The sequence below is a fragment of the Clinocottus analis genome, unplaced genomic scaffold, assembly GCF_023055335.1.
Source record: "Clinocottus analis isolate CAN_PGR_092001 unplaced genomic scaffold, fCliAna1.0.p SCAF_1, whole genome shotgun sequence".
NCBI classification, from domain to species: Eukaryota; Metazoa; Chordata; class Actinopteri; order Perciformes; family Cottidae; genus Clinocottus; species Clinocottus analis.
In genome coordinates, this window is record NW_027175820.1 from 8,748,559 (window position 1) to 9,036,916 (window position 288,358).

Genomic DNA, 288,358 nt, shown 5'->3' on the forward strand with positions numbered 1-288,358 from the left:
GCTACTTGTGCCGCGCGCCTTTCAACCCGCCATGGTGTCACCCCGCTTGGTTCTCCGTCAGAGAAGCTAGCACCGGCACAGCTACCTAGTGGAGGTGGTGGGAGAGGCAGGTACCCTCACCGTCAGTTTTCCATCGGACCTCCTTGGGTGAGCATGGTGGCGAATTTTCCGTAGTTAATATTGTTCCTTCTGATCGTGGCTCATTCTCGTAAACTTTTGAACCGTCCGAGCACCACCTGTTGTTCACGTAGACACAGACGCCGTCGCCTCTATCCTCAATCACTACATCCAGGCCAAATGTTTATTCCAGTCCTGACAGCCACATATACCGTATTCCTCTTTTTTTTGGATTGATGTGAGGAAATAATGTCAACATTATTTTAAAATAAGATTACCAAACCTGCCTTTTAAGTAACCCCTCCTTGCATCAACAGGTACTTTCAACAAGGCTTGTGAGGCGCTTTCGCCATGTTTTTTACTGTTGACCTTTATCGCAGTTGTGTCTGCAGAGCGCTCATCCAGCACCCCAACATGTCTATAAAACTTCAAATGGTGCAGCGTTACAGACAGATCGACTGGTTATAGTGGAACAAAGAGGCTGAGTGGACTGGTTACAGTGGGACTGAGAGTGGACTGGATATATATTACGTTTTGAAATGGACTAGCAGAGAAGTTGAAGCCTGCAGAAGATTGTGGAGGATTTTACTGTGTTCAAGACTCACAAAGCCAAGCTCAGAAAGGTCAAGGCAAACAAAAAGTCCCTGTTTGTGTCAAAAAACTTTTAGTACGTTTCTACTAATCTACTTAAAAAATGTGTATCTAATTGCTTAATTAAAATAAAAGCATTCTATTTTCGGGTAGTACTGTATTTGGTTTAATATTAGCATGACAGATCTCAATCACATTTTTTCAAGTAGATGATTCAAGGACACTTTTTTTTTTATCAACTTTGGTAAATAGACTAGATTTGTCGATTAGAAGTTATGTACAAAGTCGATAGCCATAGACATGCAACTTTTAATCACAGCACTAGTATGTACTTTAGTTGCCATTTGTACATATTTCTAAATATGTATGTAACTTGTCACACATTTCTGAGAATGAGAAGAATGCAGAGCATATGAGACAGGTTTAATTTAGATTGAGGAATGTTCTAAGACGGTTTATTGGAGACCAAGATCCACAGATCCACGTCTGAGGGACAAGCTGATCTTAAACTTGATGTTGTTTCTCTCTCTGGTTTAGAAAAAGACTCAGATTGTGCCGCGCATGCGTTACCATTTTGTGACTCAAATGTAAGGAATATAGAAAGAGGTTTGGTACAAGATTACTGTTGAAAATTTAATGTCTGTATGGACCTCAAACACACACCTATGAGTTCATCAATGTATTGTTTCCATAGGGTTACTTTAATGTCTCACTAGAGAAAGATATGGACCATTATGTTATAGTGAGAGCATTATTGTGTCATCTTGGAATTAAAATTTACAGCTGTGCTCACTTCTATTTCTGGCCTATTAATGATGGCCATTGTTATAAAGGCTCATATTTTATGTGGGTTTTAAAATGTTCCGCACCATTGTTACTTCACAATTACCTTAATTACGCCTCCAGTCAATTGGTCTGAAAGGGCCGAGGAGATGTGAGTGTTGGTGGCAGTTGTGTCGTGGCTATTTTTGAGAAGTGGGAGTTTCTAAGATTGTCTGGCAACACCAGCATTTTCAGAAGTATCCACTCTGGGGAGCATTTTTGAAAAAGTAACAGCAATGTGTGAGTAAAACGCTGGCCTTGTGTAGACATAGCCCGAGGCTCGAGTGTTTATTGCTAACTACAGCTAGATCAAGAAAAGCAATATCTACTGTTGTTATTGGTTCTTGTCCTCATTACTCGTGCTCATGTTTTCTACTGAAGAGAAGCCAAATGTCATCCCCGAAAATGATGCAATACTAGACCAACGCTGTGATGATCGCAGTCTTTGGCCTGTGTACTGTATATGTTGTGGGGCTCACAGTTCAATGGGAAGCCCTATGAGGACCCTTTCTCAGAGATAGCAGTGTAGACTATTTACAATGGCTTCAAGTATGCAGTCGCATTTCAGTAATGTTTCCCACAATGTTGTATGATATGCTGCATTTCGGCTTGTTTTTGCCATCCATCTACACACAACCCAAACCCCCCAAAAAAACCTTGAACAATGTTTCATTTTTATTTTTTCAATTTGCCCTGGCAAATCCTCTCCAGGAGGATTGGACGGAGTGGGCTCTATAATCTATAATTATCTGCAGATAAACCCACCTCAATTTGAACAAAAAACCTCGAGGCTATTTAATGTGCCGCAGCTCGCAAACATGACCTGGTCGCGCCGCCCTTACCACGGAGGAATCAAGCACGTCTCCCCCGAAGCCCCTGGAGTTGTGAGGAGCCACTCATCAGCAAATCAGTGGCGCGGATTTGTTGGCGGCGGCGCATATTTGTCGTCCCTCCCCTTCAACGACTCCTGGGGATATATGTCACGCCTGCCTGTCTTCAAAACTTAAGAGCCCTGCTAAAAGTAAGTAAACTGTTTCCCCTGCTGTCTTTGGCCACAGAATAGTGGCTGGGGGTTAGGTGATGCACTCAGCTTTGACATCCCTCGTGGTCCCTTCTGGCCGAGGGCCAGTTAAGAGTTGGCAGTGAGGGTAAGTAAGCAATGGCAGTAACAGAACATGCAACAAAAGGTGTTTTGAGAAAATGTAAGTCATAGTAGTCACAATAAGTCCTTAAGCATGCAACCATAACTTGGAACCCAAAATATTGTGCAATTTCCTGTATCAGAAAAATACTGGGTGTGGAAAGAGTAAGCATGGATACATTTTTCCTATGCAGCAAGTGAGGCAAGAAGAGTCTTTAAGAAGGCAATTCAAAGTTTGCATAAAACAGAAAAGGTTAAGGATTAAGAAATGTTATAAAGAAATACTAGTCAATATAGAAAAAGATGAATACATGTGATTGTACAGAGCAAAGTATAGTAGAAGATTAAAAAAAAAGTAACATTGAATAAACATTACAGTGCAGCTACGGTGCAGGATAATATTCTCTAGATTAACTTCATAAAAATGTTTTATGCCGAGTTTTAAAGGGTACATTTTATATGACGATTTTCAGGTTAATATGTCTATCTTAGGTTTCTCATGTTTACATGCTTTACTCTTTAAATACATATTTTCCTTTTCTGCCATTTAACCGCCATCTGAAACATTCAGTTTTATCGCCTGCCTCTTTTAGCCAGGCCACCCCTCTGTGTTAAGTTTTAGACAATCTGAGGGGTCTCAGAAATATGTTTAGGTCCTGAATGATTCAAAACAGCCTCCCCTATTTTATCCATGTGAACCCCAACACCGCCAATGCCTTGGGTCCCACTTCATATCACTGTCTTATTTCCAGCCTCACTGCCATTGAAAAAACAATCCCCCCCAATCATCCCCTTCTTGTACATCCAGTCTCCCAAAGCAACACTTTTTCTCTATTGCATCCATGATAAGGTCTTTTCAGTCGTCAACAATTTCCAAAAATAAACACCTATAATAAGCAATTTTACCCATGGCTTTCTTTTGTCGGTTGATTGTTCAGGGGAAAAACAAAAGGACATGGCATTTCCTGCACTGTGTGTGGTCTTCTGCAGCTCTTCCTTTTGGTGCTCGGGGTGTTACATGACACTTGCCTATTATTATTATTCTTTATTAGCGTAATATTTCTTTCTTATCAGGTACCTTTGCTGCAGTGGGGGCAATGACATCAATAGTGTTATTGATGTGTAAACTGAAAGGATCCAAAGACTCATTCACTGAGAGCTAGCCAAGCAAGATCGCGTGTGGTGGGGGGAGCCTGGATAAATAATTTACTAGTGTTTTCTGTGAAACACTGTTATCTGCTTACCTTAAATTTGTGGGAACAGTGTTAGTCATCTAAAAAAACATAAACATTGAGGAATATTAAGAAAGAGCAACATCAGTTACCACAACCTAAGAAATGTTAAGATCCTTGAGAGTCCACAGTGTGCACCTGATTGTCTGTGGGCTCCGTCACATGACCATAGTAACCCATATTATTAATACAAAATAATTTGGCTGCCAATTACCTGATGTCTGATAAGACAAAGTTAAGTTTGTTAAAAAAAAGTCTTCGCCAATATACAGAGGTTTTACTTTGTGAGCTGTAGAAGGATTGTGACTGACAAGGATTACATTTGCAGAATGATATGAGCACATCTTGTTGAAGTTACCACTTATTTAAACAGGAATGGAAATGTGAAGTCCAGAAGAAGAGTCTTCAGAAAGCATTTGATTCAATTTGAGGTGTTTACTTAACTCTTCATTTTCACCTTAAGATCTGGGAAGCAATATATTTTAATCGGGTAGCCAAACCCTGGTCTGAACAAATGCAGCCAGATTGATATGTCGGCTGACTAAGACGCTGAATTCAACATTAAATGCGTTAATGTAGCATAAAACAACTCTTTTCTATGTAAAGATATTGGAACAATGTCTATTTGAGCAGAGAATGATGCCGCTCTCGGTTTATTTGGCTAGCTCACGGCTGCCGCTCTGCACTGCTCTCCTGTAGCAGGTCCACACTGTCAGCACCGCATAGCTCAGCTGTCGCCATGTTGAGAGCCACTGAGAGGCGACAGGAATGCATCTTTTAAAGTCACAGTCTGGGTCAGGCTTTATTCACTGCCATGTGTAATTTCCTCTTATCTAAGTTAATCTATATTATCCAATTGAACTTTATGCAGAACTGATTTAGAATGTAGTGGTCAAAGGTCAAGGGTCAAGGTAAACGTGAACTTACAAACATATTTTTGGCCATAACTAATGAACTGATAAGATCATCATGACAATTTTGCAAACATCGTCAGGGAATTAAACTGCAACTCGGTATGCAACCACAAGGCAGTAATTCTATAGTTACAAGTGTGGGTTGTTACAGGCCCTCTGCTGTCTTTGTCATCATTCGCTCATATTTTTTTTCTTCTGTTTATTTGTTATCTATACTAAAATGTTTAACATAGCGACCTTTATTAGGACTTGTTAACTCTCAAGTACAATAATTAAAAAACATTTGAGTCTGACTGCTTATCAGATTGTGACTAGTCCCACTAGCCCTAATATGATTTTACTGAAATTACAGATAGACATGCACCTCTGCATAATAAGTATAGAGGGAAGGGCTGAGTGAATCAGTTTTTAATTTCATTTTTAAATCTAGCCTTCTACATAAGAGTAGAAAGGCTTGTGTTGTGTAATTTCATTAAATAATAATAGGTCATCTCTAAGTTGTCATTTCAGACTATGATCAAGCGAAGAGTTGAATCAGTTTCTATCTGAAATACCATTCTATCTAAACATCAGTCTGGCTTTAGAAAGCAACATAGCACTATTACCGTGACCATGAATCGGGTGAACGATGCCATTGGCATATTGTAAAAAAAAACAGAGCTGTGTAATTCTATTTATTAAACTGTCAAAAGCTTTTACTGAGGCCAATTGATATCTGCTACATTTCATCCTGGTTTCTGTTGTACATGAATGCCTCTGCACATAAAAAATAGATTTGTAACACTTGAAAATCCCTCAACTCATCATTGTTTTCTTTACCCCAGGGCTGGTTGGCCATCTCTGACCTTTTGTAGACTCTGTCATTGGTTCATTTGTAAAGCCCTTCTGGATAAACTCCCATCATACATTTGCACTTTGATTGCACAGAAACCGGACAGAGGTTATAGTCTGAGATCACAAGATATGGTCTTGTTGTTTCTCGTGTGTACAGACTAAACTGGAACATACATCTTGTATGTGCTCTGCTCCCCTTACTTGGAGTAGCCACAAAAGAGTTAAGGAAAGAGGAATTGACCCTTTACTAAGGTCCGCCCCTCATACATGGACTGGCCAATCATAACCTCCAATCAGCCAGCTGCGACCAGAGTCATCTGTGCTCCATAGACACATTCCATTGTTTCTGATTTTCAGGCTGGGTTTTTTGTAGAACTTGAGCACTTCTGTGAAAGTAAGTTTATTAATTGAAACAGTGCATAAGTAGGGATGCACCCATCCGCCCCGAAAGAGGCCTTCGTTCCCAAAAGAGATTTAAGTTTTCTATGGAGTTGATCCCTTTTCCAAGTTTTGTTGAGCCAAGTGTTGAGTCCGAAGAGGTCCGCTGGATATGTTGATCCCTCTGTTGACCGCTGCCACTGATCCACTGTAAACAAAGCTGGGCTTACACTTTGTCCAGACAATTAAACAGTTCAATGAAATCCTGCTTTAGCACTTGTTCTGATTGCTGTCTGCAAACATCATTGGTGCCCCCAAGAATTTGTGAATTTAGTTTTACCCGCCACTTTATTTTCTCTCATATCACAGACCATAGCATCTGGTAAGCAATGTATTTGAATTGTCTTACTGCTTATGTTTCTTATAGCGGTGTCTCCTACAACAGTAACAAGTTAAATTTTCTGTCGTAGATGTTTTCATCCCCTTTGCGTCACTACTTCTCTCTGTCAGTTGGCATATTTAGCTTAATTCAAACCATGTTTTCAAGTTGAGTCTTCTCTATGTTTATGCCGATCTTTGGCTATCGGCCAGATGGCTGGGGTCGAGACAGACTGAGTTGAAGCAATACATTTATCCCTCTGGGCGAGTACAGTCAGGTTTAGCACCCAGGTAATCCTAGCAGAAATCCCATTCATCTCATGATCTCACTGGTTTCGTCTCAGTGGGTCTTGGGGAAAGTTATGGTGTCATATATAGATAGCTGTCCACTTAAATCTTGTCGAGTAGAATTCTGATGAACTAGCTCACTGGGAGAAGACACTGACAGAGTGTCTTGGAGTTCAGAAGACTTCTCCTGCGCGGATATCAAATCTTCTATAACAATTTGTGACACTCCGTGCACTTCATCGATTCTGATGATCAGAGAAGCGTGCTGCAGGGCACCGTTCTGTCACTAGTCCACTAAGTTGCGGTTCGGGGCAACGTCGTGGGGACCAAAAGGGAGTTAAAAGTAGATAATCGCAACAAAGACAAGTCAGAAATGATCCCTCCCATGATTCAGTTGTTATAGTTAATCTCCTTTGAATGTGTTGCAGTAGCGAGAAGCGAGAAGAGCGAGTTGCAGCCACAATATGCACAGCTGATACTTAGTTATGAATGTGCTGTTAACTGAATATATGCTGATTGTCTCGTAATTGCCATTTCCAAAACGTAAACAATAAACGTATACGCACAAGTCAATAGCATGGCACAAAGACTCACCCCTCTCTGAACCTCTCGGCCTGCCACAGAGCCAATAGTTCCACTATTTTACCAGCATTCGGAGAAGATAAGACTCTCTCATTCCATTATCATAAATGATCCGAGGTCATTTTGACTAAGAGCTCATACCATAATTATCTTTTACTCACTTCGATTGATTAGAGCGGCTTGCAATTTCACTCTTTTTACGAAATGGAATTGTAAAATGTTTATACAGTCTGAAGGTACACAAGCACGGTTGTGTTTTCTAACATAATGAATGTGTACACTCACCACACAATAGCGGTGGGTAAATGTAAAGTCGGAGGTTTGCTGCACACACTTTCTGCTATGCCTTCAGCAGTGTCTGCTGCAATATTAGTTCAACTGTTCCCCACGTACAATTAGTTAATATGAGTATTAAACGCACCCATGGGTGCACTCAGTCAATATGGTAATTTGCTCAACTTGCTTTTCTTCTATGGATTTAGGAGGAAGGAGGAAGAAAGGATGTCTGTTTATCTGAAGCCAACCTGAAAATGTACACCCTAGAGTTAAATTATATGAAGTGTTGGTAACACGCTATATGAATACAACTATATGAGTGCTCTGATGCTTTTGAACAGAATGACACAACTTCATTCCACTGTTAAATAACATACAAAACAAACAAAATACTACATCTATTTCAAATGGCATTTTTTTTTACAATGCACCTAAACACAGGCGTATAAAATGTCAATCCCACGAGGAGAATGTGTTTGTTATTTGTCCTGTCCACTAAAGAATAATTAAATCTTACCAAGACCCATTTGGAATTACCAACAGGTTAAGCAGCAAACATTATTGTAGAGTTTGACAACTCTGTCGGTGCTTGCACGGCGAGGAACCATTTACTTTGGCTCAAGCTTGTGGCCAAAATCTTTTAACCCAGACCCCTTTGAGATGTTAATCTTTCTCATATCTTTTTTAAGCCATTGGTAAGCCTTGAGATGAGAAGAAGAAGATTCTTGCCTTCTTTAGCTGCAGTTCCTCAGACTCTAGATCTCTGAGCTACATTTCCTTCAGAACAGATTTAAATTACATTTAGTTGGTAGGTAAGAAAACCAGCACAGGGTCTAAGGGTTTTATTTTCTGTTTCCTTGTAATGTCTGTTTTAGTTAAGCTTTCAGCCATTTCTTTGCATTACACTCTACCATTAAGTTGCATTTGGCACCTCTAAATCAATGTCTTAAGTATAAAGGGTTGCAACCCGGTCTCCGATGTAGAGGACTTCTTAGTGATTAGACAACAGAATAAAAGATGTGTGACCAGATTCTAATTAAGTTAATGTTAAAGCTAATGCAAGTCAAATACACAATGGAGCTGCCTTTGACTGGGGCAATATACTGTATGGCTACACATAAAAATACAGTCTTGTACAGAACAGCAGTGCATTTGATGAAAATCTAATTACAATTCTAGAAGACTTACTCCAATATCGCTCTGTATAATGACGTACGATTAGATCAGGCACTAAACAAACATATTCACAGCTTCTCAAGGGCACTACATGATCTGCTCTAGATCTGTACAGTAATGATGAGAGAGGGGGAGGGGGGAACGCACAGAATAACATACGATTTAAAATACTGATGAATTACAGGTCAATAACCTCTCAGTGCTCGTACGGGTGGACACGGGGAGGGTGGAACAGGAGAATGGGCAGAGGCAGTTGTGCCGCAGACCGTAATCTGTGCTTACCAGTGCAGCTCTCTGTGGCGGGGAGCAAATAAATCTGCCAAGCAGCAGCAGATTCATAAAATCCCTCAGGTGGCTCTGTTCATTTATCTACATTTGCCAGGGCTTCCAGCTGCCAAAAGCAGGTGGCACACTTTGGCTTGGAAATTGGCTGTTTTTAAGATGTAGAGCTCTTTAAAGGGGTGCGACAGCAGACAGGGAGCGGCTGGTGGTGCTTTAAAGGGTAGCTGTGGGGTATAGGTGACAAGGTTGTAAGGTGAAGGGTATCAACAGAGTGGGAGTCCCATAGCCTTAAAAGGCCTTACATTAAAACTGACTCATTGGAAAGATGAATTGAAATGAAAATGCCCTCATTTCTAATTTCCTCCCCTCAAATTCAATTTCTAGATTGGGTTGAGGGGGAGGCAGAAGGAACCAGATAAGAAATTATAGATGGAAATAATCTGCGGATCTATTTCCTCTCCACCCCTCCCTGGCCTGCTTCAGATATGATATGGTGAAGAGGGAAATTAAAAGTCACCATGATACACCTCATTGCAGCGAGCATTTGTTGGGGACCGAGGTGCTTCTTGGGATTGCACTTGGGGCCCCAAACAGCTGCTAGGCAGCGCACACTGACTGCTTGATTCATATTAACAAACTACTAACCTGAGACAGCTTCCACCGTTTACACTGTTCATTTCTGCAACCAACCATATAATTAGATTTAGTTCGAAGACAGTGTAAAGTAAGAAATGCATTAAGGACTCTTTAATATAATAATAGTATATTTGAATGCAAATATTATATTATTTTGGGCACGTAGTGGTCAACTTGTAGGGCAAAGCTTCTATGTTTGCTCTTAAGACTAATGGCCTTCAGCTGGTGGCCTAACTACGGCCCTCGTGTCCATGCAGCTTGTAGCCTGTTGCTAAAGGGCCCCTGCTGAATTAAAACAAAAAACTAGACTGTAGCTTGAGTGAGCACAATGTGTTACATTAGACTTATAGATTTTAATCTTTTATTTGCATCGTGATCTTTATAAGTAGGCCTTTTTTTAATGTTTTAATTTAACTTTTTTTGTTTTACAAATTTACATCCTTACAACCTAATTTTTAAGTGGGCACTTTATCCATGCACGAAATTAGAGTTACAAAATACTGAACGCATTTACATTTAATTTAGTAGCAGCAGGCACAGACATCCTCTTATTCGAATGTATGGGAACGACTGTAATGTCAAACTGTTTAGTAGTGCTAAACACTTTTAATAGAAAATTCATTTTCTGGCACAAGGTGGTTGCTGGTCTAGAAACACAGATTTTCTTGCAGTTGTAACTAGTTGAAAACCATGCCTTCGTGGACAGGGCCAGGATTCCTTAATAATTTTCTGTAGAAACTTCCAGATCCCATTTCACACAATGTCACTTAGAAAGTAGTCAAAAGTCTTTGCAATGACACGGAGACGTCTGTAATGCATAAACATCTCCATGGTCATATTCTCCCTTAGTCTTCTCTGTATTTAATTGCATCACCATCTGAAGTCAACGTTGGCATTACTTTGCTTTCAGTTGCTTTGAAATAGAATGGGGTATGCGGCTGAATGAAATCAGCATAAGCAAACATTGATATGAGTTCTTAAACAGCCTTTCCCGATAGAGCTTAAAGATTGACATGAATAACTTTGGTTTTCTCTCACTATTCTCAGGAAAATTATGGAATACATGAGGAGAAACATCAATCAAAGCCATTCATAATTTTTAACATACAGTATGAAATCATCAAAAGATTTGACAAATTTATGACTTTCTTTTCCAAATCTGAATGTACTCAATGGTCTGTTTATTGAGGCGTGAAAATAAGTCTTCTCGGGCTTTCTTTGTGAAGTGAAGTAGAGCATCACCATCTGCCTAAAGTGTCCCTGAATATCAGTGGTGCTTGATGGTCTCTCCCAACATTGCAGGCATTATGCAGGAAACCACTGTGATTACACATCATTAGAGGCGGTGCAATGCTGCTGACTGTATTTTTTTTAAAGCAGGTCAGGGGTAAGTAAAAAGGAGAAAAGTGCAGGAGTGGCAGATTTCTTCCCATGCATGTGGTCAAGTCTTGCAGCATCACATCATGCCCACTTTGACACTGCTGCATTTTTTTTTTTTTTTTTTTACAGGAAAATGCTTTCAAAGCAGTATCATCACTTCAAAAGAGAGGTTTAGGCTGGAGAAAGTTCCATAAAACATCACAGTTACTAATATATGTAGCATTTACTGTAACACATTCAAGATAGCTGATAACTGCATATTGTGTATGTACTTCAATTCTTAATAATAAATTAACATTCAGTACTTCAACTTAGAAACTGTATTTTTTTGGGCTCATTAGTAAAGCAGCGTGAGTCACTGCTCTGACTGGCTGACTGTACTTGGTGGTCACTGCCTGCTCTTAGCCCCAATTAGTTGTTTATCATATGCCAACAAGAGTGCCATTGCTAATGATACAGGATGAAAGGCATACTGGCATTTCTATGGGCCCAGAGCTGGAGGGGACTCATATTAAACATTAAACTGTCGATCCAATTCAGAAGGTATGACCCAGTGGAAAGTCATAACAGTGTGTGTGTCTTGTCTGGGTGTTGGTTAAATAGCCTTGAAGGAATGGTAAAAAAAAAAAAAAATTTAAAATGCTTTCTTGCAGAGGTTGAGATGGGAAGCGCCTCACAAAGTTGTGTTGCCTTTTTCATGACTTACATCTGACTTTTCCTGGTTGGTAAAATGCATTGGTGGCAGATTCATGTGGACATAAAGGTGGTATTGATCTTTTCATCTAATTTTTGGCAAGAAAGCAAATTCATACTATTCCTTTAACCCAATGGTTTACTGGACTAATCTTAAAGGGATAGTTTGGATTTGTGTGTGTGTGTGTGTGGTTGTGAAAGGTGATAATCCATAGTCAGTATAACAGGAGTTATTGTAACTTCTGCAACTCTAATGGCAACAAAACCTAATTCCGCCACCTAAAAAATATACATAAAACACTTTTAAATGTTTGCTTGAGTATTTTCATTGCTGGACCTTCCTGTGACACTTAAGGAACTGAAGCAGTCATTTATGCTCTCTTCAAAACTACACGACTCCATTGACAAAAACAGTAATGCTATCTTGTATATATATGGAACTAGCTGATCTATGCTGCCTTGGTTGATTTTTTTTTTTTTATTCTGTTAATTTGCTGTTTTTAAAGGGTTGGTTAACAACAAGATAACAAGATAACACCAACACACTAACCGACCAAGGTGGTAGACCAGCCAATCCAATGTTCTGCAAAGTGAAATGTCTGTTTTGGTCAACAGTCGGGTGACTTTGAAAACCGCATAGATGGATGTAACTTTCCTTTTTTTTGTATTGAATTCAAAGACGTGTAATAATTCAGTTTTTGATATGCCCGATCTATTTAAGGCCTCTTGAACAACTATCTTATTTTGTGTCAAACATTTTTGATATAATCTGTTGGTGTCCTTGTTGTGTGGATGGCTTATTTCAACAGTTTCATGTATGCTTTGGGCATATATTTCTGTCTCTTGGATGGCTGACTGTTGGCAGGACTTATCAATTAACCCTGAAACCAGGAGTATAAAGCAAAGCGGCTATGTGAGACGTCGGTTGTTGAGCTGCTGTTGGATTGAGAGGGAGCCTGCACCTACTGGTCTTTTGTTAGGAACTGCTGAGCCGAAAACCTTGAGTTCAGATTATTTTCTACTAATAAATTATTACTAATAGATTATTTTTCTCACTAATAAAGAGTAATTCTCAAAACAGTTCTGTCATGTTTTGAAGTCACAGATTGAAACTGACAAATGTTCCGAGTAGCCAATGAGAGCTGAGACCTGTTACATACTTGATTAGATCTGCTGTGTTCTCTTAATTCATTGAGTTGTTAATTTGAATTGCTCAATGATTTACTTTTGCCCGCTGATTACGTTCAATATGAGGGGTTACTGCAAAACATTTGTCTTCGTATTTCATACCTTTCAGCCTTGTAAACTACATGCTGCTTCGAGTTATTGTTCTGCATAATGTACAAACCACACTCAGCTCCTTTTGTAACCATGGCTACATCCAGATCTTTCATTTTGACTATTTAAAAAAATATAATTCAGTGCATACTGCACACAGTAAATGAGACTGGTCAGTAGTCTTGTTAGATCATTCAAATTTGACTTAAATCTTAGGCTCAAAGTTTAGATGTTCACTGTAGCATAGCATATGATATCAGTGCTTTCGGCTTCAACAACGAGAAAAAAGCTATACGAAGTCACACAATTGCAATTGCAATATTTTCTCTAAACTATTCAGGCTGACCTTCACGTCTCTGTGTTTTAAAGCCCTATTCGTTATGTGTATTCTGTCTCCTTTTGCTGTCAATGACTCATGATTATGACGTTCATGAGAGGACATGCTCTGGGCATTAAGGTCCCACCAAGACACTAAACCATGTGTTGCAATTTGGGAATAACAAATTATCTTGAAATCAAGCCATGTCTAAGTTAATGACCCTGCAGCTGCACGGCTCCAAAAAGATATTATTCACTGAAGTCTATTTTTAGACTCCTGTCTTCAAGTCTATTTTGTCCATAAGACGTTTTTTTTTCATCATTAGTTGAAATGATCAGAGTTTGATCCCTGCATTTGAGCAATGCTATTCTGAGAAAGATCGGTCTGATTAGTAATGTTTCTTTTTATTCATTTATTTTATAAAATATAATGAATGCATGTCGGGAAATTCCTAAAGTTTTGCAAAAATGTCCATTGGAATATTTGGTGCTCAAGCTCAAGGTTTCTTTGACCTCATGTTGGCCCATTCCCATTCCATCTCGAACGCCTTCAGCATATTTCCTGAAATAATGCACAAATGTCTACTTTTACTCAAGTTTAAACTGATTAGAATTTGGTGGTCAAAGATCCCTTTGACCTCACAAAACACACTTTTGGATACCTCAATAATTAAAATGCTAATTATGACAATTCCTTACAAATGTTGAAAAGACATGGATGTAAACTGCAAGACGGTGTTTCTAGGTTTGGATTAATTTAAATAGTTTTACAATCTGTACAGTATGAATAATCATAACCATGGTTATTATTTAGAAAAGCACACTTTTAAGAGTGGGATTCAAAAACAAATTTCTCCATTTATTTCCCCCTCTGCTCGCTGGAGAGCCAGCAGAGTAGAGGCGCGGCTACATGCAGAATGTCAGCATTTGCACGGGAAACCGATTAAGCTCAATGACTGAATGTCCAATTCTTTTTTTTTTAACTCTACAATCTCAGGGAGAAATTTATATTATAATTATTATGCATAGCTGGTACAATATCTTGAAGTGAGTTATTTATGAAAATGTACCGTGACCTGCAGATTTTTGCATGGCGTCCTGTGAGAAAATAAAATTGCTGCCATGTAAGTCATCTGTTGAATACCCAATCTGCATGCGATGCCTCCCAGGATATGAGAGGATGTGATTACAGTGTTCTAGTGCCCGCTACCTGTTTGACTGGGCTGCTTTTCCATAGGACAGTGTAATCGTTGTTATCGAAAAACAATTGTGGGAAAATCATCTGGATCAACAAAAGGATCAGTTTTCTCTCAAAATAGTAACATTCTTCTGAAATAGATACATTCATGATGTTTGTTGGTGACAAAATATTTTACCACGGTTACTAATTTTCCAATTAATTCTCCTCCATGCACAAATGTTCCAATCCGTCATCATCAATCATAATGAGTTTTATAGTGTCTCCCATTGACCCCGTCATCTGGTCTACCTGCTGCCGCCCTTTCATATTCTTTTCATCTCATTAATTTAACAAATTTCAATTGTGTATATTTTTGACAGGTTTCATTTTCTGTCTGCCATTTTCAATGTTTTTTATCACTGTGGAATTAAGGAATGCCAACTCATGCATATATGTAATGCTCAGTAAATAATGCAAGGTTAATAACAGTCACTCAGACGTCTCCCTCATTCGCTCGCTCACAGATGTGCCTGCACACGTTCCCACACACCAGGACAGCCCAGGGTATTTAAAGAGGAATTAAGAAAAGAATAATGGAATCAAAAGGAAAGTGACATATAATGGCGTTCACGAAGCAAACAAGTCAGAGCCACCGAGGTTTTGAACTATGCAAAGATGGATTAATCATCTGAGTATGAGCAATACAATATGCCAGCAATCAATCAAGCCATGGAATTACTGTGACAGCAATCTATTCTCCTGTTTAGCCCCCTTTGTATATATTAGGTCTTGCGGTCAACCACCTCCACTTCAATCTGGTCCACCACAGGAATCTATTTGAACATTAAAATGGCCTTTGGCAGATATCCTTTTACTGAAATGCCTTTTGAATACCCTCTGTGTATGACTAAACTTTACATAGAACAGACACAGGCTGTCATCGCTGAAAGATCTGCAGAATACAATGTACATTTACCAACCCATTCCCCAAACAAAGTGACAATACAATATTGTTTATTACCTTCCAAAACAACTCAGTTGAAAAAGCTTTGGTTGAATAAAAGCTGCAACTGTTGGGTGGATGGAAGGGTCAACAAAATGGAAAAGAATTTCTTTCAGCAATGTGTTGAGTAAAGCACGGGCTCCTGAGAGTGATTTAAGATTGCCCCTTTTGGAAATATTTCTGTTCAAAGAAAAACTGAAACTATACGAACACTGGTGACATTTGTTATAGTTTCCGTTTAAAAGGAAAACCCATGTCAGTCATGGCTTTTAAATGACTTTTTGGTGAAATAGTCTATAGCTTGAACAAAAGTATACATGTTCTACACATACAAGTCTAAATAGACTACACAAACCTATTCAACTGAAGGATGCGTTTCTTATTTTCTGTAAAATTTCGTCATATATATATGCCATGACGATTGCTGGGTAAAATATATGTTGTTATTGTCCAATGTCAAATCTCAAATTAGTCATGGGATGGGGCTATATGATTGGATGTGTATGCTTTATAACTAACCAGAATGCACTTGGGGCCATCATGTAGGATGCATTGTAACGGTACGCCGCTGCATGGAGACTGTAAGATGGGCTACTTGGGACTTGCAAAACAACCACTCTGTTGAAAGGAAAACTATTTTTTTATGCAATATACACAACGTGTCTACTATTACTTGAAATATTACTCAGTCTCTAGTGAATTTACTCCATGTTGTTTCCATTATCAACAGCTTTAACCAGCATTGCAAAACATGTTGGCTAGTTACTTTTCTAAGTAGGTGCACTGTATGTCAGCTTGAGCCTGAGCAGCCCTGACACACCATTGAGAGTCTGGTTTTAGTGCAGGTCAGTGTCATCGGGTTATTTTTCCCGACAGATCTCACAAAAATGAAAAAGCATCTTGTTCTTTCACAATTTATTTGACACAATCTGAGGATTGATATGAAGAATATACAGTTTTGCAACATGGTAGGAAATGTTGTAGTAATAATTTATGACTCTTATCTCCTGTATATCTCAGATGGAAAACAAATCAAATACAGAATTTCTGATCGACGCAAATAGCACATTTCTCTTATTCATCAGTAAACAAGTTGAATCCATTGATTTTCAAAGCAAGTTACTTGATTATGTCTTCACTTTTTAAGCATGGTTGATTTTTAAATGAGATGAGGGAATTTGAAATACAACAGGGAGTCTTAGGCTTGTCAAGGTTGCTTGCATGTACACATATATTTGCAGGCTGCGCTTAATGTGGCAAATGGCTTTTGATGCACATTTTGATTTACATAACTTTGGAGGAGGGATGCGGTAAAGGATTCCCTCAGCACCAAAGGACATGGAAGATACTGCGCTGTATTAATGACTGCATCTTCTCCCCAGTGAAGAATCAAACAGAAATTTCAAGCAGGACACACAGAGAGTGAGGCCGGGCAGGGAGATCTGACAGATTCCTGCATCACACACAGTCTGCCATATTCTATTACTGTGTAATTCCATGACCTTATTTTTCTCGGCTATGCTCTCCTGTTCTCTTTACACACATTTCAAAATGTCCACCTATGTGGACGCACACACACACGCACACACACAACTTGTTTTTATCAATAGAACATGGCTGTACTGTTGAGAAACGGCTCCTGGGAAAGCCTGAACATACACCGCGTCTATCAGGGTTTGACTGGGACCGTTTCTGTCATCGTACGGTCACGTATGCTGACGCTCGCCTCAGAACCACTCTGTGGATCAATAAGTGATGTTTGCGTATTCACTCTCCCAGGCTCTAGCCGCACACAGCCCAATCATTTACCCAGACTGCATTTGCAGCCTGATAAAGGGGCTATGTGTTGTTTTGCTTAGCCTTTTAAACACAGGGGGAATGTATTTATATTGCCTCCATTAATATCAAACATAACTAATGAGGTGTGATTATCCTGTGTGCTTATTGTGATAATGATGCGAATCACACAATAATGAAGAGCCAGCTCTCTATGCGAGGTGGGCTTGGATTGCTGCTCGGCTATAGTGGCATTCGAGCTTGATTCTATTTCAATACCTGTGAGCATTTGTTACTACCATGAAGCAGTAAATCAACTGTAGCGCAGAAGAAAATCTAACAACAAAATATCTCCCGCTGGAGAAAGTGAAGCACAGGCTTTGCAATGCTTTATGATAATGATGAGGCTTATCTATCCACCTAACATAAACATGACACGATGCACTATTATCGGTCATAAGGATCATGCAGTACAAATGGTTGCATATGAGGGTAATTAATGTCTGATCATTTAGACGACAACACTCCACATGCAAGTATATATCAAACATATGTTTCCCTTGTCTGCCTATTTCTCTGTCTCTATCTGTCCCCGTGTCACTACCGGTATATTTTAGGACTCTTTTCTTCCTGTCATGGCCAGGGCCCACATTTAGTGTGAATGGGTCACCAGCCAGATCATTTTCGGATCACCATAGGGGAACCAGAGAAGAAATAGGCCAGAGTGGTGGAAGACATGCTCAAATGTAATAATTGTACCAACACATCAATGTAGAAATACACCTTTGTAAGTCAAGGTTGTGCGTTCTAATTTAAAAATCAAACATTTATCAGGAACATGGAGGTACCAGAAGTAAATGACTTTTATTTTACTGTAACTTTAACCTCTTAATACATATCATTTAGTTTAGTCGAGTGGTGCACAATTTAGGATTTGGGACCCCTCCAAATAGATAAATCTGAGGGTCATTGGATGATTAATGGGAAAACAAGAAAAAGAAAAGTTCTGCCACACACATTTGTATGATTGGTTTATTCTACATTTCTGATTTTATAACAGATACAATTATAGTGGGTAATTTCAATCAAATGAAATCATCTGAGAAGTTTGGAGAGGAAACCTAACTCATAGATGTCTCAAACTTGGCAAGGGGCCTCATAAACAGCTTTTTAGGAAAGCCAACAAGGATGGGTGCCTCTGGCTTGATAACTAACATTTCCTAAACTAATCACAAAATGTATTTTTTTTAGGTCTGAAAAGAAGTTAAAAATGTAGTGGAGGAAAAAATAAATATAAGTACCTCATATATGTTTTAAAACATACTTGAAGCTGGCTCCAAAAGCGAGTCAATCCCTTTACATCCCTATGTGTTAAAATTGTCCAACTTAAGAGCACAAATATGTCTACAGCCCAAAACATGGTTGTGGTCTCTATAGCTAATTTCTCCATTCATGACTTGTTTGAATTATACTATGCCTAATTGAGGGCCAGGCCACCTTGAGTGACAGGTGGGTACCTTCGCAGGTCGTTAGCTGTTTCCTCTGCTGGGTCAGATTCCCCAACGAGCCATCTGTTTGCCCATTTTTGTATTAGCCAAGAGTTAAACTGCGTGGTCACCGCCAAGATGGCGACAGGCAGAGCCGCCCACTTTGAGCCTCACAATGACTCCTCAGAAACCCATGGATGACATCACAGAGACTACGTCCATGTTCCATCCAAAAAGTGTTACCTTTAACAAACAGTCTGTTATGACTAGTGAAATATGGGTTGAACATTAACGTTCGTTGACAACGCTACAAAATGTACGAACAAAATTACACATCGGTAATTTGTTCAAATGCTTAAGACATATGCTGGCTTTTTTGCGGTTGTTCACAATGGCAAAACTATACTTTATTGTACCACAAAGTTTCTCAGGCAGGAGGTCCGAATGGATTGTGGGCACACAAAATATCTGACTTTGATGTGAGCGATCCAATCTCCTACCAACAGTGAGAAGCTTTCTTTTGGGTCATTGCATAATTTGCCTTTTAACCCAGTGTTCTCTGGCGGTGAAACAGCTTTTGTTAAACCTGTCTTTGTTTTACTGTCCTAGCCATTTTCTGTTCCTCTCTGCCACAGTCAAGTGGTTTGATGCTTTATTCAGCTTTTTGGCCTGCCATTCCTTTTGCGACTGATGAGGCCTTGACACCGGTCACAGCTCTGTAGCCAGCCTCTCTGCACTCTGCTGTCAAATTCAAGTATTTCGATCTTTTGTTTGCCTCACTTTCCCGGTTTCTATGGCAGGGCTAATTTGACTGTGCTCCTTTCTTTTTCTTTCTTTCAAATAGTTCCTAATGGTGAGATGTCTTTGTGAGCATTTTATTTGATTAAGCATTAACAATGTTTTTCATTGTTTTTGCAGCAATAGCGTGAGACAGACTAAGTGTTGTGCAGTCACACTGGGTTGCTTCACATTTGTCATCATTGTTATTGTGACCTTAATAATATCTCTTTGATTGTGTGGTGTGTAATGTGCCTGGTGATTAATAGTGTGTGATTATCTGTTCAGTCAGTTTTCGTCACGGCGCTGAAGAGATTTCTTGAGATAGGGGTTGACTCATTCCAGACATTTCAACACAGTCTATTCAGGATTCAAAGAAAAACTGCTGAAGGTAAAGTTGGGAAAGCATTTTTGTGACATCGGTGTATTTGACAGATCTTTTGTCGCGCTCACAACTATCCGCTTCTTTTTCAACTGCAGGTACTGAAGAGCCATCAGTGGCCATGAATAGATACTAGATGGACACAGTTATAATGGGACTCTACCATTTCGATGGAAGCAGAGACTCTTACAAGAAATGGTTTTCACCTGGTTATTTTCTGGGAACGAGAAGTTGATGTTTGAAGGGCTGCTGTGGTGGGCTGTTGTTTATTCCACCCCCACCAACCATATTGGCTTCACATTATTTATATAACTCAAGCATTTCTTCGTTCTATTATGGCCATTAGTCCACAGTTTGAAATTGTCTTTGCATGTTAAATAAACAATGAGGGATGTTTGAAAGGATGCAAATTACTTCAATTGATGATGTATCTAACACAATCAACCACTTTCTCTCCTTATCTTGTCAATCAATAGAAGTCTGTGGTGCTTTTCAGGGCCTTCCTTCCTCAGTACGCCGTTTCATTGACTCGTTTTTTTCTATACTTCTATCGGCTAAATGGTATTGTGGCATGAGCAATTGCTCACAAAGAGGCTTACCAAACATCAGGCACCAAACGCATGCTGGAAAAAAAAGTCGTTCTATTAATTAATGGTGTAATTAAGGTTTTGTCATTGACATGCCACCAGCTGACAGGGATGGATGGGGTACTTGGTCCTGCACCAGGCAGACGCACATTCGATAATGAATGGCAGCTATTACCAGCACGTTTCGGTAGTGATGGGGCCACCTGCAAAGGCTTGGCTTCCCCACCCCCCTTTACTCCCTTTCCTCCCCAAACCCTTTATCTGTTCCCAACACTTTGGTTTCCCATTTCTGACCTTATCCTTCATTTAACGTCCTCCTAATTCAACAGAGTCTCGTTTCCTGTTGTCCTCACACAGATTTACTAGACCTCGCTGCTCGAACTGTCTGAAATTAATGTCAGGTAATTTAACCAGAGAAAATTCCTTTTCCCTCAAATGTCTTTGTTGGCAATTATTTTTCACCTTTGCACATTTCTTACTGAATTCAAGCTGGGAAAAAGGTCCATGTTGTGTTAATGTGCAGTCCAACCGGGTAATCGCTGTTTGTCATTGAAGCGTCCCTCTACGAAATGCACTTCTGTTTTATTTTTAGTTTAATATTTGACTCTTAGTCTAGCTGCACCTGCTGAGGTTTATTACTATTATCCATATGATTATATGACACATTGTTGTAATTCCAGCTCCGAGAAGAACACGGGCTTTACAAAGTTACCATGGCTACCACAAGGAACATTACAGCAAGGCAAGTTTTGAGCTGCTGGTCTGCGGCCCAGAAGACCAGGACAACTTCTTTCCACCCTCCTTGAAAGTGTACATGAATAGTTTGCTTCAGTACACTCTGGTAACTCAAAAGGATGCTTGGTGCTGAAGTGCATTAAGGATATGTCTTAGATTCAATCCCATTTAAAGTCGTGAAAAAGTGGTGCTTTTTACATGCAGCTGTTTTCTCTTATAAGCAAAGTGAAAGCTTCTAATCAACATCAATGGTTCAGTCTTTAATTATTAAAACCAAAAGGATGGCATATAATATTAAAACATATTCAGGCACTCCAGAGTTGTAGGAAGGAGGTTGGTGGTGATGGTGGAGTCAATCTAATTCTGAGATAAGGTGTTATTTTCATTTCCTATCTGGGGTAAGATTGGATGGGTTTGGAGCTATACGTTTAGGGTCAGTGTCAAAAAAGGCTGTTCTCGTGATTTATGAGAAGCCTAATTTGCTTTTTTTAAATTTCAATCGTGAAGTTCTAAAGAGCACTCAGCCTGAATGCTCATCATCCCAAAAGGGTTGTATTAGTCAACACAGATGTTCACATTCACTCTCCAAGTCACAGTTGTGGGATCTTTTTTTACTTAACTAGAGCAGCATGTGTGTGTAGCGGGAACACCAGAGCACTTGAAGCAACCCCACACAAACATGAGGCGGATATGCTAACGCTGCACTGTAAGAACAAGGGTTGGAATCTAAACCTGTGTTGTGAAGTGTCTTGGTGCGCGATGGAAAATACTAAGCCGCCAAGCTGCCAAATATGGCATCAAGTGCAAAAAATAAATAGTAGAAGAAAATGAAAATGAAGGCAACTTTGTATTGAAAAAAAGTGTGTGTGGTACAGTCAGTGCATCCCGATGAAGGCTGCCATGCTTCAACACCCTGCTGCAATAACCTTGCAAGATTCAATAACCAATTCAAAAATAGTTTTGAAGGCCTTTATGAAGTCATCTTGGGTACTTTTTAATTACTTATTTTCGGAATACAATATAATTGTAGATGAAGTAAGTGTTCCATTAGAGAAACAGTTTTTTTCTTTTTATTTCAGGCAAAAACTCCTGATCTGAAAAATGGGAAGTAAATGCTTGGACATGACATTAATTACCTAGACTGTGGCGGCCCGCCAAAGTCTATTTTGTTCCAAAAAGAACTGAAAATATTTTTACACTTCTCAACTGGTGGGCTGGCTGGCTCTCTCGATGTGCATTTCCTCTACAGCGGTATTCAGCAATTGGTGTTTGTGTGGAAAGTGAAAGGCTCCGGTTTTGTCAGCTTTACGGCACCCCTTCGCTCAGAATGTGCTGGCGCTTCCCCGGGCGACAAACTTATTGCTCGCTGTGTCCTCTTCCCTTGCGGGGATTGACTGAGCCCCCTGTAAGCGACTTTAGTCTGCGGCGGACTGTCCTCAGTGTGCGGTCTGCAGGGACGTCTGCAACCAACCTGTCCCGTCTTGAAACACGGAACCTGACTTGTTTAACAACATTTCTTTTACTTTGTGAGTGTGACGTTTCATATTCATATTCAATTCATATTCACACACCAACAGCTTTTTGATAGAATTATTTACAAGAGCACAGTGCAAATAATACTGTGTTACGAGTACAAATCATGCATTCAAAACTGAAGTAAGAGTCGCAGAAATAAAAGTACACTCATTTAATTTAGCTGCCGTCATCATGGTGTTATCATGTCCACATTATGAAATAACATGAAAACATGTTCTTCATCTTGAAATGCTGCAGCAATAATGAAAATAATGTGCAGGGACGGACCGTAAACGGCTTTTCCTTCGAGAGAGATAAGTCAGAGAGAGACACTTGTACTGTAATAATTTAAACTTGTGTTGCCTGGCCTTGGTGAAGGTTTATCAGTCATAAAAATGAATCATGTCTTCCCTGTCCCATCAACAGTGTAACGGTTATTCAGCTGATTAGATCCATCACATGCATGGCACGGGGACATTTTTTCCCTCGCTGGTCAGGCAAGCTTTTCTATTAGAGACCCCCTGCTTGTCAACATACATCCCTATTTTTTATGATCATTCAGTCAAGGTTACCCTCTGCTTTGGATTCCTGACGAGTTGACCTCCCATGCGACCTTTCCCTGCATCTTTTTCTCCTCAAGTATCCAATTCTCTTCGATGTAATATCAACTCACTGATACCAGCTGCACAAAGGAAATTAGTCGTTTGAGGAAATCAATCTTCCTCATATAAATTCCTTTATCAAGTTGACCTGTTTCCAGATTAAATATTATAGTGAAGTGATGGGACTTTTGATTCCCTGCTCAAGGGCTTAGCTCTTTCCCTTTTTTTTGAAGGTTGAACAATTTTGCTTATTTGGTTGGTTAGTTTGTTCAGCATTCACATGATGTGCTGAATTGGATTTAGCTGGTATGGCGGATCTTCTGAAGAACTTAAACATGCATTAAAATAGAGCGGATGTAAACCTCCGAAAAGTAATACCACAGTTTTATTAAATGTATTTGTGTGCTGTGAGTGCCTTTACCAAGTGAGGTAGACATGCACAAAATACGGAGGTACATTCTTGTAAAAAATGAGTCAAACGTAGGGCTAAAGCTGTTCAAATTTCAATTACCCTGTAGGAGGTAAGAGGAGGAGAGGAAAGAAGGATGAAGAGGAATGAGAAAATAGAGGGGGGTGGGGGGTTGTCACTGAAATGCGAGAGAAGCTATATCAGTCTGATCAGTCAACCGTCCTCCTCCAATCTCCTGATAAAGCAGGTACTGCAGGAGGTGAAACGATGTGTATCAAAACCTCATGAAGATCGATGGCATCCTTCTGTCAGCTTTGAGAGAGACAAAAGAGAATGAGCGCTAGAAATCAAAAAGAGAGGAAGGCTATCTAAATTGGTCAACACAAAAGTGACAACAGCCAGGAGATTGTGGGCTATTAAAAAAAGTGGGAGGGAGAACATTTTATTTCACGGCGGCCTGTTAACACAATGTCATGAGATGTGGTAAATAAGTCCCGGAGAAATGATAGAGGGCTGCATTCGTAATTCAGTGGGATCTTGAGCCCGGTGCGTTTATGTACACGGTGCAAACAGGCAAACAGTGCAGCGACAGGTGATATCAGCTGCAAGAGCTTAACAGGCCGACAGACGTAGAGGTCATGTCTTAGTTTCACAAACACACGTGGGCATTTAGAGAGCCACGATTTCCATTTCTATCCCTCCCTGTGGCATCCTTCCATTAGATTCTTACAAACATTGGAGGAAGGTTTGTCAAGCTACTCTGAATGCAAGCTTATTTCAAGCAAACATGTTGAACATCTCGAATAAATAAGATATAGTTCTTTTAAAGCCAGCAAAGGATTAATTACATTACAAAATGCGATAATAAAAAAACATGAAAGAATAGCATGCAAATGATGTCCCTGGAAGTCTTTTTCAATAAATGCAAATTACTTTATTTTTAGTGAACAGCGACTGAAATAATAAGAAGAAAGAAAAAACATTATTATTCCAGCATGCTATACGGTATACTACGTTTCACGTGGGTTATGCTATTCTTCACAACTGACTTTCATCATGTCCGTCATTGCCATCATATTGACATTGTATATGAAGACACAGCGATTGACTATTTATCTGTAAGGGCTAAAGAATCCTTAATTATTCCACAGGGAACAACGTATCACATGCGGTGTCAAAAGAAATGCAGAGACTGATGTGCCGCAAACTGACACAATGCAAGTGAAGTGAGAAACCGCAGCACAAGAAAAACCTTCCAGTCTGTAAGATACAAAATACTTGCAAATGTGATTTCAGCTTTCTTTTTCTGGGACATTTGAATGTAACATAGGCGTCGTTAATGTGATTAGGGACACCGAGTCAAAATGTCTGCTGGGAAAAAGGTCAAGTGTTAATATTTATTCTCTCATTTGCACAGGAAAACTATCAGGAGCTAAGTGGATCATCACTTTGACACACAATGTGTCTACACACACTACATCTCAGTGTCTGTGCTGAGCTTTACCCACGCTCTGCCCAAAACATTTTGAAACTGGTCAGACTGTGCAAGTTTGCTGTGTGAACGCTCACAAATTGCACAGAGGTTGTACAAATCTTCACCGAATACCATAGACAAACAACACTTCCTTTCACTATCTAATACTAACTTGGCTAGTCCGGAATATTTGCCAGGAAATGAGTGAAAACGGGCAATTTAAATACACAATAATGTATGTTACATTGTACTTCTGTTTATTTGTCCTTTTCATCAGAAGAACTGAAAGCAATAAGCGTACAATGAGGGTATGGTACAAAAAAAACCCTCTCAATTCAAAGGCAAAGACTGATGCTTTGTCCCAATTAAGTTTCACCTTGATTTGCAGTAAACTTCAGAGGTGTTTCTTTAAATATATTTTCCCTTTACATGCAGTGACAATGAATTCCACCGGGACTGAGACAATCATACCTTCTTTTGTTGAAAGAAGAAGTATTCATTGTTCCTTTTTTGTGGGCCTTTGGATTCACACTTATTTAAAAACGCCTTGAGAATTGTCCTGTAAGATGTTTCACATAAGATGCATGCAGTGACCACATAAGAATAGTCAAATATTAAGACTCAGACAACATTATACTCAACATTATACTCACTTTAGTGACACGTGTCATGCCCCTGCTCCTCCTTGATGAGTCCAGGGGGTGGGAGGGGCTACAGCTGGAGGAAAGGGGTCTATTACCAGCCCATGAATTATACACTGAGCTGAGTACAAAGGGACAAAAAACCGAAACAAGGACACAGTCAGCTAAGAGATGCGCGCACACAGTTGGTACCACAGTCTGCAAACTTTTGAACATTGTTATGCTGTTGAGAAGAAATACTTTCTAAATGTGTGAAACCTATTTTACCAACCTGTGAAAATATTTGCGAACAAACACGTTTAAAGGGAGGGGGAACAGTTGTTAATTCTTTTGCTAAATTATTGAAAACACTGCTGTCATTTTGGCAGCATCCTCCCACAGAATAAGGTTGCAGATCTGAATGTGTGTGTGTTTTAAGTAAAAGGGACCTTTGTTGTCTGAGTGACGACTGGAGGGTCGCCAAAACGGGGGCCTACCCAGTGCCCACTCTTCACGTAGCCAGCCACAAATGATGTGCACATGTGGTTTTTTTTGTCATCTCTCTCAAGCTTCAATACAATCGTTGCTGGCTTTTTTTCACAGCGAATCCTGTGATCCAATAAACAGAATGGTAATTGTCTTTGCTCCAACTCTGCAGGCATGACTGATTGCAGACAATGAAAGTGGACACGGAGATGATGGTCGTCCACAGCACGAGCTGCACATTAGAGGCTTATAATGGTGAATTATCAGTTGCCCTGTCCAATTGTCATTATGCAAGTGTGTGTGTGTGTGTCTTCAAGTCCTTCCCCGGTGATTTGGAGTGAACAAATGTAAGACTGAGAGAACAAAAATCTGTTGAAACCATCACAGACAATTATAAGTGATTGTATGGCTTAGCATCCTCAAACACAATCACACAATCTAATTAAAGAGAAATAAATAATGTTTGTTTATGCAGATGCTCGTTTGAGAAATTCCCTTTTAAATTTAAACGTTTAACAAATCTCATGGTGTCATTGGAAGATTCTGCACACTAACGTTGATTATTGTTTAGACTCCAAACAAACTTTAGAAGATGCCACCTACGCGTGCATTGATTTTACATACAGTCTGCTATTACATAGACTAACTGTAAGCAAATAATCTCTCGATTGTTTGTTATGACCTTTAGCATATTTCGAAAAATGTTTATCCGATCTACGTCACACTTGGTGGGTGTGTGTCTATGCACCCAAGAAAGTACAGTGTCAAAGTTGGTGCAATTTGAACACCTGGCACAGTCATTAGTAATGCACTTCAAATCAACGAGCAATAGCACCCTGAGCTTCTTCCTTCTGATGGACCGAGGGGAGCGGGTTGTCCGTATGGCCTAATTGACTGCAGTTCACTTAACTACTAGATGCTGCTACACTCCTGGGGAGCAATCAGCTTCCGAACGGCCGTGCACTCCAAATGGGCATGCCGACCCGGCAACGTCCCAGGCAGCAATACCCGGAGTGAGGCAATCGGCCCGTTCCCAAAGGGCAGGTGCTTCAAGCGGCCATGCCCTCAGCGTGCACTGCACTAGTCCAAGTAATGATGGCATGTTTCCCAGTTATGACCTAAAAGGAGCTGGGAGTTAAACAACTCTAAAAGAAGGTATAGATAAAGGCCACAAATATGTAGTAATGCTTTAATAGATGAGACTTTAATACATCATGCCCTCTCATGAATTATGAAGTAATTACTTGCCCTTGGCTAAGTGATTTGAGTCCAGTGGTGAACTGAGACAATGTGCACTCTATGGGTGCTTTTCATTACACTTAAGGCTGTCCTCGCTTTCTTCGCGTCTACTCTCGGAGAGGATGTGAGAAAGACAAACGGAGGAACCCAAGCTGCCGAAGGAGAAATCCTTCGCCCCATGGTGTCAGTCTGAAGCATCGGTTACCCATGAGGTGCTGTACAGCTGCATCAACGGTCAAACCGTCTTGTACAAACGTCCACAGAAACCTTTATATGAGGCCAATTTCAAAAGCTTACAGACACGTGAATAGCTGAGTAACAACTATACAGTGTAGAAATTCACAAGTAAACGTCAGGCATTAAAAATGTTGAATTAAGTAAAAATATAAGCGACAAAATGAACGCTTAACACTAAGGTCAACATGCTTTTAAATTCAGAATAGTGTGTATTAAAGTGTTGGATTAATCAATTAAAAAGTACAATATTTGCCTCTGAATCTTTCTTGAAGTGGAAATATAAAGTAGTAGAACATAGAAATACTGCAATCCCTTACACTTGTGCTCACAGTGCTTGAGAAAGCATACTAAGTTACTTTCCACCACTGGTATTATGTGAAGTAAATTTTAATTAAAAAGACTCTTCTAGGGTAGGGACAAGTTTGCTTGGGCTGGTTGCCCAGGTAAGGCCTATGTATTGGAAACACTGATCTGGCATACACAAGCTGTTTGGGCAGCTTCCAAGGCACCTCGCAAACTCACTCTTCACACCTTCCCTCTGCTGCTGTGGAAGCCTCATCCAAAATGTTCTCCAAACACAACAAGCAAAAGCTAGAGCCGTGATGTTGGTCGTGTAGAACGACTGATTAGGCCTTTGTTGGCCTTTTGTTGTTGTTTCAACCTGAAGAGCCACGTTTGGAGCATCTCAACTTCCCCTTTATTAATGTCACAATAACAGCAAAAAGGCGGCATTTAAATTCCCAGTGAGATTTATTCTACATATAATCAACCAGGTCTAAAAAACAAGTGAGTTTATAGACTACAACCTGCAATAGCAAACACTTTTCTTCATCATAAGTTGATGCTGTTGTTTACATTGTAAGAAAATGGTTGGGATGAATGTATTAAAAATGTATATTTATGGTCAGAGTTATCTTGTACATTTCTGTATACCGGAGTAAAAGTGTACATTGTTTTTGAAAAAGCATGACGATATTCTTTTGTACGCTTGGTGTCTATAGGTCACATGGCCGATCAACAGAAGCAGAAATCGTTGCAGACACCACCCTGATGAACACCAATATATGCATATCTCGCAAAGCATCCACTCATAGTGTATTTCATTTTGTTCTGCTCTCAACAGTTAAAGCATGATTCATGTTTCCTTGTCTATGTTTAAACAACTCAAACCACTTGGTTATGGAGAGAAAGTGATCAATATCTGGATCATCTACTACGGCTGCCTACAACTTCCATGAGAATACAAGAACATAGCTTGTTATTTACTGTAAAGAAATAAAAAAACATGGGTAAATTATGTTTCCTGTGAAACGTATTTGACTGAACCATTGATAATAAATTGAATGACATTTTTTAGGATTGGATTGAATAATTTGTTTCCCTCATTTGAAATGGAAATCTCACTCTTAAATTAGGTTTTAATTCAAACCAACATATTAGTATGCTTGTAAGAGCATTTAATCAAACACGTCACATGACAATATTCCTTTATCATCACAAATAAACCCACATCTACCACTGTAAGGCTGGATATCACTGCAGTATTAAACCTGCTGTGTACCAGGGAGATGAGAGGGGGTGGGGGGGGTTGTCTGCTCAATTTTGCAGCAGTCCAGTCAGCCACAACACGGATCTGTGTGTGCAAACACTTCAGTAATAAGAAATCTGTATCTAAGTATACCTCTGCCTTTTCCAACAACAGTCTAATTTCATGGTGTGTCGTGTTTATTCTCTCAAGATGTTTGACCCCTTATGGAACAATTCAAATTTAATTTGTGGCAGAAAGATACAAAACACCGCAGACACACAGAGTCACAGAGTTAAGCTTCCTATACTTGGGAAATTGCTGTGGGGGCACAGGGGTGTGATTTGTTGGAAAAGTAGTTTATTTATAAGGGGATTTGTGCTGATCTGCTGTAAACACAAACAATGGAGAAGCTATTATCCTATCACAAACCATACTACAATAATATGTTTTTAATTACAGTATTTGGTCCCCCAGTTGTATCTACTATTTAACGAGAATTCATAAGAACAATTTGGCTTTTACAGCAGCGGAACATGTGTTGTATTTGATCATTATCCACGCTTGCATATTCCACAATGAGGCCTTAACTTCATTAACTTCATGTTACAGCATTACCAGTTCAAACGAGGCGGTGGGAAGCATTGACCAGTTCTTTCCCTGAGGTTTTAGGAATGGAGTGAGTGATGTCCAAGATTTAAAGCCGTACATGGACCATGAACCAAGAAATAATGGAATGACCTATGGGCTTCTTGCTGTATTTCTGCTAATACCAGGGCTTGGTGATATGATCCACCCCACTGTGTTGCAGTGGGGAGACCCTGTATTTCACTATTTTAGTGCACAATAAAAAATCCCAAGAGTGTACAAAACATTCTATTCTTGCAATCACACCTTGTATCTTCGTCTGTCAGCCACAAATAAACCCGAGTCGAGTTCATGTGTCTCTGCAGTCTGTTGGAATATCACAGGACCTTGGGGATGCTTGGCTCCTCAATGTTGTTGGCGACCAGGGTTATCTCTCTGACCTCTTTATGTTGTAGCTACTGTCATTAACATGTCCTAGGTGATTACATTGTGATTGGAAAGTGCAAGCGCATAAAAGCCTGAAGGAAACGCTTCCAGGAGGTGTTAAGACCTGATTACCTCAGCACATTCTGGTGGTTCATTATGATACAATCTCATACAGGAAACAGCATGAAAAATGAGGAGAGAACTAAATCAACACTTGACCCACGTGCACAAAAATGAACATCGTCAGCTTTACAAAGGTTGAGGGAGTTGAGGGAAACAATAAAAGTGACTCAGGTGTCCGGAAATGCACATATTTCATCACATGTTCGCCAGATTGTCGGGAAAATAAGTCTGTGTGTATTTTGATATTTGATTAAATGTGTGTGTGTGTGGGGGGGGAGGGAACGGGAAGGGGGATTTTAGTTTTATATACAAAAACAAAGAAAAAAATAACCTTCGCATTAATTAAAAATAAAAATAATTGGCGGTTGCAGCAGAAATAAAAATGACACCTACTGTAATTTGACTGAGTCTCCTCCCGGTATTGCACGTCCTGCATGTATTACGGGCACCTTATGTATTGAATATTCAACAGCTGTTGTTTCAGTCCCGGCCTGAGTCAACGACAACTGAACTCTGAGGAGAGCTCGCTGAGGTGGAAGGCAGTGTCGCGTGTCACGTTTACGCACACCCGCTGAGCCCCAGCATTTCAGCTTAATTAAAGGGATCTACTGAACTCTCATTGCTTTATTCAGAGGAAGAGGCTCTGTGCTGTCTTGACACTGTCACACACTAAGATCGGTTTTAAAGCTCATGCCCCGAAAATAAAGGGTCCCTGGAACAACATGCATCATGAGACACTTCAGCTGTCTTATCTGCCTTCTGATCTCAAGTAGAGATGAATATACTTTGGGTGAATGGGACTGACAAAAAAATGGAAATTATTTCCACCAATTACCTATTATTTCAACCAAAGAAATTGCGGCATTCATATTCCACATGCAGTATCCTCAAGCTTTGAATGTGATACATAAGACACAGGGCTTTCCAGTGTGTTTACAGTAGATAATCAGAAACGTTCCTTCAAACTAGAAAAGGTACCGACCCAGAGCTAATTGAGGATGCATTATCAACAATAATTGACGGGGGACAAAGCAAGATGGATGAACAGGCCCCAGTTCTGTCTGTGGTCTGTTTGCTCAGTAGACAAGCAGACAGGTCCTCATTGTACCTGTTTGCAATGCACTCTGCTTGATTGGCCTCTGCCCGGCCCCTGCTATTGCTACTTGCACAAAGTCAAGGGTTTTAAGGCTGTAATGTAAGGCCTGATGTAATGGCTTATATATATATATATATATATATATATATATATATATATATATATATATATATATATATATATATATATATATATATATATCCACACATATAAGGGACACGGTGTACAGCTTGGCTGAAACAACTTGTTCTAACTTAGTGTGGTTAAGTCCTTATGCTCTGCAGAAATCAGTGCAAACTGGGAAAGCTACTGATTAAACCCACAGAACACAGTCAGAACATAGCAATTACCAATACAATTATACAAAGTCTCTTTAGAGGAGTGGGATGGAAACGAATGCCTTCTGAGACACATTTATCCACACTGGGTGATACACAGCAGGAAAAGGTACAAAGCGCTCATCCAACAGCTCCTTCCTCCATCCCTGCTTCACTTTTTTCTGATCTGCTATTTTATCATGTTTTTACTATTATAGCATTATTACATTTAAAATAATATTTTTTGCTTTATTTTATAATAATAAAATACAATAATACCTTGTAAGGAATATTCCCTTTATCTCTCCACGTCAACTGAAATGGGAAAGTATTGTTCTCCTTTGTCACAAAGTGGCCTGTGTATCAGGCACATACTGTACTTCTTTCATGGCCTCGAAAATTGTATAGCTGTGTTTTTTATTGTGACATGACAGAGCTTTCTAAAGTCATCTGATGGGTGAACAACACTTCTGTCAACTATCTGCATAGAACATGACAAGTGATCATTTATAGGCTGGACCCTTGAACTCTGGGAACCATGCAATGAAGCATGTCATGCACTAAATAGAATGGTGGAGCTATGATATCCTCACTGGCAACCTGGTGCCTACATTTTTCTTGAAACAATTGCTCCATTTATTGTACAGTGAAGTGCATACTTTGCAAAAAAATAATATGTCAAAGTCTACAGTTGACAAGAACAGTCATTACTCAGCTTTGCAAATTGAAACACAAACACAAAAAAAAGGAAGAGGAGAAAGGGGATCAGAAACTAATGTGGGTTAGAGGGACGGGAGACATAAATGTGTGGTTTGGAGCTTTGCCATTGTGATACAATACAATACAAAAGTACTTATCTCATGTTCAGTCCAGAATACTCAAGACTTTTTTTGAAGATTCTGAATCTATTCCCAACTTTCAAAACTAGATTTTTGAAAACTTTCTTTTCAAAATATTTTTAGAGAATGCTACTGATGGAACGTAATCACACACACCTGGTCGAGCATTCATTTTGTGATTTGTTAAAATCCACACAAGAAGCCAGTTTTACCATGTTGTATTTTTGTAATTATTAATGTTTTATGTTGTATATCTTCCACTTGTTGTTAAACACTGAGAGTGGAGAAACACTCAAACTTTCTCGGAAAAAGTGTTTTTTGTGCCAGTTAAGCATGAATAAATGTAACCATTTGCTTATATGTGTTTACAGCATAACAAACAGTTATGGCTTATTCCCATATACAAACTCATATAAAACCTCTGTGCATGTTTGAACTCTGTTCGGGCGCAGTTTTTAATTCCTTTCCGCTTCAAAGAATCAGTGTTCAAAACCCAACAACAGGCTCTTCTTCATTTAAAGAGAGAGTGGAGCCTCAGAATGATATTATTATTATATTTTGAAGCATTGTTGGCATAGTTTGCAACACCGTCTTGATCCCGCCTTGCTCTGTTGTCATGCACCTGTAGGCAACGATAACATGTCGAGATCGAGGCGGTTCATTGTTTCCACCGACCGCAAGACCCGGGGCATGATGGGAAACGCCCGGCTGTCGCCTGATCAAAGAGCTGATTTGTTCTTAGTTTTGACAACAAATACCACGTTTTGTTGAAAATCTAAATTTTCTTTTGAATTGTAATATCTAGTACTAGAATTAGCACTATGATGCAGGAATGAGTCCTATAACCCAGAAATAACTTGCACTTGAGGTTCCATCGTCTAAAAATATGTAAGTAAGTTTTTGGTAAGATGCTTAAAATATTTTGCACTTTACTACTCGCGATAGATTGCGTTAATGTAAAACAATTCATAACAATGGTGTTAATTTGTGAAGATTATCCTGTTGAACAAACCTGCTGGTATCGCCAACTTGTCTTTGACACTGATCTTATTTTCTGCAATAATCAAAACGCATGCTATTACTCCAAATGGTTAAAGTACAGCTTGCAATTTGCTTTGGGTGTGCCTTGGATAGGCTTGTAAAGTCAAAATAAATTGATCCGCAAATTGACCAAAGAGTTTTGTCACCGTCCCCTGCTGCTGTCGCCTGAACTTGTTCAGTTTTCAAATAAGTCGAGATCTATTGTTAACTATGAGGTTTATGGAAATATTGAACAGCCTGTTCTTGTTTTTGTTATTTTTGCATTGAGTGAGCTACGTTATTTTTATTGTGGTTTACGCTTAGTTGCCCAGAAATAGAAATACCTCATACGTCATTTGCTGCAGACTGGCAGAAAACAGCAGACTGACATCCAATTGAAGGAACAGGTCATGTAATTCTCTGCTTCTGAGTTTATCATGGATGTTTTATGGGAAGAACACAATTCATTAGTCAACAGTTGTGGTTAAATTTGTCTGAGACTGGTATGTGTGTATCATAGATCGTAATAAGCAATGTGATCCTCAATTAGCTGGGAGAAGAAACTCATTAGGAAACAATTACAGTCACACGTTGCTGTGAATCCCCACAGAGTCCACAGAGCAGTCTCACTGGCTGTCCCAGACTGTAGAATAAAAACCTGTAAGCGAAGAAAGTGAAATGCATCCTTTCTGCACCTGCGATTCCTCTTACAGACGTCTCCACCAGCTGCAGCCCCTTAAAGGCCGGAGGTAGCAGTTAAATTTAAGTATTATGGATAAAATAGCAAATGGTTTTCAGTGAAAGGTACCCAGTTTAGCCTGTTGCCACCGCAACCCCGACATGGATGAGAGGCGGAAAATGGACGGATGGTTGGGCTATTCTGTGTTCTTTTCTGGAAACAGAGAAGAGCCATGCTCCTAATGGGGTCACCGGGACTGAAAATAGTATGTTGCTATAACCTGCAAACGTGGTTTTCTATTTCAGCTGTTTATACACAGAGGACGGTGGGAAGTCCATGTAAAAGGTAGATTATTAAATAAAATAGACATAACGATCAACCTAAAAGACTGCCTGCTAAGTTTTGGCCACACCCTACTCTCATTATAAATCAAACAAGTTAATTTTAGCGCTGCTTATAAAAACATACCTGTCTCTCACGACCTTTCCATGCAGATTGTGGGTCCTTACAGTTGTGTGTGCGCGTAAAAAGATCTTGAATTAGCCTTTCGGTGCCCTTGAAGTGGTCAATCATGTGGTGTTGTTTGCTGTGTTCACCATGCAAACATGGTAATTGGCAATCCCTGCATCAGACATCACACCCCACGAAATGAATGACAACAACACATGACACTATTTTCTCAGCTGAATCTGTGCTTTTGGAAACGTGGCCATGGGGAGAGTGACATTTTCTATTCTGCGGCTCATTTGCCAAACATAAATTGTATGTTGTCATCTGATAATACCTTATCACTCTGGACAGTGATTTGAATGCTAAAAGCTTGTGTTGCCTGTAAAATGATTTGTGGAGTCACCGTGGCATTTCAGAAAGAAAAAAAAGTAAATTACTGGTAAGCATTAGCATACAGCAAGTCACAAAGAAAACAACAATTTCCTGCACTATAAAATAAGGTAAATTAATTCAATATAGTTTTTTTTTATTTATTTTTTTACATATTTGTCATATAGGATTTATTAGATGTGTATAATTAATATCCTTAAGTATTAAATCTCTTTACTACTAAAAAGTAGTAAAGTGTAGCAAAGTTTTGTAAAATCTTGTGTAGCTTGTTGAAATAATGAGTTTAGTAGCATCGTAGGCTACTGTGGTTTGGTGGTGAGCAGGGTTATCGTTCAATCAGAGGTTCATCACTTCAATCCCCAGCTTAGTCCATGTCGATGTGCCCTTGGGCAAGACACTTAACCCCAAGTTGCTCCTGCAGCTTTGCCATGGTGTGTGAATGTTAGCTACTCCTGATGAGCAGGTGGCAGCTTCGCCCCTCCCATCAGTGTATGAAGGTGTGAATGATGGCAAGTAGTGTCAAAGCAATTTGAGTAGTTGGAAGATTAGAAAAGCACTGTATAAGAAAAGTCCATTTACCAACCTATTTAGCAGCGAGCACCTCCAGCCCCGCGGCGTTCATTATCAGACAAGGAAATAAAAAAAACCAAGTCAAGTGACTTTTCATACAGGATCTCCGGAACCATAACGTCGATTAGCTTCATTTAAATTGCTCAAATACAGTTCTATCCAAACAGCAAAAAAAATTAACTCACCGTTAAACTTATATAACGGTGAGTTTAATTACCGTTATATAAACGTAATTAAACTTACGTAACCTCACCGTCACTTTCGCATGCGGCCGTAATGTTTCACTAGACCGTTAATAAATACACTTTATTAAGTTTTTCAATAAAAGACACCTTTCTGTAACCCCTCAAAGCTTCTATGAATCTAATAAAGTATGATAGATTCCTGTCGGTTGTATATTAGTACCTGAAAAATCCAAGTGCGGCCGAGCTCTTTTCTTTTCTTACTCTTTCAACTTATAAGACTGAGACGGCTTCAGTGGTCGGGGGATGTTTCTTTGAATGCGTCACACGCCTTAAGCAGGAATTTATGCAAACTTGAACACCCAGCATCAATTCAAGCATGTTTAGGCATAAAGTACTTTTCCATTTTTCAACCAACCAACAGATTTTGGACTGAAACTCCTTGGTAACAGGCCAAGGCTTTGTTTTATTGTGCTTTTTCTTGCTGATTCCGATTCTTTAGGTCACTATCTTTTTCTAAAGAGGGGTCTTACGCAAATAAATTCTGAAAGAAATGATCCAGACAGCACAAGTATTACAACTCATTTGGGGTTCGTATGACTACTTGAACAGACCTCAAAGGGCTCTGCCCCCCTAGTGGGAGGACTCGGGGCTCAATAGGTTAAGTCGCTGCCGCACATGTTATTTAGCATCAACTCAAATATTTCAAAATAGCCTGCTTTAATTATGTGTCAGAAACTGTTAAGTAGCATCCACAGGCTGTGAATGCTGAATATTTAGGAAATGAGGAGACTCATGTGCTTTAGTTAACAAGACATTCTCTCATGTTGCCACCCCCAGCCCCAACCACCACCAGCACACGTACCCAACATCAGAATTACTTTTTGTAATTACAGGACAACATCTATGGCACCTCATTCCCAGGGAGTGAGTCACTGCTGTAGACCAAATGATTAAAACTGATAAGTGGGTGTATTTTATATAAAAGAGTAGCTGCAAAAAAGATTGCAGACCTACAAGGTGATCTTAGTATTTTGAAAGTGTAGATCAATGTAATTCAGCAGAGCGGGTCTTTGTTTTCTTTCTCTTTGTGTCTGTGTTGGATGCAATGAAAGACATTTGGTAGGAGATTCGGTTCATTCCACTATTTTAATGTTACCTCGAGTGCACAAAAGGCTTGAGCTTGTTACTGCGGCCCATCTTTCCCGATAGCAGCTTTATTACCACAGGTTCTCCAACAATGTGCTGATTAAAGTATAAAGTATTGATACAATTTGGCTCAATACTTTATCGCCAAATATTAAGCCACAAATGAGATGAAGGATGGGCAGGACAATATTGAAAACATTTTAATTCCTCAAGCAATTTAATCAAAGTAATATAGAAAAAAAAATGTTATGATTAAATATGGTAAAGTTATTTTTTCATTGCTGCTCACAATATGAAAACTGCTAGCTTTTTGATTGCCTCTCAGAAGAATTAGTATTTTAACACTTTCCTAATTGTGTAGTGTGACCCCTTTAATCAACTCTTGTGCAAAAAACATCAGATCTGTGAAAACTAGGAAGACATCGAGTCATATCTGCATTATATCTAAATGACAAATTAGCCACATCCTCTAAGTTAATGTGACTTGGCTTGGCTAATGCGTGACAAAAACTGCCATGTAGTAGTTTGACCTTTCGGATGGCACATTAGAGTGTATATGCAGCTGTTTGCTTGCCATCTCCCCTCTTGTCATGAGCTGTCTTCATTGCAAGAGTCATAATTACGCTGTGATTGGTCTGCTCAGAATGTAATTTCCAGCAGTTGTTTTTTTTTTTTTTAGTGGTCGTACAGACCACCTCCGCAAACGTCTTCTCTGTCGCCTGCGCTTCAACATTTGCAATAAAAGCATTTGCTCTTCAATATTGATGAGCTCCGACTCTAAAACCCCTGAAACCACACAGCCACACGCCCCTGGAGGCATGGCGGTGAATTGCAGAGCAACGCGGTCCCTCAACGCAGAACTTTGAATGCTCAACGACGGCGTCACGTCGACGGCGTAGGTACGGCGTCGACGTGACGCAGAAGCATAAACTAGGCTTCAGTCTGTAGTAGCACATCCAGCACTGTACGGATTCGTTACACATTTTTGAGCCTGATACAGTATGTGTTGTGACACACCTCTGAAGAAATGGTGTCTAATTGCTTGTCAGTTAAAATGGTAATCTTATAGGCAGTACAAAACAAACTCTTGCATTCGATGTCAACCTCAGCACAAACACAGAACAGAGGAGGCAAATAGGAGAGAGAAGCCCAGAAAAGGACTGAAGATTAAACCAATTAGAAGTACCAGAGACATGTATGTATTTCAAAAGTTGGTGTGCAGCTGTTATGAAGACGACTTTTTAAATACGTATTCCCTGTCAAAAAAAGACAGCTCCGTTTGACAGGATCCGAGTATTGGTGTTGAAGTGCATGTCAGGTATCTCATAACTTGCTATCTCTTCATTCATACTGCACAAGGTCAAATCAGCCTGTGCACTGAGCAGAAAAGGATCTTGCTCAACGTTCTTTCCCTGCATGGTTTGCGGCGCGGTCTTTGACCAGGAACCATTTCAGATACAGGCAGGCTTCTGGCTTTCACATCAGTAAGAAAAGAAAATGGGAGGGAATGTTTGACCTTTTTCGGTGCACTGTCTGGAAAGGGATATGTGACTCAAATGTGTGAGGGAGCAGAAAAAAATGAGGGGAGACGGAATGCAAAACGAGAGAGCAAATTATAGTCAGACTTAGTGAGAAGGTATGAAGACAGAAGAAGCATATCTTATGAGGGATATCTAAACTCTAATCCTCCCAGGATATCTTCTTTGATCAAACAGTGCGTCAATCAATGTTCAAGGGATTATTATGAATGGCATTATACCTCTCAAATGCCAACCATCCGGCAAAAAAGGATGTGCTGGGTGCACAAAGAATATCTTTAAAAAAGGTTCTACAATCATTAACAAGGCTCAACAGCAACCAGGGCATGTCTATGCGGTTGCCATATGGTGTATCAAAACCACCTCGAGCAAACCTTTCCATTTGAAGCCCACCAATGTAAAGTATCACAGTCTCTTGTTACTACCCTTGTTAATTAACACTCCTCCCTCAAAGGAATTCAAAGTTTTGATTTCACCCAAATCCCAGAGAAAATGGGAAAACATTTTCTTTCGGAATTTTCATTCTCATGTAGCTCAACTTTTTCAGTTGGAGCCGTCTGATTAGAAGCTCCGATTAGTATTCAGGGTCCACAGCATGTGTGATGCCAATTATCCACTGGGTCATTACCACTCTTGAGAGGAGTCGCGCTGGCAAAATGGTTTTAAGGGAAAGGGCCTACATTTTCATCGTTGCTCTGCGGTGGTGTTGACGAGGAACAAATGAAACCAATGCACTCGTGGAATTAAATAAAGAGTGAGCTTAGAACCTGGTAACTTTCTATTTACACATTGGCTACACATTAAAGGTAGATGATGGAATTTGACATATCTCATTGGAAATCTAAAGATATTTAAGCAGCAGTTTCAATAGGAGAGCCTTGCTCACGAGTAAACAACTCTAGATAGTTTATTAATGTCCAATGTTAAGTGCTGACACTTGCTTAGCTGGTGGGTGGTGGTGGTACAGTATCGAAAGCAGCAGGATTCAGCTCATGTGATAATAGCCCCACTGACGTTTTTTTCTCTGTGAGTCAGCTGATTACAGAAACCGAGGTGGGAAGCAGGGAGTAAAAATAACTGTTCATTCCATTACGAGGACGTACAGTGTGTTCAATAACTTTTTTTTATTTTTTTACATTGCAATGGAATTGGATCATTTGCGATCTTCTGGGTGAATTACATAGCGATAGTTTGAACCACCCAGGGGACAAAAGAGACGGCACTAAAATTCAAAACACCTCTCGCACTCTACAATGGCCTTTGCTTCATGACGGTTTCTCACAGTGAAGAGTTGTACTTTCGAGGGCCATCACGGAGAATAAACCCAATTATGTTGAAGCGTAACTTGTGACATGTTTTTTTTTGTCTTTTTTAAATGGCGTTAGTGGTACTGCCTCTCATCCTGATAAATGTTGTCTTATTGAAGAACTCCATTACAGCTGAAGACAATATTCCTCGGTGAGAACATTCTCACAGTGAGGACAATTATTCTCTCACGAGGGAAAGTTGTTATTAAAACATCACGTTGCAGTGACAACAATATTCTCTCTGTGGTGTTCCAATAAGGTGAGATAATGTTGCATAAGCACACAAATAATGGATTGAAAAAACCTTCAAATCAACATCGGCTGTTAGCCTTTTTTATCAAGGAAACAACGTCTCTCAGACAAACCTCACTGGTTTCAGCTTGCAGGCGCGTTCGCTGCTTCTTGGCTGCGTTTCAACGCTGAAGTCGCGACACCAACGGTTTCACTTTTCTAAGCACCGGCTCCTCATACCTTATTTAAGTTAGAAAATGCATGAATTACCTGGATGACCTTGTACTTTATCAGACACGGAAAATAAACATATTTGTTCCTTGTTTTATTCATGAGGCCAATTCAACAGGACGGACGAGTCAATAAGTCAGTGTGAGAATCAAGGTGAATAGTGTGATTGACTGCACCTGTATATAGGGAATCATAAGGCCTGAGGTTTGGACCCTTCCCTTAGGCTCTCTCCTCAATATGAGAATATAGGAGCAACACCGGAAAAGACCTAGAGCATATTTTAGCGTTCTACATTATTCATCACTTGTCAGGAACTTGACTGGCAGAAACATTAGCTGCAGCCAGTTCAAAACAGACTAAATAAGGAGATAACAAACCTGAGAGACCGGGTAAATTTAGAATTGGGAGCAGTGCAGTCGCTGCGTTTGCAGATTTTTAGCCCCTTCTGGTGTCTCAAGTCAAGGTCACGTGACACATAATCACCGTGGAATCCAATAATAATACAAGTTTGTGAAGATCAGTCTATCTTTAAGGTCTTAAAAATTTGATTTTGACACAAAATGACCATAATACGTCTGTCGGACGTGATTGGTAGATTTAGTGACCAATACCACTGTCTTAACAATTACTTTACAAGATGTTGGTGGAGCTGGTGGCTTTTTCAAAATGTACCATATGTCCAGTAATAATCCCAGTCACCGTGTAATGGGACCTAGTGCTAACACACACACACACACACACACACACACACACACACACACACACACACATACACAAACGACTCCAAGAAGTGGCTATGTTGGAAAGTCCTATTAAACCAAAACGTAATTCTTGTTTTGCAGCAGCACGCGCACGGCCAGAAAGTTTCAAGCTAGCGATGAGTTCCTAATGACTCCCACGGCCAGCCGAGATCCACGCCTGTAGACAGTTAGGTTGTCACTTTTCCCTCCGCGTCAGGGTGTCAGACTTTAAACTGAAGTGACAGATCACTCCTTTAGCAGCTCTCTCCCAGCAAAGAAAACTGACGGCTGCATCAAGAGGCAGAAAGGTCAGGCCATCAGGTTGGTTGTGCTAATGGGCTGCTGACCAAGCAGTAAGCCAGCCTCTCAGGAGACATTGGCAGCCTAGTTCTCACCTTAAGAGTGTGAGGGCCCGTGTCCTTTGCATCACTCCCGTCCCCGTTTGCCAACACCGGGAGGAATTCCCTTCTTCCGCTGTCTCTTCATTCACACTTTGATTCTTTACCGAGTCACTCACTGTGCCTTTTATTCAGGTGTCACAGATTTTCGAAGAGCATGTGCGCTAAGCGTTGGTGCATCCATTTTTAGTCGGTGGATTTCTGGAGCCTCAGAGCTCAGTGGACAGTTCAGGCATTTGTGTCAGAGCACCTCAAGATGGCAGTGTTCACCATGGCAGCCCACTCAGCCTTTTGAGCTAAAGCAGCAGAAGCACGGGCAGAGAGCCGTGGATGAAATTGAGGGTTATCTACTGCATTGGAATTAAGTAATGCTTGGATGGCAGTATGCATTAAAGGATGGCTGAATGTGGACGGCTGACTTTGATTTCTTAAGTCTTATGTTATTAAATCTGCTGTTTTTCCAGTTGCACTGGGGCACTTCTGACATGTCTTTATTGTTGTGTTTGGGGTGGAGGGGTGTTTGTCGGCTTTGTTACACAGTTCAGCCACCTCTTGTTGCTCTAGAAGTTGCCGAGTAAGATCGTCTGTGGTGACGGCCATATCAAAGTCACATCGCAGCCTCAACCTCAGATCCTCTTGGCACGAGGCAGCCAACTTAAAAAAGGAAAAAAAAAAGAGAGACGCGATTCACTTCATGCACGCACCACACGCCGCTGCGCGGCTTTGATGACTTAGATAATTGTCAAGGTTACTATTATTATTTTTTTTTTTTTGTTACGGACAAATGCTCAAGACTGGCCACAGGGCTCCTCGTGCACACACGCGTGCATAAATGCCTCTGTCTGGAGTGCAATTATTAGAGAGTCTCACACAAGGCTTGAATTGTAGCCCATGCGCCTGTGTTTGTTCTCAGCAAGTAATACCCGCGCGAAACCGTTGCAGTTCATCTGTTTTATGTGCTTCAGTCTTGTGGCTTGTGTGTGTGTGTGTGTGTGTGTGTGTGTGTGTGTGTGTGTGTGTGTGTGTGTGTGTGTGTGTGTCCACCCCAATTAGTGCAGCCTACCTGACAACAGCCTAACAGGTTGGCTTAGTCTTCAGATGCGTCCCTTAAGAGCCAATGACTGCTATCTGCCTTTTATATAATCATCAACTGCTAGAGGACGATCACTCTTTTTTTTTTTTTTACTACGTTATCATCAGCAGCAGTAGCAGCTTCATCATCCTCATCGGCGTCATCATCATCGTCCCCCTCCAGCAGCTTTTTTTTGTTGTTGTTGGTATTATTTATTTATTATTTTGGTTAAGCGTCTCTGCAGCCTGCAGCATCTCCACGGAGCATCTCAACCCTCCGGTCCACAAATTGAGTGACGTGACTCCGGGCCAATCTCGTCGCCGCTCGGCTTGTCTACGCCACTGAAAGAGCGGGGCGGTGTCCAATGACGAGGGTCGGCGGGGTGGAGGCGTCGGTGCGGTGTACTTCACCACCCCTCCTTTGGGTTTACACAGAGTTAGTGCAAGATATTCTGCTCCGGGAGTGAGAGTGCAAGGATAAACGGCACATACACGCTGCGCATCGGTGTCACTCTGAACAGCCTTTATATTTAGGCTGGCACTTCCAAGTGGGATCGACTCTGAGATTTATCCCTCTATTTTTTTCTTCTTCTTTTTTTTTTCTTCTCCTGCTTACACGCCTTCGCGATCTCTTTTTAACCTTGTGTCTGTGCCGGCTGATGAACTTGAGACATGACGGGACACCGGTGTCTCCTCTCGCGTTCACCTCGTCGCTGCCTTCACCTTAACAGGTAGCCAGACGGGAAGGAAAGAAAAAAAAAAAAAAACAATAAGAGAAGACACCAACCGGTTTCCTCGGGATGTGTTCGGGAGATGAGAACTGATTTTTTTTTTTTTTTTTTTTTTTGGTGGGACCGCTTCTACTGGAAGGCACCACGAGCCGCTGATCACCTGGCTGTGACTGCTGGAGAGCGACGCATTCACTGCAGGTCGCACAATTAGATCCTGTCCGTCCCTGAAGTTAAATGGGGGAAATCGAACTGCGACATTTGCAGCTTCTTATTTATCCCAGGTCGTGCGACCAGCTGCTTTTACCCCAAACCTGCTCTCGAGTCTGATTACTCCTGCGGGGCGAATATATACATTTTTTTCTTTCTTTCCTCTTTCCTGGACCCCCAGCTTGAGCTGACAGACGGATATCTTTACCTGAATATAAGCTCGCTGGAGAAGACTATGAGCTGACAGACTCCAGTTTTTATCCCGCGCTGTAACGGATTTGGGTATGTACGATGAGAATAAGGTCTCAGTCGCCAACTAAGAATTCAAATTCTGTCTGAGCTCATTTTGTAGGCTTCATTCATGCGCATTCATACGCTTAGGAGCCCCCACACACAGCTAAGCGCTTTAATATCGGCAATCGAAGTGTAACATTAATACCAGTGTGTAATGTGTTGTGAAGTTTAAAACATAAAAAATAGTACATTTAAAAAGATGTTTTATTTGGGCCATGGGGGTTTGAAACGCTGAAAATTATTAGTGACTGTACAATGTGAAGGATTTCTTAATGGAGCAACAGACATGAATGGCTGCCTAAATGGGTGCTGCAGTGTTATTATTGTTTTTCCTCTCTCTTATGAATTAAGATAAAGGCTTACGGGCAAATATAATAGTGAGTCATGTAACAAAAAAAGATAAAGTAGAAAAAAAACAGCAGATTGTGAGATGAGTGGGCTGTTAGATAATTAAATTTAATGACTGCTCAGCAAAGTTATTTCACTGAAGAGACACTCTGTCATGTGTTCGTAGGTTTGTCCGTGGAAGATTCCTGCCATCACCAGCGAGGAGTTGCTGCCTGTAACGACGACTAATAGAAAGACACCTTTTGAGTTGTGAAGGCTGGAAACACATTTACGCTGTCATGGATTTAAAAGACTATTACCTGTTGGGCGCCCTACTTGCCTGCATATGGCTCGATCCTTCAATAGCCCAAGAGCTGATCTACCCCATCAGAGAGGAGTTGCAAGAAAATGTCCTGATTGGAAACATACCAAAGGACCTAAACATTTCCCACATGAATGCTGCCACTGGAGCGAGTGCTAATCTTGTGTACCGGCTCGTCTCCAAAGCGGGCGATAACCCTCTGGTGCGCGTTCTGAGCAGCACGGGCGAAATATTCACAACATCAAACCGGATTGACAGGGAGAAGTTGTGCCCCGGCCCCTCATTTGAGGACAGCGAGTGCTCCTTTGAAATTGAAGTGGTCATCCTCCCTAATGACTATTTCAGGCTGATTAAGATCAAAATAATTGTCAAAGACACAAACGATAATGCCCCCATGTTCCCGTCCCCCGTGATCAACATCTCCATCCCAGAGAACACGCTCATTACCAGCCGGTTTGCTATTCCTTCTGCCACTGACCCTGACACTGGCCCCAACAGTGTCCACAAATACGAGCTGATCAACGGGCAAAGTGCCTTCGGCTTAGACATAGTGGAAACGCCTGAGGGGGAGAAGTGGCCCCAGCTCATTGTGCAGCAGAATCTGGACAGAGAGCAGAAGGATACATATGTGATGAAGATCAAAGTGGAGGACGGGGGCAGTCCACAGAAATCCAGCACGGCCATTCTGCAAGTTACGGTGACGGATGTCAATGATAACAGGCCGGTGTTTAAAGAGGGTCAGATAGATGTGCATATACCAGAAAACTCCCCGATGGGCACGTCTGTTGTGCAGCTTCTGGCCACAGATGCAGACATAGGGGCGAATGCAGAGATACGTTATGTGTTTGGGACTCAGGTGTCTCCTGCTACAAAAAGACTCTTTGCATTAAACACAACATCTGGCCTAATTACAGTGCAGAGGCTCCTGGACAGAGAGGAGACTGCTATTCATAAGCTGTCTGTTTTAGCCAGTGATGGCAGCTCCAGTCCTGCCAGAGCTACTGTTACCATAAATGTGACTGATGTTAATGACAATCCGCCTAATATAGACCTGCGATACATAATCAGCCCCATTAATGGCACTGTTTTCCTCTCGGAGAAGGATCCCATCAATACCAAGATAGCTCTCATCACAGTGTCAGACAAAGACACAGACATCAACGGCAAGGTCATATGCTTCATAGAGAAGGACGTGCCCTTCCATCTCAAGGCTGTGTACGACAACCAGTATCTCCTAGAGACCTCGGCTCTGCTCGACTACGAGGGGACAAAGGAATACAACTTTAAAATCGTGGCTTCTGACTCTGGCAAACCAAGCTTGAATCAGACTGCCTTGGTGAGAGTGAGGCTGGAGGATGAGAATGACAACCCGCCGATTTTCACTCAGCCAGTCATTGAGCTGGCCGTCATGGAAAACAACAAACGTGACCTGTTCCTCACTACCCTGAGCGCCACAGATGAGGACAGCGGGAAAAACGCAGAGATAGTTTATCAGCTGGGCCCAAATGCGTCCTTCTTCGATCTTGACCGCAAAACGGGGGTCCTGACTGCGTCCAGGGTTTTTGACCGGGAGGATCAGGACCGGTTTCTCTTCACTATCACGGCGAGAGACAACGGGACGCCCCCTTTGCAAACGCAGGCGGCCGTGATTGTAACTGTCTTGGATGAAAATGATAACAACCCGAAGTTCACACACAACCACTTTCAGTTCTTTGTGTCTGAGAATCTTCCTAAATACAGCACAGTGGGGGTGATAACTGTGACAGATTCAGATGCCGGAGAAAATGCTGCTGTGTCTCTATCCATACTGAATGACAACGAGAACTTTATACTGGATCCCTACTCCGGGGTGATAAAATCCAACGTGTCATTTGACAGGGAGCAGCAGAGCTCCTACACTTTCGATGTCAGGGCCGTGGACAGTGGCAGGCCCCCTTGTTCCTCGGCCGCCAAGGTGACCATCAATGTCATTGACGTGAACGACAACACCCCTATAGTCATCTACCCCCCCTCTAACACGTCGTTCAAGCTCGTCCCTCTCTCCTCTATCCCGGGATCCGTCGTAGCGGAGGTGTTTGCTGTAGACGGTGACACAGGCATGAATGCAGAACTCAAATACACCATCGTGAGCGGGAACAACAAAGGTTTGTTCAGAATTGACCCGGTGACAGGGAATATTACTCTGGAGGAGAAACCAGCTGTGACTGACATAGGCTTACACAGATTAGTGGTCAATATCAGTGACCTGGGATATCCCAGATCCCTCCATACGCTGGTGCTGGTATTCCTGTATGTCAATGACACCGTGGGCAACTCAACGCTCATCTACGACCTCATCCGGCGCACCATGGAGACCCCGATCGACCGTAACATTGGCGAAAGCAGCGAAACCTATCAAAGCGGCGACTATCTAACCATAATGATAGCCTTTGTTACCGGCGCCTTGGTGGTGATTATTGTCATATTTGTCACTGTGCTGCTGCGCTGCCGCCACGCCTCCAGGTTCAAGGCTGCACAGAGGAAAAAGCAGGGGGCTGAGTGGATGTCACCCAACACGGAGAACAAGCAGAATAAGAAGAAGAAGCGCAAGAAAAGGAAGTCCCCAAAAAGCTCCCTGCTCAACTTTGTCACCATCGAGGGGAACAAACCCGACGACCCTGCGCACGAGCCGATCAACGGAACCATTAGCCTGCCCACCGAGCTGGAGGAGCAAGGGATCGGACGCTTCGATTGGAATGCCACGCCCACCACGACCTTCAAACCCAGCAGCCCTGACCTGGCCCGGCACTACAAGTCTGCCTCGCCGCAGTCAGCCTTCCACCTCAAGGCCGACACGCCGGTCTCCGTGAAGAAGCATCACGTGATTCAGGAGCTCCCATTGGATAACACATTTGTCGGAGGCTGTGACACCCTTTCCAAGAGGTCCTCCACGAGCTCCGACCACTTCAGTGCCTCAGAATGCAGCTCCCAAGGAGGGTTCAAGACGAAGGGGCCCATGCACACCAGACAGCAGGTAAAAGAGCACTTTTACTGGTCTATAAGTACTGCCTATAACTGCCCTGTTCCACAGTGCTAAAGTGCCAGTCTAGATTAGAGACTCACTCTAAGTTACTGTGAAGCAACAGAAAAGAGTGCAGGAGACATACAGTTTCAGCAAGTTCTACTATTTCTCAAACCAAAAAAAAGAGAAAAAGTAAGTCAAACTGCTAATTAATGGAGTTGATTATGGACTCAACAATCACATGCAGAATTTTGGGGGAATAATTATAGACTGATGTTTTGTCATTAATAAATATTTAATTCATATTTAACAAAAATGCAAGTGGGTGAGCAATTGCCTTGCCTTATTTCGTCTATTCAGCACCCAGGTTAGATCACTGGTAAAATGTACCAACATAACATTAATTGTGACTCAATGTTCTTTGTGAAAGAAACATTTTTTTCTTGCCTATATCTACTCCGATTTCTGTTTTCATCAGAGATAAGCGCTGCACACACTCTTCCAAAAACTTAGCTGACTTTTCACCTCCTCATACAACTCTGAGTGTATTCATGTTTGTTTTTTAATTTATTATTATTTTGTTATTTGTTTTGATGTGTATTATTATGTCACAAGAGACTTTGTAACCTTTTCCACACCGGCAGCAATAACAACAGTCAATAATTAGCCTGCTGCGGTGCTATTGTGAATGTCACTGTAGGCTTTGCCACATCATCTAAACTCAAATTAAATGCCTCCTCTCAAAGCACACTAGCGGACTGACTGAAGCTTGTCTGGAACTTGATAAGCATCCAATTCAAAAAGGATTAGCCAATAATGAGCCTCAAATTTCAACGTAATCCATGCTGCTATTTTATGAAAGCCTTATTAATTTTTCTGCTAATAAAGCACTACTTCACACAACACACAGTTGGAACACACGTGGACAAATACAGAGTAGAGAGTGGGAGTGAGAGATGGAGAGAAAAGGGAGGCAGAGTGAGAGTGTTGTCAGTGGGTCATGCTTGACGGGTGGTGGTACTGAACCTTTAGGTGGCAGTGTTGAGCTGCATGGAACAGCCTGGCAAACTGCCAACCTGCAGTGGACTTATAAATGCAAGGGAGGAGAAGAAAGGAGTGAAACCTATGTTGGTGTTCTTAGTGAAATACTCTCGCCTAATGATGTAGAAGGTTGCACAGGGAAGATTGATAATGGCAGTTAGAGATGTGAGTGATAAGATCTATCCGGAGAGAAAGGCAGAGAGAGAAGGAGAGAGAGAGAGAGAGAGAGAGGAATTACAGGGGCGACACTGTGCGGCTGCCATCGCTGCATACCTCCGGGTCACTGCATCTGGGGTTGCGTCTAATGTGTTTCTGTGCGAGAGGTAGCAGTCAAAAGAGGCATTCAGTTTGGCGTCATTTGCCAGGCGACACTTCTGTGTGTGTGCGTGTGTGTGTCTGTGTGTGTGTGTGTGTGTTTGATGTGTGAGAGAGACGGAGACAAGACAAGGCGATGAAACGGGTGACCACGGCGGTGTTTCAGCCTAGAGGGCGACACATGAGATATGACACTATACTGTAAGCACAACTTCATTGATTTGCTCAGTCATCCCACAATACCACACAAGATTTATTGGAATCAATAATTCTGACAAATGCTTCAAAGAAGCACACAAACCGAGCCGGCGCGCTCTATATAGCGCCAACTGATGATATGAATGATTGACCATTTCAGATACTTTGGCTAACGCACACGTTCCTCTGAAATGCACACTTTGATTCACACTTCTCTGTGTGCTTTTGTAGAGGACAGATGTAATCGTTGTCGAAGCCGAGGGTTGAAATCGGCCCCAATTGTGCCTCGGTCTTAATCTCCTTTCTTTTCACTCTTTAATGATGCAAACAGGTTCAGATGAGTCCCGCCAATCCCCAATGTCACCTATTTTTAGAACATGAAGCGTGAGCATCACATCTTATGACCATATAATTCACAAATTAAATCAGTATTTATTGATTGATTCAACTATTTTTTATTCAGATCCAGACAAAATCCACTTGCAATACAAGGGAGGAAGTGAGCTGGCCCTCCCTTTAGCAGGACCCATGGATTACTCAAATGAATATGCACTAATATATTTTACTGCACACAAGGGTGCACTTTCTTATCTTCATTTCCTTAATGCTAGAAGGAAAAAGTCATGTTCTACCTTTCCACTATTTAATAATATCGTTCTTTGGAGATTTGTAATGAAGACTATCTGCTTGGTTCTCAGTCACAATTATTCCAAAGCATCTCACTTATAAAGAGGCCACTTCAAATTGGAGGTTAAATGGTTATTGATTGTGGTAAAATGATTGCACTGACACGTATGACTGGATAAAGCAGGGTATGTTATCAATGTCATTGCTACATCCATATGTTGATTGTTTTGCACAATGCAACCGTTTGACATCCGCATGTCATCTCTATTTCACATGTATTGATAAGTAGACGTTCATCCCATATGTTCAATTCCTTTTTTATTTCTGCCTGAGTATTGAATAAGAACAGAGAGGAGATGAGCTGTAATTTAAAAAGGAAAGTAAAAGCCCCAAAAATACCAATTACTTTTGAGTAAATCTTTAAACAGACAGTATATCCAAAAGGTAATATCATAGGATTATCATATCATATTCCCGGCAGAGTAGGAGCGCTTTGGCAAAAGATAAGAACTGCATTATTAAAAGATTTCTTATTCAGACATAGATGATAACAAAAATGTCAGTATCATCTAAATTTATAACCATTTATTTTTTAGACTTAAAATATGGTTTGATGCTCCGCATTTCAAAATGAGTCCAGTAAAGTGCATTTAAATATAGCATTACAAAGGTTCATATATATATATATATATATATATATATATATATATATATATATATATATATATATATATATATATATATATATATATATGCATATTTCTTTAGATAGAATGATGGAATTTAGCATTCGTTGCTGCCTCACGAGTGACAAACCACCATCAATCACCCTGAAGTTGACACAAAATAAGCAATTAAGTGAACGCGGATGTTCAAGAAAAAGAGATATGGGAAGCTGAGGGGAATTGCTTTTAAAACTGACCTTCTCTCTAAGATTGTTAAAAGACATTTTGCTCCAGTTCTCGAGAATCACGTATATGCAATATCGGCTCCAATCAATACGTAAGGAATACAGAAGGTGAAGGTTGTTGGGGGGTAAAGAAGGAGAGAATAACTGCACAATGCAGGTTACAGTGGTGTCTTCCTCTCAGAAAATACAGAAAACAGTGTATGGAAATAGCAGACATCTACAACAGTGCCATCACAGACGAATGCCGAGTGCAATCAGCTTCATACAGACCCCAAACTTTGCTCATAGCGATAGAAGCAATCCTTGTCTCTCTTTTTTTTTTTTTGCCCCCACTTATTATTTACCCTCCAGGGACCTACATTAGTGTAAACAACACTGAGGGAAAAAAGAATCATGAAAACACTGTCCTAGTTTCACGAGCATCTAAGAAAGCAAGTATAATCATAGATGTTTCACCATCAGTCTTACTCTCTCCCTTTCTGTAGCCCTATGGGCTCGACAGAGATGCGGCTCGCTAACGGAACATGAGCCCAGTGGCTACGCATTAACCGTGTGCTGTGCATCAGATCCCAAAAGGCCCATGTTATGGACGCATTAACATGGTTGCACTGAGGGTGCATGATTTGAAAGCAGCCACGGAGATGACGGTGGTGTGTGACAAGTGCTGAATCGATTAAAATCCATAATTTAAGTTGGACACTCGTCACCACTCACTTAAATAAATCCCACGCTGAATGTGAATTTAAGGCTCTCTCGTGTCAGTCGAGTGGGCAAGCAGATAGGCGCTCCACTCGTGTACACCCTTGCAGATACACAAGATGCGTCCTCCTTCCATTCTCTTTTTTATGGTAATATACAACAAAAGCTAACCTGTCCAATTATGGCCATTACATAGGGCTTTCTGTTGTGTGTCTGTGTGGCCTGAGCACCTCTGTGCAAAAAGGCGTAATTGCTGTGGGTTATTAGTGTGTTTCTTGCATGGCAGAGAAAACGCAAGCTCTAAAAGGAAGTCTGTGCTTCCAGTTCAGTTAGCCCGCACTGCTCTGATGTGTCTTCTGCAACAGAAGCCATGCCTTAGCTCTGAGGACGCAGTATAGCCGCTCCCTTTTGAGTATCTTTTGCTATAGTTACAGCGCATATCGTACATCAGCCAGCATTTTAGATTGGCTTTATCAAAATAGTTCTCACTTTTGGTTTTAATTTAGTACATTTCTTTCTGTCTGTGTCTGAGTTACCAGTACAATCAAAATAGACTTGTGTTAAAGTGTCAAAATAACAACATATCAGGAGGGAGTTTGATATTATAGTAGATGTCGTATTCAGTCTCAAGAGCATGGCAAGAGAGAGACCAATGCGGGGAATCTTTCGCAGGTTATTCCTGAAGCAGTCTTGTCAGTACATTTAATGAATGGACATTCTTTGCAAACAGGAGTTTGTACAGACCATTGTAATTATGGAGCCTTGGGGGAGTCGTCCTTCTTGTGCAGGTTCATTTGCCACATTAATAAGGGGATTAGTAGTACGTACGGGGGCTGATGGCAGCAGGAGAAGTTTGAGAAGATTAATGAACTATGACAATGTTGCACCTGAGGGGAAAAGTCTGTTGCAATATCTTCTGGGTTGTGCTGACACAGAGTTTGGCGGTATAAAAGAGGAAGATGGAGAGAGGCTAGTATTTGTTGCCGACTGTGATCATACATCCTTCTCTTCAGCTATCCTGTCACTTCCCCGGGATGCTGCGTTTGTGATATTACACACTGTACACGTCTATGACACTTTTGACGGAAAATGTTCCGTCGGATTTGAAATTGTCTTGAAAGAAAGGACGCCAACTTACAAAGGCTCACACACTTCCTGTGCATATGACTAAATGCTTAAAACTAGATAAATAACAAGAAGGACATTAATTAACCAAATACATTTGAGCAAATTGGGTGTTGTCTACAATTGGGTGTGTCGCCAACACGCGTCTAATTATTAAGCAAGCTACCGGTAGATGCATGACGAGTACCTCTTACTGAGTAAAATGTTGTGGATCCTCAAAAGAAATGTAGCTATCAGGAAATCGTAAGCCAATAAGTCCGTGAGTGAAGTTCCTATCAAAGCGTCAAATCATCAGTGGAGGATTTGCAGGGCTCTTTACTGCAGAGAACATTGTGTTTCTTTAAAAAACTTGTCATGTCTTCTATGTCTAGGTTGGTAAAAGGAAATGAAATGGATTGCGGGCTATACTAAGGTAGTGGGTGTGAGTGCTACCAGAGTAGATTATTGCCCCAAGGGGATCTAGTTTTGTCTGCACAAAACAACAAAATAAATCAAAGCTCCCTGTTGGTGCTCTGGCTGAACTATGGAGTTCATTTATGTGTTTTTATTTCCCTCTGTTGAGAAAAATGAAGTGCCACTGATTTTAATATATTTATTTATTTATAGCCTTTTGTTATTCTGTGTTGTCTATAACTGCCGGGGACCGTATTGCCAAAACACAGATGATGGCAAGTTACCAGGAATTACATTTTGTTATAATTTTTTGTGAGCATTTTTATTAAATTTTATTTCTGTCATAACCATTTTCATACATGTGTTGGGATAGCTCTCTTCATCATTGCACTGTTGAAACCTAAACAATGCCATTTTGATGGTGACAAATACCGTCACGCATCAAAAGCCTTTGGTGTGCGTGCAGGCTACTTACTGTATGTGATTATTTTCTTTCTTGTTTGGTTGTTTGTCCATCACTTTCGGCTGGCAACCCATTTATTTCAAATTCATCATCCATATCCGCAATTTCTCAAAGCAAATTGATTAATGATCAATCTTCAGGGGGTTTGCTTTCTGAAATGAAAGTTTTGCATGCACGAAAGTCATGGCGGCTTTCATTACTTAATTCATCTCCATGTTTTTGTTAATCCACAAAACACATTTCCCATTTTTCTCAGGCAATCAATCAAGTTGACATACCAGCTTCGTATTTTTTTCCCAACACTGCATGATGAGAAAGAAGACAAACTGCAGCTCTGAACACTTACAGTATCAACAGCTCATCTGAATGATCTCCTGTTTACCTTAAATACTGAACAAGAGTAGAGGGTGGAAGAAAATGTTTCTTGACTACTTGTTGTCTCCAAAAAAAGAAGAAAAAAAGATGATGATATAAAAAGATGAAGTTATGATGCTACTTCATTGTTTGAATGCCCTCCCTCCCCGACTCTCCCACCCCAACAACCCATCTCTCCTCTCCACCCCTCACTTAGTCCCACCCACTTCCTTATCTTACCCCGTCTCCAGCCCACACCTCTCACCCATGCTTTATCGGGGTCAATGCAGTTACACGCGACGCTAAATCACCAAGGGGTGTGTTCACCTTTTGTGTCCAGATCATTTGTGACAGATGAGGGTGCTTTGTGTTCGGCACGTAGCCCCACTTTCCCCCTGTTACCGCCCCCTCTCCCCTTATTGTTAGAGAGACGGGTGTGTGTGTTTGTGGAAAAGACGGGCAAAGTGGCGCTGTACGTCCTGACTTGACAAAACCCAGAGGGAGACGCGTCCTTGTCGTCGGGTTTTGTTGTGTCAAGTGACACACAGGCCGCCGTTCAGTCACAAGCGTGTGCCAGTGTCTGGACTAATAATTGTGATAATGGCATTGCCAGCCAAACCCCCGTCCCGCCCTCTCCTCCCCCCTCTTTCCCCTCAAGAAAAGAGCCACACTTGACTTGAAATGTGACTGCCATTGACTGCTTTGCCACTGGGCCCCATAGTTCACAAAGACTCTGTAACCCTCATTGATGTAAATCTTTCTTGTATATATGAGATGTTTCATGTAAATTGAACTCCTGGTAATCTTGCCTAATGTGCTGTGTTAAACAATAATGGACTTGTTTTCTTTTTCTTTTCTTTTCTTTATTAATTTGCCGTGCTTTCTCCTCTTTTTTTCATTGCTGGGTATACTTTAATTACATCTGAAATAAACTCTGCCAGTTATTCAGTACACTGCAATTCTGTTTGAAAAAAGAAAAGCTTTATTTGAACAGTGCTATTCTACCTTTATAATTTCATAATAAATGTTTCAAAGAGATCATTTCTTTCTTGTTTTTAATTCGTCCGTTTGTTCTCCCTGTTGTGATGTGGTGATGAGACGGTATGTATAAAACTGGGACATGTTTCAGTCAAGCCAGTACGTGTGAACCAGCTCCAATCAGCATTTGCCCGTAAACAAGTGCTCCGGCTGATAATAACGCCAAGTTGTGTATTTTAAGAAGCAAACAGATTTTTTCCGTTTGACTGAATCCAATATTTGAAATGAGGCACACAACGTCACTGACACACCGCCAATGCAATAATTCACTTACAGTGGAATTTAAATTCGAAGTTAATCAAAAGAGGGGGCTTGGTTTGGGGGGATTTTAGACTTCTAACGAGCCACAAGAGCACATCGATGTCTTTATGCCTCTGAATGTTGAGTATAGCCTTGCTGACCTAAATACTTCATGTCAATGGGATCAAGTTAACAGCTGCTCTCAAACATCTGATGCTCAGGCTTTAATGCTTTGCACCGGCTAGTCTATGCTCACATTAAATGAATGCTTTTTATTTGGTCTGTCTTGAAACAAAACTCACATGCTGGTATGTTCTTTTCCAGACTTATTTCTCATTAATTATTCCAGCTGTTGATTGTGAAGAGATTTCTCCATCTAACAACTTGGGACAAAGTCCACAAGTCCTGCCTTCATTCAGAGATGCATGCTTTCATATTGGCATCTTCCAAAGTTCCAGTCCTTTCAGTGCTGAAGTCACTCTTTGTCCTCCATCTCTTGTGACGTCCTTTACCCTCGAGATCTTTCTACTGCATTAGTCCAACTACTTCTAGCATGTCATGTGCTTTTGTTGACGCTCATCTGATGCGGCTGGGAGCTAAATGAGGATAATTGCAGAATGAGTATGTCTGGGTAAGAAGGATGAACAGAAAAATGACCTCCCAAAATTCTCTTCATGGGAGAATCTTAGTCCTCACGTAGTCCTTTCATGCACATTTTGTTGTGTCTTCCCTCTTGCACACCTAATTCTATTAAGATTACATTCTAATTGGTAGAGCAGCAGAGGCGAGTGTAACTGAACAGCTCTTAATTACATCTGGTGTCCAAAGAATTTAATAATAAATGTCAATTTTGTGTCTCCAGTAGCAACTGGAATATCGTAACCCACACCATCGTCAAAATCATCATCATCATCATCACCACCAGCACCGCCACAGCAACACACAGTTACACACTCCAGATGTGAGAGATTAAGGAAAAGAAACTCAACAATGTTGCTTCTTTTTTTTTCCTTTACGCAAAAGCTGACTTTTCTTGTTTGTTAATCTCCGGCTACCTTCCAGTTTCAGGAATAAAGATGTGTCACTTCTTAACTGGTTTTTGCAGAAAGAAATGGGGAGGGGGGGAAAGAGGGAGGGTGTTGTAAATGGAAGTGCCGCGCCAACACATCGTTGGAAAGAAGGCCCAACTCAGCTTAATCTGTCCACTCCATTTGAAAGCCAGAAGCAGAGCTAAGTCTTCATTTGAGTGAGGACGAGGAACAAAAAGAGGATAGATAGATAAATAAATAAATATAAGCTTTAAAGTTTGACCTCATCCATACGGTCACTTTCCGAATGCAGTGTGCTTCTACTGACTGGAATTTAAAACCTGATGTCTGACCTAAAGTGTATTCATATTGCCTGTCCTTTCCACAGAAAAAGGGAGAGGGGAGGGGCAGGAGAGGAGGGGGGAGGAGGCGGGGGGGATTGAGGCATTGCTAGTATTGCATCTCTGATGAATTTATCAGAATGTGTTGTCAGTGTCTTCCAATCTCATGTGGCCAGATCTCCAAATTTCGTGGACTCAATGTGGGACGGTATAAGACTGTAGATAACACGGATATTTGAAAATGCTGCGCTATCATTGGATTTGCTGAATTTCCTGTGGCAGTTGATTTCTTTCTGCTCTGGCACAGACTATATTTACAAAGTTAGAGATGGAGTCAGATGTGACCTCTATATGCATTGTGTGCTAAGTGAAAGAATATGAATAGTCAGTCCTTTCCCTTTCAGTGCAGAGCATTTGTTCAATCGACACGCCCGCGGTATAATGTAGCATGAGTTATAACAATGAGGAGGCAAATAGAAGATATAGCACACAAGAAAAAAAGTCTTAAAGAAGACTTAAAGCGAACCGCTCCAGCAACCAGATGCTTTCTCTTCTGTTTATTACGCAGAGAGCTTGTGTATGCACCCCAATATGTGCACACTGTCTTTTCAGCAGATTTATAAACCCCCTGTGTTCACATTGTTCTGCTGCACAACTCTGTCTGAAATTGAGTGCACATGACGGAGCATAACATCCACTCCGACAATTATCCACACAGGGATGATGTCACATGCCTTTTTAACCTTGTTTGGACAGAAACCAGATTAATTCTGTCCTTGGTCTTCCACCAGCAACGTCCTCAGAGCGAGCCCTTGTTTCATTATCCACAGCCATCACACGTCGGTATGTATACTAAGCCAATATAGGCCACTGATTGATGACCCACAGGTGGACAACCATAAGACTCGGCTGCAGCGGTTGAGCAAGTATTTAGTTCCTTTATTCGAGTAAATGCAGAAATACAACAAGGTCAAAATACTCCTTTGTAAGTAAAAGTCCTTCATTCATAATTTTCTTAAAATAAAGGCACTGCATGTATAGTAAAGTATTAAAAGTAATATTAATTCTGCAGAAAGTGATTCCTGGTATTAATATATGATGACATTTCATATATGTGACGACTTCAGATGCATTTATGTGTGAGGAACATTTTACTTTGGTGGAGGTGAAGCTAATTTGAACTGTTTCTAAACTTTAACGTGTAATCTTCATCAATGCATCATATTGTATCAAATAAATGACATCTTTTCTTGTAAAATGAAAATGTGTAGCAATAACTAGTTGTCAAAGAGATTTAAAAAAAAATGTTAGCCTTTAGAATGCAATAAAGTAAAATTGAAGTACAAGTACCTCAAAATTGTACTCAGGCACAGTAGTTGAGTACCTGCACTTGGTTGCATTCACTTCTGTTGACTTGAAAGTCAACAGAAGTGGAAGATAGCCAACATATTGCAAACTGTACAGTTTGCAATATGTTGGCTATCTATTTATTTGCACCAGAATAAAGTCTGTAACTGCACACATATATAGATATTATTGAACTCTGCTGAGACACCGCCGAGACCTCTAATGTGCTGAAAAGATTAAGGCTCCAAATAAAAAAGTCCCTCTGAGAGGTTTCTCTTCTCTTTTCCACATTGTAGCGTCACACCCTTTCCAGTCATAAAGATCTGTGTACACACAGTATAGCAACGTTAGAAATAAACATGTGTTCTGTCTGTACGAATGACTGAATTATTATTATTATTATAAATCTTCTGATGCCCTTCCAATATGTGTAAAGCAATATGTACGACTGTAAAGGTACATTTTAAAATACATGTTTGACATATTTTGACAAACGTGGAATTTACAGTCGGCACCGTGTCAGGATATTGCTAAGAGAGAAAATCCTAAGAAAGCACATATCAAGCCTTTACTTTGAACATATGAAAATAGAGCAATAGTTGTAGTGATTCGATAACTTTGAGGCCAGGTTGACAAACAGCTGAGAGATGAATGCAGGAATAAGCAGATCAACCGGAGAAAAGCAGCCTCTAATGTGACACTTCTGTTAAAGCAGGCTGAATAGCCGACTTCAGTTTTTTATTTTTTAGCAAACATGTTTTGACTTCACTGAATATGCTTACATATGCTGCGTTCTCATATCTCCCAATGAGTTGACAGATGCTTTTTGAACATAGAGTGTGAGTTGGGAACTTCACTAAATTAGTCATTCGCCTGACGCCATTGCACTGGATTAAAATCATGATCAGTAAGAAGTGGGCCTGAGAGCTTCAGCCACGTCATTATTTATTTATTTATTTTCATTTCTGCTGCTGATGCACACACTGTCATATTTCCCTCCAGTGACAGCGTGATCTAGTCCCACTGACATTAACCACTATCTAGTCATTCCCTTTCTCCCCTTTCGGGGGAAAATATTAGAAAAAAAGGTGAATGTATTCCTCAGATTTAATTCCCATACGTGTTTGACTTGAGAGTAATTTTCACCCTTAACTGTCCAGAATCCTCCAGGACTGCGTTAAGTTATGCACTGGTATTTAATCCACTCCAATGTAAGATCTTTAGGTTGGTGCAGTAGTCACAGCGCTGGGTGCCTGCGGCAAATGTTATTTTTGTGTTTTCCCTTCGTTTCAAGAGACAGCCTGACATATTCATACAAGCACGCATAGAAAAAGAAAAGAGAAGTGCCTTAAGGTTGCAGAATAGAACTTTTGACCAGAGGGTTGCGGGGTTGATCCTTGGACAGGTGTGAGAAATTAGACTGGAGAAGAATACCCCCACTGGGCTGCCCTTCAGCAAGGCACTTAACCCCCTCTCGCTCCGGTGTGGTCGCTCAGAGGATAAGACTAAGTTGTACTGGGCAACTTCCAGGTGTTGATGTGTGAACCATTGTTAATGTGGGGCAGGATATTCCTGGAAACCAGCAGAAAGATATATGCACACTTCTCTTCTATATGTTCGCTTTTGACGGATGATTGAAATGTACCTTATCAGCCTTTCAAGCAGGACACGTGATATTTAGATACAGTCCTCTTAGGACTTGGCAGTTGGTTCCACATGGGCTCTTACAGGAATCACACAGACGAAGAATAAAAGCATGAATGTGATTTCATGGGGATCCAGTTAAGCACAGAGTAATGAATAACACAGAGATAAAAAGGGACCTTTCAACAACATCCTCGTCTTTATGAGCCACTTGCTTCCAAAAATATATTCTTGAATCCTAAACTGAGGTTTGTGTCGCTATATTATATCATACATTGACTTTTTCAGATTGAATCCATTGGCAGTAAATTGCAGACTCATAAACCTCAACGTGAAACCAATTCTGCACAGAAACTCTTTAACGTTTACTGTGAACAAAGCAACTCCAGGATGGAGGTATCGTGCTCTAGATGGGAGCTTTAGCTGTCTGGGTATTAACATAGGGAGAGGTTTTGATCTTTCTGATTGAACTGTAGCAGATCATAGAATTAAGTATAAATGATTCCCCGCGGTGAACTGGATGAAGAACCTTGATTAATTGGTGTTAAGACTAATTATATACTTCCTTAAATCTGTACTACATCATTATTAGATTCCCTTTATCACGACAACAAAGAGCCACAACAAAGAGGCACGACACTTAACGTGGATGGCATATGATTTTCTCTGGCGGAGAGTGCAATGAGAAATATAGTAATGCTCTTAAGGGAGCTAATTAGAAAAGAAGTTGTGATGTATGGCTACTGGAAGGATGTGTGTCAACCCACTCCTGTTCAATGTATGGACTGCTGATTTGTATTGATTGTATGCTTTGTCTTGCACCTCAGGCATCAGTACGCTCCTGTGTAAGCTGTGAGCCTTGCCTTTGTCTGGTGAGTTGAGCAGATAAGGGTTGTGATAAATCTGCCCGAGAATAAGCTGTCATAGAGGTGCCGCACATGGGAATATTTAACGCAAACATAAAATATGGCTTGTCTGTTGTTTTATCGTCCAGGGTATAAGATATGGCAGGGTTTTAAAATACTCTCACCTCCTTATTTTTGCACTTTTCTATCTCTGCAGCCCCGGCATCCACAGAAGCTTACACAGTCCTGCTCATCTTTGTTAAGGCCATGGAGCGGACAAAAAAAAAAAAAGGAAAAGAAGAGATGCTTTGCAGGGAATGGTGAACCAGCACCTTATCGCTACTCAGTAATATGCAGAGGTGTAAAACATTTGGCGAGCTTATTTAGATGAAATGATTTAGTCCTGGTTGTGCAGAGTTAGCGAGGGCTGAGTCAAGTCGTGCGTTGGGGATGAGGAGTGGGGAGGTGAAAATTGGTTTCCACTATCTTATAGCACACACAGAGACCCAGCATGGTTCCCTCTCTCTCCACAGACTCCCCTCTGACGATAACGTGCCCTGATAATGGATATATGCACCCAGATTTATTTTCTATTTCCTGCCACAACTGCTTTTCCAGGAAACTTCTTTTTTTTTCCTCCCTTCTTGTTGTAAAAGCTTTATGGCTGCTTTCCTCTGTGATATTCAGAATGCACAGCTCCAGTGCCAGAGCAAGGAGGGGAACATTCGCCATGCAAAAAAAAACATAGAGGCGGATGCTCTTTAGAGGGCTGCAACTTTCACTGTAACATATACAAGAAGCCTAATGCAAACTCATAACAAAAGGACTAGAAACTTTTTCCACTCTGTTGATTTGTCTGCCCACTTTTGAGTGTTTATTCCCTTCAGGAAACATTGCAAAAGGCTTCCTTAAATTCCCCTCTTCTGCACTGATCTTCAGAAATCTGTGGCTCCCTCTGTCATGTGACATGTGACCCGGCTACATGCTTGGGAGGGTGTCTCAGTGTCCCAGAAACCAGCCCAGCCCAACCTCTGTCCCGAGAACAATGAGGTCCCTTCACCGCCACAGACTCAGGACTGTAGTTGCCGCAGGCCATACATCACATGGAATCCCTCATGAATGGTGCACGTGTGTCTGAGTGTGTGCGTGGGTGTGTTTGTGTGTATGTGTATGTATATGTGTACGTGTGTGTGTGTGTGTGTGTGTGTGTGTGTGTGTGTGTGTGTTCGTGTGGTGAGGATGGGACTTTATTCCCTTAACACTTATTCAACACTGCTTTAAGCTGTTAACCCATGGAGATCAGTGGCTGCCTTGTTCTTGTCCGTATCTTCACAGTGGGAAGTGTGTGTGTGTGTGTGTGTGTGTGCGTGTGTGCGTGTTCACTTATTAATAGCCCAGCCTCTGGGATAATATTCATAACCAGAGCAGGGCAGAGGGGATTTCAAAGCAACACACTGGGCAGATTGGACTGATTAATATCGTAGAGGAGCATGTTCTTTGATCTTTTCTTTACTTTGTGATTAGGAACACAGTTTAAAGCCATGTCTGTCCTGTAGACAGAGAAAGACATCATTGATTTAGTATTGGTCGTGTGGTTTGTAACGCATCTATTATTTTGTCATGGCGTTACCTATATTTTATGACGACCATACCCTATGCTCTGTATTTACTTAAAAGCCAAATCAATACTTTTACAGTTTGCATATATAAATGTTCTTTATTTTGCAAGAATAAAAATGAAAAAAACTTCTTTCCTTGAAACAAAAGGGAGGGTTACCTGTAATTAACTTACCTTATTGACAAACACATTGTTAATTCAAGACAGGTGCCATTTGCAGTGCAAGCCAGGGTCAGTTTGTCATGCACGTGCACTCACACACACACACACACACAAACATACACACACACACACACACACACACACACTCACACACACAAACACACACACAATGTAGTTATTAATGTGTCTGCTCTACAGTCATAACTTGGCCTCCTTCTTTTATCAACCAGTACTCTGGTTAACCTATTGTATACAAAATGTGACAGTTGCTGTATTTTTAAAAGCCTATGTGACCCTAAACTGACCTGATTTCTAATCTTAAGACCAGAATATCTATAGGAAATTGCCATATATACCATTGTGTCTGAAATTCAGAGTGGCATTGTGCTGACACATTATGATCAGTTCAATGTACGCACACTTTAAGCACCAGACTGTCCCGACAAAGTCCAAATATTGGTACTTCCAACATGGTACATTTGACTTTATAACACGTTACCTGTAAGAAATTGCCATTCATGTATAAAACATTGGGAATAATATTAAATATATATATATATATATATATATATATATATATATATATATATATATATATATATATATATATATATATATATATATATATAGCGGTGAGTCTACCTGCAGGCTCCGTGTCTCGATTGAAAGTTAATCGCGCATGAGCAAAGCTCCTGACTCCGCGGTCCGACCCACTATGGCAGAACACTTTAAGTCAGCATCACTTCTGGATCTTTACTCTTCTCTCAAAGAGGAGAACTTTCCTCACATCAGAAGATGTTCAGTGCACTTGTTCAAGCCAACACAGACTGGACTTTTCTCACTGAAGAAGAAAAACTCAACTGAACTGGAAAACATGAAAAGCACTTATTGCTTTTGTTTAAAGTTAATAAATTGCTGGTCTTTAACAGACATCTTTAAGGTAAGCAACACACTGAACATGGACACAAGAAGGAGTGGTTTGTCCCTCACAAGGACCCTTAGGAGTGAACAGTACCTGTTCAGAAAAAAAAGAAAACCGATTTAAAATCTACATATGTGTGTATGTTAACTTGTTGTTGCTCAAGAGTGCCTGTTTTACTGTCCTGTTAACATTACTTTAAAATTAAAGCGTGCAATACACTAGTTTTTACTTCATTCTTGAATTTAGCGCATAATGCGATTAATCGCAGAAAAATAATGCGATTAATCAGTTAATTTTTTTCAACTTTGCCCAGCCCTAATATATATATATATATATATATATATATATATATATATATATATATATATATATATATATATATATATATATATATATATAAGAGCATCATTTCACAGCTTCCTATTCTGCACCTGGCTGCCTACATCAGGCCTTCACAAGAAGGCATCCTTTCTTCTTCTTGCGTGTGAGTGTGTGTGTGTCTGTTTCTGTGTGTCTGTGTGTGTGTGTCTGTGTGTGTGTGTGTTTGTGTGTGTGTGTGTGTGTGTGTGTGTGTGCAGGGGGTGTGGAGAGGTCACTGCCTTAATTGAATAATTGACTGGAAGAACGCTATCTTGCCAGAAAATATAAGCATAAAAAAAAAAAGTGAAGTCACTGACTTGGAAAAAGAGTCAAATTGTCAATGAACCCTAAAGCTAAAAATAAATGACAAGTATTTGCTAATTAGATGAAGGCTTCCTCCATCATTCCTCATTGTGCGGATGATAACACACAGGTTTGTGGTTGGTTTTTCTATTCCTTAGGCTTTACCAAATGCCATCTCTAATTTTTGACGAGGACCTGGCCTTGAAGGCCCCGGTAATATCAAGCACAAACAATCAATCTCGGCCAATCTCTTGAGGCCTTAATGGACTTGGAAAGAATATTAAGAGGTTTTGTCTGCAGAGAAGCTTTCTGCCACAGCAGTCGTCCCTCAGCTAATTTGTGTTTGTGTGCCAAGGGAGGCCACACACTGGGACTGCTGTAACAGGCTCTCAGTCCTACTTTCAGAGGAGCTGCTGCCAGGCCAACAAGCACACACGCAAATGCAAATATGTGCTTCCACATAGACGGAGAAAGACCAAACAGGCAAATCATTCTGCAGTTTTCAGTCAATCCCAACAATACAATTTTGACTGTTGACATTGAGGATTTAGTTCTTTTGTCTTTCGGTATTAATGTCGGGCATCTGTGACAAATGCCGGCTTGTCCATAATGCCTATTATATTCTGTTTGAGCTTGCATGTTTTTGTGCAAGTGAGACAGAGAGAAGAAGAAGAAAAAAAAGGAGAGGGTGGCATTTTAGGATGCCAGACTGAATGTGGGGTAACCATGAGAATGTGGGACCAGTGCCCAATCCCTGTGTGTGCGGTCCAGTTGTAAATCCGCCTGTTGTCGCCACACATTGCTAATGAAACTAAACACCGGCCCAGAAGTGTCACCGCGTGTTAGCCTTACCTCGCTGGTTAGCATAAGAAAAATCAGCACTAAGAAATCTAATTAAAACAGGCGATTGTGGACCCCCTATCCTAGTTATTAGGTTTTCTGGAGAGCGCCCGTCTGTGTGGTGTGAGATGAGAGCGATGGCTTAAGATCCTGGCATAATACGAGCCTGACATTTGTTTTGGTTTTTATTCTTATCTCCCTGTTCTTCTCTCTCCTTCAGTATTAATTTTCCTCCCCAGCTTGAGTTCAGAGACCAGACCACAGGCTAACTCGCAGACAAGCTCTTCTCTCCACATATGCATTTATTTATTTGCCATTTGCTGCAGAAGAATGAAGCCACCCGCTTCCAACGTTACCTGCCGATTGAATGGCCTCCTCTTCGGTTAACAGCCCATAGATATGGTTCAGAATGGGCTTACTGCACCGACTGGAAGGTTCAGAAGGCCCTTATGGATGTGGTTGATCACCATTACAAATACAGGAGGAATCATGACGGGAGCAAAGAAGGAAGGCGAGTGAAGAAGTCTGTAGATAGGAGGCAAACGTGTGGGTCAAATACACACAAGAGCAGACTGCTGTTCACGGCCTGTGATACCAAAAGTCAACGTTGACTTATACTTTTATACTTTTGTTACATAACTAACACGGAGCCTAGAAACACACCAAACGTAAGCTTCTTATTTGAACCCAAACCACAATGTTTGTCGAAACCTAACCAATAAGTTGTGTTGCCTACACCTAAAACAAAGTTGTACTTTTTAAGTTCACAACTTTAACTTTCACAACATGCAGGTGCAGTTGGACCCTTTTGAAGCGTCAGAATGCTGATAACCTATGATACCGGCCAGTCAGGCAGGTGATTGCATTCAAAGTGGCTGCACCAGACAACAAGTTCCTCCATTATTTGATTTTAAACTTTTCTCCTTGCCCCTGTATCCTGTCCCACTCTTCGTCTTTCTTGATTTCCAATTTTTATTGCTGCATTTTCTTCTCCATTTCTTTCCTGCTGCTCCACTTGTTCCATCCTCCGTCTCCGCTCCTCAATCTTCTGTCTTTTACGCCTGCATTTTATTCCTTCCTATGTATTTCTCTTTTATTTCTCTAATTTATTTCTCAATTTTCATCATTTGCCAACTGCCTGTCAATTTGATTTCACCTCACACCTCACTCTATCCCTTTATTGGAAGGCAACACCTCAGCATTCCACATTTTCTTCTCTTCTTGTTTTCAATATGCACTCACCCACAGTGCATAACACAGCATATAACTATTTGATTTTACCCACCTGAACCTCCCTCTCTAAGTGGCTGCTTAGCTGACTGCCAATTTAGAGTTTAACCTCAGGAGAGGAGGGCTTGTGCCAGAGAGGCAGATGGTCAGAGGCGAAGGCAAAAAGATGCTGGGAAATTCATCCCTTAACCTCTCTTGCCCACTCTGTCATTCTGTCCGTCCTCTCTCTGTATTTCTGTGAATGAGCAAATGGGAGCAAGAGGCAAAGAAAAATACAGAGAGACAGAAATAGAGGAGGGAGTGTAGGATATTTGGGTGTGTTTGCAGGGTGGCAGCAGCAGTCCGTGTGCACAGAACCTACTTCACAACATATAGAGCGTATTCACCCACCTGACCACAACAAGCTTTGGCGGCCATGTTGGGGTCCATGCACAACATTGTTTTGCTGTGTTTTATGCCGCTCTTCTTAAGAAATGACCATTATATCCTGAAGGAGACACAATTTCAGTTCAAAACGGCGTGTCTTGTGATTATTGTACTGTGCCTTATTGTTGGATGTGGGACTAATGATTCAGAATATGGGTTTATCAGCTCAACAAGACAGGCTTGTACTTCAACTTGTCCAGCTTCTCACATAATGCATCTAACTTACTTCGGTTTCACTCGGCGTATGAGCATTAGGACTGATCTCATGTGTTTCTGTTGTTACATGGGGTGGTGGGCACGTTTCCATTGACACACTGTGGTCAATAATCTCCTTTAGCTTTTTTGCCGAGCGAAAATCAATGTCTTTTTCTTGCGCAAAGGGAACTGGATGGAAACTTGGGAGAAAGCCATGAACATGGCAACTCCGTCGGGCGATGTCTGCCTTTACTCTGTGATTCATTTCAAGGTAAAATAAAACACTGGCTACATGGGAACAGCGCTCAGCACGGCCAGACAAACAGTCACTGCTGGTCCTGAAGGAGCGCTGCAAGCGGCGTCATCCAGACACTCGTCCTGGAGCCGGAGCTGTGTGCGACTACGGAGAATAGTATGAACCCAGACACGGGTCGCTTAATGTTCCAACATTGTTTTATTTGTGGGATTTACACAACAAGCATAACGCAGAAATAGTTGTTAATGTCCCATGGTCGATAGCGGAAACGAAAACTGTTTTACAGGACCGTGACCGGACTATATGATGATGGTAACTCGGGGTAACGGGACTCAAGCCGCGCCGGCTTTCTGCAGCGACTGGTTGCGAAAAAGCGAAAAACGAGTTAACCACATAACGTGTCGAGCGAGTAAAATCAGGGAAACAAGCGTTACGCTTTTGGTGTGAATTCGGTATAAGCCTGCAGACTTTTGTACGGATTGAAACTTTCCTGTGTGTAAAAACTTGTCTCCAGTGTGCAAAATCCAGAGCAAAACCCATTGCCTCCCACTAGCAGCAGGCTAACTAGGTGGACCCCAATTGAGATGATGACGTCACGTGAATACGCTCTATACCTGCATATTTCAAAACCCTCATGCAATATTGCCTCTCGGTCTTCTGTCTGCTGTCGCTCTCACCAATTTACTGCCTCATTGTCATTCATGTGCAATCTGTTTGTTTGGCCAACCTCCTCCTATTCCGACCATCTCAGCCGAGCAACTTCACGTCCATGTATCACTGGATGTATTTCGTGCCATCTTTTGTATAATCCGCATTGCCTTGGTGATTCACTCCTCAATCAGAAATGCTGCAGGACCTCTTTACAAGCTCAAGGCTTTCACAGCGCTTTGATGTGTAAGACTGGAACAATAAAACCCTCCATGAGGTCTTACAATTGTACAATTGCTTTCTTTGCTTTGCCTTGCTAGGTGGGTGCCTTTATAAAAGTGTTATAAAAGCAGATAACCTGTACTCTTGCATTATAGAACGATTTAGTGAGGTGACCCCCATCGGTACCTTTTGTACTGATTAAAAAAGATTTATATCTGCTATTTCGATTGCATGTGAACCAGCCGGAAACTTCTTTATTGTCCAGGCGGCCATACGCTCCATCTGCTCCGTCTTATCAACACTCATTAGCATATGCAATGTGAATTTATCTCGATCAGCTTACTGCACTATTTTGGTGCCTAAACATCTGCAGCTATGTTAAAGTAAAATATATGAACTTGACAAGTTTTCAGTGTTCAAAAAAGTTGCTTGATACATCACAGTTTGAGCTGGCACTGAGCAAATATTAAGCTAATGTACAGTACATCACAAAGAACAAATTGGTTTTCATACAGCCCCTGATATCCGTAATGCAGCTGGTGTGCAGCAGTCAACTTTCATCATGAAAACCATGCACAGCATGAAGTCAGGACAACACTTTTGTATTATTTATAGTCTGGGTGCAGGATGACTAATTTGTAAATAACGTTTAGCTTTTTCATGCACAGAAAAAAAAAACACCATGTTTAAAGGTCCAGAAGTGATTTCTCATGCTGATCTTCAAGTAAAGATGAGACTCATTATTGCCCGTCCGGTGAGGATACAGAAAAATAGCTGAATCTTCAAACTATACTTACTTACTGCCTTATTATGAATGCTACAGTAGTTCTGCTGTGTTTTGCTGCTCATGTCAAAGCTTGTATGGTTTCCAATGGTAACCCGACAGGATAAGAGGATGAAAGGCTCATTATAACCCTGCTGAATGAAAATTAGCCCCCCCCTCTCCCTTCTCTCTCTCTCTCTCTCTCTCTCTCTCTCTCTCTCTCTCTCTCTCTCTCTCTCTCTCTCTCTCTCTCTCTCTCTCTCTCTCTCTCTCAATAGTGCACTCGCCTCTTCTTCACTGGACAGTCCTACATATCTGTTGTCATGATAATTGACATCTTCTCTGAGTGGGGAGGCCATTTTCAGCTCTGTGTGGCTTTTATTTATTTTTTTATCCAGGCTGAGAATGCTCGTCGTTCAAGAGTATTCACAGCATGCATGTGAGTGTGTGTTGTGTTTGTTTCATTGCACGCCTCTATGTAAGTGACTGCTTCTTTAATGATAAAGCATGAATCACATCGCAACATAGACTCGTATAATTAAAACGCAAAGCTAACTCTGACTGGGGAATTATGGGATGATCCTTTCGCCTTTGGTGTGCAAGACATCAGGCGGTGTGCTGTTTGCATCCTGATATTCTCAAACACAGCATCTATTGTGGGACTTTGGTTGTGTAAGATGATGGCTGGTTGTGTACATCTATATAGAGTGTGTGTTCTGCTCTGGAAAACAGAAGTGTACTTTATATGTCCTGTATCTCATAGGTCAGAAGAAGTGCTTCCATCTGGGTTTGGGTTGGAACATCTGAATCAAAACACATGTTGATACATATTTCTTATTTGGAACAAATTTGCAAATAAACTTAAAACACACACACACACACACACACACACACACACACACACACACACATATCTATATCTATATCTATATATATATATATATATATATATATATATATATATATATATATATATATATATACAGCATTTTTTTATCGTTATGGAAAGGGGCAAAAATATAAACTCATAATGTTCAATAGCCACACAGTTACACTTACCCTTAATCACTCTCATTACTGTGACTAATTACTGTGTGAACACTGAATACATTTTTGTCCAAAAAATCCTACTTATGAACAGCCTATTTCTCAGTGTTTAATTATTTTCATTATCAGAATGTTAAAATCCTGTCAAATAATGCCATGCAAATCCCAGAAAATAAGCTCCTGAAAAAATAATACCTAGCAATAATAATTTCTTTTTCTTTTTCATATATAAATGTTTTTACACATTGTGAAAATGACTCAGGTCTGCTCATGACAGAGTCATTCACTATGGCCTGGAAAAAGTTCAGGCTTTGTCCAACTCCCTTTAGAGATCCTGCAGTTTAGTTTAGCCTCGCTAACGACAAACATGCTATACTTTGAACCATACTGTCCACTCCACATTCTGGATTGTGGCTGTCTTTTGATTAAAAAGGCATTATGATTGAAATATCAAATGTCGGAAACGTTTTATTATAGTTCATAGCTTGTTTCTTGCTCACCGTGTACTACAGTTAATTCATTCTGGTCCTTTTAGAACATTTTTCAGAAAATTATAGTGAAGATCACATAGCAACAGCACCTATATTGTTTGCTCCATACATGACCAACCTCCGACAAGTGTGGTGCATGAGCCCCTCATAGCACACAGCAAGAGTGCATTGTGAATTTAACTTTTAATTCTACCTTTTTATTGAATGTGGTTAAAAAAAAAAGTAGCTTACATGGTAAAATGAGCTGACCTTGCAGTCATTTTTGGATTATTAGAGTGTAGAAAATGCCCAAATGTTACAAAAATAGCACAAACACAGATATTCTAGTCGATGATCTATGAAGACAGAGTTTAGGGAATACACACTTGAATATACATCCATCATTTTAAGAAATAGGTGTTTCAAAACACTGCACCCAGGCACTGCAGCCATTAAGATGATCACAAACCCATTCGTAGTATCACTAATTTGGAGTTTCAATAAAATATTCCAGTGTTGATCTTGGGCTTTTGAGCTTTTCAAATGAATTGTATTAATTATATTACTTGGAGAAAGAACCACAATTGATCAATAAAGGAATACAAATCAAATTGCTGTGGCCATTTCATTTAGTAAAAGAAAAATGCTACGGTTCCTTGGGTTACTTGGTAGTACACGCATGCTCGCATATCCAATCTCGACGCAATCCGACATCTCCTCGGGTCCAACACTGTGTCTCTCTTTTAATGGTGCAGCCACTAAAACCAGTCCAACGTGCAAGGTCATGTGCGCAAGGTCAATGAGGCCGTCTATTTTCGCTCGAAGAGGCCCCGGTGCACAACACGGTGGGGTTGTGGAGCGTATGTCGGGAGGGTGTGGTGATTAATCACTTTGCCCTCACCCATTTACATGACTGGGAGTGGCACTGTTTTATTTGTAGAGATGGGAGAATGCACGGAAGCACATTTTTCTTTTTTGTGCTACATCTAAAAGACACTTTCTACCAAAATGCCAACATATGCAATGGGCACCGAAATAGCAAATAGTCAGACAGTGTGTGTTTCAAGGTCAGGAACACGCCAACACTTACTTGGCTGACTCTGTTTCTGTGCCTGTGCTTGGTTTTGTGGCGTTTCTATATCCATAAATATCCTGCACCGACTGTATATCTGTCTTGCTACGTAGCTTATGCAGCAGCCATGTGCATGCTGAACAAACTGTGCTTATTAGACGGTTGTTGACAGATAGTTACAATTTGGATTCTTCTTGCCCCGCAACACAAATCCAGAGAAGCGGCATCGGTTCGGTCGGGGAGCGTGTTCACGGAAGCAGCCGAACAGAGGAAATTAGAGGATGTCTGTTTGTGTCGTTATGCTGCAGCTGATCTATAGGATCAGGTGAATGCTTTTGGTTTGCTTATTTGTTGCGCTACATAGACTTAGACACATGCTACTTTTGGGAGAGGACACTTGGATTTGGCTTTAATATTGTGGCATAAACAGACATATAAGTAACAAAATACACCATGAGATAAAACATTCAACCATCCAATCTTCTCAAAAATAAACCAATATAATTTTCTACCATCACCATCCTACTTTCCAAATTGCAGTAATTCACAAAATAGTTTGACGACTTTTCTCTAAATTATTGTTTACCTTATTTTCTTCTTTTTTGTGTGCGTTTGACCGGCTGCAACAGAAACACTGCTCCATCTAAGCTCTTATTTTTAAGCCATTTAAAACTTGCAGCTTGCTAGGAATATATATTCATATTACAGTCAGTCCAAATGAGTTGACTTCAGAAAATCCCACTGCAATTATATTTAATTCATAATTAATGCGGAGCAGACTGGGGACCTAATTTACACTTGCACATTGTCAGTTTCCCTGCATGTGCTTGTCATTCCGCATAAGAGTAAACATGGCTTGCTTTGGAAAGAGGGTAGCATCTCCCCACCATTACCTAGGCCCTGGGGAGCGATGCACTGTGGCACACGGTTGTGCCATTAGATGGTAAAAACAAAGGAAATGATCTGACTTTCCAGTTGCTCCGAAACAGGAGCAGGTGTGCGCAGCTGTGTTAACAACAGGGAGCAACCTCTTATTGTGTTGTCGGCAGCATTGTTTATTATTGAACACCTTCAGACTTTGACTTGATGCAGGAGAAAACAAAGTCTTTGTTCGTCTGCAAATCACATCCTCACAGAGCTCGTGATTATAACAAGACCTGAATGCATGTGTATAAATGTGTACTGTATGTGAGTGGGTGTTCACGCACGAGTTTGATCTGATTTTGCATCTGTGCGTGGTTAAGAGAGAGAGAGAGACAGAGTGAAAGAGTGAGAGAGAGAGAGAGGGAGAGAGAGAAAGGGTAAGAGAATAGGCGTCTTCGGCAGTCTTTAGGAGTGTCATTTTGAGATGGTGTGGCTCTTGATCTTTGTTGTTTGTGCTGCATTGTGCTGAGCCGTATAGAGTGGTATTTCTGACGCGCTGCAGCCGATGTGCACAGACAGAGGCCGCTTTGGATAACCACAGAGTATTAGTCCAATCACAGCACTGGCAGTCAAGCTGACATCCTGAATTTGTTATTCTCCTTTATTCAAGCTCCAACATTCACTCATATCCTGTCTGTTGGATCAGACTGATCTGCGTGCACCCCGTCTCCGGCTCAGTGTTGGTTGTGTCTGTCTGTGCCGTAAGGTGCAGTCAGGTTTGGGAACCAGTTTTGTATTGGAATAAGTGGGGATTCAGAAAATAAATTCTTTTCAATTCCAGTTCCTATTTTCCCAAAGAAAAGTTGACCTGCTCTAACTAATCTATCTAAATATGTGCAGCATGGCATACAGGAACTGGAAGTGGGACTAAGCTCCACTGATACAGTACAATGGACTCACTGTGGGAGATTCTTTCATGGTTACAGAATCGAAGATTAAGAACCATCTTAAATTGTATTTACTGGAGCATGGTACACACATGTTGTTATGTCCCTCGAAACAACAAGTATAGGAAACAACACAATACATGTATCTTCTTTATTTGGCATTGTAAGCAAAAACAATTACATGATACATTGTTATGAGGAAGTGTACTTCTTACAGAAGCTTTGATCTGCTACAAGTAAAGCTGGCTTGTGATTTTTTTACTCAAAGGATACTAATATAATGTACTGATTTGTAATAGTCAATAGGCATACAGACTATACAAGGGAAACGTTTACTGGTAACATTTCTCATCTGTTTTTTTTGTTTATAGTGTCAGATGATGCAATATCCACCTGTAGCTGATGTAAACTTTAGTGGTGATGTTAAAGGACACCTCAGGTTCATTTCAACCTAAATGGGACTGTTGGAGGTCGATGTGTAATGCTTACTTTGCACTCTCAAGACAAGATGTTTAAAAAAGGTCCAGTTTGTCACAAATAGCCTTTAGCAGAGGTGGCGAGTGAAATTAAACTGAATTTTCCTTTCAGGCACTCACAGGCTTTGATCACGGTTCAGGAATTCATGGTCGACGTTGTATATTGAAAAAAGTCATGAGGTGACAGTGGGAGTTTACATTGTAAACATGTTACCGAAAACATGATCTATCCCGATGTTCACACGCGGCAGCTGGGATTTGAACCAGCGTTTCTAGCGCGAAAGTTCTGCAAAGTTCCGAAATAAAAGGAAAAAAAATTGCAGTATAAAACAAACTTATACAGGCATTCACACCTCCAACTACCAAACACTACCTGAACTGCAATATCTTTTTGACGTGGAAAGTTTTAAATTGCTATTTGTAACCGTCTGTTTGGTTCTAATCAGAGGGTAGAGGCACAGTCGTCTTAATTTTATTACTACTTTTGTGGTTATTTTTAACTCAGAGCGCTTGTGATCCTTCTTTTGCATTGTAAGAGTTTGACAGGTCCTATTATTCACGCAGCCGCTCATCCTCTGAGCCTGTACCTTTCAAAGCAACCTTTTCTGCTACTTCTCACACACGTTTTAAAGGCTGCGCATAAAGGTTTCTCGTTGTTGTTGATTTTACAAGCGAGTCTGTCTGCTGCGTTTTTTTGGAGGATGATCTCGCCCACAAGCAAATTAAAAAAGAAGATATGTAATTAAGAGCGCAACATTGTGAAATATTCGTTTATTTCTATTTCTACTAGGAGAGATTGGACAAAATAGAGCAAATTAAGAAAACGTGGGATATTCAAACTGCAGATAGATGAAGAAAAAGTCAAGATTATGCAATTAGAAACTTATTTCTTTGTTTTAATTTTTCAGCCAATTTTTCTTTTTCAAAGTTCTGTTTTACTTCACGTCACAGTTTAATTAGCAGGTGAACAATGTGTGCCTGTCAAATTGTTCATTTGAATGTACGTAATTAAAATCTCATGTATTTCCATTTCATGATTCTTTTTCTATTCTATCTAGTTTTGCCAAATTATACATAGACTTTTATTGGATGAAATAATTCTCCATACTGTAAACAACATGCATTTTAACATGAATGCTTCAACAGAACTTCGTTCTTGGGACTTAATTCATCAAAATAAATTTAAATAATTTCATCAATACATATTTTGTTTTATACCAGTTATTGTAGATGGATATTGAGCACCAACCGATTCTCTCTGTATTCCTCCACATCTCAGAAGTCTTGCCAAAGCGTCTCTGTGGAAATGTTGGCATAGAACTTGTTAGAATAGGATAATTGAACATCCACACAAATGCGAGTGCTCTGTAAACATTCAAATGTGTCCTGAGTGATTTCAGTTGATATGGCAAGCATCAATGTAAATAGGAAAACCCAGGAGGCTTTCAAATTTATTAGATTCCCCAGCAAGCGCTTAATTGACTTTCTTTGTTATGTGCGTGTGGCGTCCATCTGTGCAACTCCATGTTTGCACTTTTGTTAATTCACTTTGTCTCTGAACATGAACCGCCAAGCACAGACACGAGTGAGTCACAAGTTGGAACACATGCAAAGGGAGCACATGCTAGCGGAAGAGATCACTGAGGAGGAGAGGGAGCTGGGACAAGAGGTTACCAGGGTGTCATCGATTGCTAGAGGGCTGAGGAGACGTGTCCCTTGCTGTGAGGCGAGTCAAGACGAGGCAAAGCTGCGTGCTGCAAGCCCTTTCTGTGCCTGATGACTCGCAGCTGATGTCTTATCTTGGCCAGTCAACACTGGGGATTGAGTGTGTGTACGGGGGGGAAAAAAAAGAGAGGTGGGAGAAGGAGGGGTGACAGAATATAAAAAAAGAAAATCATTTATCTTGCTTGTGATACAACAGATGCTACAGATTTGTACCATGGCTTCAGGACTCAGCCAGTGGTATGTGTAAATGTTAAAGTTTAAGTTAAGGAAGGAAAGAATGGAAGGATCAAATGTAAGGCGCTCAACATATGTTCATCACACCAGCTAGACACAGTTGATGTTTGTGTAGCAGCTGATAGAGTCACATTTTTAATTAAATATTTACTCTTTTTACTTGTTCACTTTTTCAAACACATAAACCAATTTCCTATTCTATTCTTCTGACTTTGAATTCTGAGATTTTTGAAAATCTCCAACTATTTGAAATCAGCATTCTTTTTTTGGGGGATTCTGTTAAATTTGATATTGCATTAAACAAGGTGGAATAGTTGTATGTGACGTAAGTCTTAAAGATAACTCGGACAAGTGGATTATCATTTCTTGGCTCCGTATTTTTGTAAAAAAAAGAATTTACACAATCCATCCACAGGATGTAAATTGTTTTATTTTTATTCTGGGCAATCTTGGCTCCTGCATGCGTGGGACTTTCCTGTGGCTAATTTGCGCCAGAGCAAGGGCACCAGCTGTGGCATCTCAGGGCCTTGAGAACCATACTATTTTGTCCCTTAGCCCCGCATTCCAGATAGTAAAACCCTGTGGGAACATGAGCTTGTCTTGCTTTATCAGTCAGATGCATCAAGTTAATTTGTGAATGTCTCCGTAATATCATGATCTAAGGCCACTGAAGAAATTGTACGTGGGATTTTATTGGATGTAAACTGCTGTCAAAGTGCAGTTTTACAGAAAACTTGTCTGAACTTTTTTAAATGACTATTACAACTGGAAAGTCACCACTTTCCATCGCATGGCATATACAGGGCCTATAATACACTCCGCCATTAATATCAGTATTACCAAAATAGTGTGCGTTTATTGAGACATACTTGCATACGAGTAAAAACGTATTCCAACATCTCAAACATGTAGATGAACATAAAAGGTCCTTTGTTTCTGAAGTTCATTACAGTTTAACCATCGATGTACCGTCCAAAACCAGTCAAAAGTAACAGCCATTAGTAGTAACTGCCTGGCCAGTTATTAACAAGTGACGGTGCGAACTTGCCTCGGGATCTCAATAATGAGTGAACATTAATTTGTATTCTGACCTTTCCCTGCTAAACTGTCGTAGTTATTTTCATGACATAGTAGTGTTTTTGCATTATCTTTAATGTCATTGGTTTTAATGTCAAACCCTCATGAGTGTGCCAAAAAAATGGGTTCATGGCATTGCTATATTTTTTTGATGACTTCTAATTTCAACAGTTTTGTAATGATCCTAAAACTGGAACTATATTTGGTCTTGTCATACAATAGCTGAAATCTGAAGTTTTATACCAACTATATGACAAAAAAAATTGGATTTATGTCTGTTCTATAAAATGTGGTTCTACAGTTAATGTGTTCTCATTGAGAGAATTTTAGAGTCTTGAAAATGTAGCATACTGGGAAACCGGCCATCCCTATGACTTAAGAAGCATCTTTTATCTCGGTAAACTGTCAACCTTTAAGATCGATATGAGCCACTCACTGTCTCCACTTACAGTGCATTGTGGTAGAAGAAGATAAGGCCGAAGGAAGCACAGCAGTCCTCAATGTTTAGATCTTCTTGAAAGAGCTGCTCTGCGGATGCTGGATGCTGACCGCCTGACCGCTTAACCCCAACAATACTGAGAAATACTTCTGGTGCAGTCGTCTAATGTTTTTGTTATATTTCTAACGGTACATCTCTGTGGTATCAGTCTCTGGGTTTAATGATTATTGACTCTGCCTCGCAACCCATTATGCGTATGAATAAGGAAATCAGGGCCAACATGAGGGTTGGGGACCTTCTGCGATGCTTCAGGTCACATTATCAAGACGATGCCCACCCACCCCCCCGCCTCCCCGCCCCCTCCATCTAAAAGAACATCCACCCTGCATTATTAGCTGACCTTGATGACTCTGCACCGGCCAATGCATGTGACAATACAAAATGCAGAATTGGCACCTCTTCAACTCTTCTGCGCTTTCCTCATTTTTTAAAAAGGGCTCATAAAAAAACGGGATCCAATTACTAAGCCGACAGAAGCGGACATCAAGTGCTATGTGTAAAAGCAAGGCCATGATCAGTTTGTTCATTGTCCAGATAGCATATTCAGATGCATATTAGACTTTTATAGCGTGCATAAATAATAGTCATAGTCCACTCAGCGTCTGAGTCAGTCAAGGCTTACTTGCATGCTGAAATCAAGCATGAGTGCCGGGGCAAATAATGCCAGGGACACATGGGTCATTTTTGTTTTGTCATCATGTGACAGTAGATTGACCCACGAGCTAATCTCCACAAAACTCAGTGTAGTCCATTAAGCAAAGCCTCTTTATCCGTGACTGGCAAGGCCCACCAAATAAATAAAAAAAACACAAACATGCATACACAGATAGTATACAGACCTGTTTGTTGTTATTTAGCTGGTTTCATAAGAGACATGTATACAATGAAGGAAAATAAGCAGAGACTAAATGGGGTGGAGTGCATAATGAATAATAATCATAGCAATGGTTATCACTCGCTACAGCATGTGGCTGGTATTGTTTTCAGTTTGTGAGTCTGTATACAAGTGTGTGTGTGTGCGTGTGTGTGTGAGACCTACTGTAGTCATGAAACTTGACCGTCTTCTAAAAATGTCCTCAGAACCCCTTGTATGAGACCAATTTCAAAACCTTAGAGATGGATGGATCTAAAAAAAACTTTTGAATGTTTTGAAGATAGTGTTACATTCAAACTGTAACAATTCCTCAGGATTGCATGCGTGAAAGGATCCAATATCACACAGCATGCAGTTCTTGATTCAATGTGTTTATGTATTCCTTTTTTGTTACTTACTATAGAATAAAGACAACCACTTATTTAAGCCTCTCCTCTGATTGAAGGACGACCCCTGTTCACCACTAACCTACTGTTCAGGATTACGTTTAAAATGGTTGAATTATTCTTATTTGACCATATTTCAAACAATTCTGCACTCAACTCTATAGGTACTAGGTTTATTTCTAAATACTTCTAAATGAACACTGGGGTATTACTTCTATTATTAAGTGAGAGGTCGACTTCATAATGCTATATGTACCTGATGACAGCGTATGAAAAAGAATGACCCAAGCCAATTGCAATGATCTTTCATATGCAACATTTATTCCTGTGTAACAAGGAGAATGCCATTCCAGGGAATAAAATAAATATCAATTTATAAATATTTCAAACTTGAAAACGGGTATGCTCAGTAAGATGTAGGTTACGATGCTGACAAATAAATTACATCTGTGGCTCTTTTTGGCAGGAGCACCAGCACAGCAGCTCTTTGGCTCCCATATTGTGGTGTTTCCATTTGATTGACAGGTGTGTCATAGCCAGAGACGCACTGGGCAGACCCCCAACTGCCGTTGCCGCTCCTGTCAGTGTTGTTGGTTTGAAGCTGTCTACATGGATTGTCTGGCCAACATGGAGAACATGGTGAATTAGAGAAGTTGACATGGTAAATCAGTGGAGTTGGCAGTACAGTGCACTTCCATGAGCCATGCATTTTATCACCACAGAGGCCAGCTCTCAGGCGGTGAGTCGTACTTATCGATCAGCAGACGCCAGTGGAGGTATTTCTATGTCTGCATTTTACAGGTTTTTTTGTATCATACATTGACTGTTCTCAGTGTTCTCAGGGATCAAAAATCCATTCATGGGTCAAAGGATCAACCGCCAAAGCAAAGTATTTACAGTAGTGTGTACAATGTGTTTTTTTTGGTATAATGCATGAGAGTCACTTTACATTTAGTTGTGTTATCTCTTAGTACTCTTAACATTTTTTTTAAATCTCATATCTGATGCAAATTAACAACATATTTCATATCATAATCCTTGCTGCATCCTAAAATAGTGTGAAGAAAAAAAATGATCGATGACTGACTAAGAAACTAGCAATTTGTATGTTTAAATACTACTACTCTACTGCACTAATCGACAGAAATATCAATATATCAGTGTGATATTATATTATTATCACGGACGGTGGTGGTTGATAGTTTATTTTATAACAGCACATCATAATTATGGCCAAGTGGCTGCAAAATACAATATTTCCTTCTGAAATGAGAAACATAGGGGTTTAAATTAGCATAATATGGAAATAGTCAAATCTGTTGAAGTACCTCAAAATTGTACTTACACAAAGTACTTGAGTAAATGTATACTTCTGGCTGTAAAAGGATGTTAAGACATTCTTCTGGCTACAATTATGTTAAAAATTGAGGTCCCATTTAGCTGGCGAAGATCTATTTCCCCGAGGGCATGACTGGCATAGACCACATTATGATATGCACATCATGGAAAAGATGAAAGGAAATTGGTGAAAATTCCACCTCAGTAAAATTTGCTGCAAGGTATGGAGTTCTCAAAATGTGTGTTTACTGCAGAATGTCAAACGGTTAAAATAACGTATGTATGGTTGAGTTAAAAGAAGATATTTGGGTCTTTTTTTTGACATTTCTATCAACTGTTGCAAAAGATAAGCTGTGAAAGAAGGCAGATATGAGTGAGCGTAATTTGAAATTGCTTCAGTCACCTGTAGTTCAGTCCCCTCAGGTTAGGTTTTGGGTACCATGGATACTGTGTGTGGAGGCTAATAGCATTATGGCAAGAAGGAAATACAGATATATTGTACCAGAGGGTCTGTGTTTATGTGTTTGCACGGGCAGACAAGGAGACAGATAGTGACGCACATTCTTATAAAGAGATAGTGTGCGGTGCAGTGACACAGCAGACAGAGAGTTTATTTCAGGGAGAGAGAAAACTGCAGCATTTTGATTAAGCCCGTCACACTGGGATCAGACCACGCGGACTACAGACATTCATGCTTGGAGGTCTGTCGGTGGTCAGAGTCGCTCGCTCCCTCCCTGACCTCCCTTTAGCCAGTATCTCTAATCACTGTAAAACCGATTCATTAAAATCTGCTGTTAGTGAGAGGACACACACGCGGGTGAGCAAATGGACCACAGCCAATTATGTGATTCCCTGCCAGTTAGAAAGAGATTTAGGCATTAAGTATCTCTGAGGAGAAAGACAGTGATCACTACAGCAGATCCGCACACTATTATGGGGTTTGGAAGAATGTGTGTGTGTGTGTGTGTGTGTGTGTGTGTGTGTGTGTGTGTGTGATGTGTAGAGTAGGATGAAGGTCCACGTTCTAGGCACAGCCGGTGCGATGAAAACCTAAAAACAAACACTGCCCGAGAAATCCCTGAAAAACTGTTAAGTAAGTATAACCGATCGAATTATCGACAGCATAAATGGCTCAATGGTGAAACAAATGTGAGCAGGAAGTTTACACATTAATACATGAGTGGAGATATATTTTAAATGTTGACTTTGCAGGATGTAGTTGTGATACAAACAGTAATCGCATCTGACAAGTTATCTTCCATTTTTAAATGGAGTTTGAGGCAACAGCAAGTGGTTTCTGTTTGTATCGCTGCTAAAGTAACATCCCCGTGGAAAATACTTTCTGTTTGTTTTGTTTGATTCCTCAATATGATAAGACTGTGGGCAGCCCAAAACCGAACGAAGGAGCAAATACAATTGGGACTTTCAGATTGGTAATGTGACAGACAGTTTATTGGGAAGTACACTGTTTTTACAGATCTCGCTATCTGTCAAAAGAGATGTGTGATTTACTCTGTGGCTCTGACAGAAGCTTGCAAAAGTCGAAGAGAATAACCCTGATGATGTCATCGTCACAGATAACAAAAACACTGTGTCGAAATACCTCAGATGTGGAGTTTGAAGGGTGTGTTTGTCTACCAGTTAGGGAGAGTCGAAGGAAACACACATATCCAGTTGCATTTTGGGATATTAAGTATCCCTTGTTTTTGTAACTTGACCCATTTCAGGGACTAAGCGTTAGCACATCGCAGACTCTGTAGTGTAGATTATGACCGTTCTTTTTAAAATATTTCTCTTGTTGGTCCACACATTTACAGGATGCTGTGGAGTGCTTTCTTTCTACATTCCAACTCCATCGAGGCCATTCTTGAGCTCTAGAAATCATGTCCAGTGCATTTCCCTCTTTATAAAACATTTGCAAAGCTGATTAAAAATATTAAAAAAGCCCCAGGGAATTTCACTACAGGGTCTTTTATGAATCATTGGGCTTTCTTTCCTGCACACTTTCATGCACTATAACAAACTGTAATAAGATGAACAACATTATTTCCTGGGGTGAAAACTACAATGGATGTTTGGAAGTGTACCTGTTAATTAATTTATTGTAGAAAAGGCTCCAGTTGTAGTGGTGCCAATCAGGTTTATTTTTTTTATCTTAGGTTCGGTTTTTAGGACTGTATGGGTCTTATAAATTGCTCTATCTTTCCAGGCATTATTATTAAAATAGTTGAAAGGTGCTTCATGTTCCACTTCACTCTTCTGACATGTTACAAATAATTATGAGATAGTAGTACAATTAGAAGATTGGCAGCCTCTTCAGCTTTCTCCACTTCCTTTTCACATCCCCGTGCTCCAGGGTTGGATTTCATGGATAATGTGCTAGATCACATTCATTGTAATGAAAACTGCTTCACGGCACAGAACAGATGGAGAGCCAGAAACCTGCAGCTTTTAGAATTTATTTCAAAAGCAGATTGTGGAACAAGTGAAAGGTTGATGGCAAAATCACATCCAGCCTTCCAACTAACAACCCTTTTTTTTAAAGTCAAACTAAACTTAATTTCCTCCCAAAGGCCTTGAGAACTTGGATCTGTGGTTTCTTTTACGTTAAATTTTCTCTTGTTACCTTTAGGCCATCAGAAATTTGTCTAAAGTATGAAGCCGAATCAATACTGCAATATCAAGAGAACATCTGTTAAACATCCAACTATATTTTCCCTGACCAGCAATTCTAAATACGTTCGCTGTGTAGAGCTGGAAAGACATCACGTTTTTGAAAGAGGAAGTGAACCTCATTGAAAATGTGATCGTTGTCCAAAACACAACTACATGAAAAAAAAAGTTATGACCCACAAAGTAGGTTTTTCAAAATGTACTGTTTTTAGCTCTTGTTGCAACTAGTAGCACCATCACTCCTTCCAAAACGTCACTAATAACAAACCGCTTTTCCTGTTTTAACTTAATCTAATACATGTTTGCGTCTCTCTTTTCAACGCAAATCCGCCGTGACACCATCACAGTGATGATACTGTGCTCAAGGAAGTCGTCTGCAACATTTCTGACTAAATGGTTTTCCTCTCACTTTCATATCTCCCTGTGAACCTCTAGGTCAGAGGTCACTAATAGGCAGAACGCGGTCTGAGTCCGGACCCGGGCACTGTTGTCTCTGGACCCTGGTCTTCTTACCGATACATAATTGAGAATTATTACATTTCGAAGGAACACTTCTATTCAAAACAGCAGCTTGTCTCGGCTTTGTGGCACTCGATCAGCAGGCCGGGAAACACCCGAACCTATTACACGCAACGTAAACCCTCCCATGTGACGCTTCTCGACCAATCACATGTGTGTATTCCGATAAGCGTCACCGTGTGATAATCACACACACGGGGTAAGACGGGGAAAGAGACCCAACTGTTGTAAAAGGATGTGAGTCAGAATAGTTATTTCATGTCCGTGCTCAAAAAAGGAAAATGTGGACAGCTTATCCAGAGTCGTTGACCAAGAATGGATGGACTCTTTTATGTTTATTGTTGACAAGGACAGTTCAAGACCAGTGTGTCTCATGATCAGAAGCCCTGGCGATTATTGAAAGCTGCAATGTGAAGCAGCACTACGAGACAAAGCACTAATCTTTTGAGCAAAATATGATCAGAATCCTAACACATTAATTTACTCTCCAACAATGCTGTCAACAGAGAGGAGAGTGTTTCCATAACCACGCATAAAGTCCCTGCACACAAATGCATCTTTTTAGATGATGAAAAGAATATGGATATCTTTTTTTTTTTTTTTTAAATGACTCCACTTCACACCTGAATTTAATGAATTCAAAACTGCAGGTTAAGGACAATGCAATCAAGTTCATTGTTTCTAAAATTAGGTACTTTATTCTAAGATGCACATTTTACAAAGGACATTTGTTATGTATGTAATTTCTTTAACACATTTTACTTGAAATGAGAGAAGAATATTTAATTATTAGAATACAATAAAACTTAGTAGAGTATGTATTTACGTTTCATCCAGTTCAATTTGAAATCTGACAGCAAAAAATGTTTAGATATTATTCAATTGAACGTTCCTTATTTGATTTGACAGTTATTGAGTTAGTTTATTTTAATACATATAGGACTAAATCATGGAGCAAAGAAAACAAATGACACATTATTGTGATGTTATTGAGTCTCTGCCCTGTAGAGCCTCAAAACCCTGCAAGTTTCCGCGAGTTGTAAGCCTTGGTGACACTGACAGGAAGCAATGAGTTAGCCAACGCTACCCTGGAGATAATCTATCTGGAACATTAACTTGGCTGTCACACTTGACTTCATAATTCAGCGACATTAGAGATTGACCAGAGCAGATAATATCTGACGTCTTTGCGTTATTAATTGTGGATGACCTCATGTGGCGCTACTGTTGACTCATTTGAATAAAATATTATTTCTTATCGCTTTTGTGATTTATTACCGGCTGGTTTTGGCCCTCGGCTTTAGGTAGATTATTGTTATTATTTTTTCAGGTTCACTTTTGATTTACATATTCATGAAAAGAAGGTTCACTGCAACACACAGATGAAGCTGGCAGATGCTGCTTTGATAGAAGAAAATGTTTAATTACAGTATGTGTGGTATATTTGACATTCAAACTCTCGAGGATGGCAACAAGATACTTATCTGTGATATATAAAGTTCTTCAATATCTTAAAGTAGCTTCAAGGGTTAGAACAGGACTTTACATCGTCCCCCATTATCTCATCTTCTGCTTATTCATTGTTTGATTCCAGCTGCAGCATTTCTGTTATGGTAACATTTGTTAAAGCGACTGTACTCTTTATAGAGTACTCTGTACTCTATTTTGCAGAAAAAAAGGAGGAATAGCAGAGACAGAATAAAGTGCATCTACTCAGAGCTTTCAAAGAGCATAGTGTGAGGATTATGAACCTGCGATAATATGATGAAAAAAAGCTAACATATAACCATTTATTTCAAGTGTAAATCAACAAATACAATGTTTGACAGTGCAGTGCTACATCTTGAGTTCACATTCAGTACATTAACAACCACACAATGATCTGACTGAAACCACAACACACTAGGCAGTGACTGTAATTAGTATGTTTCACCTCACTATGATATTTTAGATAAGATAAGCTTCAGGATTCACGGAACAATGGAATTAATGTACCTAAACATCGCTGATTGTCAGACAATCACAGCTTTTTTTAATCCATTTTTTAGGATGATGCAGGTTTGATCTAATTGAATCTTAGCCCACTGAATAAAAAAACATGGCTATCAAATGATGCATGCAAACGGGGTTACTGGGTGAAATAACGTCACTTCAGCGTGACTAATAAGGATTGTTTGCATGCAAATGTGTCCGCCGTCTAGCTCGCTGTCCCCAGTTTCCCCTGCAAGCACTGGATTCACTGGGCTTGACTTCACATTCAGAGACAGAAACACTCTGTGGAAGGGAATACGACTAATAATAAAGATGCATGACAACAACCACAAACCATCTTTAGAAATTGATCTCAAGGGGCTTTCACAATGTGGATTCCACATTAATGGTGCAACTTATGTAACAAACTCATAAAGTTCATCCCCACCAACTTGAGATGTCGCGGATGTTGACACAGCTAAATAAAAGGGAAGGCTTTCCTCCCAAATGATTTACGGTAACTACAATACCTTATGTTCAAATACAGGTGCAGTCTTGAGAGAGATGTTTACATCACCAAGGATAATGAACCCCTCGGTGTCTCATTTAAAAGCACAGCAGCAAGCACACGGACCATCTCAAATCTTTTTTTTTGTTTTTTTATGTTTGTGTTTGCTGTTTAAAAGCTCGCTGTATCCAAAACTTCTTGTGGAGACCATTGAGACCAACGTAAATCAGTTCAGTCGGCAATTCAAAACCGCAGCTTGGAAAAGTACCAGTACCTCCATGTCACCTAACGTTACTTTGATCTCGTCACAGAAAACATTGTGCATACAGCATACGACATGCAGTCATGTTTCCAATCTGGATTACTTTTGTTCAATTTTGTGAAGACATAGAGTTTTGCTTCTTATCCAGTAACTATTGTTAGAAATAAGACTTACAAATTAAGTGTACATTAATCAGAAAACTACTGACAATGTCGTCCATGCGGACCAACAAACAAAGAAATAAAGCTCTAAACTATTCATTAATTTTCCCCAAAGCCGTGGGGCTCTGTTTCAATCCAAGATATGAAGAAGGAATTATTACAATCCACTGCACAGATGAACATCATTTTACCTGACCCAAGGCAAGAAAAAGAAATGCATGGGAAGTTTGTTATAATTGTGGTACTTTTTGAAAAGGGTTTGGACAGCTTGATGACAGAACATTTGGCTGACAGACATTGTACGCCAAGTACACATCTCTAGGCCAACGACAACTCTTGACAGCTTCTGTTTATTCAATATACTTAATAATTTTTGCTTGTGCACTCAGCTTCTGAAGAAGATGTTTGTTCTGTTAGAATAAGTCTACAGAAATGTCACGTTTTGATCAGTGAGCGTGAAATATAACAGCTTCACTCAGACCCACTGCAACTCACGCACCCAACTTAACGAATAGAAAAATGTATATTCTGGAACGATACTTTGTAAAATGTTCAGTGTTCACATTACTAGTGTAGGGTTTCAAATTTCCGGGACAATAAATAACCTCACACATTCTAGGTTGCTCTTGTGTTAAATCCAGTGAAAAACTGAAACTGAAAATAAAGAAAAAGGTCTTCTACACCCATTCCCACAATATCTAAAGTGCTGACAAATATGAGTATTTTCTCACTCCGTCAGCTGTAACACTCTCTAACATAAACATTCTCAGGCAGCATTGCTGACAAGCTGACAGGCACACATCTATGAATCGTTTCAACCATTTGATGAATATTTAATTGACGATCAGTGTCTTATCGTGAGGCTTTTGTTGGAGACATGTGGGTACCCGCCTTACATTCAGCACCCAACTGTGACTGCTGGTGTTTGATAAGAAAGAAGAAAAAAAAATAGAACAAAACAACTGCTTCCACTTGTAAATTTTACAGCGATATTATTACCATTTCAGGATTTGAGACAGTTGTTCTTTGAGAGGGAGAGGTGGCCGTTAACGGGGCTTTGCTTTTTTTTAAGTACAACACAATAAGTGGACATTCAACAGAGTTCAGCGGCTGCAATAATGTTTGTTATCTCTGTTCATTGAGGATAGAGGACTATTAAGGATATGTATAATGTTTTATACATCCAGTAACACACATAATGCATTATGTCAGCAGGAGGTGGCTACTGATCAGTACAGAGACTTCAGCTCTCAACTCCACTGAACAACCTGCACAACGTTGTGGAACGTTTCGGCCTCTTGGCAGTTCACAGTTTGCTGATCAGTTACATGTATTATGTTCTCCCGAGCCACTCATTATAACATGGATATGAGTGAGTAGCAGTGGCGATACTACGTTAAGATGCTGTATGCAATTAACAATTAAGTCTTTTTATGCTTTATCAGTTTAGTTAGCTTATCTGTTAGCTCTAAATTAAGGTTTTAAAAGCCTGTCGGCTTACTTCCAACTGGATTAAGCGTCATGAACCGACAATGCCATCCTTTGAGCCATGTTCCTAAAAAAAAAAAAAAAAAAGTTGGCACAGAAAAATAAAAGTTGCCATTCAGTTTGTACATGGTTTCCCACCCGAAGGCAGTACAGAACATGATCTTGTTTGTCAGTCTTTTTAAGGAAGGAAGAAATTGAATGCGCTTAGTGCAGGAAGATACAGAATAATGTCTCACGTTCTATGTAGCACACATATTATGGCAGATAACAGCCGTTTGCATTGTAACCTATACTCACAAGTATATTCACAAGTGAATACTATGGACTTAGGCTACTTTTAATTCTTCCAACTATCCGCATAGAGTGGGTCTGCAGGCCTTGTAAATTGGACCTATATGGTTAAAAGTACTTCTCAGCCTCAAGGGTGAACACTCAGTTGACTTAAACGCAGCCCTCTTACTGCAACAGCTTCTTAAATTCGTTGAGCTCTTTTGTAGCAGAGCAGCGGTTCCAGAATGAACAAAGAGCTTTTGACTAGATGGAGAAACAAAGACGGAAGCAGACGGATAGAGACGTACAGAAGACAGACAGAAAATGTCTGTGTAGTGTAGGTATGGTTGTGGAGCTGTGTAAAACAGCTGTCACTGGCTTCTCTGACTATAAAACAGAGTGTTATGTTTCTATCAATCCGTCTCTCACTGGATTGTATCAGATCCCCTGTCTTCCCGTCTTGTTTATGTTGAACTTTAGCTACTTAATTTTGGAGGATGTCGTAGTTTTAGTTTTACAGTAGATTAATTAACATATTCTTTTCTTGTTTTTCAACACACCCAATGACTCAGTGCCCCAAAAGAGAGCAGCTAGTTTTTAAAATGTTTCTTTAAATTAGAAATCAATATTTTCCACGGCCAGAGACACAGATAATTTAAGATAATATAATAGACATGGTGTATTATTTTGCACTAAAAAGTTGTCTCACTACGTGGAATAAAATACCAGTCGTACGAAGGATCACTTGGAAAGGCATAAGCCATAAAAGGCCATGAATCAGTTTACATTACGCCTGTGTGTAACTATAAAAAAAATACTGTTTTCTCAAGAGGAGGGAGCTAGAACTACTGTCTGCAGAATAAAATGAAGGTCAGAAAAGGGACTGACCACTAGAAACCCAACTGATCTCAGGGTAAAGTGCTGTTCTGCAACAACTTTCTTCTCTTTTTGTACTTGGCTCCTTCGGGGAGAACTCCCTGGGTAACTATTCTGAGGCCAGAAGCTCAGACAAGACCCCCAGTGAGATGAAGTTCTTAACTTGGAGGTTGAAAAGTGCTCTTACAGAATATTTGAAGGGCAAAAGGGAGAAAAAAAAGGAAAGAAAGAGAAAAAAGTTATCTCTTAACTTGAATGATACATATTAGTTGTTGTTTTTTGATAGCAAAACAATTTTTAACGAGATGAAATGTTTGTTATTTCAGGTTAGAATTATTACTATTGCAACCCATTTCATCAGAAAAAAACTGGCACCTCTTTTACCTCAATCTCCTTTCAGCCTCTTAGTTCCAACTGTGCAGTAATGGCAGAGAGTTGGTGCCAGCCACAACAGCGTTTGGGAGCATTGTTTCTAACTTGTTTGTCTGCATGGCAGAATTTGCTCCTGGAGACACTTTGTCACAGCAATAGCGTCACAACTGTGCAAGATGCAGTCATGAAACTTTACAGGTGTTCGAAATGAAGGCCGAGTTAGAATGTCGGTGTGGTCCGAACGGGCACTTGCAAGTAGCCGGGTAGGAAGTGGGAACTTTATGCCTCCTGGCCCTGATTGCCCTCCAGCTTGGGTGATCTCATCGCAGTATTATCTTGACTTTTCTTAATGCATTCGCCGTGTTCTCCGAAACAATCTGCGGCGGTCTGCCTCCCCCGGCCCTGCACACCAAATTCATACAATGTGCTTATTAGAATTCTGCTACAAGCCCGGCTCAATTCCTTTAAGCCATTAGCGGTTGTTGAGAATGGTCTGGGCTGGCCTCAGCATCGACAGTAATGACAAGGACAGGGTGCCAGGGAGAATCGATGCTTCTCTGTGGCTCAAGAATGAAACTGTAACAGCAAGACTGCCCCCATTGAGTCCCGGACAGCCATCTTTTTCAACCACTTAATTGATCAAGGCTTTATTTATCTTGTCACAAGACTTTAACCTAATTTGTTTTCCATTCGCTCACAAAGCACCTTCATTGAATAACCATGTTAACAATCCACAGTATCACATTTACCCCCCCCCCACCCCCCCGCCCCTCCTCGTCGAACACACTTAAGACGTTGTGTCTGAGTTAATTTCCTTGTGGCAGGGACACTTTCAAACTTGTGTAATTAATTATCATATCAAACATAAGCTCTATATACATTTTTGAGGACTGAACACACAAACACAGAGGAGGCTTTTCATTAGAGAATATTCTCATTGTATGTGTTTTATTGCAGCAGAGGGAGTTTAGGGGCGGAGGGCTGAGATGAATTCCTCTCCCTTTGTTCTTTGTATACAAAGCAGAGGTGCATCATGCACACCCTCTTAACTCTGCAACTGTGCAAAGATGTCCTTGTAATTGGGTGATATTTTTTAACAGCAATACCCGCTGCATGCGTTTCCATTACATTTCCATCATAAAATACCCTCCTCGCTGTCATCAACCTAAATGGAATGTCAATACTTAGTGTGTGGAATGGGAAGCGTGGAAATGGGCTTAACACTGGGACCCATAAACATAAAGTTTAATGCCGCCACCAAAGCAAGGGCCAATCGCAGCGGAGCTTTCCAAATAAAAGAATAATAATCACAGATTTTCTCGCCCAGCCATCTCAACAGCTTAAAATGAATATTCTCTTGTGCGCTCTCATTTTTTAATCATCCCCAATTTCCTTCCCTTCATTTCGTTTTTTCCTTTGCATTGAAAACTTTGCCTTTCTTTGCATGTAAACGACACAATCCTCAACACCTACCTCAGTTGCCCATAGGGCAAAATGTAAAAAGGGAAATAAAAATAAAAACCCAACAGCAAAATGATTTGGTTTAGTGGTTTCTGCTCAGCTGATCTCCGTCTGGTGTCTAGAGTAAGATTCCACACAGGAACCCTTTATGGGCTCATTTTAGCTTTAGGAGACAACCGTGCCAGCTCAGGGCGATTAAGCCTTAATATATGAACCTATATTGGGCAATTTCCAGAGACAAGTCAGATGATGCTGTGATTGATTTTGCTGTGCTTTAAGTGTTAACTAGTCGCACTATTATGCGTGGAACGTGGTCTTGGTTGGTATATTGTCTGTTCAGACAACTACATTGTAACATACCTATTGTCTCAACAGACTGATGTGATTAGTTCATATAGGAACTAGGACCTGTATGAACTAATGAGTAATGATCAAAGAGCTGAGCGATGTCATCCACACAGCACACCATGTATCGTTTCTTTCCCCTCTGGAGCTTTCCCACTAGTCACAAGATAAACATCATGTGCTATTCTTAGCAGCACACACACTCGCACAGCACTTGTTGAGAAATGAATGTTGTCCTGTGATGTCTAGGAAGAGTGCATACAGTGGTATCTCTAAGGTAATTAAATAGAACTAAAGGACTGCTGTAACTGGGAGGGCTAGGCAGGGGTAGACTAATGGTAAAGCTGATTAAAGTGTATTTTATCCCCCTAATGAAAGTCGTCCTCTCAGCTCACAATGTACAAACACGTACAGCAGAGAAGCTTCCCGGGCCCACTGCGACTTTCAGCAGGATGTTGTTATTCTCACCTATACATTGGTTGGTCATAAAAGTCCTCATCTTCAGGGTCACCAATGGGATCCGAAGCAACACTAATTGCTTGTGATACAGATTATCTTTTACAGCCACCGATTTGTTAGACTTATTTCACATATACTTTTATTTTCTATATTCTTTTTGTTAAAAGCAACTTACAGTGAGCGCATTTGTCCTCCATACTTACACCAGCGAAATCTCATCAAAATTGTCATTGAGTCCCTCCCGAACAAACAGCTATCAACATGTCCAACATGTGCTGCAGTACAAATGCTTTGCGTTTTGAGAAGACACTCATCTATGGGAAACAATTGTGGGACATAAAGGTAATAGAACTAGACTCAATTTGGCATGAACTGCCAGAGCTCTACTTTCATGATGGCACATGGCTGAGCTTTGTGCTGACAAAGACACATGGTCGGAGAGTGTTTTCCTACTCGTGCTCATTTGGTAATTTGGTGACTCATATGAACTTGACTGTGTTTCGTCTGAAAGGGAGGTGCAGCACGTAGGATGGTGGCTCGCTGGTTTAAAATGTCATTTCACAGCGAAGGGTTTCTGAGCTTAAATACATTTGTGTTTCATGTGCTTCACTTTCCTACCATAGTTCAATGACTAGCAATTTAACAAAACTACAAACTCTAAATTGCCTGTAGACATTGATAACATTGTCTATCAATGTATGCTAGCCCTGAAACCGAATGGCAACATTCCCAGTGCGTACCTTGTCTCTTGGCCAGTGCCTGCTGGAATGTGCTCTAGTAACCCAGCACAGGTGTAGCAGGTAGAAATATGATGGTGGGAAGGTTTTCTTGTGGATTTTTGAGCTTCTATAATGCTCAGTTAATCACACCTATACATGCAACACATCTTTTCCCCCAAAAATATATTTTGACGGTATGTATTTGTGTATTAGTCTGTGTGTGTGGTGCGAATGACTGTCATCCACCAAATTGTGCACTGGAATGTGTGAAATGAGATCTGTGGAAGTGTCAGAACCCTCTGAAGATGTCAACGATGCCACCCTCCAATCCCTGCTGTTCACCACCGGTCCTGAGTGGCTCTTTTTCTAATATAATTTAACCTTGAATTAAGCAACGGTTTCTCAGGGACATGAACAACACAGTAAGCAAACGTGTTACTGTATCCTCCCACGCAAATATAAGGTGACATATTCACTTGTCATGAAACAAGTGTGCATCATTTCCCACAGAGGACAAAATCTGCTTATTTTTGGGAGGGGATTTTATGTCCAGACTGTTGAGTTGTAAGCTCGTCGTGACGAAAGTCAGTCCCACTCACCATCTGAAACTGAATTCCTTAACCCCTACTCCACTGTAGCAGAGATGCAACATGCCTTTAGCCACAAAATTACCAGAAGTCAGTAGCCACAGGCTGTTCAGGCAGCATTATGATGAGCTGCTGGTTCAATTTTGCTCTCATTTTGTTCTCCATTTGTAATGCACCTGTCCCCTCAACGGCCCCTGTATATTTCTGGAGTACTTTCAATGTGAGACTCTCCATCGGTCATGCCACCCTCAGCAGTCCCTTCAGCCTCTGTAGCGCTTCAATTAAATTGGAAACCAAATCAATTTCACCTCGAAGAGACCAAATTACCTACACCACTATTTACTATTCAGCAGTTTGCTTTGGGCCGAATTTCTATATGTTTAAATACATTTAGTTGCCCAACAGTTCATATTAAGTCCAACTATCAATTTAAATGGGAATTTTAGGGAAATAATGAGAGAAGATGGACACACGGCAGAATATGTCAGAAGTAGACCAAAACTTTATTCATCCGTTTTTCTTTCACTGCAACATTTTAATCCAAAATGTTTTACTTTTGCCATTTCACCTCATGGAAAGTTATTGGAACCTCATATAACTGCCAGCAGTCAATCCATCTCAATAATCTGTTTTATTCACGTATCTTATTTTTGGTGTCAGCTTTGACAGTATTACAAGGATCACTCTGACATTGTGCAGGGAAAAATTATTAATTATAATGTTGCCAACTCTCACTTCTTAAAGCTCTGATATATATATATATATATATATATATATATATATATATATATATATATATATATATATATATATATATATATATATATATTCCATTGGTGATGAACAGCTAGGCACTAATAACTAATCTCATATTCTGAGCTGTTTATGGAGATAGACAGATATTAATTAAAATGACAGACAAGTGGAATATAATAAGACTATGCATGATGATGAGATAACGGCTCTAAATATGGTAGTACCTCTCTTTCACCTATTTCCCTCAAGTTACTCCAATAATTAGAAGACTTTGTGAGGGGTACTGTGCTGAAAAATTATGTTTTAGCATATTTTAGGCAAAGAAAGTTTAATTTTGAACACTTACAGTAACACCACCAATGTATCAACACAGGCTTAAAAAAACATTCACCACATTTGGCATCGTGTTCATTTCCAATTGCATCTTCAAAATCCAAAATCCAAACGCCAATTAGCCGATGCACCGACCACGATAAGAAAACAACCATCTTTTTGCCGATGGCAAAGTCCCAACCAAGATCAGTTCAAGAGATTATACTGTTGTATCTGGCTGAACTGAAGGGTACGTTGCCATCAACCCAATTCGTTATATGGTCAAGTACTACTCCTATCTTGTCGTAGGGTTGGTGGTTGTTTATTTGTTTATGTTTGTGTTTGTGAGTCAGACGATGGAAACACTTTCATGCCAGTGACAGCAGACAGTCTGACAGATTGACTGGCATGGTGCCATTCAACATAGCTGAGCCAAATACAGCATCAGTAAAAAGTCTCCACCTGCGTTGCATAGTTAAATAAAGCTGCAAGCGGTTAATATCTTGGTAGACACGCTGTAAACAGATAAATGACTGGGAATAAATGCACTATTTTTAGGAGACCAAAAACTGTCTTAAGTAAGCAAGTTTGGCTTACAATATGGCCTTTGCTGATAAGAAGCACAAGTCGGATGCTACAGTACACAGCGCTGCCGCGCAGATAACCCGCTCCCTCCTTTCTCTCTGCTTCTGCTCCGTGTTGTTGTTGGTCATCTAGAAGTCAGTTAAAGACAGTGATTTATGCCTGGGGCTTCATGCAGCATAGCCTCATTACACACAGCCATTTTGAAAATCAGCAGATAATTACAGTATACATCATAGACCTCATGGGGCCCAGCAGATTCAGTCTATTCCACTGGCCTGTCATTTGGGCCACAGGGCACGGAAAACTGGATTCTAACCTCATTTGGAATATAAGTTGCTCTTCATTTTAGGTTGCTCTTCATTCTTTACGGAAATGTGCTGTGGAATGTTGAATTGGCATGTTTTAATCGCTCTCCAGCGAATAGTCATTATGGATAATGATTTTTTGCTAATGGTATATCTTTATTCAATGAAAAGACAGTAAAGACAGTACATGCTCATTTGAGGGCAGTTAAGCAGGTTTAATAACATACTAAACGTTTACTTTTTTTGGGCACCAGAGTGATAATACACATTGTGTTTGTGAGCTGTTGAAACTGACAAGTCTTCATCCACAAATGACAAACGAATAAAGGCTAAGCAAGCACTAACAGACTTTTTCTTCCAATCTTGAAGGGAACATTAACACGCGCCCGAACTGAACTGAACCCTGAATATCTGGACCTCCGTCCGCGAGCTGAGCTGAACCCTGAATATTGGACCCCTTGCACCCCTTTAGTGAGTACTGATGGTCCCATTTCTCACTAAATGATCACCACAGCTTCAATTAACTCAAGTCATTCTTTTTAATAAACTCAAATTATGTTGTACAGCAATGTTCTTCACCATCCCACGCACTGGCATGTTACGTTCAGCTTTGACTTGATTCAGGATCATTTTCTCATTCTTGACTCCATCGATATTCAGGCATGATTCGGCATTAGACACTGCACTGAAACGATACTCTTCTTTTTTCAAAGATTCTGCATCTTTCCTATGTAATGTTTAAGTATATTATGCCTCTTATTTACTGTGACACATTGTACTCACAACATCATTAAATTCAGTTCCTAATGCGACGCTAATATTCATGCCATTTTTACTTGAGTAATACGTATTTGTCTCATTACCTCCATGCTTAGAAAACACAGTGCTTGACAGTCATCTGGGAGTTGGAGGAGGTTTGCTTGCACACTGGTGAATCCTAATGATGTCAGTTTTTCTTCGTCTCTGTTATCAACTGCAGTATATCAACATGGAGAGGGTTTCTTGTAAACTATCAGTCTCACTATATTTATTATACAAATTTTCTGCTATATTATACATTGCTGCCGCCCAGATGTTATAGTGTGTGAATTAAAGCTAAGCGATTGTAATATACATAACGTATAAGGGCACATATTTTGACCTGCTCAAATCAATTCTCATTTACAAATGTGAAAACTATATAAACACATGTACACATATGCAAACATAGCTTGCAAAGTAGTGATCAGGGAATGTTACATTGTGTGAGGGCATCGTGGACTGGATATATACTGGATAGTTATATTCTCATTAGTTGTATTCTAAGGTTTATCTACATTAAACATTCATAACCTGTTGTACTCCCTTGGGTGTTAAATCAGCCAAAGAGAAAAGTTAACACAACTGAGGTAGAGACACAATGTACACACAGGGGAGTGAAGTCCCTCCTACCCAAACTCCCCTGGGCTGGGATCAACAGACTGAGAGAAATACTCCAATGTGCATGCATTGTGGGAGTAGAGGGCCACAATGTCTTTCTGTGTACCTGCTTGGTGAGCAACTTTCTTTAATAGCAATGGACTGCTATGTTTATAATCTCTATAAACAGATTCCACATTCATTCTTTTCTGCAGAAATTGAAGGCAATGGGACAAGACTTTGGTATCGGAAGCAATCATAGTTTACGTTTTGTAGTCTGAGTAGTATTGGCTAATCACGTTGGAGCAGGCTTTGGTTATTTGTGTGCAAAGAGGCGGAGCGCATTGGCCAAAATGAAATCTCTGAACGCATTGGCTATTGTCTATTGATGATTTAGTTTTTGGTTTTATTTCAAATTGAATGACACAATCGGATTGTACGCATTGTCTCTCGACTCCAGCCTTGCATCTCATGTTTCTAATCAGACTGTGAACACAGAGCAATGCATGGAAAATTAATTATTGGTCCGGATGTCTGCTAGTTATGGAACCACAAAAATAAAGCCTCTCAACCTTAGAGGCTGATCTGTTGTAACGTGTCAGACCAATTCAGTAGGAGTAGCCCATAAGACATTGATATCATTGAGCATCACAATGTTTCACTGTGGACATCGTCATATGACAATTCAGTAGACATGGCCCAGCCCGAGCAAAGTATGAGTACTTTATCCCGACATGATAGGCTGCACAAGATGCCTTTCAACCCTCTGTACCTAATGGCCATACTTTCTTAAATTCACATTTTAAAGGCACTTACATATAAGATACATACCCATGTTTTACCACAGCAATTGCAGAACAACTCAGATCTCTATATAATTAGGCACCGTGGTCATCAGGCCAACATGTAAAGAGAAAATATGACTCTAAAGCTGAAACATTTTAATTGGATTACCAAAGGTCTTAGGTTCACAAAAGCAGTGAAACATATGAATAAAATGGTAGATACATGTAAATACATGTCTAAAACCAACTGATTTCATAAGCTTCATGGGGTGTGTGAAAATGAAAAATGATCATTACAACATTTAAAAAAAAAATTGTATTATACATAAAAAAAAAACATATTTATACAATATACATGTTCAGAAATAGAAAACAGACCCGGGTTGATGGAGATGGCTGAGGTGAATCCTCTCAATGACTACTAGTCAGTACTAAGTTCATACAGTTTGAACAGTTCAACGGGTGTACATGTGTTGCTGAGTTGTGTACTTGCTGAGCAGTGTCCGTGTCTTCGTCAGTCTTCAACGACAGCGTAGGTGCAGGTGGCTGCAGCGAAGCTTCGTGTTGTCCACTGCTGCAGATGTGAATCCTCTTTGTAAAATAAATGACAACTGGTCAGTGGTCTCTACTAAGTTCATTGAAAGAATGATGACTGTGGATGTAACGATTGAGCAGCGTGCACGGTGCTCTCTGTAAACATTACTTGTCAGCACCATGCGTCCAGTAACGTAACGTAACCGTGAACTCATGGTGCTCACTCTGCGAGCGCAAATATGCTTCTGCAACATAAAATTTAGTCGCTAAATACACATACCCATCTTCAAATGGAGCCCTTCTGTCTGCATATTCCTCTTCGTAGCAGGAGTCAAAGTCGCTGCGTCGTCCTGATCGCTACTCGCCAAAATCGCCGCCACAGCTTCCTCCACAGTAAAATGCATCCACGCCATGTTCTCTCTCTTTGTTAGCACTGAAAACTCCAGCGTATTTTCAAAACTCAGGTGAGCAGTTCAACGTAGGTTGTTTGTGATTTTCTAAGTGTTTATTGGTCAGTTTTTTTCACAAAATGTCGACGGACACGTTTTAACAAATCACGGTGAAGGATTGTGTGACGAGTACCTTTTTGCACCACGTCATATGACATGCATATGCCCCTATTTCTGAATTACGTACGATGTCACAGGAAGAAGGCAGCGGAAGCAGGTAGTCTTACTGTTTCCTGTAGTACTCGAAACATATTTCCGGGATGTCTGGGATTGCGAAGATATGAATATTGACAAAACGTAAACACTGTCAAAGCATGGATCCACGTTGGCCGAGTTGTAAGTGTTAACCTCTGCCTGCCATATTTGGCAGGCCATGTTTGACTATATTAAACGGACAGTCACAAAGTATAAGAAAGCATTGAACAATCAGACTGTAATGTTCCACTGACAGCCTGATCTACAATGTGAGTGCTGATGCACTGACTTTTTCTTCTTTTTTTTCCTCTCTCTCTTCAACCATAGAATACATCAGAATGTGTATTGAAGAACACAGATACTGTAGTTCAACATGTAAATATCTCAGAGTGTCTCCCTCAAGACCCCCTTCCATGTCCATGTAGCGGCTTGAAGACACTGTTCCTGAATTTATGGGATTATAACCAAATGGAAACCCCATTGCTGATTTGAATAAAGAGACAAAATACAGGCCTTTATTACCAGTATGCGGGTAGCACAGCCCCTTGTCACTTGTGCCAATACACCATTGTGGCTTCTCTTATTAGATCACAATTCATGTTAAGTTTCATTAACAAATGTGACTTTCATCTTTACTGTGAGACATCGTTCTCTCATTCTCCCCGAACATATAAATAGTTGGGGGAGCTGTAATACGATATATGGGACAGTCTATGTCTTGTGTCTCCCTACAGTCAATATTTGGACTTTAGCCTGATTTAATGAACAGAATTTCTCAGAGATCTCTCCCAAGCCGTATTCAACTGGAGATCTCTATGGCTTCGTTAAAGCACTGCGCTGTTTGCTTAGCGGGCCTCACTGGAATAAAGAAGCTCAAAGACAAACACATGCACACGCGCGCACACACACACTCACACTGAAAAGCGCATCCACTTGCACACACCATCACCACAGAGGAGGCCCCTTTCTTCCAGCCCAAGAGGGAATGATGACTCTCATTATCGCCTCAAAGCAAGATGGCCACAGTGGCCCTACTCAGCAGCCCTATTAAGTTACCAGACAGCTTCATTGTATTGGTGTTCGATAATTTCCTTTTCTCTGTCATTCGGAGTGCATGAGGGAGTTGCACGGTGAGGGAGGGGTTGGGAAAATGGCAAGCGCTAACATGAAAAGGCACAGCTGGCTGAAATGATCTCCTCCCATGGTCGGTGAATCTCTGGGCTTCTGGGCTGGGCGTCCACACGAACACCTTCCTTCACTAACTGTGCAATCCCATGCAAAAATCATTGGGCTTGGATTGGATGCTGGAGTTTATCAAGTAATCTTGTCACAACACATTGCATTCTCCACATCAGTTCTTTTGCGGGCAGGATAAATAGCCTCTAGGAATCTGGGAAAAGTCACCTTGACTGCATATGACCCTCTGATTTATTGGGAGTTTTTCCGTCGTCCCCAGACTCAAAGAGATCAATATATGTACTGCCATGTATATTTATTATCAGTGTCTGGAACATTGGAGTTTCCAAATGTATTACAATATTGGCGTGCAGGGAATCCAAAGCAATCATAGCTTTGTGCCCATGAGGATTTTCTCTTATGCCACTAAAAAAATGACTTTGAAACATGGACTTCCCTTTCTTTAAATTCACAAAATAAAATAATATTACATAACAATTTAGAATTGTTTTGATTCAGCTTAAGTTGACGCATGTCGTGAGCAACATTTGACCAACTGGTGGTTTCACAAAGCACATGAGCAGTGTAAGCGTGTTCTAATCTGTCTTTGCAAACACACATTTGAGTTTGAAAAAACATCTGAGCTAACAGAGAGAAGGTAGAACTATTATCTGAGGTGTATGTTATTCACAGGGCTTGTAAATTACATCAGCTTGGATTACAAACCTTTAATTGCCAATTTGAATTGCATGTTATATAATGTCACTGATTATGGGTAAACTAAATATGGGTGCTAAAGATGAAGGGGAAGGAAAGTATGCTCACCACCACTTGACACATTTTTTTCACACAGTGAGAGCGTGACACATATTGTTGCTGTGTGCTGGATTTGGTTTTACTCTTCTATGTGAATATGGGTAGGTTTTGGAAAACTGTGGCCTTGACAGGTGACACATCCTTTCACAATCACTAGTAATCCAATAACGGTTCAGTTTGACGAGCTTATAGCAGTGAAGGGTGACATTCGGTAAATTGGGAAGAACAATCCTTGTTGATGTCACTGTGGAGTTTGCAGATTAGCCAATGATGAAGCAATTATGTTGTTTGATTCAGGGTATGTTATGTTCAGGGTAAATACATTACCTTTTAAATGTAATAATTGTCCAAGCGGGAAAATCATATCAGCTCAAATTTTGCAGGTCCTTGCAGCTATTAATGTTGACAATATTTGAACTTTTAGAAGACATTGTGATTAAGTGCTCCACGTAAATTATATTTGGGTCCGAGCTGAGACGACTAAGGGGATTGAAAATGCAATAACCAGTTATACTACTTCCAAAAATACAATGCATAAACTACAGAGCGGTGTAGGAGCTTTAACCCTCATTTTCAGATTTAGATTTTAGTCATAACTTTTCCATTGCTGTTCTAATTTTGAAATTGCAACATAGAAAACTCAAGTTTGGTCAACCATGGGCAATATCATGAGATAAAAGTGTAACTATATGTGATACCGTATCCGTTTGAAACAAGATAAAAACACAGTTTTCTGGTGTTTTAACATAGTTAAGGGTCAGCGTTTCAAACTCCAAGCATTATTTGCTCACACATCTGATGTTGGCAGCTGATTGGCCCGTGGGGTGCCTCGGGTACCCCCAATTTGGTTTGACGTGTGCCCTTGCTACTGGCACTTTTTTTTAAAAATGTATTTGATAATTTATTCTCAACCAACAAAAGATAAAGAATTTTGTTTTGGTTATACTTTCTTTTTAAACATCTTAGTCATCTTTCCTATATTCCACAGTAATTGCTTCTATTTAGAAAAATAATTTTCTACATCAAATATGTTGAAACTCTAATACAGAAAGTAAGTCTCTGAAAGAAAATATAAAAAATAGATTACACATTTGCAATTTCTGTACTTAGAAATATTTCCGAAGATGCTTCTTTTGAATTCTTTATTATTAACAAGGACTGTCTGTGTCCTTATATTAAATGCGTATACAGCAGAGTATGCAACAAGCTTATGTCACCATTTTGAATATCCTTTTGAGAACCAAGTAAAATAAATCGCCATTCTAGACCACAGTAGCCTTCGTACAGAATGTTATTTTCTGCAGCGAAGCTTTTCTGTTCAGATTTAGAACTGCTGCATTTTTACAGTCTCTGTTGACAAGGAAAGTTGAAGGTGAGATTCAACAGTGTTTTTTTTTTATGAAGACTATGTTGCAGAGTGGAAATATTTAATAACATCAGAGTAAAGAGGAAAGGCCAGGCGTGATATTACTGTATATTACTGTTTTGATGTATTCTAAAACCCCAAATAATGGCCTTTATACAGTACATTACTATGCTTTAGACTTTCTGCTTCTTGAACACCAATATTCAACTGATGATGAGAAACACTACACAATGTCTTACTATAGGAAGGCACAAGCCAGCTAAAAGTATTGAAATTATGCCAAGAAGTTTTGCCTTGGGAAAGGTTTTGTTTACATTCAGCGATCACTAAATAGTACAAGATGTCTCAGGCATAGATCATATGTTTGTTCTCTTCTTCTTTTTTTCCAGCACTGCAAAGCACACATACACGCGCACGCACGCACGAACGCACACACACACACACACACACAAACACACACACGCACTTTACAGCGGTTGTAATACTCCTCTTGTCCAATCCTTCATCATATAAGTTGCATCTTATGTGACATGGGTGATTCCAGTTGTCCAACACACACAACGAGAGCCGAGAGGGCGCGGACATGCACACTCTTACTTGTGACAGATTTATGTTTTGTGGTGGTTACTGGAGACAGATGCATAGTGTTCGAGACATGAATAATTGCACTGTGCATCATTATCCGCTGTCTCAGTTGGAAAACACATGTGACAACTTTTCATAAACTACTGCTTTATTGTGTCTTTCCATGTGTTTCGACTGTTTCGGGGCAGTGAAGAAATATTTCACTGGGGGCTAAAAAGACAGCAGATCCTGTGAGGAATGAAATGGGTCTTTACCGACTTCCTACCCCTTCCATCCATAACTGTCTTTGTAATCAAGCTTTATTCTAATCTAAACTACACATCTTTTGTGTTTTTTGACTTTGTCTTGTATGGTTGTGAAGCTAGCACGGTCACAGACTGTTGTGACAGGTGAACCTGGTCAGGCTAACTAGTCAAAGCATTAATATAACACTCATATGGTTTATTTTAAATGCATACGAATTAAAAAACTACAATTCCAAATACTCATCCTGAAGTATATATTTCATTCACAGAGTGGAAAATGGTTAACTGCCTCGAATGATAGTAGTGAAGTCAGGAGTAATGGCAACGACCTGGATTAAGCCGCAGTGGCTTTGTATGACACACTACTTACTCTTCTTACTGTCTGACTTTCTCTGAAGGTCAGTTTGGCCATTAGCCTAACACTGCGTGCCCCACCTCTCCACTCCAATTCTCCTCATCTCCCCTCTCCTCACTTCTCCTCCCCTCTTCATGGTCCGAAGAGGGATGTGAGGGGACTAAATTTATCTTCACACAAACCAAAGCGAAGATGTTAAAAGAGAACTCCCGCCAGCTCGGTAACCGACTGCTGACCGCGATCGGCTTCACCTTTGCGAGGCGTCTGTCAAAATAACACTCAGCCATTTCTCCTCCACCCTTCCTTCCTTCCCTCCTTCCTTCTTTCATTTTTATCCTCCTCCTCAACTCAAACCTCCCTTCCCCTGTTTTATTAACAGCAGAGCTGGTGGTTTGTGATAACTGGTCACTCCTCCAGGCGTTGAAAGGCAAGGACACTCTATTATCCTAGCGAGATGGATGGGTTGAAATATTGCCTGCAACTGGTAGAGCCTGCCAAATCCTCCAGTCTTAAAACCTCTTTGTCTCTGACAAGGAGGAACATTAGTGAGAGGGCCAGGATCTTGGATGGGGATCCGCTTCTCTAAATGCAACGTGGAGAGAGTAAGGCGGCCACAGAAGGGCATATGTGTGGAACGGAATCCAGAATTTGCGCGATGTCTTTGTTTGCTCTATATCTATGACAAATGTACAAAAAAACTTTCATTGCGGTGAGGAGCTACAGTATTCTGGCCTCTAACTCCCTCTGTCCTCCCAACTAAGCACCAGCATGGCAAAGAGAGAGAGAGAGGAAGAGAGAATACTTTGTATACATTAAAATGATTAACATGTTGCAGGCTGACAGCCGGTTAGCCAGACAGCAGGGTCACTATTAATTAGTGTCCTAATTATCAGCGACCTCTACCTCACAACAGTTGCAGACTTGTTTTACCCTCTGTTTATCTGCACATACATTTAGGAATATGTAGCCTATTTGCAACTGGCAAGTGTCAGTAGTTCTCACGTGTTAAAATAAACTTTGAGAAACAGCTGTTGTGTTTGAGGATATCTGTGCTTCTATACATCTTAACGCTTTGGCAGTACGGCTGTTAGTCTTTCTATAAATAGAGAGAGATAGCACAAATGTTACCTTGTTTGCCTTATAGATCTTTCCCTCCCTTTGGATCATTATGTGAGGTTTTGAAAAGACAGCGGTGAGGCCCAAGTGGCAACCTCCAGGTCTGTAAAGTGAAGCCAATGCCTAAGTGCCTTAAACCTGCATTCTTTCTAATGGCCGTCAGGGACGACTTGTCTGGTTGCAAAGAGGAGCCTGATTGTATAGAAGTCTATGGGACCCTACTTCTCACTTGATTTATTACCTCAGTAAACTTTGTAAACAAGAGTGTAAAGTCTTCCTCAATACAGCATGATGTTAATTTAGTAATTGATGGTCCCTTTAAGAATAAAATTCACCACAAAGCAGGTTGCTACCACCCCGTTGTCGGGTTCAGGAGTTGTTTGTGTGTTTCTTTGAACTATGCGTTTCAGTTGAATGCAACATTTTAGTCGCTAAAGAGTATTCAGTATTCAGTTGTATTTAACTCCACCCTCTCGTGTCACTTCTGGTTAAAAAACAAAACAAGATTGTGATTACAATAATGTTGAACTCAAGGCTTTAAAATTGCATTTCACATAGTAATGGGTGATGTGACAGTGACTATGTCCACTTCTTACTCCAACCAAAGTAGATACAGATGCAGGGAACAAACTATTCTATTTCACTAAACAACTTGCGCAGCACATGTGCTTTGTTGATGACAACTCTGCTGAATGTTAAATTACTATATTTAACTCATCATTTCCTGTAGTTACATCAGCAAATGAAAATGAGAAGTCGTGTTCCTTGTCAACCGCTCAACCACAGCTCTCTTTACCAGAAGGCTCTCTTCATTGCGATCCATCTTTTTCAATTTCTGAAAGGCATGTCACGTCATGTTTGGCGTCAGCATCAATCTTGGGGGCAAGTCTATGTTTGTGGGCCGTTTACTAGGAATTTCGCAGCATTGGTTAATTGTTCAAGAAGCTTCTTTGTTTTTCTTCAGTTGCAAAGTAGAGTAGCTTGATGATGTTACACAGAAGACAGGGAGTAGGTCAGGTTGGATGGAAGGATGAGTATACAAAGCATCTGACTGCAGTTTGAAGTCTAACCCCGCCTTCCCGCCCTGTAACATTCTTATATTAGTTAAATTATTGTATGGGGCAGCAGCTGTTTTTAGAAGGTTTGTACTCCATAGTCCGGTCTTTCAATAGATCTGTGTAGTGTCTTAATAATAAAGCCTGGGGATTTAATGAAATTAATACAGTCTTGTTCACTTCACTTCAGCTCAAACCTAGATGTATCAGTCCATGTAAGAACACTATTATGCAACCATGTTTCAAATATGTTTGATGTTCCGAGGACACTTAATAACGATCAAGAATGAAATGTGCGATTTATCTATTTAGAAGAGTTATCAAATACATCCATGAAACATAACAAACATTTGAAAGAGTAAAACTCCCTTGACGTGAACTAGGCATTGAATTACACATACCTGGGAGATAATTAAAGACTCTCAGCTAAACATTTTCTACACACTTTGTACAACAACCTGTATTATTCTTAATTATGAAATGTACAAAAATGCTTTCAAGACAAGTAATGTTATGGAAGAAAAGTACAAATTTACTGAAGTGAGACATCACAGGCTCTGAATCAGCCTCACTTTAAAGCGCAAGATTCACAGAGAATGTCCATTTGGTATCTCACAGAAATGTTCAGCTCGAAGTTTATCACTGCCTCAAGGACATCTTTTTACGCGGCATGCTCATCGTCCATGCTTTTTTAATTGAATTAAGGAGCACTCACTGTGGCATCTGTGTTATTGTTATCTTGTAGGTGTACAGGGTTATTAAAGAAGGAAGCATGTTAAGTCATTTGTTATACCTGGCATTTTAATAAACATGTTGGCTTTGGGCAAGGCCTGCAGGTTGTATCTGCAGTTCAGATTGATACTCCTGCCACATCCATAGCCATACACCTCATTATACTAAGAGGATGCTTAAGAGGAGATGAATATGGGAGAGAGCGTGGAAGACAAAGCAGGAGAGATGAAAACTGCTCCACATATTTGTTCTTTTATAGCAATGAGTCTGGAATGCATTTCAAGCCATGCATGATCATATGAGGTATCAGAAAGAAAGCATTGACCAACATGCGTTTTAAAATTATGTTGTTTTGCTATTCGGTATTTAGAGTGGGATGTGTAAAATGACAGTCAAAAGGGAATAAGAAACACATACAACAACAATCCAACCTCTTCGCCCCAATTATTCCCAACTGAAATCCACGCTTAGTTTGCTAACTTATTTTTTTCAACTCAAACACTGGTTCTTGACACATATAACCCCATGGGTTTTGTCTCAGGGAAGGCTTGATTTTACTAATTGGTGCCAAAGCTGTTAATTGGAGCTGTGGAAACACAAAATGGAGAATCGGTGGGTTTTCTTTTGGGAAATATGTGTGTGCAACCTCATTTTCCACCTTTACTCATTGTTTTTCTAACTATCTAAATGCAAGAGGACATCAAGTTGTTGTCACAACAAAATGCCCAGTATATAAAGACAAACAAATTACACTGAGCAATGTATATATATATATATATATATATATATATATATATATATATATATATATATATATATATTTATGTGTGTGGATTGTGAGTCTAAAGCCACTTACTATGACCAATATCAAGGAATCAGTGTGTCCAGTGCTGTGATGGCCTGCACCATTAATGGTTGTGGTATCCAGTGAGCTCTCCTGCTATTGGTACTCCATCTGATCTAACATGCTTATAAAGCAGAACGAAAGAAACATTGCGGGAATGTTTTCTCCAACTGTGATCAGTTAATCTCTTCCAGCCATGTTACATCCTCTTTGGGGTCATCCTCTCAAATGCTCTAGTGATGTTCCATTGACAGCCACATTAGTAGCTTTTAACTCCAAATCACCCTGCAACGGCCTCATGCTGTGCACCTTGGGAAATACAGTACAATTTATCATAGGAAAATCATCATCAAAAGCAAACTGAGTAAGCAGAGTAAGTAAAAAACCATCAACTGTGAAATAACAGAATTGGAGGAACATCTCTTTCTCACTGCTGCACAGTTCTTGTTTTGTTTGGTGTTTGAGTTGTTCGAGCAAACCAGATATGTGGCGACACTGACAACCAAACAGCATTTGTATTTACGTATCTATTCATTTTGTGATGCGGTTTCAGAGAGACACATTGTCAACTTGCACGTATCACTGCTTGGTGAAAAACACGAACCTCCGAAATGTCAGCTTTTCAGGAACTAAAACTTGTTTTTTATCTTGGTCACAATGTCCTTTTGAAATGTTCCACTTGATTTTAAAAGGGTTTCATGAGCCTTTGGGGTGAAATAATGTTCTAAAACCTTAAGGAAGCATGTAATCCCTCAATTTTTCTGAATAGTTTAAACAGTTCAACCACTCTGGTATTTAATCAAAGGCTGGAGCCATGTGTTCAAAAAAGTTTAAATATAGTAGCCTGGATAATCTAGAAAACAATATATAATTATAATATTGTAAACATGACACCTTGACGAGGATACGCATATTTTGTAATGAAGCGTACCACAATCATGTGTTGAATGTAACTAAACACTTTGATTGTAGTTTAATGATTGGAGGTCAGTTTTTCTCTTTTTCTATAGTGCCATTTATTTTGTCAGCAACAAGTCATTGTATATTTATAAATCGTGTCCATGTGACCAAGTGTCATCATCAAAAACTTGCCAGTGACAAAATTCTGCCTCTCAGGCAGCAGATGCTGCGGCAGCTTTTGATGTGTTGCCAAGTACTGAGATCCCATGCAGTTCAAGTGAGGGTGCTAACAAAGTGTCTTGATATGTATAACATACCACATGAAGCCAGAACTGTATTTTTAGACGTGCTTAAGTGGACCCGGACCATATGTGACATCTATCGGAAACCTGTATCTGACACTGCAACATCAACTGTTGTGCTTTAATAATCCATCTTGAAATATTTTAAGACGTTCTTTAGGGGAGATTGAGTTTACAATTCAACCATCAAAGCATTTAAGTTTCTTTACTAGTTAGTCATCCCCTTCATGGATTTACTTTTGTTTTTCTCAATGCTCCTGTTTCCTTTTGTCCAGGGAGCAGTGGCAGCACAGCCAGTGTCCAAGTCTTGTTCATTAAGCACAAATGAGAAAGAGCCATTGTATAGTATAAGGTACAATCACAAACTATTCTATTCTACCTTACATATCAGGACATCCCATAACTAAGGAATAGTTTTATGAGGGAGTTGAAGTTGTTACAAGTTGACAATGTATTGCATGCCTATAGGTTAGTACATCATATACTGCATGCCAACATGTAGGTTAGCTGTAAAGCTATGAGTTATAAAACACTTTCTGCAAGAGGTGTGTAAGTTAGTAAGTTATTGCTCAACCGTGTTAGTATCGTGCATTCCTCAAAAACATTTTAAGCAGAGGAACTTCTCCAAATGAGTAAAATAATTGGGAATGAAATTTGGTTATGTATTGTAGCCATCAGCTATCAGGCGGGACAATCAGACCGCACATGTGGTTTTTATTTCATTCGTTTGAATTGTGGACTATAGAAAAATTGGTTTGTTTCTTAGTTCTCAGTTAAGTGGTTGTTATCATGAGCCGATAGACACAGCATCCGTTTCACTACTTTCACATGAGGCCCTGGTTCAGTTCCAGTCACTCTTTGCTAAGTGCACCTTTGAGCCAATGCACTGCCACCTGAAACATACAAATGGAGTCAAACATTAAATAGGTCTGTGCAAGAAAATTGAAAAACATAATAGTAGTGAAACTCATTGTGGTGGTTTAAAATCTTTAAATATGTTGATTCCAAGTATATTTAAAGTTAATGAATGTATTTGATTCAGTGGGATTTCACACCATTTAGAATTTAAAGTTTCCCACTCAAAGCCAATTTAATCTCATCTAAATGTTGCACATGGAAGCACGCAAATTTAACAGAAGAATTGTTACAGAATTTTGGCAAACCTTATTCTTGGCGTGCTAATGAACGAGAGGATTTAGGTCATTCCTGTGCCGATCAGATATTTAGGGTGGAGCCCAAAGTGTGGCAGAACACATTTGGCTTGGAATTCTTTTTTTTTTATGTAACGTTGCCAAATACCATATCGTAATGCACCACTATTTGTACAACTGAGTGGGTGATGTCGACATTTGACGCATCAACAACAAATAGGTCACGGGGAAAAAAGAGACTTTGTACTCCAACTGTCAGTATTGTGAAATTAACCTTCCTTCCATTATTGTCACTTGAAATGTATTTGATAAAATCCATTCATTAAATATGTCCATTAACAACATCAGAGGATATTATGGTATGCATTGATAGACAATGTTAGGAATTCCCTGGACCTGCTTGTGCTATTCTAAGTGCAGCTCAGGAAAAGGCGGCATGTTTAGCATAGCCAGCACCTAACAAATGGAGTCACAGCGCAGTGGTGATTTTGATCAGTTGTTTACCTGAGGGGCCGGAATCTACTTAAGAATATAAATAGGAAGTTGGATTCATCTTGCGTTTTTATGTTGTTTTTTTGCACAGAATACCATTTCCACAGCCCTAATCATATTTAATAAACCAAGGCCCTTTCCCATATACACGTTCATAGTGATACAAGCCTCCACATGTATCAATAAGCTTGCAACTGTCAGTAATCCTTGGCTGATCAGAGGCCCTTGAGATCTGCCAAACATAATCAACTCACAATTTGAACAGTGTTCTCTGATGTATATGAAATGAAAAAGGTAACAAATATAGCAAAGGTGTTGGAGGTTAAATTAATAAATAAATGGGTTCATATATATTTATAAATACGAAGTAAAAAGTTGAATCTCCTGTGGTCAGCCTCCATAGACCAAGTGGTCTTTGAAGGCATCATTAGCTGTTTTTATCAGCACATTGACCCTAAAACTAGTACCTGAGGGGCCTGACTGTAGTGGTGCAGGCGTGAGCATATGAGTCTTGGATGGATGAAATGAGACTTTGAAGTGGATTTTCTATTTGAAGGATTATACATCAGGGGTTTTGATTCATGCCCATTTTTTGTCCTCGAGGCTATGTACTTGTGTGGGTGGAAAGAGTTATCATTTGCAAAACTATTAATGTATTTATGTCTTCAACTAAAACAATGCTATTTAGTTAATGAGCAATCCGCTTTGCAGTTGTTGCATTTAAATAGTTTTTCTCTCTTAATGACAACTGTTTCTGGGAGTAAAAAAATAACACAATGTAACTATTGTTCTTCTGAGGGAATTTCCGAGATTCAAACCTCTCAAGACATTCATTATATCGATTTCTTTAATCTTTTACACAAATATACCAAAGATGTTAGGTTAAAAGACAAGAATGCCTGGAGCACCGGGAAATTATGTTTTATAACAGTCCCCAAAGCCTATAAACCAAACCAATTGTCTCTTACTCCCATTTTGTTGTATCTTTCTTTTGATTGTACAGTAAATTGGAAGTATAAATACCTTACAAAAAAGATGATTATTTCCGTACAGATGAAAATCTCACAACATAATCATTTGATATGGATTTTACAAATCCTTGTGTATGTTGCAATGACCTAGTTTATATTGAATTTTACTGAATACCCTTTACTTGGTAATCCTAGTAGGCACCCTTTCAGCTTGAATGGCCTATTTCAAGAAATCAAATGTTTTGTTTTGAAAACAGTCCTCTAAGCCACGCCATCAGGACTGGAGCGTATGTTAAAGAGAATCCACTGCAATTTTCAGGTTTCATTTTAACATAGAAATTGCAGACCTCCCAATATCACGACAAAGACAATGTATACTGGACCAGATACATTGACAGACTATGCACATAGCCCGCTGTGCTTGAGGGAAGACAGACTTTCTCACACGGCTACACCTTAATTTCCCTGAATAATTTCCATGACAATGGGTCTTTGTATGGTTGCGCATTGTTTTGGTTTACTCGAACAGTGAAGGGGTTATTGTTTCCAATATGTTAATGCAGTTTTTTCCTGCAGGAATACTGTCTTTGAAGTAATCTCTTTGAGTGTGTTTGGTTCAACTACTATTCTCAGGGGAGGGGGTTGAACTCCTAAAATGTAATTTTATTTTACCACCCTTGAATTGTGTTAGTATGTGAGTTCCAACCTTGAGCCGTCAAAAGAGATAAATCCTTGCAGATTGTATTCTGATTAGATTATCTGATTAATCTGTGACACATGCATGGAACTGCAAGCAGTAGAAATGTCCCTTGCAAGGCAAACCGAATGTAGTAATTGCTGTGTGCTAATACTTGCTGGCATATAGGGAGGGTACCAGGACAAACAATATTAATGGAGCACTGATACAACAAATAACCCAATTTATTTCAGACAAAAGACGACTTTCCTGCATGAGTTCTCCAATGGCCCTTTTAATCGTAGCAACCTTTCCAGGGACTCAGGAACTGTTTTAGGAACTCAGGAACTTATGTACCTCCAGCATGGGGACATAGTCCTGAACGTCTATGTACGTCTCTGAATGGTGAAAGACTACACGTACAGCACTTATCGGCAACAACACAAGCGACCAATAAAAACGTTAGGACATGGGGTAGGAATTACGTTTGATGATGATGAGTTTTTAATTACAGTTATAAAGGCAACTTAACTACAAAAAAGCAAGATAAGGAAACATATGGAAGTGTAATGGAACTTGATTTGCACAATTATGTTATGATGTGGACATTTTATAGAATGCACATAACTATCAGTACTTTATTATGAACAGGATTTTTCTGTGTTGTTGTAGTCATTAAAGTACAAACATGTGCCAATAGCATTCATGCATAGACAGACATATAGACATGTCAACAAGACCAGCCTATGGTATGGTCCCATTAATTAATGCTTAGGTGAGTATGAGCATAGTGTGCATTGTTCATATTTCAGTCATTTGTAGGTTTGAGTCTGTGTTATCAATGAATGATAGATGTGCTTCTTTAACCGTTCTGCAGGCTCTGACAGACAATCTCTGCTTCTTTTTTTTTTTTTTATACCTTTGATTAAGGTTCTCTGCAGCATCATTTTGACACCTGCCTCTGTTCTGCACCACTCAACTCTGAAAAGTTCACTAAAATAAGTGTTTTCATCCTAGACATGCCAGCCATTAGGGCTTGAAATCATTGTCTCTGGCAGTAATCCATAGTTTTGCTTTTGATGGATTTGAATAGAAGTAAGGAAAAAAGTTTAAGTTGTCATATTTATCTATTTACTAACTGTCCTTTCGAATGCAAAATAATGTATCCTATGGGTTCGTTTCCTTTATTGAAATGCTAAATACCTGTTTACTATATTTTGCTAGTAGTAGTTTCCCTATAGTAAGAACATTGAATGGGGTCTGATACATATGCTTGATGGATTGATGGGGTGGATTTGAAAGATAGCAATCTGATTATAATCCGCTTTGAGTGGATTTAGGAACAACCAAATGCAAGAACAACACAGCTTTGAAATCTTGTAAAGATTGTCCCGGCGATGTTGTTCAAAACACTAAAATGCAATTACAATGCCATTTCATTTTATCGTCCACTCTCGGCAGCCCAAGCGTAAAAGTCACAAAAAACACATGTATTCATTCTGCTGCTTGAAAAACTATGAAAGGGATGCAAACAGTTTTGTTGTCACCGCTAACTTTGATGGTAGCAAGTGAAACATCTCAGGACTAAAGTCTATAAATTCAGATTTTCACTGTTTGAACAAAGCCCTTGAACTCACAATTTATTGGTGGTCTTATTGGGATCACAGGGCTTTCGCATGTCGTAAAGTGTCCAACTGATAGCTCTTTCAATCGTTCATCCAAGGCAAGGTTGTGCCGTACAACTTCAGAGATTTTCCTTTATTGATCAGATGAGTGCCTTTGTGTTGGATGCAGTTAGTAACAAAATGCATTCCCAGGATGCCACTTCTAATGACTTTGTCTAAAGCTGTTCTGCTAAGTGAAAGCAATCAAGCTTCATGGTGATAGTCCATCCTTCAAAACACTTTACACCATGACAAAAAGCAAACAAATGTTACTATTGTGCACTTCTTACCTGACTATAGGAAAGCCATTTGACAGCGTAGGTAGTATCTCTTACTGTGTGATGAGGCCTTGAGTCAACCTAAGTGACTATATTGTTATACTCTATTTACATCTGTTCACGTATCAGTCACAGATTTCTCATCATTATCATGAGGCATAGCGAGACCCAAGAGACATTTCTGAAGGCTCATCCCAGTCAGACATTTAAGAGAGTGATGTTGTTTTAATGTTTGTCTTTTCTCTGTTTGTTGTGGCACAGTGGTTGTGCTTGTTATTATTGAACAGCTTTGTTTCGCTTTGAGGGGTCACTGAATTCATCACAAGATATCTTTGCTAGTTTATCACAGAAAGTTACTCTTATTGTTTTGGAATGCTATTAACTATTTATGTTGCAAGATTAAAGGATTTACCAATGACCTGTGCGGAGGCTACTAAACATAACAAATAAAAACATACATCAATGAATTAAATAAACACATTCAATGTATTCATTTTCACAAACAGGGTGATGCAAAGCTTGCCATGTTGAAGTAATTTTGGGATAAATATTTTTTTAAATGTTTTTTTAAATACAGCGATAGAAGTAGTACCTTTCAATGCAGCAAGCAACCCACAAGCCATTGATGTTGAATGATTACCATAAAAAAAAGTCATGTTCTTTGTTCAAACAGAATACTGAGTTGTTAATTGAGTTAAAATCCCTTCACCTTTTAACCACACAAAATGGAAAGCGTATTCAAAGACAAAAATAATTACTGTTGTTAAGTACTTATACTGCATAAAGTGTTTATAAAGGATAAAAAGATGGATGATCAAACTACTGACACAGAAATGGAGCATTGTGGCAGAGTCTTGTGGGCGGTTGTGTGGAGGTCTGCTGCGTATTTTAATCAAAGAGTAGGCTTAACTCTCTGCTAAACACCGTCGCTACACAGAATGGAGTTCATGGGCACACTTGGTGTGAATCACCTTTTATTGGCCGACTATTTTTGCACATACAAAACATTGTATTTAAAAAAGAAGAAGAAAAAAAACATCTAATGGAAACAAATACAAAAAATAAATATGACATGAATGTATATGAAAAGATATCGGAGATAAAACATCTCTGTGCAATGTAATTATTAAGAAACACATTTTGAGTAAGAAACCATATCACGGCAGCGGTGAATATTTCAGCGTTAGAGGTTAGTGGCAATGTATGACTGATGTTAAGTGGGTGGAAAGAAATGTAGAATGTTGTCAGTATGGAATTAGAGTATTGTTGGCTTATTACATGAGGAGCGTAATGGCTTTTAATGTGACCTTCAGTGAGAAGTGCAGAGAGCTCCAAAGTAAGTGTGTGTTTGTGTGTGTGTGTGTGTGTGTGTGTGTGTGTTAACACGATGAGCGTAATATTAAGTTAATCAACTTGAACCACTCTGCCTCTTGTTTAGTTTCGCCTTATTTAATTAAGACATTCTGACAAGCGCACTATGGGCACACATCTTTATTCTCCCTCCAGACAAAGTATTCCTTTGTGCCCAATGAAGGAAACACTATGGACATACCGTTCTGCTCATAATATATTGCATATTATAAGCAAAATCTTGCGTCATTTGATCTATTCAGGAATGTCATGCATATTCTGAGCACCAGTCAGTGTACTCAGAGTCTTGCGACTTTTATTTTTAATACCAAGTCCGGAGGAAGGCTTAGAGCGGTTTCATCTGACGGAGACTCTCAGCAACAGGCTGGAGTTTAGTCAGCATGTTGTGATCATGTGCACACACACACACGTGAGGTAGCGCATCACAGCCAATCAATGCATCTCTCTATGTGACAGTGCACGTTGTGGCAGTGAGGTTGAGATGGGGAAGTCAACAAAAAGGAGTGATGATGACTTTAAGTCGTCCAATAACATTGGTAGCTTTGTAAAAAAAAAAAAAAAAAGGTTTCAGGGAACTCTATGGAGTTCCGACTTTTATCAAGTTTTTCATTCAGTGATTTCCAGGTACCCACAACACCTTTCCATAGGTGGGAAGCCCATGTGGAACAAAAACATAGTAAAAAAGAACAAGTACACAACAACAGTAGAGAGGGAGTTTTTCGATTCTTGGGGCTGTTTACATTTCTACCCAGCTGCACTATGAGTGAATGTTCATTTATTTAGTTCTTTTGTTCTTCTGCTTACAACATTGTGTTTGAGTTGCGTGCCAGGAACTTGGGTATGACCACCTTGACTATGAAAACGTTTTCCCATGTTACGTTTGGTTTGGAAGTAAAGTGTTTATAAGATTATCTGATAATTAAGTATAAGGGATAAAGCCAGATGAAGTGTCCATTATCAGGAATTAATGGACACGGAGGAAGATTGCCTCCACAAAGTCCATTAATTACTTATTATGGACATCCCGAAGGGCATTGTCCCGCTTGGACCATGGTCACTTGCTATAGAACAAAAAAAATAAAGACCGTTTATTTACTCTATGTTGCCTTTTATTGGGCAACCACTTCCAAACAATCAGATAACTGTCAATCATCTCAGACTAATGATATAACTCTCTTTAACATTTAATGTCTGTCTAGCTCTGGCGATGGCCTTCCAACATTTGTCTCATTTAAGGACCACTTGAGTTATATTTTATTCATTCAGGCATATTGTTTGTTGGATATGTGTCGTTAAGCGATCAATTTGATTGTTTCTGTGGCACTGCAGGCATCAATCGTTTTTAGTGTTTCAATCATTATAGTTAAATGGTGCCCAGTTTTGATTAAACATAAAGGCCATACACAAAAAGGCTTTCTGTTTTAACATGTTTTTCTTTTTAATTTAACATGTGAAGGACACAGACATACTCAACCTTCTCTCTGTTGTTGTATTGTTTGATTTGGAAAATCTCAAGCTGTACAAAGCTATCTTCAAACACACATAACTCAAATCGATACCACATATCAGTTAAAGTGCAAGTGATTGAAACAACATAATTACTGAGGACAGCACATATTGCTGGCCCAGCAAACTGGGATGTATCATCTGCTGTCTGAGGGAGTCCTGGCCAAGATGGTTACATAACAATTTCACACATAAAAGGACATTTTATGGACTTAGAACCAAACAGAAAGAAGTTATACCAAACATTTCACAAACAGCAAAGTGCATCAACCAATGAATAGCAGTATCAATCAGTAACAGGACATGGAGGTTCGGGGTTAAAATATTCCTTCATTCTGTTCTTAAAGTCTTGCACGCTTGATAATATATTATACAATTCTGTAGTTTAAAGATACTAAAACGCCAACGTTGACATTCTCTGTTGAATTTGTTTTTACTAGAAGCAGCCCCTTCCATATGACCCATACTAATTTGATCAATGCATTTGATAATATTGAGTAGCTTAGCTATAAAGGACCTGCACAGATTTCTTTGAACCACAGGTAGCGTGGTAGAGCTATGTTTTGCATTGCATGTCTTACCAGCGCATGAACAAGGATACACATCCAACCCTCAGGGGTGATGTGATACACATTTCCAATTGGCAGTAGCTCTATGCCAATTCTATTCTATCTATGCCAATATGCTTTAAAGGGCTCCAGCACACAAGCGAAACAGGAACAGTAGAAGGACACAAACTGTTGGTAACAATACAGGTGTCTAAACACTTTAAAAGACGTATTGTTTTACGAGGTAAACATGCAGTCAGGAGTTTGGGCTGAAAGACACTCTTCAAAAGTACAAACACTAGACTGGTTACTTATTATGTCAGTAACCAGTTTCCATGAGATTGAAGTATTGCTACAACTTCCACATGCGGAGTCAGATCACCTCCGTTTTGGACACCTGGTTGGCTTATAAAAGATTTTATGATCACATTTGAAACATAATTGGATGTGGCCTCAGGCTACAACATATTAAATACTTTTTTCCGCCCCTAGACACACAGAGTATGGCTAAAAGACCCTCAGGCAGGGTCCTTGCTACTCCAAAGATGAGTATGAAGACCTAGAGGCAATGAAACCCCAACCCCCTTCTCCCCCCAACACCCACCCACACACACACACACACACACACACACACACACACACACACACACACACACACACCCTCCCCACTGATGAGCCCCCAGGCTCCTACCTCTCCTCCTTCCACTGGCATCGTGTTGTATGCAGTCAGAATCAGAATGTTCAATGCAATAGTGATCTCATTTCCTATTATAGTGACTGAATGGGGTTTCGGCTCACATTCATCTGTTAATCTGTTTCAGCAGGTAAATAACTACAAATAGCACTTAAGTTGTTTTGTGTAATAAAGCTCTAACAGACCTTCAGGAGAGCTTGTCTGAAAGTACTAACTCGCTATTGTCCTCCACCAGCGTAACGCAGTAGTGCATCTCCGCTCTCTAGTTGTTTATCTGTATCACAAGTGGCCACAGGACGTGGTCTAAGTGTACTCTGCTGAACTGGCAGCTACACCCAACTGTGGTGTACTGAAACATCCTGGTGTTCACTTCTACGTAACTGTAGCAAGGTGAGTAGTCAAACCACCTGAGGTTAGTAAAAAATAAGGATTACAGGGCATGTTAAGTTATTATTCACAGGAAAGTAGATTGCATAACGCATTGATGAAAATGTCCCCAGGGCCCTATTCCACGTACATGGTTTACTGATATAGCTGGATGATTTCCAGGATAAGATGACGTAGATCAGGCTTTTCGATTCCACGAAGCCAGTTTAGATCAATCACCATAGCAACACATCGAAATCCCCTATCCTGGTCCGAAGCAGGTTTAGTGAAAGTTCACCGGATAAGGTAACCACTCCCACCGGACAAAAAGCAGCTCCCTTCCTCATTGATGAAGGAGCGATATTAGTTATATATTAGTTTTATAGGGAATGAGTTCTTCGAGATCGCCAAGATCCGTTCTCACATCGTGATGACTTCATACGAGCGCTATCGATTCTGCCGATAAGGACTCATTTATTTAGGAGACTTTCTGGAGCCGTACATTGAACACCGGCGCAGACAATGTGCACAATACATACTGTATATGCAGACTGGATCACAGAAGGATTGTGTAAAAAAAGCGCAAGGCATAGCTCGCTTTTTGATGGTGGTACATGATTGTTTCCACGATGTGGAGAACATGGTGAAAGCCGTTGCATGCCAAAGGGTTCATAATGTTTATTTAGCACTTTAGAAACTTATGGATGTGTTTAAAGCATTTATATTTATATGGCAGTGGTATTAGTACACCATACATGTCATTATTGTAGAACATTATGAAGTTGGACTCATGATAAGAATACTTATCCCTGCTTCAACTGATTGAATTTTTGTTTATGAAAAATGTATACATACTGATCCGCCATACAAATATTCAAACTCCTAGTTATATGGTAATCTACACACACATAGATTACATGAATATACACATAGTTCATGATACATACGTGCATACATATATCCTCATAACTGTATATTCATTTGTATACTACTGCCAGCAGGCACATTTAAATAAATATAATCTGACTGATTTGGGGATTTTTTTTTTTGGGACATATTTGCCTGTCTGATATTTTGCACTGCTTAAGTGACTCGTATTACGTGGCGTTACGCTGCATTCACAACGGGAAATGTTGTGAATATTCGCTATGCTTAAATGTGAAAGCACTCTTAGATTTTGCCATGATTATGGACTTAAATTCATCATATGTAGTCATGGTCATCTTCTGCTCGCCAGCAGAGAAAAGAGACCGTCTTTATCTGAGTTTATTTGTCATTTTAGAAAGACAACATCATGAATTTGGCATTTGACTTTTCTCCCTTCAGTCCTGAGGACTGACGTCTGGTTAGAATGAACGAGACCGTTTGAGGGAGGATCCACCCTCGTGGAACCGACATATCCTGTAGTCTATCATCTCGTTAGGTTAAGCTGGATAATAGAAGATTTGATCGGATTTGTTGAACCACGTACGTGGAATACTCCCGGCATATCTCAAAGTGATTCTTGTTGCATATGCGCAGGCATGACTTAGTGACAGCATAGTGGCAGAGACATGTATAATGTCCCTGAATCCTGATTTATTTATAATATGAAGTAATGTATACTTTTGTTTGGAATATGATACTGTACGCTGCGCCTTTTAAATTGAGATTTCTTTTCATATCATTACAATATTCTACTGCAAACGTGATTGTTTTCATAACGATGTTAGATCGATCAGCAATCGTCGTTGAGAATTTAGTTTAATTTGCCAACTATATTTGGCAACTTCTCAAATCATTAGAGGCTTGAAGTTCAGAGTATTTATTGCCTCAAGCTAAAATTTTTTTGTAAAGAATGACTTTAAAGCCCGTTGAGATGTTAGACATTGGGCAGTTTTCATGTATTCATGAAACAAAGGGATTGAGAGGAGAGATTACACTGCAAAACAATGGTGCTCTTTGACAAAGCTTGGCTTTTAGGTATTGTACACCAACCCAAAAGGTGGTCATTATAACATGCTCTAACAGTGTCATGAAGAACCTGCTTGTATTCAATGTGTTAGGATTAAAGCTCAAACTCTGCTTCATGAGTATCTCAAAAAAAAAAAACATTTAACAGGTCTGGGGGTTATCAAGAAAGTCAACGACGGCATTGCTAAAATGTTCCCAACTGACATTGACTCATCCATCTTTGGAACCTTGAGGAAAATGGAATCAAAGCGTGGGCAAAAGAAAAACAAGAAGATTACTTACCTCACGTAACTTTTTCTAAGTACTGAAAGATTGCTTTTCTTTCATGCCTGGTAACTCTTATTACATACCTCCCAGGGGATGAGAAATCAATTTGTGAAGCTTAAACACAAATGCAGGGTTTTGTACGGTCACTACTGAATAAATAAATCATATAAATAACTCTATGTGTCGTTTGGACAGTAAATCAATCTGTTCTTTGTTTTCAGTGATTACTTAATGATAATACATTTAAACCTTTCTTCTCACATTTATCTTACTATTCATTTTAACGGTGCTTTTTCTTGTCGTTTAGCTTCCCAGTCATACAACAAATATCCTGACGGAAATAGATGGGTGGGCAATATGACTTCTGATTTGGGCCTACAATCTAAATACATGGATCAAAATAGGTTTCTCAGTGTTGTCATATTGAAGGGCAGAGTTGATGTATGATATGTAGTCAGATATCAAAAGTATTGTTAATACATACTGAAGAATATGTCCAAAAATCCCAGGAGGTTGTGAGGAGAAAAGCTCAGAATCTAATGAAGCAAGCAGCGAACTGTCGTATCCGCTGTCAACGACAAAGAGACTCCGGGTCAAGCTCTGCGCCGTGTTAAATACTCCACAGTCACTTGGCTTGAGGCCACCATTGGTCTGTATTTCCTAATTTCACATCTGAAACATTTCTTCTCAAGCAGTTTGCTTGACTGCAGAAACCCCCGTCCCTGACGGCTGTGTTCAGGGGCCGTCGGCAAAAAAAAAAAAGTTCCAATCAACGAAAATGAGTCCGCGCACCGAAGGTCCACTTCCGATGTTTTCATGTGTACGTCTGCACCCTGACCATCAACCTGCAAGAACTAACTCTTAAAGCTACAGTAACACAATTCTAACACATGCAGACTACTCAAAATCCATTCACTCCTGAATCATTATACAGAAATACAACACATACAGTGACCTTGTTATGCATGTAGTTACATATCTTTCATAATAATATCCCGTGATAATTATCACATCCCTCATACATTTTAATGTACACATTAAACGGTTCTTTATTATACATGTGCAAGTCCAATTTGGACAAACTAAACTATTACAACTCTACCATACCAATTTGAAATGGTTCCAATATTCACCATCTGCGGTATAGATTATGTCCATAACAAATGTGTACCTGTGTTTCCTACACACACATGTAAATTCAGCAGTATGAGGGACACTGGTATCCAATACCAACACATCTTTATCATCATAGAGTATTTGAACTGTGGCAAATGACTGAACTCGGCTAAAAAGCTAATTAGTATGGGTTGATGCAAAAAGATATGCATCAGAGAAGAACCAATTAATAATCCAGTGCCGTGGCATTTTGGCCCAACAGCATTCTTTAAATGTTACAGGTTAGTCAATATTGCTTCTACACAATCGTAATAGCATTCTTTTCATGACATTTTTATTTAGTACAATTTAAAAAAAATAAGTCCTTTTGATAAACTTACTTTTTAAAGGAAATGTCCACTTCACCTCATACATTCAAACAAATCAAATCTCTCAACCAAATGTCAGCAAAGTTGTTAAAAAAGCAATATTTCACACTCATATTTTTGCACAGCACACCACAAAGTCATACAGATTTGGTATACATGCACTATGAAGTGGCATTTTGACTTTTGTTGTAAAACCAATTTGGTTTTATCTCTCAAGATGTCATATGTTTCTATTTTAGATTGTGATTCATATCCAACTGTCTCTTTTCAAATATATTGTATTATGTAGCTTCAGTCATCTCATATTTTTTGTAACGTCTCAAATACTTGAGCTGACAATGCGAACTCAAAATATGCCTGATTAAGTTATGAAACATTATATCAATGCAATGTATCACATTTGCAAGTAACAGTTTACATGATGTAGTTCAAGACATAATTTGAAATAATGTAGTTCTCATTTGTGACTTGAAAAGTACTGTTTCTTCACGCTGTGTATGAATTCCCTGGTAACTAGTTCATTCAGATTTTATCTTGGATGTAGGAGGAATAAAGGCTGATTGGGACAAACTCTTTTGGCTAAATGACACAAAATATAAACAAGCTATTTCCAAAAAATGTTTTGATTATGTGATTTCACAGTAAATGCTCAAACATTTTAGTTTTAATTTTCTCTGATTGTTAAGAAAAAAAACAGCGTAAAAAAATACTATCCCATGTTACTTTATCCCAGAATCACCTTTAATTCATCATATGTGTTGACCATAAATACCCCTTTTCTGTTGACAAACATGGTGATGCATATTTGTGTGTGGAGGCAGAATCATTCTATAAACATATTAGTTAACAAACAAGCAAGTTCTGTTGGCTTGTTTGTTATAACGATGTGGAAAATATTAATTTCTCTCAACATGTGTAGGCCTACATTTACCAATTTTCTGTAACCAGTATAATATTAGCGTGAAATTGCGTGAATTAGCAAGGTAGCTTGTTAAGTAGCCCATCGCTAAATGAGTACAATTTTACAACATATATGTTTCATCCATAGATTCTTGTCAAAGCATAAGAAAGCCCATTGCTGACGCAAGAAAAGTGACAACATTGTCCGTACAATCTTCTGCAACCAACGTTGTGTAAAAGCATGGCAGAATTAGCAAGCTGAGCCAGCTGCCAGCTTATTAGCTTGCTATGCTGGTTACAGAGAATCAGATCTACACTGTGCCATCTCTTCATCTCTAATAGTTTCGCCAATGAGCAACAATTCTCTCCATCTCTTCATTAGCTTCACTGCTGCGGTGCATCTCCTTTGACCGCTGTGTTGTATATGTATATATTGGATGTTGTAGCTCGCTAGAGTCACAGGTTATCATCTATGTGGTATTGATTCCGCTACCCTGCAACACAAGAAAGATGATATTTTGGATGTGTGACTTCACTATTTTGAGGTGGTTAGTGTCAGTCTCCAGTCTTTTCTTTGCCTCCAGGAAACACTTTGACGTAATCATGACATTGGCTGTAAAGGGGCCAATGATCCTGATGATTATATATTGTTACTTACAAGGTGTGTTTTTCTATTTCTGGTGATGTGCAGTTCCAGCATAGTACACAGATGTTTCCACTGAGCGTTAGGGATGGCTCTGTAGAAGATCATGCTCCTGCTGCTGAGACTGTGTGCCGTATCTTTTAATACGGCGCTTGATCCCTGAGCTCGGTTTGCTTTTGTTTAATTAATACCATGACTTGTGTTGTGCACTATCATATATCAAAACAATGAATACACAATGCTTGTGTTTGTTGTCTGTACTCTGGTTGTGTATGTTTGCATTCATGTTTTATTTTCCATATCAGTTAAAAACTGGATATTTATTTTTCAAAATGAAATTGCAGCTAACCCTGTGCAGTTTCTCTTAGATGCTTAACATGTACCTGCATTTCTCTTTGATTTTGATGACTCACTCACCTCCACAGACACACACATCCCAATCTAAACTCCAGCATGTTATTTGTCTGAACCCATCTCTTATTCTTTCTCTCTGTGTCCCATTCACAATCTAGTCCTCTTTTGTATTTTGTTTATTGTCTTCATCTCTCTCATGTACTCTCTCCTTCCCCAACCTACTACCCTGTCTCTTCCCTTTGTTCCTCTCCCTGCCTTGTGCTGTCTACTTGCCTCATTCACACTGACGGCTGCATCTCTAATAACTATTGAAGGATGGTCACAGTTTTCTCTTTTCTTCTTGACTCGTAGCTACCTCTGGGAGCTGGTTAGGCCCACCACATGAGAGATGAATGGAGGATCAAATGCAATAAAATATTCCCAGATTTATTATTTCTCAACATTCTCTCAGAAAAGGAGCAGGTAGGGAAAAAAGTCACTTAGGATCGCCCTTGTATTGCTTGAGGATGTCAGGAGACTTAAAGGTTGCAGAATTTGTATTTCTTAAATAAAAGGAAAAAACATTTAAATGGAGACTTGGCAATCAGATAGTTGAGAGGCATTGATGCACAGTACATTGTTTGAACACTGGCCATTTGAGAATATATACTGTAAATGTTCCCCTCTTTTGATATGTGTTTCATGTGATCACTTGCAAGTCTGTGTGATGTTCAGTCTTGAGAAAGGACTGTACGTTTTTTGTTCTCGTTTAACAGTATCAACAGTCACAACACTGCTGGTGGCTATACGAGCTTAACACCAATCGGCTGCAGTGTTTTCCTGTAACATTTATAGAAAATCTGTCTTTCTGTGTGTGCTGATCTGTAGGTCAACCATCAAAATAGGGCTGAGTGGGCGAATGCCAAGCGTATGACATACATACAGTTTCAATTGTCCACAGTGAGCTGTTAAACTCTGTGTTGAAGTTCTGTTAATGGCATGTCGTAGCTCAGAAAGTTGCTCACCTCAGAACTCTCTCAAAGAGATATATCTGTTTGCTTTGCTTTGCCGAAGCGATGGAAAAACAAAATGGTTCTTTCATGTTATTGAGAGAAATCTAAACATCTTTTTGGTTCACTATGGAATTGAGCGGGACAAATTAAACGTGTCACAGTCTAGGTAATTCATGGGAAACACTGATTCAACACATGTCGAACTACTCTGTTGTTTTATCTTGTCTCCTCTATAATAACCATTATTGATGACTAAATATACACATCTTCCGCAGGTAAGTTCAGTTTTCCATTCATTTTGGTGAAGGTCTCATCTTTTTCCTCTTCCTAAAGCTTTAAATTACCCTGTTTAAAAATCTGAGGATAACATCATCTTATTGGCTTTCCTTGTTCCTAAATGTAGTTGATTTTCTTCGAATGCAGCTGGAGTTATTGAATTTAACCTTTATTCTATTGAAGAAAAATAGATTATTAAGCATTTCATCTGTTTGCAGCCCTCGTCCTCTTCTACCAGCCTAGTCAGAAGGGTAGTTCTTGTTCTATAATTCTTGCATTTCTATGAATAATGGAGGAGACTTTCAGAGCGAAGGTGCATCCTGCACTCCTGAAGCCCAAGGTTCCCAATTAGAAGCATGGATTGGTGCCAGAGCACATGTTTCTCCACTGTATTTGTTGGCACTTTTGAGATATACCCTCCTGAAGAATTAATGAAACCAGCAAACAAAGCAGCGCTTGCCACAGATATTTCATGCTGCCTTCACAAATTTGCCACTGTGCAGCAAGAGATTGTCACATAGCACGCCTGTGTGCTGCTGTTTTTCTAAATGGCTGAGGGAGCATAAATACATTGCCTTTGTAACTGTTTTGTTATGTGATAGTGCTAAGTGAATTATTTCATACTGTATGTAATCAACAGACATGGTATTTGTACTGTGAGTCACAGGGAAAAGGCCACTCACTATAGTTGGAATCGGAGAAGCACAAGTCAGCAAATCAGAGCATCCTTTTTTCAGAGCAGCCAAAGTATTTTTATTTTATTTTACTTCAGCAATAATTTGAGACCATTTGTGTTTGGTGTTTTTTTTTCTTATTTTAAAGGAAGTTATATGGAATGCAGATTAGTTTCTATCATTTTATTTTCTGAACAGCTTTGGCCTAAAAAAGTTTAGTTCGGACCCCTCAGAAATGTACTATGTATTTAAACAGCATGAGAGTTCAGCTAGGTCGCGTTCATTTTATATTTATAAAGGAAACATGACCTGTTCTTTACAGAAATAAAGCATGGCTCCTTTTGAATCGCTAGTGAGCATGTCAGTTTTCTTGTTTTCCTAGAATATAGCCTCCCACGGAGCACAACAGCTTCCTCTAAGACACACTGTGACAAAACTTTAGAGAAAAAATTGGGTTTTGGGCAAGTGTTCGCAGTAACAGCTGCCAGAAAGTATCCTCTGTTTGCCGGGTTGACATCCTTATGGCATTATTTTAGGTTTTTATTGTGCATTACATTTTTTCTTTATTCTGTTTTTGCATATTACATGATGCCTCCTGTTGTTCGGCTCAGTAAAACATCACCATTAAAAGCATTTGTGTGTTTATATGCCTGAAGGAGATTAATTATTAAAATCTTCACATCATTCATTAACAATTGAAAAAGAAAACAAAATGAGTTACAAAACTACTTAGTTGATGAAAACAGTTAAGCAATAAATATGTTTTAATGCTTTTGAATATAAAGTGTGAGTGTGGGCTAATGTTGTAATATTTTAGTATTTTCAGTGAAGTTGCTTTGTATTTTGTATCACATTATGTTACATTATATTTCACCTGGTTAAAGCCGTGAGGATTGTGGTCATGGTCAGAAAATAGATACATTTTAGTGAGAAACCATGCCTTAGTCTTGAAGGCATCACTTCTCTATGTCCATCTGCTAACCCAGCACAGCTTCATGATTAAATACAAATTACACTACTTGGCACTAAAAAATGCCGGTTAAAATTTGTTGCAATTTTGCTTGTAATAAATTTATCTGACCTGCAATGCATTCTGTCCCGACGTAATTACTCCTCCAGAAATAGTTGCATGACTGTAATTGGTAAAAGGCTTGGAATGTCAGACATGTAGTCACACACAAACACACATATATGCACATACACTCTCATAGTTTCTCCAAAGTCGATAAGACAATTAATATGCCCTTTGAGACAAACAAATATGAGGGCGAGAAAATGCTGACACACAATGTCCTATACAATGCACTTCCAATTTAATTATAATTTGAGAAGTCATTGGACTCATTGTAAAACTTCTTTGTCGGTTGTTTACTATAATAAAAAGTGTTGTGTAATCAGTCCCAAGATGGCCATCAGCATCTGCTTCATAGTTGTCATTGTTTCAATGACGTTTCCGATTACATTACAAGTGAAGGGGAATAGACTGCTGACAATCAAATGCTAGACGTGTGTGGTGGTTTGATCACATTTCCGTTTGTTTTCCGTCAGGATTCTTATTTAATATGCTTGTTTGGATTGATACGTTACATTTTGCGCAGTAGCAATATACAAATTGTGGTTTCGGTATACAAAATATAGAGTGGTGAATACCTAGAAAGCCACATACGCACCGCCCAGCTTTGGCTGTGCGTTTGTGGCTGTGCTGTGTTCAATAATGTGCCTTCTATTCATGTGAAGGCTGTCCAGTATCCTTGTGCCTTCATCAGAGGTCAGCTATCTTGGATCTTCCTCTACCTCTGTTTGCATCCTTCACCTTCTTTCTCTCTGAGGTTGTCTCATGCACAGGCCGGCGCTCACCCTGCAACCATGGCGAATAACTGCCGTCGCCTTTGTAGGTTGGGGGAATTACACAACGTGTCATGTTGGTCGTGTAGCAGGTAGCAGGGCCCATGGGAGATTTAGTGGCTTTAATTACATTTCTCTTGCTGGCCGTTGAGGAGAAAGGAATTAAATGGGACTGTTTTCTTAATCAGCTCTCGCTCGGTGGGTAACCACCCTAGCTTTCCAAATGAAAAAGTGCATTGAAGCGTAAACTCTATGCTGCATCCAGTCATGCTTATGTGGTAAACAATGGTGTGCGCGTGTGTGCGTGTGTGCGTTTGTGTGTGTGTGTGTGTGTGTGTGCGTGTGTGTGTGTGTGTGTGTGTGTGTACTTGTATGAAGTGTCTTTTGAGGATGGACATTTATTGCCATTTCCGTGGTCTATTCAGTGCAGGCTGTACTTTATTTGTAGAGTTGGATGGAAATACGTTTCCATTGATTGCCATCCTTGGAAAGTGAACAGATGCTGGCGGTGGTGTTGAAATAGTCTCAGCATGAGGAACATGAACCTTTTGTGTGAGCAGATAGATCTCATACTGCAGGGCGCGGCAGGACTAAGAATGGCTTTAGGAAATGGAATGCATGATGCATTGGATGTATAAAGCTTATTACAGAAATGCAATAGATTATTGTAACATTGAGAAAGCCAAACCAATAAAGAAGTGTTCATACTGGCTGTTTCTATTCATTTCCCCCCTTTAGCTCTTTACTGTGTTTTTCTCAATATCTCATAAGTTACCACTGGTCACTAGCTTACCTTCTCACGTTTTATTCTTTCATTCTTTCCACTTTCTGTTTTTCTCTTTTGATTCACTTTTTTCCCATTTCCACTTTCCATTTGACTCTTTCCTTGGCTTCAGCATCCATTTTTCATCTGGATGCACTTCGAGATGGTTGAGCTGCAGCTGTGAATTTACTGCCCCATCAGGTGCTTCTAATGTATAAAGTAGAGCATATAATGGTTATTGAACAGGAGAGAGTTATGGTGCGTGGTATTTATACCCTTGGCCCCTGAGTCCGATAACATGATATTGAGATTGAGCTGCCCGCCAAGTGCAAGGTGATTTGAGGAATGCAGGACAATCCACATACACAGTGAAGAGTAGAACAGGGAGTGGGTCTCCTATAAATGAAATAGGGCCAGTGTGGTAAAAGATAAGAAGGTCCAGAGGTAAGGCATTAATCCTGCTGTATTATGACACAGTAATATCAGAGGTCAAGAAAGATGTGAAGGGTGACGTCGTGACCTTTAATCCGAGGCTAGTGTTGAGGTTAAATTTGATGAGACTCGACCTTGTCCCACGGAGTAGAAATGGCAAAGAAACCAATAAAAGTTAAACCTCTTCTGGGACTTAGCCGGGGATGGACGTTGTGTGTGTGCACGTGTGTACATTGTGCAAGCGCGTGTGTTCAATGGCAGCGGATGTGTGTTTGTAAACACGAGAGGAACCTGAGAGACTGATGATTTCGAATTCAACGCTGACACTAAGTGGGGTGCCGCAGTCTGGATCAATCGCACAAAGTGTTGGGTAAGAGACACAAACAGGGAGCAATATATAAAGAGCAACAGAGGGCAAGGAAGTTAAAAACAGCAGTACGATGAATGATTGCAGAAGGTGATTGGGTCACAAAAGAGAAAACAACAAAGACCCATTGTCATTCCTAGCCCTTCACATGTGGGCGCTTGGTGATGACCCCTTACATTGACTTTTGGTTTCACACAGGACACATACAGCAGCCTCCCGGGTTAAAGTTATGTGTTTATTTGACCCATCCACACCAATCAAACTCCTTTGCGGACTTTGTCACTCTTTATACAGTGTCACCTGACTTCTGGAGCCGTTGCCCTCCGTATCTAATATTTGCGTGAATGTGTTTACACTGTCGTCACACTGAAGGCCTGTGCATCTCATACAGACACTAAAGGTCACCGCGACTCGGAGTGTGACAAAACGTTGCTATTCAACGTCTCGGGAATGATATTAAAATGCAGAATAAGTTTTTTTTAAAACAACTGCTCTTGCAGAGCTGTTCTACAATGTGCTGCCATTTGTATCAAAGCTGTTGCTCATGCAGAGTGTGCAAAAAAGGTTGACCTTGCTTGTAGACTTGTAGACGACATCAGTCTTAGAACATGAAAAATGGGCTTGACTTTGACACCTTGAGGGTTATGAATATTATGTTTTGCGGTTTTGATGTCGTGAATTGCTCTTAAAATAAGGCAAAATATGACAGAAAATGACAAATGAAAAGGGCACTTTGTTAGTTGATGAAGAAACCAAGAATAAAGGATGTCACCAAAGTGAAATACTGTGACAAAAGGAGCCACTATGAGACTCATTGCCTTTTTTCCTGGCAAAATTAGAGTGGGTTGATTTGATTCTGGGCAGTAATTCTTGGGATGCTCACAAACAAATAATTTTAGATTGCCAAGCTCACAAAGCGATGTGTCAGTAGTGTTTATCACTGGACAGAGGAATATTTGCTTCACAATATCTTCAGAAAATAAATCCTAGCAGTCACTCTTCCAGAAGAAAAATATGTCTGCAGAAGATGCCAAGGTTTATTGGTTATGCTGAAATAAATAAAACAGCTATTATGGGAGCTTGTTGCCGAGCAGTGATGTATTGGGAGTCACAATTGGATGAAAAAACAAGAAGACCCTGTTGGGATTATGAGGATACATAGTTTGTCCTTGCTTTTCTATTATCCTTGTGCATTGTTTTTGTTATGCATGTAATCTGTGGCCGTTTCTGCATGTGTATTTGGATGCTGGTTTCATCAATGGGAATGGAGTTGGGATCACCCAGGCAGTGCCCAATTTTGGTTATTGCGTCTAAAAAATGAGATTTTCCAGTATTTTTCCGTTGTTTCTCCACGGATCCTGGATTAGTCAGCATAGGTCTGTATGCTCGTTTGTTTCACAATGTGTTTTTGGTTTATCCTCCTTACAACCCTCCCAATGACCTCCTGCCCCTCCTGCCTCTCTGCCATAGACTATTGCCCTGCTTAATCCTTTCAGCCATGCATGGACAGTTGACCAAATCAGCCACTCAAGAATATCATAAAATTTGCTTCTGCTGTTTTAAAAACACCAGCACAACACTGATAGTAATAGTTGTGTCTACCATTCCCCATGCAATGTTTCTGTTTGCTTCTTTGGCATTTTTTTTTAGAAAATGCTGATATTTTTCATCATGCTTTTTCTAGCATTGCTGTAAATACATACTATGTTTTGCCTGCAAGTAAAACATGAAATTCAGTATAGGTAAAGTATGACACATTTACTTTTGCTCTGTAATTTAGTACTTTCACTTGTTTTATAAATATTAATATTATGTTATACTGCCATTGTCATTTCAATCTCATGAATTTGAACATCAGGATTACCGTTACATTGTCCTGTCTGCACTCACCTCATCAGAATGTGAGCAAGCATCCAATAAACCGAGTCCAGTTGGTGGAACAACTCCGTGTTTGTTGTCTGAACTAGTCGGGTCATGTCAAATGATGATGTCAGTTATCCCTGAATTGCAAGAAATACTGCATTAATCTGTGTTTACATCACTGTGTGGCTCCGATAAATGCACAATTCCCTGATCACGACCACTCTTCACTATTTTGCATCTCCACTCGAAAAAGCACTCATTAAAAAGTTTTGCCGCTCTGCATAATGTGCTCAAGTTCTCAGCTTTCTCATACATTTGGCTTCCACTTGTGTTCTGTCCCACTTGTTCATCTCCTGTCCAACTGAATACAGTATGTGTTCCTGAGTGAAAAAAATTGAAGAGTTAGGTCGACCGCGGAGGCCACTTTCGAGATGCGAGGCGGTGGACAATTATCACCACTTTTGAAACAACAAACAACTTCAGCTTGTCAGCATACTGACCTGTGTGTGTGTGTGTCTGGGATGCTGCGCCCCAGCATTACGAGAAAAGATCCTCCTACGGCTTCCACGCTCAGTGTCGTACTTTGGCTTTACAGTGAGATATTTTCCATAACTTCCTATAGAGGAGCGTGTGCATGCCCACCTGCACTAAGGTAGGAGGCATCAGGTGATTTTGAGGTTAGCCCGGTTCGACACTATATTTGCATTGAGCTTTAAGGCTGTATTCTGTGCTTTGTCACAAGCTGCTGTGAAGCCTCAAGGAGACAAGTTTATCCTGGTTCCCGAAAGCCCCCTTAGACAGGAATCAATACTCTGTCTTCCTTCACGATGCTGACCCAAATTAAATAGAAAATCCATACAGATGTAAAACAGAGGAAAGCAAAAACAACCAAATGAATGAATTGATCCCACAGTATATAGGATTCAACATATGATGGCACAAACATCATTATGGCCGTCGATGTATAAACAAGTTAAATTACTCCGAGGTCACCCCAATGATTATAGACAGACATAATTATGATTTGTGACCATAATGTTGAGTAGTTTGGGCAGTGAAGTTACAGAGAATCAAAGCAAATGCAGGTTAAAACCCTAAAGTGTTCTACAACAGCCGCGAGGGGGATTTCATGCAGCATTTTCAGTTCAGTTTTCTAGTTTTGTCTTCATGTCATTTTATTTGACGCAACAGAGAGAAAAAACAGCATTCAGTTATGTCTCTGTGTCCAGTCTCTGTTCCTGACCAGAGGCCAGACTGTGTTCAAGTGGGCCGTGTTAACACTGCAACTGTCTCAGTTTTCTGTCCAACACATTTGTTATTTCTCAAAGGTGTTAGTAGGCCAGAGTAACAATGTGACAAAGATCAACAGGAGCAATAATTACTTACTCACTGTATGTCACTCCAGAGCAGAAAAGTCTCTAACAGATGAAGTACTTTGATGAGTATGGTCACTTTCCTTTTTCAGTAAGAGTTTATTGTTCCTACCATTACAAGCCAATAGTCCCAAACATACCCAGATGGTTATAGGGTTTAAGGTTAGAGAAAATTGTGGTTTCTGTGTACAGAATATACTACATTATATGACCCTCATGAGGCAATACCTAGCTTGTGCCTGTTCTTTTTTTATTCACCCACCGAGGTTATTGGCTGTAGCTACAGTAGATAAGGATTTTCCTCAAGGTCCCATCTATCTAAAAAGTCCTCATACTAAAGCTGCACAATAGGTAATTTGTGACTGTGTTTTGAAATGGCCCATATGAGCATTTTAGAAAGAAATGATTGGATGATTAATTAAAAAAAAATAATAATTAATTTCTAGTGAAATGCAGAGTGTTAGTACCAGTCTCTTTTTTTTTAACTTTGGCAGTTGCAGCACATTAATATGAAAGTAGTGGACAGTTATAATGCATTCGTGAAATGGCTTTGAATGATTTGTCAGTACAGTAGCATTGCTAAAATATTGAGATATAATGTGCACAATTTCACAAATGGAAGAAAAATGAAAGGATGAAAATGATTGAAAAGTGTTATTTCTAGTTTAGGGCATGCAATCAAGAAAGCCTAACATGACAACAATCAATCTATCAAACTTGACGTCCTTTTTTATAATTTTTTCATAAAAAACCAAGGACTCAAGGATTTTATAGGAAACTCCCTGAATTACCATGAGATGCGACTTTTAATTAAGACGCGAATGTAGGTAAGATTTACATCTACTCTATCTTGAGGGAACTACAGATACAGGCCACTCCTGTGCCACACGCTTCAGAACCCTTTTTTGCTTTTTCTTTCAGTTATCTTGGTAGAAAAGATAGCAAAAAAGGACTTTCCAAATGTGAGAACACAATTCTCTCAGAAGTGTACTCCCACCATACCTTTTTATGTAAAAACATAGTAGTTTGAAGATTGTTTCAGTCTGAGACTCACGTCTACGCTGTACCTTATTGAAGATGAAGCACTCGTTTGAATTATGGCACCTATTTAAAGTAAAAAGTCACACGTGCGGTAATGATAGAGACTGCTTTTGATGTCACAAAGGATCCATTAAGTCACTAACACGCTAGAAAAGAGACTATTCATGGAAATAAATTGGTGGTTTAGGCAGGCATGGCTCAACCCATTCCTGGTATGTCATAAAAATCAGACATCTTCATGAGACACTCGAAACCATCCTTGATTCGCTGACAGAATGAGGACCCGGTATAAATAATTAGCACAGTTTTCAACATGTTTGTCATTAGAAGTGGAGAAAGCCTGACATACAAGGCTACATATTAGTAGACATAAAGATGATTCCACTTGAAATAATGGACTGAACTGGAGCAGACATGACAGTGCTTCAGAGAGAAAGCTGTGGAATAAAGAAGAAATTCAGTCTCTCCACAGCTGTGTGTCACTCTGGATCTTTGAGTGGCACTGGCACATTACTGTGGTGTCAGAACAGAAAACCGTCCTCCCCCTTTCTCCCCCTCTAAAACTAGCACAGGTCCCTCGGGGGCAGAAGGGAGATGGCTTCAAATTGATAATCACCAGTGTTCATTATCGTGGTTCCTGGATTTACTCTTGAGTTCATTTCCTAATTACTTGATTATGTATCGAAAATTATTCATTAATGTTTTCCACTTGCAACAGTTTGCACAAGTCATTAATTACTTTAAGTGTCTCTCGATAAGTAATGATTGGTTCCCCCCCTGATATACCCCCTGTTGCTGATTCCTCGTCACATACAGGCGAGTCGTTCTATGTCAAGAGTTGAAACACTTCCCATTATATTGATGCAGTAAATTAATTTGATATGATGAAACCCACCACATCAAAATCACTCTCACAGTTTGACATGTAACACACTTCAGCAAAATGTTTTCTCACAGCAGGCCATTTTTTGGCTTTGGCTTTTCTTTTTTCTTTGTCAGAGTTCACATTTAACGTTTGTGTCACATAACTTCTTTTGATGATATCATCTTAGAGGTGCTAAATAATATATTGGGTACATTTGATTGCCTTTCAATGGCTCTTAACATGTTGACGGCTGAGCCAGTGGCTTGCAGCTAGCACTGCTTGAAGCTAGCACTGCTAACAGCGTTAGCTGTATAACTGTGCAGACAACGGCAAATGACGGAGCGGACATTGTTCACCTGAGGGCGAACTGTAGGGCGGGTGGGTGCTACAATGGCGCAATAAAGGGTGTTATTAGCTTTAGCTTCTGTATGAGAGCAGTGCAAAAAGAGCTTGAGCTAGCCAGCAGGACACACTCACATGCACAAGCCTGCACCAAAAGCAGGCATGGCAATCCTGACTACGCATGCTAACAAACCAATGAGAAGCTTGGACAACACACACAGCGAGAACAACTCTTCTTCTGTTCTGGTAGACAATACTCCAATATTGTATACCTTTAGTTGTCTGCTGCTGTATTGAAGCGCTGAGTATTGAATTTAGCACCGTTTTAAAGCACGTTTATATTTAATGTTAAATAAGTAATGTTAAAGGCAAAATGGCACGTATACTGCATCTACAGTTTACCACCACTCTCTCAGAGACAAATAAAATATTAATTATGTCCAGAGAAAATGAATTTACTCAGGAAAATGTTTCTAGTGATCACAATCTAGGCAGAAATCTTAACATGGAATAAAAATGTGTAAAAAATAACATTTTGAGATGATATACTATAGGCTTGCTGACTTAACTTGTGTGGATAATAAATACTATGGGGTGTAAACAGAGTGGCTGTTATTGATGAGGCTATCTTTTATATTAAAAATATGTACAGCTTGGCGTTTGATATAGAGACACGAAACACAGCCTCCCTTTGTTTTGAAAAAATACTTTATGTCAGGTATGTTCTATATATACAGTATGTTACCTATTTCATGAATATTAAGATATAACTCCTCTTGGCATGCAGCCTGGGCTGTGTTGTGAAAAAATAATTAGCACACATGCACACATTATTATAGGGCCTAATTGGCAACCCTGAAATTCCATTGCGCCATCTAATTACAAAATCTTGGCCACAGAACTGAAACAAAAATCAGCATCTAAAAATGTCCGAAAATATGTTGATCAATGTGAATGGAAACCAAACTAAAGAGAGAGAGAGAGAGAGAGAGAGAGAGAGAGAGAGAGAGAGAGAGAGAGAGAGAGTTGGCTTGTTTACTCACGGATGTTAGATGTGAGATTCCAGCCAGGTTATTGGCTCTGATTAAAATGAAATCTCAGTTTAGTCCACATTCAAATTGATTATGTGATTTGAAATGTTGTTCGTAAACTCCTCATTCTTTAGAAAAATCATTGTCTTAGCTCCAGTTTTGCACTGCTAAAATAACAATAAAATGTCATTTATCTGTCATGAAATACATTCATAAAGTAACATGAAGGAAATAGTAATTTCTCAAACTTCCAGATCTACTATACGTTACCATTGCATATGTCATCAAGGGCCCCACTGTGCTTAGGAATTGAATTGTAATGAAGATTTTATCCATGACTACTTTTGTCATTTTAAACCTTATAAAGGGTCACTCTTCAACCCTCACTTTTATAGTTTTTTTCCCCTGCGAAAAAGAGCCGCAATCCCATTAGAATGCTCTTAGATTGATATTGTATTGCTTTACTTCCTCTTTAAGTGCTTTTCAAAGTATGGCAGGCATCCTTTGGGAAAACACAGATGGACTGTTTACCATCCTAGTGTCATTTCATATTTTCCTCATTTCACATGTTTAGTTTTGAATCCTCTCAGTTGGACATCTTATCTTCATTATTTAAAAATGATTCACCCCAGACATACTGCATGTGACATTTTAGGGCAGTGACTAAGAGACACATCCAGGCCTTGCATGAGATGTTGACAGTTCTTTAAAAGCTTTTATTCAGCTGGAAAAGGTGACTTGGCGTGTGGACAACTTGTGGTATTTTTAGTTCTGATGATCAAACAAATACTAAAAAACTGTTTATGGTGCTGATAACATAAGACACATATATTTGTTTTTTTTCTCAGTTATTTATTACAGGTTTGTTCGGTATTAGTTTGAAATGCAAACAACAATGAATTATTGGCATCAGAGAGCATATATTCAAGAAAGCCAACCAAATGACTCATATAAGTCAGTCTCTACTGTATGAAGCATATCACTATGTTTAAATGGGGTGAGGGTTTGCGGGTGTACTTGGCGTTTATCACAGTATGAGGAGGTAAAAAAGTTGATCTAGGTCATGGTTGAAGGCTTGAGACTAGAATAAGACTTGGATACGGTTATAATAGCCTAAGGTTTAGTATTAACTCATGTAGGTTGGTACAAGTTTAGTGTAGTAATGCCTATGCACGTGTGTGTGTGTGCCTCATGCTGAAATATTTATAGTCATGTGTATCTGTGCCCATGGACAAAACCCATGTTGTGTCTTTGGCTTTGTGTTAGGGCACGACGAGTCTTTTGTGTACTTACAGTATGCTGATGCATTTTTTTGCATTGCTACCACTTTTTGGGAGTTAAGGCAGTTTGAGAGAGAGAGAGAGAGAGAGAGAGAGAGAGAGAGAGAGAGAGAGAGAGAGAGAGAGAGAGGTCCTCGCTGTACCTTGAGCAGATTTAAACAGGCAGAGAACAAAAGGTCTGTGGAAGGAAAAGTATGAGGAAGGATCTGGCATATACTGTGACTTGTCTTTCCCCTATTTCCTGTTAAAGATACACGATTCGGGTTTCTTTTTTGCTGTTCTTGTAAATTGGTGCTCCCACACTTCCAGAAGTTACGGGAGATCGCTGCAAAAGTCATTCTGAATCATTTGTAATTCAGAACACTTCAGAGGCCCAGGACTGTGCATCCAATGCCTGAACTGAAATTAGACTCTGTAAGAAGGCAAGAAGGGAACTCTGCCTCCTTGAAAGTAAGAGTACATTACACACATTATTTCTGCACCATTTGGCCAAGCTTCTTAGCGTGCACATATACAGATCTGCTGAGTAAACATGTCTGTCTGATGGCGGGGTCAGTTTGGACTGTGGTGTGCCCTTAAATGTATGAAATAATAACTTATGTCAGCTAAATGTCATGTCTTCTTTATGTTCATCTTCCCCGCACTGCTTTGAATGGGACATCCTCATCCACACATTATTTAATCAGAGGTCTTGGTATTGACCAACCGAAGATGATCTTTCTTTAAGCAGTCTAAAGATCTTCCAAGTGAAATTTGAAACTTGATGATGTCTCTGACCTCTTCAGTCCCATCGTGGCACCTTTCTCGATCACTGTCACAAAGATAACTGGCCAAAAAGAAAACACATGTCTGTTCAGAGGAACTGAATGAGGGATTGAAATAATACAAATGGATTGATACAAAATGAGGAAAAAAAGAGAAAAGTTCTGCAAAAAAATGGAGTGGTGTTTTTTTTCTTCCTCACATCATAATACATATTCATCAGAAGCCAAATTCAGGTCAGCAGTCTGTTCTGTCACCTTGTGTTCAGTCAGTTGAAATGCTGGTGTTTGTATGGCCACATACTGTAACAAACAGCATTAAAGCTACGTCAGCCTCCTGCAGAGCAACTGAAGTCGGAGGGAGCTGGTCTGGCAGCAAATGAACAAAGGATTATTACAATATATTCCTTCCATACAGTAAATCTGTACCATCATTTCTGCAATGTGTAACATTTGTTCTGTTCACTATAATATGATTTGCACACACGTGCATGTTAACATGACCTGTTTGTGTAATTTACTGTATAAACTTCTGTTTAATCTTATGCAAATAATTGACAATGGCGACGCTCCCGGAGCAACATTCATGCAGGTTTACAGAAAAGAGGTTTTATATCTTCATGCATGCCGGGTAAATTGTTGCATGTATGAGTGAGACTCTCCCATTGCCCATTGGCAGTCATTGACATGCAGGACCGCGCCTCAGTGAGAGAAATGTTGTTTTCTACAAGGCTCTGTGTGCACCTGAGTCACTCGTCGAGCGGTTCCTTTATCAGAGCAAAGCAGCAGGATGGAAGAGCACATCTTGGGCTGATAGTGGGGCTGCCACTCCTGACTAATCCTGCTCACCGCCGGAGAAATAAATAAATAAATAACCAAGGACTTGAGAAAGGAAGGGAGAGAAAAATGTAGTTGTATGGAGAGCAGTTCAAAGGCTTTCAGTCATATAGAGGAGATCTACTTCTGATCTCTCGATAAAGCGAATAGTGTAGAGACAGTCTATTGGCTTGGAAAGACAGATGGAAAGAGGCCTTTGTGTGTGTGTGTGTGTGTGTGTGTGTGTGTGTGTGTGTGTGTGTGTGTGTGTGTGTGTGTGTGTGTGATCACATAGTACATTTAAAAACATCCTATTGATTTTCACAAATCAAGTTTTCAGGTTGGCACTGAAAGTAAATTAAATATGAGACAGCTTTGTGTGTATTAAAAGAAGTACATTCAATTGTAATGGCTTCTACATAACCTTCTAGTGTACCTTTTATGGTGTCTGAGTTCAAAATCTGTTATTGCATTACACCCGAGACACACATTAGTGTGGGAGATGGAGGAAGAGAAGAAGAAGAAGGAAGAATGCAGCGAGTTCGATCATTTTTTTTTTCATAACGGAGAGAGGCCGGCCTTTTTTTCAGTTAAATATGTACAATGGTGTTGACTTGGCTTTCATAGTTTGTTTCCATAGTGTGCAAATTTGCACCTACAGTATCTTAGACAACATTTTATCTTCCCAGATGAAGTGCTAAACAGGATTAGACATCAAGTAAGATGAATCAAAATCCTGGGAAAACACATGTATAATACAAACAAAATGGGCATGCCTCATTCCAGAAAAAGAAACGCTTCAGACGTAAAGTAAAACAATCAAATGTACACTCAGTGTTTAACAGTAGGTTTTCATGAGGGTTAAACTCTCTGTAAATGATGTGAAGTGGGCTTTTGCTTCAATCATGTCAGACACAAAGAAAACCTGGATTCAAAGTCATTAAAATGGTTCATTGCTCTATTTTCTAATTTACTGAGATTAATAACAGGCGATTAAAAACATATACTCCAAGGAGTTCTTTAATTTGCAGGAATTTACCACAATACATTCCTCAAGGAGACTCCCCAGTTACTGAATAAAGCAAAGAAGAAAGATGAACAGAACTAAACAGAAATTACAGCTGACGACTACAGAGGGGAGGAAAAAAACCCTACCGTTATGTATTAGCAGATTCTTTAAAACTGAAACAAAAAAGAGACTAAAATCTCCCTCGGTCAATTCCTAAACACAAACGGAAATAAAAGCATTTCAGAGCAAAGCGCTGTGATTTATCTGCCAAAGGCACACCGATGTGCAACATTGACAATCCCAGTGGAGTGACTGGCGCTTTGGGAAGTATTGTACTTTTTTGTAGTGTTTTTTCTCCACAATGTGTGTTTTCAATACTAAATAGATAATGTAGCCAGTCTAGAGCCCCGGAAGTACGCCTCCCTCAGCCTGTGCAGAGCATGCTGAATAAGGGGATGTTCTGCTCCAAGGCAAACTGTGGCAATAAAGAGTCTTTCAGGCGGACAGGTTGTCAGCACGCGGTTCAGTCACTGATGGTGCGGTGGCTGCTCGTGCTGGATCCTTGAAGACCATCTTTGACAGTGACGGCTGTGTCTACAACATCCAGAGAAGATCTCACTCAAAAGGTTTGCAGTGACCATTTGTCCTTTCCTTACCAAACCTGAAGGTACCAAAGGGGTTATGTTCGGAAAGAGAACCCAACTCCACCCTCCACCCTTTTTTCTTTTTTTTCCCCCTTTTTTAAATAACACTTGCAGAAGTTTTCCACATTGCATCATTTCATTCTAACAGAAGTATTCAGAAAGCTAGAAGCTCAAACTGCTGCCAGCAATTTTCTGGAGGACATGACTAGCTTTGGCATAAGAGGATAGGTATGAATTTACAAGGAATTGAAAACAGCTTTGAACAATAACTTTATAGTGTTCTCACATTTCAATCCCAACTGTTCAAGAAAATCAACCAGGGACTTAATATCCGATAGTCTTTCAGCCTGTGTGACTGCTATGACAACTGCTAAATCAATGATTTGACATCTTGATATCCATCACTATCCTTTTTACATTATGTGAGATTTTCTTTTTGTCTCCCTTCAAAGATGCTATCACCAACTAAATATCAACATCACTTCAGCGCTCAAAATACACTCAGAAGAAAAGCTTTAGGAGTGACATGCTGAATTAATGCCCAGCTCAGCATTCTTTCCATGCAGATTGAAAAAGAAGTCCTGCATCTTCCTCTGGACTTTAGAAAATCTCAGTGAAAGACATGGTACATGCACCCATTCCCCCTTGCTACCCACTTCCTTTGAAAGGATGACAGCTACATCACAGCGAGTCAAAAATTTGAAGCCAATACTTGGCAGCCCAGCGGTATTTTTTTTTCTTCTTTTTCTTTTCACTGAGCAGCGGAAATCAGGGATCCTACAGACATCACAGAATTCACTTTATTTCCCTTGCTGCCTGTGCTTCCTCTGTTGTTATCCTCTGAAGGCTCAGTATGACCCCCAAACACACCAGGCACACTTTGTTGTTATTTTCAATATAAAATATCCATTCAGGGATTACTTGATGCTTCTCAGTGTTTATTCTCTACTCCGCCTACACGGTTCTCACTAAATGCAAGACAAATTGAGCATTTTTGGAACTGGCACTTCAGTCGAAGTGTTTGTCAGTGTCACGCCCCGTATTAAAGCGTTTCAAAGTTAATACAGCAAGTGTGCATGACCATTGTGATTACTTTAGGGCATATTTGAGGAAGAGCATCAACACGTACTGTCCTTATGGTTGTTAACCGCTCAAAATTCCGTCGTCAGAGAGGAAAGGATGAAGACAAAACGTGTTGGAGTGACAGGGAGGGAGATAGAGGGGAGAGACTTGAAATGGAAGACGTGTAAGAGTGATGGACTTGGCTGCCCAGTTAGCCAATGAGATGGAGCTACATGCTTCAGTGTTGTGTTATGCATCACTGATCTCCTCCTGCAGACTCACCCACTAAGCTGTGGTCATGGCCACCATCGTACCACATTTCTCACCAGCTCCCTATGGCTTTAGTCCCATGTGCTTCCTGGAAACCAATCCACGACAAGCCCACCCCAAACTGTACCCATTACACACACACACACACGCACACACACACACACACACACACACACACACGCAGAGGAAATCCCATGTATAATCTCCACATAAAATTGATGTTTGTACCCTGTCGTATCACTTGAAAGCAATGAACAAGTAAAATCATTTGACACGAGGCATAGCTGTGTAAAAAACATGATCCGTTGTCTTCCGTCTTCTGTGCTTTCGTGGCTCCAGTGTGAACCAGCACTGCTGTTTCTAATCAGACAGAATGCTTTACAGGACACTCACAAGGGTAGGGCCAGGGTTCTCAGAGGTGAGCACTGTTCCAGTGTTAGCCATTTATCACCACCGCAGTGGGGATGGAGGAAACACGCTGTGAATGTAGAGTGGTATTATGGGATCCTGGTCCCTTGATGTTGCCAGTGATAAACATTATGCTTGAGGCCAAGTGTGTCTTCCGCCATTATTTAGAGGACTCTGAATTGGAATTCCTTCCCTGCAGGCAGACTAGGATTACTTAGTAGATGGGATGTTTGCTAACACACATTCATGTTTTTATGGGACAGATACAGGATATGATAAATATTGTATCCTTTAGCCTGCAAGAAACAATTTGTGCTGTTACAGGTTATTGGTTGATTTTTAAAACAAGTGAATCAAACGAAATATGAAATAAATGATTAATTAAATGAAATATTCTGTTTAAATGCTATATTGGTTAAATTAAGTGAAAAACAAATGCTTTTTGCACAATGTTTATTAAATACATCAGTGTCACTTTTATGGCATCCTGGAATCAATGTGATCAATACAATGTATCTCCAAGTTCGATTCTTCATCCCTTCTATTGCGATGAACCGTTCCACCATCCTTACACAGCCATAAAACACAACTCTCAGTTTTGTCTGCTTTTAAAGTATAGCCTATTCATAGTAAATATGTTTAAACTGCGCTTTAGGTTTTCCACAGTTTCTACTGATGCACCAGATGGAGTCGCATTGTTTGAGCACGTTTAAAAATCAATGCATTAGAACAGGGAATTATGACAAAAAGGCCAAAACAAAGAGAGACATGTGTACCATTGCAGATTGCAACGAGTTTAAAAGAGCATCTGTTGCCACGCTCTGAAGATGGAGAGGCTGCAGTGAATGAGAGCTGTTATGGCAAATGTGTCCTCTTCAGTGAATAGATTCCACATTCTGTTGTCTGTTAGTGGCCCACAACTCTCCAAAGAGCTCTGACGATCAAGAATCATTTTAAAGCCTAAGATATGAACAAAATATGCTCACTGCAGATCCAGTTTATGGCTATAGAAGCATTAGTATATCAATGTATAGTTGATGGCAAGATGAGCGGTCCTAACTTCTGAAAGGATCAATTAGTGGTTCCTCTTTGAACTAAAACAGCAATACACACTGTCGGTTTCAGCTGATTGCAGACCTTTTGGTCTCTTTTTTCAGCTTCTTGTCACTTATATCAAAAGGACACATTTGACTGGCTTGTAAACATCCCATTTCAAAGACCCATTCCTGTTTGGAGTGGTAGGGCAAAGCAGAAACAATATATCCTTCAAATTCTGACAATGTCTGTTTCAAAAAATAAAAAACAGGGGCAGTTTCATGATCATCCCTTACAAAATGACATGCTTTCATCCTTGCCACATCCTCCCTTGGTATGTCACTGTATCTATCCCAGCCTTCTTTTGCCCTGCTTTTATTTTGTATTTTTTGCTTTTGGCAGGAAAAGACAGCAGACATGAAACATTTCCCCATTTTTTTTATATCTTTGACAAGGTTTGTGAAGACAAGTTGCAAAGAGGAGGTGTGCCATTTTTCTCCAACCACCAAAATGTAACAGCTTCCCTGCACTGGTGAGATCACCTTTTCCTCAAAGGACCAAACCGCAGCGGCACCTTCTTTGAGACTTCTGAAATGAAGGTTGTGAAGGGACATCAAGAGCATATTCTGTACTGCATACTCATGCTGCAGCAGCTTGCAGGCAGCATCTTATTTTCCGTGTCTAATGTACAAATTCCCACCCATTTTATTTTTCTCTCTTGTAGTTATTACATGTTAAGCTTAAGGGAATGTGGGTGAAATGGAATTGTAATTATCTACATAGAGATTTTGATGTTATCAAGCTGCTGCCTTCTACCCACTTAAAACCTCCTGCTCAAACTTCTTGGTAATAGGCTTGTCTCAGACACAAAAGGCTGAACTTGACATGTACCTTGTGATGTCCATCGTTGTTGGCAGGTTGATGGACAGCCAAGAACGGCAGGGTTGCCGCCTTTCTGGCTAATTAGTTCATAGGAGGAAATGAATACAATTCCGACAGAGCTAGCACAAAAAAGTCCAATCCCCCCCGTAAAAAACAATAATAGGCTTTTTCACACCTCGGCTAGCCTTCTAGACAGGACTATTATCAGGAATTGGAGTCGTTTGAATGGCCACGGTGAACACAGATGGTATCAGGAGGTCAGGCTACTTCAGCTAAAAGATGTATGAGATGGTAATGGAACGCTAGATATTCTGTGAAAAAAAAAAACTAAATAATATTACAAATACTCGAGCTTGGAAAAAGCTGGATGTAAGTGTGCAACATGTCCAGTGGAAAGATTAAAAGAGCAAAAAAATTGGGTTTCATGGGACCAAACATTTATCAGCTCAGCTTCCCACAGAAGTGGAAGCCAGACGACTCTGAAAAAGCTGCCAGCGTAGCACAGGGCAGAGCAGAGTCTGTTTTGTAATGGATGGAGGATTTTTTCTTTATATATTCAGTACACATAAACACATCAGAGCACACCTCGCTTGGGGGAGGCGACAGGGGCTGCAGAGAGAGAGTGTGTAGTTGCATAGAATTACCATGAATAATTAAAAGACTGGTGTGAGCATTCTGGTAGCTCTTTGATTGACTCTGAAAGCCCCAGGAAGAAATTGGCAGATGAGAGCAAACTGCAAAATGGCCAGCTCTTTGCTCTCAGCTCCCTGCCTAAGATTTGCTCAGCTAAAACCTTGAATCAGCAGTGTGCTGAGAGGCCCTTTATGTGTCTGTCTGCCCCCCAAATTCTGCTCATCAAAAAAGGAAAAAAGAGAGGAAAAAGAGCAAAAGAACATACGTTGCATGTGGGCTCTGCAACATGCTTTCTGTGTATTCATCTACTCATTGGTGAAATTTGATGGCTGGCAAACTGTTGAAGATGTCTCTGTCTTGGATTCTAGTCTCATATTCACAGCGTGCGGTCACGTAACAGGATTACAAAAGAACAAAAATGGCTGACATATGTCACTGCTGGGGAGAGCGGCCCATGGGGTGTCATCGGCAAATTTGCTGAGTGCACAGGAAGGAGAGGTCAACAGGGACTTGGGCTTGGCAGCAGCCCCTCACCTTCCCAGAGTGTCCGGATGTGGGCGGCATCCCATTACTCATCCATATCATTTTGCCAAGCCAGCACCAATGTCCTTAGATATGTGACATGAAGGCCATTCAGCTAAATGAAACCTGCAGGTGACTCATGTTGTTTGGTTATAGGCCAATGACAATCACCAAGATGCTCAAGTAAAACCAGTAGCATGTTGGTTGGATTTTTTAATCGGATGTTACGCTTTGCCTGATGCTGCTGCGCAACAGGTTTAGTCAGCTAAGGAGGACCTTTTTCTTAGTTTTACCTCAAATTGTCTTGGAATATTGTTGCGCGCTGCATTTGGCAATCCTTCTCACCAATGTCAGCATGAGAAAAAGACTGAACCTTTCACATGTACAAGTGAAGTGGATGATTCACTGTCAGCATGTTGCCATGAACAGCGCAGGATAAAAGCTGTATTTTGTATTCAGGCTGTAAGATTTGATGGATAATTGATACGGAAGGGTGAGCAAAAGGGTCCGTCTTCTAAATGCACACTATTACCAAAGCATACTTCATTTTCTCTGTGTGTGTTTTGTGTAAAGATCCACAAAACCCTTTCAGGATCACCTGATAGAAAACTTCATGTCGACAAATGATAATCAGATACTTTAATTACAATTATAGTTAATCTGAAAATTATATTGTATTTAGAAAGTGACTTATCTTGGTTTTGTTTGATAATTCAGCAAGATTTAAGCAAAAATCTGAGTGTTAGGAAATGATGGCTCTTGACCTATAAAATATGCATAATACCCAATATCCTCTGCAATATCCTTGACCATATTTGGCATAATGCTGAAAGAGCTTTCATTTTACAACTGTCATATATTTTACCGTCTACCAGCAGATATAACACAGATCTTGCCACTCAACACAAAAGCTCCATTCATTGACAATCACCTTTAATGAAATGTCAGATGGCTGCCTACCTACCTGACTGCCTGACCTGAATTTGTCATTTGATGCCCCTTTGTGCGCTGAGAGAAAATAGCTAGTTGCCGGGGAAGATTCTTCACACAAAGAAGACACATTTTAGCCTCTTAATAGCATATATTGACTCCCATTTAGCCAGCACATGGTGGACTCTCTCATTGGGATGTTTTTTTACAGATAGTTCAGTATGTTTCTCCCAAGGTTACATCTGATATGGGCCATCATTCAGGACTGTGTATTTTGTTTTGCCTATAGGACGCATGGTCTTCAGGGCAAGACTTTGTTTTTTTGTCTTGATTCAGTGCACTTTGTTTGGAAACACGGCTGTTATTTGGGGAACCAATACATTGTCTAAAACCTCAAATTAGTGTAGTATTTAGAATGACTGGGAAAATGACGCACAATTTGTTGAACTGAAAAAGGTAAAGGACCAATTCCATTTACAGAGGGACGTATGGAAGGGAACGTACCATTCATCTGCCATGTTTGGCAGTTTCGGCTGAACTTTATCTCTTCACTGCTTTCTACTGAGGCGTGAAAGGTTTGACAGAATGACAATAAAGAGAGGTATGCGGATGCAATGGGGGAGGTGTGAATTGCTATATGTCACTGTCAGTCATACCTTAGCATGACTCGCATCGAGATGTATAGACGACCAAAAATTTTCCACTCTCTTCCATATTACCCATGACCACGGAAAAAACGCCTCTGGCAAAATATACCTTGAAAGTAGCTTTGGATGGGATGGAAAGTGTGTGTGTGTGTGTGTGTGTGTGTGTGTGTGTGTGTGTGTGTGTGTGTGTGTGTGTGTGTGTGTGTGCAGGCATGCGTGCGTGTGTGTGTGTGTGTGTTGAGAGAGGAAGGGGGATGGAAAAGAAGGAGAAGAAAGAGAGGGAACACTGTAGGTAGGCAGTGAAAGTAATGGTGCTGTTTATGGATTGGGGCTATTTTGTACATCAAAGTACACAGAAAAGGAGAGAGAGAGAGACAGTGAGGGAGAAAGAGGGAGGAAGAAAGTCTGCTGCAGGCCATTTGATTGTCATTGTTTCTCCGAGGTCACGTGGGAGTGCATACGCCTTGCTTTTATACTTTTTTTTTTGTTTTCCCTCTTCTGTTCTTCCTTTCTCCCCAGTAATATCAAGCAACGCTGTTGAAAATGCTATTGACATAAGACTATAACAAGCACAGCTCGCTCTTCTTTGTTGTTTCCATGGATCAAAAACTCCAGATTGCTCTGTGTCCTGCCTCTCTCGGTGTCTCTCTAATATGCTGTGTGCGACCTACCCTCCTAAGCCTTTCATAATCATTTTAAAGTAGTCAGTCTTAATCGCTTCATCCCTCTCCTTAATCTCATCATACGTATTCTTTAATCTCCTCATAGGAATACTCTGTCTGCATACACAGTTATTCTCAACGTAATCATTGTGGCTATATGGTCTAAATGCACACGTTTCACTTATCTTTTGGGCCCGGCGTTTGATTTCATTATTGCTCACTAATCTGGCTAACCACGAAACACATACACACAAACACCCACACGCTCAAATGTCCAACTGACATCTGAAAATGCACAAGTCGTGCAGCTGACTTTCGGACTGAAAGGCTCATTTCATTTCGAGAAATCACAGTTTCTAAACCGAGTCCCAAGTGCAGAAAGCCAGTGGAATCCAACCAGAGAAGGTTCGTCATGCTTTGACGTACATTTACACCCATGTTAATCACACATTCGCAAAATGGAGCCTCTTCCTTTTTCTTGACACTCCGCCGAGTGTCCTTCAGGTCTCCTTCCAGCGTCATGTGTGAGAGAGCCTGTCCAAAGAGATTTGACAAGGGCCCTGCAAGGAGAAGGAAATAAAACCCAGAGAGATGAGGCAAACATATTAATCTTGTTAAGTTAAACGCCGACCCCCTCTCCTCCCCACTCCGCTCTTTCAGTGCTCCCCCGCTCTACTCCTCTCCCCATTCCACACCCAGATAATGTGCAGTGCTCTCAGTGAAAAATCAGCTAATTTCAGACCACGATTCAGTCTGACTTACATAGGCTCTTAGGGTGGTGCTGAGCTCTGTGCTACTTCTCCATTAGTCGCCCCCCACCACCACCACTGTCTCTGCCTTTGTCTCTGTCGCTGATTCTGCGACTGACTGTGTCTCTCTCCAACACACAGCCACACTCGTTCAATCATCAGCGGCCGTCTCTCTCTCCCCACACACTCTTACAGGAAGAACACTCGGGCACATTTATCTCGGCCCTTCATCCTCGGCCCATCCGTGACCTTGAGATATATGATGGATGCGGGTCTCTGATGTAAGTGAGTTTTAAGTTTTAGATTGACAGGAATGGAACACATTGATTATATTACTGAGGGAGAAAGAGAAAGAGGAGTGGGGTGATAGACAAACATAAAATCACACAAATTACAGGGTAGAAAAAAAGAGAGGGAAAAAGAAATGCATCCATAGAGCGTGCAGAGTTGATGGACAATGTTTCCCCCTTGTGGTGCTGCTAAGCAGGTAGGATGTATTTGTTGTGTGTCTTTAAAACGCAAGAGGACCAATTGAGGAAATGGGAGTTGGAGTTCTCTGTGTGCAGTGATTGTGTTCCCCCCGGGGAATAAAAAGGGCATGGAAATTAAGCTCTGTTTTGAACTCTGATATCTCTCTGTGTCTGTCTTCATGACTAACCTACTCTCGCTCCGCCCACCTTCTCTCTCTCTCTCTCTCTCTCTCTCTCTCTCTCTCTCTCTCTCTCTCTCTCTCTCTCTCTCTCTCTCTCTCTCTCTCTCTCTCTCTTACTTTCTCCTCATGCAAAAATACAAACATCTATAATTATCACCAAAAGAAACCTCGGTGTTGTGATTCACACTGTTGGTGTAAGCCTCATCCCTGAACCCACAGCGCTTTATCTCACAGCTGCCCCGACTGAACCATTTCAACGGTTCCAGAAGGCAAGTACTGTGTGCATTAAAATTGGAAAACATAACCAAGTACTTCAAAGTATTTGACCTTTACCATCTCTGTCACAAGCAAGAAAGAAACAAACTGAATCTGCCGGATATTTCATTTTTTCCTCATCTGTCAGTATAGCAAATTGTGAAATCTTATCAGTCATCTCTGGCAGATGTTGTACAGCAGAAGGGAAAATGGCTTTTTAAATTTCACTTGAGTGACTGTCTCTGCCATTCATTGCTTTCTACTGGTGCAGTATGTTGTCTCCTCACAGAGTAATGAGATTATTCTTTCGCTTAAGTGACCATTGAAAAAGCCCACATCTCTGTCATATCCGGACAGTTTTCCTTTTTACATCCTCTGGATCTCCTTGCTTCTGCAGAACAATGGAGGTCAGCCCACTAATGCTGACCACGGCTTTTCAGAGGGCACAGAAGAAAGACAGAGACAGAGAGAGAATTAACTGCAGGAGACGGTATAGAACGCCGCATATTGAACAGTTAAATCTCTGCACTTGTTGCAGCTCTAAGTCATTAAAAGCATACATACTGTGCGTGTTATTACATTATATATATATATATATATATATATATATATATATATATATATATATATATATATATAGTAGAAATAAAACGCTAAGTTGCATCTATAATACGATCAGAAGGTGCAGATCCTGTTTCTGGCTTCATGAATTACGTTGGGAATGCAGTCAAACTGACCAACAGACGGAAGGGAGACACGCTGGAGATGAACCTTGTGTCACTTGGCTGTTAACGCTTACTGGTGCACTGTGTGTGTGCGGGAGTGCGCGTGTACGCGCACGCGTCCTCGCCAAATGCGCAAGCATATGGTCACCCTGTGACTGTAGATATGCCATTAATGCCGCACGGCCTTGAGAGCTTACACAGTGTGTGTCTTTCATCCTGCGATGCCTCGATGGCACTGCCTGTCTCCACCATTATGCTGCTGGTTTTAAGCTCTTGATGATACTCTACCATGAAAGATGAAGATTATTCTTCAAATGTGCAACAGAGATGGGGCAGATTATCTCTGCGCAGATATCGCTACACTGCTGCAATTTAGTAGTGATGCTCTCGGTTTCCCCGGCAGCCTAATGTTCGGCTGCATGCAGCTGAAAGCTTTAGTTTATTCATGATATCAGAACGTGGCACTTTTCTGCAAGCTTTCTAAAAGGAGTTACATAACATAACAACTGCAGTGCTAATGCCTCCAACATCAACACAAATGGCATTCAGTCAGACATCAATGTTGGAGTCTACATTCTTTTGAATATATGCTTTTTTTTTAGTGACCTCATATGTGGATTAACTCTATTTTGGGATCGAAAATCTGTTTATTATAGATGGCATAAAAGTGTTCTTTCCGACTAAAACTACAGTAACATAAAAAAGGGAGGCTGACCACTGAAAATAACTGTCAGAGAACTAGGGCTATGAAACGTGGCTGTGTGTGTAGGTATTTAGGCCATGCCATTTGTCTGAGCATTATAGATTATAAACTGAAAGGCTCTGTGTGACTAAGAGCAAACTCGCCACTTTACTTATTTGTGAGACACATTCTCCCACCGTCTTTGCTTCATGGCGCTCGGTTGCATGCGCAGGTCGTCAATCGCGCCTCTCACTCTCACTTTCGGACTCACACATCTGGAACATCTACTCCATAAAAAACTATTTGCGTTGAATCAATTTCAGGTCAAATAGCCTAGAAATTGTGCATTTGGAAATGGATGAGTTTGAAGTGATGAACACTGGGAGGCCCGTGAGAGTCCAGCAGAAATCACAAGGGGTATGACATTCTTTAGCTAAGAGAGAGGCAAGAACCCTTTCAAGAACAAGTACAGGAGAATAATTGGAGTACAAGTGCTAGACTCGCATTACCGGATCATGAGGGTAAGTGCTTGGGAGTTTGCGTGTGGAGGCGTGTGGTCGTGTGTGTGTGTGTGTGTGTGTGTGTGTGTGTGTGTGTGTGTGTGTGTGTGTGTGTGGACAGAGAGAGGAACTCGCATATAGAGACATAGAGAGACAGACAGATGAAGATGGAGACACAAATACACACAGCTAGAGCGCCCTATATTTTGGTGTATACCTCGGGAGGTCAAAGCAAAGGCAGTAACTTGACCTGAAACAATGTTCCACAGCTGTTGGGAGAACGAAAGAGAAAGAGTGAGAGAGAAGGGAGAGAGTGTGAGTGAGAATGAACCTTATGAGATGTGTCTGGGGTTAACATCCAGCTAAATACCTATTCCGTGAGAGTCATTGATAGCATTTTCCCTCTCATACCTCGTAGAGATGAATGGAAATGTTTTTGCTGTGCCACTCATTGCGTTGGTAAGTGCAGCCACACATACCTTTCTTTAACAAACAGATTGATTCTTCGCTGAGAGGTAACATGTATTTCTTTATTTATTTGTTTTAAATCCAAGAAGCCAATATGAGTCAAAATAGTGCAAATGCACAATATTTATTTTTGCTCTCATTCAGCTCTGATGTAATGAAAGGAGTTTGTGAATTTCCAAGTAGGGAACATGACATTTATTCTCTGGTGACATTGAGAGTTTTGGCGGTTGATTAAAGTGCAAAGGAAAACACAAAAGCGAGTAATGGAGCAACTATGAGAAAAAAATAAAATATTTTGTTTCGCAGGTATGTTTTTCTTTTGTTGACAAAAAGATATATGATCTGAAAGAAAAAGTAAAACTGGAATTAAGAGCTGACAGAAATCCTCTGTAGATAAACATCAAGGCTTATGTTGTTTCTTTGCTTGGGGAGAATACCGAGAAAAGCCAGGATATGACTGGGTGTTTTATTTAAGGAAAAAGTTAAAGATTACTTTTGTTTGTGGACTGAGGATTGTCAATATGATTCCATTTCTAAGCAAGGACAGGATAATGGAGAGCATGGGACAAACGTAATAATTGGTTAGCTTGTTTCCAAGATTATGGAACGTAGGTGTTATAAGTCTAAAAAATATGATCATAAAATATGATATATATATATATATATATATATATATATATATATATATATATATATATATATATATATATATATATATATATATATATATATAACGGTAACATAATCAGCATTTCACTCACTAGAGGCACATAATCCTCTGTGGGAAAGGGGTCATCAGTAAATTCTGAGATTCTAGGTTCTAGGTGAGACGCCGGCTTCACTGACCAATCACAGCGCATGTCACTCGGGCCCTGTGACCAATCACACGTCTAGGGTCTCAAGAAGGTTGTTTCATGTGTTTTAACCAGGCTAATCTTACATAGCTAAGGAGAAGTATCATGTGATTGGATAAAAAATGTGTTAATTTAATTTAATAAAATGGAATTAGGCCATATTGAGCAAAGTTGTACCTATGTCTCTTGTACTTTCTGGGAAAATGCAATATATTTTTTGACAATTTACAGAACAATAATCATCACACACATCACTCAGCAGCAGATACAGCAATCACTGACAATTTCTTCCGGAATTGTGAATATTCAAACTAAAAAAATCCTTTAATTATATCCTTTAATTAGTGTAAACCTGACAGCATGTGTGCAGTACACAACTGTAATTTCCCCCAAAAGTGGGAAAGTTAACATAGGCTGCCAGTGAACATAATTCAGCCAGCAATTACATTTCCTCTAAAAAATAAAGTGTATCGAAACATATTTTGTAGGAGATACAGAAGTGAAATGCTATATTGTACGTGGTGGGTTTTGATGCCACCACAGAACCTTTACCACTTGCCAGTCCAGTGGAGCGTGGCCTTTGGAAACATTACAAACCTCAATTCTCTGAATGAACAGAAACTGTCAAGTTGCTGCTCCTCTCAAACACTACTAACAAGGATGCTAATTTGTTGTAAAAGGCCACAAGGCTTGTTGAGGTGTGAGTGAGGGAGACAGATCGAGTCGGAGAGACAAAGAGAGATGGACTTGCCATCGCAAGGTGATGGCACAGAAATACATTCCTGACCAAGAAAAATAGATGCTGCTTCTTTTGCCATGCAGAAAAAAACACACTCACATTTGCCTTGTGAAAGAAAGAAAAAACAACACGCAGAGGTGTGTGTGTGTGTGTGTGTGTACCTGTGTGTCATAATGGCTCACAACTCAACGTTTCACTTGCCGATTGAGAGCCAAAGTGTTTAATTTAGTTCACGGGTGAAAAAAAACAATTGGAATGCAAAGTTTGTTCCTGAACAGCACGAAAAACAGCAGAACATTGTCACAATGTTAAATATTCTCTTGTATTCCTACTAGTGTTTTGTGTTGCACTGACTTGAATTCTTCTAAATAAATATAATTGATCGATGTACTATGCATTCACATTCACATTCATATTGACAGAGTGCATTTCCTTATTTATTAGGATCCATTATTTACAAATGTCTTGTTACATTATTTGTCTTGATCCTTTGTAAGCGCCTTGGCAGTGTACAGTGGGTGCTTTCCCTGTCATGCCAAAGAGGCAGATTCAAACTGAACTGAATTGAGAGAGACAGAGATAGAAAGAGACAGAGACAGGGAGATATTGATAGACTGATAGAGTGTGTCTCTCTCTCTCTGCATGCTGAACTTTATAAGCTGACAGCCGCAGTGAAGGGTTATCATGATAGCCGAGCAATCCGCACCTTGGAAAACAAAGGATTTTACTCTTATACAACTTACCTGTCTCAGTACATGCTCTCAAAACACATGTGGAATTTCAGTTCTCCTTTATTCTCGGTTTGTTGTACCCCTGTGTATGTCTCTCTTTCTCTCTCTATCTGGCTCTCCTCTCTCTCTTCTTTTCCCTTTCTCTCGTTGAAAACCGGTTTTTGTTTGCTTAAGGCGCTAAGTGATTATACCTTTGGATATTGTATGCAGAAACAGAGCTCATCAAACCAATGTTTGAGAGATCACTATTCGCAGCTGTACCCTTTGAATTAAGTACATCATTATTCCCCAAGACAAATGATTAAAAATTAAATATATTTTCTTGATGTACTTGAGACAAATAGCATTCTAGGAGCCTCACTATTTTACTCCCTCTGTGCTTTGATAAAAGAGAGCACATACTTGAGATGATTAAAGACCGAGACCTCTCTGGATGCGCATTAATTAGCCGTATCAATTTTGCCTCGGATTGTGATCACCTTGGGTAAGTGTTCAATGTGCTCTTGTCATAATAAGGTGGAATGTAAATCCATTTGTATCGTCAGTGGTAATACAGTTTGAAACAGCCGTGCCTGGAAGACAGCTTCTCTAAAAATCTCTTTGATGTGTTTGCACTAGATCTGATTAGGAAGAATTTTTGGAGGCTGGAGCGCTGAGATGATTCGTACTTCGAAAGTGACCCTTAAGATGAAAGCCACTGATTAGTGAAGAATAAAAACCCACTGCAAAGGAATGACTTTGTCCTCAACTTTTTCTTTGGAGGTCAATCCTGAATGTTTGATTGTTGGTTTTAATGTCAGTCAGAATATTTTTCAAAACCTTTCAAACGTGCGAAAGAGGGAGCCATCGTGGTAATTCATACATTTATACATTTCTATTTCATAGCACATTCCATGTTTACCCACTGGGGCTGACATTGTACATATACAAATAGAAATAACAGTGGAAAGGAAAATGGCACCTGAATGTAACCATTACAGAGGTGTCATCACATTGTACATCTACACTATTCTGCTGTTTTGGAAATGGCAGCATCTTTTTTCACATAAACTAAAGGCAGTGAAGCCCATGTTTGCAATATATAGTATTGTGGATGAGGTGGATTGCATTTTTGTGAGTGCAATCATATTGCAGAAGAAGTGGGCTTTCACTGTGCCATACGTGGCTGCTATTTTGCAATAAACAAACAACATATTTATACTTTGTGAAGAGTATAACTGTTGATAAGTAGGTAACATTGGTTGTTTCTCTGATTAAGACTCAGTAATAAGCAGACTACACGGACTGCGATGTTGTTGTTTTCTCCACATGCTCATGTTAAATAGTACCTAAACTGTAATGCATAGCTGGAGGATGACAGGTTCAGATCTTCAGATCAACTCGTAGGCTGCTAACGCTCTATTTTTAAAAAGCCATATATTGCAATGATTCAGTCGAGCTGAAACAGAGCTCTTCGTCTATTATTCCAGATCTACAGAGCCTCAGCTCGAAGAAAACCTTCCCTCCATGGCCATCAATGGCTTTTGCAGTGATGGTGCTCAGCTGAAGAGGAATGAATAGGCACAATAAGAAAGAAAGTTTTAGTAAAATCAAGGCTGAAGTGTATACTTGTGCTTGTATTTAGATAGACAGACAGATAGGCAGACAACCAGCCACAGTCATTTGATTATGAATTGTGTGTACCTGTCATCAGATTTGATACTCTGATTGGAAAGAAATCCTCAATAGAATAATCCCTCATATAATTGTATGTTCAAACTGTATTAGAATGACTTACAGGTCATAAATCTGACTACTTTTCATGCAAAGTCTGATTAAAAATCTCCATCTGCTTAAGACAAAGAAGAGATCCAATCATCTGTTTGCTCCAGTGAAATTGTTCTTTCGAACCATCGTCAACCCGTCTCTTAATGAGAGTCTGTGTGGAAAGGAAAGGTTCCATGCCGAGATAGGAGTTGGGTAGCAGTCTCATAGATGTGTGTCCTCATATTAAGCCTGTTGGAGGATGTGGCGACATGTCAGATCAGGTCACTTTAATTGATTTATCTGCTTGGCACAGCTGGGTGCGCACTACAATCTATCTTGTTTTAGAATGCAATTTGAGTGGCTGCGTTACAACAGCTCCGTGACAGAAAATCAATACACAGCATATACTGTATATCCATGCATATATATAGGTACAGATAGGTAGGTAGATTGAGGCATGGATAGATAGATGTCTTTACCTTGACTCATTCGATGATCATAAACTGTCATTCTGGGATGGTGTTGTCGGTCTTTTGGGCGGACTCTTGACCTGCACATACTGAGCCTCTCTGCCTATTGCTCGTCAAGGTCAGACCATCTTTCTAAAGTGATCGAGTCCTCTTCTGCTAGCATGCACTTTTACTTTTTATTTTCATTTACCTCAGTCATTTCCATCTACCACTGAACCTGCCAGGGTGAGAGGCATTATACACATCACTACCCTTCAAATAGAGACAGGAGCAGGGAACTGGCTTGGAGCTGTAGAGAGACTGAGCTCCACTATTATATCTCAGGAAAAGTCATTTGAATTCATCTAAACATGGATTTCTCTCTTCTTTTTTTTCTCGCTTCTTTTCTTACCGCAGCGATTCTTAACCTGGAGCTTGAGGTCGCTAGATGCTTTTCAAGGGTCACCAGATGGTTGTGGATATAAAAAGTGAAATGGCATATTAAACATTCAACTTCCGGTTTTAGGCTAGGGGATTTTTTTGTTGTTGTTTTTTTACATTGCATCACCAGTGATATAGAGAATATATTTAATTGAGTGTGTTTGTGAGAGTCAAAGTGTGCATGTGCATAAGTTTCAAACCTGATTATTATTTTGTCACTGAATAAGGTTGAGAATCACTGTCAGTAACTTTAAAGGATGAAAATGACCTGCTTCAAAAATGTCTGCTAAAATACCTACAGTGCTGAAGATGTGCCAATTATTTTGAGCTTTGTATCGACAATGACTACTTCTCAGGATAAATGATTCAGAAGCTGAAACTAGCTGGCTCACTAATAGAGCATGTTAGTTACTGTATTTTTGAGCTACAGATGTTTGGAAGGTTGTTTTTTTTTAAATAAGGTATTGATGTATTCCCCAAATGCGATAGAGAAAAGAAAAAAGAAAAAAATATACATATCCATACAGGTTATGAAAACAAACACTCTATTTCACGTTTTACTGTGTTTAAGATTTATACTAAGTGGAACTGTATTCAGTTGAAATATCCACTTAATTATTGATTATCATAGTCAAATGATAATAGTAACACAATGTTTCTAAATATCCTCAAACATAGCTGGACATTGCTGTTTTTGTGATCTCTTGTAATTATTGGCTGTTTCATACACTGACATTACTGTACTGTATCTCTAACAAGCTACTTTCTGCCCATAAGCATAACTCACTAAAGCTACATATCAGATTCTTACATTCAAGCTCACATCCAAAAATCTATGCAAAGTGGTCATACTATAAAATATTATTTACTGCAGTTGAGTGCAATACTAAAGGCTCCAGGATCACAGACAACAATGAAATGTGTATATAAATCTGCATTAATAAATAGATTACCAGAATAGAATACAAACATTGATTATGTATTCGATAACACAGGGTTGATAAGATATTTTCATGCAGCCCGTTTTTTTTTTGTTTCCATTTCACTTTAATACTTTCAAAAAAGAAAATATAAGATTTACTCCAAGCAATCATCGTTCACTTTTGAGGTTTATTTTTGTTTACAAAATGTATCTTTTTGTAATTCCACATATTTTCTTATTTTGAAAAGGTCATTGTTATTAATATGTTGATGTGATAGGCAACATATGTTTTCTTGGATGTATTCATAGTATCATTTGTCATTGTATGTGATAATAAATCAGCAATCTAGTCCAACATTTGTAATCTACTTGAACTGCAGCACAACTGGAGACAGACATTCATTTTTGGATTGTCTAAATAGTTTCATAAAAAGGTAACAATGGAGCATTATTCGGGAACAGGAAATCAGCCGTATCCCCTACTTAATCTCAGGGTCTCAGAAAAATTAAGATTAATCAGTATCTTCCGCCCTGGCTGATGATCGGATCGATTAGATAATGGGAATTATAATTTAGCCATTTGGAAAAGATTGATAGAGGGGAAGCAACAGAAGATTCTTCTGCATTTCAGTGCAATTTCTTTTCTTGTATCTGTGTAATGTCTTTGGAGCTAAGTGGACCCGTCAGTGTCCAGCTTGCTCTTTCCCTTCATTGAACTCACAGGGTGCTTTCTCCCTTGTTTCCCATACACAATGGATAAGCTTCTGGCTTTGTCTCTCTTGGGCTTTTTGATTCACTTGAAGAAAGCCAGAACAGACACCGCAAGCGATGGCAGGGCATACCATGTCTGTGCAGACTAAACACACTCTGCAGGAGTCATCTTTGCTTTAACTGATCAAACAGCTCAAAGGATGTAAAGCTGCTTACGAGTAGAATATAAATTCAATATATGGATCCGTCATTGTGTGTGGATGAGAGAAACAATGATACGTGTTGATGTTATAAAAGTAAATGGTTAAAATCGTGAAAGATTAAGATATTAAGGGGAATTTTAGATATCTTGGATAAAGAGGTGTACTCTGTTGCTATTTCATTTAATTCTGAGTCGATAATACAAAAACACGAGAGCTACAGTTTGGTTTAACACTAGAACGGCCAGGATTCCACGACACCCACATCCTCTGCAAAGGTCTGCCAGACCGTCATGTGTAACTCCATTGTTTGTGTCCACAAGCACAACAATAATGCATTTGTTTGTTGAAGATTCTATAAATGATGGGAAATAAAGAAATTATCAGAGCAGGTTTGGCAACATCTTCGCTATCCCTTGCCAATTTCAATTGTTTATATATTCCTTCATAATGCACCTGCATTTCTTTACTCCTGCTGCCTGTCTCCAGTCTAAATGGACCAATTTAGTTTAGAAATGTACCAAATTATGACTTTTAGCCTACTCTATTGTTGTATTCAGGTTAAATTCATATATTGTCTGCCTTTCCGTGTTGAAAACAGTTATTTTTGTTGTTAGTCCGACACCAGCAATCTCTGTTACCACGAGTCAGCCAATCAGACGCTATATAACTCACTTGCGGAACAATGGGGGCTGTGTCTGTGTGGCAGCTCTGATCTCAAATGCACTGCCTGGTGGCTTATCATGAGATCCAAAAATGACCTTGTATGGTAATAATGTGTATTATATAGCAATTGTGGTCAGAGGTATAAATGCTGGGAAAACAGATGTTTTTTTATAGTCCCATCGAGGGTTCTGACAACACTAATAAGGGACACTTTTAGGAAAAGTCATGGTCTGAAAGCCTTGACATTGTTATTGAAACAACAGAGTCATTTGCAGTCTAGAAACCTTAAATGATCTGCGAGCATCTTCATGCTAGACGTGTTAAGAGCTACCATGATGGACTCTACAGCAAGTACCAACTCAATTTATATCAGTGCACTAATATGTTTTTTTTTTTACTGTGCTGCCTTTGAAATACAAGGAAAATGAAAGATGAAAGAAGGGAAAACAACAGCTAAAGCATGAGAAACTGCTTTAAGAAATCTGTCTTAATATACCAATAAATTGCAGTGGCTCACAAGGCTAAATAAAAAAAACACAAAAAAAAACAACATAGGTCTGAAATTCCCTAGCTTATTTGTCTGGCTGAGCGGCCTTAATTTCGTTGTATCACAGTTATGCCTCGTGGTTGATACTGAGCGAGATGAATCATTGTAAAATATGAGCTAGATCAGGCGCTTGTTTTCTGGAGGTAAAAGCTTATAAGACCGCTAGTAAATACACCCAGAAGAGAGCATATCCTCTAAGACAAACAGAAGTAAAAGCAAGAGAAAATTATAGAGGTTGGGGTGGGAGTATGTTGCATGCTCCTCTCATCTTAATTTTTGATTCCTGAAAGAATATCGTGTGTGTGTTTGTGTGGGTGATTTGGGGATTATAAGGATTTTAAAGTGCTTTTTTGAGAGGATGAAAAGAAGGGAATATTAAAGCAAGGTAACATTTTAGGATATTTTCTTCTTACATTGGACAGTATGTGATAATTCCTCTTCAGGACCTCACATTTTGCCCGCCCTTAATCTCCTGCCTGTCATCAAGATCATCTGAAAGTGCTGAGAAGCTGACCCCCCCCCCCCTCCCCATCCACAGTGTCTGAAATCAGAGAAAGATCTTTGCAGTTATAGCACATTTCTCCGGCCAGCTAATACCCTCAGTACAATCTGCGGGTTTCTGATAATGGCTTGTTGTAATATCTTTCATCTTGACATAAGCTGGCATATGCTGAGTGTTGCATGTTTATCTTAAGGCAACAAAAGCAGGGCCAAAACATGTAAGGTAATCACTTCAAAGACCTTTATGCTTGACTCCAGCGTTAGATCCTGTTTTCTTTCTAATCAGCTGTTGACCGTGTGGGCATTGTGTGCATCTGAAATTAGTTTACAAGATGTTGCAACATTATGGAGGAAGAGGCAAATTGGTTCTTCGCTCCTGAGAAATGTTGTGGATGGAAATAAACTTTGTAAAGCAAGCCTTAAATTAGTCCAACCTTTTATGACCTTCCGTTGAACAGCCAGCTGAATACTGGCTGGAGTAATGACACTGAGATGGCGGTAACATATCTGTCCACTACAGACTCCCAGTTATTCTGCTCACCACACCCAAATGAAGGCAGGCAGCATGTTTATGTCTTTGCTTTCATAAAAAAAGAAAGATTATATTAATTGACCCACTTGCATCCCTCATCTGAAAGGTAAAAGAGGTTCAAGCTACTTGTAGTTAACCATGCTTTGTTTTGGATGTTGCCGGGCAGAAACTGCAAACGATGAAGCAAGCAGTGTCTTAAAAAACAAGCCTTTCCTTCCTGTAGCTCTCAGTAGGGTTCACGTGAACAGAGCGAGGGACGGAAGACAGACAAATGTGACAGGGCATGAACCTCCCCTGTTGAGTAATGAAATTAAATGACAGCTCTTGAGCGAGGAAGGGATGCTGAGAGAGCTCGAGCAAGGGAGAGGAGTGGGGGGATTTTGTCCAGCCAGGAAATTGAAGCCATCACAAGCAAATTGAGTTCAGGTCCTTTTGGTGGGCAAGAGCAGACCAATCAATTTGGCCAACTACTCAGTGCCTGTCAGCATCACAGAAGGACACCTTGGCATCCAATAATAAGAGCACAGTAAACAACTGAAGCCCTGGCTCAGTTAGTCTCAGCTAGCAGCTAGCTATCCATAGTAATTCGTCGTCAGGGGAAACAAATATATGACTGTAGTGTACATTGTTCTCATACTAGCTGAAAACATTGTTGCACTGCAGTGTGTTTGTGTGGACACTGGTTAATGGCTGCCAAGTTAAAAGCTGGACCAATTCCTCTAACTGTAGCGTCTGTTTGTGGTACAATACAAAAGAACAATGCATGTCATGAGAGGAAAAAAATACAATATATCTTGTCTTTGTGTCCCTCACTTCAAGGACACAAACAAGGTAAAGGAAATAAGACACAGTCCCTGTCAGTAAATATATTCTATCAAGCCTCTCTAGATTGAACCACTTTAATGAGCCTTGTTTGGCCTTTCCCTTTGCTAATCTTTGGACAGTGACACAACATTCTTGCTAATTATCTCGATTACACAGCAGGAACGCACTGCATCACAGTTCTGAGGCAACAGTCGACGTTGGGTGGGATCATACAACCCCAAAGGCCTAATTATCTCTGTTGGTTCCCAATTAATCCATTAAGTTGTTTTGGCTCAGCTGCAAGACCTGAGGCACCATTTTATATACCAATACATTGCACCATCATGGAGCCATGTTACGTGAGTTTTTGTTTTGAAGCAATTCACTGCTAAGACTGGAGCGCTCTGCCCTTTCTTTTACCTTCAAACTGTCTTAAAAGACATATCCGAGAGTCCGCGGTGAGTTCAATACATACCCTTTCCCCAGAATATTCTCAGTCAAATAATTAACATTTAGGCTAATCCCCAGTAACCCACATTCAGATTTAAGGACTCCACAGTTCTGCAGAGAATGCCACTTCAGACTCTTTTAATCTCATTGTAGATCCTGGTGTAGCTTCCCAGCCTCTCTGCTTCCTGCCTCCACTGGCTTACTGTGATGAAGTTGCTCGGCTTACCATATGTAAAACTGCACTGATGGTATTGACGGCTTGCAAAGCAGTCGATAATCGTTTATGTGATAAGCCACTGGACTTGTGGGGGAGGCTGAGAAAATGCTTCAGGGCCAAGATGGGTTATGAGATTCATGGTGATACAGGCGGCAGACATTAAGTTTGTTTACATGCTGCCAGTGAGCCATTGGAGTCATCTCTCATGAATGATTGTTTGAATATTGCAGCTGTCTCTTTTAACCAATATTGTGACTTTCATCTTGCGTTTTTTTTTTCTCTGTCTCTCTCTCTTGGTCCTTGTCTATCATTCCTATTTTCCTCACACTAATACCGTGTGTTTTCCCTCTTTGCTGCTCTGTCATACATTGGTAACAAGGGATGGTGAGAGAAGAAAACAATATACATCACTTTTTTATGATGGCAGTGCTGTGTCCCAGTTGGAATATTATTTGGCAGGTTGTAAGAGAGTCCCAAGTGAGCACATGCAAATTTACAAACACTTATATACCAGTTGTTCTGAGTCTGTGCCATTTAGTTTGTCTTTTATATGGATGGGGAATAGAGGTACCCATCTTTACAAATACAGCTGAGCTTGTGTTACAGATTATGTAACTGGCAGACATTCTTGTTTCTCACTCTCTCAAGGGATTTTATTACTAGATGCGTAATAAGTTATTGCTCCAGGATATTCTTCAACTGTAAACATTATTTTGGGTGTAAATCCATGACTTGGTAAGCACATCTTTATGCCAAACTGAAAATATTACTGGGAAGGAACGACACCTACATATTAAGGGGGAGCATGACAAGCCTGCAGCCTTAACCAGGAATGCTGCGTCTGACTTACTCTGATTGTGGGATTTCTTAGCATTAAGTGACAGGTTTTTAAATGGGTTCCATAACGTTGTAATACAGTGAAATGTATGACTATCTGATATCTAATATCTGTTCAAACTGTCACACTGAAAATGCCTTTTTTAACAGCAGTCAGATTTCTGACTTTAACTGGAGGATAAGTGCTCGTGGCTGTTTTTTTTTCTTAGATTGGCTATTATTCCTTTTCCATTAGACCTTACAAAATCACGGAGTATATAATGACTTGGTCAGCGATTTCAGTTGCATGCCGTTTTAAGATTTTGGTTTTAGAACTTTCCACAGTTAGAATACTTTACTAGTATGCACTGTTCGTTAATACTTTCTATATGCATGTGAATACAAGAGTGTCTGTGTGCACTGTGTGACACTCCCAAATAGAAATGCAGCACACAATACTATTCAGATTGTTTAAATCCCTTTTAAAATTGATTTATTTTCCAGATGTTTAGATTTTGAATTCTACAATTTGCAGTGCCACTTATATTTAAGTGACAATCACAGTATTCAAGCGTGCATTTTTTCTTCTTCTCAACCCTGTGCAAACAGTGAAAAATGTCCAGACAGACTACATTGTGTTGCACAGGGATATTTTTTACAGAAATAATTATGTATTCCATTAAAATTATAACATATGAAATACTTTTAAAAAAAATTGTTTTTAGATAAAAAGTTTAAAACATTTAGTTCCAGACACATTTATTTAAATATGAGATCTAAAGTATTTTGAATTATCTTCTAATGGGGTTTTTTGGGCATTTATTGAATTATTTAGTTATCATCTGTAATTTATAACCTTCCAGGGAGACAGACAAGCAATCTTTGCCAGTTCTGCTGACATGTTGACCACTGGGCAAAAAGCAAGCCGTAGGCTGTTTAGTTGACGGCTTCAGAGATGAAGCAAGGCTGCACACCGATGATCTGTCAGCTTCACAAAGCTTCACTGACACTGCGTACTAATGCAATTCTGTGTTTGTCCCTGCTGACTTGTCTCACCCTTACTGTAACTATCAGATATGACTTCACCCATCAAAGCCACGATCAAGTGGGCTTCCTCCCTTAACTTGATTGAAAAGATTTAAATGAAATCAATGAAAGATGATTCATAATTGAAGATAACCTAAAACTCAAAAAGCCGATAGAGATTAGTCTGCCAATGGGTTTGATGCCGAGAGAAGATTAGCAGTTCAGTACATCAATCTATCTGCACAACCTGACCACCAGTATAAAAGGCATGGCCGTCACAAGTAAGCCTTCCTCCCGCTGTGGGAAATCAGCGCATCCTGCCTCGGGCTGTTGGTGTAGATACTTAGACTACAGAAGCTGTGGCTGAGCAGGTCACAAAATAAGTGCATAGCGATAGAGAAAAGTGACCAAAGACCAAGACAAAATGGAAAGATGGATAATGGGCTGAAGGAACAAAGTGAGTCTGATGCAGCGCATGCCTTATTCATTTCAGACAGTTACAACCGATTCTTGGAAAACACCGAAGCGAACAAAAATCGATATAACTGGTATTTATTTAGTGATGTTTCTGAGACGCTGTTTTGTTGAAGCCAACTATCAAACCAGGAAGCAACATCACAGCGATTGAACGAGTGGTGTCCACACTAGAGGCCTGTCCTGATAGAAAAACTGTTGCACCAAGAGAATAGATTGTCAATGTAAAGGAGTCTCAGACGTGATCAAGAAATGTGAGGTGACTGCAAAGTCTGTTATCATCTGAACTACGATTACTTTGAAATCCTGCAGTAAAATGAAGAAAACAAATGGCAGTGCTGCTATACTCGCTTGGCTTAGATATTTTTGCTTTGAATTGCTTTGTTTCTGAGTTGGATGTGGATAAAACCCAGCAATTTTAGGATGATGGCCAAAGTTGTAACTGTGGGTCAGATGATGCTCGTTGGCTCAGAGGGTTGTTCTAAAAGCAGCTGCACAACTGATGTGTATGAGTTATAATCATAGAGGACAATATACACTTGTATCAGTTTCTATGCAACGAATGGGCCCCCAACATGTGGATATGGTATATATTTTATATATCCATGGTTTAAGTGGTGGTAAAGCTATCTTACACTGTCCATGATACTGCACCCATCCAGACCCAGTGAGGTACGGTTTGAATTGAAAAACTTACATATCCTATTATTTCAAACACATTTTACTAAGGTAAAAAGCAGCTCTTCACACTAGCATGCCGATCACCATTTTCAAAGTTACACTAAAAGAAGGTCAGAAGCATGATTCTACTTTGCAGTAAATATTTGCAATTGTGTGCTTTTGTAGCTCTATGTCTTTGAGGAACAAGTCAAAGGTCAAAAGTCAAAGAGGTAGTGGGGAGTTCAGTAAGCGGTTTAAGGAATGGATCTCCCTGTGCTCTTTTACTTCATTTTTGTCATCCTTTTGAGGAAAGTGGTCAAGATGAGTGCTTTTTTTTAAACTTCTTCATTACGCACACCTCAGATGAACTGTTTGAAATACAGCCTTACTCTTAAATGGATTTAAATTATGCCAACACCTTTCCCAAAATAAATCTAAAGAAAACTATTTGCATTATGGTAATGTGTGTTGTATCTAATCTGTTAGGATTTTCATTCAGTTTTGTAAATCTAAAGAAAGGATAATAAAAGATTCTGATGCATGGAGCTCACAAAACAGATACCTAAATGGTTAAAAGGTCTTTTGGTCTAATAATATGTATTCCTTGTTTTTCTCATGTTTTTCTTTTCTCTGTTGATCATGTGCATGTGGAGTCACTATCATGCTGTGCAATAAAGGTAAACATAAAAGACATTTCTAGGAATTCAACAGTGCTGAAAATTGGCGTTTTGCTACTGTACATGAACATATAATGCTGCTTTGCTCCACATTTTGGCTGAATGGTTTTCCATCAGTGAAAAAAAAAAGAACACACACACACACAGAAGTGTTCCTTTTCTGTCACAGTCTCCCGAAATGCAAACAGGCAGGCGATCACATACAAATAAAAACAAATTATGCACTGCGACACACTATCAACCACTATGCATTACTCTGGCGCCTTGCTTTCACTAGAAAATCTGGTGGGGGGGGGGGGAATTGCTGGCTGCTTGGCAACAAAACAAATGGAAAAAGGTCCGGGTGATTCTTATTTTCCAGATGATTAGTTGCATCAGAAATAATTGTTGGTAAGATCATTGACCATAAAATTAATTACAAAAGCTTGAGCTTTCCCTCAATGTGACTGTCCTCTCAGCAAAAAGTTAGTTTCTAATTTCCTGATGGGTGAAATGGCAAAACAGCAGGTGTGTGCATGCTGGATGTTTTACAAATCCCATGTAGTGTGCTCTAATGAGGATATAAAGCAGCTTTAATTGTCAACAGTAATCGATGCATGAGGAGGGAGCGCCTCTGTACCATTCAGTATGAGCTACGGATTGATATACAATACATCTACATGCAGCTACAGTTATATACATGCTTGTTTCAGTCTACGGTGATATGTTTTTTTTTTAGAAAACGTGTCCATATACATGCATAAAAACACAAATCTTCTTGATATATTCATGTTGTTAGGTCCAGGTCATTTACACAGAGTACATGTGTACATCCAGAACCATAATGGCCCTACTCTATATAATTACTGTATGCTATAATTTGCAAGTCATTATACACTACCTCTGAATGCAATTATGTGAATTCATGTATGTACATGAAGTTGTAAATTATGTACCCAACATTTTAAACCCTTGTGAAATATACAAAAAAAGATGATATTTGGGGATTTTGTAAAGCTCCTCAGTAGACATTTCACATCTTTGTATGCACATGCATTAGTATGTCTTGTGTGCATGCTCATATAACACCATGACGGCTGGCAAGCACAGTAAGTGCAGGGTGTCGATGGTGATGTTTGGTGGCACTGTCAACGCCTTGCCATGGTGCATCAAACATCAGTTCCGTTATCACTTTCTTCCCATTATCAAATGGCATGACCATCTGCTGCTTTTGGAAGAGGTTACTAGTTGCCGTTACAAGTACAGATTGCAAAATGTTCTCCTCAAACTATTTGAGTGACAATTACATTCAGTCACAGTAGAACATGGTTAGCGTGGTCTACAATTTAACACGAAGCCTTTTCAATTAATTTCAGGCCATAACTTTGGAATGCTGGTTAGAGTAGTGAGAGATATTGCTGTGTGTTGCCTTTTATTGTTTCATTGTCTTTAAACAGCAGCTACTGTGCATACAGATTCTCTTTAAGCTGCAGTATCACACTAATCAGTTGTTGCCCATGCCATTAGGTTTTAGCACTTTATAGCACTTCGGTAATTTTCCAGTCAGTTGGATTCAGCTTTTAACAAGAGATTGTGATAATGTAGAAGCTTGTGAATTTAACGTGTGGATTAGTTGCGTATTTCCAAACTACATTTATTAGATTAACACCCTCATGATACCTTATTTCCATGAACAGGACAGATAAATCAAATATAATGTATTGTTAATAGGGATATGCAAAGAGAAAAGAAAATGTTATTATAAGAAGAAACAGTCTGCAGCTAATAATTGGTGAGATTTTGGTAGAGCTCTTGTGACAATACAGGCAGAATCAGTCAGGTAATGTATGTATTATGAAACTAGAGTGCTAATTATTTACACTATTATTATCATTGTTAATCAAAACCACTGATTAGGGAGCTGTCATATATTGTATAAATTATACATGACAACTACATAGTTGCTCAGTATTATGAACATTATATTCAGTAAATAGATTATCAAAATATACAAACACATATGCAGGTGTTTGTTTGCTGTTCTGGAAACAAAAAAGAAAGAAAGAAAGAAAGAAAGAAATTAAGATCATGCAAAAGTCAACCAGACCGCCCTGCTGCATCGATTTACATTTGATCTCTCAAAGCTGAATAATCATGGGCTGTGTAAATAGCTATAATTTCCACAGGATAAACAGGGATCCAACTAAACAAATGTGTGCCTCTGTACCAGTCTGGTGTAATGGATTCACAAATAGGATTTAATGACAGCTAATAAGGTGGTAGGTTATTATGAATCATAGAGTACACTCTGATTATGTTTTGGTGTTTGCGTGAGTGCAGATAAATATGTAGGTTTCTGAACAGTGCAATGACACAGAGGTATGTCTCACATGCATTTGTGGTGAGCAAACACAAGAGGAAACACCCTCCAAAGTGCCACGGAGCAGTGACTTCATTGTAAGCGCAGCACCGAGATCACATGGACTGTAACTCATAAACACATCAAGCTTCCCCATTCAGTGCTCAGGGCCTAGCCTGCTCCGCTCTGTAGTTAACTGTCTCTGAGTGTCAAATCCTTCATCCTGATGCAGGAGACACACATGGAGAAGAATGCCTGTGTCTCATTTTATGGCAGTGGATGTCTGCGGAGGGAAGAACCGATGAGTGAGTCAGAAGTGGTTAACTTTGTAGCTAATGCTCTGTGGCAGTTGCACAGGTTTCTTCAGCTCTGCTTAAGGCATAGAGGGAAGCTGGTTGAACTACTCCTGTCTCACAGTTCTCACTCAGCCAAGTCGGGTTATTTAACAGCACGCCAAAGTAGGAATGGAGAGAGAGAGAGGGAGAGAGAGGGGAGGGGGGGCAGGGTGGAGTGGTGAAAAAAGGAGGAGATGAGCCTGTGATGTCCATATGTAGCTTAGATGGTGTTAGATTAAATCAATTATAAATTACATTTTCATCCTTCTGAAGAAATCTGCTCAGGTTCCTGTTCAGTTTAGGGGGTTTTGCTCCTGAGAGGGGAAGATTTGCCCATCTGTAGGTTAGAAATGTACATTAAACATGTGTATCGAAGGCAATATATTCCTTTCACGTTAGCGTGTGTTGTCTGGCTAGGCTAGCTCAAACATCATCGAGCATGTTGGTTGCATCTTAAACCTAACTTCAGATACTGAGGAGATAATCCTAGAAGGTTTGTTCCTGAAGCTTTTTGCAGCCTAGAAAATAGAGTACACTTTCCTGCACTTGCCGATGCTTAGTTCAAAGCCACTGAGTGTTGGCTTTTTGATTACAGCATAACCTCATCCCAGCATCTATTTTGCCGGAATCAGCCTCTTCACACGTATTTTGGATTTCAGCAATCATGTGTCTAGTGCACGATGTTTAACAAAATTGTTTTGCGCTTTAAAGTTATAATCGATGAGATTTTTACCATCTTCATTTTTTGTTACCATTGATGGCAATTATATGAAGGAGGAAATGGTTTAAAGACATCTAATTACAAGTTCAGCATGTTGCATGATGTTGTTAATAGTCTTCTTTATGGTTCATAGTTAAAATAACTTGACAAGATGAGTCATCTGAGACATCCATTGTGTGGTTGGGTGAGCTGTTCACGGTAGCTGCTCAAGGCAATTCCTAGCTCCTTAAATTGAAGCTGTTCCCCTCAACTCTACAGATATTTTTAGCATCCATCCGCATTTTGCTTGGGTTTTACTTCTGCAACTTACTGTTTCGATTCTGTCTCACACCTCTTATCATCTTTTAATTTCAGTCGTGGCAGCTGTATCTGGTGATCTGTAGCACACTCCCTGTATGCTACATGGGCTACTAAGTGGTGCATTCAGAGACCAAAGAGACAGATATTTCTCCCAGGACTTGGTGGAGACCAAAACCGAGCTGAAAGGAGGGGGAGTATGCGATGTAACGTCTCCGAGGTGGTTATATAAACAACTTCAAATAATTCCTTACATTGCTGCGAGTCTGCTGTCACATTCGATCGATTTTATACAGACCGGAGATTTGCAGCATTATCCTGCTGCCCCCATGTGGCCACCAAATTATGTAGATTTAATAATCTTGGTGTTTCACAAACTCATATTACTAAAATGTCCCATTTCAAGGTGTTATCCGGTGTGTTACAGTGATATCCTTTGTCATTTTAATGTGGTTCAACATAAGCAAAAAAAACCTTATATCCATTAACGTAACCAAGAAAAACAACCGCAGAGACAGGTGCTCATGCTCACATGTGAAAGTAGAAGGAGATGGATTTAATTAGGGTGGGTGTAGACAGATAAAAATGTAACAAATTGGACATAGAGGACATTAGTGAGAGGGAACTTGTCACAGCGGTTGCCACTCCCGTCATGTGTGAAAGACGACAAGAGAGATAGTGAGCACGCCGCACGACTACATACATGCTTTTTCATGAGGATAAATGACTTATGTGGGTTGGACAATAAATGGTTGAAGGATAAATAAATAAACATGCATGCTGTATGCTGCATCCATAAATCTGTACAAAATCATTTAGCCCAGAAAGAGTCAAAATGATGGACTGTGTTGATAAACACATGCTAAGCATGTGTTATGGAAATGACAAACACAAAGCACACTGCCGTTAGACACACAGACACACACACAAACACACACACACCTATGCACACACGTGCGCACAGAGACACACACACACACACACACACACACACGCCATAGCACATGTCCACTCTTCCAAGCTTGCAATTTGGGAAATGGGTCAAATGTGACTTAGATTTATGTATGTTTGCGTGTGTCTTTGTGTTTGCGTATGTGTATATTTATGCTGAACCAAAGAGCGAGGGAGTGACTGATCGAGCTTCATTGTGGATGTGGCAGAATGCAGATGTTTCTCTGAACTGCCTCGCTATGATTTAATGATGAAAAGCAGAAGGCAGCTGACTTAGACTCTAGAGAGGCAGCGGGAGCAGACTACGTCAATATTACAGGCAGAATCAAAGACGGGGGAGATTGTGATTTATTTGTCACTTTTTATTTGAGTGTTGCTCAGAGAAACAAGTTTGGGAACTCTTTTTATCTTTGCGTCTTTCATCTTTTTTAAGCAGTCTGAAAAGCTTGTTTTTGACTGTGTTTATGTCATGAAAATAGAGCCCTGCCTGACTGAGATAGTGATGCACTTTATCCCAAAGGAAATCCGAATGTTATGTTGACAGGAGGCAGTGTCTATCATCTGCTAATGTTTCACTTGATTTGATGTTTTATGGAATGTTACAGCTTGTCAGGGTTGTGGAGGAAGACTACGGGGAATAGAGTATGACACCACAAACATGAACAAAGATCAAGAACAGGATATAGATTATTTTAGTTAAGGGTTAAAAGCATCAAATACAACTCAGCATTGTCATTTTGTTGTTTTAGCAAGCGTTGAAGTACGGTAATAGTAGTGCAAAGGCGTAATAGTGAAGGGATGACAGGGAAAGACAACAAAAATCTATCAGCATGACCACGTGGAACAAAGAAGACAATCACGTTTGTGGCCTTTTATTGATTTGAAGAAGAAGAAAAAAACTGAAAAAAAAAATGTATTTTCCAAGGTGGCCAGCAGATGGCACAGCACCTTTGGTCTCCAAGGGGAAGAGAACGAAGGAGAGGAGGGCAGAGAGAGAAAAGGAAAGAGATATATTTTGTGAGTTCTGTTTTCCTGGTTGACTGATCTCCCTCAGTGGTCTGATTGTGAGAACGGACTCGTGGGAAGTGTTCTCTCACCGCAGGTGTCAGACTGCTGTTAGATAAGATTATTTGTGGGGGTGACAGGGTTGCATTATTGTGTGCGTGTGTGTGTGTGTGTGTGCTTCTGCTCATTAAATGTCTGCCTGATAGAAATGTAGTGTTATATTGACTTCACGTGGGAAACAATAAACCACAGAAGTTGTTTTTGACTTGCACACTGTGCTCCATATGGCCACACTCAGGAGGAGAAAGAGAAGCAGAGAGAGAGAGAGCGAGAGAGCACTCGTGAGCCCTACTCCTATTTGTTTTCTGTCACACCAAAACAAAGTTCTATCAGTTTTGTGTTCTGTGGGATTGAGTCTTTACTGCAGAGATTCAGTATATTTCAGCCACTGATTGTGATTTTCAGCAGAGGTGAAGTCATGAAGCGCAACACGACATAGCACTGAAACTCATTAATCTCTTGGCTGGTGTATATTGTGGGTCACTTACTGCTTTATGTATCTATTGTTTTTGCCATTTGGCAAATTGTCCAGATTGTTCTCGGTTGGAAAACGTTAAAAACATCCTGAAAAAGATAAAGCAATGTTGAGATCAACATACCTTATGGATGGTCAATTATTATATCATATTGCTACTAGTTACTTTTCCACCAACTAACAGTGATGATAATACACATACTCATGGTGTATTGCCCCATTCCAAGCTAAATTGCCACTCTCCTGACAGATTTTATTTCAGTTTGCTCCATAGCATATTCTTTCCATGAAGACCCAAGGGCAGACACCATTCTTCATAATTTGCAGGCTTGCTGGAATTTAAACCCTTCAGCAGCAAAGTACTGTAATTTTGCTTAGTGTTTGTTTAAGTGTGTTTGGTCAGGCAAATTATAAAAACAAGCGGATAATAAGGGTTAGCAGGCGTGATAAGCCATAATATCTTGTAAACTGGCAGCAGGGATAGTTTAAGCCGGTGTTATGCTAATGTTACTAGTGACTGTCAGCAAGAGAGAAATTCAAATATCTTCAAACATGCCTTAAACCCACAAATAAACTCATGTGCAAACACAAACAGACAACACAGTGACGGAGACTGCCTTTTTAAAACTGGACCTTTTTTTTCTTCTTCTAAGTGATTAATTAAAAATAATTCAGGGCGGAACAATATTCATCAAAGAATAATACTTTCAGAACTGTGGCTTGTCCAGTGTATGCATACAGTGTATTATTGCGTTACCGTCTTCTCTTTCGCTCAAACGAACCCCTGAATGAAACCTGACAGGGCATTGAACACAATTTCATTTCAAAAGTCCCACCAGTCCAGCGGTGTTTGACAGTCCACACCGAAACCATTAACCCAATCGATAATATACCATTGTTGTCCCCCTCCGCTAAAAATCAAAATCAAAGGGAATAACCTACAACGTTATTACCGCTTCAATTATTGCATGCACATGTCATGTATATGAGAAGACCATTTTGTAATATCAGATTTGTCTTTGTGATTAATTGATAATTAACACTGCCGTTCCTTTCCTTGGGCTTTAATCAACAGCATTCATTTTCCCTCCGTCACACTGTCTACTGCATTTCCTTTTGAGTTCACTCACGCCAAGTATTTATCACAGTATTCACACGAATATCTTCGTACTGATGGGCATGTACTCAAGATATTGTCATGTACTGAGCAAGAACCTTTTCAGGAAAACTTCCCGTGAATTGTACATTCCTCCCAATCCTACACCTCACCCAGTGCATCGACAGCATGTTTATGATCACATGTTGATGATTATTGAATCAATTAATCCAGATTTTTCTTCGAGATACACTATGAATAGTACTTTTCATGGAAACATAAATAGGTGCTGCCAGTATCAGTAGAGCTAGCTTGACACTTCCAGGGCGGCCAACAAATAGATGGATACCTTGCCCAACTACTTTGGCATCGGCAGGAAGAAAAGCATATGAAGCCACTGTTAATTAACTACAGATACCAAACATGTGAAATCTTTAAGGCTTGCCTTTCCCTCCGGCTTTCAGGGGTTCATTTTATCAATAAAATGTTTGGAAACCACACCCAAATGGCAGAACTCACCTTATGTGAAAATGATAAGTATATCTCCTAATCAGCATAATGCAGCTGCCACACAAAGCAACAAAAGAGAGAGGCCCTGTTAGAGCGAGATTTTTTTCTCCCCATTATGTCATCTTCATTTCGAAATGCCACATCTGATCATCTGCTTCTTTATAATCACTACCGGTGACATTTATCCAGATTCCTACTGTTTTACAAGACCTTTACATTTAATTGTACTTGATTCTGCACTTTCAGTTAGAAGACTTAGAGACTGCAAGTGTGAAGCATGGTTCAAATCCTGATTTAGATTTCTGAGAATATATATTAGATTTTGGATGGTGTTATTTCTGACAGCCCTTTAGATGCCCTATTAAACTGTCACATAAGATACGTGTAACTTCTTTTTACTGTTGATTGCAACTGAGTTTTATTTAAAAGGGCATCACAATAGCTAAGTATAGAATTAAATTCACGCGGTTCGTCATAAGCGACATCCATGCAGTAGCCTCAGCTTTCATACAACATTATTTCTTGTCATTCCAATCAATTGTTCCTTTTGTCGTCTGAGTATTTTCAGTGTCATTGCCACACTGCTGGGCATGTAAGGATTGACATCTTCCGACAACGTTGTTATAGCGGACAGGTTTGCTAGGGTTTCACTTGCAGATCTGTCAATCTGTCGATTATCTTTCTGTCCATCCCTCTGTCTGTCTACATCATCCACCCCTCCTGAAAATTAAACGCCATGCATTTACATCTGAATCCATCTCTTTCTTCTTTCTTCCACCCACAGTCTCTTCGGTCTGGCTGCAAGTCCCCAACCCTCGCCTCCCTCGTCACCCCTATTTTTTCATTCTTTATTCTCTCTTTTTGGTTAATTGAATGTTGCATTTTTTTTGGAACAGTTCTAAAATATATAATGAGGTCATTTGCATTAGACTGCAGATTGGGTGACCTTTGCTTTTGCCAATAATTACTGTAAAACCCGTCTCTTTCTGTCATCACCAAGGATGTGGCAGGGACCTCTCTGTGCTCACGAAAGGTTAGCTGGAGGCTTGTGTCTGGACTTATGAAAAAGCCTGAGGAAAATGTCATTAGAGCAAGGGGAAAAGACACTCGGAATTAACAATTGGAAATTCAATCAGCATGGCTTTAAGGAGGGTGTGTGCGTGTATGTGTGTCAGTGTGTGTGTGCGTGTGTGTGTTACCATTCGTATCTCGAACAGGAGAACCATGCGACTTGTATCAGGAACACGGTTGGGTTAAGAAATTCCTCTCGTCAGTGAGAGTGCGGAATGTGGGAAGAAGGACACCCTGGGGGCGACTTCTGTTAACTCTACAGGCTACTTTGACTTTGCCAACACGCAGACAAACTGACAACACAAACTAAACAATCAGGCTGTAAATGCCCCTGAAGCAGTCCTCGCAGACATGATAATATGCTGCCACCAATATCTAGAAATTGCCCAGCCTTGATTAATTATCCCTGACATTAATTACACTATGCATTACCCATGCATTTATAAAAAGGCTTACCAATTTGCACTTTTCACCTTGCTCAATTTTTTAGCAGTGCATGATGTTTAATTTGCATGCTGTGTTATTGGTTGTCATTGTGCAGTGAAACGTGACTGTATTTACCTTGTGGTGCCTCCCCTTCCCATCAATAATGGCCCAAGTCAAAATAGACATTTTATTCCGCAATCATTCCCGGTTTTCTGAAACAGGAAATGAACCCTTCTATTTATCTGTGCCTTCCTGACTTGTAAATGTTTAATACATTTTACATCGTTCAGACAATCTCTTAAGGCTGCTTATTTCACACTGCAGCGCTGATCAGTGTGTCAAGCGTGAGCTTGCTCAGCTCAGTGTCAAATCATAGTGTTAGAGGGATAAAATTTTGAGGGTGCAGAGCAGAGCACTAACATCGGAGGCTCTGTTTTGTGCTCTTGGTTCTAGTCGCAGCGGCGCGTCACATTTCACCTGCCGGATGGCTCTCAGGAGAGCTGCAGTGACAGCGGTCTGGGGGACCACGAGCCTGTAGGCAGTGGCTCCCTCCTCACACAACCTCTCCCTCTGGTGCAGGCGCAGGACGACTTCTATGAGCAGGCCTCCCCCGATAAGAGGACCGAAGCTGACGGCAACTCTGATCCCAACTCTGGTGAGTTGTAATGACATCTTATGGCAGACTACCATTGCATTTTTAATATGATTGCATAGTCGGGTTTTTTTTTTCTTTTCGCGTTTCTCTCCGTGCCGCTCTTATTCTCTCTTTTGCAACATGTGTGAGTTGAAAGCACGATTGTAGACATTTTCTAAAGCTGCAAAACTGTTCAGTGAGTGGGCATTGTGAGCATCGTATTCGTGTATGTTCTTTCAAAAACAATATGACTTTGACTCAATTTTCTGCTTATTGTTTGAGTGACGGCAAAATCTGAACATGATTTGTCTTGAAGTGCGGGTTGAAGCAAATGAATTGTGTTTTAGTCATTCCCTGAAGAAAAATCTGAAACTCCTTGAGCTGAGAGGATAGTCATGAAAAACAACATCGGTCTCTATAAAGAACTCAACGTACCAGATATCATTTAATTTGAAGTCATTTGATTGCCCAAGTAGGTTTCCAGTGGATACACGAGCAGGTCATTCATTTCTCAGTTAATCATCCAGACTTGTTCATTTCTCCCAGGAGCAAACCTGGGCCTCCCATAGGCTCCTCACCTATTTGTGAAACTCATTTGATTTATTTAGAGATGATTTCCCAGTTGGAAGTCTTGGTGCTCAGCTGAAGATGTTAACTTCCCACTATTTCTGGTGGGAATGTACATCTCCGACCCAGTTTTCTCATTTTATCATTAAGAGGTGAAGCGTGTGCGCAGATGAAGCGCATTGCCCCAAGGTCGATGCCAGCTTGCCTGCTGAGGGTGGAGCAGCCCGCACCACACACATACAAGTGCTGTGAGTAAATGTGTGTTCGTATGATTTCATACAGACTCTCAGTTAGCAGATGTATTAACGGTTGGCAGATGTACTCTGTGAAGGCCCACTGACTCACTGTCTTCACAAATGAATGGAGCTGCACATGGCCCGACCATGTGCACTTGTAGTACATCTAACAGACAATGTGTTGACTGCCTCATCTGGATGTTCTTCTGTATGCTGATGAACGTGCCACACAAAAAGGAAATAGCTAGACAACAATATCTGGAATCTTGTTAGTTTTTTTGTTGTGTTTTAATTCCGGAAGTAGTGAAACCTTCTTGAATCCCAATGAAAAAGTTACAGTGACAAGGTCATGGTGGACGTCCCCCGAGTGTGTGGTGCAGGGTGCTATTGCTGTCTCTGTGAGGAATTACACTGGAATTACACTACAGTGCCAGCCCGCTGAGAGAAGAGAGAAAGAAGAGATAGAGAAATACAGAGGGACAGAGGTCTTATCGGATTGGATGAAGAGCGTTAAAGGGCCGCGCTCGGCACTGTGAAGCTGGACAAGCTAGCTGGCCTGAGCAGAAGCAAACAGCAAGGCAGGAGTAACAGACAGAAGCTGGACAATAATAATAATTGTCATACATGTTTTGTATTTGTGAAAAACAATTACATTATAACATAGATATAACTTTTAATTATTTAAACATAAATAAATGATAAAATAGCTATAACTTTCTGTTTGTGTTTAGGCAAGCAGAGAAGGCTTAGCGCCACTGTTTAATACAGGCGTGAAGCGGTGCTTTGTGTGTCGGTAATAGACGGTATGAGGCGTGTATTTCTCGGTGGTGTTACATGGTGTTTCTATTGAAATCAGCCACTACGTATATGAATTGTAGATGAGCGTGATTTTCAGGAGACAGAGTTCATAATGTATTGCATTTTTAAGTGAACAGACAGCCGATTGAAGCCAACAATAATTAATAATTGTACAATGTATGAAAGCCGTAACTAAAGTATCAGCACTTATCAGCCAGTAATCTTGATGTGAGCGCTGCATTTCATGGTATGTCAGACATTTCTGCAATGTTTTTAATTGACATATGGAAATTAGATACACAAAGAGCTACACTGAAAATGTGATGGGTAATACATTGCACAAATACATGTATCACAGTCACTACAAAAACCAGATTATAATATTGTGAGGCTTGATTTACTGAACGTATATACATTGTACAGAAAGACATAAGGGGATTGACAGTCAAGGTTGGTTCTTTGAAGCTGTATCCAGCATACAGCACTATCAAGTGTGGAGCAAATGAACAAACAACTAAACTACACAAGCCTTGATTTAGATAACAGGACTGATTCACATTGCTGGAACTGTTTCCAACATGAGGCATCCTTTGTGTTTCCTAGAGCAATAGCATTCTGTTTTGTTGATTTTGTTGGCCTGTCCGTAAACTATCAACGGTGACAACAGTGGTCTTTAATCGTTAACCTGCTGCTTGGCATTATAATGATTTTATGTTGTTTGTATGAGGGATGTGGAACCTGCTGGTGCTGCTCTCAAATATGTGAGCTCAGTGGTCCCAGGTTAACTAGTTCTGAGTAAGTCTCTGTCAGACTTGAAAAGCCCCTCTGACTGCACGATATGCCTCTGAGTGTGTTGACAGAGGCAAACACTATCTGGAAGATATTTGACACTGTTATGTTCCGAGTTGACGTGTAAAGTATCTTCTAACACTATTGCAAACAACAGCATTTCAGATGAGGACCTTGACAGAGGGTTGTCGTGTTCTAGGTTTGACAATAATATCAGCTTTGCCTTTTTTTCCTTGTATATTAAAACTGTTCAAAAGACACCTCTTGAATAAATCAAAAAGTAAATGATTTACTAAATTATTATACGGCTGCGATTCCTTTTTTTTTTTTTTTTGCTGAATGTTGAAAAAAAAAGGAGTCAGATCATAGTTGACGTCAGACGGGGATGATCAGTTTGTAGGAAATGGTGTTTACACAATTGGCATTTAGAGACATTCAAACAGGATTTCTAGTCCAAACCATATATACATGTTTTTATTTATTTTAGATTTTAATACAAAAATAATTTGCATACAACATAAACCTATGCTTTTTGGGACTGTAAATGAAACAATGTGTGCCTAACAATAATGAATTCATTATTAATCAGTTAAATTCATGTTCATTTCTAGTTTTCTGGACAGCATCTGCACACCAGAGCTGATTAGATTACAAAGTAACACACGGACCAGCCAAACAGTCCCCTAAGGTTTCTTAACCGTCAGCTTGTATCACATTGTGTACTGATTTAGTGTTAGCAAGTAAAACTCACCAAATAACCTTTGGATTTTGACCGCCCTATGTGACTTTGAAAAAGGTGAATTCACTAAAGTAGTAAAGTAGTAGTAGTAGTAGTAGTAGTAGTAGTAGTAGTTCATAATGAGATGGTATATATTTATTTGTGTCCTGAAGATAGCCTTGAAGCTGTGCCACACTAAAAAAGATTATGTTTGTAAAAAAACACTAAATAAGAAAACAAATCAATTAAACATGAGTGTGGAGAAAATAACAATAACAGATGGATGGTAATGAGGGACACAGCAGTTTCAGTTAACATTTTGATATTTCTTTGTGTAGAGAGAAACAAAGTTGACAGTAATATATGAGCCAGTAAGATGTGTGCAACTGTGGTGAGAGAGGAGAAATAACTCACAGAGCCCTGTTTTTCAATAATGACGGATTTCAAAGGTTAGGAGTGTTTTCTAAGAGCATTTTTATTTAAAAAAAAAAGCTCTTAAAGTTGTACACACGATTCCTTAAACAGCACATACAAGCAAGTGCACATGCAAGACTGTTAAGATTCATAACATCCGCTGTCCATGGTGCTGCAGAGAAGGACGGGTTGATTTAAAGTAACGTGCTGTAATAAATTCCACATGAATCATGTTGGATTAACTAAAAATGGCACAAAATACAAACCACAAACACCATGTATTCGTAACAGCATCAGGACAAATTGGCAGTGACAGAGTAAATGTGGTGTACTTTGATAGATTTAGCTGCTGCTCTTGCCCTTAAAGGCTCACCATTTGAAATTCAGAGCATAAATGTGGCTGTATTACAACAAAATGGCATCCTCAGCAGAGAATGCTTTCCCTCTGTGTGTGTTGTATTTCAAGCTTCTTCTTTTTACGTAGCTGGTTCAGTTGCACGTGCATTTGCGTGCATGTGAGTCCCAGTGTGTGTGTGCTTCACTGGCTAGCTAATTTGGACTACTCTGATATGGTGGTTACCTCTGATAATGCCAACATCGTCATAAGTGTAACGCCTACCCTATGGTTCCCTCACAGTTTAACATGGTAACAAGCTCTGCCCGCACTGTTGCCATTGTTTACACTGTTCTTGTTATTAGCACCGCAGGTTCTGCCGTCGCCATATTGAGAGCCGTGTGGAAGCATTCCCTCAAACATAGATATGATCTAAATTTGGATTTCAGAAGCTTTCAACCCAGATTAAGCCATTCTGTGAACCCAACATCTATGTATAAAAATTATGATTTGAAAAAGTAAAATCATGGCCAGATGGATTTTGTATAATATTGGTAGCGTTGGCAGAAATGATAATCACAACAAAGAACAGTAAAGTTAACATATACATCACATCCTAAATGTTGACACATTGGACAGGCACACACTCATCAATGTTTCTGTCGTAAATTTGAAAAACTCTCTTGCTTTTCTCAAAAACCTTTTACGAACAAATATGTCAAGCGTAATAGTAGCTTGACAGTGGCACACCATCACTCCAAATAGAGACCTGTTGCCTTCAGATTTCTGTGAAGAGAGCCACCGGCGTAAAGGAGAGACCTGCAGTACAGAATACTAAGCATCATGGATCAAAGAGATAGTAGCAATCACTCAAAATCAAACAGTTTTTGTTGAGATCGCATGTAAGCTGATTGAAAAATGGACGGTTAATGTAAAAAACAATTCCCTTCCATTGTGACCAACGCCGAGTCACCAAGATACCAAATCGGCACTATCCAGGAAATAACCTCAGACAATCCCAGGAACATACCAGTCGGCCCGTGCGCTTGACCCAAGAAAAGGGGCTCAAAGACTTAGAACACAAGTTTAAGTTTACAGTTCTTCATGTGAGCTGTTAAAAAAGAGTCTTTACTTCTAGTGTTTTTTGGAAACACCCTGCAAATGTATATAGATCAACAAGACAATTTAGGATCAATTCAACCATAAGGTGTTTTCAGGTAACAGACCCTTGGAGCATCTCTAAAATTGATGCTTCATTAGTTTGTTTACTCGTACTTCCTATTTTGTCTAACTGAGTACCGACACAAACACATTGACTTGGAATTGAAGCTTCTTTCCCTATTAAGTTGCACTATTACAAGAAATATATAAAAAAGGAAAATAACAGTCATATGCCGCATGTCTTTTCGGAACGCTGCATGTCCCTCTGCAATTATAGTTTTTCTTGAGAGCTTTTCACAGAAATAACTAAATCAAATAAATAACTGAGTCACATAGTCACAAATGAAATGCATGTTTTGGATGAAACATAAATCTGTCATCAGTAACATTTCTAAAAAAAATGGAATATTGCAATTGATGACTGGGCTGTTGAGGTCTGTCAGATTGGTTGTGCATGGATGGAAGTCTCTGGACTACAAAGAAAGCTGAAATAATATATGACAGGAGAGTGCCCAGAATAAACAGAGAGGAGAGTGGGGTGAGACAGGGAAGTCATGTTTATTTATAAAACATTTAAAACCACCATTATTGACTAAAGTGTTATATGAATGATTTAAAAAGCATGGCAGACCAGAAACACAGGGCAGTTAGATAAAAAAGATCACTTGCACAACAATACGCAAACACACATACACACAGAAAGGAAAAGGAAAATAGAAATAGTCTCTATGATGAAATTTGAATGAGTTGTTGGAGTGTGTGAATCTGATGCAATGGGAAAGGTTGTTCTTCTTGTCTAAGAACCCTTAAGCTTCAAATCTCGACGATGAAACAACCCAGAGCCCCACGTCTGATGACCTGAGAGTTCTTCTGGTCAAATAGGATCAAACGAAATAGAAACTATACCAGATCAGCCTCATAAACAACTGAATTGTAAAATTATTTCTGAATTGTCCCAGGAGATGAGTGAGGAGAGCCAACAAAACAAGTGAAGAGGTCATGCTGCGATGTCAATTGGGCTGCATTCAAATGAGGTTTAATCCGAGTAGTTTTCTCAACAAAAAAATACATAAACTATGCATTTTCACATTTCTAAGTGAGCATGATTTCACTCCCACGTTTTTCAGCAAACATTTGCGAATATAAATTAATATGTTCTAGAGAAAAACCGAGAGAGCTTTCTCAGAATAAAAAATAAAAGCAAATCATAATTACCTAAATATTTTCAAGTCTTTGCATTTGAAAGTTACATTTTGTAGATTTAAAATCTTTCTGTGTGTGCTCCTTCCTAACATGAACTCATTATTTTTAATATTTTCATGGCAACACATATACAGTAGGCTCAGCTGAATTTGGTAGAATATAAATGCTCTTTATGTATGTATATAAACAGGTCAATGAATCAAACTAGGTCAGTTTCAGTTGTTTACTTTTTAACTTTATAGTATACAATATTGTGTGTGCAGTTCATAAACCTTTCTGAACAACACATTTGTTAAAATGTGTCGTCTTTTAATTAAATGGGTGTTTAAGCACTGTGGTGGCATTTCAGGTTCAGCCTGGTGTGATTAACCAACGTATTCACAATCTATGAAAAACACATATTGTAGAATATTAGATGCAAACTGTAGGAAGCAGAAAAACCAATGTCAGCAATTATTGTATGTCTTACTTTGCTGGGGATTACAGCAAGCACATACTGCTAGGTGTTTTACTTACTGGGGCAAATTATCCTCCTTCTCATTCATAATTAATTCACATTCCAGGTGAATCAGAGGTGAGTCAGCACACTGCACCTCTGCACCTCAATTTATTTGCACATACACAAGAGAAATTGTCATTTTTCCAAACACAGAAGGTTATTATGGCTTACTATATTGTATTTGCATGTTCCATATGCATTATAGTTAATATGTGTATAATATATTACTGTAGGTACTGTAAATGCACCTGCAGCCCCTCTTTGCATGCCTGCATCTTTCTGCATTCATTCAATGAGTTGGCACATTTGTATGTACCCTTCTCCATTCCCCAGTATGTACCACTTTGTGATACATTTGTCATCATCCTGACATATTAGAAGGATGGTTGTATAATTGTTTCTAGGCAACCTCATTGTATCATCAATATGACTACTGTTTTTTTTTTCTCCAGAAAACTGCACTGGTCACATGCTGAAAAGGCACATGTTAACACTCTAATACCGCTGGTTAGGTATTGAACATTTTGCACAAAACTGCAGTAGTTTAATTCCAAGGCTCCTCTCGAGTGGCTCCATCTCTTTCTCTGTTGCTGGGGTCTGGGCAGGTAGTCAAGCACTAGTTGAACTGTATCTGTTTGAAGATGAGTGATGTTAACAGGAACATGGTTCACCAAAATGGTTGGTTGCACTATTTATGCTTAGGAACATGACCAACTGACAGGAACAGAGGACGAAGCACATTGGGAGAAGGGGTGAGTGGACGAGGTGCTTGTTGAAATAGCACAATGTGACTGGGAGAGGGTAGCTGTTAAGGGCCTTGGCAGAGAGGGCCAAAATGCTCAAATGCAAGATAGCAATGTTCTCTACCATGAAAATGGAACCACTTAAGCCATTAATCATTGATGGACAAGAGATGATGGATAACTACGTTGTTGAGATATTCTGCTCCATTCTGGTCTGCACTGCCTTGTCTGAAACCTCTTTCCAATATATTCAAAATGTGTTCATATTTATATTCAAATGTGACTCTTTTCACTAAATGTGGAAATACTGTGAAATATAACTGTTACACTGGTACAATCACTAGCGTGTGTCCATTCAGAGTAGTTCTTCTACTTGTTTCATGATGTTGATGAAATATGATGTCTCCATATTTTATTAGAATGTTGGCTATTTGTTTCATATTGGGAAAATATGCTTGCAGGCACGCAAGATGGTCACTGTGCCATATTTTTATGATTGTTAGCGCCAAATTGCTGGTGCTATATTTCCCTGGCGTCCCAATTGTCTCTTTGTGGCAGAGGAGATTGGCAGCTTCTTCACTGCATTTTACCTTTGTGCCACCAGGCATGTTGTCATGAGAAAGGCTGGATTACTGTTCCACACGAAGCTAGAACAGATTTACCATGCAACTTCACTTAGCAGTTCCACTATTTAGTGAAGAAATATATGTACTGAGTCGTCGACGAGACAAGCATTGATCCCCGATTTGAAAAGGTACTTTTAGTTAGCATCATCATACTAACTTAAGTTGTCACTGAACAGGTGATGACTAACGGACAACTTGTTCTATATGGTTTTATAACTTCTGCCGAATACATTTACAATAAACAGAAAGTAGCAGAGATTGCGTTGTATTCGTGCCAGTGTAAATATTGCATACAATCGTACACAAACCATGAATGGTCACAGTTAGGCTTCTGAGAACCTTTGCAGCACTCACAGCAGGAGGATTGATTCACTGGTAGGAAAACATACCACGACAGAATGAAAAGCCCATAACACATTCGAGTGTACCTCCGTCCTCCTATGCACGTTAGCATGCTATTTTCAATTTACAATGAATGGCAAGAGGGATGTGATTTCAGATTTCTGTGAGGTTCCATCAAAGCTAAAAATAGCAATTGCCATTTAAAGGGCTTAGCACAGAACTATATGTTGTTCTAATCAAGATGACAATGCTTGTGTGTGGGTTTTTTCTGTACCATTTTTAAAAATTTGATCAGGGTTGGAAAATATATGAATACCCCAAATTGTCTGCTTAGTATGCTCCCCATTTACTTTGACCAATATATGGCTAAATCCCCCAGCTAAATTTGTCATTTACACAATGACGTACTTTGGTGTATGAAGCAGTTTATAGGGACTGAAGTTAGAAAAGGTAATCTGTGTTCATTGCAGTTGGACAAATGTTTTAACATTGGGCAACAAGGAGAGAGAGTAGAAAATGAAATGTGACCATAGACCATAGAAAAGAGAGAAGAAAGAGTGCAGAACACTCTTTAGTGTCATAGCCAAGAGTTTGTTGCAGTAATCCAGACATGAGGTTGTGGCCATACAGCAAACAGTGGCTAATTTAAACGCTCATCCACCTCTGGATGATAGGACTCAGACAGGAACTATATAGAGCCCTTCACTGTTGCTGGTGTCTAAAGATAAACACATTATTCACACTCAATGTATGCGGCGCTGTACTGACATCTGTATATACATCTTTAAATTCCATGTAGTCGTCTAAATAGTTTTAGAAAATGACGAGAAACACAAGGCATTCGAGCAAAATTCTAATCCGGCTCATTGGCACCACGTGGCTAATACATTTTCTGTACTGTGAATTTTAAACCAAGTGAAATCATATTTTGTGTGATAGCAGATGATAAGGGAAGAATGTGGGGGAACGTACCAACAGAAAACAGCAGCTAAGCAGCTAATTAGGGGGCTGGCAGTCAAATAAGCATGTAATGTAATGGGCGGGGGTAAAACAATAACAGTCCCATTAACAGAAGATCCTTAATCCACTGTCATAAAATAAAGAAATAAGTAATGGAATACAAAAAAAGGTCACAAGAAAAAATAAAACATCTTCACCATGTGTTCAGCACCCATGCCACAGGTTGTGCTGCTGCAGAGTCCCGTCCACACAGACACAACTTTACATATCCTGAGGCCTCCCCGCATGTGCTTTGATTGCAACCATAAAGCATATGTTGCAAAGATGTTGCCAGCACTATAACTGTCTGATTTTATTGTTGCGTATTTATCCACAGCAATCCATGACATGATGCCTTTTATGAATGTGTTATTGCTGAAATTAGGACAATTTAAAAGCATTCTCTCAATTGAATAAGAGTAATAGACACACCCGCTGAAAAACTGAACTCTGTGCCAGCAGCTTTGTTGTTTCTGTAGTACAGATGCCCAGCAATTGACTATTCAGGATAAACAAATACCAGGCTGTCACTCAGTCTGGCAGCCATCCGACCACCTCAGTCACAGACAGCCAGTGATGCCAGTGAGATGGTGGGATGCCAAAACCGGAGATGGATGTCACAGGTCTGTTGACTAGAGCTGCATGCTGCGGTGACAGACCTAGAGTACCTGTTTGCATACGATTTAACTGTACATGAAAGTGCTGCATCAGTGTGACGTTTCTAACTATACATTGTCAAGTGTTTCTGTCCAGGAGACATCTTCTATCACAAAGTTTAGTTTTGAGTCATTTCCACTTGCCAGAGGTAGCGTGAGACCTGTTTTACGCCAAGGCAATCTGTGTACTCTTTTCTTAAGGAGAATTCTGAGGGATGATCTATGTATATTTGCAATTTAGACTCCCCTTAAACCCAGTTTGGCTGTATCTGAGTTAGTGTGTGTCTGCGTGTTCCTTCTGATACCTAAATCCCATTGTGTGAAGAGGAAGTAGCAGGGTAGAGTAGCTAGAGCCCCTGACCGAGCCTGTGGGTGGGTGGCATGGATTCATAAATCAGGGAGCAGTGTTAATCTCTCTCAGGTATTGGAAAGCCAGCCCTCAGTAAATATGTTGCCCCAGGATAGAATGGGGTTTAAAGGATTTCTGTCTCCAAAGAGAAATTAGGCAGGAGCTTCAGAAGTGAGCTAAATGGAAATGCTTGCTGGAGCATACAGAGAGAGCAGGGTGCTGCTGTCAGCTAGTAAACATCGTCTCAGAGTAGCCTCAGTCATTATCGTGGCAGTCGGTGCCAACAGCCAGTGTGAGCAGACGGGTGGGCTGATGAAGAGCATCTTCTATGCTGATGATTAGTCACAATAGGGAGGAGAAAAATCTGAGCACTGTTAGATTACACTGTTGGGAATGAGAATTATTTGTGCAATAAGTTAATTGGCTAATTACAGTGGCTCACACGTCCCACCCACTTTGTGCTATGGGACTTTTAAAAACAAATTAACTCAATGTTGGCTCTTTTCTTGTCGCATGCGCTCACAATTGCTAGACACCAAGGGTGTAGCAATTGCAATTTTAAGCATATTATGGTAATCACAATCAGATTTTTAGAGACCCCATCTAAGTCAATGTCAATATGAATGTGAAATATGTATACATTTATTTGGCAGCAAATACGTAATCACTTAATATAAGACCTTGACTTAGGTACAACAATATAATGGTATAAATTGGATGAAATAAGTCAAATGTAGAGTATAAAAATTAACATTGTTTTATATTAAAGGATACATTATCTGCAGCTACGGACATATTTTTTTCCCCTAAATTACTCTACTGTATGGGAACTAAATAATTACAAATTAAGTTAATGGCAATTAGGCTAACACAGAAAGATACTTAAAAGTAATATAATTTAATAAATTAAAACATTTATAGCAATGAAATATTAACAAAGTATCACAAGTCTGAATGTGCAATCGGAATTAGTCTTCATATTATATCCTCATAAATGTTCCTTATACTGACACGGTTTGCCTCAGTGTTTAATTGTTCAAGAAATGTTCAATTATTTGCTTTATGTACAGATAAAGCAGATAAAAGTTGCTAAAAATTGAAATTCCATTTGAAGAAAGGATGAGAAATTTTATTACGCTAGGATGTGTTATAATACTGCTGTGATAAAGTTATAATAGAAAATTCAAACGCATTACAGTATCTGCGTTCCACTCTGATGGAGAAACCTTGACTACCCTTTATTTCTGTATTCATTCTTAAAAAAAAATCTGTTAAACATTCATAAGGATTTCAAAGCTTCATAAATAACCCTGGAAGCCAGTGAAGTGCTGTTTTTAGTTTGGGGCAACATGATAACTTGTCTTAGTTCCTGTCAGAAGTATTGGCTACATTAACTTTAGTTTTAATATTTTATGATGGGGAAGACAAGCTCACAGGGAGCTACAATAGTCAGGGTATGATCAAGATGTTGAAAAGCTTTTGATGTTACAATCAATTTGGGCAATTATGGATGTGGTTTTGAGTATTAAAGAGATATTTCAACATTTTGAGGATTGCATTTGTTGTCTCGCAGAGATCCAGTAAACACAGCGATCATTGTGTTACGTGTAGCCTACACAGGTGCAGTTCTTTATTTTAACACATATAGATTAGTCAACAAATGTCTGCAGGGCGACAGCATAACACTGAAAACTAATGTCCAATGTGTGACTTTTATAAAGACTGTTTTGACTTCTATGAACTACGGACCGCCACTGCAGTGATTCATTGTTCTAAAATGGGCCTGGGTGGATAGTCAGCATATTCATGGATAGAAAAAAATGTCATACAGGGGGTCATACAAGTTTATTGCAACAATTTAGATTTAAAACTGTTGTCTGGCTTTATGTTAAAAATGCATTATCTTATATTAAGCACCTCCAAATATTATACCAAACAAAGATGTCATCCGTAGTCCCATCTAATCCAACCCTGTCTCCTCCACGCGTATACGTTCACTTTATTTGTTACGTGTACGTCACAGTGTACGTCACAGACGAATAATCAACGTATTTGTAGTACTTCAAACACAGACGTAACCAGGGAGAAAATAATCAACTTAATTGAAGATGCGTATTAGTTCTTGGGGAAGGTAATTTGTAGAAGACAGGGTTGTCTAACAATGATCTGTCACATTTGCTTTTTAAGCAACGTCTTGCATCCAACTTCTGGAATATCTGATGGCCATTGGAAACAATATCAATTGTCGGAGAAACAGCCACATACTTTAAAGCATTGTATTCTCTTCTAATTCCCACTGCCTAAAAGAAAATCTATTTCTATCGAAGATGGGAGAGGCACATTTTAAACAGAAGACAAAGTTGCTGATGAGTGTAATGAGCATTATGAGCAAGAGCTAGAGGGGTGGCACATCTGCTTTTCTTTTTCACTCATCCGGTAAAAAGATCCTTGCCAAGCCTTCATTCCTAATACAGAAAACACAGAATTGTACCCAAATGTAAAAAAATAGAGCCATACAGTTCCATCCTGCAGTCATCGATGTGGACCTCCACAGCTCACTCATTGTATCGTTTGCTCCCATGAGCAAAATTACAACTCTTTTAAACTATTTTTAAAATAACAAAAATGTGTATACAAACTGTTGCACACATGGATTATCCCTGTATCTTTACCCTTCTCATTATCCGTGAACTTTAATACTTCATCTCCCAGAGTGTTTTGGCAAATGACAAACATTGAGGTCCTCTGTTGCAATGTGAAGCAGCAATACAAACCTGCAGGCTCTGATGCGCAAAGGAACGAAAAGAGAGAGAGAGAGAGACAAAGCATGTGCAAGAGAGGGAGTATTTATACTGAGACAGCAACTTAAATGGGTTATCATAGCATTAAAGTTGCACTCTGACTGGGCTCCTTCAATATGTCACTGTGAGAATTCTCACAAAGAAAGCGGTATCTTCAGAGAAAGCTGCACCTTAACCCTGGTGAACTGATCTGGGGGTAGTGAGCGCTGTGATAGGGACTAATCCCCTGCTGTGTGCTTTGAGCGGGACTCAGAGCAATACACCAGAGGAAACCCAGGAGAAGCAAGGAACAAGCGCTAAGAAAGAGACTTCTGACAAACTGAAAAATATGTTGAAGTGGCGCTGTCACCGTGATGAATCCTTTCAGAAGGCGTCCCAAAATGGGATGGAACCTGAATGCGCATGTGTGCATGAGTGTAAGGGGATATTGCGTTTGTGTGCGTGTGTGTGTGTGTGTGTGTGTGTGTGTGTGTGTGTGTGTGTGCAGTGACTTTCTGAGTGAAGCATATGGCGTTTAGCTGATGGAAAAATCCACCAGGAACCAAGCTGATGCCTTCTGGTTAATTGCAGAAATTTAACAATTTAGAACTAAGAGTGCGACACTGAGAACTCCAGCAGATGTTTGGAAGGTCCCAGTTAAATAAAAAATTAGTGCTTCCTGGTTGCACATTATACTACAGAGTGTTGACATGGGAATCAAACAGTGGTTTGATTCCCATGTCAGCACTCTGATGGGTGGTTACAGTCCCAAAATGTAGACAGAGTCATTTTATTTACAAACTCATCTATTCTCATTAGTTAATCTAATTCAACTTTTATTTTTTTTTGTTGCACAGGCCGCGTTATTTAAACACAATGTCTTAATAGAAATAATGTTTTGTGCAGATTTCATGAAGATATATATTATTTCAATTATTTACCTTATTCATCTGTAGTGTCTTGCAAAACATATGTAATCTTACAATTTTGAAAAGGCTATTCATATAGATCTTAAGTATTGAAAATTGTCAATACAAAATAATGAAAACTATTATGGTTAAACTTGAATCAAATATGAAGCACAATCAGGGATGTAATGGGAGCACAGTGTGGCTCTGGAATTGTCATTGAGCATTTGCTCACAAGTACACATGCTCGTGGCAAAAAGGACCAGTGAAATGTAATATATAAAGACTCCCAAAATACAATCTTGCCCCAATACTGATAAGCCAATCCAGTTCCACACGGACAGCTAAAGACTTGCTAACACAAGAAAAAGCACAGGCACTCCATTATGTGTTTGCTCATCAATGTGTCATGCACAATATCTCAGAGGCTGTTGATTTGCTTTTGACACAGCTCGGTGGAATGATGCATCTCACTGCTGCATTCAAGTATTTAATATGACACTGAATCGCTGAAGGGGGATCAACAATTAAGGGTCAACAAAGGTGACATATTTGTTAGTGACAGGCTGACGGGGACTTCAACGATGGTAGAGGACAACATGTTTACTGTTGTTGTTTAGTGGATGGTACTGCCACCGTAACATTTTCTTTTTTTTTCACATCCTAGAAACTGGGTGTGAACTTTAGTCAGAACCACAAAGTGACATAAAGCAAGTAAAGTTGTCTACTGCTTCTTGTTCTACTACTCCGGGGACGTTAAAAGAAAAATGTTTTGTAGCCGCATTTTTGATAACACGCTTTTTTACAGCACTGACTGCAGTGAGAAATACATTGTGTTTCATACAGCTGCTTCACAATAAAAGCCTCTCCTTTCTCGTTTGGCATTTGAATGCTAATGTGTTATTATGTATGCATTAGTGGTAACTTAACGTATCTCTCATATGGTGTAAAGAGATTGAACAGTAAAACTGAAACTACATTACATGGATTCATTCTTTTTCTCTGAATGTGTCATCTTCAGGTATAAGCGATTGTACGGCCACCAATACAGCTACTGTAGACACAAAATTACTGAACACAAATTTATTTGATTTGCAGAAATAGACCCACTAGTGTCACAAATGGTATTTGATTTGATGGCATTATTGAGGATAATTTAATTAATTTACATTAATTTACTTAAAATTAAAATAAGAATACTCCTCCACTGTGTGCGTGTGTGTGTGTGTGTGTGTGTGTGTGTGTGTGTGTGTGTGTGTGTGTGTGTGTGTGTGTGTGTTAGAGAGAGAGAGAGAGAGAGAGAGAGAGAGAGAGAGAGAGAGAGAGAGAGAGAGAGAGAGAGAGAGAGAGAGAGACTCAACAGAGACAGATGGGCACTAATAAGAGGTGAGAAAGAAAATATCACATTGAAAATAGATGGAGGGATGACAGGTGAAGTCAAGGTGAGCTGACAGGGTGAGAAGTAATCACTCTGAGAGTAGAATGCAAACTGAACCTGCAAGTGATAGAAAGGAAAAGGTCAGAGACAAAGTTTGAGAATAAAAAAGGTAGCAAACACCCATAGCTCCTGTGGGAGGTCAGTATACAGTGGAATTAGAAGGACAGAGTTCCCCACAGGCTGACAGGTTGGTTGGTGGTTTGTGGCGTAAGGGTAAAGTCTGGTGATTTCAATATATCATGGCCTGTTGAGAATCATGGATTAATTGCGTGTCCTTTCCCTCCCTATGCACTGAAGGCAAATCCAGTGGTTAATAGAGAGCTGTGACAAACCTGTGTGTTTTCTATTATGAGTGTCGTTGTCGTCACTGCACCAAAATATAACCACATTTTATTGTGTGGAATTTCTATCTTTGCACTTGTCCGCAGGATGTATTGTAAAAAATGTAATTTCAATGAAAATCGAAAGGAAATAATTGTATTATAAAAGAAAATGCAACAATGTATCATGTAGACATCGCGAGACAATACACTCAAGCTAACAAGAGTAAAAAGATGTCTTTCATTTCATGGAAGCTGACAAAAAGAATGCTCAGCTAAACCGTGCTCCAAGTGACTTCATGGATGTTTAAAAATCACTTTAAACTAGGGCTGGGCAAAGTTGAAAAAAATTAATCGTGATTAATTGCATGATTTTTCTGCGATTAATCGCATTATGCGCCAAATTCAACAATGAAGTAAAAAACTAGTGTATTGCATGCTTTTATTTTAAAGTAATGTTACCAGAACAATATAACAGCACTGTGGAGCAACAGCAAGTTAACATACATACATATATATATATATATAGTTTATATATATATATATTATTATTATTATTATTTTGAACAGGTACTGTTAAGTAGTGAGGGTCCTTGTGAGATTCAAACCATTCCTTCTTTTGTCAGTTTTTCTTCCTCAGTGCACTGAACATCTTTTGATGTGAGGAAAGTTCTCCTCTTTGAGAGAAGAGTAAAGATCCAGAAGTGATGCTGCTTTAAAGTGCTCTGCATGGATCAGACCGCGGGCTCAGGAGCTCTGCGCATGCGCGATTAACTTTCAATCTGGACGCGGAACCTGCCGGTACATACTTGTAGTGTATTTGCCCGCCAGTGAGCGCGTGTGAAGCGGCTGGCGGCAGCACCGCTGCTTGTTGAGAACAGAAGCTACAGAACAATATGTGCTTTACGTCAGACTCAGTTCGTCACACTGCCTGTCTGCTGCGTAACGAAGTCAGGCTGCGGCAGCGCGCGCATCAACATGAATCGCCTCTAAAGTGAAAGCAGTGTCGCTGTAATGCGTTCATGGCGTTTATCTTATTTATTTATTTTTCATGTTTGAGAGCCGTGAGACGCCAGGTCTGAACTACGCCGTCTGGGAGAGATTTAAAGAGATAAGCCCCTCCCAATGTAAAAAAAACCCCAGAAAAACATGCACAAAAAACAAAAAACATGCAGTTAACGCATGATCAAATAATTAACGCTGTTAATTGATTGAAAAGTTAACACGATATTAATGCGTTAACTTGCCCAGCCCTACTTTAAACGGATTGCATTTAGAAGGCCACAAGATCATGTTTTGCGACTGGATGGAGTGCACACAGATATAACGGAAATATTCTCTGGTGTTTAACTTGAATGGAGTAGAATTATATCACTTAGTCGAGCTAAATATCTGGTCGGATCAAGGTTTCCCCCTCGTAGAGCTAAACGCAGACAGATGAGTTGGGCCTGTATACATTAGAAGTGTAGAAAAGGAACTTGCATGTCACAAGCTGAACATATACATGTCATTCATCGTCAATCAGTTCTTAGCGGGAGGAAAAGTTGATTGACAGGATTCTGACTCAGCTGGTGTCACGGCCGTTACGCCAACGCTCCATCTGAAGCATTCAGCAGATGAGCGGCAACATCCCCTCTATGCGTCTTCTTCTGAGTTCCATCCACACATCCACTGATCCTTTCATTTTCTCCTGCCGCCTCCCCTTACTCTCTCACTTACCCACTCAGCTGTGTGCTTCATATAACCTTGCAGTAGTCTCCATGCATCACCCCTCAGACCACATCTCCATCAGCAGCTGTTGGCGTCCCCCCCCGCTAGATTCGATGCTGTAGCCGACCTCGTGGCTTTACTTCATTTTCATTTTTCTTTCACTCTCACTTCACTCCGCTGACTTTAATGCAAGACATCACAATCAAAAAGAAGATTAGATTCCAATCAAGTGTAAGTCAGATCTTCAACTGAAGGACAAAGAAATAAAAATAGAAAGCTAAAACTAAGAAATGCAAAAGTCGTATCTACATTTAATTCCACGGCAAAACCGAGGGCTAAAAAACAGGCAGGTCAGGTGATATGTAATGTAGGCACACTCACAAATATACATGGGTTACTGACAAAAAAATACAGTCAGCATACAGACAGCCTCTCTAAGTAATTTAAGGTTGCATGCTCATCGAGAAAAGCAAGGTTTTGACATTCCCATCTGTTCATTTTTGCATCTGGCAGGGGCTTTACAGCCAAGCCGACTGTATACCAGATTCAAAAGACGCGTGTGCATGTGGTAAGAGGTGGCTCTTCCTTAAAACCTGCTTTTTACAAGTGCACTGCTTTTCTGTTTAGTTTTTTACTTAAATTATGTAATTATATATGTTTTTTTAAAATATATCTGTCTGTTTATTTGTCTTATTGCAAAGACATTAGTTAAGGGCTGCAATATAATATTGTGTTTGTGTGCGAGTGTGTGTGTGTGTGTGTGTGTGTGTGTGTGTGTGTGTGAGTGTGTGTGTGCGCGTGCATGTGTGTGTGTGGGGGGTGGGGGGAAGGGGTCTGAGAGGGTAGAGGGTGTTATGATGCTCAGCAACTGTCCCTCCTACTGGGACCTTCCTCAACCCTAACATCATGAGCTAATCCCTAGAAATGTCACCGAGAGCTTGGCAAGCCATTTGTTGCTTACTGGTGTGGAATTTGCCACTAGGTGAGAGTGATTCCATTTAATCTGTCCCCCATTACAAGCTGCAATTTTGCATGGTAGACAGTATTACTCAGATAAAGTGTTTATTAGAGTTTCACTATGATTTACGAAGGGCAATCCTGAAGGGGCTGAACTCAAACTTTTACTTTCAAAAGTTAGCGTTTCACTTAGAAATGCTATGAAACAGTGGTAAAAATATTGTTCAGTGAAAACATGCTTTGTAATTTCTAAGCGCGCTCGGCATTGAGCGGTAAGGTTGCTCATCATAACCGACTGGCTCTAGCTTAACATGAATAACAACAATTCTTCGGATTTTACACTACCATAAATGCTACACACCATATCTTTTGGGAAAAGTGTAAAGTTAAATAGTTTTTTGCAACAGTTATTTAGAAGATTTCTTTTTACCTGAGCTCTAAGAACATTCTGTATTTTAACTGTTTCTGCAGTAACGTCTCTCAAATATGGACTGCTCAATTTATTAATTGTAATTTAACATAAATCTTTGTCCATTATCGAGGACATGCAATGCAGTTGTCATTAATGTATCATTTAAACAATAGTAACTAGATTACAAAACCATACTTAAATAACTGATGTTAGCTTCAGCAAAGGGCTGAAAGAAAAAAAAATATGTTAATGTTTTTTTTTGCAGATAAAACATAGATGCAGTGCAGCAATGTAACTGTAATGTATGCATGGTATTTAATGAAGCTGATTTGAACTTATATTGAACTATATATATATATATATATATATATATATATATATATATATATATATATATATATATATATATATATATATATATATATATATAGTCTTTATATTCTTTATCTTTACCTGGCTCTCCTAGACAATAGAGATATGATAGATGATAGAGATATAATAGAGATTTGCATTGTTTATATTATTATATTATTTGGAAATAGATCATCAATATTTCATTGCCTGATTAAAATATTATATTCTGTTGTATTATATGCTTTGCTGGCGTATGCTGGTCAAACTCATAAAGTGAGAGCGGCACAATTATGAATCAATTACAACTTTTCTGATTTAAAGCCATTTTGTCCTTCTCAATGACTACTTGCTCACACAACTGTGGCCTTCGCTCCCTAGAATTTATCCCCCCCTCCATAATATATTGACTACGACGAAAACACTTTGTAATCATAGACCCATCATTCAGTCACTACTGCACGGTTGATTCGCTCGGGTTAAGGTGCTGACTGGACGATTTATGTGCTCTGTGCCAACCTGTTCCCATAACTTTCATTGTATGAGACTTTCCTTAAAAAATATGAACCTTCCACTCCCTCTGTGCCAAACCGTGATGTACAGAGCAAGTCAGTATAGACAGCTGGCAGGAAAACTCATATCCATCTGTTTTCCTTCTCCCTCGCACTTCAGTCCTCTCCTTACCAAGGATCAGAGAGCGTCTTGTCTGACTTTCTAATGCTCACGTGGAAGAGCTAAGCTGAACATGTATGCTGGCACACCTGTTCCGCACCGGCTCAATCAATGCAGGAGTTTAATGTAAGGTATGTCTAAGCCTTTCCACTGACAACACTTTACTGTGTTGTAATACGGGATCGAAAACTTTGATCCCCATGAGTAGTTAAGTTGAGGCTTAGAGTATGTTGTTGCTGCGTAGGACGTGTGCGGGACTCTAAGTGTGTGCATTAGTAGGTGTGTGTGAGGAGATTGACAGGAAGGCTTTTATTTTGAAATATGGAGTTAATAATCTTTGTGCCATGTCAACGAAACTGTGTCCAGTTCAGAATTATATTGACAGATCCAACCGCATGTAATACTACCGAGCAGCATGCAGCGATACTATCTCTGACACCTCGGTAAGCAATAACAATGAGGGAGTGACACATTCTTTAGTTGACTCGGGGCAATGTCAAGACTCAGTCCACCTCTGTCTCACACTGCCCACTCTCTCGGGAGTGTGGGAGTGCAGAACTTCAAAGGGTCCTCAAACCTGTCACACCATCACACTATTGATGCTCAGGATCCCATCACTGAGCGTCTTTAGTAAGAAACAGTGTGTGTTGTGTGGCCGAGGAGAGAACGGCGGATCTGGTGATTAGTTAACATAATGTCTTTAACATTTCAATTGATACTCTCGGAATGACTGCAGGATTCTGTTTGCATTGATCAACCGCTTTAATTAGAGATCTCAGACTTTGACAAGTAACCCTATTCTGCTGTAATTAAATCAGTCTGAGAACTGCTTTTTTATGAAATTGCCAATGACCGATACGTCCGTCCGAAAGCTTCTTGCTTTCTCAAATAGAACCATCAGATTTCAAGTGTGGTGCACTTGCAGCAAGTTACATTAATTTCCAACTCAAACCCTCAATATCAGTGAGAAGATGTTAACTTTAGAAGTTAATGTTTGAAGTTCTGATGCATATTCTAAAGCACATTAAAAATCGGACCAGAGTTTCCTTTAATACGGCAGCAGCCAATAGGCAGAGAAGTTTTCACACATTACTTCGGTCCCTAGTGTGTTAATTAATATTTATATTTGTCCACTGCCTCAAACTCTGCCTTCAGGCATTTATTAAATTATCATGAGTTTGGGCAGAAGCATTACTGTGTGTGTTACTGAGAGCGCTACAATGCTGTGTTGCTATGTGCACGATCTGTGACACGACCGCTCCCTGATTCACCAATCCCCCAAAAATCTGCAGAGATTAAAAAGAGGAACATTAATGACAAACAATATCAACAGCGGCAGCAAAGTGGGGGTGGGGCATTAAACACTTGTTTGTTTACCCATATATTTACATAAGTCAGTGATGCAGAGAGTTGCCTTTGGCAGCCTGAACCTAAACACCCATAACTTTACAATCTCCACAATTAGAGCCAGTCCTGTGAGGTATCTGACAGCGTGACCAGGAGGTACACGCTACCTAGTGCTGAACACGGTAGTACCAAATGCAAGGCAGCCATGATAATTAGTGTTTCTAGCCAGGAGCTGCTCACTGGCGTCTCACCCCCACACTGACCCAGGGAGATTGGAAAGAAGCCCAGTGGTTCCCAAGAGACTGAGCCTGTCAGGTCCGTCACTTCTCCCACGACATGGGAGTGAGCGGAGGTGTTTTAAATGCCAAACAGGACACACTTGCCAGGCCTATCGGCTCTGCCTGAATACAAGGCCTGTCTGTCTGTCTGGTGTCCCTACTCTGTAGACCCTGAAGCAGAGCTGAGGCTCATTGTCTGGGGACAGTTAACCTGCTGGTAGGGAGGGAACAAATCCAAAAACGTTAAAATGACACTGTGACTGGTTGGTATGTTGCATAGTCCTCACACACTAAAATGTGCTACACAATCGACCAGAAATAGATTTTGTTTCATAGCGACATGTTCAGCTGTGCATGTTGATTACCTTTCTTCTTTTTTAGTTGTGTACTGTGAGTAGGATGTCTTTTTTTTCTTCTTTGTTTGCACTAATTTGTATGGATTTTCAAAATCAAAGTATGTCAGAAAGAAGTACGAGTAAGGGGATAACATTGGCTGCACTGAAACGTATGCTTGGCTGCATACGGATATTTGTTTGCACTGTGTTTGTTCTCACTTAAACGTAAAGCTCAAAGTGATTAGATGCAGTTTTAATGGTTCTATAAATGAAAGGGGCTTATGCTTGAGGTTTGTCTTAAGTGAAGAAATAGTAAAAGCGCTCAGCGAAGTAAAGAAAAGCACACAAAACTGACCTGTTGTACACTCACAATAATGAATTAACAAGCTTTACGGCTATGGGAACACTGAAAGTGTTCTATAATACCCTTTTTTTCCCCTCAGTGCTCCCATCTCCCCAACAGAGCGATTCTGGTTGTGTTGTTGATATAAAGCCAACAATGTAGACTTTTGTATAAATGTGTCAACGTATGTATGAAATATACAGACTAATGCCAATGAGTATCTGCCATGTACCGAAGCACACATAGCTACCGGTTAGTAGGCGCTGAAGAGAATTATACTAAGGTTACGCCGCTCCAGTTAAGGGCATGACCCTTGTATTAATTGCCATATGGTAAAGCAGTTGTGTTTTACTGTGAGACGAGGTGACAGCTTGAAATAGTTGCACGAAGATATTCACACATTGTATACATTTTTCTCCATGATTTATTGAATAAAATCACTGTGTGGTATTTAAAAGGGTTTAGTAAGACGTGTATTGAGAATGGATGGATTATAGTCGGGGCTGGACTCATCTTTGTGACAGAAAGTCTACACCTTGCTTTTGTTTGCGTTCCAATTTTTTATTTATTTTTTCCGTTCATGCTTATTTACAATCTGTCCAAGATTTTGAGACCACTATATCTAAAGAATAGTTTTGGAAAGCTGAGTCTGGCCAAATAGCGATATTTATGATATTGTTTTTTGCAAGATAGCGAGCCAGACTTCATTGGAATTATTTGTCAAAGTATCTATCCACCTCTCTTTCTTTTTCTTCACCCAATCATTGTATATACTGGATGTATGAATGAGTAAAACAAAAGAAACATTGGTATTAAACATGTGAATCAACTGTATTCCACAATAATCACATGATCAAATAACATGTGAGTTCGAGAAAACAACTTTACATTGGTATGACATATTTAAATAGTCTTAAGAACGAAAACATAGTGTGGCAGGACTACGCATAATAAATCACAAACTAATCAAACACTTCTTTGTGCAATAGCAGTGGTCCCTCTGAGGCATGAGTGAGTTGCAGGATGTGTAAAGGAAACTTCATCTACCCAAAACCAAATAAACTCTGCAAGCCAGGGAGGGAGAACGACCGAATGCACCGGTTTAATAGTGCGATCGGAATTGGCCTGGCAAGAGTCCATCCTCTACCTCTTTTAAATTAGCTGGACGTTGGAGAGCCTCTGTATCTCGCAGGTCGAAGTTCAAATAAATGGAATTTGGTTTTGATCAATATGTCACCCGGAGGATATTATAAAAAGTATCTTCTACTTCCTTACTGAAAGAAATAGATAGCAAATTTAGGTTGGACCACACCTTTAGTATTGACGCAAAAAAACAACTATTGTCATGACCCAACTCCATCCTCAACCTAATAGTGCACAAATCAAGCAAATACTGGCTGCTGAGAGAGTATACAACAGTAAAGCCACTGAACAACAAGCCAAGCACTCAGTGTTTACTCTGAACACCTTCGTATGTCACTCACTCACTGCCGTACACCCACACACCCCATGGCAAGCAAAGGGTGTATTTGGATAGTCCTTAATCACAGCTGAGGGCTACACAAACATGCTGGGCTCAAAGGGCCTCACAGTGCTGCCATTATAAAAAACAATCAATGCAGCACATTAAAAATGAAATGTTAATAACAAAATTGAAAATAAACAGAATGGGAACACTTGGGGAAAACACTGAGACCATGCTCAGGGCATCAAGGCCAACTTCATCATTATCATCATCGTCACATTACAAATACATACACAAGGGTGTCCACATCTGCCATTCTTAATAAAGGCTGAATTTGAGAGGTGTTGTTACTGTAATGAATTGCACAGCAGTCAAAACAGCATGCAAGTCATCAAACAACCTTAACCAAGTACAGTGTCATGCAGCCCGGAAACCAGTCTCACGTCCATCACAACAATTACTATAACATCACCAGGAGACGGTGCAACTGGTGCACTGTCTTCACTCTTTGCATGGTCATTCACTGCAGACAAATCAAGGTATCAGTTACAGATGTGTTATCAAACCGGCTGGAAATATTTACCGCCAACTGGCATTTCATTTTTTTCCCCATGGATCACATGGGCTATATAAATCCTGATCCATTTCCAATCCCTTGTTTGTTTGCTCTGCGGTCCTGCAGCTGTTCAACCTTCGACTGAGCTCGGTTAAAACACTGGAGCGTCTTCTAACACACAGCATTGAGCACAAGTGAACCGCAGAGCATGCAGCATCCAGCAGCTTCAGTTGATGATATGTCTGCGAGCGATGCATGAGAAGAACTCAAACTGGTTAGTTTGCCACTATTTCATGCCTCTATAGTCTAAACTTGACAATTGCATTTTAACTTTTCTATTATGATCAAGAGGATGGTGAAGAAAGGCTGTCTCAACCTCGCCAAAACAGATCCACACTGACACCCCTCTTTTCTCTCTCTATTATACAATATGCACAATACAATATAGGACACAAACCATGACTTGTTTTTTTTACAATATGCACATTTCTTTTCTTGGTAGAACGTCCCTTGCTGTATATGTATTTTTCCGTCAACTGAGTGAACACAGGCACATTTTCTGTTGATACTAAACTGCATGTTTGTATCATCTTGTGGTAATCAAAAACCGTAAGAGCTGTCTTTGATAAATGCATACATCTTGTGAATTCTACTCCAACAGCAGTCCAGCTATTTGGAACAATTGTGCCATGGCCATTTATTGCTAAAGCATTGTCTTTATTATCTATAATGCTGAATCTTGCCCTAACAAAATGGCTGCTTGGAGAGGAAATGAAGTCTAAGAGTACAGAAAGACATGATGTAACAACAACAGCAGCAGATGGGTTTACAGAAGAGACAAAGAGTAAACCTACCCTATCAGGGGGCCATATGTGAATTGGATAGCATCCCAACTCTTGGTGCGTGAATGTGGCAGATGTTTGCTTAAGATTGCCACACTTAAAAAACAGCAACAAAGTGGAAGAAGTAATACAGAATGTTGCAAAGCAGATGACTATACTATTATTTTGGTTTTACAAGTACAATTCTATAAAGAAATGGAAATGTTGCGCCTATTGCAGAATAACCGGAACGAAAAGGTTGTCCTCCTCCTCCTACATCTGCAAATCACTTTGAGAGAGCCAATACGTTTTTATGGTCAAGACTTAAATTAGCACTAAAGATGTATTCTTAACATATTTAAATAATGAATGTGACTGTGCTTTTTACTGTCCTGAGATCACAGTGTCTAATTGAAGCCGTTTAAGCATAAGAGCCCCAGCCAACACATAAGGACATGATCCAAGCTAAGAGGACAGAGATAGGACATGCTTGAAATTGACAGACTAAATGACAGGCACTCACTAATGTTGACAACTGCCAGTTAGTGCCTGAGGTGTCACATGATCAGTGATGATCGGTCCTGATATGACTCACTTGGAGCTGAGGCCCTTAAAAATGGGCCGCTGTGACCTTTCCCTTGGGTACAAGAGCTGTCTGGGAGAGAACAGCTGATGCAGCTGTTTGTACTGTATCACTTTTGCCATTTGCACATGTCTTCAACATTCATAACCTTTTCTGCCAAAAGCTTTGTTATTCACAGTCTTCGTGATAAGGGCTGATAGGCGAAGCGTAGTAGGCATTCCGGTCCAAATAACCTCTAGTGTCCCGTTCCCACTGAGAGAATGTGGCCCCAATCACACTGTGTACATGGATAAAATACATCTTGGATAAAATAAAACAAAATCACAAATCGGTTTATTAGTTTACACTAATGGGGTCTTGGTGGTGTTAAACTGATGCAGCATCTTACAGTGCCTTGTAAATTATTCACGCTCTTCAAAGCACCACCGCGCAACCTATGTGTGCGTACGTGTAGTGAATTATTTCCCCATCACTCAGTGTTCAATGTTACTTAGTGCATACCATTGGTTTGCTCCATCCTGGCTACTATTGTGTGAGGATTTTATTTTTTCTGTGTGTGTGTGTGTGTGTGTGTGTGCGTGCATGCGTGTGTGCGCGGAGAGAGAAAATGAGAGGAGCAGACAGAGCTAAATCTGATACTACTTTGTACTTTAGAAATTATATTGATATTTCACACTGTGGACGTAGATATATGTAAGATACCCTTTGGGGACTTTGGTTCTCCTTTCAATTACGACTCGAAATAATCAAATACTATGAATTTTTATTCTTCTTAATCATGAAAAGGCTATGTGGAAACAGCAGAGCCAGAGTTGATTAAAGTGCAGCTGAGATTCATTGAATCTGGCTCAGAGCTCGAAGGAGTGTTTTAAACAGGAGTCCATTTAACAAAATGGTATGTTCTTAATGGGAAGGTAATAAGATGTTCTTCATCATTTATTGAAAAAAAGAGGAGCCGTTTCCACAATATGATGTATGCTCTTAAAGAAAAGTATTTTAATCAAAGAAGCTAGATATAACAGCTATAAGATATCATGAAAGGAAGTGAGTTTTGATCATGCATTGAGTATAAAGCAGTGGTAACCTCCAGGGTTATTATTAGAGGCAATAGAAAGAACCATGAAGTACATTATTTTCTTCCATGCATGTTCAGCCCAAAAGCTAAAAAAGGGTTGTCAAGGCAAGTCAAGTTCATTCTCATCCCACAAACATTTCTGCCCCGAAAGGTCATTGTGGGAACTTGACACTTACACTAAACACTTAGTAGGTCTAAGTAAAGAGCAACGTTGATGTTAACTTCATTTACTCCTCGAGTGACTACCTCGCCGACATGAGTAACATGACTAGTAACGTGACATGGCGAATTGTACTTTTAGGATGCTTTTACTTTTGGTCCGGGGATAAAATGACACATTGTTACTTTTCTAATTTGTTCCTGTTTATACCGATTTTTATTTTGAGGGGTAAACATGAAGTTACACAGACTAACACGTAGCACGTTAACTGGACAGTTTTGCCGATTGTCATTTAAATAAAATTACGTTTGCTAAATTAATCACACTTTATCACTTGTAATGTGTATATTTATGTTCTTTGATAAATAACTGATATTGTGGTGACTGTACAAAAGCACTCCCAAATGACTGCTACGAAAGAATAGTTTGTGCTCTTATTAACAGTAGCAGTAAAGAGCAGTCACAGTGCAGCCAATGTCGCCATATCTATAGAGTCTTGGGTACCCACAAGCCAAGCAGAGCAACAGCTGTTCTCCCAGCCAGTGGCTTTGGAGCTCGGCCTTTAGAAAGGAGTAATGAGCGATAAATGCATAATGTAAACTGACATCATCTCTTCTTTTTGTTAAACTGCAAAGCGCTTCCCTTAGCTGGAAGTGTACTACTGTATAAATGAGCTGGACCAACACACTGAGAAATACGGTGGGAAAGAAAAACTGCAAAAACTGCACTACAACCTTTATAAGATTCCCCATATATATATTATATATACAGTAGTACACTTCCAGCTAAGGGAACACATCTATATATATATATATATATATATATATATATATATATATATATATATATATATATATATATATATATATATATATATATATTAGACACACACACACACACACACACACACACACACACACACACACTCACACACTCTCTTGCTCAAGGACACTTTGTCGTGCAGACAACAAGAGTAGGGAGTCGAACTGCCATCCTTGTGGTTAAAGGAAGACCTCCTGTACTGAGGTACAGTCACTGAATGCAAGGTAGCACAAAAGTAGTTTGGGGACTAAGAGGAGAAGTGTGCCACTCCTGCTTCATTTCAGTTTAATCATATAATAATGAATAATAAAGTGAATGAATGAATGCAAACAGCTAAGATACAATGTAAGAGCTAACATGGTAAAAATAGAGCATTTTAATGAGAAGGAATTGTTATGATTATCAAATTAAGATAATTTGTCATGCTTCCAAATTATGGAGAAGTTAATCCAATGTATCTCACACTTTGGACATGTCATGAGATCCAATTATCCAATTATTATCCAATTATCATGCCCATGAGTTAAACACACAATTTAACTCTTTTTTTTCAATATTGGCTTTATGTATTATTTGTATAATATATTTCAGAAAATTTGGCATCATGTTGAGTTAAGCACCAATCAGATTTGGTTCCTGATGAAATCTGTATTTCAATCAACTTCCTCATCAATTTACAACGAACAGAACACAAGCAACGTTTTGTCTGAAAGCAAACACAAGTAACTTTCACTGTGAGTACCGTAAATGTGATGAATCACTTTTATTTGTGTTTTAGTGTCCCTGTTCAAAAAGGAAACGGTTTTAAACAGCACAACAATTTTACAACACTGGCACCTTTTTGAAAAAATAAAAAAAAAAACGATTCAAATATGAAATTGGGTTATTGCATTGTGGCAAACCATATCCAATGTCTGGGAGCTGAGTTTAAGGGCTTGAAATGGCAGCAGTGTTTGGATGCATAGCCCTTTATGAAGTACAAGAGAAAGAGCCTTGGGTGAAAATAGAAGGAAGGAAAAAGATGGAGGGTGTAAAAAAGCAATGAATGTATGCATATATCTTATATTGTGTGTCCTCTTTACATCCCCAGAGACCTTTGAGCAATGTGAGGAAAAGGCTGCGGTTTATTTCAAAATTTTAAAGACAGGGAAAATAACCAGTATAGCTTTATCAAATCATTGCTTGTAACATCACTAGAATTATAGGAACATTGTATATCAAGCCCCCATCATGTTGTTGGAGGCTAATAATCCTGCTTTAAATGTGTATTCTCCTGCATCAATAGAATTTGTCCTGCACTGTTGTGCATTGATGGGCCCATTGGCTAAAATGAGGATCCGGGCAGGTTAATCTAGCAGGCCTTGTTGTAGTGGCATGAGATGAAGGGGAGGATTTAGACGGAACTCTCCTGATGCCCCCTTGTGTGTGCTAATTAACTGGTACAGATTGTTCCCCCCACCCCACTGCTTCCCGTCCACGCCAGCCCCTCCACCTCCTGCAAACACACAGAACCTTGTGTTCTTTACAAACTCTTGACACTCATTGTTGTATATTCAGGCTGCATCACCTTCTAATGTATTTTCTTTGGACCGAGAGGTCAAGTGATTAAATGAAGGCAATTAGACGTGTCAAAGGCCTTGACACAACCTCATGTTCTTCTATTTTATCTTAATTACTTCTGCTTTTAGCTAGTCTGGACATTCTAACAGTGACACTCTTTATCCTGTATTAAACACTTCTACCTTTATTCTGTCGTCAACGACAGTTAAAAAAACATTTAAGACCTTTTTTTTTTATTTGTCAGAAGAAAACAATGTATTAACAAACATGTTTGTACTTTTTTAACAAAAAGGCTGCACGAATCAAAATCATGTGAGCACCCATCAGGCCATTCACAGGTCAGCATAATGCCCTGGCAATGCTTTGAATTGAAATACTCACTTGCCACAGTACAGTGATTATGTGTGCAAAGAAAATGGCTTTTTTCTTTTTGCTTCAAGGTTTTGAGAGATGGTTGATGAGGAGGATATTGGTCAGTCATGTGTCATGTAGGAGGCAAAAGCTTGGTGTGAAGTATCTTTTGGAGAGACAAGTTTTTGCTCTTGATGAGTAACTCTTTCTGTCCTGACTTGAGTGGGAAGTTCATTCCACTCGAGAGGCAGAAGAGGAAGAATCAAGGCCAGGTGATGAAGGAATGACAAGGGCACCACCAAGGATGGAGAGTGCTTGGTAGAGGTCGAGCGCTGAGCTCAAGGGCTTTCTGTTATTCTTTTGATTATAATATTAATGTGCAGGATTCATGAGCGTGCACAGCCATGTTGCGAGGCACACGCACAATCAGAGCACTCCTGCAGCTACAATGATTTGCCAGTGTGCTGTTGTTAAAGAAGAGCATCATCTTCCTTCAGAAAGATTGCTCTCCGTCTACCCGACCCATCATCCCCCCCCCTCCCACACATCCCCCCCCCCCCCACAATCCATGTGTATCTGTGAACGATGAAGTCTTTAAGACCTACACTAATCCTGTAATTATGCCGTCGTCTTCACTGGCATACGTTATCTTCTCACTTTCTTGGTTATCCTGTGGTATAAAGCAATTATTGCGCTGCAATTGAAACATCAAGTAATTAATTCATTTTCCACGTTGAGCATCCTTGGTTTGATGCCACGCTTCAAGTGTGAGATGAGTGTGTTTATGGGTCAGCTGTAGTGAAGGGTAAGAATAGCAGTCAGGATTTTCTGCATCTCTTGGCACATGGGACACCCACCCAAGGCCATGAAGTATATAACATGCAGAGTAATGTCATTTAGACCTTGGCAGGCTTCTTGTGGCCCACTCAGGGGACTAGCTTGCCTCCATAGTGGTATCTCTCTCATCCTCTCTCTTCTCCTCTGCCGCCGCTTTTCATCTGCTCCATTGCTACACGCCATATTGTTGTAGTCTCTTTCTTCACTCTCCTCCTATTCTCCATTTCCCTCTCTCTCTCTCTCTCTCTCTCCTCTCATCACTCTTCTTACCCTCCTTGCTTTCTTCCTAATTTTCTACTCCTCTCTCGATACATCCGCTGTCTCTTGGTGCATGCCCGTCATCTGCGACCAGCCTGCCACAGAGCGCCGCAACACACTGCAGTGCCATGATCCAGAAACCCTACATTAACACTGGGATTTCACCCAGAGATTATTTAAGTGTGGCATGCCTGCCAGGCAGGGTTCTTCTCTGTAATCTCTATAGCCCCATGAATAGAGTAGGACTGGGAAAGTGGGGATTTGGAGGAGTTTGAAGGCTGATTGGGTTCTAGAATGGGTACAGTATGGGCTTTTAGGCATTTTCAATATTTTTGTTCCATATGGAGTTGGATTTAGGGGGTGGGGGTGATAGCTCAATGTGTCGCAGAGAAACTGAGGTTAAATCCCTGGCAGAATGATCCTCTTCTTCTCAGTTAGCTATCCTTCAGAGGTTTGCAAAGTAATTTAATTTGAGGTAATTGTAGCGAGGATCCATAATTAAAAGGATTAAAATGCATGCCATTTATAGATGGGCAAAAGGAAAGGAAATGATGAGGCCGCTGGCAACATTTTTGCTTGTGCCCCATACATGTCTTTCCTTTCATATCCACTCCTTTGTCAGTGAATTCAGATTTGCATTATTTAATGAGTCACTGGATCCACATGTAAAATAAAAATAGGAACTGCAGACAAACAGCAATGACAACACATGTCTGGCTTCTAATTTGATGTATCACTGTCGTGTGTACATTTCATTCAATGTATTTCATTTGTCCATGTGCCTAACACTGTCACTAATACTGTTTCACTTGAGCCTCAGGACATGTGTGTGTGCGTGTGTGTGAGTGTGTGTGTGTGTGTGTGTGCGTGCGTGCGTGCGTGCGTGTGTGTGTGTGTCTACGTGCGATGACAGGGCGTGTCCTCGACTCAACATGGTCACCCTCTCACAGCGGCAGGGGTCTTTGACCCCATCAGAGAGTCAGAGTGCCTGCTGATTTTTTGACATTGAGAGGGGAACAGACAAAGCTACTCATCAAATGTCCAATGACTGAGAGAACTGCAGGAGGAATGGGTTTTGACAGAGTGCCCTTTACAATTTACTAGCCCTTTCCTTGGTACTTCAAATGCTGAATGCTTTCTGGCTGTCACTTGTTTTGACACAATAATAGTGTTGCCAGAACTTTTTTTTTCATAGTTTGAAGAAGTACACTAAATAATCCCTTAATTTCGTTTTAATCAAACAAGATTACTGAGAAAATACAGAAGATGGATGTGAGGAAGAAGGAAGTGTGCAGAGAACAAAGCAGGGAAGTAAATGCAATATTATAAATATATTTTCTACCTTACTTCCAACAATGTATTATAAGTCATTCAATCTCTCGCCATGTTTTTTATCCTATCAGATAGAACCCTGAAACTATGAGAATATGAAAATATGCTCAACCATGCTAAACCAATATAAATCTGATATTGCAGACTCAACAAAAAAATCATGTACAACAAAAAGTGTCTAGTAACAGATGATGTTTTCCATTGACTGAAAAAAAATAATTGAATATTTAGTGTTAGTAGAACAACCTATATGTGAACTAATGTGTTGGGCCAGCAATGTAAATAGCAATCAGTGGCAGCGCCAGCGTTTTTATAAAGTTATAGGTATGCTCAACTTTTCAGTCTGTGCTCTAAAATCTACAGTCTCCTTTCAATGTGCCATGGCTACAGTTTGATTTCTTCTTTAACACCTCTGTCACACACACACACACACACACACACACACACACACACACACACAAACACACAAGGACACACACACAGTACCCGCTTTGCAATGATTACAATGTAATTTTCTTGTAACATGGGGTGAGATATTCAACTACAGCAGAAAGCAAAAAAAATCCCTGGCATTTCATTTTTTAGGTTTTGAGATCGAACTTACAAACTTCTGCCGGTTACCAACATCTCAAATAGTGAATCAACAGTTTTCCATTTCATATACCTGATGTAAAAAATTCCATAGGAGGTGTTCAACCAGAGAGGATTTCCAAAAGTTAACATTTACTGAAAAGAGATAGATGTGTAACATGTTTTCATCTGAAAGAATATTCTACCTTTCTAACACACCATAATCAGTGTGGCCCAAAACAGTTTGCTCTTCCTTTAAGCCTATTAAAAGGCTGGTCGAGGAGAATTACAATGGAACTAATGGGCTTTTATTCATTAAAGACATTTGGACAAAATTAAAATACTACGCCGTTTTTGGCAATAAGCACTTAGTCATTTTAGCGGAGTCGGGTGAAGAAGAGAAGCACGTAAGATATTGAGAGGAGCGACCTGGAGCAGCTTTCAGCGAGCGGATGGAGGTAACAGACAGCCCCGTCAGCGAGGGGAGCAAATTCTCAACGCTCCACTGCTCATATGGTCAGGTCCATTATGCTGCAGGCACTGTGGATTTCTGCTGCGTTCTGTGACTTTTTTCCTCTAAATAAACCACAGACATTTCTTGGGGGTACTACTAGGTGGATGCTGTGGCTAGTCTTGGGGTAGCGACAACCTCAAGCCCTTTCCTGGCGCTGCCTAAGATATCTACCTGAGAGCTAACGCCGGCGTAAACACCACTTCATTCCATTGTTACCATATTGTCAATAGTGCCAGAAGTCAGCCTTCAATATGGTGCGGGGATTTTAATACAGTAGCAAAATGGTTATAATTACCTGATGCTGCTGACCAGCTTCAAAACCGCTGGATTCGCTGGACTGTCTGTTAGGTTGAAAGCCAGCAAGATAAAACTACATAAAAATGCAATATTTTAGATGTGCTGTTCTGTCCACCAGCTGTTTTGGATAATTCTGAATGACCAGCTTTTCATATCAATATAATAGAACAAGCATGTGTAATGCTGATGATCCCTATCATGATTTATCAGTATACAGAACATGTTAACCCTTCTCAGCTCTGTATTAAGGTCTTCATTACTAATGAAAGCCTATGTTCATCTGCCTTGTACTTTCATGTTTTGGTGACATATGGAGGGGCTGAGACACGTGCTCCAAATGCACCTGAGTGGTGTGCAACTCTGCTTTCATCCTCGTGTACCATGTTCTGCAGTTGCATGCTTGAAAGAGCCATTACAAAGGAGTGGCAGGAAAGAGTCATGGTGGTCTAGGCACAGATTTAAGGATTTACAAGCACCTCAATGCTCAGCATTTACACAAGACAGCCTCATAAACACATTCTCTTATCATAACTCCCTCAGAGAGCCAATGAGTGAACATAATCCTTGAGATTGATTTGTTTCTTCCAAATAAGATTCCACATAAAAAAGTTGTTATGATCTTTCTTCTTTATCAAAACAAGTGAAATGGGAACGAGAGCATACACTGACAGTACAATGAATTGTGCAAGTGCCTTAATAACAGAAATGACAGAATTGGAAAAAAAAAGGGCTTCGCTTCCAAATGGGCTGAAAGTTTTACGGGTTACAAAAGCAGGTACACAAATATGAGGTTGTAGTGGTATTTGAAAATGAAAAAATAAGTACTGTAATTTGGCGCAGTTTAACATCAAGGCCTTGAATAAAATAATTGCATCTGTTGGTATTTGTGACATTATTACTCTTAGCTGACATTTAACACACAAATATGCATAATTTGGTGGAGCATGAAACAGATTTCTTAGAAATTAATGCAATTATTTAAGGTATTACCACTTTTCTAGCACCTCTGAAAATGAAAGTCCGTCTGCGCTACGGATTTTCAGGTATTTGATATTCATGTATTGCAAGATGTTTTCATTATTTTGTCCACCCCCGTATAGGCTCTATCACTCTTAAAGCTGAGTGATTTGCCAAGGGAAGAGGGATGACTGCAGAGGAGCCTTGCAATGTAGCTAACAGTTCAAATGTCCTTGACAAGTGCACAGTTTGCAAAGGAGCAAATTTAATTTCCATGGTTTGAAATTTCAAAGGTATCACCTGCTGTAATTGCTTGACGAGGGAATCCATAAATCATTGTTCAGTAAGGTCATCTTGTAATTTCTTCCCTAATGCTGGCATTTATTTTCCTAGCATCCACTCTTTCTTCTCATTTAATCTAGCCAGGTCATTTGAGAGATTAATTGCTGCCATCTTCAAAAACAACAAATTAGTTTCACACATGTTCCGACATTAAGACTGAGTAACCACACATATCAACACCTAGCCAGTCAAAAAGAGGTTGTAGTACAGCCGGATGTCACGTGCGTTTGTCACTGCCTCGCCTTTTACAAAGCAATCATGACAAATGTGGTTGAAGCCAAGAATGAGACATGCTTCCCATGCAATAGAAGGCACATTTTACAGCTCGGGGTAGGGTTTTAGGCGGTGTGTGAATTGTAATAGATCGCCATCACAGAGCAATTGTTTTTCTTTTTTATTCAACATATTGCCAACAGTGACCTTGTCAAAGGTCAGAAACCATATCAATTCAATCCATGTTTATGATTATCACACTTCATGATCATTTTTGATTAGTTCCTCTATTAGTGAAGGTGAAAATGTGAATGTTGATGATGGTTATTGCAAAAAAAACTCATTGAGCATCCTAACTGGTTCTTTGTCTAGGAAAGAGCTTCGTCGGAGTCATTCAGTCTCGTCAAAGTACAAAACAAACAAAGTCACATGTCTTTTAGTCTGAAGTATAACCAACACAATGGAGTTGTGACATTAAGCACAAGCACTAGTGCATAATGTTGCTCACTACTGTATAATTACTAATTACAGTCAGAAGCTGAGAGAAAGCGTTTGTTTTTGGTTTTTTTAAACTGTGATAGTAAAATCAGACGGCTGTTTGCCCACCTGCTTGCCTTAATGTGATTTCTAATTACTATGACGTCATTGTTTTTGTTGTTGTTGTTCTTATTATTCTTTTTCTGCGTTTGTTTCTCTCATCATTCACTTGATAATTCTAAACCATGTTACATTACGGCACACATTTTTTTTTACATCTGCTCGGGATTATTTAATATTTTCCACGAGTTGGTATAGATCCACGAGCCATGTGTAGGGCCATATTGTAGCTGCAGTCCTTCTCACAGATGGACATTGGAATAGGCTTTTGAGTTGCACAGCCCTCCTGCAACGGTGTGATGGACACTTAATTACTTGGCTGACAGAAGTTATTTGCCACCTGCACCCAACAGGGGTCTCTTCCAGGCCCTGACCTCCACTTCCTCCCAGTGCACCCACCATCACACAAAACAGATTTATGCATATGGCTCACATTTCACATTGTCTTTCTCAGCTTTTCATTTCTATCACGTTGGTCTTTTTATTAATTTTTTTAAGCCAACACATGCAAATTGTTAGTTAATGATGTGGCTTACACATAAACTACACAATCATTTATATTACCGGACAATCTAATCAGTTTAAATCTGTGTGTGTGTGTGTGTGTGTGTGTGAACGACACTTTACACAATGCGAATATGTGTAGATATTTGTAGATTGTGCATTAAAAGTGGCATCACTTTAACATAGAATTGTCTATTTTACCCTGCATATAAACTGTACTTTACTGACTACACATCTTTCTCACAATTGCATGTGATCCTGGGGACCTTATCTTTGTAATTGGCATATCCTGTCAACAGCTTAACACCACTGCAACCAAGGCAGACGGTTCTTAGTGTCGAAGAGGAGGTGTTAACTTTTTTCATCACATCCGAATTTTTGACACTTTGGCTCACTTAACAGGTAGACATGTTTGCGAACTACATGACACCGTGAAGCTTTGCTGTGCAGTGAGAAAATGTACACTTTCACTGAACAGTATGTAAAGAGTATGTCATAGGATCGTATGGATAATCCATACAACATATTCTAGCTGCTTCAACAGAACGCAAAAAAAAAACAGATTATTTTTTACCAAATCAATAGTTGCTGCATTTACAATTTTATACATACCATTTAAATCAAGGTAATTTTAATAGCCAGTACTGCACTATTCATTCCCTCAGGTAATTTTGAATAAATGTATATGTGTGCAGAGTATGCTCTGAAATTACAATTATTACCAGAGACAGAGAGGAGATGTACCCCAACATAGCAATTACAGAGCTCTCAGAGGATTAACAAGGTTCTATTTTATTATCGAATTCTTCAGGCTCAAGCTAATGATCAACACAAAGAATTACATGTCTCTCCGTCACTTCTTCAAGAGAACTTATCAGCCGCTCAGGTTTTTTTTTGCTCTTTTTCCACTCTCACCTTTTACTCTTTATTTCTTTTCCTTGAACCCCTTTTGCTGTACTTCTGGAAGTAAGCAGTCGCGAGACCTGCTACGCCTCTTCTCCCCATCCCCCCATCCTCTTTATGCTAATGAGATGTGCTTATGACTGCATGTGTACGTTTTACTGCGAAAGCCCATGCCTGGAAAATACTCCAAATAATTGTATGAATATCTAGCAGTATGTTTGTGTTACACTGGTGCATTCTGCTACAGGCCATTTACCCCTCCTTGATGCTTATTCAGACTCTGCACTCGGAGTCTGTGTTGAGCTGTGTCAAGTGACTGCAGAAGGCCATGGAGACACCAGGGTACATCCATTCAACATTTACAAGAAACTACATGCAGCTCTTCACAACATTTTTTTAAAATGATGTTTGAGCCATACATATTTATAACACAGGTTGCCTAATAATGGTTTTGGAATGAATTAATTGTATTGGTTAATTGCTTGGAAATGAATGTATGATAATACAAAAGAGTGTGTGTCTTTTAAAATATAGCTTTTTTAACTGAAATAAAAATAAGTTCATATCGCAATGATTCATTATTCAAAGTCGGCATCATTAGATACCTTTGCAGCAAAGTTTCCAATGCACCTTTTCCCTCTTTAAACCTTTCTCTTCATGGGAGAGCATGTATTTTATCATGGTACACTATATGTGTGCAATGAAAATACATAAAAATATGTATTAGGCCCAACTACATGCATTGTGGCAAGCCAAATAAGGTCAACTTCGTCTCCTACAAATTATATTCATATGTAGCTGTTTTGTAACAGAACTTCTTCACAGCAATAATGAAAACAAAGTAATTATATATAGTACGGGGCAAAGTAAGGTTGTGTAGGATTACTGGATTACTGTCATCTCAGTCTCAGATCAGGGTTGCTCAGATTCACGGCACGTCTTATGCTGAAGGTCAGTGTTGATATTTTGTATTCATTTATTTCTTAACCATGCTGTAATTTAGCTGCCATATTCCTAATGTACGGATCATAATCAAAACCTGCATTATTGTTGGTGGTTGACAATAACAAATACAAATTTCAACACTCACAACATATTCAATATAGAGATTTCGCAAATACCTTCAATATTAATATTTTGTCTGATATAATTTAACGTTCTTAATTCAGCTGTTTTTGCAGCTATCTCAGATGTACTTTACTAATGCAGAAAATAAAGGCGCATTTAACGATTCCAAGTACATGTTCGTCAGCCTAACACAACACAATATAACAAATACATGTTACCATATCTGTGTTACATTAAGCCAGTGGTTCTCAAACTGTTTCTGTCACGCCCCACTTTGGAGGAAGCAAATTGTTCGGGCCCCACCGCCCCAAGAACATTGGAACAAAATGGTCTAACTTTTTGAGACTCCTCCATACCTGTTTTTTTAATTAATAGATTAAAGAAAATGTAACCCTTTCAGGTAAACCAGATTGCTCCATCTGACAAAAACTAATAACATGTGCAATTACTTTGTTGAAACAATGCAAATACAGTTTTATATGTGCAAAAAATAACCCATATTTGGCAAAAAAGATTACCAAGGAAACCGGTTGTATCCCTGTTTTCTCCCCATAGTTTCATGTTGAAGTGTCCTTGAGCAAGACACTGAAGCCCCGGTGCTTCACAGCAGCACAAAGCTCCTTAATTACTACGGATGGTGAAATGCAGATAATAATTCCCCCACTGTGGGATTAATAAAGGATTCTTTAAAAAAAAAAAAAGAAAAAATAAAAGATATTTAAAGAATCTGCATCCCCCCCCCCCCAGCCCTCGCCCCCCGTGCCCCACCTGTAATACCTCCGCGCCCCACTAGAGGGTCGCGCTCCACAGTTTGAGAACCACTGCATTAAGCAGTCTTTCTGGAAAAGTTTTCTGATAGTTTTAGACAACTGCATGGCTTCGCCCGAGTGTTTTAATCACTAGTGACACATAACGCTCTGAATCTAAATGTGACAGAATATTTAACACCTATGCAGTTGACAAGTATGTTAGTTTTACATTTAAAAGGGAGGCTCTTCTTTTCAGTTTTAAAGTTGACAATTCAACAATGAAACTCAACAATACAGTTGAGAGAAAATAAGTCTGTACGATCTTTTGTTTACAACATTGCTGTTATACTGATCTGTTATGGTTTCATGTAAACACATATCTAACATTGAGGTATTCATTTTTGCAGTAAAAAAATAAGTATCAATACACATCAGTACAAGCAGACATTTCTTCTCTTGTCATTCCTTTCAGATTAAAATCAATACTCGCTGCGTACCACAAAGAAGCTAATTACAAATAAAAACATGAACACGCAGTGTAATATGGCACACCATGAAGCAATTGGAACGGACCACTAAGCAGCATTGATGAATTCATTATTTTCTCACATTTGATGGTTGCATTACCTGGCATCTTGTGTATATAGGGCAAAGTGAATTGCGGTCATGGTGTAGTGTTACTGTATTATGAGGTCAACATGATCATTATCTGTATCTGTTAAATTACTTTCACCATCACAGCCACCTCACAATGATTAAAAGATTATACCCTTGTATTGAATTATAAATCTATTCCTCATCTCTCAAATGTCAATAGAGAGACTGGTAGTGAATGTCGTCTGGGTCCATGCGAGTGTGTTCTAGCGCTTGTGGACTTTTCATTTATTTATTTTTCAACCACATTTCTGGCATGGCCTGTCACAGTACTTTGAACAGGCCTTAACATGGAGTCTGAGCAAAACAATAATATACATAGAACATTTCATTATTATAACAAGAGAAACATATATGTGAATTGTAAAAACTGAATTAGTTAGCAACTGCAGTATTGCTAAAGGTCCAGAAATGTATTCGATCCAAGATAGAGATGAGCGGGCATACTCACTGATTTAGGGCAGAAATTAGATTACAAGGTCAGTGGCTGAGTCTAATGCAGTGGAAGATTAGAGAGGGAGCAGAAATCATTTTTACATGGCTATTGTTGTCATGGGGACTGAGCACTTGCACTGAGCTGTGTAAAACAGCAATTCAAAATGTATTTGTTTTTTTCCATCCCCAGTGAAAAATGAAAAGTAATCTATCTTTACTCATTTAAATAGTGTGATTATATATATATATATATATATATATATATATATATATATATATATATATATATATATATATATATATATATATAATATGTTATGTTTTCCCACTGACTGAATTGATCAAGGAATCTGAATAATAGTATTCTTGTGAAATGCTTATCATAACTACTATAGCTATAGTTATGGACTCATCCGTGTCAATCAAAGATGGTTAAATGGATGGATGCAGGCAATGAATGGATGACAGAAACATGTTATCTTAGAAACCATTATCTCTCGAGATATTTTACAAAATACTCTAGTATATTTGAAAACCATGAAAGCTGTGATGACAGATATATTTGTAAATGCATAGTTTTTCTTTTTATTAAATTGCACTAAATATGTACTAACTGCATTTTTTTTTGCATTGGGAGGTTCTTATCACATCCTAATCAAAAATGAAAAACAAATAAATAAAATGCATGCCATAAATGCAATATAACAACACTGCTTTTACTTTGAAGGCGATTTATGTACGTGCGCTTCCGTAGCGTCACCGACAGACAGTGTTGAGGACTTGCCGACTTGAGCCTGACGTCAAAGCACATAATGTTATGTAGTTTCTGTGCTCAGTGAGCAGCGGGTGCAGCCGCGAGCCACTCCGCCTCACAAAGCGGTCACGGTCAGACTCCGCGTCCAGATCGAAAATGAATCGTGCATCTGCAAAGCTCCTGACTCCGCGGTCTGATCCACTATGGCAGAGCGCAAGATCACTTCTGGATCTTTTCTCTTCTCTTAAAGAGGAGAACTTTCCACACATCAGAAGATGTTCAGTGCACTCGTTCAAGCCAACACAGACTGGACTTTTCTCACTGAGGAAGAAAAGCTGAACTGAACTGAAAAACATGAAAAGCACTTTCTGCTTTTGTTTAAAGTTAATAAATTGCTGGTCTTTAACATACATCTTTGAGGTAAGCAACAAATTGAACATGAATAAAATAAGGAGTTTGTCCTGACAGGGACCCTTACTACTGAACACACTGTTTATGCTGTTTATGTTTATGTATACTATATACCGTACGTATATATGTTGACCTGTTGTTGCTGTTATATTGTTCTGATGACATTACTTTGAAATAAAAGCGTGCAATACATCAGTTTTTACTTCATTATTGAATTTGGTGCATAATGCAATTAATCGCAGAAAAATCATGAAAAAACCCCCACAATTAATCAGTTCCATTGTTTCAACTTTGCTCAACCTTAAATATTAACACAAATAGATGTAATGCCATTTCGGAAAATATGCAGTATTACAGGAAGGAACTTTAATGTGGGTTGAGGCACCTCTTGTAGAATTAGCTTTTTAGTGTCAGGTTCTTCTTGCTTGAATTGACAACACTCTCCACCTGTCTTATCCACTCCTCCTCACTGCTGCAATCTAAAAAGCAGGACTCACCTAAAACTCTAGAGGTTGCATGACCCAGAACTGCATATGAAATTTGCGTTGTAGTGGAGAAGATGAGCAGAAAAGGTCAGTCTTTTGAAGCGCCAGTGTGCTGTTAGTCTGCAGCATGTCTGACGCTGTGCTCTTCAGATTATTGGCCCGTCCACAATGTCTGATTCATGACAACCTTCATCTTCTTCCCAAAAAGAGGCCGGATGGTTTTGAATGCACTGGACAACTCATAGTATATGAATCATACCCAAGTAGCATCTTTATTGAAAGTTCAGTCTTAAAATGAATATGCATTAGGCAATGCTTTTGAGAGTATAGGCTCGTTGTCATTGACTTATATATCTTGGAGCTACAAAATAGTAACAACAACACTTTAAATGAATAATCATTACTACTCCATATAGAGGAAACATCAAGTTAGCTTTAAAATGAGGTCAGAAAGAAATATATCGACTCCTAAAACAACTGTTTAATTTTTAATGTTACTTTGCTAAAAATTCAACAACTTTGATAGAATATTCCACTTAAAGAGGATACGAAGTTAAACCCTGGAGTGGTGCAATGGAGTTTTGAGGGAAACACTGAGTGTGCGGAGCATCAGGGGTAAAGGGAAATATGTTTTTGGATTACTGTTTTTTATAGCTTCTCCTCACAGAATAAAACAAAAGGGAATTACTTATCAAAATGACTCTTTACTGTGACATAGTGGCTGCTGACTCTAGACCAGATTGTAGAGGAATGGTACAATAATGAATTGTGTCTCATGTGAATACTATACACCAAATGATCTGATATCTATCAGAAGGTTAAAGATTGCGATTGTTGATTGGTAGCCTGGGCTGTCAGACCACATGCAATTTTAAAGCGCTGTAGGGTATTTAGGCAACATGCCGTGAATACTTCTCAAATCATACATAATGATGCCAACCCTAAAACCCATTAATGCAGGGCAAGTATTAGAGCAATGCACATGGTTGCTTCCACAAAGAACTGAAAAATTAGGTGTTTAATTTTTGCGACTTTTTAATGACCTTTAGTAAATAAATACAGCACACATGTAGAGTGCTAATATTATGTACAATATGTGGTATGTGCGCTGTCCAGTGCACATTTGCTTAAAGAAACCAATTGACTGACTTTTTGACTTTTCCCGAGCTTCATTTCCACCACACTTGCATCCGTATCCCACTTACTCCCTCACGCACTATGCTGAAAGCAGGACTTTTTAACAGTGTGTCGGTCCAATACAGAGAACCCTGGGCTGAACATTTGAATTACAAATTAATCTGAGAATTGTTTTAAGTGAGCTCTAAGCCAATAATATCTATCAGAGATCATGTAAATTAGGGCTTTTTTTTTGACAGGCTTTGTGCTTTTGTTTTTCTTACTATTCCTCACCTTCACTTTGCGTTTCTTCTCTTCCGTTTTGCCTGCTTCTCTGTTTTATGTATCTGAACATCCTTCCATTCTCAAGCTTTGTCTTTTTTATTTTGACTGCCTCCTGTCCTTCATCTCCTCTCATGAGAAGCTGCTGCCGGGCCTCAAAGGGAGTACTAGAAAGGATCCATCAGCCAGACTAGTATTCTCTTGAGGTTGCATCCAGCATGTTGCTCTGTTCTGCTCTGCTCACTACCATATTTATCCAACCCCTGATAGCCTCTACTATAGATCACAGGACCTGTTTTCAAATTTGCTGCAAACCTGTAATTCTATGTTTTGTTGGACACCAACCACCATGCCACTCCCAAAGCCATTTGCAATAGATTTGCTCTTGGTATGAGGCAGATATGTATGAATGCAGGCTATGTTTATAACATTGTACATCATTAGACGATTTTGTGTATACAGTGATGATCGGTGGTATATGTCTTTCTGTATGTGTGTTTTGTGGTGAAGGATGAATGGGTCACAGAGAAAATCTACAGCAGATTTGTAGAATTAATCTGCTAGACGTATCTTGTGTGTTTTTGAGCAGCAGCTGGAGACAGTGGTATGGCAATTTCAGCCCCACGTTGGACCAAAACAAAGCCTCATTCATCCCCAAATAACAACATCTGGGCATGCTTAACAGCATGGATAAATAAACAAGCCCTATGGACACTAATTCCCCCGCACTCAATCACTCTCACTCCCTCTCGACCCGTCCCCTCTTTCCCCCACTCTGAAGGCTGTAGGTTGTTGGTGTTGGACTGGCACATCAGTACTGATAGTGTGCATCCAATTAATTAGCCAAACGTTATCTCATTAGCAATAGCCGGCAGACTAAAACAAGAATACTCCCTTATAGTTGCAAACACCCTCTGGCCAAAAATGAGGATGACTCCCTCCTCCTCTGTAACCTCTGTGATCTGTTGATGCTGAGTGGGAGGATTGAAAGAGAGACAAGTGAATACTGTTTGGTCAAAGTGTCGATCGTTAAGCAGCGATTGCTCGTGGCTCACATTTATTCAACAGCTTCTGCAGAATTAAACAGACCAGCCCCCAGCACATCCTAATGACTCCTTATCAGGAGGCAATCTAATGGTTTCTTTGTGTGTAAGTTATCTGTCTTTGTGGACATCTGCAGCATTTGCACAGAGCTGTAAGCAAAAGTAAGCACCATCTGACACGGTTCTGATTCCCTTGCATTCCTCAACACCTGTGCCTCAATGTTATTTAAAGCACTCAGGGGCTCTGCACCAAACATCAGCCACCGGCTATTTGCTTGTGTGTGTGTGTGTGTGTGTGTGTGTGTGTGTGTGTGTGTGTGTGTGTGTGTGTGCGTGTGTGCGTGTGTGTATATATGCAGAGAGAAACTTGACTTCTTGAGAATAGTAACCATGAGCAACGAGCCATGCACAGACAAAGTAGCACTAAACAATGTGAAAGCCATTTTGTGTGAATGAAGGGGGAGGGAATTTGATGTTACAATCACAGATATTTCTACATAGAAAAGCTGTGACCTTGTAAAATGTGTTGATTAAAATGTGTTGACTAGTGCTGTTGAATGGAGCTGTGTTGATTATTTGTCAGTGGACATCAACACAAAAAAGGTTTTGTGTCTCAGCATCACTAAAATAATTTAAATGAAATGTCCATCTGACATAATGGCAACATGCATAAATGCAGTGATCTTATGTGATCATAAGGCTAGAACACACATGTTCACAAGCAATCTTTTGGTGCATGTTTCAAACAGAGTTCCCTGTGCATCTTCCAACTGAATGCAGATCAATCAGGTGCCTCTCTGCTGCTTAAATCTTACAATTAAAAATTCACATAAAAGCTCATGTACAGTACAGCTAATGACTTGGTGTATTGAGCATACAAACATTACTAAGCAATATGCAAAAGTATAGTATTAGTTACATTACTGCATTTCACTGGGCCGACGGGATCCATTTCAGAGGTACTCGTTTGTCAAGCTGCAGTACAACGGAGTACATACCCTGCGGCCTCTTATCTGCAGTTTTAGTGTCATGGTGTGCTTGTGCTTATCATCTGTCCACAGCTCTTCAAGGTTTCAGCAGGAGTAGCAGGATGTCACTTGACACCCTCTGCCCTTTTCCAAGTCGCACAGTTTACAGCAAAGACTATTGATTACGCTATTAGCATGTGTAGCCCTGTCACTGTCCATGCAAAAGTATACACAAGTCAAGAGATGTCAGAGATTACAGACAGGGAGGTCAGAATGCACACAACCATATTCTTGGACAAAATACAATAGAATAAGCTGCTAATAAACCTTGATGGTTGATGTCTGTCAAGTTCAATGTGATGAAATCACGGAGATCTATTCACACTAAAGATCATCACCAAAGCTTTGCAGGAAAACAAGCTAAAAAATATCGATTTGTCTCTGTGAGTGTCTATTGACTATATTAATATTAAAGAATTGGACAATAGTAGGCCATGCCACAGGATAATTAAGTCAATGGCTAATAAGGCAGACGTTTAGGAAGGGTACAGACTGTGTGTACCTTAGTACACTCAGTAATACTCAATCTAGACTATTTTTTATACAGCGTCAGAAAGTCTTTTCCAAGTGAGCAGAGCTGATGGGGGAAGGTTCTACCTCTTTCAGTGTCCTTTCAATGAAATGGACCAACATATTTCTGCTCACTGTTAAGTGTACAGCTTCCCCCTACATATGCATTAATAGGGAGGCAGTAAAGAGAGAGGCAACAGTAATGTGTAGTGTTGTATTTGGGCTTTGTTTGAAATATTTATACTGCTGAGTTAGTTTTGAGTAAGCAAATGTGGCGTTTCTGAAGAGTGACATACTACGGCACCTTATTATGAAGGGAACAAAATAATTGTCTGCTTTTTTTTGGTAGGTAAAGGAGAGGAGATATCCTTCCACTTACCCTGGAGATATTGCTGAAGTGCAAATGTGTTTTATTGTGCTACATTGAGAAATTGCAAGAAATAGGTCAAGACCTGGATTTTAACTGCACAAGCAGAATATTTTATTTTGAATATCCTCTAAGTATATTTTAATAATAACCACTATCACTTTTAATGGCAGAAGGTAGACATTCCAGTCATTTATACCTTATACTTAGCCAAACTGACGTCTATGTGCACCAAATTCAAGTAAAAAACTATGTGTATTGCATGCTTTTATTTTAAAGTAATGTTACCAGGACAATATAAGAGCACTCTGGAGCAACAACAAGTTAACAGACATACATATATAGTTTGTAAATATATATATATATATATATATATATATATATATATATATATATATATATATATATATATATATATATATATATATATATATATTGTGAACAGGTACTGTTAAGTAGTAAGGGTCCCTATGAGGGACAAACCACTCCTTCGTTGGTCCATGTTCAGTCTGTTGCTTACCTTAAAGATGTTAAAGACCAGCAGTTGATTCACTTTACACAAAAGCAATAAGTGCTTTTCATGTTTTCAGTTCAGTTCAGTTTTTCTTCCTCGTTGGTAAAAGTCCAGTCTGTGTTGTCTTGAACAAGTGCACTAACGTCTGGTTGAATGAGGTGGAGATGTGAAGCACAGCTGACAGGCTTCAGCGGCGGCTTTGCGCATGCGCGATTAATGTTCAATCCAGGTCCGCTGAGCTTGCAGCGCGAGCTGCCGGTGAAGCTTGTGAAGCTTTGAGAGGCGACTCGCTCGCGCGGTGCTCGTTAAGGACAGAAACTACAGAACAATACGTGCTTTCGCGTCTGGCTCAAGTCGGCAAATAGTCCGGTAATGCTACGGAAACCCGAGGGCGGAAGTAAATTATCGCCTTCAAAGTAAAAGCCCCCCAAATTTGTATTTTTTTTTTTAAATAAAAAAAGGCAGTTAACGTATGATCAAATAATTAACGCCGATAATTGATTGAATAACGTTAACTTGCGCAGCCCTAATATATATATATATATATATATATATATAGAGAGAGAGAGAGAGAGAGAGAGAGAGAGAGAGAGAGAGAGAGAGAGAGAGAGTTGGATTTCTATAGGTTTTTATAAACCTACCAGCTCTGTGCCTCAAGAGGTCTTTCAATCAGTTTGTATCTTGAACAACAGGCATGCACAGATTAGAAGAGAAAATGGCTGATTCAAATTATCCTCTGCTGCCCACTGATTGTACCAATCTACATGCAAATGGTCATGTTTGTTGCACAGGGGGAATAGCAAAGCATAACGTGCTCTTGATGATTGGCTGTCTCTGCGTTTGTTACAAAAAAAGAAAAGAAACATGGACAATACAATCATCTAATTCTGCTGTAATAAATATACATATTGTTAATATCACAAACTGATATATTGTGATTAACAAATCAGTCAGGGTCCTTGTTTCTCCTTTTTTATTTTGTTTTTCAAGCACCCCATGATTACAAAGTTGGAAGAAATTAGATTGGTGACCCTGTATTAATTATAATAATTTGTAGATCAATTCAAAATAGCAAAAAAACACATAAATGGCAGCATTGTAAATGGCTCCTCTGTTCAACACTGCATACCATCTACATGTGCAGAGTTCCTTCTGTTTCTTACATCCCTCGCCCGTAACAGCTCCTCGGATGTCTGCTCATCTCCAATCTCAATTGAGGAATTTGTCTTCCTGCCTCCTGGGTACCATGTGTTACTACTCTCCATGTGTTACTGCTCCTCTGCAACTCTGATAATGTGTGTCTCGGTTAGACTTATCACGTGCCTATTATGAGTTCCTGTTATTGTAATGGACTCCGCATTGATGAAGAAGAGTGACTGACTCTGTCTTTGGGGTCCAGGCTGTATTCAAATCATGTATTTAAATGTGCTGTCAAAGCCAGATCATGTTGTATGAGTGTCAATATTGAACTTAGTGGAACATGAGAACTAGAGTTGTATTAATACATATTGTGTTTAAAAAAAACAGGGCAAATTAAACAATTTTTATTGTCTTTTATAGCTCAGAAAATATAAAATTCCAGGAACAATAGTATTTTCCTCATGAACATACTTTTGATTGCGAACACATACCTGTTTGCATTCACTTTGTTGCCTGCATATTTTATATGCAACGGGCAGGCACAATATTAAAATAAACAAGTGTACAATTAAATCTAATACAGCAGGCCTGCCCACAATATCCCCTTTTTAAGCTTAGATTGTTTATCTTTTGTTGAGAATGCATAAGAGGAGTATACATGCAACTTTATTAAGTACCCAAATGTATAGTTTGCAAAAAAAAAAAGGGAATAATCTTTAAAGTCAGTGTCCCACTCAATTTAGAACTGGGATTTAAGCTATTGATAGTTTTGATATTTTAGTCAGTCAATAAGATTGGCAAACCATAGCAATGACAGTTAGGCTTGATTGTAGTTAAAGCTGCAAAATTGGTAAACAATTATTAGGCGGATCAGCGTCAACAGGCCTTTTTTTTTATCAACAATTACAAAAATGTAATTTAATGGAGCTTAAGAAAACATTAATATGCCTATTTTCTTTATTTCTTCCATGATGTCCATTTTAATGTATTTGCTGAATAATTTGTAAATGTACATACTCTGAGGTTTACGGTATACTTAACACAAGACTCAATCTAAACAAACATAACATGTCTCTTATGCTCCTCTAATAAGATAACCCTGAGTGAAAAATAATCTAAAATTGTTTAAGTAAGTTTAAACTAACAAGGAGAAAAACAGGTCCAGGCAGTTCGAAAAAAAAAGCCTTTTAAAATATTACAGAATTTAGCTACCCGCCAATTAGCTTTTTTTGTGAAGCAAAGGGACAAATTAGGACAAATAGTTATCATTTTCTTTTTTAGGACAAAAACAGATGAATGCATTACCCTTTGAAGCTTGATTTACAAACACAGACAGAGTTGGTTGCTTCTTTAAAAAAGGAGAATATGCTCAACTCAAAGGAGAATAATCCTTCAAATAGCACAGCACATTATATTTCATGCATTATGCATTCTTTTCTATCAAATGAGATAAAAACAAAATACTACCTGAAACACTAACTTTTTAAGGTTTTTCATATCTGAAAGGTGATGGATGTTCATCAGACGAGTAGCCAGATAGTAGCAAAGAGTTAAAGAGCAATGTCCTGTTGATGATTTATTGTGATGCAGATGTATTTACCTTAAATACCTTAAATGTTCTTTTTTTTCGTTCTCTGGTTTAAAGGAATGAGGTTGGGATCATTCTCCCTGAGCAATACTTTCCACTTAAGTGGGAAATAGGGAGCATGTACTATTGTGGCATGCAGACTCAGGAACAATTGAACTATTTACATGAAGTTGATTAAAATCATAGATTTCCAAACAGTGTCTATTGATACGGGCAAAGCTTTTTATTGTGTTTTATTCACTTTATACACAACTTCATTCACTCAGTATCAAATGCTCTCTTAACGTATATAAATGTTTGCGATTTAATGATAGAAGAGGTGAAACACGTGATAAAAGTCAGCTTGTTGGGGTAGTCTGAGGAAATATCAGACATCATTCCAGCGTCGCACCATAACACTGCACATCAGTCTATTTATAATGGATTAGGTAAACACTATGCATGTTTCTTTGGATTCAATGGACAGTGTTCATAGAAAACTAATTCATCCTTTCATCCTCCTCAAGATGTAGTCACCAAATATGTTTTAAAGGAAACATAATTGATGCTTTAATTATGTTCACCGGCAAAGGTTTTCTTTTCATAGTTTTTTAATCATATCTTTCATCCAAGTTATTTTTATTTTATATATATCTTTTATACCTGTCTGACTTTGTGAGACATCTGAAAATGCATATATATATATATATATATATATATATATATATATTTTTTTTTTTTTTTTTGGGAGATATATTTGTTGTTTCTATATCTTGTTTTTATATTTAATTTGATAAATGTCTACGGTGCTACTCCAAAAACCCATTTCCTCTTGGGGATTATTAAAGTATATATTCATTCTTTCAAAGAAAAGTCACAGGGAGAAGGCTGAGATGATGTTAGGAAAATTATGGACTCGGGTTTGTGTAGTGAGTCCTGCGTGTGACGCTGGAAACATTTTCTTGAGATTCTGGTCCATGTTCCCATGAAAGCGTTTGACAACGACAGGAGATTTGATTGCTCCACCCTCAGGTGTAAATCTCCCTTTCCACCAAATCCTAAAGGTACTCCATAGGATTGAGATGAGGCCATTGAAGTACACTCATGGTCATGTTGGTGGAACATGTGCTTTGCCACATGGTTATCCTGCTGGAAGTAGCATTAAAAAATTAGTAGACTGTGACTATATATTCTTTTTTTTACATGACGTCAATAATGCTTGATCTGATTCTATCATGACTTTCAATATGATGAATCAACACCTGGGGTTCACAACCAGTTTCAGTCGTATGCTTGTGTAATCATGACAAACAGGCAATGATGCAGGTATTATGGCTGATCTCAATATATTTTTACTTTTTCTTTTTCTCCTTTAGATGGCCCCCTGGGACCTCGTGGCTTAGTGGAAGCTACGGAGATGTGCACACAGGAATGCCTCGTCCTGGGACATTCAGACAACTGCTGGATGCCCCCGACATTGGGAACATACCAGCAGCCCAAGTCTCCCGTGTCTAGCTTTGGGTCTCAGCGGGAGTGGGGTCCCAAGGAAAAACTTCTCAATGGACATACGCTAACCAGAACCTGGAAAAATGAGAATGGGCAATCAGAGCATTTTGGTGACAGGAAGCAGTTTGGGAGCGGAGAGGGACACTTCACAAGCAGTGGCATGGCTGATATTCCGCTGGTGAGTCTTAAGTCCTGCCAGCCAGCCTCCTGCCCAGACAGCCCAAAGGACCAGCAGCTATAAGATGGACTTTGCTTCTGTGCTGTGAGATGTCCAACTGAGCTTCTCTACTGTTTTATTATTGTTTTCTTTCTTGTTTCATCTTCTCCTACTTAAGTTGATGCTTCTGCAGTCTGATAGCCACATATACTATGTAGGCAACAAAACTATAGTGCTTATGCTGTGTTCTCTACACTCCAATTTCTTGAGGAAATTTCTTTTTGTTTATGAACCTCCATGGATTTCTTCAACTTTACATTTTCTGTCCACTTCATGTGTGATTTGGACAAGTGGAGGAAGGACATGCGTAAAATGGAGAAAATGAAAACAAATTACAAAAAATGAAGAAAAAAAAGCTACCATGGCTGACCAGTCAGTATATACAAATATATGTGGTGTGGTTGTTATTGAGTCTTTCAGGACTATATTAATCAACACAATCAAAGAATATGGAATTACATTTCAGAAAGTGTTCTAATAACACTGTTAGTGGACACTTGTTTATTCTGTCATTGTCTGTGAGTTTGTAAATACGACTTATTAACCACTTTCATGTACATGTAATAACCACAGTGAATAGGACAGTTCTTAACTGTCATCATAATGGCTTGTTATCAGGATTTGGGATTTCAACTGGAAAAAGATATATAATTTGGCATAATGTACACTGAGTAAACATTTACCTAATTCTTTAAAACCCGATGGTTGATTTTGAAACAATTTTCCATCCCGTAATATACTCAATGTTGCTCATATTTCATACATACTTTTGTCAAGTAATGCAAAAACACAGGCAAACCTTTGCTTTGCTTTTTAAACATTTTGTATGAAGGATGTCAGTGCTCAATATGTGCATTATAAAAATTAAAGCTTTGAAAGCTCTCCTCTATAAACTGATTTTGAAAGTGTTCAGTACAATTAAATAGCAATATATTTGTAAATGGCTAAGTGTTTTATCTAACGATCTTATTATTGTATAGATTTTATTCAAATTGTGATTTAACTGAGTGCAATCTCTCCGTAGTACCTGCAATTTATTGGCATATGTATATAAATATATATATATATATATGTATATTATTTCCACACGGACTATTATTTTCCATACGTAAGAAAACACAGGTTAAGATAACAATTAAATCACTGTGCCTTCATGATGTTTCTTCAAACACTGAGTTGTGCTTATTTAAAAGATGAGAACATGTTGGCTGTAAAGACTATCCTGTCTGATAATCAAATGCCTTACGCATTGGATGTTTGCCAAATTACACATAACACTTATATTAAAGTACATAATCAAGTTTTTGGTACCGACGGAAAACACAAAGGCATGTGCAGATAATGGGTCAACCATGAAAGATCATCTGTCATTCCACTGTCTGAAAAAGTTTGTTTTATTCCACAGCATGGAAGGCAAATTACACAATGGAATAGCATGCTAAAAGTTATAGCTTTTACAAATTAACTTGATCATTTTTCTGTCATTTTATTTTATTGAAATAGAGTTGATTTGTGCATTAAGGAGACGTTCAGTTTGTAAAGCACTTTCATATTTATGTCACAATATAAAGAAGTTAAGTGGGATGGAGTGATTTGCTTATCGCAGTATGTTTGTCAGTTGTGAGGGTGTTTGACATCACAGATACTGAAAAAGTTAATCCTTGTTAATACTCTACAGGTATACAGCTACTGCAATAAATGTTTTAATTATGTGTATGAATATTTGTGTGCAGGATGATCACCTCTGGAGTTCGGTGTCTGTTTCTAAATAATTTGGGGCAAAACAAATCAATTATTTATTGATAGTACACTGAGGTACTTTCATGAGGAAATTCTGGTATGGGGAAATTCCTAGGAGGGGGTTGCCATGGAAAAAAGTGATTAATCGTATGGGTCCAACTCACAGCATCCACCCTCTTCTAGACAAGGGTAGTCTCCAATCACAAGCACACAATCGCCCACTGAAAATGTGCCCGAATACACGTCGACCCTGCAGTATATAAGAAAGCCATCATCGCTGTATACCATCCATTTTTTCTTCAAGTGAACAGTGGTGTGTCCACTTACTGCTCATCTGTACTGGCCAAGATTCAAGAGCAGCAGTGGTGGGATCCCTTCTGATGCTTTGAGCTTGAGATCGATGACGTCGAGGTCCCTCCCTGGCTGCAAACTCTCTGCCGATGCATCCAGCCATCCAGCTGAGACACTGACTTCTTCTGCAGATGATAGCTCATCGGTGTCCGCGAGCAGGAGAAAGATTACCACTCAGCGGAGATCTAGGCCCCGCCTGTCCTCCTCACTCATAACAGATTGAAAGTTTTATTTTGTGTACCTCCTAGTTTCTAAAAGGAAAGAGTTCGAAACCATTTTCAAAGTACATCCTAAACCAATGTCTTGCTTGCAAGACGTTGACCTCAACTAAAACAGTGTGTGAACTAACTGTCCTATCGGTTTACCCCAATTTCTCACTGCTTTGTGTTGAGAATATCGGGGCTACCCTCAGATCAAGTCCCTCCTCTGATACCAATAACTTAAGGCAATATTTCAGGTTGAAGGTTATACAGTTTGATGCGTTTTGTCTTTTGTCCACCCTATGTAGAACAGGGTTGCACAAAAAATGTTCTTTGCACTGTTGGTGCTCTGGCATTTTTTTTTAAACACATTGCCCTCATCAGACACACTTCACAGCTGTTTTTGCAGATGGTGTGGCCTCCCACTGTGGTCCACTCCTAATCTACATTTAGCATTGCAGTGTCAGTGGTTTTGTTCGATGGGGTATGGGTTGAGGACACTTGTGGTATTGGCATGGCCGAACCCTGTCAGTTTATAAGGTTGTACCTCTTGGACATTAACAGGACCCTTTTTAGGGACAGTGCAAGCAGGAACGACTGGTGGAAGGCGTGACGGCCCATTGTGTTGCACCTGACCCTTCCTCTGGTCATGATACACTTAATATTATGTTATATTACTTAATATATTATATTAATATTATGTTGCTGCAGGATGTGCATTATTTGGCTCCACAAACGATACGCTTAGAATCCAGTCAAGAGCAGAAAATGTATTTGAACGAAAGTTACAATATTGTAACCCTCAGTGGGCACATTGGTGTTAGCTAAAAATAAAAAATGATGACTTAGCAGCAAGGTGGGCTGCCTTATATACTGTGGGGGCCCACTTATATTTGGAAAGCAAACATTCAGTGGGCAAATGGGTGACTCATAATTGCTATCCAGAGTTCCTTGTAGAACAAGGGTTACTATATCGTAACCTTCATTATCAGCTTTGATTAGGTGCTGAAATAATGCAATTTCAAAAAGAGGGTACAGAGGTCAGTAAAGGTGAGCTTTTGCTGTTCCTCTAAACTGGTAGAGAGTGTGTCGTAGGTATATCTGCTGAAGGCACAGTAGGCATGCTGATTGAGGGAAGGTTGCAAGACCCAGGAGGAAGTCTCAATATAACTGTTACATTTTTGGCAGAAGTAGAGGAGCTTCTAACAGCTTTACTTGAATGGCTAGTCACACAAACATTGTCTTAAAGCCCTTAACTGTTTGTGAAATCACTCCATGGTTAACTCCTTCACGACCGTCACGGTATAGTCACTCTATAGTAGGAAATAAATGAAGATTTGAGAATGTTGATTTTCACATGACAAAAAGTGATGCATTATGTGATTGTTAGCAGAAAACTGTGTATATCCCACAGACACAATTCTTTTTAAAATTCTATTGTGGGGATTTCTGACGGCACTGCATAGTGGAAAAATGTCACACTCAGTATTTGACCAAACCAAACTTCTTATAGCAAAGTGTAACTCATGATATATTATTCATCTTTTCACAGATATTTGGATAATAATGCAGCGCCGTGCTCATCAACTCACAAGCAATCAGCAATACATTTGCATGGTAATACTGGCCAGTTATGAAGGGCCAGGCACCCGGCATAACTGGTGAAGTAATTATATTTTCTTTATTCTTTTAGGTTTTCTTTCTAGCTCTAACCTCATTTGATATATTTATCAGCTGTCGCCCAATGGACCTGCTTAAATTCTTATTTGCCATGCTAGCTATCGACTTAGGCAAGAATAGTTTCTGAGAAGCTTCAAAGCTAATTGCCTTGGAAGTGTGAGGAGAAGTAAATTAGTGTCACGCCACAACCAAGAAAAAAGGTTCCCAATCGCATTTCCTTTTTATATGGCTTTGAGAATATTTTTCTCAGGAAAGCCTCTGTGCACAAAGTGGAACAGAATGAATGTTCAGCGGGGAATCAGTCACAGAGAAGGCATGCACTTCAGACAGAAGAAGAGACAACTCTCCACAAAGATATAGTCGACAGAAACAGCACCATCTACATATTTTGAAGGCCATATTTGAAGATAATAAGAGCTTAAGTTAATATTAGTCTGCTGCAAGACTTCTTATAGTTTCATTTCATCTTTTGAATGTGGGAAAATTCATTCTGGATCTCGACCAGTCCTCCAGACCCTGTAGCCTTGTGAGCCTAAATATCTTCAGCCAGGAGGGATTCCTGTTTGGCTCACTGGAAAAAGAGCTCTGTGGAAGGCCAAGATCTGAAACCGGCTTCAGAGTAGTTTTAAAAAGTTAAATTTTCTACGTAAACTGCAGTCAAAAGAAGGTAAGAGTTATGCAACATAAAGCTCCACGGTCAAAGTCGTCTTCCTCGACGAGACACAGAAATAGACATAGTACTAAGTACTGCTTCATAGTAGATATACATGTGGCTAAATTAAGCATAGAAATTCAGATAATTCCGAGAGTGACCAATGGCAATGTACAGAGATTAAAATATAGATTGTGCAAATTATAAGCACCAACTGCTTATCAAACCTTGAGAATAAGTCTAGTTTCATACGTCATATAGAAATAGTTACCAGCCATATGCACCAAAAAGTAAAGCACATACATGTATTAATCCGGTAGGGTGTGTGTGTGTGTGTGTGTGTGTGTGTGTGTGTGTGTGTGTGTGTGTGTGTGTGTTCTGGCCTTAAACACTAGATGAATGTGCAGTGCCATAGAAATCCATTTGAAATGGAAAATAAGAGTTGCAGTGATGTTCTTGAGATACGGGTACATTGTCTTGTACAGAGCTGACAGCACAACCTTTACAGATATCTGAGTGCATAAAAACTAAGCCTCCAAGACACTGTCAGAGACTAAGCTGAGGCTGATGCATCTTTCTTTCAAAACTCTGAACTTAATGGTCTCCATTTAAATACACAGCAAAACAATATAATAATATCACATGCCCTGAAGAAGAGGAAGATGACCAAATGAAACATGAAGGTCAACAGAGAAGATAATGAGAGAACATGAACTGTCATGCAATACCCACAGCAATAACAATGACAGATTAAGAGTCTGTCAGGAGAAATTGTACCTTAGCCAGCTGCTCTTACTATGACCTTATACCACAAATCTGAATCATTTGAGTTATTACATTTCCAGAGGTTACTGTGAAATGTTGTAGGTCAAAACAGTAAGTGAATACTGAGACCTTCTGAAAAAGCTTCAAGAACCACTGTCACAAATACTGTAAACAATAACAAAAATGGCTCTGCGAGGCTGTACTACTGGTTTTCATTTTAATATGTTAAATATATGAATGGCAACAGCAGAACTAAGATGGTGACCATGTTAAACATTGCAGCATGTTGAAATTAACATTAAGTAGCGTTCAACTCAAAGCATTGCTGTGCTAAAGCGCAGAAAAGGGCTTGAGGGTGCTGTAGCTCCTCCTTGGATAGTCATAGTCCTCAAGGAACCGACAAATTTGTGTGCACGCGGTGAATCTGACGAGGAATTACTGGCGGTTCAGGAGGAGAAAAAACCTAAATGAAAGCATCAAAAATCCATATAGTCTGGAACACAATGGACCTGGCCATGTAAGCAATAATTTCCGCCTCTTGCTGATAGAGCTGGTCATTCTAACACAAACAGGCTCATCCCTCTGCTGGACTCTATGAGTAATACTCTCCTCAAATCACAAGCACATTCGCCCACTGAAAATGTGCACAAGTATAGTTGTCAGGACATGCCTACCCAAATACATGTGGACCCCACGGTAGGACCTTCACAATGGCTGCTTTGAGTCTCTTGGCGTGGACGACGCAGGGAGCGATGTTCAGCAGCCAACAGTGTCCGGCCTGCTCCAGCAACGGTGGGATAACTTACGACACTAGATGCTTTGCTGTAAGAAGAGCGAACAAGAGCCTCAGAGGTATGGTCCGCATATGCTTATTACAACATCATATCCCCGTCCAGTACATCAGCATCACATGGAGATCTAAGACCTGTTTCAGACACAAGGTATGTCTGTCGTCCCAGCTCACAACGGAGAGAAATCAAGTTTTATTCCACCTTCTTTCTGGGTCCCAAGAAATCAGGAAATTTCTGACATTGGTTGGCCATCAAGAGGTTACTGTGGAAGTGGTTCAGCTGGGTGATTGGTTCACCCCCATCGACCTAAAAGAACATACTTTCAGGTCAAGTAGACAATGAAGCCTGAATGAGTTAGAACAAGGATTAAGTTAATGTCGCCCTCGTTGTATAAGCACAGACGGTGCCCCTACCACGCGGACCCTGCTGCTCCTGTGCGGCTTTCCTGCGAAGGTATAGGATAGCTTAGCAGCAGGGCGTGCTGCCTTAAATACTGTGGGACTGTATCCTCGCTCAGTGGCGTCCCTAGGCTAAAACATTCGGGGCTAAAGCTCCGGATGTTTTTTAATTAGCCCCGAATATAAATTTTCTATATATATATATATATATATATATATATATATATATATATATTTAAAGATCACATGCTCAAACTACGGTTATCTCATGTGGATGCTTCGATAAAACAGTGTTTTTGGACAGGTTTGAGTAACAATTATAAATATTATTTTTTTTAAAAGCCACTACTTTGGCTTTGGCACTAACACCTCCAGGTCGCACGAGACGTCATTCAGCGTCAGGCAGCAGGCGCACTTCACAACAGCTAGCTGCTGTCTTTTGGTAGTAGCACAACAAGATGTCACAAAAAAAGATTTAGATGTTTTCCCCCAAAGTTCCAAAGGTGGTCAGGAATTAAAGAGGTAATGGGAATAGAAATTATTTAAAAATGTATCATTTTGAAAAGAGTGTTGTAGCTGGAACTACTAGAGAGATGTAGCTGCTAGTTGATATTACATGGGGGAAAAAACGTTCTGTTATTATTAGCATCTGTCTGTAAATGCAATTGTAGTGTGTGAGAACTGTGTACCTGCAAATAATTAAGCTTGGGCTTCTTCTGGAGGGAAACGTAGCTAAAGTTAATGTGAGGGTATAACATCTTGTTTATTTTCTTTTTCATGAAATGCCTCAATTCAATTCAGTCCAGAAGAGTTTTTGTTTTTGTTAATACTGAACTGGCACATAGTACACAAGTATTTATAGGTTGTTTTTTTTTGTTTTTTTTTTACCATTACTGAACTTAAGATACAATAGATTAATTTAAATTACTTCTTAATTTGTTGAAAAAAATAACTATGACTGTGCAGTTTTATGTAATGTTCAAATGCAAAGTATGCATCTTTTTTTATTTGTATTTGGCCAACAGTTAACAACACAGTATGTGATTTATTCTCTGTTCCAACATATATTGCTGTTAAGATCTATACCTCTGTTGCTACATTAAGAGAAAGATTTTTTTTTTTTTTTAAACAGGCAGTTCATAAAACCATTGATAGAAAGACCCGGCTGTTTCATCAAGAGTTAATGCAGAGTTAGTGACGATCGATGACTGGCCACTCTTTTGGGAAACCCATTCCCTGGACCCAAAGGCCATTTGGAGAAAGATCTGATGGCTTCGGTCTGTCTTGGCCCTTCAAGAAATCTGATCCACATCGGCACAACAGACACATCTGTATGGATTGCTCCCACAAAGCCAATCAAGAAACAAACACTCTGCCAATATTCCCTCCAGATGAGACCAGAGCTCTGTTGAGAGCTCCGGTCTCATCTGGAGAGATGAAAGAGAGAGCAAAGAGGGATTGTTGATTAACCTCTGTAGTCTGTAGTAAGTCTGTACACACAAAAAGAGAAACCAATGGCCAAGCACAGGACTCATACCTGTCGACCAAGGCAATTTCAAAAGGATTCTTGTCAACCCCAGCTGTCTTTAAAATACAGTCTTTTGGAACAGGTTGTAAACCAGTTTGTTTCACGCCTGGGATTGCCTTCTCTGTGGCACCTTGTAATGACCGCGAGCCTATACTCGCTCTCCTTCCAATACGTTTTTGTATGTTAGATCACTGTACTGGAATCTAATCTAATCTAATTTATATTTGGATTGGTTTTGGATGTTCACTGTTAACTTGATATGGCTATTGTTTCCCAAGTGTGTAAACTGTAGTGTAATTTAATTATTAATTTGCTTTTCTTTTGGCACACAGGCTAACTTTTTTCATTCTTTAACAATTTCAAGACATTTCCATTTGTTTGACTGATTAATTGTACAATTTCAAAACATACACAACACATACATGTAACTGTTCTTCATGATTTGGCATTGTTGGAACCTTATTAAATGATCAAATAATAGTGCTAAAGATACTTAAATACATACAGAAAACAAAAAAGAAAATAAATAACAAGAATGGGCCAGTTAGCTGGACAATTCCAAGTGATTAGCTGAGAAGGTTCATTGTCATGTTGAAACCCTGGCCAGATATTAAACATTTTTCTTGAGATCATTCTTACAAAAAGGGGGTATGTGTATCCACAGAGGAATGCTTTATGAGCGTTGTGGATCTTAACAGATCCTGTTGAATTGCAATAAGGCAACCTTGGAGTGAAAATCTTGCATAGTGCTAGACCATTGTCTGAGAAAGACGATTGTACTTAATATTGTTTTACTAATAAGACAAATAGTTGTGCTTTCATCCATCAGCTCCGACATAACATTGGTAAAGTATGTATGAATTTGGCCTAAGAGAGAGAGATGGAAATGTAATTTAAATAGCTTTAGCGAATGACCCGTGAGTTGGAAGAAATAGTAAGTGTATAAAGGCAGTTATAATAAATGATCAAAGTAGATTTTTCATATTGCTTGCTCATCCAAATCAATTGTTAAACTTGAAATGATAATAACAGTAAACCCATAATGTTTGATATCCAGAAAGCAACCTGTTGGAACAACACTACTGAATTTGAGAATGTACTCTGAAGGTACACAGATAGTACTTTAAAAGCTATGGTGCTTAAATCAAGATATCCCCTTCAGACTCAGTCCCCATAATTGAAAACAAAATTTCATTTTTTACCACCTGCTCGACATTTGAAATATGCCCTGTCTCGTCACCTTTTGGCTGAACTAAAATGGAATTAGCTGTAATTGTGCTGGCTTTGGGGATTATTTTACTTTACGCAAGGTCTTTTGAACACCTGAAAGACAGGACTGAGATAAGCGATTTCCATTCAAATTCAAATGAAAAGACTGCAGTTAAGCATTACCAGAAATAAGAGCTTTTAGTCATTCACATGCTAATGATTGGACAAGGATTTTTCAGTAGCTTCCTCAGTGGCATTTAATTTGGAGAAGATTGATAAATTAATATGCAATACTGGGGAAGCCACAGTATTTAATCATGGATTGATTACTGTAAAATGCAAATTCTTTGTCATGATTGTGTCTGAATGTGTACGTCATTGGATATTATAGAACACTTGTGTCACCATGCAGTTTGATTGGCACTTAATGTTTTACTGTAGCTAAATATAACTCTGGGGCATGCTATAAAAAAAAATCCATTCATGTCTACACAAGATAAATTAATGAGCAAATGTGTCTTCCTTTTCAGATGACAGGAAGTAATGTGATTTTTTTTTTTTATAACATATTGATTCATGTCTCATTGCCATAACTTGGAAAATAGTGCCAAGTAAAAGTTGTCTGGTATAATTTCTTCACTGATTAGTTTCTTTCAGATATTTTCCAATTTTGAATTCATCCTACTTACACTATAGCTTTTGTTATATACAAAAGACAGAAAAACTAATTTGGATGTTAAAAATGTTCAGAACCTATGATTGTAACTTCAAATTAGTGCTGAGTAAATAAGATTGATCAAATATTTGACAAAATTAGGATGTGCAAAGAACATTCCGAGTGTAATTGCAAAGTTCAGATGGCACACATTGTATTATTCACACATGCATGCACAAACACATGCAGAAATATATCAAAAAAAGTTAAAATTACTCAGAGTAAATGATTAAATGTATGACATTTATTAACTTGAATAAAATCTCACAATATCTAATTTCTACACCTCACATATGTGGGGCCCACATTAACAATGGACATTTGTTTAACATTGTTTTATTGATTATAAAAAAAATAGTTTGTTCGCCCATCTATCTGCAAGGGAGGTTTGAATGAATTAAGAGCTTAATGCTTAGTTACGAGGATTAAAGTTCAGGCAGGCACTTGGGTCAGCTCAGGCTTCCTTTGGGCGGAAAGCAAGGGAAAAAGAAACACCTGCGCCATTCAGTAGTGGACTAAAATATCCTGCAGTATGCAGTGCGAGGGGAGGGGCGGCTGATCAGAGTGTCTTTTTGTACTTTCAGGGGAGTGAAAGTGATGAAATGGTATAAAAGTAGCGAAACATGGGCCTAACCATTCGGAAGGCAATTATGAATGTATGTCAGTTTGCAAGTTGAATGTCATGACTTGTTGGGAATGCAATGGATTACTTAGCTAGCTCGCAACCAGGAAACACCATAGTAAGCACCTGTAGCCATGAGAATAAGAGTTTGTGAATGTGCAGAATGTCACCAGTGTGAATGAAGTTGTTAGAGTGACCGTATAAGCTGATATGCATATATGTATAAGAACACCTTTGTTTCAGTAGTGGACTAAATCGCCTGCAGTTTGCAGTTCGGGGCTGATCAGAGTGTCTTTATACTTTCAGTGCTGTCAGTAAAGCAATTCTTAAAAGGTATGCACGCCTGGATCTCCTGTGTCCAAGTGCGCAACACATAACCTATTCATTTTTTGAAAATCAAGCTATTTGCTTGGTGCATTTATTTATTAACACTATTCTATTGTGAACCAAGTGTAAATACTGAGTAAGACATATAATGTTGCAATGCACCATCAAAAAATATGTTGCTGTTCACACATGCATTTAAAATATAACTACTGAGGTGCAGTAGTGAATCTACTTCCACAGATACTTTAGAGTGTAAATATATTCTGGTTTGGTGAAAGCTTTAAGAAAAAATATTCTATCTTCACACGCATCTGAAACCACCGGCTTAATTATATAATTGCTCAAAGGACAGTTCAGTTAAGATGTATTTTGAGTAGAGACCACTGCAAAAAGAATAAACTGAAAAAGTCTGATTGCTTTTCAATTATAGGTATAGAGATCAGTCTTTTAAAAAGGACCGGGAGATTCAGAACTACCAGTAATCTTGATTTTTTCGCACTTTCTCCTTTTGAGATCAGTCGCCGCTTAAAATAGTTTACAGAATCCAAATGAACTACGTCCCTTCTTTGCATGTTTCCATTAATATTATTAAGGTACAACTCATTACCACCTACTCCTCCACCTTTTATCCTATCTTTATACATAGTCTGAAAATAAACAATCTCTGAGAACGACCAATGAGCATGAGTCATTTTCTGTGCAGCATCAGCATCATCATTCTAATGGTATGCAGAGAACAGGAAGGGCTTTTCCTGACCTTGTGCCTCGTTTGTAATCTCCTTTGTGGAAATTACACTCTCACTTTATGAATATATTGTAATTAGGCATATGTATTCTAACGGGCAGTAAGATATAGTTTCTGCCTAATCTCTCATTTATATGCAAAGGAGCGCCAGTTGAAGAGCTTAGACTTTCTTCCGTCTTACCGATTCATTTTGCCCTAATCAAGTTACTTTTTTATTTCTCTTTTCTCAGGCTGCTGTTTCATTTGCCTTTTTGTGGCTAAATAACAGTAGTCAATTATTACCTCATTTGAGATTGTGTAAGAAGAATGCAAATGTTCTAATGTTACAGAAGGAAGTTGGGATGCATGTAAATAATTGTGACCTAATAAAAGTTTTCCTGTGAAATAAATCTGAAAATAAACTCAGAGCTAAACACATTAATACAACTATTGTAATTTAAACATCTAAGGTTGGATCTTATCTTTATTTTAAACAACTGCTAAAATTTATTTAAATAAATTGCTGATTATTATACACTCACCTAAAGGATTATTAGGAACACCATACTAATACTGTGTTTGACCCCCTTTCGCCTTCAGAACGGCCTTAATTCTACGTGGCATTGATTCAACAAGGTGCTAAAAGCATTCTTCAGAAATGTTGGCCCATATTGATAGGATAGCATCTTGCCGTTGATGGAGATTCGTGGGATGCACATCCAGCGCGCGAAGCTCCCGTTCCACCACATCCCAAAGATGCTCTATTGGGTTGAGATCTGGTGACAGTGGGGGCCATTTTAGTACAGTGAACTCATTGTCATGTTCAAGAAACCAATTCGAAATGATTCGAGCTTTGTGACATGGTGCATTATCCCGCTGGAAGTAACCATCAGAGGATGGGTACATGGTGGCCATAAAGGGATGGACATGGTCAGAAACATGCTCAGGTAGGCTGTGGCATTTAAACGATGCCCAATGGGCACTAATGGGCCTAAAGTGTGCCAAGAAAACATCCCCCACATCATTACACCACCACCACCAGCCTGCACAGTGGTAACAAGGCATGATGGATCCATGTTCTCATTCTGTTTACGCCAAATTCTGACTCGACCATCTGAAAGTCTCAACAGAAATCGAGACTCATCAGACCAGGCAACATTTTTCCAGTCTTCAACTGTCCAATTTTGGTGAGCTCTTGCAAATTGTAGCCTCTTTTTCCTATTTGTAGTGGAGATGAGTGGTACCCGGTGGGGTCTTCTGCTGTTGTCGCCCATCCGCCTCAACTTTGTGCATGTTGTGGCTTCACAAATGCTTTGCCGCATACCTCGGTTGTAACGAGTGGTTATTTCAGTCAAAGTTGCTCTTCTATCAGCTTGAATCAGTCGGCCCATTCTCCTCTGACTTCTAGCATCAACAAGGCATTTTCGCCCACAGGACTGCCGCATACTGGATGTTTTTCCCTTTTCACACCATTCTTTGTAAACCCTAGGAATGGTTGTGCGTGAAAATCCCAGTAACTGAGCAGATTGTAAGAATACTCAGACCGGCCCGTCTGGCACCAACAACCATGCCACGCTCAAAATTGCTTAAATCACCTTTCTTTCCCATTCTGACATTCAGTTTGGAGTTCAGGAGGATTGTCTTGACCAGGACCACACCCCTAAATGCATTGAAGCAACTGCCATGTGATTGGTTGTTTAGATAATTGCATTAATGAGAAATTGAACAGGTGTTCCTAATAATCCTTTAGGTGAGTGTAGTTGATATATAGACCAGAATTGACAAATATGATATTCAAATGTAAATTAATTGCAATCACTACTTGTAGCTCACTTTCATTTTCCAGGTGTATAGAGGACATGTGCATGGATAAATACTTGTAGAAATATCAGTATTTAAATCCCATGTAAATGTACCCCTATAATAGATAGATTTTAAAAAGAGAACGACACTTTTCCTTCTTCTGCTTCTAAATAAACGTAAAAGGTCATTCACTTGGGAGTGGCCCAAGGGCAGCAGCCCAGTAAACATCTTGCTTTGATCAAAAACCACAGCAAGGCTAAAACAAGCAAAGAAGACATAACAAGCATAAATGATGGCTTGTTGAAAAGTAAGACCATTCAAATACATTACAAAAATCCTCAGAGAAATTAATGCTTACATATAGTAAAACAATAAATAATCTTAAAGCAGTTTTGCATAATTGACTTTGGTGTCTTTTAAAGGACTGTTTACAACTATTGTTCATACTATGACTATCACTTTGTTACCACAAAGCAGTGTACACTGTGTTGGTTGTATGGGATAGGTAAGTCGTAGTCCTTAGCAAACCTCAGTTAAGTCTGATGAAATCTTCTTTTGAAGTACAACATATTCAAGGGTTAATGTGCAGCATGTTTTGTTCAGCTGTTTTTTTTTTATAGCAAAAACACGAATACTTTGAACAATATTTATATTTTGAGTATAAATAGTTATAAATAATACAGATTATCTAGCCTGAAGAAAAGAAACACAGACACACAGATTAAAGAATTTGTAATGTCAAGAGAGGCTAAGGGGTTCATCCAGTGCCCTGTCATGAAATACCTATCGTTATGAGGAGGAAAGAGAAAGTCCTACCTGCTCTCAGAAATAATTTGAAAGCTATCGTTTTCAGCCGTGGAAAATTAAGCTCCAAACAAGTTAATTTACTGCCAAACATGTTCAATTGATTTTGCGCCTCAACTTCAAAGGGGTAGGAGTCAGCCTGTGCGGGTCACGGGCGAAGTAGAGGCCTGGGTTGGCTGGTTCTTCAGAACTGATCCGACTCCTATATCTTCTACACCAACTTCCCCTACAAGTATTCATGGAAATGCTATTGATATATTTTACGGGTGGCTACTTGAGCCATCAAACGTGAAATAATAAGATTTGTTCTTTTATACACTTTTACCACAAATACTGATAAAAAACGTGCAAACTGTCTAGTCTTTTGGCACTATTTAATAAAATACAACCACAAGAAGCTACCAATAATAAATACAGGGCAATCACAAAACAACATATAAAAGTCCCAAAATATATATTTTACTCAAGCGCATTTTTTAAAAGTGTTTCATTATTTTTGAATGATTCTCTTTTTTACCAACCAAGCACTTCTCATTTTCGCACCTCTCACTTCTCTCATTTTAACGATCTAAATAACTTTCATACGGTGACAGTTAAAATGATTTAACAGGTAAAGATGATGAAGTTTAAATTCAAAACACATTTCTGTTGAACTTTCTCTGATAAACAGTTTTTAGTTCAAGGTTAAAACTGAAGTGCGATGCATGGGTGGTGGAAGATCCTCCAATTGATAAGCCATGTTCTAATTATTGTATGCTCTCAAGGTTCAGTGCTCTTTTCTGTGTCCCACTCATTTGACATATATTCAGAGAATGAAGTACAAATCTATTGTGTAGGTGGATGAAGCTCTGACCTAGTAATGTTGTGCGATAGCAAAAATTGCACCTTTTTTTTTTTAAACAACAGTGTTATGTTGTTAATTTAATTTGTTACAGTGAGAAAGTAGAAACATCAGATGAAAAGAAAACATGTTATCATCATTATCATAGTAATTGTGGGCACAGTAATGGTATTAATACGTCCTTATTTTGGTACTCAGTATGATTAAACAAATACCCCAATGTGAGTACTTTGACTTTTTCTGAAAAGTGTCTTGCCCAATGACTTATACAAGTGGAGCTGGTGATCGAACCGCCGGTCCTCTGATCGAAGGGCAACCCTGCTCCATCACTGATCCACAGTCACTGCTTGCCATACATAAAGTATTGCCACAGTATAACTAAAGTATTGTCACAGTATACATAAAGTATTGTCACAGCATTCAATTGCGATCGGATTCCAGCCTGAATCAGGATGAGCAAGCGGTCGTGATGCTGACACCTGCGACAGCAGAATCCCCCCTGGAGTCCAGACACTGGTGGTGGTGTTGAAGAAGGGAGTTGCTGTAACCCGATGACGAATGATGAGCAGGATTGAATGCCGACTGGAGGTGATGGACAGCACCTGGGGAGAAACCAGTTGGAGTCGGAACTGCTCCGACTCCAACTGGTTGACTTATTCAACATACATGCCCCAAGTCAGCTGATGGAGTAATCGCTGTGAAACTTAGAGACTGAGCTTATGAATGAACCGGAGAGTAAAGAGTGTCTTCCTTACTGAACTTACGCTTGAGCTTTATTATTTTATTTTTATTAATATTATTATTATTATTATTATTATTATTATTATGTAGGGGACTAAGAGGACTGAATTCACGGGGCCCCCTTAAGAGAAGGCGCGTAACCCTGGTGGCACGGGGGGTTAAAGGGCACCGGGAAGTGAATGTTTGATATATGTGTTGGGAGGTAAATAAACAGCCGAGACACGGCCAAAGAGAATACTCGCCTCGTTGTTTGTTTACACACTCCTACAATTATTTAGTTTTATAAAAGTCAAATTCCGCAAGGTTCAATTTGAGAGAATTCCCTCATGCAAAGGTTTGGAACATCACAATAATGTCTAACCTGTGCTATCATGTTGTCCCAAATGTATGAAGTCACCTACCAGTTGTAACAACCTATGTAGTCAACAACTCGATTGTCAAATCAATTGAAGAAAGTTTAATTGAATAATATATTAATAGTATTCATTGTCTAATTTAACTGGATCACTTATAAATAATACATATGATATTAATGAATGCATGTTCTTTGCTCATTTCAAGTAAAATGAGGGCTTGATTAAAAAACAGAAAGCTTTGAAAAATGTGACTCTTAAAATGAGGTACTTAATTTTAGGAGAATCGATTAAATTGAATTGTCACGCAGCTTTGAATTCATTTAATTCAGGTGTAAAGTGATCTCCCCAAAAAAAAAAAATGATATCCATATTATTCTCATCTTCTAAGAAGAGAATGTGTCCAGGCCCTTGATGTGTGGTCCTGGTATCTTGTCAACGTGTGAGTATTCATATCATATTGGGTTTTCAGGTTTATTTTTCTGTGCTGGAGAAAATTGGATTTGAATGAGGATGTTTGCTGAAAAAAATGTATGCTTTGTCTTGTAGTGACACTTTACATTATCGCTTTTAATAATCGTTATGGTTTCTCAACATATGAGACATTCTGGTTTTGAACTTCTCGGGGGCATAATTCAAACTTAATAGTGATGTGAAATAACTTCCCTGTCTCACACATTTCTCCAACACTCTCTCTCGCCTTTTACAACACTATGATTTGTTTGTGTCCGTTACTATAATATAATTTTCTCAAAGTGTGGGGATTCATAAAAATCTGTCCCATATACACATCTGACAGATTTTCTGTGCTTGTCCCACACATCATGGCGGCAAGACTTTACCATACTTACATATTTAGCAGTTTTAGTTTTGGGGAAAGCAAGTAAAGGGGACTTACATAATGACAGATGGTACCAAGATTATTTTTCTAATTGTTTTATAAACAATTGAGCTCCCGCTAAGGGTTAAAACGCACTTATGAGATAATAAATAGGTGTTTTACTTTTTTGCCTTTCATTGACACCTTTTTGATACCGTAATTTCCATTCCTTCATGTGTACATATGAGTTTTTCTCCAGTTTCAGTTACATTTTGCATATTTATTGTCATCTTAGTTTTTTCATTAGTCTGCTTTCGAGTTTTATGTTATACATAAAACATGTATACATAGTATATGAGTGACTGTATCTCTGAATATCTGTTGAATTTGGATTAGTCACACTGTGGTTGTCTTTCGCGTTGAAATTCTACACAGACTTGAGCACTCGCTTGGTGCACCAACAAATTTGCATTCATGTGCGGTTAATCAAGTGTATTAATCAGTTTGTAAAATTCATAAGGAGTAAAAACCTGCAATGTCAAAATGTTACTGCACCTTTCACAAATTTAAATTCACTGAATATTGTCAGTTATGTATTGTCATGCCAGATTCTATGAGTGTAGACATAGCCCTCTAAGAGCTGTTGCTATTGGATTTTGAAATTTTTTTTTTTTTTTTTTACGCCCTTGTGCTCTGAAAGGGCTCCCCCGTGAGCAGACATTTGCATATATAACAGCCGCACCATCATAGTTCTGCTCCCAAGTATTTCTTCAGCTGGCGTAGGTGGAGCCAGATGGCCTCACAGCTTGGGAGGGCTGAGCCTATACTCATAGACTCTGGAGTTAACCCAGGTGGAGTTTTGGACTGGATCTGTCACGTGATGCCATTGGACACAAAAATTAGAAATACGCAGCAAAAACAGCATTAATTGTTTGATCATACGTTAACTGCATTCATTTTTTTCGGGAGGGTCTTTTTGCTGCACACAGGTGCTGCACTTTAAATCTCTCCCAAACGGCGTAGTTCAGACCTGGGCATCTTACGGCTCTCCCAGTCCGGTCCGCGTGAGGTTGGACTCGGAGAGCCAAAAAATGAATCAAAAATGAAAAGAAAAAAAAATGCGGACCATAAATGCTATACAGTGAGACTGCTTTTTATGCGATTTATGTTTGTGCGTGTGAGCTTCTGTAGCCTCACCGACAGGCAGTGTTGCCGACCTGACGTGAAAGCACATATTGTTATGTAGTTTAGTGCTCAGCGAGCAGCGGGTGCTGCAACGAGCCACTCCGCCTCACAAAGCGCTTACAGGCGGCCAGTCTCACAAGAGCCTCGCGCTAAAGTCTCCAATTCCAGATTGAACATTAATCGTGCATGCGAAAAGCTCCTGACCCTGCGTGATGCACTTTGTATCATAGTGATCCACTATGCCAGAGCACTTTAAGTCAGTATCACTTCTGAATCTCTACTCTTTTCTCAAAGAGGAGAACTTTCCACACATGAGGAGGCATGCTCAGAAGTGCACTTGTTCAAGTCAACACAGACTGGACAATCACAATTAATCGCAGAAAAATCATGCGATTAATCATTTACATTTTTTTCAACAATACATACACTTATATACAATTTGTTTTAGGTCAACTCCCTATCATGAACTCTTGAATAGGCCCTATTCATAATAATTGATTCCTTAAATTTGTAAAATACATTAATAGTCGAATCCAGAGTTAAAGCCACGGTTCATAGTAATGAGATTGAGATCGAGCAACTGGGAGACATTATTAAAGGAAAAGCTATTGCACTTTACAAGCTTTTTGCTCAATTATGAAAGAAAATACAACTTTATTAACCCCCCAAAAATGTAATTGATTAAAGTTCCTAGCGGCGATGAGCAGGCTGTGCCCCTTGGTCATGTCAGAGGTACTGCCAGGATTCTTGTTGACGCAGCTGTGCATTTTCATGTTCATCAGACATAATAGAGAAGAAAAAAAAATATTACATGCCAAGAATCACCCGCTCTATTAAGTTGAGCTTCGTAAAGGTCCTTGTTTGTGCAGGTAACTGGATATCTTGTAGTCCTGCATTTTTATTCAAGGGCTTTTAGATTGGAACTGATTGATGAAAATGTCCTTGAGACCGAACAGACAAAGTACATTCATCCATCCATCCATTATCTGTAACCGCATATCCAATTCAGGGTCGCAGGGTAGCTGGAGCCGATCACAGCTGGCATCAGGCGAAGGCAGGGTGCACCCTGGACAGGTCACCAGACTATCACAGGGCTAACACATAAGACAGACAACCACTCAGGCTCATATTCACATCTACGGGCCATTTAAAAGACATCAGTTAACCTCAGCTGCATATCGTTGGACAGTGGGAGGAAGCCTGAGAACCCAGACACAACTCACTGTGACACAGGGAAGAAATCCATATGCATGGTCTGAGGCAATTCTAAATTTGCTCATGGTATAAGAACAAATTAAGGTAAGACAATATCGATGAATCCTGGATTTGTGCATAAAATAGAGAGAATAGAAAATACACTTATTTTATCGACTCTCTTTAAAAAGGTGCTTCACCATGATGAGCAAAAAACAACTCCCCCCAAAGCTTTCATGGCTGGATGAAAATGCAGCATAAACTGTTGATTGGGCCAAATGGTTTTCTAACAACTATTGAAGATTGGATAAGGTAAGGCAAGGGACATGATGTGGGCTCTGAGCCTCTCCCTACACACCAGCAGTGAAGAGAGAACCGAGGAGCTGAGTAATATGTCATGACTAGAATTACATGCAAAACCTATATTTGTGTTATCTCTGTTAGAGTTTCCATTGTGACGGTCCCTGTCCCTAATCAAGAATGATTTGGTCCCTTTGTCCGATAGAGAGCATATTACCTAAAGCAGAGCATCTGGTCTGGGAAGGGCATAAAAACCCTGCTCTCGTGTTGCTCACGGCGCAGGTTTACGTTGTTGTGTTTTTGCAATATTTGTCATAGGCTAGGAGCCGGGTTATGCTCCATCATTTTGGATTAAACTTTAGATTAAACCGTAAAAAAAAAAAAAGCATAAACTAACCAAAATTAATAAAACAAATTCCTTAGTGAACGCAGAAGTGACACTGGAGTTGCTGCATTTAGCAAATTAGCCACAAATGTTCGGTTGTTTTTGTATTACTTAGCTGTATTACTAAAAAAAAACTATTTTTGATAATAATTTTGGTGTTATAATAAAATACATGTGACATTTTGTGCAGATGTGTGTATCAGTCTTTCTGTTACTGGTTAAGTTTAAATGAAGATGACGCGTTAAAAGGTTTCAGGTTCTCCTATAAAAAAGCATTTTCAGGATGATTATTTCTTTGAAATGATGCAGCTGTAAGTTTCACTCAAACCCAAACATGCTCTTTACAAAGGTTAACTTTGATAAACAAAGTTGTGTACAGAGAAAAATTCAGGGGAGGTCTCATTGAGGCCCATTGAGGCGATTTGAATGCCACTTGAATAACAGCAAACCCAGTGGTGGTCTGTGGTGTTGGCCTTTAGGCCAGCTCTGATCGCAAGCTAGCAGGCGTCACCTCGGTTAACCGGCGGAGAGAGAGAAGAAAGAGAGACGTAGAGAAAGACACAGGTGAGATGTGATTGGTCAAAGAGCTTTAAGGAGCCTCGTCAAGCTGGCCAGCCAGCTGGCTACAGAAACAGAAAGCAAGGCAGCAGGAGACAGACAGGAGACAGGAGCCATTAATGAGAACATTATTAACAAGGAAAATTATTATATTACATGTAGTGTATTTGTGAAAAACAATTACATTAGGAAATAGATATAACTTTGTGATTCTGTTTAGACCAGTAGAGACGGCCTGGCTGGCCCTGACGGCCCACCACTGACCAAACCATATATTTCACTTGTATATTCCTTATGGTGTTCAATACATCTAAATACAGCAGTTTTGGGCTTTATTTTTTTAAATTCATAAAACAAACTTTGACTTGTTTAAAGTTAAACCAGCGATTAATTAAAGTAATTTTTTCTTTACTTATGGCGCAAAACATTCATGCTAACAGCTAGCCCTAGCCCAAAAATGGGTGCACCATCAGTGTCATCTTTGAATTGGCTCCTCTTCTGTTCTATTTTTACATGATTTATTTTGTTTGCTTTTAATGAACTTGCAATACTGAAGCCATCTGCAAAACGTAAGTTAACGTTACATCACTAATTGTATTTCTTTTAAGTGTTTTTGTTTAAATGTGTTTCATAAATTTAAATATCATTTCGTCAACGTTCCATGACAGTATACATGCAATGCAGAAACAAATATATGAATAGATTTATAGCAGGAATTAGTAATGCTAAAATAACTTTTTATAAAAAGTTGTTTGATTCAGGAAATCAAAGACATTGATATTCCCAGAAACTCGGACCAATAAGGTTGAATTGCGGTTCAGATTGACTTCTTGAGGTTTTGTAGATAACGAGTTCACAAAGCGCTCCTGTTCAGTGTAGATAAATGCCTGTCGGTTCACTCCTCTGTAATGTTCATCTGCACACTGATGATCGAAGACGATGCAGGAAACAATTTCCTGGAAACAGTCAAGGGAGATTATTTCACTTAAAGATGGCTGTGGTCTTGTTAGCCTGTCTGCTTGGCATTGTTGAGCCTTTTACAGAGATGTTCGACAATAAATGATATATGTGATGATGATATGTTATGTGTTGGCTACAGGTGGACTTGATTCTCACTGTATTTAAATCTAAAACCTAAATAAAATAAAAATAACTGTGCAAGGTCTGATTTGTGTCGTAGCAAGCTGCACAGAGCTGTGCACATACATTCTAACAATAGCCTAATGATAAAATGGTTGATTTAATTATAATCCGCACCAACTGAAATTATTGTTGTGAAGAAATGTCGTAAGAGTTTTAATATAGACAGCCATGCTTACGAAATGTTCAGAAAACATATGACACTTCTCCTTACTGTGTTGGTATTAAATGAAATACAAAAATGCAAAAGCAGATGGTGTGACACTAATCTGGATTTCATGTTAATGCCTCAAGACACTAAGCAAACCATACAACAGTGAGTTTCATGACAAGTTAAAGAAAATATGCTGGTCTCAGGAAAGATATTGATGCACTTCTCCCCTCAATTATTTTCTGTCTTTCCCTCCATCTCCATCATTCTCTTTTTTTTTCTCTCTAAATCAACTTCCACTGTCCTGAAAAACGAGTTACCCTGAGGAGAAGGATAATTATTAACAATTAATATTCATAATGAGATGTCTCCGTCCCTGGACAGCCTTCACACAGTCTCAGTCAAATGGATTTAGAATTCAATTTTTATTTTACATAATCCAATCAAAAATGTGGATGCATCCTCAAACAGATCAGTCCCCTGGTGTTTGAAAGCCGAGACTAGTATTCTTACAGTTTGACATCCATTGGGTCCATTATCTGATATACTGCATTATATATTAGAGAGTTCAGTTTGCAGGTATTTAAAGTATATCATGATGATTTTAATTTACTTTTCAGGAAGGGTGCTCACCTTTTTAAAGGATTTATTGTTCTCGGTTCAGCACAAGAGGTGGAAGTTCAAGAGGTATTGTAAGCTAAAGCACTGCTGTCATTAAGCAGTATTACTCTCAGAAAGGCATGGCCACAATTTCTTCGCAGCACATGAATGGTAGTTTTGAAGTGATTTACCAAGGTTTCCGAGCATACTTTTGTACAGACTGTCCAGCACACTCTTTGTCTGAGACTTTAAAAGCAGATACATTTTCTCTTTGGGCCATTTAAACCTGTTTTACAGTCTGTTTAATAAATAACATGCATAGCTCATGCTGAAATAAGGCAGACAAAGCTAAGTAAACCTGGCCCTTGAGTGTCCATTTCTTTATTTCATTAGTTCTAAGTTATCACATTTGTGTCAGGATCTTTAATTCAGTGTCAGTCTGGAACTAATCCTGGGATTCCTGGTGAACTCATGAGATAAAGGTCATATATACTCGTACCTGTTCGAGTACAGGAGACATTTATCTACTGTCTTTTCGTGCATCTGTCTCTGTCCTTGTGTTTTCTGTCACTCTATCCAATAAAGCTAAAATAGCCACAAAAATAATGAAACACATCGCCAGGAACATATTTTACTATAAATTCAAACATGAGATTTTGAGGTAACTGCAAATGTTACCAAAGGGAAGTCGCTATTATTACAGTCATGCCAAGCATAGTGTGTGGGCCACAATACCAATCGGTAATAAAGTATTTTTAATGTCGAAAACAATATCTCCCATTTCAGCAGCAGTAAATAAACAAAAAATAATAATATATCTACTGAGCTTCATTAAGATTCTTTTTTTTTTTACTTTATGACTTTCATTTTCAGTGTGTACTTGTGAGTTGCTGTACTTTGAAAAATAAAATGTTCTAATGTTATCAAAGTGTTCCTCGCTGCTGTTAAATTCTCTCTTTCTGCCTCTCTCTTCCATTTCCCTCTCTCCGCTCGTTGGGCTTGATTAGACAGGAGAGGGCAAAGTTTGAATATTCAGCATGCCTCTGTTGTGTTTTGCATCAAACTTTTATCAAGACATAATTGTGATAAATGATGCATGTAATCAAGCATTAAATAATGCGAGAATATGCAACCTCCAAAGTTAAACTGTGACCAGCATGTCTGTGTCCTTCGTCCCCAGTGGATAGGTACCATCTGGCTGTGGCCATTACCGCTGACCTGAGTGCCAGACTCCTTAGTGTGCAAGGAAGCTCAACATCGACCGGTCAAGCCCCTGCACACCTGACCACATGGATGCAACCTTGCCAGAAGTGTTGGGGGACAAATTACAGATTCAGGATCACCATATCCTAAAGATTACACCCAAGCGTATGTAAGGCCTCTTCCATATGTACAGTGTTGTGCCCCATGCCAACACTATCACTTTTTTTTTTTTTTTTTAATTGGTGACCTACAGGATTAACATCTTTGTTGTCAATCAGAGTTTATGGTTTGAGGTCATGGTCTAACTTTGACTCGCAGTACTAACATAATAATAACGATGATGTTGAACATTATTATTATAATCATCATTATTAGTAGTAGTATTATTGTTATTATAATAATAATGATTATGATTATATACAGACTATTTTGTCATTCTGAACATTTCTTCATCTTCCTATGTGAGGATTTTTCTGTGTGATAATTTCACTTCTAATGTGCATAGCATAGCAGCTAAAATGTATTTTGAGAAAGGTCTCAGGCTTCAGAATTTAGTTTAAAACTTTGGCAGTTTTAAGACACACTATGATTAGATAGTCTTACGTATTTATGCATATCCTGGGTTTTTATGAGGATGTTTACAGTGATTCAAAGTCAAGAGAGGACTCTTGATAACTGCACATTTAAGGTCAAAATCTCTAAACGTAGCTGACCAGCCTCATAATGAAAACATTTTTTTTTACTTGCTTTATATGTAACCAATACTGACTTTTTCTTCTTTTTAAGAAAAAAAAATAACAATTTCAGTAAGTTTGTTTTTTCACTTTACTGGTCAATACACACTTTCCTCCCTGAACTCCCCTGGTCTTTGCAGTATGACTGCCATGTCTGTCTTACATCCCCTTTTCAATCTGTCCACCCGCCTTGAAGTGAGTTTTTCTGACGACTACAATACGGTCTGGGGACTATAAGTGTTGTTACAGATAGGACATGTGTAAAGCCGGACTGATGGCAGATGTGGGTGGGTTTCCTTTATGTTTTTCTTATTTTTCTTTTAATTTTCTCCTCTTTCTGTTCTCCATTCTTTAAGCCTGTAAGTCACAGTCTGCATGTTTTGGTCAAAAGCAACAGCAGCTGGGTGATTCTTTGGTTGTATTATGCACTTTCTTACATCCTCTCCTGTTCTAGATGATAGTGTGATTGTTCAAACATAAAGTTTTCATTCTTGAATGGGTCTTGACTATAATATCAGGACTGATGGGGGCAGCTGTAGCTCACGGGGATGAGTGGTCAAGTTGCAACCACAAGGTAGCCCAATTGTCTCCCCATTGTACCCATTTCTAAGTGTCCCTAAACAAGACACTGAACCCCCACCCCAGTTGCTCCCCAGGCGCTTCACTCGGGGCAGCTCACTGCTCCCTTAAATACTAACGATGGGTCAAGTCCAGAGAATACATTTTCCCACTGTGGGAGTAATAAGGGATTATGCCTGCTTTCCTTTTCCTTAACTTTACAATTACCTTCTATCAAGGGAAATTTAAATGTAAAAACCACAGATGAGAGAGTGCTATTGTCAAAAACCAAGATCCATCTAATCAGGTCATTACATGCAGGTCTGTTGTTCCGGAGTGATATGTTGCACATGTGTATTTCTTTGGATTACAAAAAAAAACACAAACAAATAAAAAAATAACGGTTATATCAAAACAAATTAAATCAGTTGTTAACTGGGTAATGATTATATTTTACATGTATTGTGTGCTGCTTACTACATTTAAAAAAAAAAATAGAACATTTGGCACAGACATTTAATGTAATTGTTTATCATTTGTGTCAATATGTGTACCTGGACACAGCCCATATACCCATTTGTTTGCAAGATGTCTTAAAACTAAACCAATAAGCTTGGATTCAGAAGTGAAATCTGCTGGGGGTTGACAGTTAGTTACCCTCTCTCTTGCTAGTGACACGAGTGATTGAACTGAAAGATGCTTCATCCAGGTCAGTCAGTATGCAACACATTTCCACGTATCGTATGCTGAGAAAACTACACCAAGACAAGACACCCTCAATGACCAAACAGTTCACATGGGATATGTTGTGATTGTTACATGTGTCTGGTAAGCCGGTGCTCTTCCCTAACGCAACCATTATGTTAATTTTGTTCAAAAGGTTATGGTGTTGAAAACTGCTTTTGACAGGAAAGAGATCTCCATTTCTGCAATGTGTTGCCGAGCGTGTGACTGCTTAGACAATTGTCAAGTACTGGAAAGTGCCACACAGAGAACAATATGACAAAACTGCAGAATGTGGTGCAGAGAAAATGGGACTCAAAATGTGAAGCAATCTCAGCACTGTTCTGTGAATGTCTTTTGAGGAGAAAAAAAAGATGACTTTGTCAGTAAGTTCCCTTGCTTTTAATTTAATTTAGTACCCTGTACGAGGATAGATAAATCGTCTTTTGTTTGCTTAAAAGCCTCTGATGTTGTCAGCGTGTCTTGCATATCCGTTCTTGCTCCCACAAACTGAAAAGGAGAGACCAACGTGAATCATCCAGAAATAAGTTCACCAGCAGTTTACATTGCATGACAGAAATGGAGTCAAAATTCACAACTGGTTTCATCAGATGAAGCTACAGTGAAGAGGGCGTTTCCTTACAGTATCATGAACTCAATTAGGTTTTGACCTTTGCCTTTGAACGACTTGTGAAGCTTTTGTATTGGACTGATCTGTATGTAAATTACCTCAAAGCCAGACTATTTTGAAGAGTAAAAATTCACAATATTATCAGAAAATACTATTGCAAACCCTTATTATATATAATAAGCACTGTGGTGGCTGAAATATTTGTTGTCAGCACTGTGGTGGCTGTGAGCAAATTAGGCCTACTCATTTTTGAAAATGCAATTTGAAGCGCATTCAGAAAGGCACTATACCAAACTATGCTTTTCTGCTGGAAAATTGTGATTAGCAACATGTCATTCCCAGGTTGTGACACTGTTTCTTTGTCAGACCCATTGGCATCACTTTTTGATACACTGGCTTAGCGCAATGCATGGTCGCAATACATAGGTGGCTAATATTATGAATTAATATAAAAACATGTCCTTAGGTTTAGGCAACCAAACCACTCAGGTAGGTTGAGGAAAACATGATGGTTGGGCTGGAAAAAAAGAGAGTGAAATGTAAACCGTTTAACAGAATTTAAAAAAAAAAAATCACAAACTTCACAAATGTGACTTCAAAATAACTTAACTTAACACAAACAGCAGTCTCCTTGTGGAAAGTCCTGTGTTTGTTTGACCCACACTGTATGTTACTTTTTTCCCTGTCTTTATACGACATCATCTCAACCCCACAGCATTTTCTCTGGGCATTGAATAACGAGGCAGATTGGTTTTAATTGTAGTTAATTGAAAGCCTTCGGCAGAAGAGAAAAAGTTCCCTGTGTGTTGGTATAAAAAGTCAAGTGGTATGAAAGACATGGATAATGCACTGCTCTTTCCTACCTTAGTGGTCCAAGCACACAACAATCGTTCCTTCTCATTCACCCATGCTGCCATACAAAGCTCTGGCTTGATCATTTGGAGCACTGTGGGGATTCACACTCAGGATGTTTTTCGACCTGTAGACAGGAGGAGCCGGGGTGGCAGTCTCACAGTCCGTAGGGATTGACTTGGGAACTGGCTCAAGTCCCCGCAAGGACCAAGTATTGAGTCAACTAGAAGTTGGGGAGGTGCCTTTAACCCTAGAACACTAACATTGGGTAATTTTCACCCGAGCAATTGTGATTTTGTTATTTTCATTGTGTCGCTTTTGTCCGAGTTGCGTGGGTCCTTGTGTAGCTTCATGCTGCTCACAGACGTTATTGAAGGAGGGCGTGTCTTTCTGCTCCGATCCCTGTTTTTTTCAACAGGCACGTGTTCTTGTGATTTTCACCTGCCGTCAGTGATAGAGGGTGAAAAAAGGGAGACTTTTCCTTCACAGAACAAGGCTCACACGTCCCAGGAACGGATGAACCAAAGAACAAGTTAATAGCGCCATTATTTATATTATCATGTTTTATTGACGATTCCCTAATTTTTCACCCGATTTTTTTGTCTTTTTTTAGGGTCCTGAGTTATGTGGTCCGCTAACCATTTTTCTTAAAGGATCTTTGGCACATGCAGCACAGATCTTTGAAGATGCTGGCTTACATCTATCACCAATTCCTGATCCCTGATTCAATTAGTTACTGCAAGTACTATATGGATTCAAATGTATGTAAAATTACTCAATATTTGAGCAATACAGTACCTACAAATCAAGCTAAATGGTGTCCTTTGTTGATACTGTGTATGGCAACTAATTTCTGATGCAACAAGGATGCTCAGTAAAGCCCTGCATTACAGTCATTTGGACTTGGCATATGTGTTAAAGACTAATTAGTGAAGAAAACACTGTCAAGATGCCATATGGTGGGAAAGACAAAGCAGCTTGCAAAAGTCTGCTGCCACCCAGTACACTTAAGAAATTTAAATGCTGTGAAGACAGTCTGTGTCTAGCATCAAGGTACACCATATGTAAATGAGGTCAACTATTTGCACATTTTTGACATTTTTGTTTTACAATCACAGAGTGGGAGAGAGAGAGATGGGAGTTGGGCGGTAGCTCAACGGGCTTGGTGTGAATGTCTCCATTATTGTCAGGTATGAAACAAATGTATTTTAAGCACTATTTACCCTACATTCGAGTGAGAAAAATACCAATTGAAATACTCAATAATCTAAACCATCAAAGCACACAGTCATTTCTCAGAACTGTACTATAGATAAGAGGGCAATGCATTGGGTCAGATGGATCTCAGGAGATTATGCTAATGTTGAAAAAAGGAACAGCGAGTCTTGTCCTCAGTCAGCTGAGACAAATCCTTGTGCAATGCCATATTATGTAACTGTCCTCACCGCTTTGACTTTTTCCATGATTGTCTTTTAAAAGAAGTAACAGAAGTAAGAACAAAATGTTGGGATCTGAAAAAGGTAGACATGTAAGCATAACTGTGTTTACATCTATTGCCTCAAAGGCGGCTGTGATTGGTAACATGCAAAGTTGACATGAGCAAATGTTATAAATATTCTACACCATTACAGCTATATACACCTCGGTCGTAATATCAATTACATTTTGGAAGTACTCGATTGACGTCAATGGGTTAATTTGGATACAGTTACCAAAAATACTGCCAGTGGTGAGGTTTCTAGCTCAGACAACTTTTTTTCTGATTCAACATCCAGCACAACCAAAGCTTACTTTAAATTAAAGTTTATTTCATGTCCCATCCTGCTATAATGTTCATAATTAATCAGAATTGGTTAAATAGTTTAGTCATTACACTTATGCTAAATGTAGAGTGCACTCTATTTGAGTGCAGGTTTAATTAAAAGTGTAATTTTAGTATAGGTCATTAATGTTCGGAAATTATTTTTATCTATTGTAAAAAAGAAAAGTCAAATCATCCATTTTGAACCAAGAGATTAGAGGTGAAATTAGAGGAATAAGCTTCATTTCGTGCAAAAATAGGTCAATCAGTCTGATCTTACAAAAATGTGTCAGTAGCCTAGTTGAGTACAGACTTATACATATTTGGCACCCAATTGTGTGTAGTTTATATTATTATTGCAATACAGATTTTATAATTAAATGGTTGACCTTTTCAAAGTTAAACTAAAACAAATAAATGGGAATAGCCACTTACATTTCAACTTCCTCCTATCTTTCTCTATGTACTGCTGGTCAGACGGAAAGGAAAGATGAGAAGCATCATGCTGAGGGATGAGCTAATGACATGGATGTAGAGAGGACCCCCTGCCAGTGTGGACTACAGTGATGACAGAAGACATGAGTGGACCAGCAGGCCTTTCAAGCTTTGAAGGAAGAGTTGATGCAGCTACTTGCTCAGGGCAATTGTACCATCTTCGAATCTCAGCTGCACTGCACTCACTCTTTTTATATTCAGAGGACAGGGTGCACTTATATCTACGAGAACTGCTTAGTTTGCCTTTGGAAATTTGCTATGCCATTTTATTTCTCGTCCGAACCCCTAGCTCAAATTTTCCTACCCTTGAGGTCAAGATCCCACCGGATGTTGTTTGATATGGGGGCCCTTGATAAATAACTACAAACATGTTTGTGCCAAGCAAAGTATTTCCTGTGTCCGCTGAAAGTTTTGTAAAATCAACATAACATCAATAGTCTATGTACAACATGAAATATAAAACAAAATATACAATTTATAGTATGGTTGCTTCGATGATAATGTCTTTTGTATTGTGTGGACTTTGAAAATAACAACTTATGTAACTTTGAAAGACAAAAGACATTTCTACAGCCAGAGGTAGGTAGACATTTTCTCATCCCACAGAAGATCCTGTAATTCAGTTGAAGTTATATACATACCCATTGAGCAAACTGAATTGTGGTCCAGCAAAAGCCCAAAAAGTAAAGAGGCAGAAAAGTGAGAAGGCAGCACTGTGACCTAATGGCAATGAGTCAGAGAGACATTGTAATTTATTCGGCTTGGCTTTTACCTATAACAAAATGGAGTTCAATCAGGAGAGACTAAGGAGAAGAATAAACAATGATTGTTTATTATTAACAGATATGTGATGATAAAGTATTTGGTGCTTTGGCTCTACAGGAAGATTTGTAATCTCGGGGTGTCTGCCCCGATCAGCATCAAGATCCCCCGTGGAGTCTCGACACTGTTGGCGGTGGCTGATGAGTTGATGAAGCTGATGAATCTATGAAGACTGGGCGAAGATGGGGAGTTGGAAGGCAGCAACATGAACGTAATAAAGTTAGAGAGACAATCATATCTAAAAGGAGACGGCAGCAAGATAATAGGCTAAGAAAATAATTGTGTCACTTTGCAAGTGTGTCGAAGATGTATGAGAAATGAACACAAACTTCCTCTTGAAAATAATATAATTCCTACCACGGCATAGTGGGGACTTTGAAAGTAAAACATTTTTACTTTTACATTACATTTTAGAGTAGAAATGTGGATCCTTAATAAAACAAAACATTGTCATCACTTTGCATTCCACTGTTTTTGTTATTTTGTTATTTTTCTTGTGAATTCTCAATAATCTCGCAGATTTTATTTTGTTCATAGAAATTTGCCAATTGAACTTTTCTTTTCATGAATTGAGATTTCAGTCTTTAAAATTCGAAGTTGTTTTCTCAGAATATGAATCCCCCGTCTCTGTAATTATTAGCCTTAATACACTTTTGATGGATTTGGTTTTTGTATTAACGGAAAATTTGACAAAGTACGGAAGGAACATTCTCTGTGCTTTCTTACTTTTTTTGTCTTCTGTGCATGACTACATACAGTTCCACAAAGGCCCCCATTTTAGGTATAACATGTTTATAATTCTAACCATGTGGGACCCTGGTCCCACATGTATGAGAATAGCATATTGTGAAAACATAAATAGTGTCTAACAGCTGTCAATAGAGTAGCAAACTTTAGTCTTGATCAGTCTATTCTGAAAAGAAAATGCAGTACATCTTACAATCCAACATAAACACAAAAGCTCCAGCAGTTATGTTTTGATTGTTTGTGCATTGTTATTAACAATTGCATCATCAAGTCAAAATGTTCTGTTGCGAGAACTTTCAAGAAATGTGTACATTGAATTAGTATGAGCCTTTTAGTATGCTGCTTGCTAAAAGGTTGGACGCACATCTATTCAAAAGGTACTAACAATAGCCTTTGTTGCAGGTTTGATGTGTTGATTTGTGTTTTACATTCAAACAGATACCACAAATTAAATTCTGTGCCTGTGATTATACATATAATGATGGATATGTATCATAACCAGAACCAATGGAAGAAGTTGGTGGACATGGTTACATTAGCCCTGAATATGAATGTGGAAAGTTTCAATTAATATGGGAAAAGGACAAACTCATATTCATTCTGCATGTGTATGTATTCTGGGGCCGCATGCTGTGAAAAGCAGCTCTCTTCTTTATAGAAATAAATACCAAAGCAACTATCCTTTGTGCAATATTTACAGCATGCTGTGTCCTGCTATTTCTGTTTCTCGGATACATTCATTTTAAATTCATCAATGTTTAACATCATGTAGCCTAATACCTTATGCCCGCAGACAAATAATTTGTAGATGTTCTTTTTAAATCCCTCCACTTTTGTTCCTGGGGAACGTTGCATTACTGTGAAAAATGAGAAAAGGGACCCAATGCTGGCAGTATTCACCTCTGGGAAGGAGAAAATTATCGCACATTGGCTGTACTTAGAACAATGATTTGATAGTAATACTGAATTCAACACAGTCTTTCATCAGGGTGCAGAGTAATGATGCAAACTATGACTTAAACTATAGACTGCATAACCACTACTAAAGTCACAGGATACTTGTATATTTAAATAAAGGCCAGTGTCACAAGTTGTGTGTTGTTGATGATCAATTTAGGGTATGCATATTTTTGGGTGTTAACATATTAATTAAAACTAGTGTTTTAATTAATTAAGGGTTAAAACTAACCCTTGTATTTAAAGGGCTTACAATGCTTACAATATACATACTTATGTGTGTGTTTCTGAGTGTTAGATAAGAACATCAATACCCATGTAATGTCTGTACCTAAACATTTAAGCTTGGAAACTCGTCATCACTGGTTGCCAGAAATAATTACAGCAAAAAACTGCTTGTATAAAATGTCACTTTTTACATTTCTGTTTGTATTTGGATTACACAAACAAAGGTTAACCTAACCTAACTTTCTTTAAAGACAGGGTAAAAAAGAAATTCAGTTTGTAGCTTTGGCGCAGTGACCAAGCTGTGGTATCGTCTCCGCTTGTATAAGATGAGCTAATATCTTCTGGCTCTTGCCCCATGTATCACTGACAGGCTACGGTGACCAAACATACTGGTTTGTCAAGTCTTAGAGATGCATGTCCAGAGTACCAAAACATACCTGTAACACTACTTCCACCAATACTTTGATAAAAATAATATTCTTGGTTTCAGAATTTAACTTAGACATTTGTCATGTTCTGGAGCAATATTTATTTCAGCAGCATGCCTCTGAATTCAATTTTTTCAAGCTAAAAGCAAAGGTTAGAAAATATGGTCACCCTTGTACAGATATGAGTATTATCAATCTTATTTAAGTCACAGCAAGACGAGTGAATACACATATTTCTCAAAGTGTAGAACAAAACTGCCTTAAATTCTTCCTGTCATCCATTTGAGTTAACATTAACAACACAGGATGAGCTTATCAGCTAGCTTCAGCTTTATTTGAGCTTCAAGTTTTGTGATATTCAATTGCTAGCAACTAACATTGCATTTTTGTTGTTGTTTATGTGGATACTGCTCAGGCTTCATTAGTTTTTAATCAAGAGACATACATTTTTCTTTCATTTCCCCTGACCTAACCATCAAATAAAAAAGTTAAAAACCTCACGTGCTAGCTGATAATAGAAGCAGTCTTCTCTAATATGGACTCACATCAGTTCATGTGTTTTAACACAACATTTTATGTTATTCATGTGGGTATTTTCTGCGTGGGAAATGGCATTAGCACATATATGTTCATGGCATTATATAAATATTTGTATTTTATTTAAATGTTATAATTGTCAGTTAGAGACAAATACAATTTACTTTACAACATATTCTAATGTAATCAACAGATACACAACACTTAGCATTGTTTGCTAACTCCAGGTAAAAAAAACAACTGCTAGAGTGTGATTTACATATGAATTATCGATTTACATGTGAATTATCTTATTGCAATCATATGTGTTCCAAAATGTGTTGCATTGAGCAGAGAGTGGTTCTAATTTAAATGTTCAGGTTTTAGACCTTGATTTCTAACAAGCATTAAAAGCAGTCGTTGAAGGAAAAACTGCCATTATCTACTATTAAAAATGTAAACAGAAAGTTATAAAATCTGTGATCCCAGAACAGGGTTCTGGACCCAGACACTGTCGTCTATAAACCTGGTCCTATAGCAAATAGATAATTGAGAAATATAACATTTTGACGAAGCACTCTTTTTTTTTTTTTGACCGGTGCTGCATTTTCAGCCTTTACGGCACCAATTACATGTGTTGTAAATCATATCAAGTGATGCCAATCATCCTTTCAAATATCTTTCTTACAATAAGCATTGCGGCTTGTGTGAGATGCGAACAGAGGGGAGGGATTGGACGAGAGATCGAACAGACAGAATACTACTCAAGTCAAAAGTTATTTTACATGGTGTAAAACGAGGAATGTGGATAGTAAAACTAGAGCCAACCAAGAATGGACAGACTCTTATATCTTCCTTCTTCCTACGGGGAGTTTAAAACCAATATGTCTGAACAGTTGGTGATTAATAAAAGTGGTAATGTGAAGGGCCACTACGAGAAATGAAGGCACAGATTGTAAACAATGTCAAAGCCAAATATTATCCAAATCCTAACACATTTATTACCTGCCCAACAATAATGTTAACAGATAAAGGAAGAGAGCGAAACAAGTGATTAAGTGATAAGCAATAACCACAGATATAGTCGCTGCTTACAAATGTCTCTTTTTAGAAAATGACAAAAAATATGGCTTTACTGGGTGACATCACTAAACACTGAAATGTATTTTATTTTAAGATAACATGTTTTAAAAGCTTCGATGTTTGTTTGTTTTTGTTTGGTTAATGTAATGAAATGAGAGAAGAACATGTATTTATTATTACAGATTTCTGAAACATGCCGTAATGATTATTTAAATAAAATATTCAGACTGGGGCCAGAGCACTTGGTTAAGTCACATATTTGAAACCGAGATCACTATTTGTTGACCCTCAAGCACATTAAATAATGTTGCGTAAGTGTCTGTATTTTGCATACAATCTTAAGTTATTTCAACATTATTATTAATAATAATAATATGTATGAACATCATAATATGAAAAAGGTAAATTACTGTAGGTGTGATAATAACACATGGCCCAGAAAAATGCAAAGCACTCAGACCTAAGTTCTCTGCCAGCACAGTGTCTGATCTACGCTGATCTGAATGATTTTGACCTGTTATGATTCATTTGAGTTGTAATGCCCCCTATTAACACATGAATATTAAAATATTCATATTCCAAGACCGAGCTGAAATAGGGCTGAAAATAGCAGAGGCAAGAACATTTATATCTAGAAAGCGACACATTACAAAGACAAATTCACAAGGAGACTAATTGAGGCAACGCAATTCGTCAATTAAGGATAATTTATTTTCAGAGTCAGCGTTGTCTCCCTCTGATTCAAATATAGTTCTTTATGATAAATTCAATCAAATGGTACTTTGCAGTTAAACAGGAGATATAATGCTCTCATAAAAAATTTAAAAGACAAAAAAAAGTGTCATTTAAACATTCATCTCAGTGCCCAAATATGGTTACTCAATTAAGTTAAGCTGCAAGTGAATAACGAGACTCAGCCGAGCAGCCGATTCTTTATGCAGCAGATACAGTAGGTTCCACAGTGGTGCATAAAACAATAGGCCAACATGACACAATCTTAAACGTGTCATTTCCAGGTCTAAATAACTTTTTTGACCTACCATCTACTACTTTGTTTGTGACGGACACCAATTTAGTATTTTCTTACCCACCAGACTTGCCAGTGTGCATGAAAAAATGGCTGTGATTAAATGACTTAGTGGCATTAGAACAAAGGATCTCAGGTTTGGCAATGCAATTATTTCACAGAAGAGCTTACTGCCAATGAGGCTCACACTATTTCTAAAGCTGTGTCTTTCAGTGATATGTGCAGAGGGAAATCGTATAGTTTTAGTGACCGAGTCTTAGAGGCAGACGTCAGATGTCAGCGGCAGATGGCGCACCAAGGGTGATTTATATTAGCCGATTGTTTTTGCATAACAAATATTTACCCCCTTAGAAATGATCAAGAAGCTTTCTATGTAAAACTATGACACAATGTTAGTTAAAATAATGATCAAGATAGGCATATCTCAATGGAAAGTGAACAACAGGGACATAATTAATGTACTGAATAAAGTTTTCAGAGCCCACAAAATAAGCCTCTTATGAACTTATGTAAATGAACATGTCTCTCCTGCAAAGGATAAAGACTGACATTCTTCATTTGTGTTAGCAGTTTTTGGTTTATGGATGTATTATAGGCTAAAGTATTCTGCTTTTATAACTCACATTAACCATTGTCAGTTTTCAAATATTCTCTAAAGTTGTAGAGCTTATCTGTAATATTGAGCAGCAGCTTTGAAAAAGTACTGACGTTTTGTTCATGCTTATCTTTGGGTTTCTGTTGAAAATGTTCTAGTGGAGAGCAAAACATTACCTTAGGTGTTGTGATTACCTTTTGATTTTTTGTTTACTTGTTTTTATATTGCATACAGTGGAGAATAGCAAAGGGTCGATGGCAAGGCAATACTGTGAGGTAGAAAAACTATGTCTTACGGTTCGAGAAGAGATGAAAAGTCTGTGAAGAGAAAAGAAAACTCAGGGACATGGCATGGAGCCAGAGATCCTGAATACTCCCAGTTGTATATCAACTTCCAAACTGGATCCCACTGGACAACAGTGATCCGACCGCAGAATGGTAACAAATCTTCTCATTGGAGATTCTGTCATTGTGACCTGTGAGCTTGGTGACCTGCAGAGTCAATGGATCAAGGTCAAGAGAAGAAATGAGGAAAGGAAATAGGAGGGAAGTTTGTATCTTAGTGTGCGTGTGTGTGTGTGTGTGTGTGTGTGTGTGTGTGTGTGTGTGTGTGTGTGTGTGACCGTGGCACAGAAAGCCTGGGAGGTAAATCTCAAGTTGTATTTATTTGTCTTCACACACTCCATGGATGAAATGGTTGGAACAATCCTTTTCTAAAATGCGTGGAAAGATTTTTAGAATTTGGGAACAATTCACTGATGGTACAAATATGAGATTTTCATCTGGATCAGCGTAAATAAACATTGTGTGTTCGCAAGAAAAAGAAAAAAAAAGATGTACTGTACGGGATAAATAACACGCGGTGGCCGGTTGTGGTTTTAGGATGAGACCTTCAATGAGTACCTGACCGGCGGAGCTGCTCCCCCAGTATGATGCCGAAAAAAACAGGAGATTCTGCAGTTGAACGTGGTGCGTGGTAAGACCAACGAAGCCACTTTATTCACCAGTTTTCTTCGATTAATCCCATTATGCGCCAAATTCAATAATGAAGTAAAAACTAGTGTAATTCATGCTCTTTTTTTAAAGTAATGATATCAGAACACTATAACAGACACTGTCAGAGCAACAAAAAGTTAGCATACATACAAATATGGTATATTAATCTGTTTTATTTTTTTGCCGAAAGGTACCAAAAGAAACATTTGTATTTTATCAGGGAACAACAAACAGTATGTTCTGTAGTAAGGGTCCCTGTTAGGGACAAGCCACTCATTTTGTCCGTGTTCAGTCTGTTGCTTAACTTAAAAATGTGTGTTCAAGGCCAGCAATTAATTAACTTTACACAAAAGCAATAAGTGCTTTTCATGTTTTCCAGTTCAGTTCAGTGTCTCTACCCGAGTGAGAAAAGTCCAGTGTGTGTTGGCTTGAACAAGTGCACTGAACATCTTGTGAGCATGCCTACTCATGCAACGGAAGTTATCCTTTTCGAGAGAATAAAGATACTGACGTCAGTAATACTGACTTTAAGAGCTCTTCCATAGTGGATCAGATCGCGGGGTCAGGAGCTTTGCACTGGACGCAGAACCTTCAGAGGCTCCAAGTCCAAACGTGCTTCATGTACATACGTGCTTTCACGTCAGGCTCAAGTCGTCACCACTGCCTGTCGGTGAGGCTACAGAAACGTGCGTGCACGCACATAAATCGCTTTCAAAGTAAAAGCAGTATCGTTGTATTGCATTTATGGCGTGCATCTTATTTATTTATTTTTCACGTTTATTTGACCTCATGCGGGCCGGACTGGAAGACTGGAGATTGGGATTGGGCCTTAGTTTGTTCTGCACCTTGCATGCTCGTCCCATCAGTGTATGAATGGGTGAATGATGTCATGTGGTGTTAAATCGCTATAAGCGGTCGGAGGACTCTAAAAGCGCCATTAAAGTACAGGTCCATTTACAGGTCCGCCATCACAGCCTCGTTGTGTATACTTAAAATAAGTGACCGGGGTGAAGTTTTTCAACATTAGTTTTTTACAAGTTCACATTTCAAAAATATTTTTGTGTTATTTTTTTAAGATTATTCTACTGAATGAAAATTGTAAATATCATAAACTAATCCTTGTGTTTGCCCAAAAACATTTTCTGCAATTATCCCAATCCCAATGGAAAATTCCCATTGGCTTTTTGTCGAGCGATCCTAGTAAGACTGTTCAAATTGTGGAGCAACACATCGTTGCCCTAGTTTTGACAGTTGTTTTTTCATACTAAACTGCATGAATACTTACTTGTGTGTACTTTTACGTGTGCCTGTCTCTGCTGTTTACAGGAAAGATGAGTTGCTCACTTCTATCGACAGATCCAGGGCCTTGAATCATTGATTGACAAGACAAGTCATAGAGAAAATATTAAGATCACAACAATGCTCTTCGCAGTAATAGTTGCGCTGCAGGCAACATAAAACCAGAGATAAGAAGTCAGTCAGTCTCGTCAGGTGGAACAGGAAAGCTTCATATTAGCATTAAGATACCTATTGATTTTATTTCTCTCACCCACTTTTGTTACTCAAAGCCCGGCAAACACAGAAGAGCAGTTCTTAACATCTATGTCAGAAAGCCTTGCAATTCACACTTACTTCTGTGCAGATCCTCAATACGTATAAGGCTTCACCATTTTATCAGAGTCTGACATTTCCTATTGAACTGGAACAAATGGCATTTCCCCAGACAACTTGTTAACTTTTAAAGGTTGATAGATTCAATACACACCCACCTCAAATAAGCAGTGGATCTCTCTGAAAAACAACACTTCGAGATTAGCTGCTGTCAACTTGAGGATGAGATGTGCAATTTTGAGTAACAAAATGCGAACACCATTTTTAAGGTGACATGGAGTACAATGATCTAGAAGCATTTATTGGAGAGAAGATTCTTATTTGTGGTTCTCGACTGCAACTATCTTTGTCCTGTTACTGCAATCTACACACACTTTAATATTAATATTTCCCCAAGTGACAGTGATAGTCAACTTTAAGAGACTGTTTAAGGTCAGGATACAGATGCAAACATACATATACATGCAGGAAGGACCCTTTTGCGTCATTAGATTGTTTAAATGATCAGCAATGAAATAATTTACCCTTCAAGAATACATTAACGGTGATTACAATTTTATGGTTATACTGAGAGCAATATCATTAGAGAGCCATATTGAAAGTCATTCTCCCCGAGGTTCCAAGGTCACCTCATGTACATTACCAGGTGTGTGCATCGAGGATACGAGCACAAAAATAATTGCAAACCCAAAGGTCAACGATGGGTGAACTGAAATTTTCTAAAGAGAATTAAGACGAGATTCTTAAGGTAGACCATCGGCCTCTTTCAACTTTAGATTACAGCGCATTGGAACAAAAATGATCTTATCTGAAAGTGACCTACTCATAATGTTCTGCTTATGCTATACAGTCTGTTACAATAACTTACTAATTGTTAATATTAATAATCATAATAATAAATAAACAAAATACTGATAATTGTTTTTCATTTAAAATTATATGTACATTAATGCATGAAACAAACAAATAAACCACTCTTGGAATAAGTAGGAATAATGAATGTTGAATAAATTACTACAATTGTCAAATACAACGTATACTACTAAAGAAACAATTTGTCCCCATGTGGGTAAGTGAGGTGTGGATGTTTTAAGATTAACACGATGATTATAATCAAAATGATAATAGAAGAAATGCTAGAAATACATTTTAATGGCACAGAGGGAGATATAATGAAGTAGCGTCCCTAATTGAACTTTTGCTAATCCCAATAAAACAAAACAGTAAATATTCCCTGTGAATGTCAATGTTAATCATTTTAGAGCCCAATCCAACACCGGTGAACAGTGGCATTAATGTGCTGTTATATTGTAATTTGTTTAGAAATGGTTCTCTCGAGGGTCTGAACAAAAAGATTGATTACAAGGAACAAAACCTGTTGCAATTGTTGTAACATGAAAAATTGTGCCGGTTAAAAATCTTCACAAATGGGGAACTGGTTTTACATCAGCGGTGTGACCAGCTACTCCCTGAAAGTCTCATTCGATTGGATAATCGCCATAAATCCCACATGAGTCATCACATTTGAAATTGTTTTACAGAAGAGAAAAGAAAGGGACTTGATGGGGATTTTGATGAAAAAATTACCCCGATACTGATTTTCTTATGCATAATTAGCATACAACAAGAGATACAGAAACACCTTAAAACGGACACAGGATTAAAACTGGGGATTGTTTTTTTTTCTTTCACTTGGTCTCAAAGCACAAATTGAGAACTACTTTTAAGACCTGCAGTGATCGTTATGTTCCAGAAGAGAAATGGCATCCATTCATGTGGGTTTTCCTGCTGTGTGAAACACAGAATATATTCCGGTATAAGACGTAGGCAAAAATAAGACAGGGCATCTTTGCCCGATACAATTGGTATAATATTAGAGAAGGGGAAGGCAAAAAAAAACAAACATATAGTTTGCTTAATTCAAGAGGCACGGTGAAAATAAGCGTAAAATGTGAGATGACACTGACATAAAAGTCCAGTTAAGGCCTTCACTTCTTTCCATCAAACTGTTGTGTACTCATCACCATGATGGCTATACTCTGCGTCACTGCTGATTGGCAATGGTACGCATGTGAGGTAACGAAGACGTGGAGGACGAGAAGGATGACAACAGAACAATGTCAGATCCAATTCAGCAAAGAAACACATCATCATAATAATAATACATTTTATTTGCATAGCACTGTACAGGGTATTCAAAGCACTTTACATGGAAAAACAAACAAACAATAGAAGCAATAACAATACAAACGACTTAAAAGTAAGAAACAAAACAAAAACGGCTCACGAGCATAGTTAAAAGCAAATTTAAATAAATGAATGCCGTTTTGAAAATAGCGAGTGACAGAATGTCTTGGGAGACAGTTCCAGAGGAAGGTAGCAGCAATGGAGAAGGCCGTGTCCCTCCAGGTCCGATGCTTGGACAGTGTGTGTATGTGTGTGTGTGTGTGGGGGGGGCGGGGGGTGGAGGTTGGGGACGGAAGCGTGTCGGTGCAGGTCAGAGAGGTATGGAGGGGTTCAGGGTTGTGAATGGCTTAGGAGGTGATGAGGAGAATCTTGAACTAGATTATTTGCTGTACGGGGAGCAGTGGAGGTTTTGAAGGACTGGGTTGATGTGGAAATTTATGGGATGGACATATCAAACTTTACAATTGCATATGAATACTCAGGCGTGGGATGATTCAAAAGCAATGTGAAGTATAAATTCCCAAGCAACCATGAGATGTACAATTAGACAAAACCTGCAAATGCATCCTCATGTCTATGCGGCTCTTATGATGTTAAAATGTAACTTGTTTCACAGGAAGGTGACAGAAGAGTGTGAACATGTACATAATCTGCATAGTTTTTAGTGAAATTATATATTTTTGAGACATCTTGTAAAATAACACATTTACCAACTGTGTTTAGCTCAAAAAAGTGTAGAAGTCATGAGATGCCAAGGATCCAAAAATATAAATTCAGCACTTGGTTTTGAATAGTGTGGCTCAGTGGTTAGCATGCCCACCTGTCAATCAGAATATCAGTGGTTCGAACCCTGGCTCTGTTGTGTCCTTGAGCAAGAGTCTTAACCCCTGATTGCTCATCGTTGCTGTGTCTACGGTGTATAGAGCAAAAATGTAAGTTGCTTTGGATAAAAGTGTCAGAGAAATGTAATGTTTCAATAGTTTGCTCACCGTAATAAGTAAAACATATTTAAATGAAGATAACTTCACTGGCATTGTATTTGTTTTTTTTAATCCATGCATTAGTTTGTTATTGCCCGTCACACACACACGAGGCTGCAATACACAGATATACTTTAATGTTGCTTGCAGAGAGAATAGACTAATTATTTTGATCACTAATTTAGCAATCCTAGGGCCAACTTACTTTCATTTTTTCCATCCCAGTAGTTCTGCTTTTTTGTGAATTGAAAATCTATGTCCTCTAAGCATCTGTTTAGTACAGCAGATAATGTTTGCCACCCCCAACTGTAGGTCTAGCATGCTGTGCAGGAGCTAGTCTTCACGCTATTGTAATACAAATAACACAGAGACATAAGAGGTGGTAGTCTACCCAAAGACAATCTAAAATACATTTTTATTTCTCACTATTAAGTAAAGTTTCTCGAGAAGCAATAAGGCTATCTGCCGGTATATCAACAACTTGCATGCTCTCCAGTTGCTTCTTCTGTGCATTTTCATCCCCCATCTCACTTTTGGTTGTTTTGTCAGATACAACTTCAAAAACCTCAGTTGTCATAATAAACCATGGGTGACAAAGATCTAATGCTGTGTGTCTTTGCGATCTAATGCTGTGTGTCTTTGCGATCACTTTGGAAGACAGTGGGGTTTCATACTGTGGTCCCCAGTAGTATTGATCCCAAAAACCAAGGTCAAATTAGGTCCATTTAAAAGCCAGTATTTTACCACTAAGACACAAGACATACTGTAAATGTCTTTGCACCTGTCCAACTACAAAGGGGAACCATACAATACCCTTATATAATGTATTTTATACAAAGTGGCTTATCACAAAAATGGACATTAATTGTTTATCTGTGATGCCACTTAACCGGGAAATGGTGGCTGTCTCGCTTTGGGAAGGATGTCAGTCCACAAGCTGACATCAACCATCTTCAATAATTTAAAAGTGACGGTAAAATGGAATGTAAGATCTACAGGTTGATATGTGTCGTGTGGCACCATTAGCAGTGTAGATCCCAGACTGCTCTTCAACTAGTCAAGTTATGCCCGGCAAGTCCTCTAAATTCTCCCAAACTGCTTTAAAACGACACAAATAAGTATTTTTTTGACATCCTAATGAACAGGAAAATGATCCGAGTTTGTACGTGCCTTTCAAAACTGTTAAAACATATTTAAAAAACAAATTTAAGATTATACATCTGGGAGGAGTTAGTGTAGAACTGTTGATTCTTCACATTGAGAGGAGCCAGCTGAGGTGGTGTAGGCACGTAAAGTTTGGAAAGACCAGCAGCAAGGAGACACACTTAAGGGCAACCCCCGAGACTAGACGCTAAAAGGATTACATCTTATGTGGAGAGATCACCTTGGATGAGCTAGATTATGTTTTTGTTGGTTTCAGGACATGTCCAGCTACATTCTAAATGAATTGATCCAGTTAACAACGTGTGGTTGTTTTCCTGTTTTTTTCATATCCGTTATCATTCTGGCCAAAAGCAGAGCCATTACTCGGTTTGCACCTGCAATCTAAAGGAATTTTACTTCTTTTAGGGCAGTTACATTTATTTTTGTATTAATTTAATGATTAAGTATGTCAAATATGAGTTTAGTGTAAGGCAAATGTTGCTGTTAGTTTTGAAGAACAGTAAATAAAAACAATTGTAGAAATTGTGTCTTCATTACAATGGCTACAAGAACTCATACACTTCATGTACAGGTTTTGTCTCTTTGCCCTTCATACCCCAAACTTAAAAACTAATAATACTGTAACGAAGCCTTGTTTAAATTAGCATTACATTAGCATCTAAGCTTCCACTTAGAAGTGAAAATGTCTCCCAGACAGCCTGCCTTTGTTTAGTATTAACCATGGATTACACTTTCACCCTCCCATCTGGTCTGTTCCTAAAGCCTTGTAATGAGAAACTGTGTGTTTCATTGTGAGGAATGTCCAGGCTCATTCAGTTATGAAAGTGGCCCCATGCTCCCTGGTACCATCCTGAATCACCAGCTTTATTTAAGTCTCTGGATGATAGTATAGTAGTACATTCTTTACCCATTTAAGCTATACCATATCTTATGGATGCCAATCTGTGACAAGAGATGAGAGTACTGTGGCTACCTGTGAGGCCACTTTGGTGTGTCATCTTATCCAACTTCTCCTCTAATTTATACAACACTATGGCTAAATTTAAACCACTGCAGATAAGTGTACTCCCCACTGTCCCAAGAAATCCAAAAAGAAAACAAGGATGCTCTAAATAAAAGGGATTTATTTCAAGCCGACATGCCATTGAAGCTGTGTTTTATAGAATGTATGGTATACTTGTATGTGTAATTCTGAATACTTCATTATGCCTAAAGATAATGACAAGAATATGTATGAAGGGCTGATTTAAAAGAAATCTGTTGATAATGAATTTTTAAAAAGCCTCCATAATTTTACTGCTCAATTGGCCTTGCAGCAGCTTGGGTGGATCCACCAGATGGGGACCTAATGAGCCTTTTTCAGAGGTAATACACAGATGGAGACAATATACTGTATGTATTCACAATAGCATGTACCCATATCGTTAGATGCAAATTTGACTTCTCTGATTTTGCCCGCCCGCCCACAAATCTTGGCACACATTGACAGACAGACAAACACATGCACAAATGAAGCTAGAGCGTAAGTTCAGTTGGAAGACCTGAACTCTTGCAAGCCCATCTTTTATTTCTCATGCATCTGCCAATCACTTCTCACGCATGCTCTCTCATGGTTTATTTGCTGTAATTGTTCGGGCCAATCAATTATGACATGAAGCTGTGTAGATCAGCTGTTGTCCTCTAACCATGCAATTGTTTCGTTGTGCTTATTGGATAACCTATGATCTTGCTGCTGTCTCTTTTAAATATGTCTGTCTATCTACCTTCAGTTCTTTCATGTTGCTGTTTTGCACCCTTCACCTCCCTGACTCCAACCAGTCTTCCCAAATACATCATCTTCCTCATTCTATCAGTCTCATTAGCCATCCTCATCATCACCACCAGGTCTGGACTCCACAAGGGGATTTCTCTTGTTGTTGATAGAGGCAGACGGACCTCAATTACAAATTTCCCTGTCAGTCCAAGCCCCAAAGACTGAGACTTTATCATCACCAACACCAACAGACTTAACAAACTGGTTAAGAAGGCCGGCTCCATCATCGGCTGCAAGCAGGAGCATCTGGAACAGGTGGTGGAGAGGAGGACACTGAAGAAACTATTGTCCATATTGGACAACCCGGACCACCCTCTCCACCACCTCCTGCAGGGTCAGCGGAGCACTTTCTCCAAAAGACTCATCACGCTCCGCTGCCACAAGGACCGCTACAGGAAAACATTCCTGCCCACGGCAATCAGACTATACAACGAATCACCTCTGGCCAGATCTGTGGATTTTATGTAGAATTTTTTTGGGGGGGGGGGGGGGGCTTTTACTTTGAAGGCGATAATTTACTTCCACCCTCTGGCTTCCGTAGCATTACCGGACTATTTGCCGACTTGAGCCAGACGCGAAAGCACGTATTGTTCTGTAGTTTTTGTCCTTAACGAGCACCGCGCGAGCGAGTCGCCTCTCAAAGCTTCACAAGCGTCTCCGGCAGCTCGCGCTGTAAGCTCAGCGGACCCGGATTGAACATTAATCGCGCATGCGCAAAGCCACCGCTGATACCTGTCAGCTGTGCTTCACATCTCCACCTCATTCAACCAGACGTTAGTGCACTTGTTCAAGCCAACACAGACTGGACTTTTACCAACGAGGAAGAAAAGTTGAACTGAACTGAAAACATGAAAAGCACTTATTGCTTTTGTATAAAGTGAACCAACTGCTGGTCTTTAACACCTTTAAGGTAAGCAACAGACTGAACATGGACCAAAGAAGGAGTGGTTTGTCCCTCATAGGGACCCTTACTACTTAACAGTACCTGTTTAATATATATATATATATATATATATATATATATATATATATATATATATATATATATATATATATTCTATTTCTATTTTGTATATATCTGCCATCCCTGCTCTTCTTCTTTTTTTTCTTTTATTACTTATCTTGTGTGTTTAGTTTAGTTTATTCCATTCATGTTGATGTCTGTAAATGTGGTACGCTACTTTGACAAAAGAAAATTCCCCTTGGGGATTAATAAAGTACTTATATCTATCTATCTATCTATCTATCTATCTATCTACATATCATATGTTAACAATAAACAATTATCCTTTCTTCATTTGACTGGTCTCTCCTGATTGAACTACTTTTGTGTACTGTTTGCCACTATACTCAAGGAAAGAACTACGGATCAGCCATGATGTGGTCTGTCCCTTATGCAACAGAGAATTTAATTTTTGGATGGATGCAACTGATGATTTTATCCTTTAAGAGACATACCATTTGTATGCTTGGCATTAATTGATCTAAAGGAGCACTGAACAAATCTGTAACAGTTGCATGTCTTATGTCATAATGCACTAGTAAGTAAACCTGTCTTAAAGCTCGTATATTGTTGTCACGCTAATGCAAAGAAAAGTTATTGTCAGGAGAATGCATAGCTCCATCAAGAAGCATTAAAACATTACAACTGAGCTCTTTTAGGCTGCTTAGCTAAACAAAGATAAATTCCTATACTATGACTGATGAATAAAAACATCTGGCAGGGCAAGTCATGATAAGTCACGCACATTGCTCTGTGCAACTGCTGCATTCCCACTTTCTAAGTTAGTGTTTTGTAAAGAAGTGCTTGTTTGCTTGAATCTGAGCATGCAGTAACTTAACAAAATTGAATGGCAGCTTGTTCATGCTGTATATACTCAAAAAGTTTTGGTGTTTCACGACTGTTGATTGATGCAAAGCAAGACAGATGGGTGTGGTTAGGTGTCAGAGGTACCCTTTGTTACACAACAGCCAACAGTGATGTCACAGCGTACTCACACACCCCAGAGCATACACCAATATGACTGGTACAAAGTGAGTAACTAAACCAGAAAACCATTACCCATAAAATTGAACATTTCTGCTACTGTGATTTAAAGTGGTTGGGTTTCTTTGTTTGTTTTGGGGTTACTTTGCCTCTTATTGTTCAAAAAGATTGTTTGCACTGCATTTGGAAAACAAAATATTTTAAACCAGAAAGAAAGGCTACAACAACAATTATTTTTATTATTGATCGATCTGTTGATAGTTTTCTTTCACTTTTTTTTTAGGTTTACAACATTTCAGAAAATTGTATCCAAATACCCACCAAGGTTTGTTTAAAGTACATAATACACATAATTAGAACAAACTGGCAGGAAAACGTATTTCATCCAATATACATTTTGGTAGAAGTAATATTGTAAGTTCTACACGTAACAAATTCAGCTGTAATCCAACCAGACAGATATCACTGAAATATTAAAGTGCCTGAAACACATCTTTCAAATGGCTAAATAATATTTCAAAGTTTATCACAGCTGTATGGTATTTATGTGTCTTTGGCGTTTGGTAGCACTTTACTGTTTGGTATTACCGTAAAACAGCAAGGTTTGTTTACATGCTGGTTTTTTTTTTCATTTAAAATGTTTTTAATAAATGCCTCTCCAGCTCTTGCTTTTTTTTTACTAGAAATAGAAGACTACCTACTGTATATCCGCAACCTTGCCTCATTAGTGTTATGTCAGATAAGCTTTTTATGCGTCTTGCATCATTAAATTATCAACTTCCTTTTTTATTATACTCCTTTATATTGTGCTATTATTGTGTTGTTTTTTTCAATAATTCTCAATAATAAGGCAGCTGCATATAGACTTACGCCACCAAGACTCTTCTCTCTTGTTAGCAGTAACAGTCTCTAACAGGGCTAACTTCACACTTCCACAGCACAGCATGCCACGGCTGGCATTCGTGTGAATGACACGCGAAACAAGCTTTTCCTGACTGCACTGCACTGACAAAAAACACTGCTGACAGGAAGTCAGACACACACAATACTGTTTCTACAGCTTAGTAAAATTGATGAACACTTTTTTAAACCTCCCTTGACATGGGATAATCCAGGAGTATGTAAGAGCACAGACATTAAGTTAGAGCGAATATCCCAAAATGTGTGATAGCAGCACTTGAAGAGCAACCGTAAGATGGTTTATGAGGGTAAACTTTAAAATGTGTCTCTAACAAACTGTTTGCTTGGTTATATTGGTGGTCTATCTAGGTCGGGGAAGTTATATTTTATTCAAAAGTTTCCTATCATGCAATTATTATGCTAATATAATTACTTTCAGCATATCATTATTGTTTTTTCCTTATCAATTTAAATTGTTTGTAATCATTGGCATGCTTCTTAGTTATATTCCTATAATTATAAACAAGTACTTCGATTTCTATTCTGACGCTGTCTCTTTGAGCTTTCTCTTTTTTTTGTTGCTTTTTTCCGTGTCGCATCTAATGATAAACAAGCTATATAAGGCATGTGCTGCAACCATGATGATTTGAAAGCTTTTAATTTCAGGTTTCATTGATTAATTCATATTTCCATTCGTGACTTGCTTCATAACATGCACTAGTGCAAGAGGCATTTTTGTTTGTGTATAACTTTGATGAGCATTTTAATTGTTCTAAGAGGATATCTTTTGATGGCATTTCAATTTTTGAACAAGTAAGAAAGTTGATAAGAGTTGATTTCTTACCTAAAACATAACCTGCTCCAAAGCAGTCTACCCCGGTAAGAAGTGAACCAGTGGACTGAAAACAGCGTAAACCCTGAAGTTAGCTCGCTAACCCTACATCCTGCTTTGTGGTACAGGTCTCTGATTACATCATTCACACCAAAAAGCTCAAGCAGAGATGAATCGGTGGAAACCTCAGAGCACTGTGGACCATAGCAATCTCCAATTTTCTGTCTGTATAGCAAGAAGATCTTTAATTATGTATTAATATTGATAATTCAATTTTGGTATACATTGCATATGGTTATTATCCTTTTAATGTTTTCGGGAGATGGATGTTATTTTTAACAGTTTTATCTGGAGATAGATAATGTTTAAAAGTAAAACTCCCAGTAAAAATTAAAAAATATCACTAAACCATGTGTTTGAACGTTATAAATATGCCCATACACACAGACATACACTTGCACACATGTGTATGTATATGTATGTGTGTACTGTAACACGAGAGTGGAATTTTAGTTAAGGAATTCAATGGATGAATTAAATAGATAAATAACCAAACAAAGTGTCTATAGACCGACAGCCCAGATAAGCAAGGATGGGTACCATATGTCTAAAAATCTACTGGATTTCCCAAATGTCTCATACATGCTGCAATAACTAGAGTGATATATGACAATGATGGACGGGGAGGAGGTGAAGATTAACACCATGCAGAGCATGCTCTCTCTGCCAAGGCCTGGGTTGAAAAACAACACATTTTAACTTAAATTTCAGAGATGGGGAGAAAGAGCAAAAAAAAGAATAAAGTAATGGAGACATCAATCATCACAGGCAAAATGAGATTACACGCAAAAAGCATACATTAAAGATGAATGCTTCATATATATAGTAAACTACAACCTTCTAAGAGGCCGCAAGATGCATATATACATATTGTAGTATTACTTGCTATAGTTTTGTGAATGTGCCACATGTGAAAGAGTTTACTCTATATATATATATATATATATATATATATATATATATATATATATATATATATATATATATATATATATCACCTCTTGGATGACTCGTTGTTCTTACTCTCAGAGTTTGCATGGTACACCTGAAAAATATATATTTTTTGGATTTAAATCAAATGAAAGTGTGAAACTTGATTTTCATGTGAACTGACTTTTGTTTCCATTTCTATTTTGCAGGAATGGCGTCACACTTCAATATATTTCAATAGACTCTGGAAGACACAGGAATATATTAAATATTTCCCAACTCATTAGCTGAAGGGACAACATATTTGCTGTAACTATTGGCCAAGCTCTTGGGAAAAACTCAAACCTGCCAGCAGATATGAGCAGCTGAGGGTGCAGTTAGGTGACCTGTTCCTTATGAGTGAGTCCTGCGTGATGAACACAATAATGAGTTTTGCAGTATGTGTTTTGGCAAGAGGGACAATTTGCTTTTTTTTTTTTTAAGTATTAGCGTAACGACTAGTAGTTTTTCTTGTGTAAACACAAAACTGAGATAAGATATTTCAATGAATGGTGGTAAAGAAGAAATTGTGCAGGTTAGAGTAATCATTTTATGTGAAAAGTCAAATGCAATGAAATGTTTTACTTAAATCCATTTAATTTTGCACTGGAGTTTTTCTTTTATTTAAAGAGTGATTTTCACATGATGCAGCCAACACTACCAAGATTCTAGGAAACCAATTATTATTATGACCATCATCAACAACTATTCAATAGATTGCAATGGAATTCAATAAAGGTAGCCATGGTCTCCAGATGATGAATACTAATGACTTTGCTGCCTCAGACTTTTTTCTAATACCAATTTGTAGATTTGAGTAAAATGTCTCAAAAACTGTTCTATGGATTGCCATAAAATTTTGGACACAAATGTATGTCTTTCAAGAATTTGACCTCTGATAACTCCTTCACTTTTAATGAAGCTCCATCATTTGGTCCTTTATATGGGATTTGGAGAATTTCAATCGCCTGTCAACGGCTCCCAACATGGTGTCAATGAGCCAGTGGCTCACAGCTAGCGGTGCTAACACGGCTAACAATGACCAAAGTGCTGACAGAGCCATCTGTGTTTACCCGAGTGAGAACCGGAGGGTGAGTGCGATGCTTGCACGATTGCACCGTCTACAAAAGGCAGCATTATTGGCTATAACAGAGCAGTGCAGAGCAGCCCCGCTGAGCTTACTAGCGGGCTACACTTGCATGCACAAACATTCACTTAAAGCATGCACGGTTGGTCCACCTCAGTCAACAAAGCTTGGCTTCAAAGCTCATCTTCTCACTTCATTATCAGCAGCCTTTCTGTAGACTCCCTTCCTTGTTTCATTATTAATTAATAATCATTCATTTTTATTTATGCTATTTGAAAGGAGCATTTTCTAAGACCCCATGCCACAAGGGTGTGCACTGTCTGTCTAACACTTGCATTTAAAGGAGGTTTGCACAAAGGGTGCATGGATAAATCAGAACTGTGGTTGCTTATGTATTCAGTTATATTCTAACAAAGTTCACAGTTACTGAGGGTTGTTTTTTTTCGAAGAACTCTGCTTTTAAAACAGGTTTAAATGTGAAGGGGTCTGTAAGTTATGTAGCAATGGTGTATGTTCTTCAAACAATGAAAAAGTAACTGCACAATTTCACTACTTGCAGGAATAAATTACAACAAGTGTCCTCCCACACAGCATTCCCATTCCAACCCAGCAATAGATAAACCTTTTTGCAACATTACGCCAGCATTTTTTGCATCTGGATAATTTCAATCAACAGATGTTGTTGCACTTTCAGTTTGCAGTTTGGTGTGCCATATGCATGTTGGACACACTAGAACAGCACACCAACAAATACATACATTTATCCTAAACCAATGAATATATTTAATGTTAATTTAAAAAAAAAGGCCATTACATAAAATAAAGACATTTAGAACATAGTCAACTGCCTTCTAGTTATCGTCAACATAAAATTAAAAGTATTTTATACCTACATACTGTTCATGGCTTGGACCTTCAATTAATACTTCATTAATTGACACACGAAGCCACAGAAATTGTGGATTACTATCCCGATAACATGTGTTATTAAATAACTAGTTATTAAATAGTTGCATTAAACACCTAAACAATTTCTGAGACATTTCTTTGAGTCACTTCTGTCTTTCAGAAATTTCTCAATTGCATGACATCCATTTTTGCAATACAGACATAATTAACTTTTGTTTTTGTTATGCGTAAGCCAACAGTGTTTATCCATTGCACCAACAGTGCAGCGACAGTACAGCTGGTCCCACGTCAGCATCAGTCTTGTAACCGTGTACAGTATACAAACCAGAGTAAATACAAATCTGTCAAGGCGTGGTGTTTTTTCTACAATTTCTCCATCAGATGTAGTCTCATGAGGGAACATTAAAAGGTCCATAAATTACCTATCCTAAACCTTTTCCTAAATGAAGAACACTTTAATATATGTTTACCCATATGGTTCATAGCTTGTTCAAACACCTGCTTTAAATAATAAATTAATTTGGATTTTAGACCATTATCTAAACTTTAGGAAAGGACAATCATTGCATTACATCATGGATGAATGTCAAAATGGTAATGGGCAATAAAAAGCTATTTTTTCTTCAGACTCCTGTTCCTTTTCACACCACTTGGACCTCAAGTTCACTAAAAGAAATCACCATGTCTGAGTTCTAGGATTTCTCCCTGGATTCAAGAATGGATTCAGTGGATTGTGAAAAGGATTGACCCACAGAGGTGATGAGGTGGTTGCTGATCCTGTTACTGATGTGTCACACAGGCCAATACCTGCGTTAGTGCAGTCACTGCTCCCTCCGCTTTTTTGCTGTTTCAAGTAGCCCTCGTGTAGAGGTGAGATATGAAGTCACATGGCTGGAGCAGAAACGGTGCAGGGGAAAAGAATACCTAGTTATTATATCGTTATGTTAATATCAGTGACAGCTGACATTTCATATAGTATTGTGATAAGATCATATGGTTCACAATTGCTATACCTTCTGAAAACAGCTTGCAGAGCAAGAAGATGGGAATGTATTAGCGCTGCAGAAAACAACAAGCGTATGTTTTCATCATGTGGTGTGTCACAAATGCAGATCCCTGATGTATGTGTTGTGTAAGTGTAGCAGTTGTGTACTCTATCCCTTGCGTTGTGGTTTTTTTTTTTCAAGTAAAGCACACTTGGAGTGGTATTGGCTTTAACCAGCCGTTTATTCCCCAGCAGATACGTGACACGGAGATGACACGATGGCAATGGCCTGGCAAAACAACAGAAACACATCAGCTTCCCATAGCTCACTTTATGGTAACAGCTCCTGTACACAGAGAAAATGTGTTGCAGACTGGGGAACACAGACATTTCAACTTAACATACCTGGCAAAACAACAAAAACACATCAGCTTCCCGTAGCCCACCTCATGGTAACAGCCTCGGTACTAACAAAGGAAACAAACAATCACCTTTTAACACAACCTACAATAATACATGAAATGTGTTTTAAAAAAACACACACAGGGTGCACCGCTTAAATACTCGGGGGCCCAGAAGGGGCGGGACCCTAATGTCTCACAGCACGCTAGTTTCCGTGGCCGACTGACAACACATTGTACTAAAGGACAGTGATGGCAAGTGGAATCATCAGCTCCGTTACATAGGCGCAGTTGGCATTAATTTGTACCGTTTCAAGGCAGCAGTGAATTTGTTTGCCAACAGGGTACTATCTCCAGATGCCAGTCCACTACTTTCTTTGGATTTATATGTCCGATGGCAACAAACACAAATATAAACCTACCTAATGCCTACTCACAGACATACACACCCTCCCACATACACACATTAACTCAAAAGTAAAGTGTACAAAAGCTACAGTGCTCGCAGCGGGCCATGGCAAAATTGAAATCCTGTAGTTGCAAGCGATGCCACATGACCATTCATTTGGAGTTGTTGGGCAAATGTGATTCCTACATGTATTCTTCTTTTAGCTTTAGTTTAGGTATCCATGGATTCCACAGGCAAGTATCCGGCAATTTGCGACGCTACTCGATGTCCTACTATGTTTACCAGCTACTTGTTTAGTCTGTCAGCCATTTGGTACTGAGCGGGGTTACAGTTAGCTGGTAACAGTATTAATGAGAGCAGAAGACTGAACCAGAACAGGAGAGTCTGTAAAACCATAACAACAATAACAATGAAAGATGATTTTTTAAAAAAAATTTTTAAACACAGTTGCAGGGAAATGGAGGGCTGCATGACAATTTTCTGTGGGTTTGTTTCTGCACTTTTTTTAGATACAAAAAGTACGTAGTCATTTTTTTTTACCTTTGGTAATATAATATATCGATTAGCGCAGATTTCTGTTGATGTATTTAACAAGGCGTGTATGTCTCGGCTTAGTCTATAAGGCTATAAGAGCGACAGAAACGGCACATCTCTGTCCTCACGCCTCGCCAATATCTGGCCATCTGAGGTCTCTGTGACAAACACTCACCTTGAGTGCTGAATCACCCATCCCTGGGGCTGGCCGACTCTGCCTGATGAATTTTCTTGGGAAAGAAAGGAGGGGTTATCTAAGAGGTCACCGTAATGTGAGCGACATTCATCAAACTTCGCTCCAGAGGAAGTGGCTGAAATTGGAAAACGGAAAAGGTAGTGATTCTTGGAGGGTTGCAGGCAAGCAGGGGCACAAATGGGGGAGAAGGGAACAAAACAAACAAACAGCTTTAACTCAGAGTCGGAGGATAGCTAATGGATTGGAGATATGGCGAGTGGGTAGTGCATGTTTACATGTTGTAAACTGCAGTCAGCTCATTCATCACAGGTGCCTTAATATTCCCTCTTGCAGCCTTTGCTTTCACTTTGGTAGCATTCACTGCACCTTCATCCACACAGGGACACACTCATCAGACACAGTGAAGTGAATTAATGTGTTCATTTAGAAATATGCATGCACGCCTGTGCACAGAAGCGTTCATGAATGACATATGTTTTCACGCCATCAACCTTGTGAAGCGTCTTCACATTTGGCATCAAATCTTTTAGTTCAGTAGCATGTTTTCTATTCAGAGAAGGCCTACCATTTTTTTGATTTTTAAAAAAGAAAAATGTGTACAGTCGTCCCTCGCTACCTATCGTGGACTCGCTGTTTCGCGGATTATTTTTTTTTACAGCGTACAGTATGAACGCGCATTGTGTTCTGCGCCCGCATTAGGCTGAGGGACCGTACCGTACACCTTGTCAATCAGTCTGCTCCGTGCAGTGTCTCCTGTACGGTGCAGAATACGTCCGGATAAAAAGTCTGCGGAGCGGCTCCCGGACAAAGAGGCGCGGTCAGAGGACCTCGTAGATTGATCATTCAAATAAAATTTGTTCAACACGTTCGGGCTTATTTTTTAAATCCGCGAAACTTTGAGTGTTTAAATAAGAGAGAAATGTGAGAAAATGTTCATGCCTGTGTATCAAAGTGTGTGGTTAGGGTTTTTACGGCCTTAAAACATGTATAATAATGGTAAAAAATAAAGCTCACTACTTTGAGGATTTTGTCTATCGCGGGTCGTTTTTGGAACGTATCCCCCGCGATAAACGAGGGACCACTGTATTGGTCTTCTCACATTTAACACAATTTTGACTGACTGCTCTACATGTAGTGTATTTTTAGTTTCTATATGGTGGCATAAATTGGTCATACATTTCCATGCAGCGACACAATGCTCACTCACTCACATTGTTGCCGCACAGCACTTGTGTTTGTCTGTTTTAGATTTCTTTAATTGGAGTTTTATTTTTGTTTCTTTACCACATTCTAGACACACAGTCGGTATGAATGTGAAATATTGTTTATCTATTGTTTAGGTGACCTGATCAGGGTTGTCAATGGATAGGCTGCAAGACCCCTGTGACTATGAAACGGAAGAAGCAAAGACGGCAGCTGACGCAAATACAAAAAAAGAATGAATTCTCAAGCTGTACATCTGTATTCGGCCAATGGGGTTTTCCAGAAAAATTAGTCTTCCTTTCAAGCTTCATTACTGCGGAGTAATTACATTAATGGGATGCTTACAATCTCACAAACCAGTAAAGCGTGTAAGGGGAAGATCGACAGTTAAATATATGAAAGCATCCAGACGATTCGCTAAGCCTAAACTAAGCTCTGTTTGTCAAACTTACATCACATTCACTGCACTGTTCTGTATAACTAACCTGAGGAGACTTTGGCAGATGAATCATGGGCAGGTTCAAGAAACAACAACAGCAAAAGTGGTTCTGTCAGCAAAAGGTGACAAAGAGTAAGACAACCTTTACACATTGCAGCGATGTGATAGCCAGTGGAAGATCAAGTTCTGGGAGAAACAAATGTAATTTAGACATGAGTATATTGGGATTATAGTTTTCTTTTGGCCAAATTGAGTGATGACCATTTTGCCTCAGGGAAGGAAGCGCTAATTGCCCAAAAGTACAAGAGCACAGGCTGGAGTTCAGGGCTAAAATATAGCCTGCAGGAATTTTAGGTTGTATTTCAGCCTTGTTCACACAGCAGTTTATAGAGGAAGGGCAGAGGAGGCAAGCTGGGAGGTTAAGGTTGAGCATTTTGTTCTGGAAGGGGGTTACTTTGTGAAGTTAATCTACTTGATTACTCCGAATGTCCACTGCAGACAGCCTTGCAGCATATTTATGAATGCTAAATCAACTTCTCGTCAAACCACTGGTTATCCTTACAGGTCTTCTGTGTTGTATGTATGTATGTGTGTGTGTGTGTATATATATATATATATATATATATATATATATATATATATATATATATATATATATATACACACACACTATAGTCAATTAGTTGACTAATCATTTTAGACTTTGATTAGATTTTTACGCTTAATGACAATTTGTCAAGAAACATATGAACACATCTCTGGTAAACATTAGATTTAAAGTTTTTTAGTTTTTTTGCAATTCTTTGTGGACAAACTCAAACTCGTTTTACAGATCTGTCAATTAAATCCACTAAATGGTTAGTTGACAAAATCGTAAGAGTGTAATTAGACAGAACAGCCTATATGTTTTGCATACAGACATAACTATGATGTATCCCTATATTTTAAGTGGTGTTGTATTCTGCACCTTAAAAATAGACCCTCCCTTTCTTTGCACAGTGAAAAGGTCCATTTAACTTAAAATATGTGCCCATTGTCGCCCTATTGCCCTATTTACCTGTATATTGTAGCTTATATAGAAAATATTTCTAAATGTCACCTTTCAGTCCCATGATTCCCAGTGTGGGTCCCGCTTTGCTAATATAGATTAAACCCTTTAATAGAAAAGTTTTTCATCGATCTGGAGTGTATCCTCTGTATTTCCCCCCTTCACTTTTTCTTTTTTGCACTATGTAGGAACTGACTTACTATACCTATTGTAGTCCATGCTGCGTCAGAGTGTCACACTATCTTAAGTGACATAAGGGGGTGCCACATTTAGATAAAGAAAGCTTCTCTGGGACTATGACTCAATGATTTATTTATTCTTAAATGTATCTTTGTGGGGGCTTGCCACAGTTTAATGTTGCCAAAAAAACTATTAGTCTGCATGCTATCTATGTCCACAGTATATACATATTCTGTGTTTATATTTACACACTCTAAAAGACATTTGCCAAACAATATTTCTCATTTCGCAACTTGAGATGAAAAGAAAAATGTTGTGTGTCTCAGCAGTTAATTACCCAAGATATGCTTTTACAGCAAATTTTTCACGCTTTCCTTTCCTTTTTTTTGTTGAGTTGATCATATTAAAATCTAATAACATCATAACATTATCATTAAAATTATGATATTTTGGTTTCTCCATTAATAAGGCCTTCACCTGGTTTTGTTTTAACTTCACACAAAAATGTAGCTGTCAAATATCCACTGACTGTCTGAAAAGGGAGAAGACAGAATCAGGATGCAATTAAAAACCATGTTCATCTGAGGCTTAAAAGAGCAAATCTGTTGGCTAAATATCCCTTTCTAATGTTTTTCCAAAGACTGGTCCTTTGGGCTAAATGTGGGAAGTAGGTCATGCCTTTTTGGAGAAGCCATTTTCTGTTGGTACGACACGATTGCAGTATGTATGGACCGGGAGAAAAGAGTGGTTTGCAATGAGTATGTAAACACAGTAAATAATAACAACCATTAAGTACTAAATCTAGGTTGCATAATAGTAGTATGGTGACGGGAATAAATATAGATTTCTTGCATTCCGCGTTTTATATTTCATAGAAAATAGTTGCAAATTGTCAGCTAAACAAATTCTCCTGCACGTCAAATTGTTGTTTCAACTTTACGTGTAAAGCTTGTAATGTAAGCTTGCATCTCCACATTAAAAAAAAAAAAGCAGCTATAGGCTCCTCTGACAAATACAGTGGAGTGAAAAAGAAAAACAGGATGCAGAGGTTTGTATATTCCTAAAATCAGGATTCTGATCAGAAATAGTCCAATGGTGCTTAAAGATTCCTAATTATAGCCTAAAACTGAGAACGGATGTGAATGGAATCTCCATCAGTCTGACATGGATGAAACATTTTTCTTCTAGGTGACGCCAAGTTTGAAACAAGAAACACATAATTACATTCTTGAAAAAAAAATGAATCTGCGACTGTTGGATCAGTGTTTACATTTTTAAAATAATCATATCTCCGCAAAAAAAGCGTGCAGAAAAATGAATCCGTAACTGTTAGATGCGCGAGAGTCCGCAATTTCCGCAATTTAAGCTTAGTTTATGGTTCTGCGTCAAGTCGACGCCGTACTTACGCCATCGACGCATGTATGTACACATACATACCTACCGAGACACAAACACACACATTTAGCCATTTGAGTGAGTGGAAAGTCAATAAAACCAACCAGGAATAACCTGCTAACCCTGCATAATTGTCTCTCCTCTATTGTTCTGTAATTGGGTTGAATGGAGGTAGCACATTAAAAACATACATCATATGAAATAAAAACAAATGTAAAACTGCTACTACTAAAAAATAATTAAAGTTGTAAAAATAATAGCTGAATTATATTAGTAATTAAAGAAAAAATATCTTACCTAAAATCATCCATTGAGGCAAATAAAACTCTTGCATGGAAAGCACTTGCTGTGTCATCTTAGTGTTTGTGTCTACTTTCCCCAAAACAACCAACAAAATGAATCTGAATGGCAGTGCTCTTGTGCAGCTGAACCCTACAAGAAGGAGCTGAACACTATGAGCCAGATGGGCCAATGTTACATCAAGAAAGTGAAATCGAAATAGGACATTTAGGAAACATAATTAGGGAAGCATGAGAGAAAAAAAAAGTGTTTATACCAACATGGCACTGTAATCAGATAATAATTGGCTAATAATAAATAATATATTGGAGATTATCGAAACCCACATGTGCGTAGTCAATAGAGGAGCAGATTTTTGTGGTGTTTAATGTTGCGTCTAATGGTACAGCCGTTGCATAAAAGCAATTTCCTCATAAGCAGTTGAGTAAGTAAAATCATTGACTTCCTTTCCAATTTACTATACAACTTCAGCAAAGCAGGTTCTTATACACAACATCAACCTCTCCCCACCTGTTAAGCTGACACTGAGATGTCTCACTGAATATTCATTACGTTCTGAGCCCGCCTCCACAGCCCCCCACTGGCATTAAGCCTAAAGGGATATTTCAAGATATATGTTCAAAAAAGGATATTTGATGCATTTATGACAAGGTTAGGCTGTATACATACATGGTTGGTTTGACCCATAGAATATAATCATCTCCTTTCTGACACGTGCCCATAAAACATTTCTGCATCAGATGACATATAGGGTTGTTTAAATTATGATGTCGACCCCCTGTAACTCCCAATTTAACTGATCCCAGGAGAGTATCTAGCTCATCATACAGACTTTGTGGCTTGCTGTTAAGGCGTTCAAAGATACAGTTTAGAGCTTTGAGTGCTGCACATCAAATGCCACTTAGATTCTCTGAACTGCGGTAAAAAAGAATGCATGTTTAATCATAAATTAGACTTATTTAAAAGACAAGAAGTACATTTTCTGGTTTAAAGTGACTCTTTAAATAGTTATCAAGCGATCGCTTATCAAATAAAATGCTAGGTCAAACTAACAAAGCAATGTAGCAGCAGTTGTCTGCCCGACAGTTTCGGTAATGTACAATTAAAGTTGAAAATTAGCCTTTTAAAAACCTTTATTGACTAGAGATATATAGGTTTATACCTATTTTTTTATTAATAGTATGCATTTTAGTTTTCATAGCTCCACAAAAATATAAAATGTACAATAATACCACCTGTTTGTCAATTTTTGCAAGGCAACAACTGGAATAACAAAACAAACTGATTTGTCTAGCACGAAAATAATAACTGCACCACGCTCAAAGCACATTTGTGATATTGTTATTTCTCGAGCTGAAAAATGCAATTTGTGGACCACAGTTTTGTCCTCCCCATTTTTATTCCCTCCTGAGAATTGAAACTTGTGAAGTTGGCAGGTTGAGACAGAGAGCAGCTGCTGGAGGGAGATAGCATGACTTCAGGTTCACAGCCGTGGCATAAATCTTGACCTCTCCTGAAGCAGCATGGACGGAGGGTCACAGTGCGCCTGGGTCATCATCACAGAAAGATGTCAAGGGCCAGGAGGGACACTTACCCTAATACCCTTTCTCACTCTTACTACCCTCAAGGTGCTCTACGGATCGATTTTACCTTTGAGGTAGAAGCAGTTTGATATGTTCAGCTAAAGCCCACTTACAGCAGGCTGACTATAGTATAAGCCAGGTTAAATTCCAGGACACTTTTCTCACATTCTCCTTTTAGCCATCATATAGCATGGAGCTTCTCAGTCATAATATTGTTTTTATTACTATTTCAATGTTTTGGGATATTTGTTGTTTCATGACTGGATGGATAAAAGTGTTTTGAAGTAAACAGTCAACAAGTAAGCACGGTCAGCCTTAGTTTATCTTTATAAGTTGTACATAAGTGTTGTAATTTTGTGTGATTTCATAAAATGTATCATTATAGTTGCAGCAGAGAATAGTGGAATACATTCAGTTGCACCATATATGTATGTATGTATGTATATATATATATATATATATATATATATATATATATATATATATATATATATATATATATATACATACAATCTGTCAATCCTTTAACAGCGTTAACTATTTGATCATGCGTTAACTGCATGTTTGTTTGTTTTTTTGCATTTTTTTTTTTTTTGCATTGGGAGGAGCTTATTTCGTTAAATCTCTCCAGATGGCATAGTTCAGACCTGGCGTCTCACGGCTCTCCCAGTCCTGCCCGTGTGAGGTCAATCAAACATGAAAAATAAGATAAACGCCATAACACAATTATGGCGACACTGCTTTTACTTTGAAGGCGCGCGCTTCCGCAGCCTCGCCGAGTGACGTAAAAGCATGTATTGTTCTGTATCTTCTGTTCTCAACGAGCAGCGCTGCTCCCGCGAGCTTAAGACATGTGACCCATTCGAAGAAACACACCACGGAAGCAGTTGCAGTCTTTAAAGTTGTTGTAGTAGGAAGAAAAAAACAGTCCGACCGCATTTGGATTTTTCAGGTATTAATATACTATCCACAAGGATATATCATACTTTATTTGATTCTGTGAATTCTGTGTGACGATTCCCTAATCAGTGGTAGACCGTTGCTTGTTTTTACCGACCACAACCCACTTAGCTTCCTGAACTTGTTGCAGTGTTCCAACCAGAGGTTGATCAGGTGGTCGCTCTTCTGGCACTTCTGCTGATAATGGGCGCCGCAGAGGTTGGGGTGCTCAAGGCCAGCAATTGCTTGTTTGTAACCTGTGCTTTCCCCAGCTTCACTTCCTGCTCCCCTCAGAATCCCCCTGGTCTCAGCCTTGCCAACCCAACCAACTCACGGATTCTTCCTGTCCAGTCATCCTGTCCGTATCTATCTATCTATCTATCTACCAGAAATATGTATTAAATCCTTATGGTTGAGGAGCTATTCCTGATCAATTTTGAGTGTCATTTTAGCTGTTTCTTCTGACGGACAGGGCAAAGGGATTAGGGTTCACGTTGATGTAATGGCAATAAAGTAAAGTTAGTAACTCATCTCACCTGAAGAAATTGTTGATTGTGACCTTTTGTGTGTGGATTGTTTCCCCTGCAGTTCTGAACTCTAGTCTTAGCAAAGTGCATTTGAGTTTGTATGAGAATCCTAAAGAACATTTCACCGCCCACACGGTTGCAAGTAAGTTGCAATTTGCCACTACGGGCCAAAGAGTAAAGATATGTAGAGTGAGTTGGTCTAGACTGAATTAAGTATGGTTTGTACATCTATTTTAATTATAATGCAATGTGTGTTTGGACTGATAATGCATATGGTGGGTGGGAGAAAGCAACTACCAGGAGGCGCTGCTGTCTGTCACATTGGGATTACCTGGAAGCAGTACGACTGACCCTCTATGCATTAAATCAAAGGCTGCGGTCGAATAGTCAAATAATAACCTCCTAACGTCTAACCCTAAACACTTTTCGTTGACCTCTGTGGAAACGTCACGGGGTCAAGGAATGATGGGAAGGAGAATTCATAAGGAGTTAGGAAGTGACAACCGCAGTGTTTGAGAATCTGACTACTTTCACTAAGCAACAGTTATGACGCAACGGCAGGCGGATGTTATGCTGTGTTCACGCCAAATGCGACAAGATTGTTTACGTCGTGTCCACGTCAGTTGTGTCGCGCCACAAAAAAAGGGTGTTCACACCAAACGCAGCATTACTAATCTCGCCGCCACTAAAGGGGTGTGGCTTATCTCCGTCGCTTCCCCGGGAAAAGAGTTTGATTCAACAGCAGCACGGTTCTGTTCTTCCCGCAGCAAACTTGCTGTTCGCGTTGCCTCAAACGCGTCTGTCGGAAAAGTCGCGTCAACGCAGCTTCTACGCAGCTGTGCATTGACATTGCATGTAATCTGGTCGCGCAACCAAATCTTGTCGCGTTTGGTGTGAACGTGGTATTAGTGACGCCGGTCTGCAGCGGTGTCACATGTGTGTCTAATATCCCTTTATGTTATGATTTATATGCAGATCATAATCTGATCCTAAAACTATGCAGACAAAAGTTTATGAAACCACACAACTTGATAGTGTTTATTGTAATGTAACTAAATAGTTGATTAAAAAGATGATAATCAGAAACATGAGCCAGACTGAAGAGCTCGGCCAGTTTAACTCTTTCATTAAAACTTCTGTAACGAAAGTAAAACAAAAGAATCAGGGCTGAGGCTGCAGTTCAACACCAGAGAGAATATCAAATAAAGCAGTTTGATCACTTTAAAGCCGTGTTCAGCGACACAGTCACATTTGTAGTTTGCCAGCCGGTTTAACAGAAAGTATTTCCAAGTTATGCTAATTATTACTTACATGGTCTGCGTTTGTTGGTCATGATCGTTTGTTCTCGTGAACGGCAGAATGAAACGTCACTTTAAATGTTGTCGCCGCAAGGGATTGTGGGTCGGCATTATCTCCTTTCCTCTCGTTAAGGAAGTTCCAGTGGCTCATAAACTAAAGGAGCTAAGTTAGGAAGCATGGAGCTCCTTTCCTTTGCGTTTAGAGAATTTGACCGGCACTTATCATGGTGGCCACTTAACTACTTTTGGGTCATTTCCTTCAGTTAGGAAGGTTCCTTACAAAAAAGGACGAGGCTGCGGTCGAATAGTCCAAAAAATAACCTAACGTCCAACCTCACCACTTTTCCTTGACCTCCGTGGAAAACAATGTCACAGGGTCAAAAAAGATGGGAAGGAGAATTTATGAGGAGTTAGGAAAAAGACAACCGCAGTATTTAGCAAATTCGACTCTTTCATGAACGACCTCCACCTGCATCACGGCAGGTGCAGGTGGATGTTAGTGTCGTCGGTCTCCTGCGGTGAAAGTATAATGTTGTAGTCCATCTCAGACCACAATAATGTGCATCAGTATACATCTTCTGCTGCTTTTCATTTAAAACATTTTATTTGAACTTTGTCTATGTCTACTTAATGTTTATGTATTAAATACTTTGTCTATGTGTTCTTACAGTGTTGAGTCATGCAGACTACAAACAATCCGGTCCATAGTAATACTTTGTTAGTGAGGTTTGAATAGAAACGAAAGGAGGAAAATTAAAGTGAAACCAACGTATTTTTCACAAAGTACAAACCTACTCAACTGTCTTTGTTCAGTTTTATACATGCTGAATTAGATATGTTCTCACACCAACAATCTCTCCCTTTATCTTGTATTGTTTGTATGCAGATTATAATCTGATACGAATATGCAAACAACAGTGTATGAAACACCAAAACTAAATTTGACCTAGACGTGTTGATTAGATAGTATTTTATTGTAATGTAACAATATTGTTTATTCAAAAAATGTTAAACAGAAACATGACTCAGACTGAAGAGCCTGATGAGTTTAACCCTTCATCAAAGCTTATGTACCTGAAGTCAAATAAAAGAATATGGGCTTAGACTGCAGTACAACACCAGAGA

The 288,358-nt window shown here is 39.3% G+C and overlaps 1 protein-coding gene across 4 annotated transcripts; it reads left to right on the plus strand.

The window, feature by feature from the left end:
- The first annotated feature begins 43,107 nt into the window (after positions 1-43,107).
- Positions 43,108-226,037, plus strand: LOC137787209 (protocadherin-9). 4 transcript variants are annotated; one of them, XM_068579522.1, is made up of 5 exons: positions 43,108-43,915; positions 44,442-47,589; positions 94,138-94,239; positions 173,297-173,498; positions 223,979-226,037. In XM_068579522.1, exons 2-5 carry the CDS (start codon positions 44,554-44,556, stop codon positions 224,347-224,349), a joined length of 3,711 nt encoding a protein of 1,236 aa, XP_068435623.1. In that variant the 5' UTR covers positions 43,108-43,915; positions 44,442-44,553; the 3' UTR covers positions 224,350-226,037. The 4 variants fall into 4 exon arrangements, with proteins under 4 accessions (XP_068435623.1, XP_068435631.1, XP_068435651.1 ...); XM_068579541.1 differs by having other exon boundaries at positions 43,109-43,915; positions 173,423-173,498; XM_068579530.1 differs by lacking the exon at positions 94,138-94,239.
- Positions 226,038-288,358: the final 62,321 nt, after the last annotated feature.

Excerpts from the sequence above, each read along its gene's own strand:
- LOC137787209 (XM_068579522.1), top strand. The coding sequence starts at position 44,554 with ATGGATTTAAAAGACTATTACCTGTTGGGCGCCCTACTTGCCTGCATA. Across the intron at positions 94,240-173,296 it reads GGACCCCTTGCACCCCTTTA|TCGCAGCGGCGCGTCACATT; the intron begins GTGAGTACTGAT and ends TCTTGGTTCTAG. Across the intron at positions 173,499-223,978 it reads CAACTCTGATCCCAACTCTG|ATGGCCCCCTGGGACCTCGT; the intron begins GTGAGTTGTAAT and ends TTTCTCCTTTAG.